Source organism: Numenius arquata, chromosome 15, assembly GCF_964106895.1.
Source record: "Numenius arquata chromosome 15, bNumArq3.hap1.1, whole genome shotgun sequence".
NCBI lineage: Eukaryota > Metazoa > Chordata > Aves > Charadriiformes > Scolopacidae > Numenius > Numenius arquata.
The window spans coordinates 8,585,203-8,855,609 of record NC_133590.1 but is presented as its reverse complement, the minus strand read 5'-3'; the positions used below and the strand labels follow the sequence as shown (position 1 = coordinate 8,855,609).

Sequence of the window (270,407 nt, the reverse complement as noted above, 5' to 3'; positions counted from 1 at the left end):
TCTCCCAGAGCTTTGAAGGAATCATAGAACCATAGGAGGAGATAAAGGGGGCTTTACTTCACCTCCAAGCCAAATACTTCAGAGAAAAAGATCATCCCTGCCATCTTCCCATGCCGCAGGAAAAGCAGAGGTGAGGTGGGCTGAGCAGAGGTTATAGCTGTAGCTGGTGGGTGGTGTGATGTTCTGGGAACAGCTACAATTCATGGGGTAGCTTTTGGGTGCTGGGCAAATGGAAGTAGGAGAAGAGGGTTGACTTGGCACTGGGGGAGCAGAATGAAAAGTTGGGAAGGTGACAGACCAGTATGGAAAAGGGAAGAGAACCCGTAGGACTAAATGAAGAAAAACTTTCTTATTAGTTTTTGGAGATCCACAAACACCAACTTCCTCATATGCTAGGAGCAACCAGAGAGATGAATTAAAAGACAGGACAAAACTACTATTTAACTGCTGTGTTTTAAATCGTGTAATCTGGAAAGTCTGACTATGTTGAGCTTGTGATGAAGTCTTCGTAATGATTCTGCTGTACTGACTATTGTTACTGCCTCCATGCTTTGCAGCATGGAGAGCTGGAGTCCAAGTACTGCATGGAAATAACTACTAGTTGTATGTGGATACCTTTGCTGAAGTTACTAAGGAGCAGACCTAGCTATTTCTTTCTCAAAATGCAGACATATCAAATAACATAAATTTGAAAGGTAATTATGGTTTTTTTTAAGAAAAGAGCTTATTGTGGGTTTGTCAAGTTATATCCTGTAGATGTTCTTAGGAAATATAAGTTTTCTATGTGGGTAGTCCTATGATGAAACGTATCTACCATCTCTGCGTTTAGGTAGTTATTAACTGGATGGATGCTGCATTCGGAAGGTGCCTATCTTCTATAGTTTAACAGAAATAGTTCTATTAGACTTTTTAAGCGTGCTCTAGGAGGCAAATCATTCTTCAGATGAATTTAAGTGGTATCTTAAAACTATCTGCTATAGTTTTGCAAAACACCCAGATTATTATTAATATTTATTTATATAGTATTTTTAAGTACAGTTCAGTAGCTACATTCAGCCTATGCATATATGGTTTGTATTGAAGGTTTGTGTTGCTTTAATTAAAAAAAGAAAAACAAATGACAAGTTGTAGGTTTGAAGGCAAACCTGCTGTCAGCAAGAGGGCTGAGTAGTGGTACAGCTTTTCTCCCATCAATGGGAGGGTGTTTACCATGTTAATGGGGACCTTTCCCTTCTCTCACCATAGATACTGTTTTGGAGCCTGCATCGTTTCTGAAGAAAATGTGGATTTAAGGCACACACGCTTGATTAAGGTGTCTAAGAGAACATGGTAATTTAAAATGCTCTTTGCAAACCATTTGTTTTTGCAAAAATGTCTTTTGGGTGTGCCTGGGCCTTTCCATCTCTGAGCAGCAGAATGAATAAAGAAACAGTAAGATATCATGAAGATATAAAAGGAGACAGTTTTATAACAGTGAGAGTATTGCTAAGCGTACTTCACAATTTATGAAATCATAAGTCACCTCTTCACAGATGGTGAGGTAAAGCTTTTCTAATGCTTGAGGGCCTCTTATTATTCTAAGAGTGTCTGATGTATATAAATCCATTTTTTTTTAAACAGAACATTTCATTGTGTTGGAATTCAAGTTTTGGTTGTAAAAGTGACTTATTAGGGCTTCTCAATATGAAATGCCTTGCAGTAAAGGCAACAAAGAAAATATTGCAATTATATAATTATCCTTAAGCTTATTAAACAAATTGAGTCTCTGGAAATAACCCTGCATTTACTTACCAATATATTGAACTTGAGTTTGTAGCCACACTGCAGAATCCGGTCTGTGGTGCTTAGACCTTTTGCAAATTGTAGATACGGGGGTTTTATGTTCTTTTAAGGTAGTCTCAAATCTGTCAAGTATATGGAGGTATTTCTTCTTGCTGGGAATATTAGATAAATACTGGGAGACCAATAGTAATGCAAGTCACTGGAAACTAAAGGAAAAATTATTTCACCTGTGTCAGTGCAAAAGAACTCAGCTGAGGTTACATTCTGTTTGGATACTTCTTGTTCTCATTGGAGATGATTCAATTGGAGGTGACTCAGTTATGGACAGGCTACCGCTGTCATGTCATATGCAACAGTACATCTTCACCTGCTCATGCTTGATGTTGTTTCCACTGAAATAAGCACAAGTATTACTACCTATTTTAATGTTCCTGAGAACAGAGTTTTGCTGGTTTGGGTTTTTTTTGGCAAGCTAGTTCTTTTTTTTTTGTGGTGGCACACGCAGTGAGTTAGTGTTTTGCTTGAATGTGAGTTAAGACACAGCTTGAAAGCGAGGCTATTTTAATTGATTGAGCTTTTGAGAACTTTTCCCCTTCTCACAAATTAATGAAATTGTCTAGATTAAATCAATTTAAATGGAGTGAGACAGTGAGATAATGTGCTGGCCTTTCTATCCGAAAATCTTTCTATTTGGATTGATGGCACCAGGCCAGTCTCTAATGGATGTATTTGTCTGCATTACAGAAAAACTTCCTGCATTCTGGACTTTTGCTTCAGAGAGGTTGAGGATTTGGAAGGTACATTTTTGTACCCCAGAATGAAAACATGCCAGTAGAGCTATGCGTAACACTTGTTTATATTCTGCACAGGAATTTATTGTGTTTGTAATAACCAGATTGACATCTATGTTTTCAGTGATTACTTGGATGAAATAAAGAATGACGTGTTAGTGGCTCAGCATGATCTCTGCTTTTGAGGAGGGATAAAGAGGTGTTTCAAATCATCTTCATACCTTTCTGATTCTGGGCTTTTTTACAGAACGCAAGCTTTCTGTGCATTGGATACCAAAGAGCATCCAGTGGGCTGGAGTCAAAACTATGCTTCTCCCAGGTTTAATCAGTGTCTTATATGTAGTATCATACAAGCATTTGTTGGCTGTTACTTTCCATCATGAATTTTCTGGTTGTCTGTGCTCTCAGCTGTGTGCAACACCACCCTCCTTGCTGATTTGCTAGTAGCACCATGTAATCAGCTCATGCAGTATTTCTTTAAATCCCATTTTCAGGCATTTCCTGGTCTGTGCACCCTGCTCCACAGCTGCTCGTTCTGTAGAGACATTAATTTGTCTTCTGATGGGGTACAAACTTCCTAGTCATTAACCTATTGTCCAGTTACTTACCGGTCACATCTGCAAGACTTTTTACGCCATCACTCATTGCTACTGTGGAAGATGCAATACTGGGCTGGATGGACAAACACACCTGCCCAGCTGGCTATCTCTTAGGCTATTTCTTGTACTCGTACTTCAGTTACACTGTCTGTACTACCCTGCTTCAGCTTATTTAATGGGTTATAAAGGAGACCACAAGGAGGTCGGAAGCGCATTTTATCAGCAAAATGAGACATTTAGTTTCCAAACACATTGTGTTTTCCTCAAATGTTTCTATTCCACTGGAAGCATTATAATCCAAGCTTTCCTCTATTAATAAATATATGAATGTTCTGCCATAGGGTATCTGCAATAATATATACAATTATATATAATTATACAATAATATATACAACTACACATAATTATTACATATTTATAAGTACATATAAATATATGAATATATTTGTGTATATATTAAATATGTTATTGTTAATATAAATTCTTGAAACTAGATAAAATACTCTTGATAGTGATCTGTCAGAGCTTAGCCAGTTTCAGTGAAATCTGCAGGTTAGCAGGACCACCAGTTTACTTGTTCTTGTGGTAGTGGAAGCTGAAGCAAAGAGATTAGGGATAAACTTCTGGGTTTATGCTCTATTGCAACTGTAACAACTGCAAGAGACTGAATGTGGTATAAATAGCCATAAAACTTGTTTTTGCCCCAAAATACTGGAAAAAAATAATTGAGCAGTCCAGCTACTGTAAATTGGTTCCCTCAATCATTTGTCTGTGTACTTGCAGAAAGGGAAGTCTAGTAACCAGAATCTGCATGTATTTCTGGGGACAACTTAGGTGCTTAGACCCTACGAGATTTCTGAGTAATTTTCAGATCAGCTCTGGCTGCATTGTTTGTTTTCTAATGCATAATAAGATTTCATTGTTACTTACATCTTTGGATTTAGGGCTATAATCTGTTAATCCCTAAAATGTCATCAGATAATCTGTTTAATCATAAGCAAAAGCTGATCTTGATAGTCAATATGTTATGCAAAACATTTCAGGCACACTACTACTGTGCAAGTATAGAACATTCAGATCTCTCTTTTGCATTAGTCCACAATTAAAAGTAGGTTTCTGTCAGAGTTTCAATTCATGTATCTTTGTCCAGAGGCTTAATTGTAATCTTTCATGGAGTCTGGTATTAAATTTTTGCATTGTAAAATGTCTTAATTTTGAAGCAAGTGTCTAAAATATTTATGGTGCGAGGTACTCGGTGGTGGCTTCATGATTAATTTTAAGTTATTGATAGCACAATTATCTAGAATGGCCCAAATACTAGTGTCACAACGCTCTCCAGCGTTCACCATCCATAGAGTTACATGACAAAAGTCCAGTGATGTTCTTCATTATTTTGTTCCACCAGGAAGGTGGTCAGTAACTCCTGAGGTCTGTTCATGGCTTCTTGGTAGGAACTTGCTCACACCGGCAGAGGGCACAGATGACCTGCAGGACACAGATATAGGATACAGATGTAGATCATCTGTGGGACACAAAGCAGCAAGCTTCAGAGAGACTCCCTCAGCTATTTTTGGGGGAAAAAAGTAACCATATGTATGCTGTGTAGAATGAATTAGTGTAACAACTGGTGATGTTACCTCTGGGCTTAACTGCTGTGTGTTGCTTGGCTCATAAAAGCTTTGCTAGATGACAGCCTATCATCTTAGAAGTTCACTTGTCCACTTGGTTCTCAAATGATGTTATCTTAAGCTACAGGACTGGTTTGACTTTATGAAGACACTGACTTACCCCTGTGGCTATCGCATCCCACGTGATATTTGCATCTTTGCAACAGCTAAACTGCAATGAATTTAGGAAGGGTCTTGTATTCAAAGACTTTCCCTTCTTGACGACTAACTGAATTCTTGTGTGGTTCCCAAAGAGGTAAGATTGACCATGTACATCACCATTGCATTATTTTACCTATAGGTGAGGGCAGAAGGAGCCATCTGAACGCTTCCAGTTAGTTTCATGCTCAGAAGCTATCCTTTGAGCTTTCTGCATTTCCAGAAAAAGTATATATGGTTTGATCCTTTGTAATTCTTTTTGAGTCATCAGCCCTGTAGGAATGAGCGTCTGCACTTGGATGAAGCTTTTAAGGAACTGAGCTGGAGGCACTACTGATAACAAGCAAAGCAAGTGAAGTCTGCAGTAGACCCAGGGTCATCCAGAAATGTTTCTCTTCCTCATCCCTGTTCCTTTGCCTGAGGCTGCTTTGGACTAGTTTGACATTCAGTCCTCCTGTTGCGAAATGCTGAAGTAAGCAGGTCTGTGTTTGCAATAAGCCTAATATAATGGAACCGTTCTGGATTAGATCTTGGAGCGGTGCTGAAATGCACTGTCCTCGACTCCTGCCTGGCAGCTCATGTGCCGAGCGAAGTATTTCCATCCATTCGGTTTCTCTGATCTTATGTTCAGAAGTTGTTATCCCCAGTCTCTGGGCCTCCCGGGAATTCCCAAGTGGAGTCATATTGAGTTGGTATTTGTTCCTGGGGTGTTCGACTGCTGTAATCAGACATGTGCAGCCTGCGTTTCCTTCTCCCTCTCCAGCAGGAACAACCAGGCAGCAGGAAGCCAGTTGTTACATTTGGCATTACACGTATAGCATACGTCAAAATTCCGTGCTCAGATGTAGAAATCTTGTACTGGCATTAATCGGTTTCCACGAGCAAAACAATTCATCCCAGTGCTAGCTGGTAGCCCGCAGAGGGCAGCCTGGCCTCACGTTTCACTCCAGCAACGCGCTCAACCGGAGAATTCAGTCATCTGCTGGCAGCTCTGTCAGTGTGACTCGCTGTGGAATAAACTACTGAATGTTGTGGAGAATTAGCATCAGCCCTAAACTCAAACAGATTCAAAAGTGGACTGAAAAAAAATATAAATAATAATTTCTTGACTAAATTCAGGCTTCTGGTATTTTTATTTTTTTAAAACATGCTGGAAGCAAAAAATTGCATGAGAAAACTCAGCCAGACCTGAGCTTTAAATATCTCATATGTTCAACAGATAAGTTTTTTGGTAGATGTCAATAGGCAAGAGAAAGAAAATATGCAGAATAATGGTACCTGAATGTACTGGACAAGACTAACAGGAGAAGAAAATTGTTTTTCTTTTTTCCAGATCTCTTTGGGAATCTTCCAAGATTCAAGTTACTGTGACCATGTAACACTGTAACATGTAAGGCTGTGCCTCTGGCTGGTTGGCCCACGTTGTTTCCCAAGTATGTCCTGAGTCCTTGTGAAACAGCCGTCACTATTTCAAGGAGATTTCATCTAAGGGGATGTATCCACACGCAGGCGTGTGCCTTAGCTGTAAAACTGATCCTTGCCAGCTCCGGGACCAGGGGCTGCTCTCTTGAGTTAGTATGACAAGGAACAAGGCATTCAGTTCCTGAAAAAGAGCCAGTACTTTGTGTCTCTCAAATCAGATTGTGTCTACCAGCTAATTAAGGAATGATCTTGATGTGCTCTGAAGGGAAGTCTGTCCGTTTCTATACTTCTCAGCCAGAGGGCCCTGCAGTACAGTGTTCAGAATAGAAAATGCGTACAAAGAAAATAGCATTTGAGAAATTAAGACAGCCTCAGCACTGTGCGAATTCCAGGAGTATGGGAAGAAACCTAAATATCTCTTATGATCAGATGTCAAATAACTCACTGGTGTACTTCCACATTGATTTAGGTAAAGAGTTTCTTTGGCTGCAGACTTTCTACCCCACGTAAGCATGGCTGTTCACAGCAGAATGTATACGCTTCTCAGAGTTCAGCTTATTGTAATTGCAACTATAGGTGAATTTTTGCTTCCAATTCCTAAAGGTTTCTCCATGTATTGGAGTGCTGAGAGATTTTGACTCTGGTTTATTCGGAATATTCTTTGTTATTCTTGTCATGTTATTTGCAAATATCTTCGCTAATGTGAACTTTGACCAATGAAATATTTGTCATGTTTCCCTTTGATAGCATGATGTAAAAGTTACTCTATGTAAAAATGCTTGCACATTTAACCAACTCTGATTGCATAATTTAAAAATAATTAATATACTAGTATATTATAATTAATAATATTAATATATTACTATATTATTAATAATTTAATTAACAGCAAATTCTTTAGGGTAAAGTAGGGCACACAGTGAGACAATGTGCACATCTTACTTGATGCAGATCTGAAAACTAATTTATAATTAATGACAAAGGCAGTTTATGGGATTGTCTCTGTATCTCCTGAAGGCATGCACTGAACACAAAATTAATATTAGCTCTTATTCAGGGTACATTCTTCATATGTGAGCCTGTGAGAAACTGATGCAAAAACTGATTCAGTTTCTGACTCTGAGCTCTTTGTTGGGATCTTCCTGATCAGGATATACACATAGGGGTGATGCTGAAGTGCTTCAGCAGTAAATCCTGGCCAACGTTTAGCTGATCTTTCCAAACCTGATTCTTAGAAACGAATTTGTCATTTTGGCCCTTGTGCCCTAAGTTCCCGCAGGTACGTCAACCATTTTGATGCAAGAGCAACATAGACTAGACATTAACAGGCTTATCTGGGGGCTTTTCCTTAGCTGCCAGGGTTGCCAATATTTCTTGGTTATATAAAACTTACAGCATTTATATGATAGCATGATCTTACATAATCTGTGTAAAAAATTTTGGGCTTCTTGAGTCCAGTAGTCAGTAGGTTCTTAGCGTAACATAGGTTCGATATTATATTTTTTGCCATAAAAGTGCATATACCACAGACAATATGGAGGGTTGAGTAACATGCAGAGGATTAAGAAAACTCGTTCTACAGAATGAAAAAAATAAGGAAGATGACTTTGGGATTTGTCTCACTTAGGGGAACTTTCTAACTTTTTGATTTTTTTTTTTTTCTTTTTGTTTGATTGTTAAATCTCTTTATATATGGATATGCGTCATGGGATATTTGGGGGGAAAAAAACTTCAGTAAAACATGTCAATGTTTGCCTAGAGTAGTTTGGAGCTTGGTTCTCCTTTGAAATATATAAATGGGAACTTTTCTTAAAAGCGATTAGTGGGAGCTGCCCTTGAAGCTCACTGAACGCAGTGAAAGGCCATGTATTTATGTGACTGTGCTGCCCATTACTGACTAATTGCAGATTCCAGTAAGAGTCTTATATTGAAAGTAAGAGACCTGTCTTGCTTTCATGTCATTCATGTCATGGAGAACTATTGTGAGCTTATCACATCTGTCATTCTTCAGCATCCCAATTTCAGTTCAGGGAAATACAGTCGAATAGATTATTCAGGCCAATCCTGGACGTCTTTGCTCTTTGCCGTGCCCACAGAAGTCGTTCTTTGGAGCCTACTGCTATAAGAATTTGTCTTTTGTTCCAAAAGAACCCTTAACTTCTGTCACAATGATCTGATTTCAAGAGGAAACGTACTGTGTTGTGTAAAGACGGGTATGTTGTGACTGATGAGTTATCTGCGTCAGACAGAGATTCCATGCTGACTTCTACCTGCTTTTTCATCCATGCTGAGTCATTCTCCCCTGATTTTAATGGAAAAAAAAAAAAAAAAAATTAACATACAACTGATAGGATGTTTATTTTTAAAACTACTGTCCCACTATCCTATACAACAAACTGGTTCAAAAGTGACGAGGGACAAACAATGAGATTATAAACCTCACTTTCCTTGGAATCAATGCTAAAAATATCAAGAGTTTATTTCTTCTTTTTGAGAAGATGGGGAGAGGGCAGGGAGAAGGGCAGGGACTGTCGGGACTGGTACCAGCAAATTGTTGGAAAGCCAAAACACAAAACTTGCAGGGTTGTATTACACATGTACAGCATATTGCAAAGATTATTCAGTGTCTGACATTATGTGTCTGAGTCTTGGTCCAAAAGCTACTGAAAAGCAAAGGGAGAGATTCTCACCCCTGTTGTTGTGCAGATCTCAAGTGGGACGATGTATTGGCTGTAAGAGTTCAGTAACAATCACTAATGGTTTCACATTTCAGACTCGAGGGTTAGCTGGACATTATCATTCTTTTAAGAGTTTTCTGTTTACTTAACGGATGGAAAACTGAATGTTCTTTTATGTATTCACACAGTGGCTACGTAATAGGAAGTTATTCTGCACAGAGAGTGCAGTCCAATGTTTAGGATACTTGTCTTTGAAGATGCAGGTTCTATTCTTCACTCTGACAGATTTTCTCTGTGACCTTGGGCAACAGACTTAGCATTTCAAGGGCATTTAGGCATCTGAAAATACCAATAGGGGATTTGAAGGCAGCTATTGTTTGGTAAAATATATAAATCTGTTTGGGCATCTCTAAAAAATCCCGAGGTGCCTGTTTCCATCTCTTAAAGCCCAAATACCTTTAAAAACTGTTGACCTTAGTAGATGTTTTTCCTCTGATCTAATTTGAGTTAGAAGCCTAGGCTGTCTGTACAGTCAATAGGAAAATGTAGGAGATGGGATCCTGCTTCCCAGTTGACTAATTCAGAAGCCTCAGGTAGATGGCTGAAATAAAACAATGTCAATCACTGCTCCTTAATGGACTTCTGAAGTAGTCAGGAAATTGCTCAGTCAATCAAAAAGCTCAACAGCTTGCTGCTGCTCCGAAGGATCACCTCTTTTCCCTCTAATGGTTCCTCCTCACCCCTTCCTGGCTGTGCAGTTCTGCACTTTCTGTCAGCTCCGGTGTTTATCTGAGCCTGTGGTTTCTTTCTCTATTCTTCTGTATCCGTATCTGGCAGAAAGCTAAGCCAGTGCAAGAAAGTGAGCAATTCTGTGCTAATAAATGAGCCTTGAGGGTCGGACCAGTGGTGCTGGTGCTGCAGTGAGAGGAGCTGGAGCAGATGGGTTGGAGGAAGAGAAGAGGGAGCACGTAGAGGGGATGTGACCACCCCTTGCAGAAGCATCAGTGAACTCTTGGATTGGCTTGTCCATCTTACCCGACTCTTACATAGGTAAGAGATGTTACATAGGTATCTGAGGTTGTTATCTGTAAAACGGTAATAATGGTGTCTCACTTCTCTGCACCTCCCTTTCCCACCCTCTTCTGCTCCCTTCCACATTCCCTAGAGACTGGCAGGATCCGAGGCGGACATGGCAGAGGCTGACTCAGCTGTGCACATGCAGATTGCCTGACTGGTCCTTGGGGCTAATGAAGACATGGCCTCCAGAACTGGTAACTGTTGAGTTCCCACTGCAGCTTTCCTCCTTCATTTTAATTCTCTTATTCTAATATTTCTGCTATTTCTACAAAACTTGTAGGGATGTAGAACTCTTTCTGAATTATACCTTTTAGGCAACTTGAATTGAAATTCTACATATGCAAATCAGAAAATTTTTGCAGGGGACTTGATGGACAGACAGGAAAATAAAACTCTTATCAGCCTCAATTCCTCCAGAAACCCAGCTAAAAAGCTCTTTTTAATAAATGAGTGCTGTATCTGATCCATTTTAGCATTCTCTGACTAACACGGCTGTTGATGGCTTAGAGACTTTACACAGTAAATGGAATAAACTCTTTGTGTTCTACAGAAACCCAAGTTACAAATGTCTTTCCCTTCCTACTTCCTAGCAGTATAAAGAAAGGAAGTTCTTAATTAAAAAGTTAATTTCTGCATGTTCCTGAACCTTTTTTTCTAAAGTATCACACAGGAGAACACTTGATAGTGCTTGTTAGAAATTCACTGAAGGAAGTGCATAGGAAATTACTCAATTAAAAATACAAAATGCTGTCATACTACATTGAGTGAGGAAAACCTTGGCTCTTTCAGACAAGAGGAAAAAACTTGAGCGATTTGCAAGTGGAAAACTTTACTCATTTCAGAAAAGAAGCTAGGGAAAGGAACTGTTTTAGAAGTGGAAGTCAGATCACCAACTAAGGGTAGGTCCATAGGAGTTGGGACGGAGTAGAAGAACTTGAATCCTGCTGCAGGATTCAGAAACATAATGAGTACAACTGAGCTGAAGGGTGGGATACACTGGGGTAATCCATGGCAAATACAGCTGAGTGTGCCTAAAAATCACTGCTGCGTGCAAGCTTGAACACAAATTCAGACAAATAGATGTTTCGATTCATTTTTTTGTGCATATATCACCTGATCAGAAGGTGTGTGTGTGTGCTCTCCATTCTGCTGCTGCTTCCCTGCTTTCTTACACCCTGCTCAGCTGGCGTCGTGGGGAAGGTGAGCGGCATAAAAGCCCTGCCAGAGGGTTGGTCTGATAGAGCAGATATATTGTTGGCCAACGGCAGTGGGAGCGTGTGCTACATCTGTTTCTAGCATCCATTTCAGCTCTGCGGACACACTGTGATGCAATCTTTGCCACCTCTCTTAGATGCAAAGATGTTGGTAATTGGTTTTGGTTTTTTTTGATGGAAAAATTGTGTAGGCTTCTCGCTCGTATGAAGATGTATAGTGTATGGTAGAGCAGCGTGGAGGAGTTGTGATTCAGTCTCTCCTGTCATTTAGTTTGTGTGCTGACTCCTCACTCAACATCACAGATTGCGCTTTCTGTTTCTTAGTTCATAGTTGCCCATTCTGAAATTGATAAGAGTCTGCTCCAGTGATTGAGTTTCACTGTTCTGATGTGGTCTTCAAACCTGTTATTCTTGACAAACTAGATTGTTGTTTTGCTTAACTCTCGCCAGTATCTAGTAAACCGATGGATGGGGGTTTTCTTTTTAGTGTGGCTTGGGAGTATTTGGCTTTATTAGATTAGAGCTTGGCTACTGTGGGGAGGGGTGTCCACTAGATACTGATCTTGCTCTGTGGTGCCGTGCAGTTGGTTGGTCGTGGCTTTTATTAAGGTGCCAGGAGGAAGCTTTTCTGTGTGTTAAAGCCAAGATTGTTTTGCAGACAACATTGCTATGATTTTTATGTTTATATACTATTTACATACAGATATGCAGGTGTATAGTTGCTATGCTCTGTTGCTGTCTGGTGAGTGAATTTCAAGTTATGCCACAGACTCCAGCATCAGGTCATAAATGCAGTGCATTGCTGTCGAATGGCACTGTCAGTGAGTGATTTTAGAAGAAGACCTGTCTTTCCAGCACTTTAAGGAGCAGAATCACAGAATGGCTCTGGTTGGAAGGGACTTTAAAGACCATCTAGTTCCATGCCCTTACCATGGGCAGGGACACCTCCCACAAGACCAGGTTGCTCAAAGCCCCATCCAACCTGGCCTTGAAGGGACTTCCAGGGAAGGGGCATCCACAGCTTCTCTGGGCAACCTGTTCCAGTGTCAGAGGAAAGAATTTCTTCCTACTATCTAATCTAAATCTCCCCTCTTTCAGTTTAAAACAGTTACCTTCATCTTATCCCTACAGTCCCTGATCAAGAGTCCCTCCCCATCTCTCCTGTAGGCCCCTTTAGGGACTGGAAGGGGCTAGAAGGTCTCCTGGAGCCCTTCTCCTTTCCAGGCTAAACAATCCCAACTGTCTTCATAGGAGAGGTCCTCCAGCCTTTGGATCATCTTTCCTGGCCTCCTCTGGACTCGCTCCAAGAGGTCCATGTCCTTTTTATGTCGGGGGCCCCAGGTGTGCGGTCTCACCCGAGCGCAGCAGGGGGTCAGAATCCCCTCTCTCGCCCTGCTGCCCACGCTGCTGCCGGGGATGCTTTTTCTAGCGTCGCCTTTGCAGCCGGTGCGGCTCTCCCCGAGCCCATCGCCATGCGACGAGTCGCGCCCTGCGCACCCCGCCGGTGACATTCCCCGGTAGCTCTTCCCGCAACCAGCATCGCCTTATCCCTCTGCCCCCCCCCCCCCCCCCGCCCCCGCCGGGCGCCGCTTCCAGCGCGCAGTCCCGCCCCACGGGTGCCGCTGCGTGTGTGTGTTGTGTGTCCCCCCCGCCCCGGCAGACACGGCCACGGCCACCCACGGCCACCCACGGCCACGCACCGGCAGCGCAGGGCGGCGCCGCCCCGCACCGCGGCGGGCAGGGAGCGGAGAGAGGCAGCGCGGCGGCGGCGGCGGCGGCGCGGACCCACCCGCCCCGGCCCGGCCCAGAGCCCACCCTCCCCCCGACATCCCCCGCCCGCATCGGCCGCCGCGGAGGGCGCAGGGCGGTTGCGGGCCGTCCGCCGCCCCTGCTCCGCGGCTCCTCGCCCGCCTGAGCCATGTCTGCCAGAGGTGGGTCTCCGCCGCCCCGGGCTCCGCGTCCCTGCCGGCGGCTTGACCTTGCCGTGCTGCAGTGCTTGGGCGGAGGTTGCGCGGGCGATTTTCGGAGCAGGGGAGGAGGCGAGATGATTTTCCCCCCCTCTCCTCTCCCCTCCCCTCCCCACCGGTACCGTTTTGCAGCTCGGCCGGGGAAGGGGCTCCGCAGAGCATCCTCGGGGGACCGGCACCAGCCGCACCTGCGGGCCGGGCGGGGGGACCCGGGGGGTGGGGGGGGGGAGGGAGGGAGGGCGGTGGGGGAGACCGGGGTGCGGTTTAAATGGTGATGGGAGCGTGTGTATGCAAAGAAAGGAATATGTTGGTGAGGTGGGGGGTGTTTAGGGCCAGGACTGGGTGGTTATTACCGCTTAGGAAATCCGGAGTGATTGGTACTGGGGTGGCTGCCGAGCACCGGTGAGGCATCGGGCTCGGTCTGTCATTTGTAAAGCAAGTGCTCCTGTTGGGGCGTGGTGGTAAATCCACTCGTCAGATTATACACCTCTGGTGGACATTATTTGCGTCTGGCTTGAAATTAACATTTTGAAGTTTTACTTCCAATTTGCATTTGTTTTAATAATGGCCTAAACTTGAATAGCTTTTGTCCTTTGCATGCATTTGTGCGTAGGCTCTGACTGTTTGGTAATTCTGGGCTGGGGATGAACAGATCAACCCTCATTGACTGCAGATCCTGGCTTGTCCCAAACTTCTGCCTCTGATTTGAGAAACTGATGCAGGTGTGGCACAAAGACTGATGCTTTTAGCTTTTTGATTATAGTTAGTACCAATTAAAGAACTGGAGGCATGATGCTAAGCATTTGCTGAGCATTGTCATAACAAAGCAGAAATACTTGTAAGGATCTCTTTTCTTTATTTTTTTTTTTCCTGAAAGAAGGAAAAAAAAATTACCTACATAACAATGACAAGTAAAAACACTCCCTGGTTATCTCTGGATTGAAAAAATACTCTGTCAAAATTATGTATTGCAAATTAACAAACCCCTGAATGGAGGGCTACCTCTTATTTGTTTGTCCCTTTATTTCTCTGCATCTTCATGTGTTAAATACTGCTCAGCATGGACCATCTCTTTCATTTGCTTGGATTCCTGTTGACGTCCGGATGAGCTTCATGCACATGGAAGGCATCATGTGACTGCTGAAAGGTTGTCAGCATTTTGTGGTTAGGACCATCTTCCTAAAGCATCACACCCATTTTAGATATAAATAATAAATGGTGTTAGAGCAGCATAATTCTTCGTGACACAGTATTATTCTTGCTTTAGGAAGAAATGGACCATATCAGTCTCCAAAGAATCCATTTCTGGAAGAACACGGAGTATATTAGCATCAGGGCTGTGTGCATAAGGATGCATTAGTACTTGTGGGGAAAACCCAGCAAAGCTTTATAATGTGGATTAGATTTGTTGTCTTCAAAGGGGTGCCTGGATTTAAGGAAGTGACAGACTTTGCAATTTCAGCTCTGTAGATGACTCCCCAAAACTGAACTGTCCAGAATGGGAAGCCAGAACATTTCCACTGGCCGTATTCCCTTTTCCTCCCCCCACCATCCCTTTTTCCTATTCATCTGCACAACACATGATGTTTGATGTCTGCTAGATTCTGCTGGAGAGCTGCCTGGAGAAGAAGGGTGAATTCTTTCTCAGCCTCTTCCCTGCCATCTATTATTTTCAGAGTAATTAGTTGGGGAGAGAGAGAGGGTGAGTCCATAGGACTTAGGGAAGTAGTGAATAAGATTCATAAAAGAGATTAAGATAGTAATTTCTATCAATATCTGCTTTTCAGTTTTAACAAATGGACTTAGTTGGAAAATAAGCGTGTCTGTGTGAAGTTATTCAGTACTGAGCAAAGGCTATTTGTGTGTAAAGCGGTATAGACTATCGTTATTATTAACCATTTTAAACACTACTGCTGTTAAAATCTTACATATGAACTTATTTTTACACACTTACGTGGTATGATGGGTCTTAATGAGGTTACTCATGAGAATGTAGCTCGAGTAAGAAGTAAGTCTTTAAGGCTTTAGGGCTTTGTTCAAATATCAGATGGGGACCCTTTGCTTATGAAGGCAGATTACCTCATGCATATGCAATCTCATTAAAACCACTGTATCATTAGGGTCTGCATGCTCAGCAAATATTGATTGTTAATATTTCATATAGTGTTAGCTGTCCAAAAGGTGATCATTATTATTCTGAATGCATCAAGCTGTCTGCTTGTTGATGATATACCAAGCATAACAAGAGTAGCAGAAGAGCTAAACATTCACCTGTGTCATTTTTATTACTAAACTGTGGAAGATATTAAAGGGATAGTAGGAAACATCACAATATTATCAGTGTTCAATCTGTGCAGCTCTCTATTCACCTCTTTTGCTCCAGGAGGCAGCATGGTCTAGTTAACTGACTGCAACAGATGACAGAAGAAACTACTGAAATCCAGCTGTACCTCTGTGCTTCTGGACCGTTCCTCTTTGCTCTTCTGCTCTGGTTCCCTGCTGTTGTTGTTTAACCAAAACTAGCCTTATAGTTAATGACATTAAGACAGATTCTAAGTCAATACCTAAAGTGTAACTGATAACAGAAATTCATGTAATTTTGACTTAAATGGGACTCCAGATGAAGAGTTTTATGCTTCCGAAATAATGGTAGCTCAGTTTCAGAGGTGCTGCTGTGAGGACTAATGGCTGACCTGTGCTTTAAGATGAATTTTCTGAAATATTCCTTTATTTTCTTCCACCCTTCCCAGATTAGGTTGTTGCAGTCCTTCACACCTGTCCCTCCCCTCTCACTGTTTTGAAAGTGTAAGGTCTCTGACATTCTCCTGCGGCTTTCCTCAGAGTACTGCTCTAGCAGATGTTTTGACCAAGTGCCAGATGAAGAAGCATAGACGTGTATTCCCAGAAGCTTGAACAAATAGGCATTCTGGAAGTCCGGTGATATAACTGGGAGCTGAAACGAACTTTGAAAATCCCTTTTCACTTCCCTGTCGAGTTGGAGTCCTTCCCAGGGCGCTCTCAGGACCTGTTCTGCAGCCTGTTGGGATCAGTGGAGAGCTGCCCTTGACGTCAGTCGGGCTTTTCAATTTTGCAGTTTGCAAAAAGCTTCATATTCTACTTTGAGCCCTTGTTAAGTAGTTGTTATTAGGACTCATACATGACTGAATTTGGGTGTTGGAGTAAGCCTTATAGATTGTTGCTAACCTAAGGGCTTGTTTGCAAAGAGCTGTAAATTCTCTGGATGAAAGACATTTTTCTAAAGCCAAGTATAACTGTGACCTACTTGTGCATGTTATCTCAAACTGCTTAAAAACTGTCAAAACTACTTGTTATCATGAAGGTTAATGGAAAAATGGCTATTTTTAACTGTTATAATCTTGAGTTATGCTACAGCAAACAGGCACAAATGGTGGTGTTTGGTATAGTCAAATACAGAGATCTCTGCTGAATTTTTTTTTTCTAAATAATGAAATAATTTAGTCCAGCAGGCAACTTCTTCAGGAAAACAAGGGCATCTAAAATAGCAGCTTTATCAATAGTGGTGTCTTTTCAGCCTTTTTTTGTGCCATAACAATGATAACTGAATTTTGACAGAAGCCAGTGGTAAAGAAATATTATTGCTAACTAATATTAACAGGTTGTACTGTGCCACTCTGATGCTGCAAGTGTGGGTGTTGTAGAGAAGGTAATTACATTTTTTAGCCTACTCAGTAGTCAAAGTAGTAGGGTTGTTTAGATTAAGAATTTATTTTATACTACAATCCTTGTCTTTTCTTATTTGATTTTCTATCAAATGTGGATCAAACATTTCTCATTTTAGACAAAGAAATCACCATTAGTGCTGGTATGAGGGAGGTTTTGTCCTCATTTTACAGGTGAGACAGGAACTGAAACGATCTTTTTCTTTTTCCTGTGTCTCAGAGCCAGGTCAGAACAGGGGAATTTCTGCTTTCTGGGCCTGTTCTCAGGTGCCTTGTTTGTTCTTACACAAGTCAATAACAGATTTCTAACAGGTGGTGATAAACTTGAGCTCATGATGTTTTGTTCTGGTAACAGTTCTTTCTTTATCCACACCATGCACATCATTTGGCTGACCCGTCTCACAGTTGGGAACTTCTGTGTGAGGAAATCACAGATTTTTCTATGAGGTATTTACATACTGAATCTTGAGCTCTTACATATTCCACCATGAACTTTTATTTTTCTTTTCCAAATCTTCTAGACCTCTTCAAATAGCTGTAGCCGTGGCTGCTGCTGCTGGCAGTGGTGGTTTTGATTGAGATCTCTGCTGACTGGTTTAGAAACCAAGCTCCTGGGAGCTTCTGGTCAACGTTTTATTCTGGTCTGTGATTCTCACAGTAATATTGCTCATACCTAAAGGAACCAGCCACTTAAGAGGTGGAAATATTGTCTGTCACATCCTTTTTGAAATCTATTGCTGTGTTTCTCTAATTGTTCTCACAGATAGTTCTTTCAGGCGTGTAATAATCTGTTGTTGATTTAATTTGTGGCCTGACTAGTGCATGGCTATCACTGAACACATGTTTAAAATAGTTAATTATTGTAGCTTTAAATGCTTCCAGTCCTAGTGATTTCCACCATTTCCCTTGGTATAACGCTCCCTTGCCTGCTCGGTTCCTGGCAGGGGTGGGTGCTCTGCAGCATGACCTGAGATGGAGCTGGCTGTTCAGTCACGCCGACACAGCTCTTTCCCACTTGGAATACCTGGGCAGTGCAGAATTTGGAACTGGCTCTCAAGGCTTTTTCTCTCCCCAGCTTTTGTCCCGAATTTCTTCTATATTGATTTCATACTGTTATTTAATCCTATCTGTACTTTATTTCTTCCAAATACATGTAATGGCTTAAGTTTTTTTTCTCCAGTAACTCTTTTTAGGGCTTGAACCCCAATTGAGTGGCTTAAATAGTTCAGGATCAGCACCTGGATTGTCACTGCAAACTGTAATTGTCTGTATGTGAGAATCAGCTGCAGCCAAACCTTTAGAGCTTTTGTTTTGATGGGGAGCAAGAATATTTTACTGAGGTATCTGACTTAAACAGTAGTATCTCTTTTAAGCTGCTGCTTTTTAAGTTTTGCCTCTTCCCATCTTTTTTTCCCCTCAACAAAGCTTAATCTGTGCTGTTTAACTTTTGTGAATAATGAAAACTAGTCCTGAATGCATGGAAAAAGTTGCATAGACTGATGGCAACAAAAAGAGGAAACTGGGACAATGAGGTAGAATCTATTTTAGATGCATGGCTTTGAAAGGAATTGCACATAAGGAAAATAAGCACCAGCTTATGGATGGAAAAGCCAGCAAAATTGCTTTTAGTGGAGAACACCAGAACCTCGTGTGTTTTGCAGTCTCTGAAAATAGTCTTTTGGGGATTTTTATTTTTTTCTTTTAATAGGTTTGAATTGAGTATTTTGAATTATTTTAAATCTAATCTGTTAGTAATTGAAAATGAAAACCACACGTGGTTAGTTCATGTGAGTGGTGTAGTATTGTTTAGTTTTGCAGTGTGAAGGCAGAAACACACAGTGGAAAGCAGGCTTTGGGCTCTAAATTTCGAGACCAGCAAGTAGCCCCTAATTTTTTTGTCACATACTGTTTATCGTAGAACCATAGAATGGTTAGAGTTGGAAGGGACCTTAAAGATCATCAAATTCCAGCCCCCCTGCCATGGGCAGGGACACCTCCACTAGAGCAGGTTGCTCAAAGCCCCATCCAGCCTGGCCTTGAGCACCTCCAGGGATGGGGCATCCACAGCTTCTCTGGGCAACCTGTTCCTGTGTGTCACCACCCTCACAGTAAAGAATTTCCTCCTAATATCTAATCTAAATCTCCCCTTTTGCAATTTAAAACCATTACCCCTTGTCCTGTCACTACATTTCCTGCCAAAGAGTCCCTCTCCGGCTCTCCTGTAGGTTCCCTTCAGATATTGGAAGGCTGCTGTGAGGTTTAGGCTATGATGTCTTTATAAGTAGATGTTGTTCTTCATTAAAACCCAAAGAAAACTCCTAGACATTATACACTAGTAGCAGAGAAAAACTCTGTGAGACGCATTTTTTTTTTAAATGTTCAGCCCTTATTGTGGCATGTTTTCTGGAGGAACTTCATTTTTAGAAGCTCAAACCCAAATAAGAGTCCCAGTCCTGTAAATATTATTGAGCATTGCGTTTGGTGTGTTTACCAGTCCCATGTGGTATGTAGGGAAATCCTTCATTTGTAAACACGGTTGGACCAGCCAGGCTTCAGCAAGATACACCTGGGACGGAGGAGTCTTACGCTCTCCTTTTGCCATTCATCAGCCAGAATTAGCGCTTCGGTGAGTCAGTTTGTTTCGTGTAAACCGTGAAGCATGGCCACATCCACAGTGCCGTGCCTGCTGTTTATGTGCACGCGTTGGAGTTAGACTTCAATTTGGTATCACAGTGATTGTGTAGAGCTTTAACGAGGGATGAATATGAACTACCTATCTGAGTACCTGTCCGGTTTCTCACGTGGAATTTGCAGCCCGTGTTGGCTTCTGTGCTGTTGCGAAGAGTTTGTTGTGGCCAGTCCCAGCAAACGCAGTGGTGGTGCTGAGTGTGGTGTAATTACACGGCCTTGGAGTTACTTCCCCACGGCTAGAAATGATTGCACGCGCTTCATGTTTGTTGAAAACTAGTAATCTGTTCATCTGACCTTCATGTTTTGAAGTGGAAGGAGGATCTGTTGTCATCATTGGAAAAAAGACTGCTGTGTAAAAAGCCATGGTGCACCGGAGTGTTGTGTGGCACCAGTGTCCTGTCTTCCTCCGGAGAGGAGGTGCTGGGGTTCCTGCTGTGTTGGTGGGATTACTGGGAGACTCCTGGTGCAGCGGTGACTGAGGGGCAGAAGGTTGAAATAGGAAACATCCAGAAGACAGTGTCCTCAAAGGTGAGGCAAGAGGTAACTTTTTTTACCCCCGTGGTGTATTTGCAGTTTCAACGTACAGGGGGGTGAAAGAAAAACATCCAAGTCAGGCAGCAGATTGTGAAGTTCTGACTCCCTGAAGCCCTTAGACCTGTGCTTTGCTCTTTCTGGAGCTGTAAAGGGGGGTCCCTGTTGCTGTTCACTGGCGAAGCCAACCATGGCTTTTTCTACTTCATGGTGATAGACGTTTTCTTGGTGACTTACCAGCACGGTGCTTAGCAGTGATCCTTTTGGAGATGGGTCAGAGAAGTGAGCGGCCTCACCACAGTGGACTTTCTGAGGACAACATGACAAGAAGAAAACCTCCTGTTTACTGCTTCCTTAGTAATTAAGGTGGTTTATTCTGTTTCTGGAACTGCACAATATGGACACATTGTAATCCAAAGTGCAAAGCTGAAACCATTTCTGTAACATTTTCTTGGTATTTATCATTCCCTTTGCTGTACCTGGAACCTTAGTAGTTTTTAATGTGCTTTTAACTACTTTCTCCTCCAATGTAAGTCTTGTACAAGTAAGGACTGTGGGATTTCACTCAGTGGAAGGATTCTGCTTTAATTACTGTTATTATAAAGCTGATTTTGTTTCTGTCGCATCAGGCTCTTATGAGGCATCTTTGATCAACAGAAAAGTCAGCAAAACTGCTGTTCAAATTACAGTTTCCTTTTAACTAGTGATGAAATCTTTCGGTTTATTTTTGGCATTAGAAAGGCTGGGAGACAAGCAGGTTAGATAAGAGCTGAAACCTAGTTAACGATAAAGGAACATAGCAAAGAGAGTGTAGTAACAACTCCGAAAAAGGTGTTCCGGCTCTAACTCTCCGTGACCCTACAGACAGAGAAAATGCCAAACAGTTTATGGCAAAGTGCTGGCTTTCTGTGGTCTCCTGGACCAGAGAAATGGTTGCCACTTCTGTTTGTCTACATTTGTGGGAGAGTTGGCTTTAATAAAGACTGTGTAAGGTGGATGAATTTCATAAGAATAAAGGTGTCAAAGAAGACATGGATTTAGGAGTTGCTGTTTCACTGAAGGTAATAGTAAATACCTTGTTCGGTGGAACAGGAATATAGTTGAGCTTGTGGTCAATAGACAATGTGGAAATCAATGGTTTTCTCGGAATGAAAACCAAAAGGAGGAAACCCCTTTTTTTCTTGAATAAAAGCACACCTCAGTGAAGCACAATTCTAAGCACCTTTAAAATTAGGTTTAGTTGGAAAAGAATTGTGCTAAGTATTGCCCATGAATTAATATTTCGTGCCTGTTAATGAAAGTTGACATAATGTAAGTATACTAATTTTCTCTGCCGAGGACTTTATTTATTCCAGTTGGAAGGGTGTGTACATGCATAAACAGGCTGCCCCGAGGTGTGTGTGAATGTCTCTGTTCCCCAAAAGGAAATCTGCAGATGTCTTGAGTGATTTATAATGAGCAGAGCTGTAAGACCTATTACCTTTCATTGGAATTATACACAGTTTTATTTTTTAATCTTAGTTTCATTAATATGCACTGCATATGAATGTAGATACACAAGAGAGGATTTGAATGTTTCTATGGCCTTCTGCTGCTGTTGTATAATTTTCTCTTTTATTGTCCTAGTAAGCTAATAAAACAATTAAATGATAATCAGACAATCCACTAAAAACCTGTGGCATATGTAAATAAGAACAAAACTTATTGCAAGAAGACAATATTGTTATATAATAGTGTGGTTATCCAAAACTGTTTATTCTACTTCATGAGCTGCAGATAATCCCAAAATTATCCTGTCCAGACTTTGATCTAAGGAAGAGTAATAAAACTTTGATCATTGTTGAATTGGCAGCAGCTATAAAAAGCCTATGTCATATTTCTCTCTTAGGAACACTGGCTAAATCCAAAATAACTGATAAAAGAATTTGATGATTGCAGCTTAGGGATGTTTTCTGACTTGACCTGAAGTAATCTCTGTCCAAAAATTTCTATAAGTATTTTTTTCTATTTTTTGTTGCCAGATGTTTTGATATTTGAGATGAATGACAAATGTTTTGTGTACTTAGATGCGCAACACACATTTGGAGTCTAGTGTTTCAGAGAAAGAGGCTCTGCTTAACTGGTTATGTTCATACATAATATGATTAATTTACAATATAATTCTGATGCCATTATCTTGATTCTATCTTTCTGAAAATGTTGTCTAAAATTTAAAATTTTTAAATGGCTAATGTATATGACTCTTATAGTTACCACAGTGATACCATATTTCTTTCCATGCATGCCACATAGTAAATCTTTTCCTACACCTGTTTCTGTAGGAAACACCACTTGGGATGTTCTTCCTTTAGAGCTGCAGCTGGACAGTGGCAAATTTTTCTAGTTTTAATATTTTAAAACTTAAAAGGAGAACATAAAAAAAAAAGAGCCATCTAACCTTTCCCCCCCCCATCATAAACTGAGGGGTTTGAAAATCCCAGAATTGCATGGCTCAACAAAGCTCACAGACTTGTAAAGCTTCTTTGGTACTTTTGAATTTCTACCCGCGATATGTTCAATACAGAAAATGGCTGAAAAGTTTGACTCAAATGGCAGTTGATTTTAGGATCTTTAATGCATTTTTTATATCTAGAATAACATGACCTCAGTCCCTAGGTAACGCAGGGGATTTTCCAGAGCGGTGTGGCAGGGATGGTGAGAGGTTTGGTAGTTTGGTTCGGTGTTTCAGGAGTGAAGTGCCAGGAGAAGGCCACGGCTTGTTCTTCCTCTGGCCAGGCTGCTGTGGCACTGGGCATTCACCTTGTTCTGCCCAGTTTGTGGTGGTGCAGGAGTTCAGCAGAGCAAGACTCAACCTGTCCCTTCTTCTCCTATGAGTTTTCCTGCCGTCTGGCTCCGTCCTTGGTGCAGATAAACTACAGATATAAACTTTTCTTTAATAGCACTCGTCTTCTGTTTTGGGCAGTAAATTCTATTGAGTTTGACATGTTCAAAATTTAGGTTTGGGAGATTTTGTGACTTTTTGCAATAGTGATTTCCCCTTCTTTCACTTGTTCTCTGGTGAGAGCTTTTGTGGATACCGGGAGTTCTCATTTTTGCTTTCTGGAAGGCACACAGGCCGAGCAGCCCAGCGCTAGAAGATGCACTTTATCCTCTGTCCATTGTTGCCACCCTGGATTTATCAAAAGCAGAAAGACTCTGTGCCTGCAGGGGGATTAAGAACCCTACCATCTTGCTATTTATGATGCTGAGGAGGTATTTTTAGTACAGGTTGTTGGCGCTGCCGCCCGAGGGGATGGCTGAGAGAGGGTGGGTCAGGAGGCAGCCGGCTGCAGCTAATGAGTGCTGTGGCTGGAGCTGCGGGGAAGCAGTAACCCCAGCAAAGATCCCTTTGGTGGTTGGGTGCCTGCGTGTGAGTGTGTGTGGGCACACATAATCAGATTTGGAGCCTACGTATAGAAAACAACTGAAGAAATTATATATAATCACCTGTGCTCACTGCAGCCATTTGAAAGAGGGGAGTAGGTTAATTCACGCTCTGTTCCACACAATTCCTATTCCTGAAAGATTATCGGAGTTATGTGGAATGGTTTTTATATGATACTCAGTTCCTATAGCTGAACCCTCCCTCCAAACGCACAGGTCCAGAAAGATCTGTACGTTGCTAATACAGATTATGACTCAGTTTTCTAAGCAAGCAAGGTTGAGATTGAGCCTTGTTCTGCCCTTGTGAAATTTGCTTCCTACACGTTTCTCTGGAGACTGGGAAGTCACAAGAGCAGTGGATGAAGGAGGCAGTGAGTAAGAGCTGGAGAGAGTGGAAGCAGAATGGAAGGGCACCTGGGAACGGTGAGGAAAAGAGGCATATTTAAAGCAGAGTGAGGCAAGAGGGTGTGCGTGGAAATCCTTCTGCAAGCTGGTACAGAAGCAGAACTGACACAGACGAGAACTGGCCCTGAACCTAAAAAAGATTAAAAGAGATGGGAGTAGAGAACATTTGGAGAGTTACAGATACCTCTCTAGCGCAAGGAATTGTCAACGTTCTGATGTAAAGAAGCTTTTTGGTTTTATTTCTTTGGTTCCTGGACACCCTAAGTAGCCTAGCAGTCAAGGGAAGTGCCTTCTGGAGTAATTGTCCTTAACATTGCTGCAGATATTTTTGTGATTTTTCCGAAGGGAGCAGAGGAAAATACTGGTTTGAAATTGCCTGAGGTAAAACTCTTAGCTGCCTAAAATCTCTGAACGCTTCACAGACTGATCTGGGAGCTGGTACTCTGCCAAATCCTATTTTTAAGCAATTAGATTTTTCTCCCAACTTTACGAAGTTACGCTTCTCTACCAATATCACACAAGCGTAGGGCCTGGGAAGGGAGCGGGGAGCACATGTGCAAGCATATGACTTTTCAGGGGAAAAATACAAAATTAAGTTTGGTGGCATGTTTCCGTGATGGCAGAGCAAAGAGCTCATCTGCAGCGAGACTGAACAGCCCCGGCCCTGGTGTGTTTCTATCCTGCTGAGTTGCTACTTTGAAGTAGAATCTGCTGTTTTCCTTGAATACATAGTTAATTCTTTTCTATTACTGCTTTCTTAGCACTGCAATTTGAAGTTTCAAACAGCAGTATTAAGAGATCTCCTCGGGCAATTAGGAAACCCCATCAGCTGGGGAATGTAAAGAAACCAGAAAGCGTAACAGCAACAGAAGTCCTGTGTTAACTCACTGGGAATGGGTTCATTATGAGATCGGCTACGATGTCCTTTTGATTCCTGACGTCTAAATAGCCTCACAAACGCAGCCAGAACTGATCAAAAGGGTTTTCATTAATGTAACAAGTAGTTTTTCTATTTTCAAAGTACATTTCATGTAAATGAAATTGGGAAGACAGAAAGAGTAACTGGGAGAGAAAATAAAGTCCGCAGGAGTCTGGTGCATAAACATTAGTAATGCTATTAACAGTTCCAAACTTAACAGTTTTAGTCAGGACTTATCTTCCTTCATGCTGGCAGGAAAGCTCAGTTTACTTAGTGTGTTCTCATTTTCTGATTTCCAGCAATAAATGTTCTAACAAAAGCGGACCACGTAAGAGTTAGAGTGTCTGAGATTTTTCCAAGTTCTAGGATAAAAGAAATGGTGCTTTGACACGCATATGGGAGAGCGTTGGTCCAGTTAAAATGCACGTTAGTGTGCCTGCTCAGAATGTCTTTCAAGTGTGCAGTTCCTAGTAGAGCATTCATTGATGTTTCTTCCCCAAACTGTATTCCAGAAACAATACTCAGCATGGACTGAAATAGTTCTTGACTACTATGAGGTTTCATTTTCTGCGCCACCCTCCTTAATTTCTGTAATGCAAAATAACCCAGAAGGAAATCTTTAATTCAGCTTTTCATTCTGTTCAACGTTATTTACTGCTAATATTTGAGTTCTGTAACCATGCTACTCTTAATAGATTGTCTTGGGGGTGCAAATGTTTAGCATCAAATTAATTTTCCAGTAGGAACTGGAAGTTTAAAGCCTTTCTAAAATGGTTATTTTCCTGTTTTATATGTCTTGAAAATGTCAGGCACGTTGGCTGCATTTGAGCATAGTTTTCTGGAGTATCAGAGGGTGAGACAGACACAGTGATTTGATCTTTCCTAAGTGCTTCAAAAATAATCAGCATGCCTTTTATTTCTGATCTAGTTCTTGCCTGAATGACTGATTAGAAACTACAGCGCTTATTTTATGGGCAAAGAATATATTGACAAAAAGTCTTTTTTGGTTGCGGAGCTCTTTGAAGACAAGCTTATACTCCCTTGCGTTGTGTAAAACTAGAATAACTGTGGAGGCTAGCAGAGTAATTTGTGCTAATCAGAAAGATTAATTGGTCAGATTTTTGGTAACGATATGAAGTAGAGGAAGACATTGAACAGAGGAATAGTTGTAGAGACAGCTCATCCTGCCTTGAGGCAGGGAGAGGCACACAGCTTTTTCAAGTCCCTTTCACCATTATTATTTTGTAACTTTAAGGTTCTGTGCTATGGGACATATGGGTTCATTCAGCTGTGTTCAGTCTAAACCCCTGTTTCTTTAAAACAAATTTTTTTTTTGCATGTTTATTTGTATATGAAAGCAGTACAGAGAGCCCCAACAATATATTGTTGTTTAGGAATGTAGTTGATAATGAAGGTAGTTATACTTTGGCATGTGTAAAAGAATGTTAATTGTATAGACAGTGATTCTTAAACTACATGAAACTGAGTAAGTGTTCCCCCCATTTGAAAGTACAAAAGTAGGCATTGGGATCTTTGGGGAATTCTTCATCCTGGCAGTTACAAGAGTCTAGGTAAAATCTGTATTTCATCCACAATCTGCTTTTTCTGATCTAGGACATGCTATATAACATGCTATCCTGGAAGGAAGGTGTGAAAAATACTTTTAGCTGTTTCTAGAGTGTTATGACTGATGTCAGATGTAGGTTAGTGCAGGGAAGAGAAGTTGTGTAAAACTGGAAATTGATCCTGCTCTTAATGAGTTCCGGTTCTCTGTATTAATCAAAATACTGCTCTCCCTTCCTCCCTCTCTCCCTTCCTCCCTCGGGGCTAAACTCTGCTCTGAACTGAGTAGCTCAGCTGAATTCTCTCACCATCCTGGCAGCCACGTTGGAAAATGGCTGGAAAGATGAGGAACCCTACAAATCATATGTGCATATGTGAATAAAAACATATTGATGTTTTTATTCAGTTATTCACGATCAGCTGCTGCTGGTCATGATTTCTGGGCTAGCTGAACCACAGGCAAGTACCCATTTTTTTGCCTAGTGCATAGTTTGCTTTCTAGTCATGCCTTATCTTCCCTAAAGAAAGTGCAGTATCTGTGTATAGTTGTTATTTAGTTTTAATACCTCTTTGAAATAGCTTGTGTGCCAGTAGGGGCATGGAGGTCATACCCCTAATCTAGAGCACAGTGACTTTCTGTCTTGGAGGACATAAATGGTGTCAGCAGGACGAAGAGAGCTGAGGGGCTGTTCGGTAGCCAGGGGCAGGGATTTATTGCATGTTTTCATTACCTTTGCATCTTTTCATTACCTTTTACAAGGTAAATACCTTGTGAAAGTGAGCTCCAAAAGGCAAGGCAGCGTGTTACATTAGGTTTCCTGATGCTGAATTCATACTCCCTCTTTGATTTCGTCTGTAGCTTTTTTATATATTATTTTTTTTTTTTGTAAGTAGAGATTTGGCAATGGCTGTTTTTCAATTTATTTGACGTTTGGCCATCTGGAGCTCTGGAGCTGAGCAGAGCTTTAGTCACACACGTTAGCTGTGTTAAGTGGAGCAATGTAGGATGTAGGGGCCAGATTCAGCTCTAAAGTAAGCACAGTGGAATTAGCAAAGTTACATCAGGATTGGACTAGGACTTTCAGGTGGCCGGTTGCTATGCAGGTTACTGAGAAATTTCCTCTTTTCTCAGCTCTGGTGTGAAGATGCTTGGGGGAAATTGCTGGACAACTAAATGTAAACCAGTCAAATAATTTCCAGTACTTTGTTTCTATCCAAGCTAAATAATAAGTACTCGTCTCTTGTTAATGCTCTGTAGGGCACTTGGGACCTGAGTTAGTGCTCACAAACCAAATACTTTTAGGCTGCATTTAGGGTGCATCTTATTCCCTAGATATCTCCCCAAGCCCTTCATTGCTGTAGATCTCTGCCCCAGCTTTTCCAGAAGGGATGGCTCCAAAAGCAGGAGAGAGTGAATACAGCGTTATTAGGTGATTGAATGATTTACTGCTGGTTGGTGTGTTGACTTTTTTTGTATACTGAGTACAGGGGATGGTATTGAATTCAGTGGACAAGTTCCCTTACATATTTCCCTGAGAAAGACCCTTATGTAAGGGTATTTCTATTTCCTTGAAAATGAGGCTATAAATGCCCTTCTGGGCAAAAGTGTGTATTCCAAACATCATTATTGATGAGATTTCCTCCTTCCATGATTGTGATGTCCAGCTTCCTTCTGGGTCATATGAGCAGCCCATATTATTGTAGCTCCTGTAAAAAGGCACCAATGGGTCTGCGTATCCAATCTGCTAACTTCAAAGAAGCTTGCCGCCTTCTACCTTTTATGTTATGAACCTAAATTCTTTGATATCAATTCTGTGTTTCAGGTGTATCTCCATGTGAGACAATATTAATTTCATGACACTTTCCCTCTACTTACTAGTTGGCTTGTGAGTGTTTTTTTTTTAGGACCAGAAGGAGATTGTTGTGGTTTCCTGAAGTCAGATATCAAGGCTGAGCCTGGTTAGGAGACTGGAAATGGTGCCACATGCAGCGGTATGAACTATATTGCCGTTGCTTAAATCCAGGTATGCGGGAATCAAAGCCTTCTGTTGCTCCTGTTTACAGATCAGGGGTGTGATTGTTACTTGCCATATGACATGACATAATGTCTTGAATTGAGTCTGTTTGGGTGACAGTACAAGAGAAGTCAAAGTGGCTCGAGTTTTAGGAAGGGATCTGGATATTTTAGTGAATAGGCTGAGCTGAAATCCATATTGCTGTGATTTAATTGTTGTTAGTTCCCAGGCTTCATATGAGTTTGGTTATGGCTACTGCTGCCCTGACTATGCTTTTGATGTGGTTTTAGACAAGCCCCTGAGATTAATTTCAGAATTTCTCTATGCTTTTTGGTTGCATTCTTTCAAATTTTTACCTAGTTTCCTGCCCAGCCTGTCATTGAATTTTTCTCCATGTGTGTCACAGCTGGACAGAATGAAAACCAGCAGGATGAAAACCTCATGAAGTTCAACCAGGTCAAGTACAAGGTCCTAAACCTGGGTAATGCCAATCCCAGGCACAAATACAGGTTGGGCGGAGAATGGATTGAGAGGAGCCCTGAGGAGAAGGACTTGGGGGTGTTGGTGGACAAGAAGCACAACATGAGCTGGCAATGTGCGCTGGCAGCCCAGAAAGCCAACTGCATCCTGGGCTATGTCAAAAGCAGTGTGGCCAGCAGGTCGAGGGAGGCGATTTTACCCCTCTGCTCGGGTGAGACCCCACCTGGAGTACTGTGACTGGTGCTGGAGTCCTCAACACAGGAAGGACATGGACCTGTTGGAACGGGTCCAGCAGAGGGCCACGAAAATGATCAGAAGGCTGGAGCACCTCTGCTATGAAGACAGGCTGAGAGAGTTGGGGTTGTTTAACCTGGAGAGGAGAAGGCTCTGGGGAGACCTTATAGTCCCATCCAGTACCTAAAGGGGCCTACAGGAGAGATGGGGAGTGACTCTTGATCAGGGAGTGGAGCAATAGGATGGTTTTAAATTTGAAGAGGGGAGATTTACATTAGATATTAGGAAGAAGTTCTTTCCTGTGAGGATGGTGAGGCACTGGAACAGGTTGCCCAGAGAAGCTGTGGATGCCCTATCCCTGGAGGTGTCCAAGACCGGGCTGGATGGGGCTTTGAGCAACCTGATCTCGTGGGAGGTGTCCCTGCCCATGGCAGGGGGGTTGGAACTCGAAGATCTTTAAGCTTTGTTCCAACACGAACCATTCTATGATTCTATGAAATGTATATAGCTTCAGGTGTTTATTTTGTCAACATGTAGTCTAGCTAACACCTAGTGACTTCTTTTCCTCTTGGACTTTGGTTTCTCTGTTGCAGACAGCTGCTCACAAACAGCTGTGTTGGTCCATTTTACAAAGCTTTGAGGATTAATGATTTCAATGCATAATACAGTACAGGAAACTTGGTAAATCAATGCTCCCTCATTTGGTGATCAAGCTCTTTAATAATTAAAATTATTAAATTGATTCTTGATGTCCAGAAGAGCAGTTCTAGACTTGCCACAAGTGCTTCTATTCTTGTGCAGATGAGCTGAGGGCTGAACCTAACCGCTGCCATACGGTGGGGTCAGGAGCTGCAGAACAACTTCCCTTTCACCAGCTCTCGATAAATCTTCAGACAGATTGTACGAAGCCGATCTGCAAAGTCACCTCACCTCTATTTACAGGATTTTCAGATTTGGTATAGGAGAAATGGTTAAAAAGTGCAAATTATGGGAGATGAAGTATCACGCAGCCGGCATACAGAATCAGTGAGAAAATGTGCTTACACTTGTGTTAGTGAAGTCTGTTGTAAAGAACCTGGTTAGCAGGCATTCCCAGAGACTTCGGTCCAGCAGCATAAATTTTATTGCCAGAAGTCAGACTGGGTGATGGTAGATACCTTAAAGTCAGTGAATTGTGGAATGAAAATAATTTGAGACAGCAGTCACGGGAACGCATTTTGAGCGTGACCTCTCACCATCAAAGCCATCGGCTGTCACCTATAAGTTGGTCTTTTCCTTTGAGTGCAAAATGTCACGCCATTCTGGTGAACAGAACTGCCTGTTGAGGACGTGGGACAAATGAGGTGGCTCAAGGCCTTGCCTGGCAGCATTTACTCTCATGGTCCAAACTCATTCTGGAGTTTGCGGTGTGAAATGGCGTGCATCACTAGATTTTGGGGGATTTTATTTCAGAAGCATTTATTACTTAGTTTGGTCCACTTCCTAAGTGAGCCTGAATTTGTGGTTTACTAAGCAAGTATGTAATTTAAAATAATTTGGTTTTTATAGCAAGTCATTGTTGTAAGTGTGTGTAACAAGATGGAGAGCACTGCAATTAGGAAGTTTCGTGTCTGTAAGTGTTATCACTGATGTAATTCAGAGCTGGCCCCAGTTCCGTGATGCTCCACTGCTAAGTACAGGCTAACTCGGGCTGTCCTCAGCGCTGCAGCGTCTCTCCTGCTCTGCGATTCAACATGCGAGGTGCCAATCGTTAGCATGATCTATGATGGCAGGTGCAGGTCAAGCTATAGAGGAGGATATGTAAGACGAGGCTGTTATATCCAAGGGGGTTAGAAAGCACAGATGATGGCGTAACCTAGTAATGCTGTGTTGTTCCTTCCCTGCCATCCAGTCCAGCATGCGAAGCGTGTCTCCCACTACCCAATCCAGGGTGGTGCCGTCTCATTTGTGCAAGAAGAACGTTAATGATATTTGGAATAGGCTTAAGTAGGATTTAAGTGTCATGCAGATGTGGGCTAATCCTTTGCATGGGGCTGTAGCCAGCCTTTTATGCAAACACATAGTTAGCTTTTTTGCTCAAAAGTAGATAGGTACAAAAATCAACAGTTTTGAATTACACATACAAGTTCTTTTAAGTCCATTTGGTAGCACGGGGAGCATCACAGTCTCTAACTGTCTCTATCACACTGTCCTGAAAAGATGTAACAGACATTTACCACAACATTTCATGATGCAAATCTATTTCTAGTTAGGTGTGATGTGATTATAGGGAAAAAGAGAGAAGGGTTTTTTCTTTGAACAGGGTAAATTAAAAGAAAAAATCAAGTTTTCCAGCTTTATTGATTTAAAAGAAAATATCATTAGGAAAATCTCTGTAAATGTATTTTTGCTGTTACCCGCCCAGTCACAAATTGATATACCGGATGATCAACTCAGAGCAAAAAAAAATACAGGATAACTTACAACCAAAGGCTTGTATCGAGGCTGCATTAGGGAGCAAAATAGAGCAGGTTTAAAGCTGTGTTTGGATGACCTTCAAATCCCATCTGTGGATTTCTTTTTAGCTTCAAGTTTCAAATGTCAGCTGCAAGTAGATCATTGCACCAGAAACACATAGGCAATAAAAGATCAAGGATGTCCTCTCTTTGCATTTGTTTTAGAGGAGAGAGAACTGTGTTGCCTCATTAGGAACCACTGTCTGTGGGTCCAGCGATGTCTCTGGGAGGGACTGGGAAATCCTGCACACTGGATTGATGCATTAATCAAGGGGGAAAATGGGAATATCTCCACTAGGTAAAACAAAACCATTAAAAATCCACTGTGTTAACATATTATAACACATTGCTTCAGTCTGGTGTTTGGGTTTTATGCCATGAGGCCTGAACATCCATGGCTAAGAGCTGTAAAGATTTAGAGAGTGTGGACGTTGGGGGATGAAAGCCTAAACAATACTAGGGTAAATAGGTAAGTATATTTAGCCAGCACTGTGATTTTTTGTCTCTTTGAACTACAGAATTTACCAAGAAATCACAAGGCAGGCTGAAGGGGGAAATCTCCCCCGTCTCCTGTTTTAGTCGTAGACTTCCCTCTTGTGCTTTCATTGCTTACGTGAAAGAAACAGGGATAAAGAAGTCTACACAAGGCACTGTTATTTTAGAAGCAAAACCTTAGGTCAGAGGTTTCTGGCGGCCAGGATGATCCTTGAGTCCAGTAAAAACATACTGAGCCTTAGCTGCCTCCAAGAGGCATTTGGTAGAACTGAAGGGTTGCTCCGAGAACTGAGAAGCTGCTCTGAAGTGCTGTAAAAATCTTCAGAAGCTTTAATTGTTACCACTGGTGTCATTCAAGCCTGATTCCCACTGGAACTTCCTTTGTGTTAATTATGGTCTTGAGGATGATAACTTGGCAAACCCAGCTGCAGCATTGCTGTTGCATCAGTTAATTAATCACCCAGGCTGGATAGGAGAGAAAAAGTGTTTCTTTACTCTCATTATAAACAGCTGTAGAGAAATGGAAGGGTTTTGATGACTGAAAGTCCCTTTTCAGCTGTGTTACAGTGTGGGGGCTGTGGGATCCTAATACTAATGTGCAGTTCTCGTATGTTCATGTTTTCAAAGGCATGGTGATGCTTATTCCCAAAAAAGAAACACGAGACACATCAAACTCCACAAAAGCAGCTCATCTTTGACTCCTCAGTAGAGCTGTAAGAAAAAGCTTTATGAAAGAAATTAATCCAGCTTTAACAACTTTTTTTTTTCCATAACTGCCACAGGTAAAGGAGACAGATCCTATTAGGAATAAATTGAAGATACCCGGAGTGGTTTTCTTAGGCAAATGTAGAGAAATTATTTCTGGGATGGTTTTGGGAATAGTTTGTGTGCTCTGGTGATGTGGATTTCACTGTAGGGTTATTAGTCTCTCCTTAGTGCCACTTGCTGACCTGCTGCCTGAAACAAGGCAATCATCTGAAGAGTACAGCTCACAGGATTCCCGAGCAAAGCCTCAGCTGTAGGAACGTGGCCTTTGAAGTGACCTCTGTCAGTTCACCCCTGCAATGATCTGACTGTCTCTTTATCTGGTCCTGTTAATCATAAGGAATATTTATGGAATTTGTTGTCTGAAGTGCAAGCTGAACATTATTTCAGCTAAACTTTGAGGCTGATGACATGACGTGTATTTACATTGCTGAACTGGGTCACTCTTTTTTCTTTGTGAAATTCGATTCTGAACGTGCTCGGGAGCAGAAGTCACGCTTTTCTAGCACCATTATTTGGTTGTTTAGGCAGATAAAAGCCTCAAGCTGTTTTGTGTAACGTGCTTCACAGATCCTCATGTTGGCTTTTTCTAAGGCAAAAACAACTTCCAGAAATGTCAATAGAGGTGAGAAATTATTATTTTGGAGCTTGTAAATTAAACTAACTGCACTGAAGACATGTTCTTTGTATGTGGTGACAGGAAACAGTGATAAACATGATGACATACGCATAGTGATAAAGATACTCTACAATCTGTAATTATGTTCTACCTACTTTGTTAATTAACTGATTTCCATGGCATTCTTGCGGGGAGGGGAGAGCTGTGTTTTATTAGTAGGGACTGCAGATTTTGGGTTGTGTCCAGTGATCTTTCAGGACAGGCTTGTGGCTAAAATAGTAGTCTACATTGTCTGTCCTTGGCAGCACAGCTGAGTCTGGAATGACCTTCCTGGTATTACCTGGGAAAGCCTCTTGCTGTGCCTCGTGCTTGGAGTATTCCCCGAGATGTACTTAATCATGCTTGAGAGGACCTGCCTTTGTGGCGGTAAATGAAAAGAAAAAATGGCCTGGCATCCTGCCTTGTGGGGTGCTGAGGTATCTGCTAGAAGGGGGGCTTTGGTATCTGCTGTTGCAAAACCAGTAAGATTTGTAGGATATCTGTATGAAGTTTGGGCTTCCTAAAAGATGTTAGGGAGAGCCGCAGTCGTAGGGTCATAGGGATTTTGATGGTGGTTTGTGAGACATCACTTGCCCAGCAGATGAAGAAGCTGAAGATATGCACAGTGTGAAAATGTTGCATAGATTGCTTCCTTTGGTCGGGCGACCTCAAGAGCCTACAGCTGGGAATGCCCCGTGGTGGTCCTTTGCCGGAGCACTGTTTGGAACCATTGGTCACTGCCAAAAGTGTGCTTCCAATGGTGTCTTTGTTCCTACAGCTGTGTTTTTTCATTCAGTTTTTTTTTTTTTCCACTTGCTGTGGCCTATTAGTGCATATTATCCATAAAGAGCTTTTCCTTTTAATCCTTGTTTTAATCTCTTACTGTAGGCTACTTTATGGTGTGTTGTGATTCCCTGCATTGAAGTCTGAAACTGTCAGTTGCTGAAAGGAGAAGTAGTTTTAGTCATGAGATTAAAAATTACTGGCTTTTTAAAAAAGCTAGATTTTGGTTATCAGAAATATACTTCCCATGAACAGTTTACCTTTTGCAGAAAAATCATAAGCCCAAGCCTGTAGCGCTGCATGGGGTCGTTGTGACCCAAGTGCAGGACCCAGCACTTGGCCTTGTTGAACTTCATCCCATTGGCCTTGATCCATCCATCCAGCTTGTCCAGATCCCTCTGCAAAGCCTTTCTAACCTCAAGCATGTTGAGACTCCCACCCAGCTTGGTGTTACCTGCAAACTGACTGAAGGTGCACTCAATCTCCTCGTCCAGATCATCAATAAAGATATTAGAGAGAACTGGCCCCAATACAGAGCTCTGGACGACACCACTTTTGACCAGCCACCAACTGGATTTAATTCCATTCGCCACCACTCTCTGGACCTAGCCTTCTGGCCAGTTTTTCACGCAGCGAAGAGTACTCCTGTCCAAGCCATGAGCAGCCAGTTTCTCCTCGAGAACGCTGTGGGAAACGATGTCAAAGGCTTTACTAAAGCCTAGGTAGAAAAATCCACAGTCCTTCCCACATCCACCTTGTCATAGAAGGAGATCAGGTTTGTCAAGCAGGACCGGCCTTTCATGAGCCCATGCTGACTGGGCCTGATCAGTCTGTCCTGCATGTACTGCATGATGGCACCTAAGATGATCTGCTCCATAACCTTCCTGGTACGGAGGGCAGACCGACAGGCCTGTAGATCCCCAGATCCTCCTTGCGACCCTTCTTGTGGATGGGTGTCACACTTTCTAGCCTCCAGTCAACTGAGACCTTCCTGGTTAGCCAGGACTGCTGATAAATGATGGGAAGTGGCTTGAGGAGCACTCCCTCCAGCTCCCTCAATACCCCCAGGTGGATCCCATCCGGCCCCAGAGACTTGTGTGTGTCTCAGTGGTGTAGCAGGTCCCTCACCATTTCCCCTTGGATTATGGGGTCTTCGTTCTGCTCCCTGTCTTCCAGCTCAGGAGACTGGGTACTCCAAGAACAACTGGTCTTACTATTAAAGACTGAGGCAAAGAAGGCAGCCTTTGTCACTATGTTTGTCCCCGCATCCAATAAAGCATGGAGATTCTCCTCAGCCCTCATTTTGTTGCTAATGTATTTATAGAAGCATTTTTTATTGTCTTTTACAGTAGTAGCCAGATTAAGTTCTAAATGGGAAGGTATAACACCACTTTGCTAGTGTCACAAGGTTTCTTTTTTGAGGAAGAACAACCTTGTTTTTGGAATGTGATTTAAGCTCATTTAAATCTGTTAAAGACATTTTTCTCCCCCATTTTTAAAACTGTAGAGATTCCTTTAACACTGGTTGTGTTGAGTTGACCCAAGGCAAGCATTTAGTTTGTGGACTACTTTTTTTTCTTTGAGGAAACTGACACTAATACATTGACACATGACTACGGTGGCATTTACTGTGTCTGGTCTGAATGGCTGCCGAGGAATAAAAAGTGTCATTCATCCTGAAAGATATATGACAAGGGTGATAAAGGGTGATGTTCAGAGGTACTTTTTTATGTTAATTGGAGGGAAAGCGTTGATGATTTAGTGTGGGGGAGATCCTTATCTTGTGGGCAACTACCGGTAGATTAGGTGAATCTTGCTCTCAAAAAGAAATGCTTTATATTATTGGATTTGCACTGGGAAGCCCAGCAGAGCTGGGGTGAATGAGGGGCGTTGTGCCAAGCACCATTTACACACTGTGAAAGATCAGCGCCCCAGGACTCCCTAATCTAAACAGACAGCAGAAACAGAGAAACAGTTTGCAGCCTTTATTTATTTACTTATTATTTTAATAACGCAAACTATGTAAAGCTTTTTTAATAATTTGGACTCCAATAAGTTGTTGTAAAGCAGCTGGGCTGGCGGGCAAATTGCCGGGTTCATCAGAGAGGCACAAATAAACACAGTTCATCAGATGGATTAACCATGACATATATTATAGGTAGACGTAAGATGTTGAAAAATGAGTGACAGACCCTGAATCAAGTTAATAAAATTCACTTCGTGTGGCAGAGTAGTGAATTCTTTGTTGCAGATAAAGGGAGATGTGCCATGTTTCAGGGAGTGCTGTTAATCAGAGGTATGTGCTGGTGGTGTGCTGCCTTAGGAGTCTCAGGTAGACTTTAATATCCGTCCGGTGGATTTTTAACTTTGGCCATTGCAGCCTGCTACATAGAGAATTCAGGTAAAAATGGCATTTTAAATCAATTTCCTTACTTTCTTGAGAGCAGAAAGTTGAAATTAAGCTACACTTCGCGTGATTTTAGCTCTAAGGAACGTACTGATCTTTAGCAAAGCAGTAAGAATCATGACATTTAGAACATCAGTCTTAACTATAATTTCCACAAAACCTGAAAGCTGAAACTGATGCATGGAGGCCATTTGTCATCTTCAGATGGTGGCCACAAATTTAGGTCACTTCTCAGTGTAAGTATTGAGGCTGTCAAGGCTTAGGGAGAACTGCTAAGCGTCCCTCTCAGCTTTCCTGCAGGACTCCACCATTAATGGTTTCTGCACTCAAAACTGCAGCCAAATAGTTCTCAGCTTTTTGTTGCCATTCAGCTCACACATCTCTTTTTTTGCATGCCTCTTGTTCTTCCCTTGTAGTCAGTTCCTTTTTCACCCACTATTTTCCCGTCTTCTCCAAATACACTCATCTTTTCCTTTGTGGCACTGGGTAAAATTGCACTGTATAAAATGCTATTGCTAAACTACATATACTGAATTTTCCCCACATAAAAATAATTACCAGTCTGCAAAGCTTTTGGATCTCTGGACATCTCTAAGTAGTTCTTTTAGTTCACCAGATTTGGACTTGTGACATTAAATAGTTGCAGTCCTATGGTTGTATTTTCACTGTTTAATCACCTTGTTTCCATGCTGTTCTAGTGTGTAACCAGCTTACCCCTTGGGAACAATTGAAGGTCTTTGCTGGCAGTTTGTTTGGAGATAGTGATTGGATGGCATTAGCCATCCCAGAACTCCTGTGAGATAGTTTTGCATTCCTAGCTATAAAATGGGTTTGAATGAGAGAAAGGTGAAATGACTTATGGCCACTGTCAGACATTCTTGTGTCCAAAGGAACTTGCTGTCTGTAAGTCAGTTTCTGAAGTCTTTTGGAACTCTGTCTGCAGCTCTTCTGCAGGTGGCCTAGCCCTGGAGCAGGTAAGCTTTGGTCTTTTTGGACTCCAGACATCAGAGCATGGTAATTGCACTGTGTGACCTCCTTGGAGCACCTCCATCTTTCCAGGTGATGACTGTAGAATTACAGGCTTCTCCTGTAAAAGGAACAGGCAAATCAGTTCTTCTAGAAAGAGACTGATTTTATTTCACAGTTTAGTAAGTATAACGAGAAATTTTAGGCTCTACAGATCTTCTCACAGTGTTTCACAAGTTCAGTTGGGTCTTGGAGAGGGGAATCCACATCCCAGATGTTTTTTCAAAGTCATGCTCCCTCTCTGATTCTTCCAACTCCTGTAATCACTTTTCATTTCCCTTGGCAAAGAGGGTCAGTGTCCCAGGGTAGGAATAATTTTCTACATAATCTGTGTCTCTTCCCAGTTAGCACTGGAGCGTGAGGGGTGAGTAGTCTGCCTGGCCGGGCTAGGCTGGTACCCTCACCCTTCCCCTCACTTCTGAAATTGCACGTGCTTCCTGGGGAGAGAGTAAGAAACTGCAGTGAACCTAAACCAAAACACTGACACTTTGCTGGACTTCCCTATCCTTTACCCAGTGAGTTGGGCTTTCCTTTGCTGAAACAGAGCTGCTGTAACAGATAGTGTCATACTGAAGCAATAGGGTGGGGAGGGTATCAAGGTACTTAAGTCTCTGTTGCTGTGGTAGTATTTTTTTTTCATTGTTATATTTCCTTTTTCCTGTTACTATTCTTTGGTGTAATAAAAGCAGCTCATATTCAAACAGAAGAGAAAGTTTTTCAGAGTTTCAATAAATAATTTAAAACAATTACAGGTTTTATTTGGATCTATGTGCATCCTGTTTCTACTGCTTGTGGCAGAGAACAGTGGGGAGGGATTGTTAAAATCACTGCTGTTGTTTTGTGTGTTGTCAGTGTGAGCTGGTGGCCTGCTGGGATCCTTTCTCCTATGCCCCTGGTTCTGTGTTATGGGAGAGAAGCAAGGAGTATTTCTTTGGATCTCTCGGTTTGGTGAAACGCTCCGGCATGGATGGTATCCCTTTTCTCTTGTCTTGCAGCCATTTAGCGGTAACTTGTTCTTTCGTTCCTCTCAGCAGCGCAGTCTGGAAATCTCCAGCTGATTTGTTCTATTTTCCTGCCAGTGCGCAATTTCAGTGGCAGTAAGGGAGCAGGTCCCTCTTTGTTTTGGGTAGGAAAACTTAAACTGCAAGACGGTTTCACGGCAATATGTTACATAATACTGCGCAAAGCGAGAAGTAATTAATGTGGAGGTGGAAAAGATACCCTTACTACTCACTGCAAAGCCGGCTTGCCTTTCCGACAAAGATAGTTACCTCCTACCTCTTCATTTCCATGAAAGGCTCTCTCAGAAACCCAAAGATAAGATGAGATGTTTGGAAAATTATCTTTAATCTTTAGCAGAATCTGGCAATATATGCAAAAGGTTGAGGGTACATTATTCTGTCACCTTAGCTGCTTAAGCTGCTTAGTATTTGGAAGCAGTGGGGAAATAAACAAGTGAAAAAAAGACCCAGTGCCCCTTCCTCAGTGTTGGAGAATTCTATGTTTTTTATCAGAGCAGCCACATTCTCATCTCATGCTGAACTGGAGAAAATCTGAAGTAACATTGTGAAACTAATGAATTTTCCCAGTGCGGCTAAAATCACAGTGTCACGGTGCATGGGACTTAGGAAGACTTCAGTCTATCTAGCTGCGGTTACTGTTGAGTTACTGCTACTATCGCAATTTCTAAAGAGATGAAGCTCTCCTGAAGATGTTCCCTGCCCAAGAAATGATAGGACTGCTCAGTTTTCTCTGTTGTACCCTTTCTTAAGCAGCCCTTCATAAAGATTTGTTTTGCAGCCTCTGCAAGAACAGTGTCTGGCTCAACCTCCAAACTGATGCTCATCTGACTTAGACAATGTATAATCATAGATTAAAAATACCCGGAGCTTGGTTACATCCTAAAAATACTCTTCAAAGTTCTTAGCAGCTGTTACTAGAAATAGTTTACTATTGGCTGGGAGGTACAGTAGAAGCTGAAAATACAAAGACTAGGTTTATTTTTTCTCTTAAATATTCATCGTGACTTGAATACTCTGTGTTCAGATTAATATCTTTAAAGCACTGGCTCTGCTTAGGCTGGTTATAAGAACTGAAGGGGCAAGTGAAAGGGAGTAGGGAATCTGGCATATAAAAACTACTGTTCCTTTCTATTGATTGGTGATGCAGGTTTTTCTGGAATATTTTGCAGTTCTCTCTTAAATTAGAGAGAGTTCGGAAAAAGGAGATTAACATGATCTATGTTGGAAATACATGATGAAAGACTAAACCCCCCTAGGGTTATCATTTTAGGCTCCATTCTTCATCCCCTTTCTGTGTGATATCAGTAGCTAAAATTATAAATGATATAGAAGAGATAACTAAGGACCATCTATTTTCTTTCCTCTTGACAAAAGTATCAAGACCCTCAGTTAAATACAATCATGGGAAATCTGTAGCGGAGGGGAATGACAATGCTTGGTTAGACTTTGAAACTCACTGCAACAGGATTTGATGAAATCGAGAAATTATTGAAATGAAAACAGAAAGTGAGTCTGTGAGACTAACCTATCCAAATGCCTAGTTTTACTGAAATTAGACAATTATTGGTTCTGAAGTCCTGGGTATAAGATGAGAGGGTTATGCTTACACACTATCTTAAGAGCATTATGAGACTGAATAAAGTATGGGAAGGTGCTATAGCTATATCTAGTACTGCTTTTTTTTTTTTTTTAAAGTATGTGCTAGCAAACGGGTTTTAGCTGCCTGTGCTGTGACCCACCCTGGGCACGGGACCTGTGCTTCTGACATTTCTTTCCAGAAACAAATCCCCAGAGATGCAGTTGATCAGGTCAGTACTTTTTCTGCACATCACCAGTCCGTATTCTCCCCTTGAGGAGTCTTCCTATCAGCCTTCTTTTTGGAACCCTGAAAACTAGGTAATTGGCTGCACCACGAGAAATGCCGTCCTAGGAGTGTGTTTATCTGCAGAAACACTTTCTGTGTCCTTTTAAAAATCCAAAGAATTGTCACTAGAGCATTAACATCAACACAGTATTTGTTTTGTCTGAAAAATTCTGTACATACTTTGCTTTTCTTTTTAAAGTTTGAGGCTTTGCTTTTTCATTGTAAGAACTTTCTTTAAAATACAGAAAAGGTATCTATTATGTATTTATACAGTATTTACTTTTTTAGAACAATTTTTTTCTCCTGTGATTGTTCCCCCAAGACCAAATTAGTGTATACATTTTGTAAATGTCACTATTACACCATCTTTGCCTTATGACACATCTTTTAAAATGTGTTATGCTCTTCACAGGTGTGTGTGTGTTCTGAATGTAAATCCAGTTTACTGGTAGACGTCCTATAATCCTCTCAGTTGCCAATTCACTAAAATAAACTTGTGTTTTGTGGAAGTCTTGGCAGAAAGTGCCTTTTGTATACAGTAAAAACAGATGATGGCAAGCATGCTAATCACCTTAAAGAACATATTGCTCAGTCAGTGCTTTTGGGGTGTTCTGAAGGAGTAGCAGCATTTAGTTTCATTACCACCTTCGCGTTGCATTCGCCTTTTGCCTGTGGAAAAGATGCTTCTGTGTGCAGAGCGTAGACATGTTGTGGACCTGTGGGGACACGTGGACCTGTGGGGACACGTGGACATGAATGTGGCGTGCTTCACATCGGGGTCTAGGTGGTCGAATACACTGTGAAATGCCAGCTGTTCAGCACTCTCTGCAGGCAGCTGCGTTTGCCCAGTGATGTGCAGGGGCTGTAGGAGTGATGGTGCTGCGCAGAAAGAGGATGCACAGGCTGAGAGCTTATCAGCTGAAGGCTTGTACGCCTCCTGGCACTTGCTGGCAGCCTGAAGTGTGTCTTGGTAGCTGGTGAATTCTTCAGTCCCCTCCTGTGTCTCCTTTCTCTTTCTGTGCAGTGGGGATGGTGCCCTCCAAGCTACATGAGACCCTTAACTCGTATCTCTTCGGATTAGGGAGCTCGGCAAACCTGCCTTGGGTAATTGCTGGTACTTGGAGACAGAGGTGCTGTCATTCTGTTCATAGCTCTTAAGAGTTTTCCATGTAGGGATTTAAACTTCCACATGCTGTCAACTTCGAGCCTAGAAATAGAAAATACAAAGTGTATTTCTGTTACTTATATGTTCTTCCAGAGGTTAAATCTTCATGGCATTATCTTGTGTGAAACTTAGTTTTAGAAACTTCCTTTTAGCTACTATCTGTGCCAATGATAATGTTTGCCTCCTATGTCAAATAACTGATGTCGCTAATAGTAAAGGTGAAATGAAACAGGCTTCAAAATGACTTGCCTTGGATTTTGGAAGCAGTTTTAATGAATCTAAGAGGCCTGGAATTACAAACACGTAAAGCAGATATTAATTTTTCATAATTTCTTATTGATCTTTGATTGATAGAAGGGAGAAAATAATGTTTTTTTCAGGACTATTTCTAATGCAGTTATTTATGTGTTCTTTTCATTCCTCTCCCCTAAACACTACCAGGTGTTCTGGTTGATTTTTTGTTGTTGTTGTTGTTTTTATTTACTTATATATAAATGATAAGCATGATTAGATTGCCATACTGTTCAAGCTCAGGGAAAGCTGCCGTTAGTGGCGGATAATACCAAAAGATGACTTCACCGCTTGCAAAATATTTGTAAGATTTGGGGCATTTTTCAAATAATTTTTTAAGTTTGTAATGTTCTCTCGGATTCACTTGAGTGAAAGAGGATAAATATTGCATCTGCCAGCTTTATCTATGTCTTCTCATTGCAGTTTGTTTCTAACTTTGCAGCAGAGTAGAAGCTTCATGAGAGCTGGGGCCATGTACATATATACTTACCTCATTACAAGTAGCTCCAGTTATCAAACTTGTTCTTCTGATAATTGTTATTTATGGTATATTACATTCGGTAATCGATAATCTCTTTTCTCTTCCTATTTTTAAAAATACCAATATTTAAAATTACTGATCTGTTTTTTAAACCATTGTGTTTTATTTCACATTCAAATGAGAGTAAGAAGATTACTTTATTTTTGCAGCTGCATGCAAATGAATAGTATGTCCTTTTCCAATTATAAAGGGGATTTGGCGAAAGGCAGACTGTACAGTAGCTGCACAGTTAGGTGACAGATGAGAATTAGGGAGATATATTGTATTTTTGTATTTTTTTTTTTTAAACCTTGCATGTCTTATGTCCTTTATTTTTTTCTTTTGAGTAGTCATCAAAGTCATAAATGCAAGAGGCCTAAACTCTTCTGGTCTCTTTACAGCATGGACTCTATAACTATACAAAAGTTAGGCCAAAAAACCATTTTCTGTTTCAGAGGGTAACCTTACCCCCAGTGTTTTTTTTAAACTGTAACTGCAGTAATTTTTTTCCCATTTTGAAAGTTCAAAAGCCTAGGAGCTGTGAAAATTGTATGTTTAAAAATTGTATTTGTGTTACTGCAGTATGAAAACCAAACAGAAAGAGCAGACACCAATGTTTTAATATACAGTTAAGTTCTAAAAAGCCACAGAAGCAGCCAAGGTGAAACCTTGCAGTTGGTATAGGAGAACCGGTGCATAAATAGGCAAATAGATGGGGTCAGCTAAGGAACTGAAAACCAGAAAGACTTAGGAATATTCCCCTGCGTCTTGGCTGTCTGGTTAAATTAGGCAGATAGTGCTTATGTGGCTTTGTGTCTGTAGTGCCTAACGTTATTTTATCTTGTCTAGAAAATTCACCTGATGAGTGAAGATGTACAGGTTTAATGCCAGATTTATAAGACTTTTCTTTCTGCTGTTAGAATTCCCTTGCTGTTGCCCCACGGAGTTCCCAGAAAGCCTGCAACAGGGAGGAGGGTTAGGTGGTTGTCAGCATCACTTTTCTTCATTTCAGAACAACTGACTTGTCGTTGTTGATAACTGACTTCTCTCTCTCATTTTAAAAATTTAAATAATTGGTGTCCTTTAATTAAAAGAAATGCACCTTGCTTTAATGCATCGCTAGCGAAGCATATAGCTGCTATCAAGAGTCTAGCACTAATATATGTATAATAGTATAACATAGAGTTGAGAGAATATGTATAAGCCTGTCTGTATTTCTCCAAAGATTTTAGGGTATTTTGCAGGATTTAGATATTAATATTGAAAGCTGCTTTGAACAAAATTGGGTACTCTGGTGGTTGAATACTGCCGTGACAGTGCTATATGGAGTTGTAAGGGAGTAGAAAAGAGAGCAGCATTTTACAAATGAAAAAGCTGGAGTGCTGAAGAGTTTAAGTGAATACTTGCAAATTATATTTCTGTCCATATGTGGATTTCCTGCCTTGAATTTTGATTTAACTGAAATGCAACGGTGGGAGTGGGTCTTTTCTGTCCCTTAAAAAAACTTTGAAAAACACTTGGCTAGATTTTTCAGGATACCTACTGAATTTGGGTACCATAGTTTCTGGGTGCCTGTTTCAGATAGATAGTTAGAATTTGATTTTTAAGAGGTGACACACAAACTGTCTTTAATCAGGCAAAGCAAGAGATTCAATAATTTGCCTGGAAATTCTGATTTGCAGTTGTTGGTATCCCTGTCTTGTTCCTTTTGCCCACTGCATTGCCTGTTTTAAGCAGTATCAGGGACAGCCTCAGAAATATGAATCATAGAATGGTTTGGGTTGGAAGGGACCTTAAAGCTCATTGACTTCCAACCCCCCTGCCATCGTCAGGGGTATCTCCCACTAGACCAAGCTGCTCAAAGCCCCATGCAGCCTGATCTTGAACACCTCCAGGGGAGGGGCCTCAACAATGAATCTGGTGTTCTGTTTGGTGGGCTCTCCAGGCAGGCTTCTCATCCAGTCCTATGGAAACACTCAGAAAGAAAATAATTTAAACCAAATGCTTTGAAGAATTATGGGATATGTATCTGTATTTGTCAGATTTTTCTAAATAAATAGTTTCTATTCAACGGAAACTGTCCCTCAGAAATAGCCTGAGATGAATCCGTACCCATGAGCACGATTACTTGCCAGCTTTACCTGAACACTTGCTGAATACTGATAAGGTGAAAGGAGGAGCAACATCACCTATGTTTCCTTATGCAGATATACCTTACAGTCTCCCCATGAAGATGATAAGTACAAACGGGTTTGAATTTGAAACTGATAATGTCAGCAATGCTGAGAAGAGCTTTTAGAATTTGAGACTTACTAGCAAATTACGGATCCAACAGAGTGGAGGAAAAAAAATAAACTTACCGTTTTCTCTTGAGGGCTAATGATGACAAATAGCATTTTAGTTTCCTCAGGCATGCTTCTTTCCTTCCTTGTTTAGTCTTCTCAAGAGGAGAAAGGTACCGTAAAGTATTGGAGCACCAAAGCCAGTCGGTCTGGAAGCAGTACTTCTAGCAAGCGTTTGCCTGCCCATTGACAAGGCTAGAAACGCACTGGAATAATAAACAGACGTGAGAAGGAGAAGGAAGACATAAAATTCATTCCACTACACAGAATACATTACTTCGAGCTTTTTGTTTTTAGCTCTCACCAGGAAATTGCTGCAAGTTAAGAATATGACAGATGCTTGGCCTATCAATGATACTGATGTGGGATATTTGCCAATTATACTACAAAATTTTTGGAGATGTTTGTCTTCTATTTTCTGTGGATCTCTTTTATCATGGCTCTTATCACCACATTGCTTCTCGTGCAATTTTTGTGATGTAAGGTGGTGTCAGACTTGACTCGTCCTCGAATGAGTGTGGGCAGAGGCAAAAGGGGGTGGCTGCCTGCCCTTCTGCGGGGTGCGGACGTTCTGGTTACTTCATTATGGTGCTTTCCACTTCTTGTTTCGGTGTTGCAGAAATTGTATTCCAGGTAAGAGACAGCTTCTAGTTATAAGCATTACCGTTTGCTTATACAGTTATTGCACGCACCCGTTCGTTCCCTGTTGTCCTGTTGCAACTTTCCTGATAGAAGACATCCCCCACAAAACTGTCTTCCTTGAACTTCCCACACAAAACTGTCTTCATTAGGCTATGGATTTGAATGCGTGCAGGTAGAACACTCAGCAAAACGATAGGTCACCTTCATTCTTTTCCTCCCTGCTTTTCCTTCCTGGTCTATCTGCAAAGTTTTTTTTGTCTTGAAGGGTATAGGAGTACCCACCCCCTGCATGTTTTTGAAATTTAATATTTGACCTCTTTTCCTTCTGTGACAAAATGTAGATGGGCAGTAAAACAAAGAGAAAAGGTTGTTCATGGTTAAAAGCAATTCTCTCAATCATACCATGAAGTTCATAGGCTTCAGACAATCTGTTGTGCTCCCAGGGTATGGATTTACCCTCAAGCAGTACTATCTTGCTACTGTATTTGCAAGTCCTATCTGGCAGGTTCTCTGAATGTGAAGCCCCTCCTGCTCACCGCAGTGGGAGTTCTGTGTGTCAGGACTTCATATCAGCCTACTTCCACTGAAGGTTTTAAAGTTCTTTGAATCCTTTGGGACAAATGGTGCTACGTGTAGGGGATTTTTGTGTGTGTCAGAGGTCCTTTCCAACCATGACGATTCTGTGATTCTGTGTGTAATACAGAGGGCAGTGTGGATGGCTGGCTTACATTCTGTAATGCAGCATAAAGTTTGGTCTGTTCCTCCTTCATCTCCTGCATGAGTGTCTCGAGAACTTTCAGGAAACCTACAATTAAAGAAGACAAAGCACTCTTGGGGATTTACAGGTTTTTGTCAGTCTCAGTGTTAGACCTACGGCAGGTAAAAACAGCCATTGTTTTCCAGTGCACATTCATTTTAACAAGGGAGAGATGGAAATGATGTGCCCGAGATTTGTCAGAAAGTCTGACAGAGGTGCAGTTTAAGCTCAGACATCTTGGATGCCATTGCAGCCTTTTTGTGACCACCTCCTCCTTGCTCTTCCATGCTTCGCTCTTGCTGCCTTTCTGCTCAGACCCGTGTACCGGTGATATCGGCTTCCACAACGCAGGGTGAAGGAATGCTAGAGACAGAGAGAAAATCACAGTCACCCCCTCACACTTCAATACACACACTCAGGCACGTATGCATACTTGCAAACCCATAGTAATTTAAATAGTTGGCAACATAAAGACAAATTATCCTGGCTTTATGCTATTTCAAGTTTTACTGACAGTACAGCTCAGAGACTGGAGTCCAAAAGGTTTACACTGATCTGAATTTCAAAGTGACTGGCGAAGCCTTCAGTTAACACACTGCCATGGAGCTGGTTTTCTGTAGGAAGTCAGCATCACAGTAATTCCGTCGGCGGAATGCTGCTCAACTTCTCCACTGCACGCTGCTTTGCAGATGCATACGGCGAAGTACGGATTCTTGGCACATACAAGAAAGCTACTCTTCCAATTAGGCGAAAAGGTTGTCTGACTAATTGTGTTCTTTTAGTAATTCTGTAAGAGAGAAGGTGGTGACTTAAAAATCGTGATCCTAAGGAAGATGTGATATTTGAGAAAGTGGGGAATACTGCTTACAGCTTGTTGTGGAAAATATTAGGAAGATGCTTGGCAAGCAGCATGGGTTTCTTCTCAGCTTGTTTTGCCTCCCATCTGTCTGCTTGACTTTGTTCCACTCTGCAAATGTAACTTCCTCGCATTGTCAACTGCTGAAAGGGTGTTGTTTGAAGGAAATGGTTCATAAAAACTTCATTAAAGGTTTAGGGGGAAATGGCAAGAACAGTAAATCTGTCAAAACAGGTTATTCCTGTCCCCAAATGAGGCAGCTGGCAACCCTGGTTATAAGGAAAAGTCTCAGTGCTCAGCGGCTGCTACCTGATCCTTCAGCCTATTTCCAGCTCTGAAGACTTGTGTGAAACGCAGGCTGTTTTGGTTCATTTGCTTTGAGCTCCTGCTGTAGTCTCTGTACATAGTCTGCACTTGAGGAGAAGCTGAGGGCTGCCGAGTGCAGCTCGAATCGCAGTTGGCATCATCCACAGCGTTCAGCGGCGATGGCCTTTGGAACGAAGCCCGACAGATGCGTCATTTGCTTTTGCTGCTTTTTCTGATGTGAATACCCTGTCGCTCCTGACACCCTGCCTTCATTGCCACTCTCGGACCTTCAGCCGTGGCCTGACTTTTTCAGGGGACTGGGGGTGGGAGAAAAGCTGCACCCAGCTATTGCTAGGGTTGCTCTTCTGGAGTACACAGGGCTTTTGCTGCCAAGTATTTGTGGGAAATACTACACAATTCCCATTTTTCTGTAATGCTGTAACTGCAGATGGTACCTGGCTATGCTGTCCCACGTGTATCAGTACAGTCACCAGTACAAAACCAGCTCTGGTAATGGGATTTAGGAGATTCTGAAGTTGGATGACAGAAGGATTTTAGATATGATGGATTCGTCAGTTGTTTGCTGCTCCTGTCATTGGCCTGAGACCTTCTTGGGGGGTTAGAAGGGCCCAGAAACTTGAGCCCTAGAGAAGAAGCTAAAATACATGAATGGAACAATGGAAATGCTGTGTCCAAGCAAAGTGTCACTTACAGATATTACTAGGATATTTTTCCCTTTATTGAGAACTGGGAATTTTATAGCCATGGTTACTTTGCTGTTAAAAACAGAGTGTAACAGCCTTGTGCAAGAGCCTGTTACGTTACAGGGAGCTCACAGGGAGCTGTGATGACCAGGGAGATAATGCAGGAATGTTTTTTTCTTTCCATTTGTTCTTCAGCCTCATAGTTTGACACAGTCTAATGGAGAGACATAGGAACAATTAATCCAAATTAAATAAAGAATTGAATTCAGAGTTGAAGGGGCTCTGATTGATCTTAATTTATTGTTGTAATGAGCTAACTGAAATTGATTAAGGTCACTCTTACGAACGAGAGTGTCCACAAAAGGCTGTAAAGTAGTTTCTGTAATACTTTCCAAAAGTTAATTTGAGTTAATTTTCTGAAATGTCTGCAGGCAGAAAACCCATTACAATCCATATGTGAAGACTGCAAGCACTCAAAAATAAATCTACCTGGCTCCATGTCCTCAGTGCCACAGTGGGTAATTACCCTGAAGAGGGAGACACTGCAGTATCCCAGCGGGTTGCAGGCAGCACAGCATTACGCCACGCTGCCATGTCCCCAGTGTCCAAGTCTCTCCTCTGTGCAAAACCATTGCCTCGAGCCTGCATCAGGGACCAAGGACTCCTCCTAAATCTGATAAATTTTACCTACCTCCTACTCCCAGTGTTGTAATTTACAGCTGCTTTACCTTGCCTCTGCTATATACCACCTTCACCCACAGCTGAGACAGCAAGTCTTTAAACACTTTCTCCAACCCTTAAGCCAGGATTACTCTGTGGTTCAGCTGCCGGGTGAGACTAATGCCAGGTTCCCCAAGGAACGAATGCACCACCTGGCCAACGAGCTCCAGTTGTCTGGCTCTGTGCCTCGAAGGCTTTCTGTACTGCCAGATCCTGCCGGTTGGTCCCAGCATGTAATTTTTTGTTGTTGCTGCTGTTCTTATTAATGACTCAGCCAAGATTGTTTTGAAAAGGCTGTATCTCCCTTTTAAATTCAGGAAGGTTGTGAAAAAGGAGGAAAGGATGGGTGCATGGGAACTGCTCTGAGCTGTTTGTAATGTTCCCTCTCTAAATTACAGCTGGAATATCACTCTTCATCATAGGACCTCTGCCTATGCCACTCTACCACATGGAAAAATTGTTTGAGAATATTCTGACAGACTACTTTCTCTGCTGCTTGGAGTAGAATGTTTGGACGTCTCTTCAAATTCAGTGCCCTGTCATATGCTATTATTAAAGGATTGTGCTGGTCACGGGCACTAGTTCAGCAGCCCAAGAGATCCATTTTATTCTAAGAGCTGCCTAGAAAAGGCTTCTGCTATTATGGGGTAATTCTAAGTGATGTGCAGAGGTGGGTTTTTTATCTTCTATCTTCTCAGATGCTAAGTGCCTTGACTTCCCAAGAGTCACAGTCCTTTGCCATTGAATTGATTGTTTCCACAACAGTACTGCTGTGGAATATGATGGCAATGGGAGATGATGCAATGAGATGGTGCATTAGGACCACAAATAAAGAGCTGGTCTCCATCATGATAGGCGCTACCAAGTCATAAAATACTCTGATACCTTGAAGCCTGGCCTGTGAAGCCTGGGCTAAAGACTGAGCCCATGCATAGAGTTCTATGTGGAAATTGTCCAGGAGCTGAAGTCAGTGTAGACTGTGGCTGCCCGCTAATTAAGTTGTTTTTGTTCCTGCAGTGCCGGGGATGCGTGCTGGCAGGCTGTCAGCAGCTGCTGCGTGCCAGCAGTGGTCCAGGCTGGCTAATGCCTCTCTGCTTCCCAGCATTCTCCCAGAGCATGGCGCTGCTCATGGAGGTGATTCTCATACCGTTTGGAGGACGGCTAAAGTCTTCTCTCACACATTTCAAAGGCAGAGACGTTTGTCCTCAGTTCTGGAATAGATACTGTCACCTCAGAACATAGTGATGTTTTTTCTAGTTCTCTGGTGGGGCAACCAGGGACATAACCTGGAGGTCACTTGGACTGGCAACAATGAAAGCTTGTTTGTCCAGCCCTAGTTTGTGAGTCTGTGAGTATTTGTTTGCAGGGACCTTACTGCTCTGGTGTGTAATGGGGCGTATGCAAGGAAAGAAGTTTAAGTGGGAATTCATTTAAGGGAAGATGTGGAGCCATCTTCCCCAAGGTAGTTTTTTCCTTAAGTAGAATTTTTTTTCTCCCGAGCTGCAAACAAGAGTTGTCACTACAAGCAGGTCTGGAACAAGCATTTCAGCTACTTCTAAATAAGCATCTCTATTATTTAGTTCTAGCGCAGGACAGTTAATTACCTCTCCAAAGCACTGGAGCCATTTAAAATATTTCCAAGGTTATTTCCAACTCGCGTCCTGTCAGATTGCCTTACGATAGTTTTATTCATAGCATGGCTTTGACTTCTGAGAAGATGCCTTTAGATTTCGGGGTGTGTGTTGGAAAGGAGCATGTATTCTGGTATGGCAGAGCTGAGTGGGAAGCATGGCCTTCTCAAGATCCAGGATTTTTCATCTGCTTTAACTGCATTATATGCTAGAAGTTTTTTCTTTTTTAAACAACTTCAACAGGACAGAAACACTTAGGGTTTTTGCTGGTTTTAGTGTTGTTTTACACAAAAGTAATACCATTTGCATAGAGCAGTGTTTTTAATTTCTGACAGTGTGAGTAAAATGCGACATAGGTACTGCGGGTTATTCCCAGGATTAGATTTTTTCCTTTTCTTATGTGATTATAATTGAAAAACAATAAGAATGATGTCTTGTGATGACCCAGCTCATTTAGTTTAGTTTAGTTTGGAAGCTGCTTGTACTTCAGATTTGCTAAATCTGACTTTTTGGAAAATGGGACTCTCGTTCTAGAGTTCCAGGAATTACTGCTTTGCAAAGTAGTTCATGATAATAATGAAGCGTATGTCTATGTTTGCTGAGACAGATGACTAGGAAGTGGGGGGGGCAATTGGTATGGCCAGATCAGCTGGAGATTTTAAAAGACAGCTGTATAAGGTATTCTGGTGCCTTTTGGAGTAGGGTATGGGTGGCCTGGAGATGGGGAAAATTAAGTCTCAGATCTTTTGATACTAAATGACATCTTTTGAATTTGGAGTCTACGACTCAATACAGCATTTAAGGGTTTTTGGTTTGTTTTTTTTTTAAATTGATGGATAACACCATAACTTATTTTTATTTCAGTATTTTAGATTGATGAAAAAGAATGGTAATTGTAAATTTAGTCCAGAGATCACCAGAAGATTTTTTTTGCCACTGCAAAAGCATGAGAACAATCCAAAATGCATCTTTAAGTACACAATAAAATTAAGCTTAGAATAAACCAGAGTTCAAGATTAAAAATAGCATTCAGTCTGAAGCTGAAAATAGTTCTGAGCTGGAAAAACTAGTATAATAGTTTAATGACAGTATAATAAAGCTATCTGAAAACTGAGCTTCTGAGAATACGTGATCCATGTAAAGGTGTTTACATAAAAAGGACAAACGCTGGGAGTGGAACAAGGGATTTGTCTTTCCAGTGGAGGTGTCTGTAAGGTATGCGTTATCCAGCCTCTCAAATCTCTGATCAGAGACACGTACTCTAGGTGGAATTTGTTTTGAACACAGTTGACCTTGAGTTTGGTTTCTGATTCCCTTTAGTGTACATAAACAACCTGCTAAAAGGCCAAATGGTTTGTTGGGTGGTGGGGTTTTTTTCACTTTTGATTTGTCATGGAACGATGTGAAACTCATGATAAAAATTAGTAAAATTAGCGTGGGGGTGTCATCAGCGTGCATAAACTGCCGTCTGAGTGCTCAGTTAAATGCCAGCTAAATCTCATTGGCTTGTATTAAATTTTGTTCATAAAATTGTTCCATGGGTTCTCAGATGCCAAAGGGTGGAATTGTTTTCTGATTCATCTGGGATGCATGGCTAACTAGAACAGCTCATTCTTTAAGGAGAGGAAACAGACCACATCTTAGCTGCTCTCTGTTCTTTCCAAGAAGAGTGGATTAATTAATAACTAGAGAATGAGGTGTTAAAAGGCCTTGCTGTTATCCCTTTAGTGAATATAACAGGAAAAAAAATGGACAGGAGTAAGTTGTTACTAGTAATACAGGGGACCGGGAGGAATTCCCAGTTGTTGACTCAAGTGTTGATGGTTTCCATTTAGGATGCATGCATACAAGCACCTCAGGCTTCTGAAATGATGAAGCAGCTTTTTGTAGCACACACTACTGCTAAATTTCAGCCAGTAGTGATTGCCCTTTAACCTGTTCTCTCTGGACTTTGGTATGCAGCAGGCGTGCAACTTTGAATTAGAGTGTGCTCACTGGTCTCCAAGCCGATACACAAAGAAATTGATCTCCCATTGCATATTTGTAGTCAAACCGGGAGTTATGGACCAAATGGGTGGACTACAAGGATTGGGAAAAACTGGCTAGACCTTCAGGCTCAAAATGTCAGCATTTTGAAGTCCAACTAGCAGCCTGTGACAAGCAGTGTACCTCAGGGCTTGATGCTGGAGTTACTGCTGTTCAACATCTTCATCAGTGACCTAGACGGTGGGGCAGAATACCCCTTAGCATGTTCACCGATCACATCGAATTGGGAGAAACCATCAATGCACTGAAGGGAGAGCAGGGCTGCTGTTCAGAGGGACATAAGCAATCTGGAAGAATAAGCCAGCAGGGAACTTGCAATGTTCAGCGAAGACAAGAGCAGCCTCACACATTGGATGGGGCAACCAAGCAGACTGGGAGCAGCTGGTGGCAAAGGTGGCAACTTTGCAGAAAAGGACTAGTGGGTCCTGGTGGACAGGTTGAATATAAGTCAGTGGTGTGTCCTGGTGACACTGAAAGCTTAGTGCAGAGTGGAGTAAGGTATACAAGGTTTGCAAGAAGGTAGCTGGCAGTCAAGGGAAGTGGTTGTTCCCCTCTCTTCAGCACTGAGGGCTTCCTCTAGAATGGTTTCCAGGTTTTTCCAGTTTTACCCCCACCCTCCAGTGCAGGAAAGGTACTGACAAATGAGCAACTGCAGCAGAGTGCTGACTGGGGTTCTAGAGCTTGTGACCTACCTGAAAAAGCTGAAGGAACCAGCTTTGTGCAGGCCTGGGGAAGAGAAGGATAAGGGCAGATATAATTGCTGGTTTCAGCTACCTGACTGGATCCATGTTTTCTGTGTATCCCCCTTCCCTGACTCTCCTTGGTGCACAGAGAAAGGGTGGAAGACAGCTGTCACAAATTGCACCAAGAGAAATTCCAGCTAAATCGAAGGACATTTTTTTCACAATGAGTGTGTCTGAGCCCTTGATAGAATTACCCAGAGAAGTTGTGTGACCTCTGGAGGTTTTCAGAAGTTGATGGAAAAAGGCCCTGAGCAACTTGATCTGGTTTTGAAAGTAGCCCTGTTTTGGGCAAAAGGTTGAACTAGAGATTTCCAGAGGTCACTTCCAGCCGGATTTATTCTGTGATTCTCTTTTGAGACTCTGGGATTCTGATGGCAGTGGACTGCTGAATGTAGGGGCTCCTGCCCTTCAGCAGTCTGTGGTCTGCAGCTGGTAGGAACAGGCTGTGCATTTTTTAGGCTGAAATCTTTTCATCCTTGCTCATATCTTAAGGGACAGTTAAGGATATCGGTGGGCTGCTTGTAAATAAAGCACTAGCCACAAGGTACAATGCGTTGCCAGAAGAGTTTCAGCGATGAGCTCTCTCTCCATTCCCCAGGCATTGTTCTTGCTTGTCAGGGCTCTTCCTTTTAAACTCTCTCCTCGGGATGGTGAATGACCTGACAAACGAGTGATGGTCAACGCGAATTCCCATATCTTTGATCTCTTGCCCCACATGTAAGTCCTGGCCAGAATTTTGCTTACTCTGGCAGAAAATGTGGACAGAACCGAGCAAGGAGTTGCACTCGGATGCGCTCTCTGTCCTCCCCGTGTGTGGTTTATAATGCGCGAGGCACTGAGTAATAGGAATAGCCATATGGAACTACAGGGTACATCTGGCAGGTAGCAGTGGACGTGGTTCTCGGTTTCTGTCCTTTGAAACACAATAATAAATAAATAAATAGAACCACTGATTCTGTGAGACATCCCTTATGCATTTTAACTAGAGGCAAATGCCATTGCCCTACTTCTAAAGAAAACTTGCAGGTATAAAAGCATCTGAATGTGAGTTAAAAAAAGAATAAATCTCCATTTCTTTTGACTTAACAACCTCTATCAATTTTAATCCTGCTATCAATTTTAATCCTGCATATTTCTGACTGTTTAACTTTCTTTACTGCTTGTATTTTAGATACACTGAGTGCAGATACTCCTGAGGTCTGTGATGCTGGCACTTTCAGCTTTCTCTGTTTACTGTAACAAAATAATAATAAGAACAACAACAAAAAACCAAGAAAACCCAAACATTATTTACTCAGATTCAGTAGTGGTTAACACCCTGATATTTCCAGTGAGGCTATTGACTAGACAGGTGTTGAATTTAAGGTTATAAAAACAGCTTTTGTTTAGGTTTCTGTGTCACCTTCCTTTAATCACTGTGACAAGAAAGAAATTTTCTTGGTCTGGAGTCACATCTCAGATGTAGTAATTTCAGTGGTAATAAAATTTTAATGAAAGAATTTTTAATATAGGCTGTGATAAAAATTGCCTTGCAACAAAAAAAAAAAAGACCTATAAGGCATCATTTGAATTCTTCCAGTATTGTTGCCTCCCAACCGTGCTTTATACTTAAAACACATGGAGGACTATAAAAGTCTTTAACTGCTTCAGATTTGCCCCTTCTAGCAGATTTTTGAGCCTCGGTCTTCAGCTATATTGGTGATTTATCTAAGCAATTGTTATCATAGAGAGACATTTATTTTTTTAGTTGGACTACATTGTTCATTTGTTCTCATTTTTAATATTCCCATCAGGTGCATCTGTGCTTCAAACAAACGAACGAACAAACTAAACTGAAAAACTGCCTTGTGGGTTCCTACCTAGAGGGCTCTAAGACCTCAAGGTTCTTTGTCTTGCTTTGCTATGGATTTGTGGTTTGCAAATTTAGACTAATTAATTCCTTTCTGCATCCTAATTTTGTCTCTTGTCCAGTGGTTATCATTTCACCTGCTCAGGTTTCAACTGGTACGGTAGTGTTACTGTGTTTTTTACAGATCTCAGCCCAGTAGTGTCTTACCCTCAGTAGAAGCCTGTAAGTGTTATTGAAATAAAAAGGAAAACAGCTACAGTTCTTGTTTCCTCCTAAAAGAATGCTGTGGTTATTCTGGAAACGTAAAGGATGTCAGCTGAATTGAACGCTCATTTGAAGAAATTCCTAATGACAGAACTTAACCACTTATTTTTTATTTCACTCTGGCTAAAATGAGTGCTTTTGACCCGACTTGAGCCTCCGACTTGAGCACCAGCTTAGTGCAAGAGTGACTGATCAGGGGTCTTTTTTTGACCTGGTGTTATAAAACAGGGCAGATGAAATGTGGAGAAATTGGTACGCTTGAGTATTTATTCTTGAGAAATTACTAATTAAGGTGAAAGAGATTACAGTTCATACAGGAGTGTGTAGAGGGAAAACAGGGGTCTGCTAATGGAGCATACTGGTGACGCGTTTGGGAGGCGTATTCAGCATCAAGTGGGGATTAGCATATTGTATAGAGGAGTTTAGGGCAAATCATAGATACAGGTTGAAATTCAGTTTACTAAGTAAGAGACCTTTGTGTGCTTGGAGGCTAAGAAGGGGTTTTGCTGTACAGTAGGAATTTACTGTATGAATGACTGTAGAGAAGAGTGGTGATGCCTTGTTTGATGACAGGGTGGCGGTGGGTGGGTCTGTAAACAAGGATGTGTTGCTTCAGCCTAAAAAAGAGACAACGTACCTGTCAGCACACACATCCAAAAGTATATGACACTTGTGAAGGGAAAAGAGCCATTTTAACTGATGGATGATGTTGTCACAGGAAAAAAAGTTTATGAATATCCCATTAACAAATTTAGTATAGGAGCTAGAAGAAAATGAATCCCTACACCAGCCTTCCAGTGGAACTTGTAAACATTGCGTGTTTTATGTTGGAACTTGATCAGGTTCTGTAAGGAGTTGTGTGGTGTTACAGCCTGTGATTGCTGACAGCTGAATGTGATACCCTATAAAGCTGCATCCATTCCTTCCATCTGGGTGTGATGTTCTGCTCGGTGCCACACCTAAAGTTCTTATAAAAAAGAAGAGAGAAACCTTCACTTTAGAGATTGCATTAGCATATTCTTTTCATTCTTGAAAAGGATGTAATATCCCAAAGATACTGGTAAATTAACTTCCATTTTAAGGACTCCCACCAGGCCGTGTAGGAAGCTGGCTGCTGGGAATGGACACGGTCTCAGGAAGCTGTAATGTGGAGTATTGCTCACGTCTTGGTGTGTCACATCACAGACTGAGGGGTTCCTGAGCTGACAGCCAGGTGTGACGTGCTGCACTAAAAATCCTGACGCAGATAATGCCATTTGCGTTAAGGCTGAAGAAGAACATTTGCAATATTGTCTTCTGCCTGTCACTGTTTATGCTGTGAGCTACCAACTTCTACGTTTTCACGCAGGTTTTTACAGAGAAAATTGTTTTTACTTCTCTGTTTTCCTGTGTCTCTTTGCAGGGCGTAAGCAGAACCTTGCCTGACTCTGAACAATACTTAGAACATAAGAAGAAGTTTTCGCTGATGTTAAAGAAAAACGTGGACAGGAAAAATGGAGGCACTGTTTAAACTGTCATCTTTTTTTGAGAAAAATTCTGTTGTGCTTGCAATGTTGTACACTGAAAGTGGTACATCTTCTGCATTTCCACTCTGCTTTAGCGTGCTGTAGCAAACATGCACATGGGCAAGATACCTGCATGAGCATCACTGTTTTCTTTCATGTGCAGTGCTTACAGGCCTAAGCTTTATTTTTGTGTTACAGAGACCATTTTTTTTGCTTTCTGACAATCTTTACAGCTATTACTCACTGCGAATTAGCCCTTCAGCCAGGCATTTCATTTAGGTCTGAGCTGACTTCTTTTAGGGTTAAGAGTCCTCCTTGAAAAAATACTAGTCTGCCACTGAGAGAATGTAAATATTTTTCTCTTCCTTGAGAATTGTTTGGCAAGTGGATCACAGTCACAAACAACTTGTATCAAAATTGGGACCATTGAAAAAAAATCTGTAGTAAATTTTTTAAAGGCAGTGACTGGAACACCAGATCAGGAATTCAATACTCTAGTACATCGTTTAGTAACTCCCCAAAGTTGAAGAAGAAAAAATGACAAGACATTAGGATTCAAATTGTCAGGTTGTGTAAACTGATCCCACCACTAACATCATCTTTCTGAGAGAGAACAGGGTTGTTTTAAGTATCAGGCAGCAAAATCAACCATAACCAGCTGAAGATCTGGCCCTAAGTTACTTATTGTAAAGATTTGTTAAATGCCAGCCTCTGGTGGTACTAGAATTCACTCTAAGCTTAACAGTCTTTCCTTCTGAAAGAAAAAAACATTTGCTTAACCAACAAGATGCCAATAAAAAATAGAATTATAGAAAAGTTAATTAATGAGATGATTTTAATAGGTCCTATTTTGTTTCTTGGCAACAGAAAGCATATGACAGTCAAGTGTCTGCCAAATGTTTTATCTTCATGTTATCCATTTGGGATCCGTTGCCTGGCGCCTGAATTAAAAGCCAAGTCAGGGGAAAGCAATCAGTATCAGCAAGTTCCCAAGCTACCTTCGAGTGTGGAAAAGCAGAGGGACGTTGCACATTCTTGTAGCTTTGCAAACACGGAGCTTAGCTTAAGGAAAGGCAAAGTTGTTAAGTAAATCTTTAAATGAAGTGTGATGGGAGGCTGCCCTTTTACTCTTGGAAAGTATTTAAAGCCCAGTGTATCACAACTGGAATATTTGCGTTTCTTGCAAGTGTACATTGAAATCCCAGTGGAATTAACTCAGCCTCCTTCCTTCCCGCATGGATATGTTGGGAAGTGTGCAATTTACTCCTTCGCTTTGCTTTCTGATAATGAGTTTAAGGACAAGGATGCCTGGGCTTTTTCATCAGGGCTGTCACTAACTCAGTGTGTGACCTCGGAAAATAACTTGGCGTCTATATGGGTGGAATTTTTGAAACTAGCTGCCTAAAATTAGACATCTAAAAATAAACAGCTTGTATTCTTGCAGATGTAAACTCTTGGTTCGGATTATTTTGTTGGAAAAACCTGGCTTCTATGTTTGTTTACCTGTAAAACTGAGTGGTGTTGAGAGACACGATAAAATATTCTAAAATGTTTGGGCTGAGAAAGCATATGCAGAATGATTATTTTATTTTACTTTATTTTATTTTATTTTATTTTTTAATTTTATTTTTTTCCTGAGGATGTAAGAATTTTGGTGTCAACCTGATCAAATCAGCAGATGATGGGCTTAAAAGAAAAACAAAGCTATTCTGGAAGTGTTTCCTCATATGGCACCAGAATACACTGGAATACAGGATGGAGCTGACTACTTTGGAGTGTAAAGCAATGAAAAGGAGGGACATATTCCCAAAAGAATTAGAAAAAAAAAAAGAGAATAGGTGCATTGGTAGCTGTTAAACATGGTTTTGGAGGCAGTCTCCAGCTAAACGACCATTTTGCTGCAATGTGGTTGGGAATCTAGAAGGATCCCTCAATATTTGCCCTGGTTCATAATCTTTTTCCCTTAAGCACTTCCTCTTGACTACTAGCAAGGTTTTAGATCTTTATTTATGCCTTACCTAATTAAAATACTGTACAAGTTAATTAATGTTTTTAAAACATTGAGATCATCAAATGAAATGGATATGCAAGAATTTCAAATGATGTCTGAAGGGGGAGGGAAGGTCTTTATCTAACTACAGAGATCCAGGGTTCTGCCGTTGGCCCAAATCTCTCTCATAATGAATTTATCTACAGGCTGCTGCGCTGGATTCTAGTGATGTCTGGGTGCTGGTAGTTCTGTATTAATATAGGCTTCCTTTTAAAACCGTGTGACAGTTTACAAAATGCTCTGGGATACACTAGGATGAAAGGTACATAAATACATGTAAAATGCTATAATTAAGATGCAATTAGCAATGCACAAGAAAGGAGTGTTTGCCTGGCTGCACTTTGTATGTCTATAAAGTTTCATTTTCTGGAGCACAGAATGCATGGCATAACACTTGTTCTAAGCAGTTACACTTGAAAATAATTGCTGTGCACAAGCTCTGAGGAAGTTATTGTAAATTTGTTTCTGCTGTGAGACAGGGGCATCGACAGCGGTGCAATAATTTCACAGGATGGGGAAAAAATTCTGGAGGAGTCACTACTGGAAGCTGTAAATGAGAAGGCGAATTACTAGCAATCAGGAGTCTGAGCCCAGATTGGGAGGTGAGGGCAATTGTTAGCTGAAGTAATGAGGAAGAGTCTGCTTGTAATTTTCCTCCTGTGATCTCTTGGTTCTGCTGCTGTCACTGACGAACCGGCTCTGGTGAAAGGGCTGTGGCGTCCGCGGGAGCTGTGAAGGGGCATTTTCTGTTATGTGGGACTTGGAGTGAGAAGAAATAAGGAGATAAGCTATGAAGGAACAGGGTAAGTTAATTTTCTTTGATAAGAGTTTATTGGTCTCCTTTAAAGTCTCTTTTTTTTTTTTTTCTTATGTGGTTTTGTTTTATTTTGTTTGAAATAATTCTCTTTAAACAGAAGGTGTAATGGCTGGATAGACCATTGGGGTGGGATTCACGAGACCTAGATTTGGTTTCTGGGCTGGGCATAAGGTTTTGTGGTCATGGACAGATTACTTCGTTTGCCTGGTGTTCCTCCTCCGTCGTATGGAAGGAATATCTCAACAGGGATAAAATCTTCCAGGGGGCGTGCTGAGCTAATATGGTCTAATGTTGTCTAGGAAGAATTGCTTTTGAAACTTGAAGGAGAAATTGTGATGCCTTGCATGTCTCCCGCTAGACACAACAGGAACGTGCTTCCTCATGGATCTGTGGCTCTCTGAAGTGGCTGATAACATTCTTGGTTTGTAAGTTTTCAGATAGTAGGTAGTGTGTGATTGTGGGTGCTTCTGTTTGGGTTACATGAAGTCTGGAGGGAAAAATAAAAAAGGCAATAAAAGAAAATGAAAATCACACAAATGAGCTCTTAAATTTAAGAAATGTTGGATTGTTGGTCTCTCTAGTGGAGTCATGGAGAACGCTGTTGTCTTTCTGTTCTTCTGGCACCAGCGCAGTTCTGCATATCCCTGGCAGCATGGGGACTGATTATTCTCAGTCGCTTTGTAGGAATTACAATAGGCCTGAGAACTGTGTAGGATGGAATACGCTAAATCCGATGAAATTGCTGGAGAACTAATAGCCAGCAAGTCTCTGCTGAGCTTTAATAGCCAACAAAAACATCCCCCTGCTGAGCATAATAGACTGCAGTATTTCACAGTCTTGTCACTTGGCGAGATTTACGTGGTTTTTTTTCATGGGAACACCACACAGTGTTTATGGCAGCACACTGGCACATTGCAGATTCTCCAGGGTTTCTGGAGGCTGGACCTTCAGCCTTAGGAAACGTGTACACAAGTTCCTGAGATGAGACTGGGGACTAGCACAGTGTGTGAGACGTGATCACTTCTCACATGGTGTATAGAACTACTAGGTATGGTCAGTTAATTTAACGTAAATGAAAATAAACATCTAATGAATTGTATTACAGAAGCGGTGTGTATGTACCTACATGGTCATATAGAAGACTTCAGTTTATATGTGTCTCGAATATAGCGTCTAACGCTATAGCTACTAATAATACATAGCCAGGGTGAGCGTGATGACTTGTACAATATGTAGATGTATATTGAATCATTCTCATCTTCCTTTTCTTTCATCTCTTCACCTAAACAAAAAAAAACCATATTAATGTGGTTAACTGCAGAAGTGACACTGGCATGCTTCAGGAGCTTCTCTCTTAATGAGAACACAAGAAATTATTGCAGGACCCAGAGAGCTCCTTTTCACAGTTGTATCTGAGACAAATACACAAAATGTAATTCTATTGAGTAGCAAAGTAAATAAATGAAATTAAATAAATAAATACTAGCGGTCAGCACTTCCTGGGAATATAGTGCTTTATTTTTTTGTGTCTGTAGAACAGGAATAATTGTCTCTGCTTACCACATCAGAGGGGTAGTAATGGTAATTAAAGTGTGGATCGCTTTGATTATTAAAAAGAAGAGTGGGGGCGGAGAGAAAGCAGTGTTTCTGATGAGCTAATCGTTTTCAGTCAGGCATGTTAAAGTCCAAACGGGGTGAACGCCCTGTCCTGCACTCCACTTAATTTGGCAGCAAATAAAATGTATAAAGCCAGAGGAGAATGCCAGACTGAGAATAAAGGTAGAGAGACCAGATTCTGTGCCTGTGTTTACATTTGTCTGTGTGTCTCTATGAGTGTATATTTTTAACAAGCTGGCTGAGAAGATGACAATTCATTGTGGGAAAAATGAAGTCAAGAGTTCAGGAAATTCAGGATTTAGTGTTTGAAGCAGGGAATTAAAAGTACTTGGCCAAAATTTGGTTGGATTTAGCAGTTCCCACCCAGGAACCTGAAAATTTTTGTATGTCTCTGGCATGTTTTCATACGTGTTTAGAGGAGAAGTGATTTTTTTTTTTTTTTTTTGCCATCTGAAGTGAAATCTTAGGGATAAAATGGAATTTTTGTTACAGCAGAATCTTTCAGTCCATAGCAACGTACAGAGTACAGTACGTGTGTTCTAGAGAGGGCTTCGGGTTGCAAGTTGTCTGCATCCGTACCTTGTGTTTGGCTGCTTTTCAGGCTCATTTCCTAGGACATGAGGGTTATACAACTGCTCTGTCAGTCTTCCCTCTCTCCTCATTTCAAGGAAACAGCACTTAAAGTTGCTCACCAGTAGTTGGGGTACAGGAGAGAGATGGGAGGCTGAAAGAAGAGAGTGTGTGGTTTAGGAGGTATGGGCGGAAATCGAAGATATCAAAGCAGTTAAAGAAGACAGCTTAAGGGTTCTGTGGATGGATTTAAAGGACACAGAATCATAGAATGGTTTGGGTTGGAAGGGACCTTAAAGATCCTCCTGCCATGGGCAGGGACACCTCCCACTGGACCAGGTTGCTCAAAGCCCCATCCAGCCTGGCCTTGAACTCCTCCAGGGATGGGGCAGCCACAGCTTCTCTGGGCAACCTCTTCCAGTGCCTCACCACCCTCACAGCAAAGAATTTCTTTCTGATAGCTAGTCTAAATCTCCCCTCTTTCAGTTTAAAACCGTTCCCCCCTCGTCCTATCACTCCACTTCCTGATCAAGAGTCCTTCCCTGTCTCTCCTGTAGGCCCCTTCAGGGACTGGAAGGGGCCATAAGGTCTCCCTGGAGCCTTCTCTTCTCCAGACTGAACACCCTCAGCTCTCTTAGCCTGACTTCTCACGGAGAGGAACTGGGAAAGCAGACAAATGGAAAGGAACTGAAAGTATTTCTGGGAATGGTATTGCCAAGAGGATGTCACATGGAGGCGGGGCAAACCTGATGGGTGTTGAGGATGTTGGAAACAAATCTGTCAGAAAAAAAAGATTAATTAATTCAGCTGCTCATGGAACAGTTTGTCTCTGGATACGTACAACTGCGTAGAAGGAAATGCCTGGAAGTCTACACTTAGAGTCAGCCTAATTGCCTCTGTCCAGGGGGTGTTGTGGGAACCTGGGGAAGGTGCCTGGGACTTTGGCTTTCCCTGCTCCAAGCGTGAGAGGGAAGTGGCAACTGTGTTTCTTTGACCCCAGTTTTACTCTTCTGTTTAGGTGCAATATATCCAGAAAAGAAAAGCAGTGGAGTGCAGATGAGACGCAGAGTAAAATAGAAAGCAGTCTCAGGACAAAATCAAGTCTGTCTGCAGTCAGCCTTGGAGGCTGGTTGGGATCCTTCTGTGTGAAAAAGTAAGTTATCAGTAGCTGTAGTTCCTTTGAGATGGTCAATACATTGGAACGTGTCAGTGTTTGAGAGGCAGCATACCGCGGTCCTGGTGACTAATGGAATATCTAGAGGAAAATATTCACTCTTCCTTTAAACTGTTAGGGAACACAGACACACCTATTTTGCTGGGGCCACTCCCTTCAGTGCTGTTCAACCCAGGAAACAGGAGGACTGAAGCCATAGGGTGAGCCACCTCTGAAGGGTCCCGGTTGTTCCTCCAGCTTGTCATCTGGACTCTGGGAGGCTCTGGCTTTTGAGGTCCAGAAGCATTACTGCTTGAGAGCAGGAATGGAACTAGAGATACACCAGAGCTCCGCAAACGGCAAAGGTTTGTCCCGGGCTATAGCTCTGCTATGTAAATCTCTACTGATAAACTCCGTGGGTTCAGCCATCCACGGGACGTTAGTTCTTGGATTTACAGAAGTTCTGAGGAAGTTCTGTTGCACTGAAATTGGGGTGTTTCTGATTGAGCAATTTCTTTGTTTTAGTTTGGTTTTCTTCACTGATTTAACAGTTAAGCACCATCCCAGTCTGGTGTATTTTCTGAACAGTGGACTTTGTTTCGTGGCTGAGCAGTGTGTGCACCCACCCGTGTGTTTCTCCCCCGGACTGCGTTTGTTAATGTAAGGAGCAGAGCACAACTCAGTGGAACGAAGCAGGCTTGTTATCCAGCTCTGACTCCAGGTGTATTTTTGTAAGAGGTACTTCACTGCTCTGTTCTGCGGTTTCTCTGTCTTCTAGGTAGAGGTGAGGCCAGCACACCGTTGCTGTGGGGTTCTGTATAAAGAGGTTTTAGAGTTTTGTAATGGCAGGTGGCATTAAAGCTCAAAGCATTGTTAATTAATGCTTTGAATGAATGGCTGATAACTGATCTGGTTTTGGTGCTATTGAGGGCAGCTTTCTTTGGAATTTAACCTGAGGAAACGTTACTGTACAATCTGTGAGTTACCGACAGAGCACACCTAGAAGTTCTTGGCCGTCCTGCAACCCTGTGTCGCTTCTGTTTGCTTTCGCACGGAGCGGGAGCCAGCGGGACCTGGAGCAGCTGGTGCTGGTGAGCAGCACTTTCCCTTCTTCAAAGGTGCCGCCGGTATGACTGCGCAGTACAGAACGCCAGCGTGTAGCAACCTGCAAGGAGCTACCAGGGGAGATGAGACTCAAAGCATTTTGCCTCTAAACAGCAAAAGCACCTTCAGCGCAGTTTGGGTGGTAGGTTACAACAAAGTGATATAAGGTGGATACTCTTTGCATCCAAGAGGCATGCAAATCTTAGTTTGCTTAGTAAACATTTCTCTCTTTTTTTATACCACAATCTTAGAAAAAGGCGGGGGAAGAGACATAACTATAAAATATATATAGATATAAAAATATACATTTAGCTTTCTTGGTATCTCAAGTGTGGGTAGTGGCTTTCTCTGCTGTGCTTAGATAAATAAACCCTTGGGGTACACATTTGTCTTCAGGGGTTACAGCTGGAAGAAGTGAAGTCTTATTTTTTTCTTTGCATTGTCTAATCCAATATTTGTCTCTTCAAAATAATGTCTCACACAGATATCATCTATCTTTATGGGTCTGGAGCTTAAAAAATGTGCAGGTAGACATCTTAAAGAACTGTGTACATCTCTCTATGAAAAGTGTCACTTTACCTTAAAAAAACCCTGCAACGCAAACTTTCTACCAACTGTTTGTAGCAACAAGAAAATATTTTTTCTGTTGCTAATTAGTCTTTGTGGGCCAAACACTTAATGTTGAATTAGATACAACAGTTCTATTTCGTTGTCTCTCTCCATGTATGCTGAATTAGGTATGCAAAATTACTTATTTTTCCCTCTTTCTTTACTATTTTATTTTTAAAATACTACTTTGGATTTACTACGTTAACAGAAATTAATCTTCACAAAAGGGCAACGCAATAGCATTTGGGTAAAATCAGCTGTTTCTATATCGTTGTGATGTGGGAAACTGCCGTATCATTATGTGAACTGATCAAATGAACATTTGTCCGAGTCCCACGGGGATTCGTTCTGGTGAGGTTTGGCTGAGTGTCTGGTTCTCTGTTCCTGACCAGATGTACTGGGAACTGGGGAAGCCTTGCCTCTGTCTCTGCCTGCTTTGGCCAGTACAGGTGATATGGAAATCTCTTCTCAGTGTTGGGTCCCAGGAGATAAACTCCTGACAGCCACGCTGATAAAGCAGAGGAGAGAGGACTGATTACTTCTCCCTCTACTCTGTAGGTGTTGGCACTTTCTCTTCCCTAGCATTAGGAGGAGGTTGAGAATCTAGCCCTTTTGAAATCTAAAATGTAGAGAGAGACTTTGGGGGATAGTTGTTTGTCATTTCATTGAAGTGGGTAATGAAAGCAGATTTTTTTTTTTTTTTACTTTTGTTTTTAATCAGTTTCCCATGCTGGCTTTCGCATTCTAGAAAAATGATGCACTGGTTCTTTTTGTCAGCTGTCGATTTTGAGTTGGAAGAACTGACCTTATTCTGATGATAATCCAGTAAGCAGCTGGAAAACTGACATTTTTTACTTCTTCAGAACCAATTCATTGGTTCTAGGAAAAGCATTGGGAGGGTTTGGATTCTAAAGAAAGCGTAGATGTGGGGAAAAAACTCGATAACAAAACAATCAGAAAACCATTACAAAATAATGCATTATCTTGTAATTCATTCATATTTTAAAAGTAAATAACTGAAAGCTGCCAACTAGTTTCAGTCTGAAAATATGCATAACATATGTTTATAACATAAGGTTCTCTCCTGAAAAATCCTGTGGTGGTCAGCACCTGTTTTAACTGATTCATCTGAAAATATTGCTCGGTGCTGCTAGAAGAAGTTCATCAATCAATTTTGTTTAGCACAGCCCGACAGGTTGGCTGACTTGCCTATGTTCTTTAATTTGTTGTCTTGCTGTTCTCAATTGCAGAACTATTCCTAAATCATACCAGGGCAAAACTCCTACCAAAAATTTGAAGATGTGCAGAGAGCGTTAGTACCAGAAGGGATGTTGAAGCTGAACTGTGTGGAAAAGGGATTTTTTTTTTTGTCATTGATTTCTGTCGGTGGTAAATCTGTATATTAAAAAAATACCACAGTGGGAATGTCCACACAAATAAAGGAAAACTAAGCTTTGCTCCGGACTGAGGGAGTGTTTACACTTAAAAAAACCCAAACAAACCAAGCTCCCAATATGAAGTAATAACAGTTGTTTGCACTCTACGTAAACTGAAGAATCAGAGCTCCCATTGTGGAGTAACTGTATAGATGCAACATTTAATGAACTGTATAGATGCAACATTTAATGTATTGGAAGGGCCAGGAAGTATAGAGACTCCATGACGATGACTAAGAATGCAGCCACCGACTGGCCAGGGCCATCATGACTTTACATTATGTTTTAGTTACAGTTTATTTAAAAATAATTACACCCCCTTACTTTTGTGTAGAGTCCATCTGCTGGAAAATCTACTTTTGTTAGTAGCCCACAAGACACATGACCTTAACAGGCAAAACCAGATAACCTCAATAGACAGCATTTGGTCAAGCAGTGGCAGGATAAGATAAAGAAATTGTTACTGCTGTAAATGGTTGTTGGAAATACAGTACAGTAAATATCCAACAAGCGGTTGACATAGTGGTCTTAGATTCTTTGTAGCTATTCCATTTGACTCATTCACCATTCGTTTCTTTGTTCATCACTATCATATATGATACCACTGGAAATATTTTTCCCAGTTTTGTAAGACCTTATTTCATACCTTCTATTCCAAAATTGTAGCTTGCTAGATGCCAACTGCTCTCCATTTCCACTGCAGGATCAAGGCTCTTGATTTAGTACTGTCTTTGAATAACTCTCATAGGATTTGATAGGCACAGCTTCACAGCGCTGTACATGTCAGGGAAATACCACGAGATAAGGCCTGTTCTGTGCTGAGTGGCACTGGTAAAGAACAAACCCAGCTGTACCTGTTGGCAAGTCAAGGACATCTTTCTCCTTTTTAATGTCCTGTCAGCTTTGGAGCTTTCGTGTGGTTCTGACTGTTGCTTCTCCTGTTGGTGCCAGATTTCAGAGACTTGAGTAGATTCCTCTTAACTGTCAAGAAAAAAACAAGCAAAGTGAAACCATGGGATACTCAAGAGGACCAAAACCTGACTTTGTCAAGTACTAGTGGTTATAGGGTACATTTTTTGTCATTTCCTGTAGTGAATAAATGGAACTAAATTCCGAGTCTTTCCTCTGCCCCATCAATGTATTTTCAAATGTGTCCTGGCCTCATTTTTGCCTGCACAGAATGTGATCCCCGTGTGAGAAGTGAGCTGCTCACAGAGGCATAATTTTGCTTAACTGACGGTTTTTAACGTGGCTCTTGATGACTTGTGTGTGTGCGTACAGCTGATTAACCAGAAGATAGTGCTGACCACAAGAGGAAGGGTTCAACCATGCCATAGGATTTATTTAATTACAAAAAAAAAGATTAGCCAACACAGCGTATTTAAAGCTGCTTTTAGTAGGAATGTTGGCAGTGGATGAACTGATCTGATGTCATTTCTGGCGTCCTGTAGCAGTGCCATACTTTCCGCTATATAGAAAGGTAACCTCCTATTCTTAGTTTTGATGGACATTGACAAAAAGTTTGTACTGGCTTCTGGTACATACTTAAATTAGTCCTTATAGTACGAAGAAAGAATCTCCTCTAGGGCTTCACTGAAGCTAGGAGGGGGCAGTATGACTGCACAAGTTGTCCTTTTAGAGTTATGCCATGCTCCGAGAATGGCTCTGATGTTGGAGACCTTGAGAGTTTGATGCAGCAAGAGCAATACTCAGTTCTTCTGATGATGATGTGTGCGGGTTCTACATCTACGATAGAAGATCCACTGCTGGGAGAGAATGGGGAATGTTAAACTAAGATGTTCAGGAAGTCCTGCAGTGACCTAGAGAAGACTTTCTTCTAATATACATAATTCTTTGTTCAGCGTTTGAGTAAAGTTGCTGTGTATTATTTCTGTAATCACGTGACCTGTCAGAAGAGAGAGTAGAATAATATCCAGTTTATTTTAATACATAACAAGAGGAGTGGTGCTTTCTTTGATGTCATGCTTGTAACACGTTGCTCTTTATAAAGGTACAAGAAATAAATAGGAGGACTGAAAGAACGCTGAGCTTTCAACTTTGATCTCTTTGCTTCCCAACTTACTTCTGTCTCAGTTACTATGAAGTCTACATTGTGAAGAGAATGTTAGAAAGAATTTCTCCTCTCAGCTGGAAGAAGAACGTCAAAGTTCAAGGAAGGAAAAGTAAAGGAAAAAAGTCTGATTAAAGGAATTACATTTGTCTTGAAAGTCTTTGCTCACTTGAAGCTACCTTTGTGATTGTCTGGAAAAGCAAAATGAATATGAAACACGATGGGGAGCTATTTTAATGAACCATCACTAGTTTTTGGGGCCTCTAGCTAACATAATTTAGTTTTGATTTTTTTATTTATTTTCATTGTTGTGGCTCTTTAAGTGGGTCTTTACAGGCTATTAGGGGCTGAACTGTTACATAGTAATGACCACAAGTAAGTAGAAGAAAATTAAAACTTGTAAATGTTTTTCAACAGTACATACTTGCTTCTCAAATACTGTTTAAATAAAAGATATCTAAACATTGCTGAGGAGCAGAAAAAAAGCCAGTTTCCTACCGAATATCTGAAGGACTGCCAGCTTCTGCCAGGATCCTTTTTACTAATTATTCCCTAGAGTGGCTTAGGCGTCTCTTTAACTTCAAGCATAGCGTGCGGCCCCATGGAAGTCGTGGGATTATTTATAAGCTTTAGGATAGGCGAGCACTCCAATTGTGTTGTCGAGTCAGTTGTTCAATCATACACTCTTGGGGGCGCAGCAGTTTTTTTAATTTATATTTCATGTAGCTCTCACTGTATCCTACCTACACAATTGCGTCAGTTGTCAGCAATTACAGTTGGTTTTTTTTCCTACGTGTAGGTAAAAAGGATTGGTTTTGCTGTAAGAATACATAGTGCAGTGTTCTTGACATTATAGATCAATAGATTAGCCTTCTGCTGCCAGGAAATAAAATGCTGAGCCACCTCATCTTATAATAATTCAATAGATGGATCCATTAATGCACACACTGTTATTTTGCGTCTGAAAATAGTTGAGGACAGAGATTTATTTTTTTTCCATGACTAGTCTGAAATAAACATTGCAATTGGTAAAGTAAGGTAAATAGCCTTTGATTGAATCATGCCTTCTGTCACAACCTGATAACTGCACTCTTCTAGTCACAGCAACCAGAGTAACAGGGATTTTGCTTGTTTGGGGCAGAATAGCTAAAAATGGAATTTTCAGATCAGAGAAGATGTACAGAATTAGTTATGTTTGCCTTATCTGATAACATGATTCTCCAGGGGAAATGAGCACTTTTAGTATTAAATAAGGGCTGCAATCTATTGGAAAATCATTAAGAACTATGGTAATGAAGTTGGAAGGTAATTAAGATCAAGGAGAAGCACTCGTCTGTGCTTTATGTGATCTCCTTTTTTGAAGCTGACCAGTTACTCCCTAGTGTTATTATCTGTGGTACTTCTATAGTTCCCATTGTCACAGAATCTGAACACTTCAGTCTTTAATGTACCTGTTGTTATAAATCCCTTGTGAGCGGGGAAAGCGATATTACAGGGGGGACTTGGTGAAAGAGGTTAAGGGGATGGCTCAGGGACGAACAGCAGGTCTGTGGGAGAGCAGAGGCTGCATGTTTCTCAAATCCCAGGTTAGCATTCCAGGCCTTCAGTCTTACTTTCTTACTATTAATCTCACTATTTATTACTAATTTGAATATTTGATTCTGGAAGCGGATACTTTGGTAGCTCTGGTGACATCAAATGCTAAAAATGGATTTCAGCAAATAGTTTTGCTACTTATTTAAATAGACTAGAATAAGATCTCCATGGACTGTTCTGGATGCGGCAGTAATTCATCTGGATGTTGGTCACATTCTTCACAAGCACTTGCTTTAGTGTAGCGTCACACCCGAGGCCTTCGGTCATTAACAGGGAAATAAATTGGCATTGCGGGTGCAATTCCACAGAAATTGCTCTTCGTTTCTGGGTAGTGGCAGTAGCCGGCCACAAACAGGGCACGGCGGTAAATGGAATGGAGACCTCGGTGAAAAAATGCCTTTAGAAATAGGTGTTAGAAAGCTCGGGCACTTCAAGATTCAGTAAATGTAGTTTTTTGGTGTGTGTATTAAAGGACAGCTATAGCCAGAATTGATTGCAGAATTCATTTTGTGTGAAGATCGAATGATGGACAGGGAGTGATGAAGCCACTTAGTTTGGTTCCTTTGGATCGAGGTCCAGTTCTGAATAAATGAATTTTCAGCTTTCTGCTTCCAAAGGCACTGCCCATTTTGTATCACAGGTTGGGGATTTAATTCTCTGTCTCTGCTTTAGCTTTAAACCTGGCAGAAGAAATAATCTTTAAAATGAAACTGGATAACCTTCACAGATCCCAATTTCCTGCAAAAGGTTGAAAAATCATTTGAGAAATCTTTTGGTAGATTTTAAAAATGTTTCAACTGGTGAGTTTGGAAATTACAAGGAAAGTGGAAGTTGTTTGGTTGTTTTTTCCAGGTTTCACAGAACAGTAATGTAGAAAACATTAGTGTTTTGTTTTATGATAGTGAATTTGAAGGTCTACAGATTGTTTTGTTTCTTGCTTTTAGGTAAACTGAATAGATGCTTTTTTAAACCATTTATGTTTATTTATTTGCACTATTCTTAGTGGAAGTGGATTATCCAATACAGAAACTATGTAGTTAAGAATTTGATTAAAACTATTCTTTCATTTCCAGTGGATGTGTATCTGGTCCCTGACAGAGGCCAATACCTGGTGCTTGAAAGGAATGTTTTAAGGCTTCCAGAAGTAGTAGACAGTACTTTGCTAAATAACATTATTGGTTTCCCCCCTCACTCCCCAACACCATTTAAATATTTCATTTGGTGATTGATTCTTCTGTGGAGTGTTTCAGGCCAGGTGGTGATTGCACGTGATGGTAAATGGCTGGTGTTGCGCTCTCTTTTGTCCAAGGAAAAGATGATTAGATGTTATCTCAAGCATATTGTTTAGATGGTTTTTGTTTGTTTAATCTTAGTGCGCACTGCTTCACTGAAGGATAAACTTGGTGGATGCTGGGGTTTAGGGAAGTGAGTCAGATTCAATTTGTGAACGTACAGCAAAGGGAAAAGCATTCCCAAGAGCTTGTTATGCTGCCGGTCCAGCTCTACAATGCGCTGCAAAGCCGGGCTTTTGTTATCAAGGGCTCATGTGCCACGAGAGTTATCGTACGTAGCTGATAACAGGAAGCTGAGCACAATGCTTTAATTCAGCTCAAAGATTTTGCAAATGTCATCAGTTGGGAAAGGAAATTGTCACCATGTGGTCATAGATAGGAATGTTGTAGTGCTTTCTCTTGTGTTTTTTCTTGGTTGCAAATTGTAACAGAAGAATTAAGGACGAAGTGGTGTTTCATGTATGTTTTGGAATGAACACTAAGAAGAAATCAATACGTAAAGTAACCTTTGCTTTCTTGTTTCTGTTTAACAAAACAGTTTGTGCATGCAAATCTTGCTGTTAACGTATAGAACTGAAATCCCATTTGCAGTGTGCCACCTCGGGAGATCCCCAGGTGGGTTTCCAAGGGGTCAGTGCTTGATGCAGTGTAAGGTGATAGAAATGTAGCTTCATCCTATTGAGACTTGAAGGTGCTACTCTCCTCTCATGCAGCCATTCACAGACTTCATCGACTTGGCAGACGTCGTAACAGTTCTTCAATGCTGTGTTTTGTGTGTGTGTGCTGCAAAAACAGGTGTTTTAGATGGATTTGGACCAATGATTAGTTAAATGTTAGTTATAGTAGCAGTGAAGAAAAATCTTGACTTGACAGCTTGGTAACAAGCCTGTGTGGGAGATTCACGCTTAATTGGGTTGCTCAGCTGAGTTATAACACAAATCATTTTATCTTTGTTATCACTTTAACCTGAGATAGCCCTTTTCAGTAAGCCACTCATTTTTTTGCCAGTATAGACATGCCCTGTGGCTTCATGGTCTTTATGTTCCTCCTGCAGTGGTATAGCTTACCTTATAGAACCTTGTGTGGGTTGAAACCAGGAAACTAACTCGGTAGAGACCTGTGGAGTGTAAAATTCATAACTATGTGGAGTCTTCACAGACTTTAGCATGATAAAAGATAGTAGTACCTCTGAGTTCTCTTAAAAATATATCTTATTTTTTTAAATATATCTTATGCTTAGATTGTTGAAGTAATATTAAATATTAATGACTAGGCTTTTCAGTCTGTTGTGAGTAAAATTTACATGCAGATGTACTAGCACAGATCTTTTTAAAGTATCTACTTAGTAACAGTGGACATCATATGGACATGGACACAAATCAGTGGACACAAATAAGGGCATCAGCAGTCATTATATGATCTCTACTAAATATTTTTTCATGAGTGGATATGATCTTAGTGAGGAAGCAGCAAGCGAGTGGAGAAAAAACAAGTGTGGTCAACAAGGAGCATGTCTGTTTATGAGGAACACCTCTTCTTCACTGGTAATGGTCACTGGAGTCAAGAGAGTATGGCCAAAGCCATTCTGCAAGTGTATAGCTAAGTGGATGTCATTGATTGTGTGATTTGTAGTGGATTTCCTTATGCTCTTTCTTCCCTAGTTAGTCTGCTAGTGCTCTGCCTTTGTCTCTGAAGAGCAGAACAGAGACAGGTATGTGTGGTCACCACAACTGGCCAGGAGCAGGACTACTGAGTCAGCCAAGATAACAGCAAGATTAGATGGGCTTCATGCTCCCGTGAGTGAGCTGAGAAAATACCCTCTTCCTGTTGCTCCTGGCCGTGGTGCCTTAGTTCTGAAATACATTGTGCTAGAAAGTACCAGAAAATACAGTGATGTTAGTACCTGGGCTATTTTTTTTTGTTTGTTTTTATTCCCCAGAAGGTGTGTAGCACTGAGAAGTGGTGCGTGGTAATACACAATGAAGTGGTGCTCTTACAGCAGCGGACATGTCTGCTTGCTGGAGTATAACACACTGCAGTAGTGGTGGTAATTCTATTTCTGGGTCAATGTTTTAAGTGTCTTACTGATTGGAGCACAATCCCAACAGTATTTCCCTTTGTGCAGCAAGAGAATGGATTTTGTTGCAATTTGAAAATATTCTCTGTAAATTATTGGAATATAATAGGCTGAGATGCTTTTGAAGGACTAAAACATGATTACTTCAAAAGCCACAAAATAGCTTTGCACTACCGGTTTTTAAAGCTCAGCAAATTTTATGTAGTACCTGAATTATTAATGGAGATAAATTGGAAGAGGAGGCTCTGTTGTCTTATCAGTCTCAAGCAAGCAGGAGATGGTTGACTTTGCGGAGAAAGGCAGCTCCTTCTGAAGCAATGAGTGAGGAGGTCCTTGGTGAGGAACCCTACCGTGAGAATGGCTTGTGTCAGTACGCCCAGAAGATGACTGCCTGTTTTGGACATTTAGGTAAAGAAATTAAAGATGTGCATGTGGACTTTTTGGTCTCCGTTATGTGGATGAAGTGTTTCCTCAAGTTTGCAGTAAATAGCTGGGTGTTTTGTACGTCAGCCTGTGGTCTTGAGTAAGTAAATTGTGTGTGTCAGAAGTGGAAAAGCTGCATGGATGGAGTCATTTTACCCCAAGTAGAAAGATTTTGTTTCTTTTTTTTGGTTTGTTTTCTGTGTGAACTTGAATGTTAGAATGATTTTTTTTTTTTGCTCTCTCTTGCCGTTCTAGTTATTTTATTGTTTGGAGAACTATATTTCTTGGTATAAATAGCCATAGTGCTTGGTCATTTTTCATTCATGTGAAGGCCCTTTTTGTTTTGTTTTTTTTTTTCTCTCCTTACTCTCAGTATCTGTGAGAATTCTTAGATGGGAAAAGAAGATAATCCTGTTGCCTTGGACAGATGCCCGAAACGTTATTTGGGGCTATCTACCTGTGCAATAAATGTGATACCCTCTGAAGTGGGATGGGGGAAAAAGAAAATTTTGTTTTGATTTACCTAATTTACTGTGGTTTTATTTTGATTTTTCTTAGCAGCTAGGTTTTGCTGAACTTGTATGACTGACTTAAGTTTCTTGGCTTTTTGGTTGGGGTTTTTGTTGCTTTCAATACAAGAATAGGGTCACACTGAAATGCGTTTGCAGGAAGTTTAATTCTGAAGGCAGAAGCAATTAGACACCGTTAATGCACTGCACATTTCTGCCTTTTATTTAGCTGAAGGGCCAGTTTAATCCTCAGCGTTGCTTGGGAGGATAGAGGGATATTTCTTCTAGTATGATTTTAGCCCTCAGTGTCTAATTTTTGCTATTATTCAGTGCCTACTATTCTGTTGTGCAACTTATTTGGGGATTGCAGTCAAATTTCTTTGTTAGTTCTGTTGTAGTAGCGTTAGTACAGGAGTCTCTATTCCGAGTCATATATGGAACATAGATGTATTTTTGGCATCCGGGCAGCCAGTTGGTTTGGTGAATTCAGAGGGGATGGAATAGGAAACGGTCTTGAGACGGCTGAAAATATTTATAAATAAAATACTTATGAAGTAGCTAATCTGCCTAATTCCTGTCTGATATCCAGTCTCTTCTGAAAACTGTTAGTCTGGAAAGTGCCCATACCTCAAACTGTGCTCTGGGACGGCTCGAGTCCCCGGCACTGGGTACTTGGATTAGGCACGGCTTTGAATTGGCAGTGATTTAAAAGTATTTTGCTACTTGGCAGATACTGAGGAAATTTCCTCAACACTCCTTCTGGGTTGGGCGGCCTGGATTCCTGAGAATGTTTTCAAGAAACGTAAGGACAGGGTTGGCCCTTGTGTTTTCTGCCTTTTCTCTTCAGCAAGAATATGAGAAGTCAAATCTTTTCCGCTTAATCGAGTGCTTGACTTAAGTGGTAGGAGATTTTCTCTTTGATTCTGGCTGAGGCTGAATACCACTGTTTGGTAACAGGGGGTCGTACAAGGTGTCTCAGGCCTCATCCTTTACCTTGGACACACGGACCTGACCCTCAGACCAGCTGCTCCAAACAGCCCTTGGTCTGACTCAGGAAGCCACTGTGATGCTTCCTGGCCTTCTTTTGCTCACTTCTACTTCTTGTCCTCTCAGATTAATTAACAGGATGGAGGATCTTAAAGATATACCCTGTACTTAAAAAACACTAACAAAAAATCATCTTGCTTTGTGTGATAAGCAGCAGCTAATGTGTGGCCTTTGAGATTGTAGTTATCAGACAATGACAGCAATAGCCAGGGCTGGAAAGGGACATCATTAGAGTAGTCTCTCTCGGAGGAAGGAGGACCTTATTTTTAATTAAGCAGGATGCTTCTGCAGTGGCATGTCAGGGTCACAAAATGCTAGTCTAAACTGACCTGTTCCCATGGCCCCCCACCAACCCCATGCGTCTTAGTGCCGGAAGGTGACTGGATCGCTCTTCGCTATTTGAAGTCACGTCGGACCCTTCTCAGTGGCCACAGTCTGACTGCTTCTCTGGTGGAGACGCTGTGGAAAAAGGGCACAGATCTCTGCTGCCTCCCAAGCTAATGCTGGAGTTGCTCTTCCTGCTGAAGCCATGTCTGCCAAGTGCAGGAGCAGATCCCTGTGTGGGTGAAAGGGGGTTCAGCCTTTCCTGCCTTCGCTCTGCCCTTTCGCCTGTGTCACCGGGTCGCAACTCTTCTGGGCAAACTGCAAGTTAAAGGAACCGATAAGAGGCTTTATACAGCTTATATGGTGTTTGATTATGTGGGAGAAGAACGGAGTTTCTTCTGACTACTGCTACATGACAGATCATGTTTAGTACTTATCATAGAGTCATAGAATGGTTTGGGCTGGAAGGGACCTTAAAGATCATCCAGTTCCAACCCCCCTGCCATGGGCAGGGACGCCTCCCACCAGACCAGGTTGCTCAAAGCCCCATCCAGCCTGGCCTTGAACCCCTCCAGGGATGGGGCATCCACAGCTTCTCTGGGCAACGTGTTCCAGTGTCTCACCACCCTCACAGTAAAGAATTTCTTCCTAATATCTAATCTAAATCTCCTCTCTTTCAGTTTAAAACCATTACCCTTCTTATTGCAGTGGCTGGTGTAATGAGTAGGTGAACACTGGGAGTCTTAAACCAGAGCATCCACACTCCAATGAAGGACAAGCTTTTCTTCTAGGATTTAGGCTGCCGAGCTGCAGCAAACGTTGCAACAGTTTGAAAAGTTACTGTGGAGCTCACCTCTCTGCTTTCAGAGGGTTAACTTCTGCAGCAGAGTTACTGTCAGGGCAATGTGTGCTTTTGCCTCACCTACCCCAAAGGGCAAAGTCCACCTTGACATGTTGGTGAGGCTGGATAGTTGGCGCTGCTCTTGTCAGGTGTCAACATCCTTCACCGATTATCCAGCAGCAAGCGATACCCTTATACTAAGCTGAGAGATACTGGTGTTAGAGTGCATCCCGCCGTCCTGTGAGTCATCCCGCTGCTGTAAGCACAGGACAGTGATCCACCTTCAGCTGATGTGGTAGAAGCTTTTGGAGTTTCAGAAGAACTGTCCTTCCCGCTGAGCGGCTGTGGTGTGCAGGTCAGTAGGTTGTGAAATATGGGAGAGATTGAAAAATTGCTGCAAAGTTCCAGTTACTAGGGGGAATACTTAAAAAACAACATTTGCTGAGATTTTGGATCTGATAGAAGATACTCTAAAGCAGAACTCGAATTGCTGTATTTATTGAGCCAGCTCTTCCTCAAATATGCATTAGCATCACCCCATTAAAATTAATACAGTGCTGCAGATTTATTCTGGCTTTGTCCCACTGTGTCTGTGATTGGTTATAAAACCCAGGAGAATGGCTTTTTAAGGGAAACTGTGATTTTGGGCTTGTTTTCAAGATAACATAGAAGTCATACTGCTTGAAAAATAAAAAGCAATTGACCTTATAGGAGGTGTGTAGTAATAGATGATCAAAGTCTGGTTTTGTGGGATGATATTTTCTCTTTAAAGTAGTAAATAAAGCATTCTTTTCTTCAAAGCCTGTCCCCATCTATAGATAGTGCTTGAACTCTGGGTTCTGAGGGAAGAGTTAAATGACAGTTTCTCCCTGTGCTCAGTAAGCCTATTGGTGGCTTTTTTTCACCTTCTGATTAGCAGAAGCCTTACTGGAGGCAGTGCAGTTATTACCTCCGGTCATTTTGCAGCTGTAGCAAACTTCTGTGTGTTACGGGGCACTGAAAGCCTGGGCCAAATGCTGTCTGTGCAGTTGTCTCTGGGAGTTTGGCTGAGTAAAGAACCTGCAGTTGTCTCTGAGCAGGTCCTGGTCTGGGCTCTACCTGTAACTTTCTCTTACAGATGATGAATACTGTTTTAGGTTGGTTGGTTGTTTTGGTTTGGTTTGTTTTTTTTTTTATCTGCTACTTTGGAATTTCCTGTGAATTTCCAGTGCCCCGTTGATGATTAACTCTGCCTTTACCCAGGGAGAAATATTCATTAGATGATTAGATTAGCAAATCTCTGGAATTGGATTAATGTAAATACTTCTTGCAAGTGAAGCAGGAAGGGTTGGCACAGTGTCTGCAAAGCTTCTCCCGTCAGCTCCTCGGGAGAGTGGAGGGGAAGAGCACAAGCGAACCAACCCTTCGCAGTTAGGGGAAAGCCTAAGTGCTGTTGTTAGGAATGGGCAGTGAAAGCTGCAGAAAGGATTTCTCCAAAGAAATCTGCTTATGAATTGGTGCTGGCCAGCCTTTGTACGTCCTTCAAAAAGGAGGACCGACGTGCTCTCGCCTTTACTCTAAGCTTTTTGCCGTAGCACACGTACAGACCTGGTGTGGCACAGGGGCACGGTAGATTAAATGCACAGATGTGCATTTGTAGCTTATGATGATGATTCTTCCATAATAAGATTTTTGACACAGCAAGGTTTTTTTGATTTTAAACTAATCCTCTTATCTACCTCAGTTACGTTCTTTCTCTTGTCCTGAATATTAATCTGATTTTCAGATACTCTCTATGGGTTTGCTCCAGGTTTTTGCATTCCCAGGGATGAGTTCCAGCTGATTACAATAGTTTTAGATGGGGGTCACCTGACCAAGCATACTGACATAATCTCTTGGAAGATAATCACTAAAAATATATCTTCCTTAATCTCCTTTGCTGGATAAGAGAAAAAGAGAAGGATTGGGAAGGGCAGTGTGCCGTGAGTAGTAGACTGACTACACGCACTACGGGTTGCTTTCCCCGGCTTCTTCTGAATAGAGATGCTGCCTTTCCCCATCTTAAACAGCTTTGGGAAGCTGTGTGGATCAAGTAAAACGGAAGAATTGGTGCTGGAAAAGGTGAAATTCCGAAATTCAGTCAAAAGGATGTCAATTATTGAGGATGGGGATATTGCAGAGGTCTTGTATCTCATTCCTAAGCAGAGCTTGCTGAAGCAACTGCCCTACTTGAATCCGGATGACTACTACTTATGTGAGCGGTTATTTGATACTCCTGAGGATGTGGGTAAGTGAGGACAGGCACCGGATCTTGATTTTTGGGTGGTGAATAGATTAAATTGCTTTACAGTTAGCTTACTTTTTTGTGTAGCAGCAAGATGCTTTATGACAGCAGGTGTGCTCAGGTGTGGGGAAATATTTTATCACCGACAGAAAGGAGAGAAAGAAGAATAAAAAGCAAATTAGAATCTGAATAGTCAAAAGTAGTTGATGGATGTAGGTGCAGCTCTCTCTATGCGGCTGTCCTGGGACAAAGGGGGCCTTAATCTGCAGAAGTACTCAAACTAGAAACATACCTTTTGAAAGCAAAACATCCTGTGATACCGTGTTCCAGAGCTTTCCTATGGGTTTTATGAAACTATATTCCCTTTTGTTTGTTTTAAACCTGTTGCCAAGCAGTTTCATTTGAGGCTGCCTCATTTTTGAATTGGAAGAGATGATTAAAAGTTTTTCTGTATTCACCACTTTCTTGTTGCTTTTGAGTTAATTAGAATTCTGTTGTATCTTTTATCCAGGTACCTCCTTTTCCAGGATGAGCAGTCATAATTTATTTAGGTGCTCTTTGTGCAGGAGCCAGTCCATGCCTTTGACTATCCTTTTTACCTTTATTTTTCTAGTTCTACTATAACCCTTGAAAAACTGGGGAATAGAACTATATTCAAGATGTAGCATAACTTGGGTATATGTAGAGTCATACCAATGCTATTTGTTCCTCCCAGCAGTGGTGAAAATTTTGTTTGTGTTTTTTAATTAATATTGAACACTGGTTTATTCCTTCATAGAGCTATCAGTGGTGAGAAGACTTACATCTGGAATTCATCAGCCTAACTGATTTGTTACAACCCTTTACAAATTTAAATAAACAAAAAAGTGTTCTGGAAACTCCAGTGTATGAAATTGGCTATAAATGTTAATCTGAAGCTTTCAGATAAATTTCACAGATATTTTCTTCTGGGATTTGTTTTATGGACCTCATTTTTGATAACCTGAGCTGTTTATGTGCTGGGGTTTTGCCTGTACTTAGCAGATCAAGAAAACTGCTACGTACTTGTCACTCTGCTCAGGTCCTCAAAACATTAATGCTGAGTGGTTGTATATGGTAGGCAAGTGTTTTTCAAAGATCTACTTTCAAGTTTGTTATTTCGACAGTGCCAGATAACACTTTTTCTTCTGCACAAATAGCTTTTTGCATGTCAGCTCTATATCCAATGAACTTCACACTGTAAGGGTAATACTGGCGAAAACCCATATGCCGGTTTGGATGGTTACTGCTTCTGAGTGATCAATTATTTTAAAACTGAAATTCTAATTCAAGTGCTGCTAAAACATGAAGCAAATATGGCTGTGAACCAGAAAAAGCAACTATCATTCTGCCTTGCTCTAGTGTTTCACATTGGCCTTCTGGAGAAAACTTCTACAGACAATTTAGGCATTTATATAAATCACAATTAAGGACAGAAAATTAATTGGATGAGCAGTGAGTGGCTTATATGAATCAATCCAGGCAGGACTCCACAGAAGTTCTTTGCTGTTGTGGCAGGCTGGAAGCCACCTTTTTGCACAGGCACAATTTTCTTCTAATTTGTATGGGGCTTAAATCAATCTAGAAATACACAATTTTGCAGTTCTTCACTCATTTGTAAGCAGTCACAAAGATAGTGGGACAGGTTCTCGTTAGCGTTATCCTGCAATAGATAATACAAATAACCACTGGCCTTTTTTCTTTTCATCCTACAATTTGGGTGCTATTCTATAGGATGGGTGTTGCTTTCCAGCGCCATGAATAATGCTGGCTGAAAGGTCACGAGGTGTCTGGTGTCTCAGCTTTACTTAAATTACAATAATTGGTATCAGAATCTCACCTGCTTAGAACAAAACCAGTGGAATGGTTATGGAGAACGGCCTGGTTGTAAAAGCTGTATGTGACTTTAAGATGCAAAACGCATGAGCCTGTCTCTTAGGCCATGTGCCTGCTTGGGGATTATGGTGCCTCAAGTACTACAAGATTTAGCAGCTTAGATACCCTGCTGAAAGACAGTTGCTGTCTGTATTTGGCTTTGCAAACAGAGATTAGAAATTACTCTGTTCAAGACGTTTGGAGACTCACTAAATATTTTCCTTGCTGCTCATAAGTGGAATCATAACCATCAGGAAAGGTCCATATTTTAGGGTTTTGAAGGTTAAGAATTGCCAACGAGAATAATTGCCAATAGAATACTAAATTGCAATATTTAGTATTCAGGTAGCGAGTCTTTTGAGTCTCCTCAAGTTAACCTATGACTTGCTTTTACTTAGCACTCCTATGATGAAGCTCCATCCCCTTCATAAGGGGAATGTTGAAGGTTAGACTTGTCTCGTCAGGTTTAAATGGTGGCATGATATGGACAGTTAAAAGTACTCTAAAAATTGAAGAAAAAAAGTGTTCAAAAGAGGCTTTGAATCACTGAAAGGCCCCTCGTTCTGCATTTTCCTTGATATCATTTGGCCAAAGACTGATGAGCCACCTTCCCTCCCGTTTCTAGGGGAGGTGGTAAGGGGCTGCTTCCCACCAGAGGGATTGCCGGCCGCGTGGTTTGCTGCAACAAATCTGCCCTAGCCTAGAAGGGCTGGTTCAGCACGTGGCTCTGATTCTCGGGAGGCCAGACTCCATTACAAAGGATTCCGTGGAAAAACGTCTGATATTCAGGACTAGCAAAAGTTGAAATTTGGTTGCAAAAGAGCGGTGGAATTGTACAGAGAAATTGGCTTGGAGCTGTGTGATGTTGCTTCTGTTATGAGATACGGTCATCTGTCACTTGTACAGATGAGACCTTACGCACCCCTCCAAACTGATTACTCTTTGGATGCGACAGTGTTATACACCTGAGGGACAGGAGATACACACCATATTATCTAACTGACCTCCTGTATGAGTTTAGTAACTCTTTATGTAACAGTCTTAATTTAAAGCAGCACTTACGAGAATGGCTGCTTGTCTTGGATCAGTTGAATGTAAAGGAAGACAAAAGGAACCTGAGAGGATGAGAAAGGCATGGGGGGGAATCCAGGGAGCGTTGAAACAGCTTAGTGGTGAGCAAGGGAACAGACCGAACTGCTGCAGGAAAATTTGTGAAGCACTGAGACAATATTTACTCTTTGCTGGGTTAAAAACTGGCTGGATGGCCAGGCTCAAAGAGTTGGGCTGAATGGAGTTAAATCCAGTTGGTGGCCAGTTACAAGTGATATTCTCCAGGGCTCAGTATTGGGGCAGTTCTGTTTAATATTGCTCTTAATGATCTGGACGAGGGGATTGAGTGCACCCTCAGTAACTTTGCAGATGGCACCAAGTTGGGTGAGAGTGTTGATTTGCTTGAGGGTAGGACGGCTCTAGAAAGGGATCTGGACAAGCTGGATCAACGCTTGGATTTGATGATCTTAAGGGTCTCTTCCAGCCTAAATAATTCTATGATTCTATTGCTCTTGAGCTTCCTGAGGAGGGGAAGTGGAGAGGGAGGTGCCGGTCTCTTCTCCTGGTATTCAGTGATAGGACACATGGGAATGGTTCAAAGCTGCGTCAGGGGAGGTTTAAACTGGACATTAGGAAGCATTTCTTTACCGAGAGGGTGGTCAAACACGGAACAGGCTTCCTAGAGAGGGTCGAGGTGGTCAAGGTTGTCAGTGTTCAAGAAGCATTTGGACAGTGCCCTTAATAATATCCTTTAACATGATCAGCCCTGGAGCGGTCAGGCAGTTGGACTAGGTGATCATTGTAGGTCCCTTCCAACTGAAATAGTCTAGTCTATGAGAAATGGGGACCTGTGGAACAGAAGGTCTGATTTTTTCTGTATATGTTTGCAGGGAGGAGGGGTTCAAGACATCAACATGGTGATGTGAGGGAAGACACAGAAGAGGAATGGGCTTTACAGATTTGAAATAAAAGGTCCAATTATAAAATACCGGCTGCAGCATAAGCATTTCAATCTTTGCCCACTTATTTTACATCTAAGTTCCCACACATCACCTTGCTTGCATTGGTGGGGTTTTCTTGCTGTATTATGGCAAGAAATCTAGAGCTCCCAGCTAGGGAAATGAACAGGCACCGTTTTGTGCCCTGTTGCCATCTTCCATTCTAACTACCAAGGAATGCTTGAGATCACCCTGAAGACTGCAATTTCTTTAACCCAGTCCCTGTTGTTACCCGGAAAGAAAGAAGGCATAGATGGGAAAAAAGAATTCCTATTTTAATCTTAGAACTTACCTGCTAATGGTGTTCATAGTAGCTCCCCACAGAATGTGTAGTTAATGTGACCTACAGCCATAGGATTTTAATGGGGCTGTGTGAACTTGTCAGGTGTCCAAAGCTAAGCAATTTTGAAGTGGTGATATGAGAGAGAAAAATCCAGGTTCTGTTGGCATTGTAGTAGGTGGTACTCTTTCGATGCTGAGAGGTGCTGAACAGACTGCTCGTGTACTTCAGATAAGGTGGTTCTTCTTTTTGATAGCTTTTCAAATGTATTCCTTCAAGTGAGTGATTTCTCCTGGCCTCAGCCCCTATAATGATTTTTTTTAAATAGTGCTGACATATGATTATATGATTGAATAGGGAGCATGCTTTTAAAGTTTGTGGTAATCCAGGTTTAGAAGCATTATATCATTCCTCTGCAGGGCAGTGTCTGAATTCAGAATAGTCCTGATAAGTCAGCTAGATGGTTTGAAATCATGCAGTTGAATTTCAGTGAATAAAAGTGTAAAGTGTTGGACTTGCACAGATAAGAAATGGAAAATAACTAACGCTACTCCAGCAAAGCATATGCAGGGTAATGATACTTATCTCAATGTAAATATAGATCGACTGCTGCAAAAAAAAGCCATTCTTTTTCTGGGCTGTGTTAGCAGGAGATATGTACAGTAAGGGAGATAATTTTTCTCTGTTCCTGTTATTGAAGAGGGCTCTGCTGCATTCTGTCTCTAGGTTTGGACATTGCATTTTGAGAAAGATACTGATAAATTGGAGGGAAACTAGTAGAAGGCAGTGAGAATAGTATTAGGAAAAAACCTTATGAGGACAGATTAATAGCATTAGTTTTGCTCAGTGTAAAAGATAAAGTGAGTGTGAGATTGTGAGTGAAGATGAGTGAGGGATTTAGTCAGTCTTCAGAGGAATAAGGGGTAGTCAAATGGAGATGTATTCAGCCTTGTCCTGAGAAGCACAGAAAGAGATTAAGTGCATTTGCAGCAGGGAAGATCCAGTTTACATAACGGGAACTAAATTTCTAGATACAGAGGCAGAGAAGTGGAGGAACAGTTTTGCATAAGCACATTGTGCAAACTTCTTGGAGGGTTTTATGAAAGTCACAAATGATTTAGGCGCTTGAGCCGACCCAGCACGAGAGTGTGTGATCTGTTGAGTCTTTTAGAGTCTGTCTCTGTGGCTACAGATCACTGTCAGCTAAGGACCTGGTTGAGTGCACTGGTATTTGCTTATTTTTTATTTTTGTCTTTAAGAAGCACATGGTCCTAGTGTCTTCAGATTCTGGGAAACTGCATTTCTCCCTCCTTGAAGTCCCATTCTTCTGGGGACAGCTTTGCAGTGTTATGGTAGAGGTTTCTAGGCTTATTGTGCTGAGTGCTTCATGGACCAAGCATGTCATCAAGTTTAGGTTTTCACCCTGGGTGCAGCCTCTCTCTTCCAGGTGCTTTTCAGCACCTCTGGGAATTGCTTGCAAAGCCCCTATGATACTAGGGTGTAGCAGAGGTTCAGCATCAAGGGTCGCATGTCCCTGATAAAGACCAGCCGAGCACGGCCAAGCCTCTGTCTCCTGGGCTCCTGCGCTCAGAGCCATTCGAACAGTGACCATCGCGGAGTGAGAAATCTCCCTTTGGTGCATCCTGCATGATGCCATGGTACTACCAAGGACTTGTTCCCAAACAGGGCTCACAAGTGAAAGTTCTCCCTCTTCCTCCTCTCTCTTGCTGATACTAGAGAAACTGCTTTCTTCTCTGCCTTTACTACAGCAGCAGTGCTGATGTGGTTTTGGTCCTGCAATGATGGCATGTTTTGAAGATGTAGCTGCTCATTTCATCAGCTTTACCTGGTTGGGGGTGTTTTTTCACTGCTCACCTATTAGATCATAAACACCAGGAGGAGTTTCTGCTTGTGTAACTCCAAGGTTCACAGAGTGGCTGCAGTGGCCCAAGTTTGTCAGGTGCAGTTGCTTCAGCTTTATCGTACTACAGGTAAATCTGCTTGTGAAAAATGCTGAGTAGTGGTTTCATGTTTGGGTAAGAAGTATAGCTGAAACTCCCTGTCTCTGTTAGGCCCTGAAAATCTTTGCTTTTGTAAATAAGGACAATTAGCTTGATATTTTAAAACTTAAATTTAAAAAGAAAAAGTAATTAATTACAACCAGTTCTTCATTCTCTGCCCATTTGCAGTATCTCTATTCCCATTCAATCACTGCCACATTTTTACCTAAAATATTTGAATATATACTGTCTCCCTAACCCTTGGCTTTCTGTTTCAGCTTTCCATTGGCTGTGGGACAAGTCGTTGCCAATGTTCGAGATCAATCCAAGCTAATTTGCTTAGTAGTACATCAGTGGTTTAGCATTAATCTGTATTAATGATAGCATGGTTTAGAGTAACTGAATTCACCTCTGTAGGGCTCACTGCTCCCTCTCCACCTAAATTCTTTGTTATCTGTTATCCGTTAAACAAGAACAAAATTGCAGTTCCTACTGTTAGTAGGCACTAGCAAGAAAGATAAGCTAAATCAGCTTTAAGTAGAAAGAAATAATGAAAATCATAGAGTCATAGAATGGTTAGAGTTGGAAGAGACCTTAAAGATCATCCAGTTCCAACCCCCCTGCCGTGGGCAGGGACACCTCCCACCAGACCAGGTTGCTCAAAGCCCCATCCAGCCTGGCCTTGAGCACCTCCAGGGATGGGGCATCCACAGCATCCACAGGCCCATCCACTGGGCAACATGTTCCAGTGTCTCACCACCCTCACAGTAAAGAATTTCTTCCTGATATCTAATCTAAATCTCACCTCTTTCAGTTTAAAACTGTTACCCCTCATCCTATCACTACAGTCCCTGATAAAGAGTCCCTCCCCATTTTTCCTGTAGCCTCCCTTCAGGGACTGGAAGGTGCTATAAGGTCTCCTCAGAGCCGTCTCTTCTCCAGGCTGAACAACCCCAGCTTTCTCAGCCTGTCCTTGTAGGAGAGGTGCTCCAGCCCTCTGATCATCTTCGTGGACCTCCTCTGTGGCTGTATACATAGGCAATAGCAGTAGTGTGGAGACTGTTAAGGGGAACTGAAGTAAAGATCTCACTTGCTCTGTACCTCCATTGTACTGAGGGGTGCAGGCAGCTCTGACTGGGAAGACAATATTGTGGCTACACATCCCCCACTGTTGTTTACAGGGAGTCCTGCTTTTGTTCTGTATCTGATTGAAACTTCCTCTCCTTTGTCCGTCATTTGCTGTTGTATAACCTTGGTATTTTAATCAAACAACCGAGAGAGAAATGCAGTCCCCTTCCTGGGCAGGACCGGAGCAGGACTGCAGGTGTGGCTTGTCCTCCACCGCGTCAAGTGGCAAGAGAGCATTCCCTCTTCCTGCGGTCTGTGGGCATGCAGAGCCACCGAGCCTCCTGCAGGCAGGACAGACAGGTAAATCTGGAATGGAAACTGGTTTCAAGCTGAAGAAATTCTTTCTGCCAGTGGGTTTCCCTGGGATGGGGAAAAGAGAAGTAGAAATTGCTATTTCTTGTCCTCTGACAGCCGTTCCTTGGGCCTGCTCTGCTTATCCAAAGGTTGAAATAGTGGGAAAACTTCAGAGCAGAGAGAAGGGGATGGGAAACGCTGTCCTCGCTCACTCCAACTTTGACTTTGGGGCATGGAGGGAGTGGAAGAGGAGAGAGAAGCTTTATATGTGACCTTTTCCCCTTGCTTCATCCACTCCCGTCCATCCCTCATGTACTGGCTGGGGAGAGGATGCATACTAACTGCTGTTGGCTCCTTCTCCTCCTTTATGCCTGAGAGGTGGAGATATCACTAAGCAGACTTTTGTATACAGGGACCTTAAAAGTGGCCCTTAGTTTGAGAGAAGGATAGATGTTTGGTAGACCTCTGTGTGCTTTTTGTCTGTAAAAGGGCAAATAGTTCGTGGGAGGAGAAGGAAGGAAAGGGAAGCAGGAATGTTCTTCATCCGGGTGATGCAGACAAGGTGAAGCTGAGAAGGAAAGGTGACGATGTTAGAATGGCAGATTGTGATTACAGTTTTTGCATTGTCCTGCTTCTGGTTTTTCAGTTATTTTCCTTTGAAGAGTGGGTCTTTGTGGTGGGAGGCAGAAACGCTGTGGCACCAGGGAATGTTTGTCCCTGGTTTGTTAGCGCGTGGATTAGAGGGTGGAGCTGTCTGTGCAGTTGTCGGTGTAAAACATAAAAGCATTAAACTGTTAAATGCAAGAATATAAACCAAATTATCTTATCAGTATACATCAGTACTTGAAAGATTCAATATTGTTTGTTTATTTTTTAAGTTGGCAAACTCTCCTGTAAAATACGCGACTCTTCTTTGGAGCAGAGCACCAAGCCATGGGGTTTGGTGTAAACTGACTGTGAGCAAACCTTCTTACACAGCAGCAGCAGCAAAATAGCTCTTGCGGTTTTCTTTTAAAAATTCCAGTCGGTGCAGATGTTGAAATCAGTTATGCCCACTCTGTTTTGAACATCAATTTGGTTTATGTCTGCTTACTATTTTTATGAAGATCCTACTATTCAAACAGCAACAAATAATTTAAAAGAAAGCTTCAAATATATGTTTTTACATACTGAAGCAAGTGACCTCCCTAGCGAGCAGATAAAATTGAAGAGCCACTTATAGAAAAGTTCCAGAAGCTGGAGTGAGTGATAAAAAAAAAATTGTTGTAAAAGCTTGTTTGAATATATTAATGTTACACTATGTAGCCAAGGTGTATCTACTTAGAAAGCCTTTTTTTTTTTTTTTTTTTTTTGAGGTCCTCTGTGGTTCATTTGCTAGGTCACTGGAGTGGGAAATAGCTGTTGGGGGTGAGATACATTTGTAGAACAGATCTAGGTGCCTTTTTTTTAGACCCCTATTTATAGGTTAATATGGAATCGGAAGAGAGGGAATTGATTAGTCCAGTTTAAATGGTGGTAAAGAGTGTTTTAAAGGGTGGTATATATCCGGTGTCCACGTGATGGGTTGCCTCGTCTTCAGGGATCATCGTTGTGTGCTTTGCTGTGTGTTGTGTTGCTGAGGCAAACACTAAAGGTTAGTGCTAAGTGGGACACTCTGTTACGTCTCTCGAGACTGCAAAACAAAGAACTTGTTTCTTTGCTCTGCCGATTAACTGATTGGTGGGAAGCGGCTTCGATGTGGTGTTCCATGGACCTCTCACGGAGAAGCTCTTTAGACTAGTGAGTCTTCACTGCATTCCTGCTGATTCCACTGAGCCAAACCCTCCCAAGACAGGCTGTGGGGGTTATTCTGCAGAGTTAATCCAATTCTGAAGTGGATTATCAATATCAAATCTCCTTAACCTTAGGTGTGCACATAAAGCATGACACTTGCGTCTATGCTTTCCTGTTGGGGATTCCTGCCTTCCTGCAAGTTATTTGTAGTTTTTAGCAGTAATCGTGGTTACTGTTGGGAACGGTTGCTGAGAGTACACTCTTGATTTTATCAGCAGCAGTTCTGGTTATGATCGTGATTTGGCTAGATGGATTCAATTTACAGCAGGTGAATAGTGATGATTTTATATGGTAGTTTTTTAAAAAAATACTGATTTTAATCCGGTGTCACTACAGTGTGTCACTGTGCTGTATCTCAGTTCAGTGTCCAGTACGTGTGCAGAGTGTAGAAGTTCACACAGGTGTTGAGAAACCATGATCTCCTTTCTAAGGATTAGTGATAACGTAAGCAGTCTGGAAGCCCCTTATTATATCAATAATGTGAATGTGTGTGCAGAGGTAAGTGTTTGTACAGACCTGCAGTCAGAAGATGACCCCTCAGTGAGCTTTGTGTATTTATGGGGCTACTGCAAAGAAGTCTAATGGAACCATCTTTTCTCATCTGTTTCTAAAGGTGATCTGGAGGTTTCAGGTGCTTTTTACATAAGGGTTTGTGCTATAGGCTTTTTAACGTTTAAAGCAAAGGCAAGTGTCCTTGTTTCCTTATTTTGTTTTGCAATAAATTAGACATTACTCTTACCGTTTTATCTGTATTTTGGAGGCTATTACTGTTATGCAAAATAGCAGCTTACTAAGAAAATCTCGTTTGCAAGAAGCTCAGAAAATCAAATTTTGTTTTAGAAATCCAGAACTCTTAATAGATCAAAACCTGAGAAATGTTTTATTCCTAAGGAGTCTAATTCGAAGAATATTAAATGGTTCTATTAAAAAAGCACTAAACCAGGCATTATTTGCTCGAGGATCGGCCTTATGAGTAAGGATATAATGATTATCCCAAGATGTACGGTCGCAGGCCTGTAACGTGTCCAAAGACAGAACCCTATTCCCCTCTGATGGGTCTGCGTACGCTCCTCTAGACTCCTTAAAGCTTGTGACAGAGGGTCTGAGGTGGTGAGGTCAGTCTGTGGGGCCTTCATAGCTCCTTAACATTCTGGTGGTTCCACACAGAGCAGTGTGGTGAGGAGACAGGGTTAAGGAGAGGTTGGCAGCCGAGGGCCATCGCATAAGCTGCGGTGTGAAGTCATTATACAGCAAAAACTGTGTGGAGGGTATGGAAAGGCTGTAGGATGACATGACTGCATTAAAGGAGCTTCTTCTGCAGGCTTGGGAAGACTAGGAGATTTATGGAGGGGTGCTGTAAGTACCTGGAGAGGCAAAAGAACAACATGTGCAAGAACAGCCTCACCAAACACCTTCTGTCTTTGTTCAGGAGCAAACACCCAGCTGTTCACACCTAGGTACAGGGCACAGTTTTGTCAGGTACAGGCTGAATTCTGCTCAGCAGCGTGGCTGGGTGAATCTGAAAAACTCCACCAATGTCATCAAGTTTGCCAAGTTGGTTGCCTGCCGCCTTTTGTCCCACAGTCCTTAAGAAGCACTGCTGCTGGAGCTGCTTTCAAACGATGGAAAATGTCTCTGTTGTCCAAGTGGCTGAGGGAGAGGCGTCAGAGGAATAGATTGCTGGAGCAGGGTATGTCCAAGAGGAACAGAAGCCAGGAAATACTTCATCGTATAGCTTCTGAGAATGCTGAAACTGGAAACTCTGTGCTTCCCCGTCATGGCACTGGGCCCACTGCTGGGGCACAGGCCTTTTGCACAAAATCCCTTGTTGACATTATTGGTTTTTGTCTGAGCAGGCACAGTTAAGTCAGGATAACAATTAGAGCAGGTCACCTTTTCTTTAAGAGCATTAGGGAGTGGGGTTTCCTTCCTGGAGAAGGGACCATAACGAAGACTTTATGGAAGCGATGGCTCTCAGTTGTCCCAGGATGTGCAGTGGTTGAGCTGTGGGAGTCTGTGGCAAACTTTCTTGTCAAAACCGTTTGTGCCAGGCTTTTTGCCAGAAGGAAGGACATTAAACAGAGCGTATTTTCCTGGATGTTATTTAACAGAACAACTTCTCCCCTTTCCCTTTCTGTTTTCTAGCAGACTGTTTCCTTTGTTGGTTGATGAACAAGAGATATTGGTCAGTTTTGAAGAAATGGTATAAAAAACCGTGCACTGATACTTCTAAGCCATGATCTCATCTGTGAAGAATGAGAGCAAGATAAAAATACGAAAGCCAGCTTTTAAAATGAGAATAACAAATCTTAAATCATGGCTAAACTGCTTAGTATCTTACACATACTTTTTCAACAGTATCAAGGTACAAGAAAAAGCAAAACAAACTGGTTTAACTCTTTCCCTTTGCGTCGTGATCTCACTGTGGGGCTCATGCCTCTTGCTGAACGCACAGGGTATTTTTCATCAGAAAATAAGAGTAACATAAGCATGTTGTTTAGCTATAGTGTACTCACTGTGATTCTTCCACTCACACCTGTGTTCAAGGGAGACTCTCTATTTAGTTTATTGTACACTGCAAGAGGTTATTTAAAGAGAAAAGGTTATTTTGCTTTCCTTTAAAATATGCATCTCTAAATAACAGTAAGTACCAGCGATTTGTTTCTAGAATTGCTATCTGTTCCTCTTTTGTCTCCAGTTTAGGATATCTGAGTAGATTCTGAATTGTACAGCAGGGTAGATTTTAGTCTTCAGGCTTAAAACAATGAGATTAAAACCAAAAGCCATCCTGGTGTAAGAAGATTTTATTTACAATACCAACTTCTGCTCTTTATATCTCTTTACTCAGGAGTAAATTACATTTGACTTCTAAATCTCCTGTACAATTTATTACAGTCTGTATTTTTAAATTTATTTTCATGCACATGCTGTAGTCTGACATTGCGGCTTTCCATGGCTGACCGATGTGAGGAAAGGCTTCTATTGAGCTAGGGGTGAGATGAGATAGAGCAGTGCTAATCTCTAGCACATGTGAAAAATGGAGGTAATGAACTCAGAGAACAGAAAGTCCAGATACCGGCAGGCAGCTTCTGTGTCAGCAGCTGCTGGAACAAAAAATGAATGATAATCCTCACGAGGGTGCCTGGGGATGGCAGGAAGGGGTTAACAGGATCCATGCCTGTGTATCCGTAGACTGTGCTCTGCACATCAGATCAAATATTTATGAATGAAGGTCAGATGTGCCCCTTTCAGGAGCTGTCCCTTAACTGTTTACAAAATACTGTTTGAAGAAGAACACAGCCCGGCTGAGTTACAGCCTGACATCTCGCATGTGTCAGAAATGTGACATCATGGGTTATGCCCTGGCGTTGGTGGGGTTCAGCCCGACTCCCCAACTGAGCCTCAAGCGCTATTAATAGTAACACACTGAGTCATAGAAGCAGGAATGTCAGACTGCCTGAGCTGTGCCGCTCTTACACGTTAGGCTGCTAACAATAGAAAGCCAGCCGAGATTTGTTAGAATAGAATAACTATTTTTTTCCCATGCGTGTGCCTGAATCTCTGTCTCTCTTTCTCTCTTAGTTAGTTATTTATTAAAGAATGTCACTGAATAAGAGAGATCTTTCAGGCGAGGCAGACTGGCTTGTTTCATTTTTTCTGTTGTTCTGGGTGGCATTTATACAAAACATTTTGAATTTATTTACTGCAAATATTTTTAACACTGCATGCATGCTCTGATTTTTTTCCAGCAGGTATCAGCCATCTGCTGCTCTGTCTGGCTGATGCCTACAGCTTGTTTCTTTACATTAATTTCTCTCTCCTTACATACAGTAGCATTGAGAAGGAATTCCCTTGTGGAGGTGTGAGCTCTAGTTCAAGTCCAGCTCCCCAAAAACAGGGGTTCCTCTGACTCAGGGCTGAACATGGCTTTTATTTAGGGTGCAGTATAAATGTAATTGCACCTCCATCGTCTAACCTAAAGCACATTTTGCACTGAGTTGTGTTCAAGTTGAATCTAAAGCCTGATGAATCTGCCCGTAATCTAGCCCAGAATATCTTTATATTTGACCCAGTTCTCTACTACTGAGATCACCTCTGCCTTTGGCAAGTCGGTTCATTTCCCTTTGTCATTTTCTCCACCTCTAAACCACAAATACTAAAATGTACTGTCCAAGCAAAGGCATGATGGGGTAGGTTTGTGAAGTCACTGCTAGCCAGCTAAAATGAGGAACTAAATCATTTATAAATAAGGAAAAAGTGGCTTATAGTAGTAGTGATAGAGGGTCCCCAAAATTCTCATACTGGCAGTATATATGTATTCAAAATAATACATTAATTGGGTTTTAATGGTCACTTAGGGCTTTGATTAATCGTACTTCCAAGTTTTTCTTCATAACTGTGCATACAGGTATGCTTATAAAAGAGAAGCTTTGTTTCTCACCTGACTGACCTGTATCTTTTAATAGAAAACAGAAATATTCTGAATCTTGCTGTAAGATGATGAGACATGGCAATATTGTAAAGGGTTGATTTGTTTGGGTTTCAACACCAGCTTACTGACCAGTCCTTTCTCAGGTAGAGTTTTGTGCCTGGAAAACCATAAATTGGAAGGTCACTTTGACGCCCAGATTTAACATCGATCTTTGTCTTTTTGGGGGGTGTTGGGAGGGTGAAATTCACGTGTAGGTGCTGCTGTTCCAGCCGCTACTCTCTTCTCAGTTCTGTGAGTACTTATGGCGATCCTCTCAAAAGGAATAACGTAAGAGAAGCTGTAGTTTACAATTATTTGGTATTTTGGAATAAAGCACTGACCTTGACTCACAGCAAAAATCTGGCTGTGCTTCTAACCCCAGGCGCTCACTGAGCGGCGACAGCTCTCGTTTTTCTGATTTTTATTGTTATTTCAAGGTAGTGAATAGAGTTGGTATTCCCAGCTTGCACAGATTATATGTTACTCTCTTCTGCGCTATGGTCAGAAGGCATTGAGAGACTATTTATTAGCATGTTTTGTGGGCTAGTAATTGGCATTTGGTAACAGGTTTAAAGTAAAACCAGGAGTGGGTAAACAGTGCTCACTATAGAACAGCCACCGTGCTGCAGCCTGCCTCAGCACTTCTTCATCTTGTATTTCCCCTCTTCATCCTGGCTCAGTTTGAGTAAATAAAATATTAGGAAACTCATAAACGTCACTTTAGCTTTCTGTGTGTGTCTGAGCAGCTCTCCTGGTCTCTCTCACGTCGTCTCACTTGCGGTCTTTTGCCGGTCATTCGGCAGCTAATTGCGCTGCCAGCTCGGTTGTGCGAGGGCAGAGGAATGCAAGGTGGTGTCAGGGGCTGGAAAGGAGGGACGGTGGAATTCGGCATTTGTTCCACAGCAGCAGCTGTAGCGGGTGCTTCAGCACAAGGGGCAGAGTCCGCCAGCAGGGTATGAGCTGCCATCAGCCGTAGGGAAAGACCACAGTGGGAGAAGATAAGAGGCACAAGAAGACGAGAGACAGTGACGAACAATCGGACCTGGTCAGATCTTGTGGGAAATCTGAAGAAGAAAATTATCTGGACTAAACTGCTGCTCTTTTTTTGTTGTTGTTGTTGTTGTTTGTTTTAATCCACCTCAGCCAAACACTGCTGGAAAAAAGGTTGTGTTTAAATTACTTCAGCTAATTCTTGCTGCTTCCACTAAGAAGAAAATTTGTTTGCCATGGTGAAAGAAAAAGGTAATTATATTTATTGATTGACTGGAGCTGAAACGACCTAATGTGCCAGCCATAATCACCTGAGGCTTAAACCTTCAAATTTAAAATGAAGCATGCTTTGATTGACAGTTGTTGTTTTCCTTTCTATAGAAGTGATGTGCCCAAACCTGCAGTGGATTGCATTGATTATCTTTGTACCTGTTTTAATGAGGGTAGAATCTGCAACACACCTAATTTAGAGTGTTTGCACAGCTGGGTGCCTTCTGTGTATACATGTGGGGTTTTTTCATGTGATTTAACCCAAGTTTGCTGTTGACTGTTTTTTACCTGTATTTCCTACGCTTCAAAGAGCATTGAACACCAAAGCAGTTACCTTAAAATTGTAAAGCTAAACATTGATATATTCAGCAAATCTGGACTCGAGGGGGTCATATTTTACCTTCTAATGAAAAACTGGATTGTATGGGGTTTTGCATGCTGTTTGAGTTTTGCAGCAGTAAATTAGGTATCCATTTCAATTACCTGTAAATAACATTTTAAGCCTGCTACCCAAGCATTTACTAGTCAAAGAATTTAGAAATGGTTGTGGGGTCTTTCCTTGCAATAATAGCGGTCTGTATCATTTATTGTATTATGAAGATGTGAAATAACATTCGGAATTGTATTTGAGTAGTGGGTTGTCTGTGGTTTTGGAGCATTGTGTTATCTCAGATAGATTCAGACTTAGTCTCTGGTTTGTGAAGAGGAGGATCTGTGTTTACTTTTCTGAGGGGTCTGTAAAAGTTAATGTGGGATAAATTCAAACTAGGGAAGAAATGGCCTAAGAAGTAGTAATGTTGAGCAAGAGTGAGCAGTTTTTCAACTCTGAACACCTGCTTTTTTGTTTTCTAAATGCTGTAAATGAAATAAATTGAGTGAATTTAGCTTCATAGATGTTTAGATTGAAGAGAGCAAGACAAATGCCTTGATAGCCTGGTGTTGAGTGTCAGATGTATAAGAGAGTTACAGTCACAACCATCATACGGTCTGCTGATAATTTTTGTTGTTGAAAAGCGCTGGCCCAGCATCAATAGTATTGGCAACTTAGCAGATTTGAGATTCATTACTTCAGATTTACAGGATCATTTTTATAATGTCAGTGGCGAACTTTTGACCTGCTACCAGTATCAATAAGCCATACCAGGGAGCATTTAAATAGCAATTTCACCCCAAATCCTCCAAACTGCAAGTTTCCAAATCATTTGAATCAACTATGCCGCTTACCTTTTCAGAAGAGGAAGTGTATTGTCATTCAGCTTATCATAATCATTGCTTGCTTTCTAAGATACATTTTGAAATTAGGCTGGTGATTTTCTTGAAGCGTACATAAAATATATGTAGCCTTTTTAGCTGTGTATTCGGTTTTGATCCTTTGATACGTTTCTGCTCCCCACCCAGCTGATGCTGAGTTGGCTGCGCTCCCGCGTTCCATGGGGCTGCACCTTAGGAGTGCTCCAAATACAATTTAGCATCCTACACCATGAAAGGTGTCATATACCTGTAAGAAAATTTAAACAAGCCCATCATTTTTATAAAAAATACGAGGGAGAAAACCTCCTAGAATTATGGGAAAGGTTGACAATAAATGCTCGAAAATGTGAAAAAGGCTTGTGTTTAAATTTCTTCCTTTTCCCCTCCCCACCAAGTTTAATGCATTATTTACAATGGCTAGTAATATTGATGTTGGGTATCAAAATTTTTTTCTGTTCATACAGATAATGGACTAAAATAACTAAATGCTGTCTTTAATTTTGCTCCACAATTACTGATAGTTCATATCTCGTGGCTGCAGAGTGAGAAACGATAGTACCTGTTCAGTGTTTTTTTTTTCTATCGTATTACTTTCAAATAACTTCTCCAGCAAAGGTGTTGGGTTTTTTCTTATGTCTTTTGTTTGTGCCTTGCTTTTTTTTTCCTTTACATTTTTTTTTTTTCTCCCCTGCTTTAGTCAGAAGGTCAAGAGTTGTTGCCAGTTTGAAGCTGCTACAAATATCACTTGCTGGAGTGATAAACTTGCAAAAGGCAGGCCAGTAGAGTACAGCTGGTACCTTCCCTTCCAGCCACTGCCCGGGTTGCTGTTTGAAGAAGCTGAAAATGCGTTCGGTCCAGTGTCAGTTCATAAACATGTTAACTAGGCACTGGAGGGGCTGGTTTCAACTAGAAAAATGTAATTCCTATTCATTGAAGTGCAAAATGGTTAGCAACAGTTTTTAGCAAATTAGCATGCTTCATTATGCTCGTACTGCAGGATGATTTCAGTGTCTGTCTGGTCAGTTAATACACAAAAAAAATCCTGAGGCCAGGGTGTTTTCTGCTGACGCCAAATGGCACTTCCTAAATTATGTCTGACTGATACCACATTTTCACATCTCTGAGTGTGTACTTATCTATTTCCAATTATGAGCCCTTATTATCTAGTTACTCACCTAAACTGTGTTGCTGTGTTGCATCCAAGGGCAACTTTCTTTATATTCTGTAACAGAAGAAAGTTTACCTATGCATATACACGTCGTCTTATTAATTCTGTTCTGCAATTTAAAGCCTATATTGAATAATGTGCATTCTTAGTGCTTCTATGTTGAGGTCGATGTGTGAGCCTGCTAGCCACATGGATGAGTGTTGTAGCTTCATTTTTACCTCCAGTAATTCACATAAGCTGAGGATTTAGCCCTGATTCTTGATTTCTTGTCCAGTTGATAAGACCCTCCTAGCATTTACCTACAAGGTTGGGAAAACATATTGGGAATCGGTTTTTTCACCTGATGAGATCCTAGAGTGGATCATTCGTGGCAAACTGATGAAGGTGGATTAGTAGCTATTCACACCAGACTTCTCTGTGCTTGGAAAGATAAGAGAAGAGCGGAAGGGCTGAAGATTTTTTGGATTAAGGAAGTGGATACGAAGGCTTTATGATTTCTGTTCTTCACATACTGATTCTGTTGAAGGGCAGGTGCTGGCACCTACTGGGTACCAAGTTGCAGTAAAGCCAGATCCTGTTTCCATGTTCTCACAACTGTCTCTGCGGGTGTTCAGTTGGTGCTGGCTTTCCTTGGGAGCAACACAGAAAATGTAGTTCACCAAAATATTAATGACGTTTCCTGCATAATTTGGCCTATGGTCAAGCTCTTGCAGATTTTTTAGTTCTTGGTTGCTTTTTCTTCATGCTTTTGATAAAGCATGATACTGATACCCCTCAAGGTTACGACCAAGAGGACTGTAACGCTTCAGTCTTGTCTTCTCTTCCATTCATGTATTTCATGGGCATGGAGTCTCCAAAGCAGCTGATAGTCTAACTTCTTCATTTGCTGTAAATGGAACTGCTTTAGATGGGATTATGCTTGAAGAGCATGCAAAATGTTACCTGTGTGTTAATTTAAAGGTGTTCTCTGTCTGGGAGACTGTCTGTCCAGCGCTCTGTGTATTTGCAGCCTTCACATTTATTCCCAGTGGGAATCAAGAATGTGTTGAATAATGGGATTTGTGTGCTGACACTGTCTCAATGTCATGGTTGTTAATGAAACATAGTCTTGATGTGAACTCATGACTTTGGAACTTTTAACCCCAGGTGACCTGGGAAAGTCTTCAAGTTTGTAGCTTTTGGAGCACATGAGGAGATTATGCAATGGCACTTGGGCAGGGGGAGGGCTGGGGACATCATTTTTTTTCTTTTTTGCTTCAGTTTACTTAGTTTTAAATTTAGTTCTGCTTGACAGTTTGCTTCTGGGGCCGGGCATTTGGGGTGTTGTTTTGATTAAGTCAAGGTGCTACCATGTACAAGCCGTAGAAAAGGCATTTTATAAATATGCATAGTAGTAGATGTTAAAAAAATACTCTTGTAGTTAGAACTGTTCTATAGTTTAGTACTTTGTGTTAGAGACTCTTAAGGTGACCTTGGGGAAGTAATTTGATCTCTCTTTGTGTTAATCTGTAAAATGAGGATAAGAACATTCCTCTTGTCTGCCTTGATTATTTGAATTAGAGGTCTTTGGAGCAGAGAGTTTCTTTTACTTTGTTTCACAGCTATGACAAGGAAATATTAGTCTTGGGATTTAACTACTTTCACTTGTACAAAAAAGAATCCAGTAGTATGTGAATATCTTACAAACATCTTATTACTTTTTAAAGACAAGGTTGTAAAGGAATTATGTTTTAATTGGCAGATTTATGGTGATGCTTGTTCTGTACTTTCTCTTTCTAAATTTATTTTTAATATTAGGTTTCAAATTGCAGTTCTGGTGTGCAGCGTTGATACTGAGGGAAACAAAAATAACCAAGGAGATGCCAGTTCAGGCACTGCATGTTTGCTGGAGATTATTTTTTTTTTTAAATAGCACTTAGTTCACACGAGGGTACGAATATTCAAATCCAAAGAGTCAGGCAAGCGCAGTGTGCAGTCTTGCCATGCCTGATGGCTTCCGCTGTTTCCCAGTAGTGAAATTCCATACATTCCTTGCATCCCAATTGCACGTAGGAGCCAGCACTCTGAAGATACAATGGCAGCTATTTTATGTTGAGAAACAAGAGAACTTGTGCTGTTGATCTCCCTGGAAGGGAGAGCTTAGTGGTTTTAGTCATTAAATTAGAGACCACAGAGTTCATGGGTTCAGACAGCGGTAGAGGTAGTTAAGCTGTTCCTCCACCTGAAACAGTCGGTGTTATGGGCCAAAAAACCCAGTTTTGAGTAGGGGAGCTTCAGTCAATTTAATTTATTGGCAATTAACAAAATTTTAATTACTGATTCTGGTGTTGAAAATAAAAGCAGGCAGACATGCGCTTGGAGAAACACACCTCGCCTACTTTCTGGACACTTCTCCATCCCCTTTCTGATCTCCAGCCCCCCATTATACTCAGTACCTTTGGTGAGACGAGGCTGGCACAGGAGACTGGGGTCGGTGCGCTGTTGTGCCTTCCATTTTGTTGCTGCTTTTTTTCTACTCGTTTATTTCACCATGGGTTCCTTTTAGGGTTGTACCTCCTCCTGAGTCTCCTCTCTGTCCCTGCTTGGGGCAGCTGGTCTGCCCCAGCGTTTCTCCTGCCCTGCTGGCCTGGCATCGTTTTTGTTTCTCTCTTACCCCTGTTTTGGTGTCTGTCCTGCACTGACATTGTCTCCCGTGTCTCCTCTGGTTTTCAGCATCCCTGGCCTTCTGGCATCTCTCCTGCACCTCCTACCGAGTGTCTTTTCAATGTTTCCTGCCCTTTTCTATGTATACGTTTTTGCAGAGGTGCTGGTTGCTCCTCTGGTTCTGTTTTGATGTGCAATGAGTCCATTTTGTCCATTGCTGAGCTGGTTGGAACCAACTGTGACCAGCACAGTGCAGTCCGTGACCACCTCCTATGCATCAGCACTGCAGCGCCCTCGCTACCAAAGCCCTGCTGGTTGTGTTGGGTACAAGTGAGTAGCCTGCAGATTATATTGTTGGTTTTCCTGGACAAGAATTCAGAAGGAAAGGCTTTTGAAGATAGAGCCTCGGCCTAGTGAAATTGGGAATGTTTAAAATACATTAAACTAGGGCAAAGAAACATTTTTCCAGAGGGGAGGTAGGAAGCTTGGTAGGAAAGAACTTGGAAGTTAGGAGGGTAATTTGGCCTGACACTGTAGGAAAGTCAGTTCTTTTTGTGGAAAAATTAATGCATATCAGGGGAAAAGACCAAGTTCCACTAATCAAAATGTGCTGTGCCCTTTGGGTGGGAGAAACCAGAGAACAGGATTTTGTTGTTTCTGAGGGCAATCCATAACTAATTTAAAAAGGATTATTTATAACAAAGTTGGTTTTCCACCTAGAGAACAGTCAGTATCCCCAAAAGGATGATTAATCCTTGCCTTCGTTGAGCCTGGATAGCTTTCAGGCTCACTGGGGATCTGGCTGAAGAGAACACTCAGGGGTTGTCTTAAGCCTATTCTCTTCAGCAGAGTATCTTGTTGAGTCTAATTGAATCACTGGGATTTAAAGCTAAGTAAGTGCTTCAGTGTTGTCTCAAAGTTGGGCTCCCATTTTTGGAGGCTTTGTGATATTTTTGCAGCAAAGTCACTTATTTTATTAATGGTGGCCATTTTGTGTGGTAAGTTAGCTGCATTGTTGTGTAAGAGACAACGATGAGAGAAAATAATACTGGCTTTTATATGGACTTTTAATAAAGTGCTATAAACCCAGAAACAGTAGAAGCCTTGTGTAGCTCAGTAGTGTATGCTATATGTTACTATGTTCCATATAGACAGGAAAACAGGACCAGGAAAGCTGGGGAATCTCCTCAGAGCTGCAAAGTGAGGAGCAAGTGATAAAATAAGGGTCAAACCAAGTAATGCCAGCCGTTCAGAACTGAAATGCCGTTGCGTTTATGCTATATGAGAGCCTAATAGGCAAGGTTCTATAAACAGTGTCAATGGGATAGCTCTCCAGTTCCCAGTGCTGTTAGCACCAGTTCCATAGCACAGATGTGAGTATCATCTGCATGGCAGTATTGTAGAACTTTGTACTAGTTCGGGGTCTGGTACAGAAGCAGGATTTTAAAATTACATCAAATTTAAAAAGTGATACAAACATAAGTGCAGCCTTGCAGAACAGTGAGGGTTATCTTTTATTACTGCTAGATCAAACAAGAGTCAATAAATAGCTTGTTTGTTCAAAGAAGCAGTTTCATTTTTATTTTTTTTTTCCTCCAAAGGCACCTCACAACAGAATTTGATGGATTTGAGAGCGTCTACTTGCCATCGAGCACTTAAAGCTCTAGCCAGAGGAACAGGCTGTATTGAGTACTGTCTCGGTCGTTAGTGCTTTCTCTAGAATAGTCCATTTACCATGAGGTATTAAAAGCTGATAGACTTTCAGAGCACACCATTATTTATTGTTGAAACAATATACCTCAAGGAATTTACTTCTACACTGTAAATGTTTGTCAGGTCTGGGTGCCAAGACGGGCAGTAAACCACAGGGCAAGGCCTCTGAAATAAACGTCTGGTTTGCCAGCTCTGTACCTGGCAAACTGTCCTGGGAGTGAGGAGCCACGTGAAGAGTTATGTTCCTCATGAACGTGGCTGTCTAGTTTGTCTGAGGCTGCGTGGCTCAGTCCTTAGAAATGCCAGGAGTGAGGGTGGTACTGAATGATGGGCATTTACAAGATCCTTCATTGAAGGAGAGATTCTAATTGTGGGGGACAGTGCTTCCGTGGTTTAAAAATGATGTTTGAGGACAGGTCTCTGCAAGGCTCTTGTACAAAATGCTTGGTGAGATTGCTGGTGGTAACCGAGGGGAGATTTTACTACAGATTCTGTTTTGAAAGATCCTTATGACAGACCTGTTTCTGTGTGGGCTTTCCCTTATTTTTCATACACGTATCGACCTGCAGCAGTGATATGTCATTATGAAGATACCAAAAGGTATCTGGGAGACCACTGTCTTAAGTAGGCCAGTGGTCCTCCTCAGATTATCCCGTGGTAAGCAGCGGGAGAATTGGTTTTTAAAATTAGCATTTTTATATTGAGTTACCTCATAAGGGAATTTCATTCCTTTTACTGTATGGAATACTTTTGGCAGCCTCAAAAAAGGAAGCACAGGGGAACTCTAACTAGAGTTTGTTGCTGCTGACTGAAATCCCCACGTGGGTTGCTGCTGAGGTAGCCGAGAGGCCTGTTTGACATCTGGGTGCTGTTACGGGTAACCACCACTCGTCAGTAAGCCAGAATTTCCACGCTGTCTGGAAAAAGCAATTGCTTTTTCTGTGAACTTCAGCAACTTCCTTTCGTGCAGCCTTGAGGACCCTTCAGGATTTGCAGTGAATAATTTGACACTTCTGTTTATTCATTGTTTTGAGTAAGATTTTGATATGGACATCAAGTGATGTGTATGAGATGGTTGCTCGGAGTACTCTTAGCAGCTCTTGAATTTCTAATTACCCTTGTCCTATGTTAGAAAAAAACCAAAACCCAAATACTCTTTTGAAATAGTGACTTGATCTTCTTGTGTATGACGGGTGTCTTGAAGGCATAACTCAAAATTATTTTACCACTTACAAGGCTGATAGTTGCTACATGTTACAGGCTTGCAGATGTTTGGTGTGAGAAACATCTGCTTAGCATGATCCTCCAACCCTTCCGTGAGGAGCTTTGAAGGGTGAATTGATTATCGTGAAATACTGTCCTGTAGTAATTCGCTGTGTAAGTAAACGCAGAGAACTTTTGCAGGTGTGTGAAGATCAATAAGGGCATTCTCAGAACATCAGATAAGACAGTCTGGCTTCACTATCTTTTTATCACCCAATTTGTATGATGATCTGTTTCGTGAAAAATTACTCTGTACTAATGTACAAATATGGCAGACTATAATTACTTGTTCCCTTTGGTGTGCTACCCACTAATCAGTAATCCATCTGTTAACAATCATGTTGAGTAATGCAGTTTTGGATTCAAAGACAGGCTTAGCTTAGTCAACATTTGTTTCCACATCATCTGTTTCACAGCACGTCTTAGCTTGCTGCGTACTTCATTGTAAGATTAGTGCCTTTTCATTACTGAAAATAGTTTTAAACCTGCCTATTGCCTTCTCTGTTTGAGCTCAAACCAGCTTCTGATCCTACTCCGTTAACAAGCTGTGCATGACTCCTTTGAAAGCATTATAATTTTTCTTAAACAGTAATCGTCACATAAGATATGTCATATAACAAATATAAACGGAATAATTTTGTCAAGTCATTTTGTTTCTGCAGTACGGGTGCTACAGAACGTGCTTTTGTCCACCTACCAAGTGAGCACAGGCAAACCTGTGCGGATAGACATGGTGGAAGTTGTCGTTGCTCAGCAATGAAGGATAGCACTGCGGCTGGTTTAGAGAATGACAAATTCTTCCAAATAGGCTCTGATGCTTTTGTATTGAGAACAGCATCCATAATACTGCTCCGGTTGAGCTGGATTGTACAGCTGAGTTAGCAAGAAGGTGTGTTTGTACCCGACGAACTGAGAAAGTGCTCAGGCTCCTGGTGGGTTCGAAGCAAGAGAAGAATATCCCAAGGTGCCAGGTAGTCATCTTACTGAAAACCAGTAAGATTTATGCTTTGTCACCGAGAAACTAGAAAATTGTACACTAAAGAATCTGTGGTGTAATCCTCAGTGCATCCAGGTAAGGTTATAAGCCTTAAGTAAATGCCACCAGATTTTCTGAATCTCTCAATCACTGTCAAAAGCACGGCAAACTGCATCCATCGAGCACATTTATTTTAATCACGGATGAATCACAGGTTTATTCTAGCACACAGACTTTTTGTGTATGTCGTAGAAGGTGATCACTTTTCAGATAGGATCAAGCTGGTACTGGTGTTAAATGTTTCCCTTAACACTGAACCATTCATATGCATAAATCTTTATAGGGCTCAGGCCTTAGGCCCTGATCTTGCAGGCTGTTCTGTGGGGAATTAATTGCAGTATCAAAGCTCTAGAAAATGGAAGAGGGATGGGGGGAGGATGGGAAACAGCAGGCAAAATACAGAGAAAATAAGAATGTTTGTAGTTGTGTTCTAAAACTATGAAGCAGATGTGATTATTTTTTTCCCTGCTATATTTTAAAGCTCATTATTTCCTGGCCTTTTTGCATGTTTGTATGTATGTGGCACAAAGCTTTTTATTTTTATTTGTAAATACCGTAGGTGTCTTCTCACTTTGATTTCAGTTGTTAATATTTTGGGTTATTACCAGGCACTTGTCTTTCTAATTTTTTTTTTATTTCATTCTATTAGCTGCATCAGCTCTATCCATGTATTATGCAAGCTTACAAATATTAAGGAATATATTTAAGTACTGGCTTTCTTATTTACAAATACTATATGTTTCATCTTTTCCTTTTAAAATTAGGTTTCTGCTATTGAAATCTTTGCATCCTATTTTCATGCAAATTAAGTTTGTTATCTTTACTTACAACGTTTTCTCAAATGTTTTTCTTATGAACCTACCATCCGAGTTTAACTAGTTCAACTTTTTAATGTCTTTATAGCCTATTTTTTCCTTTTAAAGAATCTATTTCTCAAGGTAGCGATGCACCCCATTTCTAGGCTGGACGTGTGCCTTGTCCTCTGTTTAGTGTTTCGTGAAAATATTTTAGTTTCTACAGTACATGCCAAGGGTTGTGTGGGGCAGCGTGGAGAGAATTGACACAAATCTGTTCATTACTGTCTTGTAGTCAGCCCCATGTCCGGCCATGAGATGCTATTTTGAGGATAGGTACCTATACTTTATTTATGGTACGTGTATGGTATTTATGTACTGATTTATTCTAGCTGAAGAACTGAGGCTGAGAAGCATATGTTATGGAGATAAATGATTAGGATATGTAAGAAAAGTATCAGTTTTTCTTATATGTTCCCTTTGTTAGAGAAGTAGAGAATAAGAGCAGAGACAGAGGTCTGGGGCATTAGTAGCACTGCTTTCTGGATCTAAACCAGAGCAGACATGGGCTGTGCTATCCATCCTTACATGACTTTCTCACATCATCCAGACTTCCTTCCTGCGCTGCCCAACTAGCTAAGCTCTAACTTTCCTCCCACCAACACCCCCAAAAAAAAGAGTGAGAGCTAATATAGGGGAGAGCTGCTGGTGTCCTGTCAGCATGAACGCATTGGCCGGCTGGTGTGCTCTCACAGGTATGTTTGTGTGTACCGTGTATCACCATGATTAGGGCACTAGCTTCTACAGTGCCAAAAGAGATCCTGTCCTGTGGTGTTCTGGTTGCTACTGTGGTCCTGTTTGCATCTGCTGTTTCCAGCAGCAGGCTAATTGTAAGGGGAAAATAACAATACTTTTATGGAAAATATCAAATAACTATGAGTTTAAGGGTTTTTTTTTCCTAACTTTTTTAAAAATAGTTACTCTGGCTATATGTAGACAGCAAAAATATTTTTAAGACAAATTGGCACACTGTAGGAGTAATACAGATAAATTTACAGGAAGAGAGAGTTTTAAAATGATTTTTCAGATATGATTTGAGTGTCAATAGTATGAGCAAGCTACAGTCTAGGATTTTGCCTTAGGCTTCTTCATATGTGTATAGGCAGGCAGCTCACTATTATCTCTTTATGGGAGTGCCTCCTTCCGGGATATCCTGGAATTCCCAAAGATCTCTGTCTGATACCTGTGGCTAGTGATTGCAGCAACTTCTTTATCTGTCCTTGGCAGCTGGGAGATTTAATTTCAGTCTCAGTCACAGTTTTGTCACCTTAGCTGATAGGATTCTTACAGATTTAAGATTCAAGAACTGGGTCTGCAGATAAGCAAAATGACTCTGCCTTTTTCATACCTTTAATAGGTATTTCAGTAACTCTTCAAGGCTCCACTGTGCTGGGCTTTTATGAAAGAGGAATTCCTCAGAGACTGTACAGGTTACAGACAGACAGGCTTTACAAACCAGAGGTTACAGACCTTCACCTCTGCAAGAAGCACAAAGAACAGGAGAAAATTACTACTTCTCCTCTCTTTACAAAGAGAGCAGGGAGAAGAAGTGATAATCCAGATCTGGTTCTTGAACAAGCTTTTTTTCGCAGCTTGTCGTCCTGTGCCTGATGCCTCCCTGCTTACCTCTGCCCTGGCCACGCAAGCGGCCGCGTGGCTGGAGCAGCAGTACAGCCGCTTCGCAGCACCAGAGACCGGGGGAATTTTTATTTTGAAACCTTCGAGTCTTGAACTTCAAATCCTGTAACAGCACTGCTGTGCTTCCTACAGGGAAGATTTGGTTGCATTTACTGCCTTGGCAATCTCTTGTAGCACAGACATCTTATCCTCATTCCCGAAAGCAGAAAGGAGGGAGGAGATTTCAAACAGGCTAGCACAAAACTGCAATAGTTTCACACCATTAAATTTTAGCTGTATTTTTCCTTCTTAATAGTTCAGGCTTCAGCCAAGAAAACGCCGCAGCCAATTAAAGTTAGCATTTCAGAGCATACTGTCTGTATTAGGCTACTCTTCAGATATAAAGGACATGGCTGTCAAATCCTGAGTCCCCTTGTCAGTGCTGCCGTGGGCACAGCGTGATCTCAGCGTTGTGCAAAACAGCCCAGAGGCTGTGGAGCTGGAAGTCCTAAAAATTGTATATCTTAGCATGAAGTTTGAAGTTACACCTGCTGCTGCATAGTTAGAGTTGGCTGAGCATAACTCTCAAGTTTATTTGTGAAGGTTGGCATGCAAATGTGAAAACTACAAAAATTAAAGGACCAATAGCCTACATCCTCCTCCTGTTTAAATTTAGAGGAAGCAGCTTTTTGCTTCAGTTTAGAGCAGAACTGAACCCAGCATATTTTGCTGTGACCTCTACTTTGCAGCATACGCATAGCAAGGCGTTTCCCAGAAGCTTCTTTCTGACTTCCAATAAAAAGCCGAAGTGTTCCGTTGGTTGCAGCAGAGCCATGGAGTCCTGCCAGCAGGAATCTGCAGCTAAGAACCGCTTAACTTGAGCCTTTGGTTTCCTAACAGTTCTGTGTTCGGGGAGAGAATCATCAATGAGGGAGGCTGCAGTATTTGTTTTCCTTCTGTTCTTTTATTCAACAACTGTTACTCTTCAGGTGGTTGCGGTGATTTCCATTTCAGAAGGGTTTGGTATGAGTACTGAGGTCCTTTTTCTGGCTGATGCAGCAAAACATGTAATTGCTCTTAAATCTTTGCACAACAATTTGCTCTACGTAAAGAGCACTGACAGGACAGTTTTAAACTTTGCCCAGCAAATTAATTCTTGCATTTTGCTCAGAAAGTGCCTTCGATTTCTCATATGAACATTGGGTTGTTATTGGACTTCTCTATCTCTTTCTTTTTAGTTGTTTCTTTTTCTTTACGGATCAGGGGTTATTTTGAGATGTTTTGATTAAACGCATTAATGAGTACTCTCAAGCTGGTAGCGTTGCTTTGAATCTACATCAATGCAGTCCAATTGCAAAATGTAATGAAATCAACATTGCATGAGTCACAAGGGAACGTAAGGAATGACAAAACTCATGGTGATATGTGTGTGGAGTGATGTTAGCAAAAGCAATGCTCCGATGACTGTCTTCCTCATAGATGAAGGTGCTATTGATTTTTTTTTTCGTTTCTTTTCCCCTGCCTGAATTAAACAATTGAATCCAGACTTCCCAGTTGTTCCAGTCAGTGTACACCTTACTCTGGGTAAATTGGATATTTAATGGGACATTGATTTGTCTTACTGGAAACCCAAATGAGCTTAAGAAGGCATTATTTACTCATTGAAGCTGGTCTTGTCAGCAAGAGTGGAAGTCTCAGCCTAGCTTGTCTTGAAAAGTTCTTCTGTGTATATCTCATTTTACACACCTTTACGTGGATCACCTTTACATATCTCGTGTATGTTCATTAATAAAAAAAATAAAAAATGTCTTCAGGGAGTGCCCAGCAGCATTGGAAGTTAAAACTGTTACAGGATAACCTGAAACTTTTGAAAAGTTTTATTGATGATCTCTTGTAATTGATCTCTATAAAATTGTAAAGACTGTAACAACTTAGACTTCTACAGGTACTGTAGCTTTCATAATTGATCTTGAACACTGCTGAAGGAATAAAAATAAGACTAAAAGTTCAAAGAAATTGTTGCACCTGTTTGATCTGTGTCCCTGCTTCCAGCATCCCTTTGTTCAAGTGTAGACACTGCACTGGTTTAACTAGAGCCGGTTTAAAAAAGAAGCCTGGGTACTCTTGATGGGGTGACGTTTGTTTGAAACTAGATCCATTGTGTCTGTAGGCGTTCCTGATGTGAGCTGGGCCGATTGATACACTGTGTTTCATCTTATACAAAAGGATCCATGCACCTTGTTAAACTTGTCAAGCTAAACCAATATAAAATCACATCTTGACTTAATCTGACATGATTTGTATGTAGACAAGTATCAGTTCACATCAGTATCCTGGAACTGGTGAATACTTGACTTGTGTTTATATCACACTACCCATGCAGTAAGTGTGAACTTCATGACACAAAGACAATTGTGAGCCTCAGTACTGAACAAAGAATGTGTTACTGTGGAGCATTTCTCCCTCAGAAAGTTGTTAATTTGTGTTCTTTTAATTTGGAAGATAGTCATGGTGTTAATATATTTGGATTTGAAACTTCATTAAAGGCAATGCAGCTCCTCAAGTTACTGTTTGTCTTCCCACACACTTTCCGATGAATGCTGCTTCCAGAAATATGGTGAATGTAGCATATGTGGCCATCAGGAGTGACTTACTGTCTTAGGTGCTTACGTGGCTCTTTCCATCCCAGTGCCTGGGAACCTGGTCATCTGTATTTATTCTCTCAGTGGGGTGAGACTGACAGAGCTGTTACACCTGGTTTACAGCCAGGGACACTCAAGGCACAGAGAAAGTAAACCATTTGGATAACCTAATTTTAAGCTGATAGGTTCCAGGCTGAACTTCACTGTCAGGCTTTAGTCCTTTAGAGTTAAGGGCATGCCATCCAAAGAGCCCCAATATCTGTTGTGGAGCAGGGGTTGGAACCTGGGTTATTCAGATCCTAAATTAATCCTGTCACTGATTATATCGTCTGGAGTCTGGTTTTGTCTCAGTCATGATATAGAGTTGCCTTATTGCACCGTTGCTGCTGGGGCATGATGCAGTTGATGTGGGGAGGGCTGGTCCAGGCAGAGCTCGAAATATTTACCGTGTCCAGATGTGAAATGCCTGTATGGAGATGAGCCTCGCTCCTAGCTCAGGGTTTTCAGACCCACAGCAGATCACAATTTACATGTCCAGTAAGCTGGCTGGACTTCAGTCAGAAACATTTAAATAAGCTGCTTGTAAAAGTATTTCTCTTCCTTTTTCTTCAGTCCCCTCTTCTGTCCTCACTAATGACTATGAGGGGGCAACTCTGCCACTGGGAAGCCTTGTGTATTGCACACATCCAAAGGAAAAATCTTGTAAGCAATTCCTTGCAGGAGAAAAAAAAAAAATCAATTACTCAATCTTGACTTGCAATGCCAAATTGAGGCCAGTAAGACAAGCACCATAATTAGCTTCACTTAAGAGATCAGTCTGGAAATAGCAACTAGCAGTATTTGTATTCATATAAAATGGCTGCACAGGCAGAACTGGAAAGAAGTTAAATCACTGAACTAGTCTTGAAAACATCTATTTACTCTCTAGTAAAGCACAAAAACCTGTGTTCAGATCAATACCAGAAGATCTGGATGCAGGCGTGCAGGGTATGTTAGGGTGCCCTCCACATGGGAGTGTGAGAGCTGAATGTTGTGGGTACAGATTTCACACTGCAGCATTTGAGATCTAAGGAGCATTTGCCCAAATCCTTGATCCAGTTCCTCATTTAAGCAACTTTAAAAATTCTATTACCTTTCCTTCAGTTGGCATCAGGCCCGTCTCAGGCTGTCTGGATCCGAGAGGAAATTTTCCTCATAATAATTTAATTTGCTAGCACTTGTCTCTATTTTTGTCTCTTATTTTCTTTCTTTCTTTCTCATTGCATAAACTATGTGTTTCCTTGGTTACAAGTTAATAGTTAATACTCTTGTTTGGAAGAATTATAACTTCCACTCCTGAAATAGTATTGCATTGCAGACTATTAGATGAGGTTCACTCAAGGCAAGGCATTTATTGCATGGCAATAGGCAAGGCAAGGCATTGGGCTCTTATTTAAATGGAGCTGCTAATTGAAATACTGGTTGGCATTGCCAACTGCATTCTGTTCACCAGTATGGGCTGAATAACTGCTTAAGGGAAATAGAAATGAGGCTACCAGAGGAGGAGGTATCACAACCTCGAGCTTGAGTAGAAGAATTCAGCCTTTTTCTTTGAAGATTTTGGGGGTGGGGAGTGTGAGGGGGTGAAGAACAAAACAGCAGCTGCCATATTAGTTTGTATAGACTTGCAGCAGGAATTATTGCTCAAAATATTCGTTATCCTTTATTCTTGATGCTGTTACTCCTGTTATTGCATATTAAGCTTTTTTATTATCAGTCTTGTATTTATATAATGCAGAATGATAGCAGCATTTCTTCACTAAGGCATTTATAAAGGAAAGTCATATAGAAGGACTTAATGAAGTGATGGGGCTTTTTCCCTAGAAATTTATTGAGGAAGGGGAGGAAACTGGTGCAGTAAATATGAGCAAGGTATCTGTTATGTTGCTGCATAAGCAGTAACCTGGAAAAAAGCCTAAACCTGGCTGGGGAGATGTTAGGAATTGATCAGGAAAGGAAAAGAGAGTGCCAGGAAACAGCAAGATAAAATAATGAAGATGATTCCCGGTGACAGTGACGTAGGTGTATCGGCAGTCAGTCCTTTGCAGGCTGGGAAAAGCAGGACAGGAATGGTTAAAGACAGAGGCGTGGGTAGAGAAGTGTGTTTTCTCAGAAATGTTCTGATGAGCATCGCTAGTTTTAGAGCAATATTACAAGGAGGACAACTTTCCCCCTGTTAAAATGGGATGTGGGAGGGAGATCTGAAGGAACATAGTTTTGTTTTGGAACATTCTGGGTAATACTTTCCACTTCAGACAGTACAGTTGGGACTCAATCTTGCTCTAGCGTACTCCCGTGCGTTTCTGTTGGGGCCCCAAGCTGCCACAAGACACATCTGAAGAGAAAGTTAAACATTTTTAACGGAAGCCAAATGTGGAGCAATAAAACTTTTATTGCGACAATGAAATACACAATGAAGCTGACACAAACCTTTCCTGTTTCTATCCAAGCTCTGCTCAGGGCTGTGGGATTGCTGATAAATTACTGCTACCTGGAATTTTGTCTCTCTGACTGTATTGCAGATGATTTGGTCATTTCTATCTACTTATAATACCTCTAATTTGCATGAAGAGAGTCGTTTCTGCTAGAAGTAAGGGGAATAGAAGCAAATAACGTTGCCTTCTTTGCTCTTCAGATGTGCTTTCCCTGTGTTAGGTATGTGCTATACCAAAATGGAGATGTTTGTAGTTTATATTTAATATAGTCATTTGCATGCAAAGTCAGGCTACTTGGTTCATCTGGTTTCCCAAAACATGATTTGGAGTTGCTTTCCTTTCATTCTTTTTGCTTGGATTGTGTTCTTTCTTGGACTAAAATAGTCCAGTTCTTGTTGCCTTGTGTGCTCGTCGAATGGTTTACACACACTTGTGTTCTTGGAAAGAAAAGCTTAGGCAGTCTGAAACACTTTGTAGCAGTGAAACTGTGGAGGGAATTTTTCCTTGTCTTTCCATGGCAGCCTCAGTGGAAAGAGGTAGTAGTTGATGTGATTGGCTTAAACTATGGGTTTATGAAAAGGCTGTATTTAAAATAAATGATGGTGACTTCTTTATAGATGAACGTAAAATGTGAACAGATACTTTTGCATCATGATGAAAAGTGTCCGAGAACATAGATTTATGTACAGCAGAAAATATTCTTTTTGTCTGAGTTGAAATAATTTTTTTTTTCTTTGCAGTGGCCCATCCTCAGGAGCCTCACCACCCCTCTGAAAAGCCAGTCATCCACTGCCATAAATGTGGGGAGCCATGTAAAGGTGAAGTACTCCGTGTTCAGGCCAGACACTTTCACATCAAATGCTTCACCTGCAAAGGTAAAACCTTGATATTCATCTGTTAGAAATGAGTCAATTTGTGCAAATGTACCTTGAGCTGGTGATGAGAGGTCACTGCCATCGGCCAGTTACAGGATAGTCTCATTGGTCAGTATCTGAAGGATTTGTGGGTGGGGAGGGTAAAGAATGGGGGGTGGAATGACTGAATCACACATGTACAACCTGCAGGGTGATCAGCACACACAGAACAAATTCAATATGCAAACATCTACAATTTAATTAAAAGAAAGATTATATGAGACATTTGATTTTGGGGGGTAAGGGGATAAACTTGTCACCACTAGAAGACTCAAAAGAGCATGTTCTGCTCTGAATACTTATGTGCTTGTTCTTTTCTTTTCTACTCTTCACTGAGTACAAGCTACAAAATAGATAATTGTACCTGAAAGAGATGGAAAAAAAATCTTAGCTTTTTTAAAATATTATTTTCAGTTTTATTTACTTCATACAGTTCTATGTAGACAGTCAGTTTCATGTATTTGCTGAATAGGGAATTAGGACCTTAGACTCTGGCTGCTTTGGTGATTTTTATATTTTTTTTCCTGTTTATTTGGGAAACAATGGAACAACAGTAAACGTGCAAGATGAAGTGCTCTATGGAGAATCACAAAACATAGGAAGAGAAAGTATAGCCTCAGCAGCCCCTTGGAAATCCAATGTAAATAGTTGAGTTGGTTTCAGTTGTTGTATTGTATGTATTTCCTGTCATTTCCATATATGGGGCAAGCATATGTTGAGATCGTATAGTGTGATGTGGAGAAAGGAAATTTAGCATAAGAATACCTAGGAAAATTCTGTCTTTTTGTAGTTTTTGTTCTAAGTGCTTTTTCAAGGATTTGGGTAAATCTGGATTATTTTTTTATAAACTATTAATAGGAAGCACTGCCTTTCATTAGGGATAGTTACGAAAATTAAGCTGACTTGATTGCTGACTTGAGTTGACTTACGACTGACTTGATTGCTGAAAGTAAGTACTTACATTCAGAAAAGTCCACAAAAAACCTCCTTGATGGATACTGACATCCAAGAGAAACATGCAGGGTGGTGGCTGAAGGCTATGTCCTTTGGGCCTCCCACCCGCTGTGGGCCTCCCTGTCTCTAGGTCTCCACCTCCATGGGACCTTGTCCTCTGGGCCTCCCACTGCTTCAGGCCGCCCTGTGTGAGCTTTCCTCCCTTTCCGGCTTCCCCTCGCTTGGGCTCCCGTGCTTTTGGGACTCCCTGACTCTCTGAGCCTCCTCTTCCATGGGCTGGGACTCCTCCTTTTATGGAGGCCTCCTCGTTTTTGGACCCACATTCGCGTGGGGGCTCCATTTGTGAGCCTCCCACTCATTCTGGGCTTTATTGAGTCTCTTGTTCCCACCCAGCCTCTGAGGGCTTGGAGTCTCTGAGCCTCACAGTTTTTGGGGGACATCCAACCATTTTGGGCCACCACAACTTTCTACAAGCCTCCACAATGTGAGCCTCCCACTTCTTTATTGGCTTCCCATGTTTTGAGGCATCCTCCTCTTTTCGGGCTCTGCTTTCCGCTACTCCCTCCCCAGTGGGCCTCCCCACACACACACTTATGGATCTTCTACTGTGTAACTCTCTCCCCTCTCACTGGGCCTCCCTCTCCGTGGGCCGCCATTCTCTGTGCCTCTCCCTTTTGGCCTGGGCCTCGTAATCTTAAGGACCTTCACTCTGTGAGCCTCTCCCACTCTCTGGCCCTGTCTCACACTGGGCCTCCACTCTGAGCCTCGCCCTCAGATGTAAGTATCTCTGTATTTCTATATTTGTATTTATATTTGCCTAAAAGCTGTAAGGGAGCTGCATGGCAGGCAGCTGGGTTCCTGCAGAGCTTTGTCCCTGTCAGGAGAGGCCTCTGGCCAGCCCCAGTTCTATGAAGGTTCTATGGCTTTGGGTTGTGGAGCTGCCTTGGGGATGGGGACAGCCCTGCCCAGGGACCTGAGGGGCTCTCAGCACCTCCCGCTCATGCCACTGAGCCCTCTGTGACCACAACAAGGACTTGCTGTGGTTTTTCACAAAACAGAGGTTTAATGAAGCATTAAGTAATTGTAAAGCTACTCTTTGTGAAGTCATCCCCTTTGAAGATGGGTGTTCTGAAGGAGGAGGCAATCCTGACTCCCTCATACAGTTTATGTTTAATGGAGAACAGTGTGCAGTTGGCTGAAATAAGTAACTCTCTCACCGCAGTATGTAGGATGAAAGGTGAGAATATGGAGAAATATATAGGCCTATGTGAAACAAGGGAAGGGTTGCTCCTGTACGACCAGCACCTGCCACGTTCTGTCCTGGCGTGGCATGAAAGGGCTTGAGGTGAACATGGTGGAGCCGGTGGTGAACATGGAGAAAGGTGACGGAGTAAATCAGAGTGAGCAAGTAACTAAAACAGAGTAGCGGAATCTGTACTACAGAGTTTTTCACTTCCTTTAAACCTAAATTATTTTCTCTGAAATTCTGTATCTAGCACATGTATTGCAGACCCAGACTTTGAGAAGTGCCTCTAGCCCACTCCCTGAGTTTCAGTTATGTTTCTCATGTTCCAAATGTGGGTGGAATAGTATAGTAGTGTGATTGCTATAGTTCTGTCCTTCTGCTTCTTAAATAGATGTGATATAGCAGAAACTAGAAATATTTGTTTTCCTATGTTACTAAGGTTTTTTTAAAAAGTCACTTCAGTTATTTGCATGTCGAAAAATGAATGGCTAGAATCTGTTCGTTTGTCTTTCACTGAGAGGAAGGAGAGGAAGGTGGGTGGGCAGTTGCTTCAAGTCCTGTTTTGAATCTTATACCTGAGCTGCAGTGCTTGTTTATTGTTGGTCTCTCATATTTAAGTGAATGCACTTTTTGTTTAAACCATATAATTACTTACTTATATTGCATGTTGCCTGACCATATGGTTCATACAAGTGGGACACAGATGTTCAAGTAAGCATTTTTTTCCTCTTAGTCTAATAGGTTTTTAATTTGACATGACTGCGACTCTACAGGAGGTGGAGTTAGACCCCCTCAGTTTATACAGTATGTTGTTAGCCAGTGGAAACAGCTCCTGATACTGGGACCAGAATGTGTCAGACAGACAAGCCACCTGTAGATCCAGCCTTTTCCTTTCTGTATGCTGAAGTTTGCTCTTGAGACTTCGTAAATCTGCCGTGTGAAAAACTTGAACAAGCGCATACTTGTCTGACCGCTGTCATACTTGCTGAAGATGTTTCAACTTTTACTGATAGGCTTGGTCTGATAGTCTAGTGAAGATGCAGAAAAATCCATTTTCTCATAAAGCTGTCATGCTAGTTGTATAGTAGCAGGGTTTCAGCGGGAACCTGTTCTCATTTTGCTCTGTATGGGATTCCTTTTTTTTTTTGGGTTGTCATCCATGCTCTCAACTTTGTGTTTACATCATACTGTTAAGCGTATTTGATATGATCGTAATCCTGCTTCCCCAGGTTATGTCAGAGATGCATAAGCCCTCTGTGATTGCTTGGCATGCGTCAGTGGTGGCTGTTGCGCGGCAGGAACACACTGAGTTAAGCCTCCACGCTGCATCAGCCAGCTCAGGACATGCACATGTGTCATGTAATGTGATCAGACAATCATCTCCCCCTGTAGCTGTGGGCGCTGTGTCCATCTCTGGAATCCTTCTCAGAACAGGGTAACTGCTTCCTGACAAAGATGACGAGTAAAACCTCCACCGATTGACATGTCCCTGTACCCCCACGATAAGGTGCAGCTAACTGTTCCGCCCTGCCTGGTGAGAACCAAGTGTATCCAGCTGGTTTGTCCTATCTGCCTGGCAAGGCTGGCTCATTCTATTTGTGTCTCCAGATAAAAGCTGATAAAAAAAAAAGAGCTGAAAATGGTGTGGCCTGTCCCCCAGAAGGTGAGCTCTGCCGGCCTCCCGATAGGCAAAGAATCCCAGGCAGTCAGCAGCTGACTCGGAGCTGGAGTTAACAGGGGAATGATGGACAGGGGAGGGACAGGAGACGCTCAGGAGCACAGTTCCAGCAGCACTATTCAGAGCTGCTTCGTAACAAAGTCACTAGCTTGCGAAGGAAATAAACTGTTGTGTGTTAAAAGTGCAACTTTAATTGGATTCTGCAGTATCTCCAATTGTAATAAATAAGTTTTAATTTCTGTTTTACCAGGAGTACACTACTCTTACCACACCAGATTTTTAAGGGTTACCAGGCCATGGAAGCAACAGGCTGAGAGGAGGGAGGGTTAGATGAGGGGTTTGGAAGGACTGAGCTGGAGCCCTCATTGGTTTTTTTTGTCTTTAATAAGCATTAACATTAAGAAGAATTAATTAGTAGCTTATAAAGTAAAAAGTTTTTCTTGTAAGCATCTATGTACATGAATAACTTTTCTGGAAAAAGTCTGGAAAAAGACTATTCACGGCAGTGTCTTTTACATATGTAAATGTGTGTGGGATCAGGCCCTAAATTACGATGTGCATGAGCAGAGATTTTAGTATCTCAATTTAAATTGTGATCTGATACAAATGATAATTTTCTATCATTGTCAGTTGATTACAGTTCATTTTATCCTTTTGCATGTACTAGGAGAGGAAACTTTGAGGCTAGCAAAATTTCTATAATAAGACTTTATTATTAAGGCTGTGATTCATCTTCTGGGTTAGAGGGGAATGCTGGTTTCAATACAGTGTATTGCGTAACAGAACAAGCTTTAAGATTTCGTAGTAACAATGTAAAAGTTTTCACAGCTTGATTTTGGTACATGTAGGGATAGATTGCGTTATCTTAACAAGGTAATGTAGTATTTGTGGTAGGAGTATTTCCAATAGTAAACAGTGTTCCTGTTCTTGATGTCGAATATAAATTGGAAAACATAGTTAGCTTCCATATGGTAGCCTGAACTAAAAAAAAATAATAATCTCATAAATAAGCAATCCTGCCATGAGAATATGAGTGGTGTCTAGAGTTTTCTAGTCCTCACTATGTGGCATAAATGTCTGTAATTTGATTAGGCTATACCAGATGAAAATGTTTCACTGTGTATGAATGTTTTACATGCTATAGTGATATCAGATATCAAAAGGCAATTATGAGCTAATATTCTTGCTAATTATAAGGCAAAGCCAAGTCTTGGCACACAGGAAGCATTCCACATACCCAGAGTATCCCATGGAGGAGAAACTCTTAGTTTCTATTAAAACACTGGTATAAATTGGCATAAAGCAGTTTCTTAATTACGGAACAAATGTGCTAACCTTCCTCCTTTGAGTTAGATGTCTTTCAAGCTTATTTAGGAAAGCCCACATCAACATGTACTTCCAGAATCCTCTGTGGTATGTTTAGGTTCCAGGAATGGATCTGTTTCTTTTATGTGATGACTTTTACAAGGCTACATCATCTGTAGCTCAATGAGCTTGACAGGGAAGGGGGAGGATTCCTAAGTTTAGATTTTGGGATGCTCTGTAATCTTTGACTTTGAACTGGATCTTCCTCCCTTGAAGGACTGGGAAGAAGTTAGGGTCATGTAAGCAGACACTGTATCAACAGGGTGGAATGTGTTTTAAATCATTAGTTCTTTGACCTTTGATCTGTCATCAGATTCCTTCAGGAGGCTGCAAACTGGCTGCTGGGTAGTTGGTGCTATTAATAGTTCAGTGTCAGTGGATGGAAAGTTTAAATATGAGGACATTTTTGTAGTAGATATCCAGTGCACTGGTTTAAAGATTTCTGCATGTCCACAAATACTTCTCAGAGACTGATCTCTGGACACGGTAACGTAACTGGTGGGTAGAACGTGCTTCTTCCTGAGCATCAGGAAATTATACAAGGTCCCTTGAAGCTCTGAATCACTGAACCAAAGAGCCTTCTTTATTTAAAAGCTCTCTAGGCTTGTAATTCTCTTTCAGTACACCATGGTTCTGCTTGCCAGCTTGGAACTCCCTTTTTCAGCTTGGTTATTGAAACAGCCTTTATTAAGGATTTTGATTTTTCTCAAGAGTATTTTAATTTTTTTCCTAAACCTGAGTGTCTCAGCTTTCATTTAAAGAAAAGGGCATTTCTTGTCATTTAAATATAAAACACTGGAAAATATGAACCTGAAATGCTCTATCAGCAAAATACAAATAAAAAGGACAGAAGTGTTACATTATCCTGGTTTGGATGGTCAGGACTTTGGGATCTGACTCAAGATCTTGAAGGATTACAACTCTGCATCCTTCACCTATGGTAGAAAGACCCATGGAAGGGAATAAGGAAGAGTATGTTGAGATTTTAAGGGTGAAAATGAAAGAGAAGTACTTGTTGCTGAAGAGACTAGTACACAAATCAAGTGAAAAAGTGAAAAGGGGGGCACACTTATCTGTGTGCACAGAGAGACGTTATGAGGATCAGTGAGAACATGTTTAAGAACAGCAAATCAGGTTGGAACAGTTTAGAAAATCCAGGGAGTGATGGGATTCTGCTGTTCTTGGGAAGTTATCGGAGGTTAAAATTTCTCCCATGGCAGGAAATGGGATTCAGATGTGAATTAATGCATTCAGGTAGCTTGATATGAAAGCCAGCCTCAGTTGCAGCTCTGAGAGTAACTGCCATTTCTGTATTTGCAAATCTTTGCTGCTGTGTCCTGGAGCCTGTTCTTTTTCTTGCAGTGATTCCTATTGGTATGTCACTTCAGGTGCAGGTAACGGCCTGGGAAGTTTGCTGTAAGATACCCTGGTTTCTTGCAAAATGACCCTAACCCTCCTATAGGCCATAAGCAGCAGGGAGAGCTCTGTCTCTACTTGTTTTCAATAGCAATATCCTGTTTTATTTGGATCTTCTTTTCCAAATAATTTTTTTCTGTTTGCATATAAAACTCTGAATTGCTAATTTTTGCTTTAGTTGTTGACAAGAAAAGAAATCCCAAGCAGTTTCATCCCATTCTAACGTGGATCCTTCTTTTTTGCTCTTGAGGTTTTAATACTGTTAATGGCAATTGGTTGACATTGATACTAGTTTAGTTGGGCCTGAGGTCTCTTTCAGTGACCAAACATTTGACTGGAAATGAAATTAATTGCACTACTTGGCTGATGTTAATGAATGCTGACAGATGCCATGTCAGATTTTAATAAGCTACCGGATCCCTTTGAAAGTTGAGGGCCGGCAGGATGCTTTACAGGTGTTTGATGAGTGGGGCAGAGCATCCTTACGAGAATTTGGAAAGTTGCTTGGGTTTGTTATCAATGTATCCTTCATTTGCCTGGCTTGTTTCACAAATCTATGGATGAGATGGATTTGGTTCTGTTCTTAATCCTTGGCTTGCTTATTTATAATCAATCTTTTTGGAGAGATCTCTCATCTAGATAGTTACAGCCAACCTATCCCAGGCTAAACTTTGACATTTTTCCACCGATTGCATTTTCTTCAAGGTTCATTTCCCACAGACCCATAAATGACTTTGATCTCCACCTCGTGCTTAGTTTAATGTGAAAGGTGTTTTAAATGGTTGAATGATTATTGCCATTGTTTCCATTCTGGTGCACAAAACATTGATATTTCAGTTGGGAAGCTGTCACATTGCTGCATTATATATGCCTGTTGTTTGCTTGCCGTTGAGCTCAGGTACTAGCTATTGTCTGTTGCTAGAAAGACTGAAATATATGCATGTCAGGCACGGGCAGAAAAGTTTCCCTGTGCAGTATTGTTTGATCTGTCTCCAGTGTTAAGGAGAAAACCAAAGAAAGCTGACCTCGTAGGACTAAAGGCAGTGTCATGGTGTTGATTGGGAAGTTGATTAAGTTAAAACTCGGAGCTCATCTGAAACTCAGTCATCGCTAGTGGCTTCAGCTGAGTGAATGCTTGCACTAAAAGCTTAGGAGTTTCACTCAGGTACCCCACTGAGAATTACTTGTGTCATAACGACAGTGGCATGTATTAGTCATGCAGGCAGGACGTTTGGAATGTTTTTCATTGAAAAGGTTTTTCAAGGGAAGAGTAGAAAGGCCTGGCTGGAGGCTAGGGGATGCTTCTCATGGGGATCCCAGAACCATTTATGTGAAGAGGGGAGAAATGCAATCTCATCTTTTGCTCGGGAGATATTTTAGCTGCTAAACCGTTCTTCCAGCTGGTGACTAGATAACGGAGCACAGCTTAACATTACCTGTATTTGTTCCATGTATATAAAGCTCTTTTGACTTCCCAGGGTTGTTTCTAAAGCCAATCTGTTGAAATGGGAAGAGATTCCAGAACCACTGGGAATGCTGGACACAGTTCCAAATAGCTTGGATCAAAATGCATCTCTCATCAGTGTATGGCAAAAAAAAATCTCCAGTGACAGAAGTGTGACAAACAGTTTTCAGGATCTCGGTTACAGCTTTTGCAAAAAGCTGTATGCAGTTTCTTAATGGTGCTTTGTAATGTTTCTGCAGCGGTAGGGCTGCAGCACGGCTTCTGAGATTTACCCTTCTCATGGGGTCTTCTGCTCAGACTTTGAGGTACATTCATTCTTTAAATGACTTAAGGAACCAGAGATTATGCCATCAAGAAAAGTGTTGATAAGAGAAATAAAACAAAGGCAGAGAAAGAGTTACTTCATTGGAAATGTGGAAACTTTAAACTTTAATAAGAACTTGAACCTTGCCTTTATCAATACAGGATTTGTTAAGTTCTCTCTTGGGCAAAAAAAAAAGAAACAGATTTTTCCTGTGTATTTGTTTAGATGTAGACGATAAACTGAAACATTGCCAAATTCCTTTCTTCCTTCAAACAAGAAATCCATTATGTCCTAAGAAATAAATGTATGAATATTTCCCTGCTTGAGAACAGCACCATTATTCTATGAAGCTTAGAAATACAAGAAAGAAATAAAACCCCAACAGGAAATTGAATTTGCACCTTGTTTAATGAATGGTGACAAAGCAGATCATTAGACTTTTCTTAATGAATAGCATTCACTTATGCAAACTGAGAGCCCATGTTCATAGAGTCTACTTGTGTGGTTTTGTTTCTTCAGTGTTGAAACAATTTTTACTTCGGGCCTGGATTTTCAGCTCTCACTGACAATAACTCTATGGAAATCCTACATAATGCTCAGTAGGATCAAATGCTGCTTCTATGCACTTTGAAGAAATCTGATCTCTTCATTTTCATCATATCCGTTAAAGCTTGGAAGTGACTCAAGAATGATCTGAGTCCCTTGGAGATCACAGGCAATTGGATTGCTTTTGAGCAGCAACCTTTTGTTATAACAGCCCAGGCTTGCGTACACACACCCTGTAGCTTTGGTACCTGACAGCAGCGTTGACGGTATCTCCAGTCTTCTTGTGCTCTAAGGATGCAAAATACTGGCTCCAGAGAGTAGTTCAAGAGAGAAAAAGCGTGTAGGTCTGTGTTTTCCATACCGTGTGAGGCAGGACTGTATTCCAGCTTATTCCATTCACAAGTGAGGCAGGATGGTCTGTTTAGAATATGAAATCCTTTATTATAGAGACTCAGAAAAAGGCTGAGTTCCTCCAGGAGCTGTTGAAGATAATGATTTTCTTTTTTTTATTTGAAGAAAAATGCTGATTTATTTGTCTCTGTGCTTGTGGTACCTCAGGGAACAGAAATGCTCCCCGTTGTCTCCTGTTTAAGAACAGGAGAGGTTCTGATCATGTAAAGTGGAATTTCTTCCATTGTATCGAGCAGGAAGAGTTCTTGGGGAAACATTATTCTCCTGTAGAACTATTTCCATGGGATGGATGCTTACAGAATACCTCTCACTTTTGCATGCATCTCAAGCATGATTTGTGCATTGCAATTGGCTTCACTAATTAATTCTTTCCATCAGCATGGGAAAAAATAAAATAACATGATTTGATGTTTATTAACTGTCGTCATTTTGATATTCGTTTTTCTTTGATGACATGATATTTTTATCACAGCAATTACCTAGATGACACTATTGGGATTTATTGTACATGTGGACTAATCACAGCTGGTATCTCTTCATTGCCTCTGCTGTTTGTGGCATGAACGATGCTGGGCAGATGGTCTTTCTTTTTAATAAAAACAATCATGATTCGTCCATCGTTTCTGTGGTATTTCTACAGTGGTCATAAGTATGTGTGCTAAGGTGATATGTTTAAGCTTGAGGGGATTTGTTGTCAGAACCATGACTTCTGCACAGTTACAAAAAGGAAAAAAAAAAAAAAGGCTGTTTAAATCCCTTCCTTGTTTGCACACCACATTGTACACCAAGTGTGGATCCAGCCATGCTCATCCTTTCTGATTTGATCTCTGACTCAAAGTGAAAGCAGCCTGCCGGAACAGCATTTTTCCAGCCATGGATGTTAACAGTCTGGGTGACCCTTGTTTCGCCCATGTAGCTTAAAGCTGTGATTAGGGATGGGAACGCATGTGCTAAATCGTCTGCAAAAATCCGTTTTAATGTGGGGGTGCCAGGACTTGTCTTTAATTCTCGCAGATTGGTGTGTGCTTCCTGCTGTGAGTACGCCAAAGATGATGGATCTGCTGGTGGTTCACATCATGTTCTGCTTCTGCCTGAATTCATGACTTGCCAGTATGAGAGAATTTAACTCATTCTGAATTATTGACAAAAAGAATGAGAGATTGGGTGGAAAGGAAACTTCATAAAGAAAAGGGCAAGAGAGGGAGCTTCTTTTTAATAACAGTAATTGCTGTCTTTAAAAGACTTGCCAAATAATTTTATCCCACATTTTCATTGCTAGGCTTGAATCCCTGTGGCCATGCAAAAGGGATAGAGCTTAATAATTGTAAGTGCATGAATGCTTTCATTCAAAGTTTGTAGTGTTTTTTGCAAGCAATGATCTGCCACAGACCTTTGTATGACACGTTGAAACTGGATTTCAGAAGAAGCTAGAACAGAGGTTGCATTGAAAGTTACTTTTGATCATCCTACCTTATTAGGCCCATTGCCTCGGCAGGTAAAGAGAGCCATAATGACTAAATGAGTTTTTCAAAAGGTGACTCATTGGTAGAACTGGGGACCATACTAAAGAGCCAGAGAGTTCGTGTATGCAGCTTCTGAGGCAGATCCAGCAGCATGCTGAGTGCCTTCAGCTTGAAGGTGAAATTATATATAGACTTGGACCTTAAAGCTGCAAGCTGAATTACAAACTAAAGGAGGTTAGGAAGAAACTTTGCATAGACACAGAGTACTCCATAGCTCTTTATGAAATTTAGCGGCTTCTGAAGCATCTACTATTGACCACCCCATGACAATCCTCCAGTTGGTACAGTGTAACCACGGCATCTAACAGTCTGAATACTGATGTAATCCCTAACAACTTTTAGGCATTAAAGTAGAATTCTTGGTTACTCTATGGTCTAATGGTAAGGATCCACCAAGGGTAATTTAGAAAAGCAACCCTATTGTAAGTAGGCTTAGGTTTTGCCTCTGGACCTCCAGTGGAAAATTCCTAGATGGTCCCCAACTCAGGAAGAGTCTGAGAGGATGTGGTGCAGAGGTCACAGTATTTTCTGCCTAATGGTTACATGGTATTGTGCTGTTAGTTTGAAACTAATAATTTAAACAAAATGGTAATCAGTAGAAGAAAACAGAAGAACGAAAGTGGGTTTTTTTCTGTAGGTGTACCTGAAAACCAGCCTAAAGCATTTTGCAGCATTGTAATAGAGCCTTAACAGTAGTTCTCTGTAATCTCCTAAGTCACTGATAATCGAATTTTGGCTGCTTGTGGATTTAATGCCACCATGAAATACAATTTGTTTGCACGTGAAATATTTATACTGTTCTATGCAGAAATGTGAAACCGGAAAAATGCTAGCACTGGTACTGCTTCAATTCCAAGTTGCGTTCTAGTGCATTCTGTTTATTGTTATTCTATTAATTATTGTTACAGTAACACTCATTAGACTTTCGAGGCTTGGCAACAGGCAAACACATAGAGTTTGCAATCCCTGCCCCAAACACCTTGCGATTTTAATTTTCATGGTGGGTAGCTAATAGGATCTTAGTCCATTATAAGGGGGCAGAGAATGAATGTTGTGCTCGACACTGTGCTTGGATTTTGTGGTGGAGAGATGAGTTGAACCCAGTTCCCCTGATAATCTTTCTGTATTTCATATTTTAATTTTTCAAGGACTCTGTAACTGCAAGGACCTAGAATGCTGCTTATTTATTTTCCCTTAATAATCAGAATTTCTGATATTCGATATTTCTGATATTTGATCTGAATGTACTTGAATATTATGAAGAGGGGTGAGATGGAATTGCTTGCAGAGTAACAGTTCAGCTGGCATCCTAGACCACTGTGAAGAGTAGATTGTCTTACTGAATTACACACATACAGCAATATACAGAGGAGCACTAGGAGTGGCTGAAACCAAAACGCCCAGAACCTGTCGTATATATACATATATATATATATGTTTGTTTAAGAATTCAACTTGCAGCCTCTATTTATGCTTTCTCAGGTGAATAAAGAGGACTTTTAAAAGCTCACATGAAGCAAGTAGTATTTTTAGTGCTACTGAGGGACATTAGATAGGTTCAAGTTCTTTATTCAAAACGAGGTAAAGCAGAAGTGTGAAATTCAGTCTCCCATCTCACATAGCTGTTCTAGGATGGATTGCTTTATTTTTTCTGTATTGACCAAAAATGACAATGTAGCTCTATGAATATTTTCTTAAAGCAAAATAGGCACCTGGTTGTGATGTGTTTTGGTTTGGGTAAATAAGCATTTAACAGTGAAAACTGTTTACATTAATCCGTGAAGTACAGGGATTATAGTATGTGAAAGGCTAACAGAAGAGCAGTGCAGATTAGGCACTCAAAAGTAATAGTAGTTCTTGGGACATTAATTTGTTTGGAATACAGGGGGGAGAATATACTTTATTACTATTTGCTTGATTCAGTATTCAATATACTGTTGTATAGTTTGGCTGCATATATCATGAAATATATATAGCGGAGATGTAACTAGATTTTTTTTAATGCTTTCTTGTCTCTTCACTGCAGCTTACTCCTAGTATTTATGTCTAAATTAATACTGTAAAATCAACCCGAACATTTCAAAGATCATACATTTTAAAGCAAAATGTATTAATGCAGTGATGGTGCAGCAGCTCAGTGTTATCTGGGGACTGGAGGAGTTAATCTAAACCATACAACATTTCTAAAATATTCATTGTTTCAAAAAGATGCAACACCTTGAAAGCTTCTTAAAATAAAGTTCACGCTTGCAGGAAAAATGTATGCTACTGTATAACATACAATCTGTCATATTTATGGAATCATATATTTTCTTCTGTTCACCTCCAGTTCCAGAAGTGAAAGGAAGATTGCATTGGTACAAATAATTCTGGTAACATGATTACTGGATGATTGGAGGTAACTGAGGTCTTGGCAAGGACCAAGCACATGAAAGTTATGATTAAGTAGATGCCTCCAAGGAGAGTCTTTATTACAAGCTCTCTTGTAGCCGGAGAATGCCCACCATCTCCTGGGATGTCAAGGCATACAGTGACAGGAGGAGAAAGCAAAAATCTGATAGAAGGGAGCAAGACAACCAGGGTCTTCTCATTTGTCGGCAGCATGTATTGTTGCTGGCATTCTTAGTAGGTATATTTTTCCAACCTGTCTGTGTGATTTTTTTCTTTCAGTGTGTGGCTGTGACTTGGCACAAGGAGGCTTTTTCATTAAGAACGGGGAATATCTTTGCACCTTGGATTACCAGCGCATGTATGGTACCCGCTGCAACGGTTGTGGGGAGTTCGTGGAAGGTGAAGTAGTGACAGCTCTGGGAAAAACTTACCATCCAAGCTGCTTTGCCTGTACTGTTTGCAAGTAAGTCACATCTTTCAACTTACATGGTGTGAACCCAGCACAAAGAAAACAGAGGGAAAGGTAGCACCATGAGACACAGGTCTCCAGATATTTCTCTTTGGGAAGCCTTTGGTTTGAAAAGATTTCATAGAGAAGGAAGACCCAAAAAAGAGGGCCTGTTCCTTTGTAGTCTTGGAGGGAAATAGGACAGTGGAGTTCTACAGACGTCAGAATCTGACAGCAGTCGAATGGTCTGAAACATAAGGCAGGAGGATGACATGAACAAGAAAGGCAAGAATCTGCGTTCTGAGATAGTACCTTCTTGGAGATCCCATCATAGGATGCATCTGGACATTAGTGTGGTAGACTTGCCAGGTGCTACCCTAATCTTTCATAACTGTCTCTGATGAGTAGTTTAAGTACTTTATCCTGCAGCCTGCTGAATTTTTTCGAAACCTTTTCTATTGGAAGTACTTTGATCATTTTTCCATTTGGTTTTAGTGTGTGAATTTACTGCATGTTAGTAATCATGTGATGTGTATGTTTCAGATTCATTTCCCAAGGACAGTGTGAAAGTAGATGATATAGCATGAAACGTGACGTCAATTTCTGTACATAAACTTACATCACTTTTTATGTTGAATGAACAGAAGATGAATCATTGGAATAGATTCATGAAACGCAGTATTGCTGCTGATTTATTTATGGCCCACTTAGGAATGGCAGTAGAAGGGAAACTAGAACAATGCCTTAAACATTTTGTGGAAATAAGCAGATGTTCATTTTGTTAAGCACAGATTTGGAGTGAGGTGTGGTGTAGGGGAGTCTGTACTCAGCAGCTGAAGCTACGTACTAAAGATTCGGAGTTACTAACCTTCTCATTTTAATGACATGCTTATACAAAATGTTGTTCATCCTCTGTTTTATACACCAAATAAGAGTTAACAGCAATGTCAACTTCTTCCTGACACACATTCTTAACATTTTGGTGTGTTCAGCAAATAATCTCAAGCTTCCATAGTACATTCAGCCTTTCCCTTTCTCATAACACCATCTGCACAGGTAGCAATTACAGTGGTGGTTCTGTAATGTAGATACCTATTTTAAAGCTCTAGGAGAATGGATGTGGATAACATTTCTTTTTTTGCAAACTACTACATCCTCTGTAATATAGTCATATATTTCATTGCTGAATACAGATTAAATTAGTGTATTTATGAGAGACTAGCTCCATATTCCTTCACTAGCCTCAAGACCAATTCAGATTCTTCCTTTGAGTTCTCTTCTGTACCATTTCCTACCCGCAACATCATGCTGAGACCGTCATAAATGTAGCTGTTGTGTCTAAGAGGATTTCACTGTCGTCCATTCATTAGATAAAGTATGTTTGATAGCTTTTTTAAACCAAAATACAAGGCAAGTCTAACCTCTGCTCTGCTTGCATCCACGGACTGGATTTCTTCCAGTGCCTGGCTTTGCCAAGGCCACATTGCAGAAACTATTTGGCCTGAGTCTTTGTAAAATACTGATTGCACTGGGTGAAGGCAGCAAAATCAAGGCATAGGGAACAGAGGAAAATTTCTGGCATAACCTTTGCTAAAATACATTTTTCTCTTTAACTCTCCAGGCGTCCATTTCCACCAGGCGATCGAGTTACCTTTAATGGAAGGGACTGTCTCTGTCAGATGTGTGCTCAGCCAATGTCCTCCAGTCCAAAAGAACTGTCTGCCTCAAGCAGTAAGTATGCCATCTTCTTTCTGAAGCCTCTCATTTTTCCCAGGCTGATCGTCATTTGGTTAAAACAAACTTAATGCAATCTTTGTTGTTTTTTTTTTTTTTTTTAATTTTTATTCACCTTTAGAAATGTGAACTATCTCTGAGAACTGTTGTTTTTTCTTTCTTTTTTATTTTTTTCTTTGTTAAAAGTGTCTGATACTACAGGTGGGAAGAAGACACTTACACATTTCCATATGAAAAAAATGACTTTTCCCCCATGACTGGATTTTTAAAAGGGCTGTTTTTTCTTTTATAGGCACTGGAAAAGTATCTGATTGATGAATCCTGAGGTTTCAGTGTTGATAGATTCAATTTTTTTCATGTGTAATTGCATAGGTTTAAGTATTCAAGACAGGACAAAGTCAGAGGAAATTAAATTTCTTCTACTATTTAACACTTTAATTTAATTAAATTGTCCTTCAAAAGGAGTATTGCCAGAATTATGCTTCCAGTAGACTGATACCACAATGATACTGTGATTAGAACCTCAAGAAACCATTATAAGAAAGAGAGAAAGCAAGTTAAGGGGAAAGAGAGAGAATGAAGAAAGCTTGGGAGGGAAATTAACTTGGTTTGCTCTTAGGTTTTAACGCCTTTAGAAGATAATTTGTAAATTACTGATACTAATCTGTTCCTCTGGTGGTTAATTTTTTTAATCTTTGGGGGTTTCTGATTCTTTCTCTGACTGCTGGACTGTACACAGCACTCTAATCTGCAATGATTTACCCAGTATAGCTTTATATTTCAAAATGGCCTCAGATTTCCTTGTGACACAAGGTAGTTTTCCACCGATGTTGGTTTCCATCAGAGAGACACTGTGTATTTTGTACTGGTTCTTGGCTTTGAGATCCTAGGATTATAAAGTGCAATGTAAAGGCGAAGTTGGTTAATGTTTGTGCTCAATGGATGAGTCAAGTGAATCTCAGGTTATCTGATTTGCCTGAGAACATGTAATCAGACACTTAGCAAAATGAAAAATGAGAGACTTCTTTTGTTGTCATGCCTTTCTGTCTGTGAAGTGATACTTTTCCACTGTAGCTGTAGATTTGGAGCTGAAAATGCACAGACCTAATCAGTTAAGAATTTAAGAACCTGAAAAAAAGGGCTTATAAGATTTACAAACCAACACAGAATTGTATGAGGTACTTCAAGCACCCAGAGAATCCTTCTGAGACAAAGGAATGTTGTGGAAATTGTATTGGAATTGCTGATATTTAGGAGGCATAATTGGCAAGGAACCGCAAGGCACAGGGACCTTGGACGGCACAGACATTCTGTGTCTAAGCATGTCACAGCACTGGTTCCCAAATGACTGGTCTCCAGTGACAGAACTATCTGGATCACACTGCACCTGGTTCTCAAAAAGTGCCTCGTTTTTCCAGCGTGTGGCCGCTTCCCAGATACCTGACTCCAGGTGCCAAAATGCTCCCCAGCAAATGGTAGGCTGAAGTCATCTGATAGTGAGCAAGCAAAGGAGCTGGAGAGTCACTTCCTGATAGCCATGGTCTCTGCTTGAATGGCTGCTTGGGTCCCACACTGAAGTCATAGGCAGCAAGGATTATAAAACAACCTTCCCTGCTACTTGTGATGGGATTTTTTTATTTTTTTATTAATCAGAATTGGGTCCTGCTGGGCAAATTACCTTATCAGTACACACTTAACCTGAAGCCTTATCGTAACACTTCAGAGTTCACTACTTCTAAATCTGCAAATACCTGCCACTGTGCGTCTTGTTCTTTTATGGACAAAGACTTGCAGAAAGATACAGAGATTCTGGTCATTTTAGAGCAAAACTCTGCAAACCAGACAAATAAAAGTGAGACCAGCATGTGTTTATAAGTTCAGGGAAAACTCAATTAAAAGCATACTAATGAAGTGTCCTGTGTCTTCAAAGATACACCAGCTGCTGCTTTAGCTTTGTGCAAAAGTTGACTTAGAGATGGAGAAGTCTTTCTGCTGGCACTGGAGAGAAAATTTTAATTAGTGAAAGTTGTTCCAGATTGCTTCCACTGATGGCTGAATCGGACACATCAATTTTTTCCAACAGTTTGCCCTTTTTTAAAAGGATGGTTTTTTTTACTGCAAGTTCTTTTAGAAGAGAATCTCATTCATGCTATGCACCTATTTTATATCCTATATTGCTGTCAGTTTCCTCTGATTACTTCCAAGTAGATTACTAGAGGAGGCTTTCCTTAAAACAAAGAAAGTTGGTAGTGATGAAATTCAATAGTCTGAAAGTATATCGGGTTTAATTGGTTTGTATAATGTGAAAGGAAGCCTTCTATCCGTTAGAATGTCTGCATTAATGTTGACATGCCATTTTCTGATGTCTGTTACTTCACATAAATTAAAGGCTTATTGACAGCTTTTCTTAGATGATGTCAAGGAAAATGAAATGCCTCTAAATACAGGAGTTAACATCTTGAATTACATGGACCCGAATATTTTTACACTCTTCTATAGTGCACACCAGTGGAAATCAGAAGGAAAAATATTGAATAATTAATTTTCCTTTTTTGTTTAATATTAGTTGTGCCCATAGTACTTATTTACCTTATTTATCTTAATAATGTATTTCTTTTACTGCACATGTATTACCTGGAATAATTATACCTATTTTCTTGAAGAACCGTTTCAGTGACTCCTTTTTTATTCTCATTTTCTAAGATAGCCTTTTTCAGTGTGCAGATGCTATGGAGTAATCATAATTCATAAGTTAGTCAACCCTGTTCCTTAGACACTGCTAGATGGACACAGTGCACTAGCTTTGGGATTTTCATTTATTTGGCAGGAAATCTAACTCCAAATACCTGTAAATAGCTTTGCAGACAAATTAAATGGGTGGTGTTTGGTTTTGTTATTGTTTTATTTCATATGACAGCTTGATAAATGAGATGTGATCTGTAAAGTGAAGGGACTGGGACAGATGTAGAGCAGCACAGAAGGAGGGGACAGCTAGATAACACTGACTAAAAATGTGATTTTGATGGCTTGGATAGTTCAGGGTTTAAAAGGCCCTGCCAAAGACAGGAAGTTACTTTCTTTGGGGTCCAATAAAGGAGTAATATAAGTAATATATCCTGGGAATTACTATTTATGTTTTAAACAGTGTCCAGGTTTTTTTATACAACATCATGATTGCCTGGTTTGTACTATCTTAAGCTCTTTCCACTTCCTGTTGTGTTCTAGCTACACATTAACACACCTGTGTTTGTTACGGTCCATATTGTCTTTCCAGAGAAGCTGTTGTGCAGGCATCTAGGATTTGTAAATATTAGGCAAGGCTGCAATTTGTGTGCTTGGCTATTTGGCAATGGGTGCCCTGCTTCCCCCTTCCCTCTCCGTCCTGTGTCACCCCTCCCATCCTCCACCCCTCTATTTTACCTTCTTTTCATTAAGATCTCCTGTATAGTGTCTCTGTTGCATATATGCCAGCCTCATTTCACTGTCCCTCAGCATTTTGCATCGCGTATTCAGTGGACTGTTTTTGAAGGCGACCTTTAAAAACCTGCAAATTATATGTATTTTTTCCTAATTTCATGCTGTAATTTAGAGTGAAAAAGAGTCAAAGCCGCAGTCATAAAAATAAGAAAATTTGTGTGGTTTTAACTTGTACAAGGAGAAATTCAAGAACCTAAAGTCTGCCTAAATCCTCGTTCTTCAGCCATGTTAGGGTTAGGTACCTTTGATAGAGAAGTGTGAGCTTTAGAATATGCCTTTCCAGCCCCCACCATCTCAAACTATTTTATTCCCCTGGTGACCAGATGAGTAGTGACTGACTGTACGCGCTCTCTGGGTTTCTGTTAGCATTAGCGTGTGAAGCAGAGGCAAGTAGATTGGCCATGATAACACATTTACCCTCTTTGATACTTCTCCATTTGGGCATTTTATCAGTGAATTCTCACCAAGGCAGCTGGGAAGTGCACTGATGCGGACATTTGAACATAAAAATTCCTAGTTTAGTCAGACCTTCATTTTTAAAAATACCACACTGGCTTGCATTTCCTCTTGAACACACAAGAGGTGTCGTGGAAGGTCCAGCTGAGAGCAGAGCAGCCGCAGAGAGATCCATCGCACTCAGGGTAGGCACATTGAGGGTGCCAGCAGCTTGCACTGGTGGAGCTCGAACCAGCAGTCTTCTGGCTCAGGGATCATCTTTGAAATTCTGAAGACACTGCGTGTCTTTGCACAGTTTAATACATTTCCCTCGTCAGAGATTTTTCCCTTAGGTATTCCACTTCACTATTTCCACAATAAAGCACTTCAGTAATAGGACTGTTATTTCTCTACCTGAGATTGAGCCTTCTCTCTGTTGGTTCCTTGCCTGGGTGCTGGTAAGGAAGTTTTAGTTATTTCTGATTACCTTTCTGCTGAAAGGTTGGATCATTTTATGATCTGTGATGTGCATGAGCTAATTAAGAAATTGCATTTCAAATAGCAAGTGGGCTTTCTAGATGAGTAGGGAAAAAACCTCTCTATCCAAAAGAAACTGAAGCGTTACAATCACCTAGCAAGAATTTTGATTTGAAAAATGCATCTTCTTTTAAAATGATGGTGGAGACTTTCACAGTTTCCTCTTTTTCAGTGAAATAGATACTTCTAGTGTCCTATATATGCCAAGATATCCAGAGATGATGCTGTTTGGAAAGAAGCAGGGGGGAGATATGTCGACTCCCTTTTCTTTGTAACAGTCTCTCCCGTGGGTTGGAGCATTACAGTACAGCCAAGATGTGGACCAGAGTTTTCAAAATGGCCAGTGTTACACGTGCATGAATAATCTTTGGTGCAGCTGTTCCCCGACCAGCCGGCATCCACGTGGGGATTTCACAATACTGTTTTGTGTGTTTGACCTTGTCTGGTTTGCACATTATGTTCTGGTTCAAAGAATGTAAGTTCTCTGGGACAAATGCTTTCATGCCTATCAGTACAGAGTCTCACAGAGTTGGATCCTGGCTCACAACTGGGGATCTTAGCTCTATTGTGATATAAATAATAAGCTTAATGAACTTGTGGGTGAAAGATATCTTTGTTAATTATTCGATAGCCTTATCTCTTCAAATAAGATGCAGTCAGTAAAGCTCCCAGTAAATATCTGAAACTTCCAACAAGGTTTCGGGTGATGCTGAAGTAGAGCAGAGCCAACGTACCTCACTTGTTGAAGAAGGTGGGCAATCATCTTTTGCCTCACTGCCCAGAAAGCATGGGGAAAGTGAGACTGTTTTTGAAACAACGAAGCAACAGAATGGAGAAGATGCAAATTTATTTGGCAGTCCTCCTTTAAAGACTCTCTAATTCCTAGTGCTGTTTTATATTCAGGACATATAACTGTCCTTTCATTAGATAAAGATATAGGTGAGTTGCCAGTAATGAGAAATAACATCTGAGCTGATTTATAGGCATCAGACTTCTCCATTAGAAATTAGCTGAGTGGGTAAAAGGGATGCAAAATTCCTTTTAGTCATAGTTCTTGTGAAAAGTCTGCAGCTAGGATTTGTAACTGTTCAGCCACATTTGACTCAGTTTTCGTTATTTTGTTCTTTATCCCTTTTTTTTTTTTCCCCAAGCTGTCTGAAAACTCCTTCAAGTCCATAGGGAAGATTTAAAAAGTGAAGGGGAAGAGTTGGCTGGCTGTTTGCAAGCAAGCTATCATCTGCAGTGATTTTTGGCTTTAAAGGGTATTAAGCAACATCCAACACATGATTTTGAGCTCATTCTTAGGAAATAACCTACTATTTCACACTGTGTGTCAAAGCTTCGCAGCACACAGGTGTTGTACAAATACTTGGCCCAGATGTGGATAGGCTTTGTGTAAGACACTAAGCCAAGTTTTACCTTAAGAGGTACATGCTTACAATATCCATAAACTTCAGTGAATGCCCTGGGGAACTTCGCTAGGCTCAACAATTTTGGTTTTGAACATGCATTTTTAAAATCCTGTGTATAATTTTGAATCTTAAGGTTTTAATATATTTTGCGTATAACAAAAATTTTCTTGTTTCATAATTCTTGGCTTAGCTGCTAAAGATACAGAAACACTCACATATCTCTGTGGCAGTCAAGCCTGCATACCTATGTTGAGGTTCTGGAGATTCAGTTGAGAATTTTGGGGACTTGATAGAAGGGGCTTATGTAGTTCTATACCTCTTTTTTTTTTATTTGCCGTAGAATAAAGACATACCACAGACATCATTGTGGATTGATTTCAACCACCGTATTTTAAATCACTGGTTTTAATCATCGTTTACCTAAGAATGCAGGGAACCCTGATTAGAATAACTGTTTCTAACCTTGTTTTACATTTAGATTTTTAATTATAAAAGGCTAATTGATAAGCATGAGGATACTCCATATCTGTACACATTTATTTAAACTAATATAGCCTTGCATAACTTCATCATATTCTTTAACATCTATATTTTTCCCTAATGACTATTTTTGCTCATAATTTATTTCAAGCTCTATTTGAATGGAAATTGAAATTTAATTAGAATGCATAAAATAGCATTGTGGATATTTTTTTTTTATTTCAGAAACTACCTAAAATCTGCTAGGCACATAAAGAAAGTAAATGCATTAAAATATATTTTAATTTTGGAGCTGCTGGTTTGTTGAGGGTAGTTTATAAAACTATTTACTTTAGATCACCATGTCCTTAAAGATTTTAAAAGTGGCAGATCTTATCATACCTGATTTGGTTCATAGCAAGTTTCTTCTCTGCGTTTTCAAGATCCCATTTGGATTTTTAGCTTGGATTTCATTAAATTTAAATTTTTAAATTCTGATTTTAAAGAAAATCCTTTATTTTTAAATATCAGTATTTAATTCTCCCTACTTTAATCCAAATTTGATTGTAATAACCTTGCAGGACAACTACATTTATGACTTAATATATTGAGGATATAGTGGGTCTAAAATTTTACAATGCCTCCCTTTTAAAGAATAAAAGAAGAAAATCAGCATGCATGAAGTGATACAAATTCAGAGAAATTCTACAAACTCAAGCACAGTTCCTTTCTGGCAAAAGCCATTAAATTGTGCCTAAGAATGTGCAGCTCTTCCCTTGATAAATCCTTCCAGTGACACTGGCCCATTTGTGTGATTACTCCAAGAAGATTTATTCTTTTGAAGAATGTTTGCAATTCTTGAGGCATTTTCATCATTTGAATGTCTTTCTTGGATTAATTTTAGTCCTTGCTTATGTTTCATAACAATGGCTAAATTACTCGAGTAGCCTCCATTTACTCAGCTATTTTTTATTTTACAAGGACTGGTATTTTTCCTGCTGCTTTACAATTTGCCTTAGATCCTTCTCTGGAGGTGTATAAAGCATTGTAATAGCCTTTTGGGTGATAGAGACAGAGCAGCGACTGTATTGAGAATACAGTTGTGGCAGCGCAGGAAGTTTCTGATTTATGAGTTTTCCATAAGAAAATTTTCCTTTACAAAAATTACTGTTTTCCAGGAAGGTGTTTTTGGTCCATTTTGCCCATTTCCTTTGTATACTTTTGTGTTACATGTAAATTGGACAGAAACAATTGTGAATAGACTTGTATGAGTGTACTAAATAAGCATTGGTTCTTATTTCTCTAAGCATAACCCCATCTTGAACTTGGAAATCAAAACATGTCCATCTCCTTAGCTTTTACCAGAGAAGTACTAATCCAAGGTAATTCCAAAGAAAGTTCTGGGGGAAGTGCGAGGAATTGCTCAGTAAATGGGTGTTGCGTGAGGAGGCATCAGTAGCTTGGAAAACACAACTGTCAGAGGTGATCTCCAGAGGTAAGAGTATCTGGGAATTGTCATATTCAGAGAGCCCGGCAGGTAGTAAATCAGAAGTCACTTAAAAAGAATGAGAAATGTGAATTAGTTATTAGCTAGACCTTAGTTTGCGATGGGTTCTCAGGGCATAAAACATCCTAAAACTTGTCGTATCTATCATTCCTGTTGCTGGAGGTTATACCCTGTTGGAATTGCTTGTTTTCCAAGAGTAACAATTGAAAATTACCCGAAATAGTCTGCAGGTGAAGAGACACAATGTGCTGTCCATGAGCTGGGTATTAAACAGTGAAGCTCATTTGCGAACTGAGCAATTCACTTGGGGTACTGTGAGTTGGAATTGGGAATTTGAAATCAGTTGCAACCGAGTACTGAACCGCAGTAAAAGAAATACCGGGTAAAGACTACCCTCAGCTTAGATGTACCTGGCTGTGGTTTATCCTTCAGAGTAGTTTTACAGCTGGGACTCTGGGGGTTGTAAGTTGGAAAAAAATCTTTGTCTTTTATTTACAGGACAATTAAAAAACTCTTCCTTCTCCTATTTCATTCACCCTTTGGTTTTCAGTTCAGACACCTGTATGAAGATCGGGGTGAAGAAGGGACTGAGGTTGATGTCACGGAAAAAGGCTAACTTGGTGGTATGTTGCTTGCAGGGACAGTTTGCAGGAGTGAGAGGTTAAAAGTTCAATTGGTTTGGTCTCTTTTGAGAAGGAGGTGTGGAAAGATGTGGAAAGAAGGGAAATTCTGTTTCCTTTTCCTATGTAGAAGCCTAACACAAATGCTTACATCAATACAGAGGGGAAAAATAGAAACTCCTTTGATAAAATAATGTTGTGTTAACAGACTAGAGTTGAGGAACAGCATTCATCTTTCCAAATCACTTTGAATTACATCAGATGATGAAAGAGCTATTTGCAGTAATGATGCATCCAAGACTTATTAACCCGTTCCTCAAAAAAGCAAGTCAATGTTAGGCACTCACAGATGGTTAACAGGGACTTGTGTTTCAAGCAAAGAATGCCAGTCCATGCCATTGTGATTTCTTTCCATGTTTAATCAACTAAAATAATTTGATTTTCTTTAAATATTTATTTTGAAAATATCAGTTTTTCCCAACTTGCCATTTATAATAAACAGTCAAAGCTATACTCCACTTCCCATGGGAAGTTTATTTCCCTCCATTGTACGTGCCCAGCCTCTTATTGTTAGATTCCAAAAGTACAAGGCTGCCTGCATGGGTTTCTTTTGCCTTTAGCAAAAGGGCAATAGTGCACTTTGTTCTGACAAACATTTCCCATCCTTGCATTGGCAAAGAGGAAGGGTCTGGCAGCAGATTTCTTGAGTTACATACTTGGGTCTAAATCCTGGACGTAAAATTCCCAATATTGTATGTCTGTCTCTGACTTGGAGAACTTGTCACTGCCCTGATGATCAAACGGTTATGCTTTAAATGTTGAAAGAATTTATCATACTGTAAACAGACAACGTGAGTTTGTATTTTTAACTTTGACAGAAATACCTTGATGATCTGGAAAAGCCTGCCTGATATTGTCAAAACTTTTAACGTTAAAACAAGGCTTTAAAAGGCATTGCCTGATCTGTGCTTAAAGGGTGACTGAGGAAAAACTCTGGTCTTCCTAACTCTATGAGAAATGATAATTGCGCAATCTTCAAATTACCATGGGAGAATTATTGGGTTGTAAGTTGTTTTCCAAGGTGGCTAAGAGTTATTTACAATTAGAGATTTCTTGACCATGACTTCAGTGATATTTGCCTCTTTCTTCACTTCCAATTCACTGCTCCTCGTGGCTTGCTCTTTAGGTCCAGCTGTGTTTGAAAATGTATTTCTGTGTGAGTCCAATGAAAACTTGTTTGTTTCTTTTACAAATTAAAATAATGATAAAAATCCCCCTCATTCTGCCCTGCTTTACCTGTTTCAGGGCAGAAGCTTGCTGGTGCTGTCTTTATAAAATTAATGTATCTGTGCTTCATAGGGACTGGAACAGTAACAAAAGGAGCGTAAAAAGAGTATTACTTCTGTGACTCATAGGGGTTGTGGCAGCTTCAGACTTTATCTAGACATGTGTTACTGATGGCCATCAGGATTGAAAGGAACTTTTTTGGTGACTTAATTATGCATCATTAAGTCAGACTGCAATTAGCTGTGCTCACAGAGCTAACCCTGCACAGAGCAGAGTTAATGCTCATGGAAAACTCTCCCCACACGTGTCTTTGCATAACCATGTTCGTTAGAACTAAAGCAGGTAGAGGTGACTTCCCTTTTCTTAGTTATATGGGCTGAACAGAGAATGTGAAATAAAGGTATAATTACTAGTAAATTGTCCAAGCAATCCAAACAGGAGTGGGTAAAGTGATAGGCAGTGTGCTTAGGGTTAATACAGCTGGATCAGCTCAGAGCCCACCGCCTGTGCTGTGATCCGGGCTCTCTGCTATTGGCTGAGAGCAGGGGAGGGAGGCAAAGGAAGAAAATCCACCGCTTAATTTAGGCAGTGACGAATGGGTTGCTGTGCAGGATGTTTCACTCCTGGATGTCTGGGGTGATGCAGATGCTAAAAAGGGAAATGCATTTTCTCATCGCATCTTTACAAGCAAGGTGTCATGGCTGGCAGCTCACCCTGGCCTACATCTCTTAGTGAGGCTGCTGAAGATGCTTGGGGGGTGGCGGTCTTAATCACATATAATATAGTGCCATGCTTCTTTCCCTTGTCCTGTCCCCCCACTTTTCCATGCTTTTGGGCTGGCTGCCTCCACATCACAGCCCTTTTGTCCAGGCATTGGCATTTAATTTTGTGGCTGGACACATCAAATATGACACCCTTCTGGGCTATTTTATTCCAGAGCTGTAGCTTGAATATGTTAGGATACATCTTCAGAGTGAGCAGGCCTATCCATAGTATGTGAAGACACAACAGGTATGTTTAAGCATCTCTGGCAGAGAATTGTGTGAGAAGCTTTTGCTTGGCTAAAAAATGGTGCTGTCAGCTAATGCTGTTATGAGAGAGAGTGAATACAATTTTAATACACAATGTCTGAGCAAGTGGACATTGATTGTAGAGGCTGCAGCTGCTGGCGTCACAGGCAGCCCAGGGAGGCTACATCGTGATTTGGGTAACTATATGTCCAGTGCTCTCAGATACAGTCTTTTTTTTCCGTGCTTAGGATGGATTTGGGAGGGAATGCATTATTTTCCTGGCATTCCTGAATAACCTACTAATGACTGGTCCTTACTTAAGTCATACTGCAGTGCTGTTATTGAAAAATGGCTGTCATACAGCTGAAGATTCTGGGCATGGGCACAATACATAAGAACATGTGTTACTTCCCATTTCTTATGAGAATCAGTGCCATGGAATGCCTAGTCTTAAGTCTTCCTTCAGCTCAAACATAATTCCACACAGTGTTTTTTGTGGTATACTTTTCTTTAGATCATATATGCATATAAGAACTGTACTGCTCACTCTGCATTTTACGAAGTACACTGCACTTTCCTCCTCCTCCTCTTTGTTATACTGACACAGCTGAATGTGTGGATGTCCAAGGAATGGCAGTAGGGAAGAAAAATGGGTTATATGACAAAAAGAAAGCACAAGAAAGCTCAAGATCAGGGGGTGCAGTCTGTTAGACCCAGGTATGAAGCCAGAGAGAACTATGGTGGGAACCATTGCACAAAATTTTGGGAAGGATTTTCAGATTTTTTATACCAGTCTGCTCTGGCATATGGTTGTGGACCTCATGGTCCTTTTATTTGCAGTGTGTGCTGGTTATAGGTTGGGCTGATGCAGATTGTTCTTAGTGTCATCCTGAGATCCTGCCTGCATATGCTGTGTGCTGATGATACTCAGCCAAAGGCTTTAATGTGCCTCCTGCAGGCCTGAGATCATAAATAGCTTTTATTTGCAGAATTCAATGAACAAATGGTCTTTTCTTAGCTCAGCCCAGCCTTATTTGCTTTCTATTTTAGGGGGTAATGATAATTGCTAGCTTTTCACGTATATACACCAACTGTTTTGCCAGAGTTAAAATCAAGTTTAGTTAAAAGCCACCTCCTAATAAGACACAGTACTGGGCTGTTAGTTTACTTTGATTCTAGACATTCAACATATCAGTGATACTAGCAGAATGGATGTAATGATGTTAATTTACTCTTGCAAAACACTTCAAGGAACCCAGAAAGAGTAACTAAATGTCATTGTTGATACAGAATAATGAAATAATGTTATCAACCCCTTGTATCACACATGAGCACGAGAGTAAGTACAGCAACACTACCTTTGACTTGCAAGAAACAATTAAACAGGTAGGGATAGTTCATGGATCCCTACTTCCTCCGTGTAGCTGGTTTTGGCACCAATAAAGATGCTGGACTAGGTAGACCTTTTGTGTAAAGCAATTTTTCTATTCTGACTGCTTCAGAAACCCAGTTAGAAGCAAAACTAAGTGCTTTAAAAATCTCTTCCTTTGTTCCATATCTGAGAAATTTCAGCTTCACAAAAGCTTCTTCGATAAAGCTGAAAAGAAAACCCCATGGAAAACACAGCAGATTTTTTGAGGGATTAATGTAACAGGGAATGTATCACAGTTTGGCAGGACCCCAGGTCAGGGATGTGGAAGCTGGCACGGGAGGGAGAAGCGGTAGTGCTAGGAAGCTGAGAAACGGGTGCTGTTTAAAACTGCAGTTCAGCACCCACTGGGGCTGGAGGAAAAATCCCATTTGTTGTCACAATCAGAAGGAGATTTGCATGTTTTCAGATTTAGCATAAGAAAATGCAGGCTGGAAGGGACCTAAAGAGGTGATGTAGTATCCTCCCAAAATGAAAGGCAAGATCAGTGTCCCAAAGCCATCCTGACAGATGTTTGCTTGCCCCCTCCTCAGCCCCTTGCTGGAAATTCCATAGCCTCCGTTGGTGACCCGTTCCAGCCTTTGCTGTCGTTCCGGAGTGGCATGGAGCCTTGAGCTGGCACGGAAGAGCAGAGGGATCCGTTACATGCTGTCAGTCCTTGTCATTTCATGATTTCAATTTGTAACATTTGTCCTCTAGAGCAAAGTCCTGGTATTAGGAAATCTCAGGGTTGTTTCTTGAGTCCGAGTTGTGTCAACAGTCTGTGGCTTGCATTTTATCACAAGATACCATGGTGCTTAGTCCCCTTTTATTTTTTTAAAGGGACTTTAGAAGAAGAAGAATGCTGACAGATAGAGGGATGTCCTGCAAATGGTGACCTGGACAGCAGGAATGCACACCATATATTTGGGGCTCTCTTGGCCCATTATTCAGCAAACGAAAGTCAGGCCCTTCGGTGTGAAAAGGAGTGACTCTCCTCTCATTATCAGTTGTGATAATAAACTTGGACTCACCCTTTTGCAAGGTTTGGTGTTGCCTGGGCTGTGAACCCGCAAGGAGATGAAGGTTTTCAGGCTGTACCTGTTCAGTCAGCTTGAGCAGTGCAGCCAGGATGATCTTTTTCCTGGTGCCTGGGCTTTAACTGCTCAGATTGCTCTGTTGGTCTCAATTTGTTGCTATTTGTTGATGTTTCAGGCATGTGGAGAGGATGTTGCATTCACCGAAGGAACACTGAGTTTGGGAATAATAATATATGGAAAATCCTTTGTTCCAGGCTGCCTCCTCTGTGGCTTCCATGTGTGCCTCAGCTGATGGGCATTCCCTTTCTGCTTCACTGATCTTCCTGGCCTTCTCTTCCCTCGGTCCCTCTGTCCCCTGAGGCTGGGCACAGAAGCTGTAGCTCAACCCTTGCAGTTCAGTGCTGTCTGCCACATCAGTCTCTTCAGATCTTACCATGTGCTGAATTCCCCCTTATCAGGAAATCTCTTCTTTTGAATGGAGAGGAATGGGAGCTTGGGGCTGAGCCAGGGATTTCTGGTGTGACATAAGACGTTGTGGCATCCTCTGGGACAGAGGGCATTCAGTGCTCCTGGCTTCAGGTTTACATTCTGCCATCAAAGAGTCTTTCAGAATTGCAGTAAAAAGTCTGTGTCGACTACCACGGTAGTACCAAAATCCCTGAGTGAGTTTCCTTATGCCTGTTACGGACCATGAGAACTACAGTTCCCACATCTGCAGGTGGAGGACAATAATCCCTGCCATGCAGCCTTCACTGCTGTCATACTGCTATCACCCTTGCCTTGGGCCCTCCCTGAAAAAAGGTCTCTCCCGCTGGTCCCAGCAGAGCTGTGCCACCGCCCCTGAGCTGGGTGGACACATTGGGCTTTGCTGCCACCCAACGGGGAAGCGCAGAAGTCCTGGTGATGCTCACCTAGCCTCCTTATTTAGCTTCATGTAAGCAATCGAGATTTTGCTAAAAGCAAAACGAGAAAACCCACTGATTGCTCTGGAAGACAGGAACTTTTCTGAGTGATAATTTATGTAGCTCGTTCCTAGAAAAATCTGAAGTTTGTACAGAGCTTGCCTGGTAGTCCTTGAATCATAAAGAGCATGAAAACCAAAAGAGGTACTTTCCCTCTTCTGCTGAGTATGTCTATGATGATGAAGACTGAATCTTTGTACAGGACCCAAGAAGTGTCTGAGGAAAGGAAGACATATCTTTGTGTTGCTGTGTAATTCTCTCATTTGGTTACCAAGTGTAGCAATTGGTGGATCGTTAATGAGGTTTAATGAACTAAGTAACTGTCAACAAATGCATTTATATGTTTATTTGCAGATTGTGCTGGCTGTGGAAGAGACATAAAAAATGGACAGGCATTGCTGGCTCTGGATAAGCAGTGGCACCTGGGATGCTTTAAGTGCAAGGCCTGTGGGAAGGTCCTAACTGGGGAATACATCAGCAAGTAAGTAACCTCTGCATCTCTTCTGCACCCTTGGCGTGAATTCGTGGTGTCAGTGAAGAAGAGCTTGCAGCAAAGGTTGCCTTGTGAAATCCAGTTTTGACCACCTTTCCATATATACCAAAATCTTTGTTCCCAGTGAGAGCTGAGTTGGGAAAGGAAAGTAAACTTAAAAGAGCAACTGAAAAGTGGTGTTTAATGATACTAGTCTGTATTTAATACCAATATGGAAGGGATTATATCTCCATGTTCCCACAAAGGGATTCGGTGAACTCCAGCATGTGTTGTCTGTGTTAGCCAGATAAAGCTTTGTGCCATTTTGCATCCCAACATGCGATTTTGAGGAAAAAATTAATAACCTGTCCATTGCTTGCTTTTGCTAGAGAATAGAGTAAACGTGGTGAAGTGTTTGACCTGAAACTGTGTTTCTCATCTCCATATAAGAAACTAACAAAGAGTTTTGAGCGGAAGGAAGTGTAGAGGAAGAGTATGGGGAAAGCTGGTGTAATGATAAAATCGAGGGAATGAAGATACAGTCTCTGTTCCCCTCATACAACAAAGAGAAAAGGGAAACTACTTTTCACAAACCTGCCATTAAAGGGTTTAAAACGTTTAATAAAAGGTAATATCTGCAATTTCTCAAAAGAAGTTCAGTGCCTGAGAAATACTCCTAAGCTGACTAGTATTTCCACTTTTACTCTATGTTCCTTGTTAGTACTAAAAAACTACATAACCTTTCACTTACAAGTAATTGCTTATACTCTTGCAGACTACCAAAGATTTTTTTGCTGAAGTCAACAAAAAGTATCTGCCTATGATAAAGACTCTGATCTCCTCTCATCCTCCTGGACATAGTTCCCGTGACTCTCTAGAGTTGGCACCACCTGTAGGTGGAGAGAGTCTGTTCTAAAGACTGAGATATACTTCAGTGGTTTGTATTGGATGCCTTTTCTCAATGGAAATTTAAGGAATAATTCTAAGAGGCACTAATGAGAATATAATTAATTTTTTTTCTACTATGAAATATTTCCCTTGAATTCTCTCACATTTTGGTATTGCTGTATGTAGGAGTTCTGGACTGAAGACAAGGGAAGAGTGTAAGTCATGCTGTAACCTGTTTATTAAAAGGTGGTTTGTAATTTGTGGATTTTCTTTTTCAGAGATGGCTCTCCTTATTGTGAAAAGGACTATCAAGTTCTTTTTGGAGTCAAATGTGAAGCATGTCACCAGTTCATTACTGGGAAAGTCCTAGAGGTAGGTGTTTTATAAATTAGAGTTTAAGAATTGGGCTATGCCCCATTATGTCCTCATGCAATTATGTCTGGTCCTAGGCCACATGGGTTGACTCCAGCTTTAGTGATTTTTAATAATCCTCTTCTTATGGAAAAAAGGCCTTTACATAATAAAGTTTGTGGAAGAAATGGAGAACCACGAAGAACTGCAGTTACAGGTGTATTTTGCGAAGAAGAAACTGGATATACTGGATGTTTTATAGTGAATAACAGAAAATAAACCTCAAAGTATTACAGAAATAAAAGCAGCTGGAATTTGCTAGTGAATATGTATTACAGGTTCTCTTCTTTGTGTCCAGTCTACCACAGATATAAGATGTGTCATCCCTCATAGTTTCAGGTTTGACATAGAAGTGGTATCAGCTTGTGGTTTCAGTTCTGGAGGTTTCTCTGGTTCACTATTCAGAATGTTAACCAGGATGGTAGCACCAAATGAGGGACTTGGAATCTGTGTGGACACCTGGTGCATTTGTCACTTCATCTACTGAAAGGAAGTACAATTTTTTAATTAGCCAGGCTGTTAGTCTGCCTGCTTTGCAATGTGTATCTAATTCCTTTGGAGACCCATACAGATAATTAGTGAGAACAGTCTGAGTTTTCCCTTGAGTAGGAAGGCTGTGTCTCTGGCTTTAATCTGGTGGTCTGCTACCATCCACTTATCTGTTCCTGTCTACTGATGTCTACAGTTTAGTACTATGTATTGGTGACACGGTAGTTGCATTCCAGTGCAGGAAGCACTGCAGGAGAGAAGTAATTGGATTTGTGAGCTTGGGAAGCATAAAATAATTCTAAGACTGGTTTAGATGCACAGAAGTGCTCTATCCTAAAAGCAATGCAACCTATGCAGAGGCATGGAGATCAAAATGCTATAAGAGGAGGTTATTGGAATCTGTGGAGAACTGGGAAGAAATAAGATACTCCTATTTAGAGCCTGTTGTGTAGTGGATGTGACTATAGCAAGGTTGCACTCATGTTACTTGTCCTAGCATCAGTGAGAAAGAAGCCTAGCTTTTTGAGAGGATTGTGAGCTGTATCCTTTCAGAACTGAATAAATTGAGACTAAGGAAAGATTAGTTCAATTGAACTAGGATTTAGCTCTTCATCATAATCTAAGCTGAAGTTCATGTTATCAGAGACGTTGTGCCCCGGGCTGAACATTGATGCAGTCCTTTTCGCCACAAGGTTGCTTTGTTACTCCATAGTTCTTACTCTTCTGATGGCTATTTATTATCAGAAGAAGAGACAACATTTTGCTGAAGCAGTGAAACACATCCAGCCGCTTGCAAGGATCTACCTCTTCTAAGAGTCAAAATCATAGGAAAAAGATAAAGATTTTTCCATTTGACCTAGCCCCTGCAGAATCAAAGTATGTTGATAAATTAGAAACAGATCTTTTGAATGATCTTATCAATACATGGAAATATTAAGCATGCTAAGTTCTAGGTAAGACTAGAAATTTTGCTTAAATATTTGTGGCTTTCACTGATTATCAGAGGCACAACCCATAATAACACAGTAGAGGGCGGCAATAGTTCTCAATGTGTAACTAACACCAAACTCCTCTAAACTTGAATTGCTCGTATACTGCAACTCTTTCCTAATCTGTTAAATGCCATTTGAAGGCTGACTCCTATCTGAAAGGTGTAGATTGGACAAGTCCTTAGAAACTTTCACCAAAAAAACTAATACTGCATGATCAGGGAGGCCATTCAAACATTGGCTTAACTGCATTGCAGTATACAGTAGCAGCCCAGGTAGTCCATCAATAGAGTTCTCCAGGTATCATCTGGGAAGGCAGCTGCAGGAGAGACGTTCAAGCACTTTCTGTAATCACAGGTGGTGCTTGAAAAGATCAGAAGATACAGGTGAGCAGCTAACATTCAATAATCGGGGCAATTTATCAGAACTGTGGGCTAGTTTCTTGGCTCCTCCTAGAAACATTTTACATTATCAGAGATGCACAGTTCTAAAGGGGCAGTGCTAATGCCTTTAAATTAGATTAAAGGAACTAATAAGTCAAAACTTAGGATGAGAAAATCATGTATCAGCACATGTGTCCCCTTGGGGAGAAAAAGTAGTCTAAAGGATGACATAAATCCTCTGGTAACAACAGAGATGAGAGATCGGAAGCAGCGACAGGGCCATGGAGATAATTCACAGAACAGGATGCCACAGTTCAGGGAGGGCAACAGACCTATTTGGGAAGGGACAATTAACAATCTCCTTATCCTGTACAGGAAATCACCCACAACCTTCCAGTACACCTGAAGTTTTAATTTAGATAAAGCTTGAGATTCTCACAGGAGGGTTACTGTCTTCCCTCTTTGTTTTCTTTGGCAATGTTTGGGTATTTTTGATGATTTATATCATGTGTGTTGTCTCTTGTCCTGCTGCCTCTCTTGGGAAGGAAACAATGTTCTTGGTGTGAAGTAGCGCAACCATAGGAACTGTCTGGGTAGAGGTTATGGCATCACTGACCAGCCCAAGTTATACCTACTAACTTCTGGTGGGAAAAAAACACAACTTCTTGTATTTTGCCTGTGTTAATAAAAATAGCAGTAGTACATTCTCTGATCAGTATCTTTCATTTTACTTGTCAATAAAATAATGTGTTATGTCAGGAGCAGAGTATACTGTTTCATCATCTTCATCCAAAGAAACGATTAGAAGAGATTGGAGGGAAGTATATAGTACATTGTATACAAACACTTCTCTCTAATGGATCAGAAGCAATTATCAGCATGCCATGGTAGTGCTGCTTTATTTTCTGTTTATTCTTACTACGTCTGGGCCAGTCTATAGAAAAACTGAAGGGAAATGAAAGCATGAAACTTAGCTTTGGGTACACAGAGGCTGGTGGTATTTATTTTTCCAGTAACAGAGTATTTTTTTTATTTAAAGAGAAATTGAGGTTCTTTGCAACATTGCAGGCTTGGAGTTCCTGCTCATTTGTTATCCCTCAGTATGGCTCAGCAGCTCTGAAAAATCAAGCTTTCAGTCTTCTGCAATGAAGAGCCAGCAAGAGAGACAACCACGCCTCGTGGACCTAAGAGTCCTCATCTCAGAAGCATCTCGGCTGTGCCCCTGGTGGGCACCCTCAGCAAAGCCTGTCAGAAAGGCCAAGGTTTGAGTTCAAACCTTGAGATTCAAGCCTTGAGCGGATGGACTTCCTCCAGGCGTTCCCTAGAGGTGATCCCTCTGCTCAGTTTCAAAATGCATTACTGTAAAAACAACACTTATTTTACTAATATCTACATATCATGGAAGAATTCTCTGTTTTCTAGGACATAGATCTAACAACTTCCAATAGTCAAGAAAATACACAGTAAAAATACCACGTGCATTTAAGTCAGCTGAGATATTTCTCATGTATTATTTGGCTCATAACTTTCTGTGGGAAATAGTCACAGATAGAATCATAGAATCATCTAGGTTGGAAGCGACCTTTAAGATCATCTAGTCCAACCATCAACCTAACTCTGATAAAAAAAACAAAAGAAAACTGTACAAAAAAGAACCCCCACATCACTAAGCTGTGTCTCTAAGCACCATGTCAATCCGTCTTTTGAAAACCTCCAGGGATGGTGCCTCAACCACTTCCTTGGGGAGCCCATTCCAGTGCTTAATAACCCTTTCAGGTAAAAATTTTTCCTAATATCCAATCTGAACCTCCCCTGGTGCAACTTGAGGCCATTTCCTCTTGTCCTGTCGCCTGTGACTTGGGAGATGATAGATGAGTGGATGCCAAACCAATAATGTACCAAGTATCCAATGTGAAATGATATTGCAACTTTCTTGAGTATAGCGGATACTTTAATACTTGAGTATATCAGGATAATGTTGTCAAGGCAACAGAGATCAGTGTTCTTCCTTGTGTTTCTCCAGCAGAAAGGAATCTTTATTTATGAAAAATTACTCATGTCCAATTAACTCTGGTGAAAAACGTTTTTATCAGGCAATAACAGCATAGTGAGAGTGAGGACTTTCACATAGACTTTCCACTAGGCTATTGTGTCATAGCTTCAAGGCTTGCCTATTGAAAGATGCCCATCTGATCCTAGTCCTGCAAATTTCTGTGTAGACGTGTAACACCACAAACCTAAGTAAACTTCAGCACGTATTTAGCTATTTCATAGAATCACAGAATAATTGGAGTTGGAAGGAACCTTAAAGATCATCCAGTTCCAACCCCCTGCCCTGGGCAAGGACACCTCCCACTAGAGCAGGTTGCTCAAAGCCCCATCCAGCCTGGCCTTGAACACCTCCTGGATTTGAAAGATTCTGGCCTAAATAATTTTTGTCTAATGTGATTATCATACACAATATAACTTTTCCTTCCAGGGCTTAATTCAATATATGTTAAATTAATGAGAAGCTTTCCATTGGCTTCAGAGAATAGTGGATCATGCTTATATCCATGTAATTAATCTCCGCTTATCCAAAATGTTTTACAAAACTTCTCTAGTAGCATTCTTTTAGTTCTGCAGAAAGAAGACATCAGGGCAGAAACAGGTGGATAATTTACATTAAATCATGCAGAAAGCCTGAGAATAAGATTCAGGTCTTAGAATTTTCACTTTTTTTGCCTGTTACTGATATGAACAGGATTTGATCTCATGATCTAGGGCTCAAGATGTATATATCCACTATCATATCCATCAACCATCTTGCTACTCTACCCATTTATTTTTATAATACTGCTTGCTTAATATTCATGAGCAAATAAAAAGCAACGGTGTGATTTCTCCTGGCACTGCGTACCTCGAGGTCCTGTTCCGATGGGCTGCTTCCTGCCCTGTGTTTGTTTCCTGTGCACTGTTGGAACTTGCACCCCACCTTGTAAAGGGTGGCATAATGCCATTTTAACAGATGGAGTTCGAAAGGGAAATGCCAGGGCACCAGAAGGCTCCCTTGACTTCAGCCTGCAAGGTCAACTTCTAAATGTGTTTTGATATTGTAACTTATGCTGAGCTTCCCCTGATTTTAAAGAGGGGTGGTGATTTAAGAGGTGGTATTTAACCTGAAGGAGGTTTAGTACTTGTAGATACTGTTACTCTAATGTGGCAGAATTTTAAGATGTCTCATCTGTGCTGCAACTAACTCAGAGAGATGTCAATTCTGAGACACCTTGACTTCTGAAGTTAGAAATATATAACTATAATTATAGGGGTAAAACCCAAAAATCAGCAAAAGCTGCTATGGTTGTGTAAGGAAACTGTATCCATATTTAAGAGGCAAGGAATGTGAACGAGAGGAGCCTGTAAGTTTCTTCAAGTGTTGTTTTCAGAACTAGATTTAGAAACATGTGCTGTGAGGGATTCAGAGAAGTTTCTGCTGCTTCTTTATGTGTGAATGGGTCTGTTCTAAATAAATAAATAACAACTAAATGACAGTAACAACATTGCTGGTTCCCATACCAACTGTAAATGCTTTATCCAAACAATGCCTGTTTCTGTTGTCCAACGATGTGCAGAAGGTCAACACTTAACCATGTAAGCAACTTTGTTCATGTGAGTTAGTATTCAGATGCTTCAGTTGATTGACTTTCAGGGAAACTCCTACATATTTAAGTAATTTATTTTAGGGAGGTTTAGGCTCACAGCTCACATGAAAATATCACCCTTCTCTGCAAAGATGCCTGCAGCACAGAGTTTAGTTAGATACCTCTGTACATTCGTGCATCTGGTCCTGTGTTCTTATACCCATATGCTTTCTAGATTGAGAGTCTCTTAAAACAAACAGAGATTTATTTCAATTCCATTCAGAAATGTTAAATGAAAGATTACCATATATTCTTCTGCTGAATTAAATATTTAGCAGTCCTGTTTTCATAGTGGTTATGCAGGAAGTATGACAAACTGTGTCATTTACCGGATTTTAAATGATGCAACCTGTACCGGTAATACAGGTTGAGGTGATGTAAAATTTTAAGCACTTTTATAAATTGAGAAATTGATGAATTGAACAGAGACTGATGATATGGTGGATCCAAATGGGTTTGGTTTTGGTGGTATGTTAAAGTTGTGATAAAATAACATCCCTGAAGAATGTATTAACATTCTGGTTTTGTAGTGCTACACGTCTACTGCTTTGGCTGTCTTACAGGCTTGGGAAAGACTTTGCTCTCAACCAGTATCTCCCAGTCACCATTGCCATCTTCACACACCATAAAAATGCAGGGGAAAAGGCTACAGAGCACACAAGAAGCAGTTGTGGAGCTTAGTGCATGCTTTGTTAGTTCTCTTATTTGCTTGCTTTGTGTATAATTTTACTGCTGTTACTATAAATGGGAAAACTTGAACATGTTGCCTGACCGTCCCAGGTAAATGGTAAGAAAAAGCAGAAGCCCGTGCTGTGATTGCTTGCCCTCTTAGACAGGTGTGTGCTGTAGACCACAGGGTTTTTTTGATTATGGGAAATACCTGTTGAGAGATGAGATAGGGTCAGTGCACAGGGCCCACTGTAAATTCATCAGATGTTCATAGAATGCGTCTGAAGTATCATCTCATGCAAAATGCAAAAATAAGATAAAGGGTTACAGGTACCAGCGTGAGAAGCGGCCCCAGCACTCTGCCTGCACTAATCTGAATTGGACTACAATACAATCTCACTGTAACTGTTTCTGACAAAACTAGACTAACACCCAGGAGGATGTATAAATTCTTCAGAAGCCGTGGAAGTTAATATTTAATAACTTCCAGAGAAAGAGAGCGCTGATTTCATACTCAGCAGATGCCTCTTCCCCAAGGAAAAAATGCTCTGAATTGTATCAACATCAAATAGTGACACACAAGTGATGAGAAATGGTCCTGCCCCTGCCTGGGCCGGTGCTCTTCCCCCTTTGCTTTCTGCAGAATGGGTTGGCTGAGTTCCTGCTGGAGTGGGTTTAGTGTGCAGGGAGGGTTATTCGGTTGTTGGGGTGGGTGTGTGCCGCGGAGCGCCTGAGCGGGAGCAGAGGAGGAGTGAGGCTCGGGGCTCTCTGCAGTCACAGGCGCTTCGCTCTGAGCAGCTTCCATGAGAGCATAAACCATCCGCACATCGCTTCTGGTGATGCTCCAAGTTTGAACGGAGCTGGAGGGAGTCTGTCTGCCGGGCTGAGGAGAGAATGGACTTAGACTGAAGAATTGCTGTCAGAAGGTAAACCCCTTCCTGTGAAACTAGATCTGAACTGGAAAGGGTCATGGCTTTCTTTGGGGGGGCAGGGGGAGATAAGGGTGTGCAACTTTGTGATGTGAATGAATAGTTTGCCAGTGGTATCATAATAGGGTAATTGTACTTTTGTCCTTGTGCACCAGAAGGATTTTTTCAAAAGGCTGTGTGTAATGCTGTGGTTTAGATAAAGCGAGTGCAGTTAACGTGGTTTTAAACTGCCAGGAAGAGAGGAGAATGGCAGAGAGCTTAGGCTGCTTCTGATTGCAACTGATTGCTGCTGTATGGAGGAACAATACAATTCTTTATCTTTCTTAATATAGTTTGTTGACTCTGTTGATCACTTCCGGTGATTTGTTGCATAGAAAAAAGGTTAGAGTTTGTTTCTAGTTTCCCTGCCTTTTTGCTGAGACGTGTTTTATCAGTTAATGTAGAACACTGATTTATTTTTTTTCCTAATGTGGTTTTTTTTTTACATAAAAATGGGGAGTTGAAAAGTTTAATAATAACTCAGGATATGGGTAAATGGTTCAGGCAGGTTGTCTATGTAGCTGAGTGGCAGCATAGATTTAACTAAATTTAGACTACCCTTCCCTGATGAAAAATATACTAAATGTAATTGCCTAGAAAATCACACCATGCACAGGGTCAAAAATTTAGAATAAATATACTTTAAAAAAAAAAAACAACGTAAATTGTTTCATGTAAAAATCTTTCTAACAGGATTTTGGCCATTTCCACACCCTCACCATCTCAAAAGATTGAATTTGGCAAGAGGGCTATCTGTAGTTGGGAAAGACTTGACACATAAAGATGACACAAGAGTATCTGAAGTTGACAGAGCCCTAACAGAAGTTGGGTTGCTATGGCAGCATAATCACAAGGCATTAACTTCTCAGCAGTGGTTTGGAAACCATCCTTCAGTCAATTTGAACATCAATAGGAAGGGGAGGAATGTTGAGAGGATGTAGGGATGGTGAATAAGAAGAGCAAGTTGTAACAAGTAATTTGAAAAAATAACCCATTAAAGCTTCCTTATTGCCACAAAGGGATTTGTGAAATTTTGCAGGTGCTTATAAAAATGTGGCTTATCTGTATAAATTGCTTTCTTGAGGACAGTGTTGCTGATTATGATCTATATTTCCTAGCACAGCATCTTTAGCTTTTACCTTTTTGATTTAGTTAAATATTCTCTAGTGTGTTTCTTGCACTAAATATTACTGAATATCTTCTGCAGGCTGATAAAAATACCTTATAATGACATTTCAGTAGAGGCTTTTGTATTAGTATAAAGTTTCTTGCCACCAACAGCAGCCTTTGTGACATTTAGCCATTGCATGTATTCCAGTAACAACAAAAGGTACTTAAAACAAGTAGCTTTTTCACGTCTTAGACTGGAAGTGTAAGTTACCTGGATGACTTTACTTTTTTTATTCCATAGCTGTATTAAGAATTCAGTTGCGTGGTTGTCACTGCAGAAACACGGTCTTGGAACAGTCTGCTTTAGGGAAAACATAATACTCTCTTTTTATTTTGTAGCTCCCGTTGCTGCTTCTGTTCATCTTTTAAACCGCTGCATTGCATTTTAATGCTGCCTGCCACAATCACCCACAGCACAGATATAAAATGAAGCACCAGTGTGCTTACACACCGAAAAACAAAACTTCCTCCAGTGTTGCAGTCTCACTGTCAGTTGGGACGTAGCGTTAGGGGAATGTGAGAATGCACTCTGTAGCAAGACAAAAAATATGAAATTATTTCAGCCAGTTACTTATTGTTTCTCCTGGATTGAGATCACAATGAAAAATGGATGAAGTGGTGAAATATTTTTTTGCAGGATTGTGATCTTTCATTTTAAAGTCCCACTTTAAGTCCTTAAGAGTGGAGAGTTTTCTACTGACTTCTAGAAGAGCAGGATAGGACTTAGACTTGTCCCCTATAAAAAGTAATTGTTGGGAAGAATGCAGCAATAACAAGTTTGAAACTTGAGGAGAGGAGAAGAGCCTGTTGGGGCAGGTCTGTAGCTGTCACCTGTTTGTAACAGGCTCCATCCGGGTATTGTGTGCAGTGTTCGCTCTGGGAGGACTCTGTCCCTCTCTCTTTTATCTCCTTTGTCAGGGTGCTTTCCTGGGTGGGGGAAAGAAAGAAAAACAGAGGCAAAAAAGAAAGGTATGTCTGGAATCTCTAGGGACTTTGATGTCCACAGAATTAACACCTGTCTTTACTGAGCAGGTGTTTTACAGTTGAAGAAATATAATACACAAGTATTTTGTGGGTGATTAAATGTTTGAAATGACCACCTGGAGCACAAAATGGGTAGACTTTAATTACATGCTCATGCTACATAAGAAGATCATACAGGTCTAATAGTTCTTTGGATAGATATCTGGGATACATGACATTCATTACAATCCTGTTTCTTTGTAAGAGAGGGAAAAAAAAGCACACAAAGAGATTCACCTTTTCATCACAAGCAACACAAACACTGGCATTCAAACTGTGAAAGTAGCTTGGGATGTTTTGTTGTATTGCAGAGAGCTCTGAAATGAGTATCATAAATTATTTGAGGATGAGCTAAAATGTTAAGAAATTGACTTTTGTATGTAGGATTTGGAGAGAGAGATTTGTTATGCATACAGCTGGATCTGCTGTTCCTTTGAAGTCTGTTAAATAGTTGCATCTTGGCTGGAAAACGTTTTTTCCTAGCATTGAGGAGACTAAGAAGTGAGGCAGTCAAAAACTTTAAGCAGACTTATCTCAGCAGCACCCTTAAACTACTGTTGAGGCAACAATCAAGCAGACCCTGTACTCGGCTGAAAACTGAATGGCAGCAAATGATGTTAGGTATCCCTTTCTGCTGTTTGTCCATCACCTCTTTCCTGCTCGTTACCATATTAATATGTTGTATCATAATTATTTTGTTGGAGCAGTTTTCCCATGGTAACTAGGAATCTTAATTTTATACGGAGCTGAAGAAAACAAGGTAGAGAGTAAAATCTCTGCGTCTTGGCCCTGACATATTGTGATGGGATTTTCATGTCAGCTAGGATTCAAAAGTATGCTTGCCTAGTTTTACGTCTGTAATTGGAAATCACGTGTACCAGCAGTGAGAAAACTGACAAAAAAACTACAGGAAAGACATTGAGATTCTGGAGCGAGTCCAAAGAAGGGCAACAAAGCTGGTGAGAGGTCTAGAGCACAAGTCTTATGAGGAGTGGTTGATTGTTTAGGGTTTGTTTTATTTTGTTGCTGATTGTTGGTATTGTTCAGCCTGGAGAAAAGGAGGCTGAGGGGAGACCTTATTGCTCTCTACAACTGCCTGACAGGAGGATTTAGAGGGGTGGGGGGTCGGTCTCTTCTCCCAAGTAACAAGCAATAGGATAAGAGGAAATGGCCTCAGGTTGCACCAGGGGAGGTTCAGATTGGATATTAGGAAAAATTTCTACACCGAAAGGGTTATCAAACATTGGAGCAGGCTGCCCAGGGAAGTGGTTGAATCACCCTCCCTGGAAGTATTCAAAATAGGGGTAGACATGGTGCTTAGTGACATGGTTTAGTGATGGTTGGACTCAATGATCTGAAAGGTCCCTTCCAACCTAGACAATTTATGATTCTATGGAATTGGACAAAAAAATGGACTTCTGCTAAGAAGAAAAGGTTCTGCCTTTAGCAGAGTACATATTGGTGGTCTGACATTTATTCAAACTTGTTCTATTTGAAAAGGAGACAACTATTTTTCTGCGCCAACTGTCCGCTGCTTACCCTGATGCCCTTTGATATTTCCATTTTAAATTTAGTATAACATAAACATTGTGGCTAGAATTACAAAATGTCTGGATGTAGTCAAATCCAGACTCATGATTATAAATGGGTGGCTCTGGAGTTAAGAGCAATGTGATTGGGAAGAAAAATATTTGAAGGAAATACATCCCTTCCCCAGATTGTCATCTGTTGCTTGTTGTGACCTTTTGCTGGAGGAGATTTCCAAAGGTAGCAGGTAGCATTTTAGTTAAATCAAGGATAAAATCCATTCTTTAGACTTTTTAAAGCATTACTGGATCAGAATAGTTGGAATGATAGTGACTTTTAGGATTAGTTTGCTACAAGAGCAGGCTCTAGTCACTAACAGAATAAATACTCCCTGCTTAATTCACTCCTAACATGTTTTCCTATTAGAATAATTTATGAGTCTGCCAGGTACAAATTAGCATTAATTGAGTGCTTCATGTCTACTTTGTTCCTTACAGGCTACCTTTGTTTTATATTCTCTGATTATTTTCAACGGATGTACTGTGTGTGACCTCATGCTTAGTTTCTTTCCCCTCTCACTTGGCCTTCACAACTTTTATTTCTCTGTTGTTCTTGGGACACTCCCTCTGAACTGACAGCAGACATCAGAATGGAGACCAGGCTTTGCGAAATCACATGCCAAAGGTTGCACAGTTCCTGAAACAGCCTTCTGACAGAAAACTGGAAAGACAGTTTTGTGTTAGATGAGCAAGAAAATCAGCTACAGTTCTAGTGGTGTGCGACGCGGAGGTCCGGCAGGGTTGAGAGTTGGAGAATTTGAGTTCTCTGCTTGGCTCTGCTGCAAGCATTAATTTTGATCCAAGGTGAGTTGCTGAATCTTCCAAGCTCTCACTTGCTTCATCAATAGGAAGTGGTTTGCACTTGCCCACTGACCAGGTTGACATTCATTTTGTCTAGTGCTACACTGACCCATTTTCTCAACCTTCCTCATCCTATAGAGCCCCATCTTGGTGCTGGACTCTCTGGGTCAGTAGCAATCCCAGTGCTGATGCAGCACATCCAGCCCCAGAACTTCTGGTGTTGCACTTGAACTGTCTCTCTGAACCACAAGCCACATCAAGAAAAACTCCATCCTAGCAGCAAAGCTCCTGCTGAACCAGGAATTTTGCTACTTAGCCAAGACAGCTCTCAGGAAATTTTTCAATGTGAGCTGATTTAACTCTATTGGAAATTTTTCCAGTATAACCTTAGACTTTAATTGACCTTAATTATTCTGCTCGTTTGGTTCAGACCTGTGCTCACTAAGAGCAGTCTGATGCATGAGTCAAAGCTTCTCTCTGTGTAAAGCCCTTTGGAATGGGTTTTGAGGTCAGGGGGACTGCTTGACTTTCTTTTTTCAAAATCATAGAGATTTTCCCTAGAGACCAAATGAAAACTTATCATTTGGGCGATTATCCTGCAGTGTGATTATAAGAACACAAATTTTCCCTCTTGCTGCTTAAATTACTTTTTAGAAACTGATTTTGAAGTTAAGTTTGTCTAACCAGCTTTTTGCTTTTGTCATAGTTTTTTCAGTGGGTTTGAAAAGCTCATGCTCATTCCTGCTATTATCTCCTTACTTTGCTTTTAATCTCCTGTCCACTGTGAGCTACTCGTCTCTGAAGCCTCTCTCGGAATAATGGTTTGACTCTGAGCCCTTCAGGTTTGCAGCCTAGGGCTTATGTTGTTTTGTGGTTCTTCATTGAACTCTGTTCTGTAAACCCAATGTATCCCCTCGTCTGTGTTATGATGGTGGTGTTGCAGTATCTTTATATCCTTTGTATACATGACAGCCGTTTCAGGTACTTGGAGAGCATTTTCTGGGAGAACATTAATGATGTTCTCAAACCGCATCTCTCAGTTGCTGTTGCCCACCACAGGGCCCTCAATCTCACAGGGCCCTGCTTTCTTAAACATTGTGTATTACATTAGACTATTAAAATATACATGTTGGGTTTTTAGATAGCTTAAACAGTCCTTGTCTTTGAGTCATCAGCAGATTTACCAGGAAAGGTTTTGTATTCTTGTCTTGGCCAGTAGTGGAGGTACCCCATGCTGTGGGTAGAAGGAAGTCATCTCAGAGGGATCTGGCTCAGCAGAGCCTCCCCTGCTAACACATCCATCTGTCACAGAACTGCCCCGCTACAGTTTTCTTAAGACTCTTGAGTACAGATTATTCAAGTCTCCCAATATGTAAATGTTGACTCACAGCAAACACTACTTCAATAAATCTTGCTCAATAAACAGTATCAAACAGGAAAAATATCTTGAATGCCGATGAGAAAGATACACCTCCTGAATACTCCTGCCTTTTCTCTGTCATTTTTCATAATTTTTCATCTACACCTTTCCAGGGATCTTTGCCTGATCTGTGATTATTTTTTTTTAATCTTTTTTTTTCTGTTTTGTTTTCATTTATAGTTTCTCAGTTCTCATGATTTTTCTGTGCGTCAAGCGTATGGACCATGATGACTTTTTTGTTTGTATTTTAGAATACATAATTTGGGACTTTCAGTAGGACATCTTAAAAATTCCTGGGTTTATCCTGTTATGGTTACTTTAAGATCTAGGAATATGTACGTTCCTTTAAAATTCCACATGCACGTATATATGTGTGCACATATAACTGCTCTTTATTTCTGTCTGTCTATAAATGCAGTCAAATCATGATCAGAATGTGGATAATTGCTAATTTTTGGAATTGCAAATAACCTTTTAATATTAGGATGAGGTCTAGTATTTATTACCTGCTGTCAGGTGCAAGACAATGATTTATAAAATAATTGTTGGTTTTTTGCTTAAGATACAAAGGAGGTTTGTTACTGACTTTTTCAGCTAAATTTCAGCAGGTTGAGGTCAGCTCTAGTTCTGCTGACTGACAAAGCTGTGAAATATCTTCTCATGTCAAAAATCCATGCTGGACAAAATGCATTCAAGATAAAGGAATATTTAGTTCTCTAATGCTTTTTGAAACCTAAAGATTACAGAAGACATAGAAAGTCCACACCTGTACTTATGGACTGGACCTGTTCCAGCCTTTTTGAGAAATCTAGGAGGGATTTGTATCAGGCCTTGCCAAATACCTGCTGCTGAGAAGTTCAAAATTAAAAAAAACCAAACCGAAACAAAACAAAAAACAAAAACCAAACGTGCAATAAATATGGTTTAACAGAAAATGAAATGTTGGATGCTGGATCTTGCCCTCATATGTACCTAAAATAAGGGTAATGGAGGCAGTGAATTCACAGATTTGTATTGTAATTAGATTGGAATGAAACTTAATAAAATCTTGTACCTATATTTCCCCTGGATTGTTTCTGATTAACTACGTGTTCACATGTCACTGGGATTAGGTTTCTCTGTGTATAAGCGTAACCCAGGATCCTGACAGAGATGTTGTTGAAATCCTGGCAATAGACAGTAAAGATGTGGTTGCTATTGCTTTGCTCCCCTGAGCTGCCCACGTTATTCTAACTGGCCACTTCGGGATACTGTAGGTACATTTCTTAGTTCAGTGGAATTACCTTCTTTGCACTGACCTCCAGCTGTCAACTGCGTAGATAATGTAAGTTCTTAACTTTGGTTCTGCGTGTAGCAATAGGTGGATCTGCCCCATGAAGACAGAATTAATAGCTCCCATAAAGACCACGGTTAGAAGTTAAGCATTTCACCCGCGGGTGCAACTTGCTCAACGTTGGATGTTGCAGGAAAGTAAGAGCTCAAAGCAGAGCTGGCAGTGCAGTCACAAGTGACTGTGAGGATCTTACTAAAGTAAGTCCAGTTGATGTTCAGCTGCGATGAGGACTGTTTCTTCATGCCAGCAGAGCAGTTGCACAACTGGGGATTTAGCCCGAGTCATTGCTCACGTCTTTGCTATAAGGAAAAATTATATCCCAAGCAGCTAATAATTGCACTGCTATTAGCTGCAACTAATGACAATATTGTATGCTGATGGAATTAAAACTAGTAACTTACAAAGTTTATTATAGTCTGTCCATTAAAGAATACACTAGCATGATATTGGCAGTGACTGTTGGGAAGTATTTTTATATAAAGATCAGAGACCAGGCATGATTTAACAGTGAAAATGTTGATAGCAGGAGGACAGGTGCAGTTCTGGCTTACCTAAGGCAGCACAGCAATCGGTGGAAGGCTCTGAGGGTCTTCCACGTCTCTTGCATGCACGTTGTCATTCAGATTTACAGTCACGGCCTCACACTCCATTTCCCACTGTCCCCCAGTGTGGTGTCTTGTGTCTTGCAGCCCCATCAGCCTGGGAACTGCCAGTGTGAGCTCTGCTTCCCGCTGCTCCTGCCTCGCTCAGCTTGAACAGAGGCAGAGACTGTGCTGAGAGATGTTTCTGTTGAGATACTGTGACAGTAGTGTTAAAAACAGCTCTAGAAGGTCCTAGTTTTAAAGATACATATCAAACAAGGATTTATCAGTCTAGAGTATTTTCAACGTTTACATTTTATTACACTTCCCTTCCTTTGGTAGTAACAGAGAAAATTATGGTAGATTTCGAAGTCCTTTGGAAGCAAAGGAGCTGCACTTTTATTTTTGTATCTGAGCACAGATATTTGTAGTGACTTGCTAAACAGATAAGAGCCTGGGAAAAATGAGTGTACAGTTTGGGTCAGGATGTTATTAGAGGCAAATTTGGGTCTTCATAGTGTTTGTGCTGTTCCAGCCGCTCATGAGATCACGGAAGCCTGCAGAGAAGGAAACAATGGAATTTGATGTTATACCGAACATCAAACAGGGTTGAAGGTTCTGTGACCTCTGCAAGTAATTAAAATAAAGCTTCACTGGAAAATGGTAGGCTACTGCCACAGTTCCTGTTTTACAATTCATGACATTCCTTAAAGGGTTTAAAAGATGAGTCTGAGTTATTCTTTGTGCTGCTCCTTAGTCCTTAGAGAGTTAAGAAATCAGGTCATTCTCCTCACACTTATGGTAGAACTAAATATTTGATTAGGTTTGTCCATCAAATGGGCCCATTATACCTGCTCATAAAAGTTTTAAAAAAGGAAAAGAAGAGAGGAGGCGGGCTTTTACTCTTAAATGTACTCTTTCAACTACATAGCAGTTTTTGTGGTATTTAAATAGAATTAGCAAAGTGGAGCTTTCTACATGTTTAATAGCTGTGTGTCAGGTGACTGGTAAGATATCTCTGAATGGAGAGTGAGTGAGTGCAGCTGTGCAAATGTAACGCAACAAATATGCACTTAATTGTGTCCTTTGGCCATCAGAAAATGTCTGTTGGTAATTAGTTCTTCCTCTACCAGACCCACTGGCATGTGAGCTCTCCTAGCGGGATTCTTGTTATTGTTCTCTCTGGCTCTCGTTCACTGTTGTTCTGGAAGGAAGGACAGAACTGAAGGCATGAGTAATAGGAAATCTTCAACTCTCACGTTCGCCAAAGAGGAAGACATTTATTTAACCAGACTAGAGCTCTACAAGCACTCAGAGAATAAAAGTTAGTCCTGTGGAAAGTGGGGACAGAGGGAATAGACTCGGAAAGTACAGTCCTTGGCTTTTGAAGTACTATTACCATGGGGTTAAAGCTGTCTGTGTGCTCAACGCAGGCACTTTTGATGCTGGGTTTCTGGGGCAGGGTGTATAAGCTCACACCCAGCTGTATTTGTAGCTCCCAGGTTGGGATCATTCTTGCGATACCCACCGTTGCCTTCCTGGACATCTATGAGTATCGGTACAGTTGTGGCTTCAGGAGGTCCCCAAAGGCATCTGGATAAAGTGAAGGCAAATGAGCGTTGTGTGCGTTTTGAAGAGGTTGAAGCATCAGCAGTGTAAGAAGGGCTTGTACAGGAGCTCATTGCATTGTGCTCAACTGTGTTAACTGGTGCTAAAAATACCTCCTCTACTGCCCAGCCTTTTAGTTTAGCTTTTAAACTGCAGGAGGTCTCTTTAAGCTTGGTGTAGGCTGCGTTCCATGACCTTTCTCATTCTGGACAATTGCACAGGGTTATTACACCCAGTTAGAGGGAGCCCTCTGTAAACAGTACACAGTGGCTTTTAAAATGGCGTTGCAGGTTGGTTTCATCAGCTAAGGAGGATTTGTATATCCAAGTTGAAGTCATTTAAGTGTGTGCTGGAAGAAGGCTGAAAATTTACAGCTACTGAGTCTGAAAAGGTGATCTGTGAAAAATTTGGTTTCTCATTATCAACTATCGTTACAGGCCTCGGTATTGTTATAATACATAATAGAGCTTGTACTTTTGCTTATGTTACTTAGGACATGTCCTCTGCAGAATATACACAGCCAGCTCCCCTTTGTAGCCCATCGTCCACGAATCGTGGTTACTCAGCCTCCAACCGTCATGTGTAAGCCTCAGAGGAGAGGTGATTCCATGATTTTATTCTCTGGCCTGGTCATGAGGAATACATTTCTGTAATGGCTTTCCTTGGTAGTATTTCTCCAAAGTGTTTTATGAAGGACATTAAATGTTATTTAACCTTCATTGTAGATTTGGAAATGGAAGCTCAGTGTTGTTAAAGACTTGATTCCAGTATAAGTCTTGAAATTATCAGAATAAATAGAACCTTAATACTATCTGAAATAATGTTAAAACTTCTTTTCTGTACATCAAGATGCATATAATGTATATACCGTGTATAGTATGTATACTTAGTAGTATATAGAAAATTGATAGAATACATATATCACTGCTCAACTGCAAATCAGTGAGACTTGCAGAACCATGGAAAGCTACTCAAATTTAACATTACATATTTACATTTATAACGACACTTATACCTTTGGCCACTCTTCCTTCATTCTGCAGTTCGAAGGCTTTGGAAGAATTTGGTAAATGAGTATATACAACTACTTTTTTTAATCTGAATTTTTCTGTCTGTGGTGTTCTAATGGGATTTAATCTGAGAACCTATTTTAGATTGTCAGTGTGGGTAGAAGATAAATAGGAAAGTCAGAAGAGATTGTATATTGTTATAAATTGATAACTGATGTTCTGTTCTTCTACTGCAAATGCAAGTGCCAGTTGATTTAACAGAGAATTTGTAGCCATGACAGTAACACATAGGTTTAATATTTCATTTGACAAGAAATTGCTGTCAATTCATTCAATTCCATTTAAGAATTTGTATGCAAAATAAGAGTAATACTGTTCAATATTATTTTGGTTAGTTTTAGCACTTCTAGCTAAGCAAAACCAAACAGTTCACAGCAAATAGTTCAGCTTACTCAAACTTGGTTTAGGGACAGTCCTCTAAGGTATGGGTCAGAGTTTGCACTTGATGGTTTGGATTGTCCTGAAGACCTCAACCAAAGCTGAAATAATTCCGAGGGGATCATAAGCAATGTGACAGATCAAACCCTGGTGGCTGCATGGCTGTATTTTGAACAAATAAGTGATTTGTTGCTGCTGACAGGGTGCAAGATGCTGGTGGAGAAGTCCTTGTGTAACAAAGCTAACTGTAAAGGATTTCTGGATGTGAAGTGAACTTGAGAAGGAGAGTGAGGCATAGGGAGAAGGCAACCTTCTGGCACCTTGGCTGAAGAATGTTCAGGGCAAATGTGCACTGAATTAATGTTACGTGTTACTGCCAACAGGATTGAGATATAAACCTTACAGCCCACAGCACAGCAGCATAAGATTACAGGAAGCTGCACATCAGACATACCGAGTGAGGGTTTAGTAGCCTGAGAACTGGGCAAGAGCAGATGTCTGAAATGTGTGAATATTTCATCCCCTTGTAGATCCAAAAGGTTTTCCTAATACATTATAAATGATTGATCTTTAGCAAACCAGTTTTCTCAGAGGATCACAGCAAGTCAGGCATGGCAAGATTAGCTCTGAGTTAGCTGAGATGCAGACTGGTTTCCAGTTGATACCCACTGAAGAAAGGCTTCCACTCCAGAGTCACAGAAACATTACTGAGGCAGAAAACTCCTGAAACTGGTTTGGAGGCATTCAGCAACAACTGCAACTGCCGTGGTACATAAACTTCCCCAAAACCTCTCCAGTGCAGGATGTGTTAGCAATTTGACTTAGCGAACTTCTGTTATCTGGGGCGTGGTGTTCGTTCATCATCACTCACACTAGGCTAAAATTTGGCCAGTTGTTTCAGCCTTGGCAAAAGATTTGATAAACTTGAAATCAATCTCTCTGGCTGTTTTGAAAAGACGTGTACATCATTTAAACTATATTCTCTTGACAGTAGCGTACCAAAAATTTTTCCAGAAAAAAAATCTTCCGAGAGGCCGCAGGTCTACACATAATGTTATGATGAATTCTGGATTTGTTTCTCCTATAAATAGCCTGGCTTTTAAAAACATGCAAACTGCTTCTAGCAATTTACAGACGAGTACTTGAATCCAGGCACCCTTTTCTAAAGGATCTTCAAGAAAAGCTTTGTGATGAGGAGAAAAATAAGTGTAATGTTTATTGGATGATAACGACAAGTGAAAGACTCATTAATATTAGCATTAGATGGACAAGATACAGACCCTATTAGGATCAAGCTAATAGAAGTAACTGACCAAAGTTATTGTGAATTACCTACAAAACAAGGAGCAGGAAACTTGGAAGAAGAGTAGGACTGCCAGAGTAGCTGTGCAAAACCCAAAGCATTGGACCCTTTGCTTATGGCAATGAAGTGCAGCATTTGATTAAAACATAATAAAACAAATATGGCTTTGTTGTTCCTAAACAAGAAACAACAAAAAACTCCCAAAAACTCAAACCCCAAAACAACAAAAAGCCCCAAGAAATCCAAACCAAAACCAACGCACCTCAAAGGCCAGACTGGAAGAACAGAAGCTGAAACTGTCCAGGTGTGAATGTGTGATTTTCTTTATCCGTATGCCATGGTCCTCTCAGAATATGGGTATCTCTGCTGGATCCTAACTACCTTTCTTAAAACTACATTGCCTTAGGTGAGCATTTGGGTCCTTGGTAGGGAATTATTTCTTTATAAAACCTACTTCATCTGGTAATACGTCCGTACAAAGGTTTCAGTCCTTTGTATCTGGGAATTTGGCAAGCATCTCACAGGACACAATCCCACCTCCGATGGGATATCTCAGAGGTTCAGGTAAGAATATAACTGCAGCTGCACAGTTATGCTGCAGAGATATTCTTTACTTGGATGAGACAGGCAGACCCCAGAAAAGACTATTGATTTATTATTTCAAATCTGTGTTTCAATTATTGTCTTCCTGTTTGGAGAAGGTCCTTTCTGGCAGTGATTCAGCCTTCTTAGGAATTTTTTATATCTCATTAACTGGGAGCAGTTCCCAGGACATTGGATTTGCCATCATCTTTAAATCAAATGCATCTGAAATCACTTGTGACAAGTCACTCTGTGGGTCCCACTCTGCTGAAGAACTTCAGGAATGCTCAAAAGTTGGGATTTATTTTTTTACTGAACATAGATAAAATTGCTGTTCCTCTGTATGTACGATACTGTTTGCATGAAGCAGAAAGTGCAGAAATGGCTTCTACTGAGAGCTAAGCTGTCTGATTTTGAGATCTACCTTTGAACCCTGTTCAATATTCACAGCCCTAAGCTGCATATATATATACAAGTAGTTGTTCTTTACACATCTGCATTTAAGATCAGAATAGCTGCGGTTTGGTGCCAGTCTTGAATGGAACTGATGGGACACTTCAGGGGTTAAATAATTACTAGAGAGAGTCCAAGAGGACAGTCAATAATGGAAGTGATAGAAAGAGAGTGAGCATTAGCTGTGTTTTTCCTTCTCAGTTCAATATTGGTTTTGTTGCTGCAAGTCAAGCATCAGATCTGTGTTTCTTTCCTCATTAGCTTTTCTTCCCTGAACAGGCACATCTTGTAGTGACTTTTCATTCTCCTTTTTTTTCCAGAGCCCCTTTTTTGCCTGTTAAGTCTAAATCTGCTGTGCAAAACCAGTAAATCACATTAGTCCCCCTGTTTGGTGGATGGTGCCTTGTAAGGAGCAGGAATCAACAGCAAAGGCATTATCTGAATAAGAGAAGTGCAGGTTTTTTGCAACTGAAGAGCGAGTGTGTGGGTAAACTAACAGCGCACCGAGTCCTCTGCTCTGGCCTTGTGTGAGGCCATTGCTGAGATTCCTGGATAGGAATTGTTTTTAGTGATAACAAAAGATTAATAGTCATATCCACAAACATCACTGTCTCTATGAATAGTTACCTTTCCCAACCTTCCCTAAAACCAAACCCAGGTACTACACTACTAAGGCAGGAACAAATGAGAACGTTAAACTCAAATGGTGCAACTCTACCTGTGGAAGGGCTGGGTGGAAGATCTGGTTGTCTGGTAGATGTCAGGTACTTTAATCCATATACTTCATCATCTTGTATAAATACTTTTAAATACTAAGCCTGTATAATCAGTGTCAAATGTGAACCAAAAATATGTTGCTATTCATCTCAATAGACATAAGGAAAGGTTGAATTTAGACATGTTACAGTATTGAGTATAATGAAGTAGGATATGGATTTGATTGCAACTCAGCTACAGAGTAAACAGATATTTTGTGCATATAACATCTCAGTCGATAGGGGGTATTTTGTGAAAAAGGATTTGACGTTAACTTGATTGGAAAGCCAGGTACAATTTTAAAGATTTTTAGAATTCATTACTTGGGGTCATTTTCTAGGATTAATGTTTTTTTTTTATTAAAAAAGCTTGATGTAGACATTGCATGCTTAATTTCTGATGCAAGGAAGTTAGTACATTGGTTGCTTTGGTCTCCCAAGGAGAAGAAATCACATTAATATTTGTGCCTTGATTTTTCCTGTCCTTATAGGCCTGAAATCTGATCAGCTTTGTTTATTATGGATATCAGTGTATTTAAGAGAATGAATGGCTCAGTGGATTTGGATTTGGGTAACAGGATCTAGAGTATTTAGCATCTTTACATCAATCAGCTCATGCTGTCTGTGCTAGTGTAGCTTCTGAAGTCAGGCAGCTGTGAGTTAAGTTAATGGTCCCAGAAGTGGCTCTAGAGAGCTCAGTCTATTAATGACAGCAGTGTCAGGAAGTGTCAGCAGTGTCAGGAAGAAGACCAAGGAATGAAATGGCAGGTTGAAAACTGTCTTTCATTGTCTAAATTCATCCATAACAATGGAGCCAGTGAGAAAATACATGTTGTTTGACAAAATGAGGAGGCAGCAGGTTTACACAAATATCTAACTTGTGCAGTGTGACATTCATTGCCTTGGTCAGTCTAGCTGGAGATTAAAAAAGGTGTTGGGCAAATCATGGAGAATAGTTAGATTGTGACATAGAGTTCAGCCAGGAAATTTTTAAACCACTGATTACTTGAATGGGAAAGTGTGAAGAGGAAAAGCTGTTCTGTATTGTCTTGTTCCTTACAGCCTTTTACCCCAAGTAGTTGCTGCTGGCCCCTGTTGAGGACAGGGTACTGGACTAGATAGACCTCTGAGCTGAAGCAGTGTGGCAGATCTTAGTTTCTCATAGCTATTGTCACATCATGAAGGGAATGTTGTATTGTAACAGGTGAACTAGAAGAAAAATGGCAGTGGTCTGTCAGCAAATGATGAGTGCTCACAAACCAGTGCAACACATTGATCCCTCATTTTCCTTTTTATTTTTGTTCAGGCAGGCGACAAGCATTATCATCCAAGCTGTGCACGATGCAGCAGGTGCAACCAAATGTTCACAGAAGGAGAAGAAATGTACCTGCAAGGTAAGGGTGTCTCCATTCCAAAACAAGAAAATCAGACTTTGTAATTGTTCTGTCACAGACCTCAGGAGTTTATAAACCATCTCCATGGGCAAGGAGGACTTCAGCCATCCTGTCTTCATTACAGTGTTCCCATATTTTTTTACTTGAAGCCCTTTCACCCTTTCACATGTCACAATGGTGGCTTTGCAGTGGCTCTGCAGCCTACCTGCAGCAGACTCTGTTTTCAAAAGCTGTGTTACAAAAGCAAAATTTATTAGGCTGCCTCTGAATTTGGCATCTCACTGATGGCTCACCTTGGTAGCTGAGCACACAGACTGGTGAATGACATACCAGACAAAGTTAGAGCATTGCCCCTGAATTCTGCTGATCAGGTTCTCTGCTCTTCTGGACCACACTCCAAACTGTAAAAGGCAATGGAAAAACCTCCGAAGACTGCAATGAGCTTGTTATAAATCATGTAGATCTCGTTCCCCATGTACACTGACAAATTGTCTCCTCCAGTTCTTAATCATATTTTCTTGCCTTGCTTATTTCTCCTTTATCTGGTCACATCTCTCTTTTTATGCCCTTTATTTTTATGTCTTTCTATAGTCACTTCTTTCTTGTATGTTCATTTTCATCTCATCTCTTATTAACAGTCTCATACTCCCAGATATTGTCAAGCACGTTTTTTTCATGATCTTTTCACATAAAAAAGTGCTGTTTTCTTTGATTGAAAAGTATCCTTGATCTGAATTCCACCTACTCACCCAGAAGGCAGTACATTAACTATTAAGCTATGGTTACTTTTACTACTTGCTGTAGTATTAATTAATGTTGGTAGAAAGATGTATAACACACATTTAGGCAAGCCAGAAATCAAAGTGAAAAAGGCAGATACATATTGGGATTTTGTATATTGTGCTTATGTTAGAAAACTTGCTTGATATACCTCAAAGGACTGTAAAAGAATAGGAAAAAAATTATGAAAATGTGGTCACAGGCATGTCTTGGAATCCCAAAGGTCAGATTCCTTCTGGAGGGATTCCAGAATAAGATTATACTGTTAAGGAATTCCTTTGAAGCTGACTTGTGTTATTTTGTAGTTTATCCTCCCTACCAGTCCATTTCTCTCATCTCTTTCTGACCTGATACCTTAGTTGTCGTATTCGATCTGTGTCCAGATCTGAATTTCAGGTTGTGTAGCAGCTCTGCATTGCAAGAGCAAGAGAGCCTGAAAAAGGGCTGAGTAGGAAGTACTGCTTTCTGATAGCAAATTGGAAAGACTGCTTTGAAAGCAGCATTTACAGCATCTGAGAACTGGGAATCTTCTTAGGTTCCTCACATCATACGATAAAGTACAGGCAGAGTTAGTGAGCATCAGTTCATCCTTTGCTGTTATTAATAACAGCTGTTTGCAATTGATGCCATTTGCACCAGTCTAGCAGGGAGTTCATGTTGATTGGGCAGGTTGTGGTGCAAATTTCTGCAGATCCAAGTAAGATAGAAAGCGTTGCTTCTACTTAAACAAGGCTAGATTTTCTGCTGGCCAAGTTCAGGTGATATGAAAGAGGAGAGGAGAGACACCTGGCTCCTTGTCCTGCCATCATTCTCTTCTTGGCTGTATCTCCCTTTCTGTGGTTGTGGATTAATGTTCTTCATGCTCACTCTGTCTCGGAGGAGGAGCAGCCCGAGTTGCATTGCTTTATTGTTCACAAGCTGTTTTCTGACTAAATAATGTTATTGCTGAGTGTGCTCCAGACTGTGCTCCTGCCAAAGCTTTCCTTGCTGAAATCAGCATGCTTGTAAGTGTAAGGGACCTAAAAGCCTTTCCTGTGCAAAGTTGTCAGCTGAAATGCGTACCCTGACTCCATCCAAATCGCTTACCCTAGGGTGCAGAATAACAGCATTCCAAGCATTTCTCTGAAATAAAAATACAACACCACAACACTAAAGCTAGAACCAAAATCACATTATTGATAATATACATGAAAACGGGCAGCTTCCATCGCACTTCGAATCGTCCTCTCCGCAGGACATGAAAGCTCTGTGTTGGTATTGCTTTGTATAACAGAGGACCCTGGCAGGTTTGTGGCAGCTACTTGTATGATAAATCTGTGGGAAACCTGCGGAATGAGAACACGGAAAAAAAAAACTGTTTATTTTGGGGCTTTCTATGTTAAAGATGGTTTGAATAATGTTAGCAGGACCACTCTGGCTTTGCCCTGCTCCAACGTAAGAAAATGAAAAGGAAGCAGCATCAGAAACTTTCTCTTTCCCATTGACTTTCTAGTAACGTATTACTGTATGGACTGCCCCAGAAGACTGCTGCTGTGCTGGGATGTTGCTCAGCATTTAGAGGGATGCTTCACTTGATTCTCACACAGGCTTTCAGCCTTACTCAATGTGTAAATAACAGCCCGAGTTACTACCTTTTAGAGAGCTGTATGTTGAAACAATGTTACGTGCAAAGTAAAAAGCTGAATAAATGAACGTGTTGGTTGGTGTCTGCCAAGTTAGTAAACAAACATATGTTAAGAATGGGAATAACCACAATTTACTGAACTGTTTCTGTTACAATAAAGGGCGGCAATATAGCTCGAGAATTTGCGCTGTTCCAAGCATTTCAAAATAGATTGACGTGTTTGGATGAATAATTTCTACAATTTGTAGGTGGCTCAGTTCAAGATCAGGAAGAATATTTACATTTAATTTCTTCAGCCTGCTCTATCTGATTTGGGTTTTTAAATTTCACGTACTTCAAACCTGTTTTCATTTTGGGAAAAAAAAAAAGACCTCACAACCCTTAGCTAAGTTTTACCATGACATCCAGACCCGCTTGCATTTCTTGTTCACTTTCAGCCGCTCCAGCCCTCTACTGGGGTGTCCCTAAAATTGTGCCACTTTGTGTTAATTACTGCCCAAAAATGCAATGACAGCTTTTTCTTTGATGGTGGAGATGGTTTAATAGAAAAGAACTAAAGTACAGAGGAACAGAGAGCATTTTTTCCCAGGGTCCACGGGAAGCTCATAGCTGAATTTGAGAATTGAACCTAAACCTTACGAGCTTTAGTTCACCAGCCTTATAACATGAACTCCCTCCCTCCTGAGCTTGGATCTGTCTGGCCTCCTAAGCCAATGCACAGGGTGTGCTTCTCTCCTGATCCCGCAGGCTCTGTGGGGTCCTGGCTCTGAGGCTGTTGTTTGTTTACGGAGAAGGCTGTTGGTTCCCTTCTCCCTGGTGTCTCATCCTTTGCCCCTGCCAAATGCACAGTTTCTTCTTCCTCGGCTGAGACTCAAAGCCAAACATCTCGGACCCCTGATCCAGAATCACAGCGTTCTCTCCAGTCTCCTGATGATGATTATACTGTGTGCTGCTGGGAAGTGAAATCATCCCTGCTGGTCTTTACTTCTGTACTGAGCCATATAAGGGCTTATTAAAATAAAATTTCCAGGGGCCCTGACCCATACCTCTCCTGGGCTCTGAGGGTGGGGTTTCCTCTGCCTGCACTTGAGCTAATAGTCACCAGCAGGAGTCCTGGACTTTGCTCTGTTTGGTTTCTTCATGGACAGAGTGAAGAGGTGGCATTCCCCCCTGCAGACAGACAAGGCTCTGCATTGGCTTTGCAGTGACTGGAATGGGGGTTGAGTTTGACTGCACCTGCAGCATTAGCTTCTGCTCCATTTCAACTTGGCTAATACCTGCCAGCAGCTTCCCAGTAGTGACCACAGTTTACACCGTCCCAAAGGAGAACTGAAATGGGATGGAAGCGCGCCTTGCCCCTGACACTGCTTAGCCCTTGGGCGCAGATGAATATTGCCATTTTTACTGCATAAGAGAGAATCCCATATTTGGGGACACAAACAGCAGAGCCTTTGCCTTTTTTTAGTAGGATGTGTAGCTGGAATATACCCTGTGGAAATGTCAGTGTAGCACATGCCATTGACCTTGCAGAGCAAGGGATAGAAATGATGTGTGTGCCAATAGCAAGTGTGATACGTGCTGATTTACAGAGAGGCTCTTTCATGTGCTGCCTTGTACCACCTGCGTCGTGCTGGCCTCTCTAGCTCAGTGCAGCGGGTGAGATACACCCCTGACTTTGCTGCATTGTGAATTTTCTAGTTTTGCTTTTCCTGTTGCATTTTGCATAAATGCAGGGGAGAAGTGATCCGAGTGATACTTTACAGTAACTGAATGTAACACCTATTGCTCAAGGAAGTGGTAGGACTTTCCCAGTATTAATGGACTTATAATCAGAACTTCCTTCTTATGTGTGATGCAGTACATTAGGGGAGAATAGATCAGGTAACCATGGCCCAGTTCTTTTGCTTTTACCCTCCATCCTGCCCAGAGGAACAGTCTGTCCTTCAGTTCCTCTGGCTGGTGCTGGCTGACTTGCTATTTGAGTTTTAATTAAGAATGTGTACAAAATGCTTTGACAGCTTCAAGAAAAGGCTGCTGCAGATGGGCCAAGGATTTGAATTATTTTTTGTTTCACTTATATTTCCCATGAGCTAGAATTGAATGTGAATTTCTTGCATAGTTCATACAGATTCACCATCTGATGCAATGAAGGGATTCTCTTTAAAAACTGACTTGTCATGATCGGAAGTCATTTGTTTTACTCTGAATAAATGTGTTGTTTTACCTCCCTCAGGTTCCACTGTCTGGCATCCCGACTGTAAGCAATCCACTAAGACTGAAGATAAGCTACGGGTAAGCTCAATTCATGGCAATAACACACCAGGTATTTTGGCCACACAATAACTGAGTGCTGTTTTTAAAGGAATGACTTTTCCCCTGTTTTTTTTGCATAGCTCTCACCACTCTGGCAGAATAAGCAGTGGAGGCACTTCAGAGGTATTGCTCTGATTTTCAGGCTCATCACCTTCACATACCTGTCTCAGTGCACTGCCTTAAAGATAGTATCATTTCCTGACATAAAGACGTGGCAAAGTCACTAAAACATTTCTTATCTCAGTTATTGTGAGAGAGACTCTTAAGGAGAAAATGTGAACAGGGCAAATGCTACAACATATTTTAGTATTTTTGCACATCTGTATAATTGCTCTGTAGTTATCCCCTGCTCTGCATGGCTATTTACAGCATTTAGACAATATGGACTCATTTTCCTTTGCCATTCAAATAAACCTCAGCCTAAAGTGATCCTAATTTCAATTCTAAGAAGAGCTGCAGTTACCCTCGGAGTCACCTCAGCGTATCCAAACTTTCTGGATCAAATCCTTGATGGTAATAATGCCGTACTGATAAATGCTGGAGTATGTCTCTTTGAATGCACGGGGCAATTCTAAGCTGATGAATTTCATCTTCTGGACAATTTACTCTTTTTGATGTCTCAGTTGGTCCTCTCAAGTTTGATAATTTTTCTCGATATGAATACTACAGATTGTCTTTCAGACAAGCAAACTAAAAGGTACTGCCATGGAGATACGGAGGATATCCTGTGGGTTGTGTTCTGTGCAGCTCATTCACAGGAAGCCATGTTCTTTAGAATTTGTTCAGGTGGTCTGTAAAACATCCCCTTCAGAGAAGTCACTATGATAGTAGGTAATGTGCAGATAAATTCTTGTTGAGCAGAGTTCATGTTAGCGTGGGCTGTACTGATAATACAGAAGTGTAATTGGTCCTTGATGGGCATGGGATCTGGCACAGCCAAACGTCGCTGTAGGTACCATCCAACATTTCACATTGTTCTGTCCTGACTTCCTACAAGAAAATGGGAAATTCTGCCAGACTGGATTTTCTTCCTCATTTAACAATTTGAGTGTAAGACAGTGTTTTGGCCCTCTGTAGTGCAGGAACACTTGTGTTTGTAGTGAATGGTTGGGGTACAATAACCTCCCTTTCACTTGGACCCAAGAGTCTTATCAAAGCACTCCTGACTACATTGCCGCCCTTACAAACCTTCCCCTGCTGACCTTGTAAATCAGTTGGCTTATTTCCATTCCCCATGAAAATGGCCAAAGTCCTCTTCAAATATTTTCCTTTTTTTTCCGGCACACATTCAAGCATGTCAGTCTTCTTCCCCCTCAGCTAATTTTAATTGAAGTGAGTGAAGTAAATGAATTCATCCACCTGCAAGACTTTGCCTAAGTGAGTTCTTACAGGAAAATGAAGTGAAGCGGAAGAATGCATATTAAGGGAACATCTGAGAAATGTTATGGCACAGCTATCCAAGGTCGCCTTGTTCCTGGATGAGAGCTTCTATGCAGAGGTTTAATATGTCTTTAAAAGGTGTTGAGAAATGCACTGTACTGAAGCTGGCTGGAGAGATGGAGAATTTTTAGCTTCAACTGCCCATCACAGACAGTCTCTATCCACTCCTTTTAAAATCAGTTTGAGTTCACTTTGATGACTTTGACACGTTTTATTCTGCTGACTCAAGTGAAGGCAGTAGCAAACAGGTAGATACAGAAAAAAATGAAACTGGGGAAACCATGTGCTATTTGAACATGTCACCACTAAATTATGAACTGTTCTTTGATTGACTTTCAGTTTCTCAATGGCATACATTCAGACCTGAAGTGAGAATCAGAATCTGGTTTGTGGGTTGACAAATACATGATGTGGCCACTTTCAAGGGCAGGCCTAGATTTTCTGGTGGTTCTGCAAAAAGCCGGTGACATGGCCTCTTTGCTCTGCCGCGTTTCCTTTCCCTATAGAGCAAAACAAAACAAAAAAGCCCTTTTATCACTGAAGTCACTTTAGAAGTTTTCAGCAAGTTCTGTTTTCTCTCAGTAACTGGCTTGTGGTATAAACTAATCAGCGATCTAGCTGGTCAAGATCTGAGAGGGAGTTCATAAAAACAACGGTTGCTTTCGATCTTCCTCCCAGTGGATATTTGTGGAGGATTACAAAGCCAAAACAAGCAGAAAATAAAGTAACCATATATTTGTTAAAAAATATACATTGCTTAGGATTTTTTAAACATCTGGTTGTTCATGATTCTGCAGGGATTAATAAGTAACAGATACTATAACACACAGGATTATCTAGCAAGTAAGTATTAGTAACTTGATTGAAAAAAAAGCGTTTAACCATGGAGCTGGGACAACTGCTTTCCTTTTCACTCTTTTTTCCCTTTTGTGTTTCATGACAGCATTCCTCATCTGAGTTCTTTTATCCAAAGAGTCTGGTTCTTCGCAGGCCACGCTCTGCAGAGGTTTGCTGTTGTGTTTTCATAGTGTTGATAATGGTCTTCTTTACTGAGAAGATTCTTCATTATCATCATTCACTGCGCTTGCTGCTGCTGCTGCCACACGGCTTTCCTGCTATCACTTGGGCACTGACGCTGTATTTTGCATCATGTGGTGCAGTGTTTGTTTGTTAATTCTCACATTTTTTATTTTGTTCAATTAAATGCTTAAAATTAATTTTATTTTAGATTCAGATGAGCTTTTGGGGGCTGTAATATTGTTCTGGTGTTAGAGAGAGTTTTTCTTCTAAAATAAAAAATTAGAGTGCAAATATGAAGCAAATGAAAATGGTGAAAAGTGATGGTTAAAAAGAAATAGTTTTTCATGAACAATAGCTCATGCTTTTTAGAAAAAAAAGGCATCAGTTGAATCAGTTACTTTTTTATATGTATTGGCCAATTACATATGAATACTTTAGTTGGGAAAATACTTAAAAAATTCCAGATTTGGACATGTTCTGTGTGCTGCCTGAGAGCATTTCACAGAATCACAGAATGGTAGGGGTTGGAAGGGACCTTCAGAGATCAACTAGTCCAACTCCTCCTGCCAAAGCAGGGTCGCCCAAAGCAGGTTGGACAGGAATGCATCCAAGTGGGTTTTGAATATCTCCAGAGAAGGAGACTCCACACCCTCTCCGGGCAGCCTGTTCCAGTGCTCTGCCACCCTCAAAGTAAAGAAGTTTTTCCTCATGTTGAGATGTAATTTCCTGTGTTCCAGCTTGTGCCTGTCACCCCTTGTCCTGTCACTGGGCTTCACTGAAAAGAGTCTGCCCCTTCCTCTTTGACACCCGCCCTTTAGATATTTATAAATATTGATGAGGTCCCCTCTCAGATTTCACTTCTCCAGGCTAAACAGACCCAGGTCTCTCAGCCTTTCCTCGTAAGAGAGATGCTCCATTCCATTTGCCTCTCCCTAATCAGGGGCACATCCACGTCCAAGTTGGGAGGTCCTCCCTGTCCTCTTGATTCTGGTCAGTCTGCTTTCAGACTTCCTTGAGTTTGCTTTGCACTTACAAATGCCACCCGTTTCCATTTCTTCTCCTTCAGGGCAGAGCTTATTGATTAGTTGTGCCTGCTGTGGGGGGCCATGAGGCTGCACCATGAAGGCACACCTGAGGTAGCTTTCACTTGATAACAAAGTAAGAACTTATTGGTATGGACTTAGTCCAGGCTGGCAGTAGGCAGACAGGCTGAGAGAGTCCATGCCACTGGATTTCCATTGTGTCTGCTCGTGCTGCCGTCACATGTCTGATTGCCAAGTAGGCACGGTCATATCATCAGTCGGGGCAGGATGTTTGTGTTAGATGCAGTCTGCAGGACAGTGTTACATGGTTGAATCCAATGCTGTGATTCAGTGGGATTCATGCAAGCCCTGTGCCCTTTGTGCTGCACAGTCCTTTCCTTGGTTAGCTTTGGATGTTGCGATGCATTAGCCACTCTTGAATGCCGCTCTCTCTGTTAGCTACAGAAATATGTATCAAGAAAATACAGCTATAAAGATGTGTTATCGGTGTTGCTAAGGAGAGCAATGTCTTTACAGTCGTAGGCTTTATGGAATCAAATGTTGGAGTCTGAGAACATCAAACTGTGGGACCATGTCACTCATCTTTTAGGCCAGTGTAGTGGCTTTCTGCATTCAGCTTAGCAGGCACGAGTCTGAGTTTCCAGTGCTGAAAATGGGGAGCCTTAGGATTAGAAAAACAAATCCTATCCAATGTATTGGAAAATTATGCAAGGCAAAATAGGAACAGCCTGTATCAAAATAAAGGTATGTTCTTTTTGTTGCTTTGTAGACCGTGCAGGATCCAAATAGCTTAAGGTCAGATGAATATCCTTTTGTGTAAATTTGGTCAGTATTAAATTCTGTTTAGATTTACATGCTGATTATACAAAGTGTAATTCAAGGCAGATTTTGGCTGCGAGCGTTCTTCTGCAGAGTAGACACAAAGATACTATCATTGCTGTTCATACAAAGATGGGCTTGAATCTACACGGAAATTTCTAGGTTGAAAATGGTAGGATGAAATCCTGTGAATTCTCTGAGAAGTTTGCAGTTGAATTCAGTATGTTCTGGACTTCCCACTTTACTTCTGCTTTCCACTTAAATTACTGTTGGTGAAGGCTGCAGTTGCATGAGTAGTCTTGTAAAAGTTTGTTTGGTAGCAATGTGCCTTCAATGATTATGTGCTGAAAATTCATTCTCCTCTCTGGCCTTTGTCTAGAAAGGAAAAAAAAAATTAGTTGTAACCTATTAATAAGTGTGTCTGTGCGAGTTTGAACTAAACCTGTTCACTAGTTTTGTCTTGATGCATACAACATGTTGATTTTTTAGGCAGAGTAATAACAAATGCATGCATTTGAAGGAAACACTTGGAAGGAGAAGGGTACAGTGAAACTAGCAGACAGGCACAATGAGGTAACACTGGGGTGCTTTGGTCTGGTATACAGCCACTGAAAATTACTGAAATCCATAGGAAGCCTGTGTTTAATGAGCCCTGGTTCCAAGTCCCAAATAACTGTAAAACCTTGCAGTTGATGCAGCAGGTAGTCAGAGCGGCAACTGCTGTACTGAGAAACAATTTTGCAATAGCAAGGAATCTGGCTATCTGCCTACTAGAATAAACGACATCTTAATCTTCTATTAGTTTATTTATAAACATGCTTCTCTTACAGTAGCTTCTGAGGTTTAGAGAATTTGCTTAAGCTATAATGTTAAATGTTATTAAGTGAAAACATATTCATTCCTCTGCAGCTATTATCACCGCCTTGCATAATGAACTCAATCAAAAAGCTAAGGCAGGTACTGTAAACAATGCTGACGATGCCTTTGTTAAACAATAGTGCATCCGTTTGGCCAGATGTTCTTGGGATCAGTTTTGATTTGGTTGCCTGCATCTGTAAGTTTTTATAGAGCATGATTCTGAACATCTGTACTTGAGAAAGCCAGAGCCACCACATTCTAGCAGCACCTAGATGATGTGAGTGGCTCTAGCGTAGATATTTATTTTTTTTAAGAAGCTGTTTATTTAGATGATGTGCCATGCATGATGACATGACAAACTGAGGTAAATGCAGATGAACATCTTAAGCTTTGCAATCTAATATTAAAATAACAAGTTAATAAATTTGGGGCATATGCATGGGTGATATGATAATTGAGCATTGAAATTCACAGTGAACCTAATTGGATGAGCATGACGGTGTTATCTCCGCCGGTCTGGAAATGAAGTTGGTAAAGAACTTTTGCATTGAAGACAAATGCATGGAATGAAAAACAAAAGTGTAAAAATAAGGAGTCTGTGATAAGGTGGGAAATACTGAGAAGTCTTGCAGATACTTTAGATGCTTTGTGTTCTGGTTCTTTCCTTTTGCTCCTTTAATGATATGCATGAATTTCTATTGACTGAATTTTACTGATTTTTTCATATACTTCATAGACTGCGTGTATCTGGTACAGACATCCCATATTGATATATTTACTACTGTTACATCCATTTGGATGGAAGAGGAAAGAAAAAACACATGACTCTTCTACTGTCAGAAAATGTGGAGAAAGGCCATGCACCACAAGAAAAGAAACAAAGATTAGTTGTAGTTCTTCACAGAAATTTGCTTTAAATTTTTCTGCACACAGGTGGCATTTTGAAAAGCTCTATTTGAAGTCTTCAAGAACAATCATATAACGAGTGTTCCAGTTCTGTTTGTAGAAGTGAGGCAGCTTCACTTGTTTTGTTGCTGGGTAGAACAAGTATCACAGGACTATTGTGCTGGAAGGAAATACCTTTAAATTAATGCATTAATAGTAAAGGATGTCTCCTCTAATTTCTTTACCTGTCTTCTTCTGATAATGTGTGCAAGAGATGCTCGCATGATATCTCCACTGAAGGTTAAAGCTTACATCTGGGATAGCTGCTATTCCTGTTTCACCTGTGCTCTGATCAGCTCTCCTCCAGGGTGGAATTTACACCCTGTTGCAGTTACATCAACAGAGAATTTGACCTCCAGTGTGTCTCCTGCCACCTGTTTGAAAAATAAAGTCACAGTAGTGGTGCACAGGGTCGGGGATTCTCGACTGCTAATGAAGATGTAACGTACAATCTAATGAAAGCCGTACCCCATCACAGATTTTCAGTCAGGAAGTATTACAGGTCTCTTAGGAGAGGAGCCAACCATAGCAACTAAAATTACGCCAAAGGAACAGCTTATATCAAGAAATCTTTAGTGTATGTTTGTTAAGGCAAGCAGCACAAATGTTTTTAAGTGCAACGCAATTGTCTTTAGTGGAAAGTGCAAAGCTGTGAAGGATTCCAGACCGTATGGAAGCAGCAGAGTAGGAAATAGCCATCTGCGATGGAAGCATCCTCTGTAATTCAAAACAAGAAACAGGGCAAAGTGAGGCAGGAAGGGTGAGTAGATGTAGAAGTCCTCTTTTTCATGCACTGCCTTCGGGGCTATGTCGTAAACTTAAGCAAGATGCAGGACTGGGGGCAGATGGAGGAGCTACAAAATTCCAGGTGTGCTTGGATTAAGCTGCTCAGGAGAGGAACGGTGTGTGCTCGGGCAGTGGCTGGCAGGATGTCATCCCACACAGGCAATGGGGAGCTGTGTGATAGACTGAAGGTAAAATTTATGTATGCAGGAAGAATTACAGAAAATAGAAAACTGGTTTTAAAGGGTGTCATATCTGGCTCATTGCTGTGTTAATGGAATGGTAACGAGGAACTTGGAGCAGAAACACAGTGAGGAAATGAAGAACAGGTGCTAGAACTTGCCAGTTTGTCTGAAAACTGCTCCTGTGCTCCAGGGTTAAGAGCATCTAAGAAAGCTGTTAGCAGGATGTGTTTGAAACTATCCTCTTAAGGCATCTAACTTTATTAAACAAATTCAGTGAAGTGATAAATACAGGTGAATTTTCCTTTGCTGAAACAGTTTTTAGCAGTGACACTAAGAGATGAGACTATGGAGATGGACCAAGGGCTGAGAATTTCTTGTTTTCTGAAGTGATTATAAAAGATCCAGAGCAAAGAGCAACCCAGAGGGCCTGCCAGGTGGGAAGAAGCCGTAACCGCCTCTAACCCTTGGCTTCCTACAACAGGGAGAATTGAGCAGACAAAACTCTTGAAGTATGTCTGCCAAAAGCCAGAGGTAACAGAGACACCCCTAACAGTACCTCATCTACTTAATTCTGTTCCCTATGTTGTAATGAAAACAATTGTTTTCCATAGCAACAGCAGAAATGTGTTACATGTGTCTCCACTCAACCAGACAGTGGTGTGAAATGGCAGAATGGAAGGGGGAGTAAAGTGTTTCTCAACAACAGACAGATTTTCCAGCTTAATTCTTGTAACATTTCCATGAAACAAGTGGTTGTTGTTGGGTTTTTTGCTTTGATTGCATCATGGGAGGCGCTTAGGGGCAGCTGAGACATTTCTGTTCCCTTTTGGGATGTAGGAATTTGCAGCTACAGAGAGAAAAGGAAAGAAATACATAAAGGTCTGGCTGAAAAAGTATTCTCAGACATGCTCTGGAGAGACTTTGTGCCTGTGTCAGTCCGTGGCCACATCTGCTCTCTGTTTGGTCTGAATCTTCACGTTTTTTGGTGGAATGTGTTCAAAGCTTTTTATTCCTCTGACCATCCCTGAATGCGGTGATTTCATTTCCACAAATGAAGTCAGATAAAGCCTGTTGTATGATCCACAGCTAGTCCTCAGCATTTTTGATATGGATGGTTCCAATAGCTTTCCTGGCTATGAAATAAAAGGTAGAAAGACTCTGAGGTCTGTTGAAGGATCCTTTCAGGAAATGTATGCTGAGAGATAAGAAAGGTCCAGTAGCCTTGTCCAGTATTGTTCACTCCAGATATTTCCTAAGAAAAATTAGTGAGCAAGGCTGTCAAGCCTTGTTTCTCTTCAGTATGTGCCTGAAGGTCCCTTAGTTCAATGTCACAAGGTAAGGTACTATTTACCAAGATTTTATTTTCAGTGACTTTGAAGTATCGCACTGCACTAGTGTCATCAGAGTCATTTGCTGAGGCATTGCTTTGTGATGGGGTTTGGTTCTTTGCAGTCAATTAGGGAGCAAATATTGTTTATGGTTTCTCAGTTGCGAGTGGGATATTGTTGACTACCTTCGTGTGTCTGCTGCACGCCAAACTTAGGAGTAATTGCCACAATAGCCTGGGTGACTTTTGATGTTTTTCAAATTCTTGAAGTTTTCAGGATCCTGACAACTCAGTGATAAGTTATTTTGTCTCCTTTCACAAAACTTCCCCCAGGGAATCAGTGTCTGTTTAGTCCTAATGAAGTGTTGGAAAATCCTCTAAACGTGTAAGAGCACTCGCTCTGTAGGGGTGTGACGGTTCTCAGTTTGCAGAACATTGTTATTAAACATCAGGACTTTGCAGCATGGGGAATCATGGAATTTCAACCAAGACTTTAGCTTTCATGTTGTATCTAGATTGTACTGCAGATGTAGGGGATGTTCCAAGCCAAGGATTTCTGAAGGAAGGAAGGACTGAATTCAGTTCTGTATTCATAATGGAAATCCAATCATTGAACATCTGGAGAGCGTTAACATGTGTGCTGTGCTCCTCTCAACACTTTTGTCTGCTGAACTGCTGATACTTTTAGCTGTTTGTGAACTAACGTTTTGATAAAATAGCAAGCAGGGCTATCCTGGACTGTACTTTGTATGGCTCCTTGCAGTGTCTCTGGCAGGTGTTGTTTGGGTTTGTTCATTACTGTTGTCAGTCTTTTACATTGTATGGTTTAGTAAACCTCCTTCCCCTCTCACAGCACTCCTTCCCCTACCAAAAAAAAAGCCCACCTGACTCACAAGATTGTGAAATTTGCCAGAATGCTTGCCTTTGTGTTGACATTTTTTTCCTTAATTCAGTTAATTTCAAGATGTATGCAGATTTCTTCACTTAAAACCAAAATTACCAATGTCAGTGGCTTCATGTTGTTCTGATAAGTTACTTTTTGTTTTTCAGCCTACAAGAGCATCATCAGAAAGCATTTATTCCAGACCAGGTTCCAGTATACCTGGCTCTCCAGGCCACACTATCTATGTAAGTATTCCTTCTGATGAATAAACTGCCGGTGCCTTACTTGTACACGAAATACTCCATGCTGAAATAACGTTTATACTGATGCTAATGCCTTCATTCTAGTGGTTAAATTGTTAAAATTCTTGTTGTGACAGATGTAGCTTTTATAACTACAAAATTTCAAGACCAGGGTAGGCCTTTTCCGGGTCACATTTCCCTTAGGAAGATATAGTAAATCACTTGAAGTCACTTCGTGATATGAAGAGTTACTTGACTTTGTTAGGGGTTATGTGAGATCTCTGCACCTTGATACGTAGTTCTTGGGAGGTCTGCTCTCTGCAGTTGTCTGCCTGACTGATACAACATCTTCTGCTTCAGAAGTCAGATGTTTTGGTTGTGGAAGGAAAGGTGTTTTTTTAATTAAGAGCAAAAATGAGATTAAGCATCCTTCTTTTACTAAACTAACAAGGCTGAAAATCCAAAGCTGTTGATATACTATTTTATTTGTGGTTAACTGAAATGTAGACTTTAATGTGATTCCTTCAGTAATTAAGCCTCCTATTTCATTATTCTAGAGGATCTCTTTCACTTCTTGGCCTCGTTATTGGTATCTTTTGAGCCCATAAGATCTTAGAAATTAAAAGTAGAAATACACTAGCAGAAGATTGGCCCAAAATTTTCAAAGGAATAATGTTTTTATCCTCTTTCCATACCACTTTTCCAGGCATTTCAGTGTTGTAAATATCAGTACTTTTTTTTTCCTTGGCAGATAAGTTCATAGGGTCAAAAAAAAATCATGTTTTATGGCTGTACTAATCCAGTTCTAAGGAGGAAGAATGTCAGCTCAAATGTACTTGGGTGAATAACAGAACAACTCAGCCTTCTCTCTTCTTTTCCTTCAGCAAGGAAAACTTGCTGTATTTCCATGCATATAAGTTACACTTCCAAAAACTCACATCCATCTAAGAGTCCTGTTCCTTGAAAGTCCATGTAACTTTTGGCCTCATATAAAACATGCTCTCGAATAACCTGCACAAAACCTAAATGGAACTCAATGTGAGTAGAAACAGATCAGCCTTGTTTCCTTGTGCAGCCTACTATCAATAAATAAAATATCTAGTAGAAGAGTTGAAAACCAATTTGAATATTCTTTTTCAGTTTAAATCATCAAATGTATTTCTGTAAGGTAGATGAGAATGTATGATGATTTTTTTAAAAGTCTTCTTTTAAGTAAGGAAGGATATTAGCTCGCTAAACTATGTGTAAAGCCTCTTTCTAGCTCCTTCTAATGGGTGCACTTGTCATTGGAACTGATTTCCTACTTCAATTTTTTAACTAGTCAAGAGCTCCTTGCAGTTTCAGTGGAAAAAGTAGTAAATCTTAGTATTATGTAGTTTGCAGTGAGTAAACAACATACCCAGGCTTCTGACTAAGGTATATCGGTTGGGTGATGAGTGCGATATAATAATTTCAGTTGGGAGTTTGGATACCCAGTCCTGACAAATAGCCCTGCTTGCCTTTTTATTTCCTTGTAATAAGTTGCATTTCCTCTTGTGTGCACAGTTACAAGTTGAATTTCTGTCTGTGATCTTCTGCATGGAATCCTCTCATAGTCTCTGTAATCTGCAAACTAAATTAATTTTACCACACATTTTACGTATGGGAAAACAAGAGCAGAAAGGTGAAAATACTTGCCTGAGCCACAAAATGAGTCATTTGCAGAGCTGAAGTTTCCAGCTCTCACTACTGGAGACAAGAAACTTTTGTATGAGATCTATATATGCCTTATTCTTTCTTTCCTAAACTGAGAAAACACTGTGTGCTTTTGCAGAGGAGGCCTATCGGAGAAGAACAAGAAGCAATCGCTTCGCATGTAGGGTGCCAAAAAGGATTTTCCATAGCAGCAGTGTGACAACAAATACACAGAAATCATAAGTTGTGTAAAACAGAAATTACCAGTGCGTTTGTGTAAGTTAATTTATCTTCTGTCTTTGACCTTCAGGCAAAAGTAGACAATGAAATCCTTGATTACAAGGATTTAGCAGCCATTCCCAAAGTCAAGGCCATTTATGACATTGAACGTCCCGACCTAATTACTTATGAGCCATTCTACACTTCCGCCTACGAGGACAGACAGGAGAGACAGAGTCTTGGAGAGGTAATGAACTGACAAGCAACTCGTTCTGCCGTGCGCTGTATTCAAAGCCTGCTTCGCTTCTATCCTCTTTTGAAACAGTTCCTAATTGACACTCCTGGATATCGTTGCTGCCGTTCACAGTGCTTTTTGTCTGTTTGATCTGGGTTTAATGGGAACAATCGTGATGATGCCTCTTGTGCAAAACTGCACAATTAAACACCTCCATTAACAGCAGCCGCTGGCAGGGGGGAGGCTTGGAGGCTGGCTGGGTGTGCATTCTCATCACTCACATGGATGTCCTAGTCTTTGGGTACAGCAAAGTCCAGAACGTGAGGCAGAAGCCAAGCTGGTGGTGTGCTGTGGAGCACCGATATTCACAACAGAATATGATGTGATGTTCTATGGCAGTGAAAGGATTAAGAGCAGTGGGATGCTTTCTCTTGCACATATTGATGGGAAATATATTTCCGGAGCACTTTGCCAAACATAGTGGGTAAAATCTGAACTAGGTCAGAATGAAGTGCTCTTCCACCCAGGAAAGCAGGTTAGTTGTGTTACGGAAATAGCTGCCTTACATTTTACACTGCTGACATTTAATAAGCATTCTTGTGTCCTGCAATGGTAGAACAAAATGATCTAATTTTTTTTCTTAAATTTGTATGTAAAGATATCTTTCAGGTTGTAGGGTCCCCCAGTTTTCTCAGGTGAACTTCCATGGCTGCAATTACTATTTACATGGTTCCAGTAAAGGTCGTGAAGCAGGTTTTGTCATGTAATACCGTCTGACTGTAAATCAGACTTCTGAATGCAAATCTAAATGGACGTGGAAATGGATTTACTTCCTTGCAATCTCAGTGACTTTAATGGCTGTAACTGAATTGAGTATGAAGATGAGCTGAGGAAGAAGGAAGTACAGTAAATCATTCAGGCACCAATGGTCTGAAGATGCCAAGATGAGTGACTGATAATTTGCTTTCTTAGCAAAATATTCTGCCCACCAACAGATCAGAAGTGCCCCAGTTTTTCTCCTTTGTTCTTTAATGTTTTATAGGATTAGTCTTTTAAATCATAACATGAGTTGGAAATTCAGGAGACTGTTCAGCTCGGGAATATGATAAGAGATTAGCAGGTCAGAATATTACAGAATTTCCCCCTCAAATTTATGTTGGCAGTGAGTCCAGCTGACGTCTGGTTCAAAACCACTGTGAGATGCATTGTTGACCTCTGGCCAGTTCCAACAGGCCTGATCCATTCCACAAACCTCTCTACAAACACAAGTCTCTTGTTAGTCACAGAGGAGGAACTAATCTCCCCCAGAGAAGGTGAACTATTTGTTAATCATTAAGAGGAAGCTTCTCACTGACCAAGCAGTATATTGGAAGCTGATAAAGCAGTATGGTGGAAGCCATCTGCTCTTACGCTTCTTCTGGGGATAAGCAAAAACCTTTGGGGTTTTCTTACCCGGTATTTTCACAGTTATTAAATCCAATTAATTTTTGGTGACTACAGAAATCTCTTCTGGAAACAGAAGGGCTCTCACCTTCTTTTCAGAAGATCTGGGGTTTCCACCCAGCGCTACTGCTGACCTCTGTCACCTTGGGCAAGTTACCTCACCTCTTTGTACCTGTTTCTCCTCCCTTCCCTTGCCCTAATGAGATCGCTCGCCCATCAGGGCGGAGCGATCTCTTACTTTGTGTTTGTGTTGTGGTAATCAAGTGGCAACAACTTTGGTGCATCATACATCAGTCACCATCATCTTTAAAAAGCAAAGGAGGTGACATGTTTAGTCATGGCAGGGATTTGCATACTTGGAGTGATTTAACCTGCATTCTCTTTGCAAAGTGTGTGAATGTGGTGATGTTAAATAAAAGTGGAGCCTGAGTTTAAGCTTGTACACTAGAAATGACCTTCACCATGATTTAAAAAAAAAAAAAAAGAAAAGAAAAAGAAAAAATCACCAAACTCAGCTAAGAAATTTTTCTGGGTGTACAAGGGAGATGTGCAAGAGCCTCCACAGTTAATCCAGTTAAATTAAACCTTAATTACAGGGAACAGACTACGAGAAAATTATAAACTTTAGCCATAGAAGGTGAGAAAACACAGCAGGAGACTTTATTGCAGTGGAAGGGAAAAGCTTTGAAAAGTTTCTCACTCATGATCTCCCTTGTTCAATGAAATCCCAATCTTCTTTTTCCGAAAGTCTGTGATAAGGAATGTTTTCATGTAGCACCATCTAGTGGGACCAGGCATTTTAGTTACAGACCCACCAGCTTTTGGGGAGGGGGGAATGAAAGGGAGCTCATGAAGAGGTAGTTTAGCTTCTAATAAAAAAGAGATTAAGAGGTGTGAAACGAGATCTGTAGATAAATTTTCTTCCACCGAGGCTGACCCTAAATGTAGTGATAATGTTTCCAGAAACTGGTAATTATTCAGGTTCTTCCTGTCCTATAACTTCTACCCTGCTGGCAGTAACCTGAGGAGCACTGAATTCATCTTTTCTCAGCTCTGACTTTTGCTGCATAAATATTGAGAGAAGCAGCATTTTACCCGCGTGTCCTTTGTTTCTAGTATTCTGTCTGTTGAAAGCACTGAATGTCTGTAACAGCTTTCAGTAAACGAGCTGTCGTAAAATGAGAGAAGTATTTTTTCTAATGTGATAGATGCTTCAAAGTGGCAGACCACCATTTTGGAGGTGGCATCCCACCTGGTAGTTCAATAAAAAGACCGTTTAAATGAGGTTTGTGCAAAATGTTGGAACTACTGTTATAAAATGACACCTGTAAAAGTTGGCAGAAATTTCCCAGAAATGACCTGTTCGACTTCAGGTATTAGAGCAGCCCCTTAGATTTCAAAGTGATAGAGCATTGAGCCTGCTGCAGTGAGGAGAAGTTTGGGTCAGAACAGGCTCTTTTTTTCTTTCTTCTTTTTTTTTTTTTTTAAATCTGAAGTCATCCTTCCATATTTCCACTGGCTTACTATTCTGAAACTGAACTGTTTCTTCTCAGTTGGCTGCACAGCGTATTTCAAACTGACTGGTGTAGACTTCTGTGATAAACCAGATTTTTAAAAGATCTCATAAACCCTAAAGAACCAAGCATTCTGTGGCAGACTCAGAGTTTGAGATACAGCAGTTCACCTGTGCGTGACAAAACAGTAAACTGGCTGTGGAGTGTGGTTCCATTTCCCAAAAACCAATGAGATGATGTCAGATAGTGACAGAGTAAAAACACATGAAAGGTTGGTCATGGATTCAGCACGGTACTTTCTGGAATGCCTTCCCAGTCTTAGATTCCTGTCACTACCTTTTCCAGTAGTCATTACCTTAGCATCTAGGCAGCCACAGCTGATTATGGATATCTGGTTATTTACATTAACACATAGATTACTAGTAGAAAAATGTGGGAATGCACATCACAACATGTGATATATGGAAAGTTTTATATTAGCTCTCCGTTTCTGTGGAGAATGGGTGCTACAAAGCATTGTGTACCATGTTTTTCATGTGGAGAAAAGTTTTTATGGCTGCTGCTGTTAGATCTATAATGAAATGGTGTTTTGCTCTATACAACTTGTGCAGTTATAAGGATTAGGAAAACAAGAATGTAAAAGACATTCAAGGCTTTGATGGCAAGTATCTAAAGCGGTCTTTGAAAAGCTTTATGGAAACTTGCTAAGAAGGAGATGTTCTGTACCCAAACAAAAAATGTCACTCCTTTGTTTGGATACTTTACATTCACAGTGTCACCAGCTCAGGAGAGTTAGTGGTCTCTCAGTGCAAAATGTGTAGCTGGATATTTATTAGCAGAAATTCTGCACACGTTTTACACTACTGCTGTTGTATATTATTGTAACAGACCAGAATCAGCAGTTTTACTTCTGAGACATTATCTTAATAGCTGTATCATTCTATAATAATTGTGGTCTTACTTAAAAGAATAATCTCTTGCCAGGTTTATTTTGGCAATTGAATAATACTGAAGTTTAATGCATAAAGAAAATAATTAAATCCTGATCTTCCAGCTTCAAATTGCCTTGTGATTAAAGGGCACATAACTGGTAATTACACATAGCCTTTATTCTTGCTCATACCATCAACGTATGCATGGTCTTATGCTTCATTTCTAAAGGTATTTCTTGCCTCAGTTTCCCTATCTCTGCAATAGAAACTTTTCATAATGTTGTGCATATTTCTGCCCACTGGCTTTTCTGCAGCTCTTTCAATATACACGCTTTTAATTCCTGTCTGTTCTCCTTACGTACCCATGGAAGAACCCAGAGATTTAAAGGGGATCATATCAAAGAAACGTTGATGACAACTGTGTACTCCTTTGCATGGGTATGAAACATAAGGCCTTGGGGAGAAGCACATTTTTGCCAGAGTATGTGTGTTGGAGGGAAGACATGCTTCATCCTGGAAGTTCTTCTGTATTTCTGATGCCATGCAAAGCTCTGAGTTAAGATTATTTACTTTTGATTTCCACTTTAAAGATTTCTTCATAACAGGCATGGTTATTAAATTAATAACCCTTTCTGATTTTGATCTTCACAGCTATGTTTTAATTACCACAATGATTAGATGGTTGAGAGATGATGTTGCATGATATTTGACTGAATTAATCACGCTTATAAAAATTCTCCCAGAAACTTTTAATTGCTTCAGTGATTTATGGACCAGTTCCTGAGCAATGCGGGAAAAGCAAGTTCCAGTGCTGCAATGGCCTCAGTAATTTCTGCATTGCCGTTTTACATTGCCATTTATTTGTGTATCTGCAGCAATGTTTAGATTGCCATTTTCTGGCCCAGCACACGCAGTGATGTTTTGGTAACCTTATCTTTATGTCTTTGCAGTCTCCGAGGACATTATCACCTACCCCTTCTGCAGAAGTAAGTTTGGTGGAACCTTTGGGGGCAGTATCTTGCTGTGATTAGAATTATTCACTTCAGCAAATGCAGGTGTTGATTTTGTTATCAGTCTGACCCATCTCTCTTTGCCACATAGACATGTTCTCTGAATATTGAAACATAACAGAAATTAACTCTAAAAAGACAACATTAAGTTCTTATTGACAGATTGTACAAAAAATGAAGCTACCACTCCTGTTCGTTTGTTGTCTATAAAACACAGTCATTTCTCCAGCAGAGGTCACTTCTTGTATATTCATCCTTCTTGTGGCACAGGTGGACTCAGATCTCGGGAGCTGGATGATTTACATGAGCTAAAATACTGCTCTAAGCATCTAAATATTAAGCCACATTTGCTACAAAAACACTTGCAGTTTTGTCTGGAAGAAAACATAACTATGGTCTGGTTTGGTTTTGCTTTTCTCTAGGAGTGAATTGGAACATCACAATAACACAAAATGTTTGGGAAGTCACTTGTCAGAATACAGTAGATGCCAATGCAGAAGCATTACTATTTGGGGGCTGGGGAACGCTGCTTGTTTGCAATGTAAAAGTTTTAGTGATTGCTACATGTTAAAACAGTGACTATAAAATTTCTTGTAAATCTTCATGCATTAATATCAGTTCTGTCCCTTTTGTCCTGGTTTGGTTTGCTTTGGGGGGATTTGAGGAGGGGTGTGTTTGTTTGTTTGTAGGGTTTTTTGTTTGTTTTCTTTTTAATTGGCTTTTTTTTTTTTTCTCTGGGAAACCAGGTAAATTGAATTATCTACAAGAAGGTGTCGTGTTTTCAGATACAAAGGGATAATAAATACCTTTTGAGGTAGACAGTTGAGACACATGGTAAATAAAGCCAGAGAGCTCTGTGCTGTAGGTGTTGAGCTCTTGCTGGTCTCCAGGTTAGCTCGCTGGAGGCTGCTCACATGTCCTGCACAGGGCACTGCATGCTCTGACTGTACAGACACCTTTCCTTATGGAGTCACAGGAATGTGGGTAAATCTAGGATTATATAGAATTTAATAGAAATTGCAGGTGGAGTTGGAACTTGCCGAGACTGAACTCTGACCCAGACTATAAAAATAGATTGGAGTCTTTGGAACAGATCATTAGAGAACAGTAATAATGAAGCGGTTTGAAAGCTTATGGGATATTGTTGTTTCAGTTGTTTCTGCTGATGTCTTCAGATCCGTGAAAGTTAAGTGCTGCTAAAAAGGTGTGATGTACATTTACATTTATTAGTGAATGCTTCTATTCCGCAGGGTTACCAAGATGTTCGGGATCGCATGATTCACAGGTCTACCAGTCAGGGCTCCATTAATTCTCCAGTGTACAGTCGTCATAGCTACACACCCACCATGTCACGTTCCCCTCAGCATTTCCACAGACCTGGTAAGGGCAACTGCCTTAGAAGTATATGTAAAACTATTATTTCTTTATTATGTCACTTAGGGGTGCAGCAAAGCACTTGTTTCTCTTAGCAGTGAGAATTTAGGATTGAAAAGTTGTTGCATATTTTAATATCTCCTTTGCTACCTGTTTTTTTGTTCTTGATTGATGCAGCCTTTTTCACGAGGCTGATGAGTGTTTCTTAAATCATAAATATGGATCTTCTTATTTTGTTTCTGATTTAAATCTTTATATGTTTCTCAAAGTGAGCAAAAATTTGCAGTAGTGAATCACAAATGTCATTCTGGAATTTGGGAAAAGTATTACGTATTGGAAACAAAAGTTATGGCTTGACTGTAGAGAAGTCAGTAATGTAGGATTCCTCCCTTCTAGAAAGCAATTAATTTAAAGCTCAGTGCAGCCATGGAATCTCACGTACAGCAGCAAAACCCCCAGATATTCCAAATTGCTAGTCATTTTTAAAAACAGACTCATGGTTCACAAAGTAGATTTCTTAATTAAAGCCATAGGCATTTGCCTGAGAACATTTAAAAAACACAAACTTCACTTGCTAGTTTAGCAGTGATGTACAAGTTCTATGTACAATATAGAAAATGTACAGGTCATTCAGGTTCCCAGTGCATTCAGAATTACTGGTTATGTATATAAAAGCAAGATATGAAAATGAACTGTTCATCCACACCCAAATTGCATAAAAATTTATCTCTAAATGCTATTCATTGAATACTTTTCAAGAGTGGTTTTATTGTTTATGGCAATGAATTAAATCTTTGTAATCTGTTTTTACATTAAGTGATACAATCGTGCAGTTCCATCTTCCTTGGTGGTTACAGCTGAGCGGTTGGGATGCCAAAAGCCCATATACAATAGGAGCTGCATTTTTAAAATTAAAGATTTATAATAGAGCCACCACTGTGGAAGTTGAATGCTGTAGCCATTTCCTACGGGGGGTGGGCTGAAAGCAGCTAATTGTGTCTGTCAGTGAATGCCTTATTTAAAGGACCCAAGGGAGGTGGGACAGAAGCAAATTGTGTCTGATACTCAGTGCTGACAACATGACTGTGTTTTAAGATGACGTTACAACTGAAACCGAAAGAGACTTAAAAGCGTGAAAAAGCTGCAAACTTCTGTCTCTTGATTCTGGCAATTCTGAGGGGATTTTTCCATTTGTATCCGTTGTATCAGGGATATGAACAAATCCAGGCCCTGTTCCAGACTTTACTGTGATACTTTATTGTCTGTGTTCAGACGAGGGCCTTCCCCAGAAGCAGTCTCTGTTTATGTAACTTTTGTGATGGGCGGATGGGCTCAAGCCAGAGTTTGGATCCAAATGTAAAATCTTCAAAAGTTTGCAGCCTGGGGGATTTTCTGGGAAGATATTTGTTCAAACATATCTCTGTTCGGATGATCTCATCTTTGGCTCACCTGTTTGTTTCTCATATGACACAGATGTAATTCTACAGAATTTATCATTTTGATCTTTGCTGCCCTGCTTTGGGGTAATTGTTAATGCTACTTTACCATTTTCCTACAGTAATTATTCATGTTGAATAATAGCACGTATATTTACTATTTTTCTCTTAATGGCACTTCTTATCATCATGTTATTTGCAAGAATAATTTCTCTGTGAATAAACCCAGTGGCCTCAGATAACTTGTCTTTGACTTCCAGCTAGCCCTTGAGAGAGAAGTGGACCATTGTGTTGACGTTGTCAGCATAAGGTTCTTCAAAAATTTGAGTGCTACAAGTTTTGAAAAAGTTTGCAGCCTTTTCCTCCTGCAGTGCCCCAGCTGATGTTGGCAGCATTTTTGGAATGTCTTAAAACAATAGAAAACAGCTTGCATGCCCACTGACTGGCATTTTTTGGTCAGGCACTTTTCAAAGCAGCTGCTTTCTTAACTAATTGAGCGTCAATGTTTGTGATGTTTGCATGCTGGTAGCAGGCTACTTTTTGGTAACAAGGCATAGATCAGAAGCTCGTTAAGCCAATAAACGTTATGCCGAATTAGCAACGCAGTTCAGTCTGAGCCTCTCTTCTAATACTTCCTGTAATTTTGTCTAACACTTATGAACCCTTCGGTACGTCTTTAACCTTTTTTTTTTTTCTCCTTCCTTCTTTTCAGAATCCTAATTGTTCAATGCCTTTTTTTTTTCTTCCTCTGAAGCCTCCTTCCCTGCCTTTCTCTTATTGTTTTTCTTTGTTTTCATTTTGTTCTGCCCCCCGATTCCCTGCTGCCGCAGAGCTGCTCTCTACTGGTGTGCAGCGGTTGTCATACCTGCGCACTAGCAGTCTCAGCTCCACTCACCATGACTCCCGCCCCAACTCCCCCTTCCGACACCACTTCATCCCCCATGTCAAAGGTAAGGAGCCAGGCACCTCCCCAGGGAGTACCCTCCAGCCTGGAGATTTATTAGCGTTCTATCAAAGCTAATAAGGTGTATCTCCCTAAGGTTATCATTGGCTGTACAGCTGAGCATGCCTCGAAATGTGCCGTTACACTTAAAATGACGTTAGAATAGACATAATCTCCTTTTTTTTCGGAGAAAATATGTCATTTCTAAGGGCCCTAGTTGAAGAGTCATCAAGCAACTACCTATTAGAAATATACAGAAAAACATTATCATTTGCTATTTAGAACCTATATGTGCCTAATTTAGCTTCTTTCTAAAGCAGTGCATAACAATCACTACAGCAGTTAGCATATCAAATTAAATTATTATTTCCACGTTCTTAAAACATGCATTTAAAAAATTGACTACAAATATTGTCTGGATGAGAGCAAGGTGATTGAAAATTCGGAGAAGAGAAGATTATATAAAAATCAGTGGCAACGAGGAAGGTAATCATTGTTAATCACATTGGCGATAATTAGTGCCCAACGAAGTAAAACTAAAATCTCTAGGCCTCTCCTCAACTAGTGAGAATCAGCAGACTCTGCTGAAGGCAGTAGAGTTGCAGGGATTTACACTACCTGAGGATCTGGTCGTTTCTCTTTTTTTCAAGCATGGTTTGATTTGGGGGAGGGTTGTTCTTTCGTTGTGTCTCTTCAAGGAGCTCGTTCAGCTCAATAAGCTTTTAGTTTTGTTTCTTGCTTTTTGTGAATGTGGTTTTACTTTTATTTCTCTTGGAGCACTCTCTGGCTGTGCCGTCTCTTCTGTTGGGGGAGAAGGTCATAGCTTCTATCACCTACAAAAGCTCAAAAAGAGGCAGCTGAGTAAGTTGAACATAGATTCTATTCTGGCACCACTGATTAATGTAGATAATCATAAACTGAAGATAATAAAAAACAGTTGCAAGGAAGTTGTTGCCATGATCTTTCAAGATCTCAATATTACAGCTCTTCAGGCATTCAGATCACCATTACTAATTTTACTCTTGCCTTTTCTTCGATAATTTTTGTTAATATGCATTTTCAACTTTCCTATTATGTCACTATAAAAAAAAAAATCTCACTTAAAAGATTGGGACCCTTAAAAATAGATACACTGCTCATTTCAGCATGCACTTAATTCATAATCCTTTGCAATTTCAACATTTCTTTGCTGTAAACCCAAATTAATGCTCACACTCTTTCAAGTGGCATTTTCATTCTTTTTCTGTTGAGAAAATAGCTTCTTCAACAGATAAATCAGAAGAACTATTGGAAATCCATGCCTATTGTTTTCAGATTTCAAAGAATTACCGGACATGTAGATTAGGTCTGTGTCTCAGTTATCGGTACAAAAGGCCAAGTGGGATTGATTACAAGCACTGTAGACAAAGGGGTAGGTATGGTCCTTACCAGATATGTCACATAGGACATTGTAAGAATCCATGATTTTCTGAACATTTTACATTAAGGTCTTAAGTCTGGACAGCATTTATGTGTTCTAACTCAGCAAAGCTCCTGAAAGCTCAAGTTCCTGTCACTGTGACAGTGCACACCATCTGAGGATGTGGTGAGTTTGAGAAGAGGCAAGTAGCCGGTACCCACATCTTTCAATTCACATGGCTGAATTGAAGGAGTAATCTTTCGATCTTTTAATAGTTGGTTGAGAAAAAGAAGCACCTTCTTAAGGTGACCTGTTTGGTGCCTAGGGTAATGTGATTTAAAACCCCACAGTTTTAATTTATTTTTGGTTTTCCTCCCTATGGAGGAAGGCAACTACTCAAAAAAACCCAAAAATACACTTTTGTGTTTCAGTTCAACACTGCAATCTGAGTTCCCTCAGAGCATTGAGCCAAACTCAGACGTTTATAAAACTTACATGGATAAATTAATTTGGGATATTTTTGGTAATGATCTGGAAGAGAACATGAAATGATGTTCCAAAGTTCCCTGATGGCACGCAGACTGGGAGAACAGTAGTCAATAAAGAACACGAGCAACAGTTTTCTCAGTGAGCGCTGTAGCCAAACGTAAGCCATGCTTCTAAGTGGTGTTGTCCATCTGTACATGTTGGGAAGAGCAGTGACTCTGAAGAGGATTTGACTGTTCTGGTGAATGGGTGGGTAGGACAGCAGAAAGAGATGCTGCAGCTAAAAGAGCTAAGTACAGACTTTAGGTACTTGAATAAGATCTACAGGGAATTGAATTGGTAATTCCACAGTCCCACCCAGGATGAGTGGTATAAGAAATGCTGCAGAAGTTTCAGAGAAGGGTCATCAAATAATTCCAAATCTCACAGTGAAAAAGTTATGGCTATTAATGTATTAATACTATCAAAGGGAAAGAATTTGGTAGTAACTTGTTCAGTGTCTCTGTACCTGCATGGTAAGAGAAGGTTCTTCCCTACAGCAGGCAAAGATACAATAAGATCCTCTTGTTACACTTAAATTAGTAAAAAGCATTGTTATTTCTCTGACTTGTTCAAGGTGAAGATAAGTAGCTATTAAAGCAGCTTAGGAGAAGTTTTTGTCATTCTGCATCACTACGAAACATTGAAAGGTACAAAAAGCTAAAAAGGCCTGAAGACCTTTGTAATTTCTCCAGCATGTTAAGTGGTCAATGAAGTGTTCAAAAAACATGAGACAAACAGATGTTCATAATGTTCCTTAAGTCAGAGCAAGCTCTGGCTTGTCCTATAGAAGGAATATGATGGAAGATAGTTCTTAATCAGATATACTCTGAAAGTATATACTGTATATATGTATATATGTACTAACAGTGCACATGCACTTAAATACAAGATGATAGGGACGGGTAATACTTTTGTTAAATAAACATCTCTACTATTAAAACATGTAGGTATAAGTGTTTTCATAGGAAGAGATGATATCGCTTGCCCAGGATTTAGTTCAGGGGGATTCTGTAGGGTTTTTTTAAAAATGTGGGTAGTGTTGAGTGAAGTCCAGTTGCACTACATTGTACTGTCATGTTCATAAACAGATATTTTGTTATCAACTGATGAGGTCAATCTGGGTTTCTCACATGATTCTTCATTTGCCCTCCTTGCACACCACGTGTGTCCAAGTGTCCTCTTTTTACGTCTGTGTGGCAGAGAGATTAGTCAGGCATTGGCTGCACCTAATGCAACTCCCTGATACTCTTGCCTGTAGGGGTTTGTCTTCGGTATTCTATGTGTCTGCTTTCAAAGTTTAAAGAACTGCATTATTTTACCTTTGAGAGTAGCAGTTTTATATAGACTAGGGAATTAGACCCTTGTGAATATATCTGAAATGAGAGCTATAGCACTGCGGGGTTAATTAGATGTGGTAGATACATTTGCAGTGATTCGAAGAACAAGTATCTTGTGGTCTCATTCGTACTTGGTCAGCCTTTCTCAAAGCCACAAGTGCTTTTAGCAGGAAGGTGAACTTGGTGTAAGTTTATAAGAAAGATTTCATAAAGCTCTAGTTTGGGATTTTTTTTTTTCCTTTAGGAATCAGATAACATGGATCATGCCAAAACTGCTTTGGGAAAGGGGCATAATTTCCAAACAGCATAATGATAAAGGAACTGCCATAATGCACATTCCGCCTGTGTTATTTTGTATTGTCAAGCCAGAAAAGGACATTTAGACCAGTTTCAGTGTGTTTTCATACAAGATAATGATAAACAATAATAGTGCTCAAGCCTTGTAGACAAGGCCAAATGTAAAGAACTTTGAGGAGTGAAGTAGCTAAATACACCCCAGAAAATCTTACTGAGAGTTTGTTGATGTAACATATATGTTGAACGAGCTGGAAGAGGGTGTAATAGGCATCAGCTTAGACTTCATTTAATCTCATTTGGACTCTCCATTGAGTTTGTTCTTGTCTCAATAAAGTACTGTCTTTGCTATGAAAGAATCAAAACAAGTCCATGAATGAAAGAAACCCTCACCCTACTGAAATCAGAGACAAAACTCTCATTGAGAGCCAGGATTTCATCTCGCATGCCTAGAATTTTTCAGAGGCATTCAAGAATATTGCAAAGCCCCCGTCAGATTTCCGCATAAAAAGAGCTCCAGAGCAATGTGTATTCCCCTGCTCACAGACCTTCCCGTAAGGAATCTACCCACTTTCATAGTGAATCCAGGCCTTGGTTTTCACAGGTTCCTGCTGTCCTTCCCTGGGGCAGGTCTCTGAAATCAAATGCTCTCTGTGTGTGATAACTATTTCCAGGGTTTGTGGGTGCAGCTGAAAGCTCTGCTCTGGAAAACAGACGTGCTTTGGCTGTTTCATGACTTTCAGTTTTGTGAGGGAAGTAAGAGCCACACATCTGGACAAGATGACGGACGATAGTTTGACAAAACGCGAACAGGACTGAAGGTTTCAGGTGCTGTTGAGCTCTTTTTCCTATGTCTGTTCAGAAGTAGAGCAACTAAATTATAAGTTGACAGAAGTCTCAGCGTTGTTTGCATATGGGATGTTTTGGCCTGATTCTGTGAACTTAGCTCGTGAATCCCGCAGTGAGCCCCATGGGGAGCACTCCAGAAGGCAGCAGGGACCTGCATTACACAGTGCTGTGTATAGACAAACAGCTATACTCCTGACTGCTAGGGCAACCTGCTCAGCAAATCCAGCTGTAGAAAATGGGAACTACCTGATGGAGCAAACAGAACGAAAGAAAAAAAGGCTCTGAATTTCACTTCTGAGGCTGCTGTGCTCAAGTGATTGATTTTTATATAAAATTTACTCTATTATCTCCTAACATCCCCCACCCACCTACACACACGCCTGTTCAGCTTCCTGCCAGGAGTGTGGGAACTGGATTTTCCTACAGCGTTGGTGGAGTGCTCTTGTTTCTGTGTGGAGTTAACACTAGTTATGGCATATCTGAGACAGTAAGAGAGACTTTACTGTGCAGGCACAAGCAAGGAACCCAAATTCAGAGCATGCAGAGCCCCTGCTTTTATGTAAAGCTGCAGGCGGGCCAGCCGTGAGGCCCTGGGAGGCAGGTACAGGCAGGCTGGCAGCTCTGCTTTCCTGTCTGCATATGAACATTCCACGGATGCTGCCACTGCTCTCATAAATTGTGGGTGATTTTACAGCAGCATCTGAAGCACTTAAGCCTCGTTATTAGAGTGGGCTCCTCAGGGATGAGCTAATGAGAATCTAAGTAGATGTACCATTCCCTCCTGCAGTGGTTGGAAGTAATGAGACTGCCATCCTTGAAAGCGTAAAGGAGAGTCATTTGTCAGTACTAGTAGCAGCCATTAGGAAGAGAGAGACTGCACAGGAACCCCGGGAAATACAAGCCAACAGAGACATCTGTAAAGCAACACGTGCAGGATGATACCATGCTAATTGTCTGCCTTGTACTGTATCCATTATACAACATCACCAGCTCTCTATAAACAAATTATCTGTGTACCAGATACAAGATTAGCCAGCGTACATTTATGATACTTAGTTGTGTCTAGTTGAGATAAAGAGGTGAGTATAAGAAGAGTTCCTTCCCTGTATTTGTAGCGCTAGTGATAGAGGCATTATAAATTGAACATGTCCAGATTTTGACTACCAATTCCCAACAGCTGAAATGTACTCGTGACTCCTCTGTTGTGACATGTGGTTGAAAGAACAACATGTTTGGGGGATATCATGCACATTAAGTCAATCAGGGCTGAAATCTGAAATATCCAAGTGGTAAATATAGAATTTTGCACATGCATTCTTCCGGACAAATTTTGTACAGACCTCTGAACTGTGCATGTAATTTTTAAAACATGTTTGTGCAGATGGATTAGCTTATACGCTGGCAGAGGCCTCTGTGACACCTCTCTCTCAGTGAGGTTTGTAAAGAGAATTTTTTTTCTCCCTTCTGGTGCCTTTTAGATTGGCAGTTGACCATTCAAGTAAAAGAGGAACTTCTGTGGAAAGTGTAAAGAAAACTTCCTTTTTCCTCCCCTCCCCCAGTATATAAATAAGAAATGTGCTGAATTCCAAGGGTTTGGATCTTCTAATGGGACACAGGAAACATGTAGCCGAAAAAAGGCCTGCACTTTGCAGTTTCTTTTTTGCTGTGTTTTATAGCCCTCCTGTACTTGTGTGTCCCCCACCTTTTTTTTCTTGCTTTGTTAATCAGCTTTTCTAGGTCTTTTTAAGGGCTTGTGCATACCTGAAAAATGTTAGGGGTTTGATGTTCCCCTGCTTTTCACCGTTGTAATCACCCACACCCATGTAAAATAAGTGCCCTTGTGGACAGTTTTTGCTTCTGTGAGTTTGCACTAGTGTGAAGAATGGCAGCAACATTCTTCTACGGTGCGCACACGGTCACGTTTGGATATCTGGCTGTTAAGTCGTGATGCTTGGGGATCAAGCAGCACGGTTCTGCAGCAGCCCTCTTGACCTGATGCACACGGGAACTTTCAGGGCCGTTGGGTTGTTTGATGGATTGTTAGGAGGCAAAGAAATAGTCCTGGTAAGAGTAATCCTACAAAAGGAACAAACCCTGTGCACAAAATGGAATTTAAGTTTTTAGACATTAGATTCAGATTTGGTAAATGAGCAGTGGTGAAGTATTGTCACCAGAGTCAAATTTGTCATTGACAGAGATTTGGGGTGGAACCAATGATATGGGCGCAGCCAGCAGATGGGCTGCATTGCTTTACAAATTATTTTGCTGTATCAAAAATTTCCTACCAGAGAGCTAAACCAGTGAAAGAGTGTGCATAGAACAGCTATGGCTTTTGATACGGGCCAAGTGACCTAACAGCTATTTTCCATCTCTAGCTTCTCTATGCTTTTGGTTTAGGGAACTGTAGAACTGCATCTGCTTCTGTCTGCTTGAGAGTTGGTTTCATTTGGGGTTTGCATATCGACTACTATGCTCTGTGCCTGCGACTTTTAACTCCAAATATCAATCTCCGTACTAAATCATTGCCGAGTAACCTTCCATTCTTCTTTTCCACGCTGCCCAGCTAATCACCAGCTGTGAGCACACAGCTCCTGCCTGCATGCCATCAGAATGAGTCTGAGCTGCTCAAACATCAACTCCAGCCTGAACATGAATTTTTGTCTCTGCAGGAATATCAGGAAAAAAAAATAAATATCAGGGCAACCAGTTCTTGTTATTGTTCGTATTTATATTTTTGGTTCAACTTCTTTTCTCCCTGGAGGTTTTGATTCCACCAATTTTGTTTGGGTTTGATTGGGCTTGCTTTTTTTTATTGCTCTCCCTCTTCTCATTTTGTTTTCTCCATTCTTTCATTGGAGGCAATGAGCCGTCCAGCGGTCGGAACTCCCCTGTCCCCTATCGGCCCGACAGCCGGCCTCTCACTCCAACTTACGCTCAGGCCCCTAAACATTTCCATGTTCCAGGTAGGAGCTGGCACTGTATGTGTCTCGGTGTCCTGTCACAGTGTAGAATGTAGCCTTTGTAACTTTTGTCTTGTCTCCATCCTTTCACGCTGTTTACCATGGGGTGCACCCGCAGGGTTTGGAACTGCTCCTGGGCTTCCCGAGAGGAGCAGTGTGTAAAGAAATGGGGGGTTAATTGTGATTTTTACCTATTCTGTTGGTCAGGTGTTTCACTGTTAGAATTCAGGGTCTGTCGATGGCCTGTGAGCTGGATATGAGCTACCTAGGGCTTGATTTTTCTCTCAGTTGCACCAGCAGAGCGTTAACTCCCCTGACTTTAGAGGAGTTGGTTTTCATTCACAGCGACACACAGAAAAGAGTTGAAGAGTGAGCTATTAGGCATGTTGTTCATTCAGATTGTTGTAACTTGTTTCAGTCTTGAACCAAGCAGTTCTAGTTTAGTGTTTCTTTTTTTTTAAAGCAGATCAGGATGTTTCTTTACTTGTGTTGTGTGATGGCTTGGTGTCCTCAGAGAGACCTGCAGATCCACAAGGAGCAACCTGGTCTAGTGGGAGGTGTCCCTGCCCACGTCAGGGGGTTGGAACTGGATGTTCTTTAAGGTCCCTTCCAACTCTAACTATTCTATGATTCTATGATATGTATGCCTCAGGCTGTCCTCTCCATAAAGGGCAGTCTCTGTTTTGAAGTGAGCTGCACAGTTCTTCCAGCCTCGGAGAAGCTCGTCTGCCTTGGATTTTGATGAGTTGAGGGTGCTGTGTCCCTAGTGGTGTTGATTTGCACCTTCTGACTGCATCAGTGCAAGCTGAAAACCTCATTATATGCAGTTACTCTTCAGATTCCCTGCAGTCTAGTATCCCTTTGCACTGCCAGAGGTTACTGCTCTTCCCTCTTTCCTCAGATCTGGCAGATAAACTTCTTTTTCAGTCAGTGTGACCTGGCTTGGCTGAGGTGGGCTGTTTTAACTGCTTAAGCTAACCTGGCACACTTTGACTTGCGTAAGCTAAAGCGCACTTGCATGAATAGCCGTGAGTAACACTCTCCAGCGTGGTGGGAGAGCTGCCCTCTTCAGCCAGCCCCGTGCAGCCCCAGACGGAGCTGTGTTCCTCTCCTCCCTACAGCTTTCTGGTATAGATGTGCGCAAAAGCTCTGCATGACTACCCTCGTAATTTTTATGCCTATTTGCTGGTCAAGTAGCCATAACGGATCACTAACAAGAATGAAATACCTCCGTGTCTTTGTATGCAACCAGTTTGCCTGTTTAGTCAAGGATGTAGGGTTCTCAGAGTAAGATTTGCCTCTGTTTCCACAGATTTCTAGGGTTGCCTTTCCTTAATGCCAAAGCCCAAGTTGGCAGCTGCAGCACTTTAATTGGCTCTGCGATACGCAGTGTGTTTCTAAAATGCTTTTTCGTCCTTCATTCTAGTGGGACTGAAAACTTTTTTCAGGCAGTATGAAGTAGCAGAATAGGTTTCTGACATTAATTTTCTAGCTCCCAATATCTCCTTTTGGTCTTCTAATTAGATTTTGACAGATTTTACACAGTAGCACTGATTTTGAATTGACTTTGGTATTTGTAGCTGTGCTCAATACCTGAAGTGGTGGCTTGGGTGGGAAGGTAGTTTAGATCCTGTCTTAGATCATTAGTTGTAAAAATTTTATATATTATGGGCATGCTGTAGATTTACTTGCATTAGAGTTCCAGGAAGTGTTTTATTCAGATTTACATTGATAACGTGCAATGTGGAGGGCCTTACATTAAAAAAAAATGCAATAAATAAAATCTATCCTTGTGGTTTGAGAATTCATAGTACATCAGTTAACACTGTATAAAGCATCCCTTTGACTCTGAAGTGTAGCTGTTGTTGACTGTTCAAAACAGTGTATTAGACAGCTATTTTGTTCTCTGGATTTTGAAGTGTAGGCTCACTGCATTCTCCTCTACTAGACCCAGACAGTGAGTTGGAAAGAAAATTGAGCTGTTGTGACTGAAGCACAATTTTCCGCAAAAGTTATTTGGGGTGGTTTTCCCCAAATGGCTTGTGTCTTCACCATTGAAATGTCTTGCTTGTTTGCATTTCTTCTCTAACTCTTATCCCACTGATAAATCTTCTAAATGTTTAAAATGTTCATGACTTGGATGCATCCACATGTTACAGAGCCGTCTCCAAAGGACTTCATACCACATGTCTTTGACTTTTCACTTGCTCTTGTTTTCTTTTCTTTAAATTATCTGATTTTATATAATACTAGAAATAGCTTTTTGGCTTTTTCTTGTGCCACATGTTTGATTTAGTCCGTCTATTGTTTTAGTGTTGGAGTTATCTTTATCTACAGCTGAAGTAGTTTTCATACTCACATTTTTCTGTTTCTCAATTTCACAGATCAAGGTGTCAACATTTACAGAAAGCCACCAATCTACAAACAACATGGTAAATTATCTTTCCCTTTTTTTATTTCAAAACTGGAGTGTCAACTGAATTAAAAGGCATGCAGGCTAGTGAAAAGCATTCCGTGTTTACTGTGTAAGCGTTAAAAATTAGTAGTCCAAGCTTGAAGCAGCTGTTACTGCATGTCCTGCTGAGTGATTATTTTTAAAGCATGTTGTTTCATTTGGATCATATGGTTTAAATCTTGGCCACATTGATATTAATGGCAAAATTGCCATTAACTGGGATTTTTCTGTCTCTTTAGCATTATGATGCCTTTCTGTTTTTCACTTCTTAAAGGTGATATTTTCAGAATACAGGTACTGGTCATGTTAAAATGGATTAACAACATAACAACAGACTGCTCTCTGACAGGCACTTCATGGAATATCCTTGTTTTAAACAAAGTACAATAATTTATTTCAACAGCTAAGATGGAGGTGTTATTATCAGACTGGAATTCCAAATGTACCTGTGGATTTAAATAAGAATCTTTAATTCTCAAAGATAATACAGGTGACTTATCACTGACAGAGCTAATCTGATTCTCATGCCCTGTGATACAGCTCAGGCAGTAAGGCTGTCCTTTGCTTTTCCAGGTGTTTGGATTCCGAGTGGGACAGCAATGTTAGTGCTCTAATCTTTTCAGCGTAGATGTTGTTATAGCAATTCTGAAATAGCAGCGATGGCAGAAGCCCATTGCATTGCCAGTCTTTAGGTCTGCAGAGCAAGATCCCGGTTATAATGGACGGCATTCACTCTTCCCTTCTGCTGTGAATAGAGAAGTTTGAATAGGAGATGATTTTTACGTGATGTGGTGAAAGATGGAGGACTCCACTTTTTAAAGACTTCGAGTTTGCATCCCTTTGCAGACGCTTTAGCCAATGACATGTATTTAGGGTTAAGTAGCAAATTATTGGTACTTTACAGGGTTTAGATGAACAGTTGGCTGGGAGCCATTGGGCTGAGATGATTAGGAAAGCCCGGGAAGTCCATTCTGTAGTCGGGAGCGACCGTTGCAAATAACACTGCTGTGGTTTTACATCAAGGTTTTTTCCTCTTTCTTTTTTAAGTTTCAAACTGTATGCTCATTTTAGAAAAAATCTTAACATTATTTTTGTTTATTTTTATGGTTTTAATGTATCTCCTCACCTCCCATTAACATGTGAATGTTTAACCACTGACATCACCAATTCTAATATGTAAGTACTGTTTGAAGTCATGCTTTTGTAAACTCTGACCAGCTTCCTCCATACCTGCAGTTATGCTTAGAGTTTCCCAATCATAAAGTGTTTAGAATCCCCAATTATATCTAATACTGATGTTCCTAAACTACCCTGAACGTGTTGGATGAGCAACACAATGCTTCACTTCATTAACAGATGTCTTCCTGTTTAAAAAAAAGAGAAAAGGAAAAAAAAGTCCAGAATCCTTGGCTCTGATACGATAGCTTCTTATAAAAGAAGGTGACTTGAGTGAACATTTTGCAGATAAGAGGTGGTTACGGCTGGTTTTATTGTAAACTGAATCCTATTGGATTAATTTTTTTTTTTTGATGTCAAGAAGTGAAAGCCATAATGCACATCCTCACATGCTTTTAAGAGACTTTGGCTTAGACTGAAATCTTAAGTGGATGCTCCATTGCTGAGATATTTTATTGGTGAGGTTCATTTTGCTGCAAGTGCCTCACCCTGCCAAGTTGATCTGAATGGAGTTTAGTATTTATTAATAAATTTACATCTGCTTTTACTACTACTGCATGCTAATAAGCAAGGGCATGGAGCAGAAAAAAATCTACTGGTTAAATACACATTTGTTTCAGATTTATTTTTGTTTTGCAGCTTTTCACAGAAACATAGGAAATAATTAGCATCAGCAGAGTTAACTGTTTATTTTCTTGTCCCAGAGGGAAGATAGATCAGTACATAAATCTGATTTAATCTTCGTTAATAATCAACTCTCCATAGGAGATATTGGCAAATACTGTTAGATTGAATTTTCTTACTCTTGCCTAATCATTCTAATACTCTGCAACCCTAGTAAAATCCAAAGCTGATTTGGGGTTATTTTGGGGGTGGGAACGAGGAACAAGAGAAAGGTTTGATTCTGGTCTATCGGCAAGAGAAAGACATTACTTTGCTTCAGATTGCAATTAAAAAAGCAAATCATGAAAGTGTTTGCTTTGGAAAATTAGTTTCTTGTAAAGCATAAAATTTTTGCCAAAATAAAGAAGACCTTTATATTGATACAGATTATTACATAGCTAAGTTCCCTGATTGCCATCTAGATGCAGCTGCTTTGGCAGCACAGAGCAAGTCCTCCGAGGATATCATCAAGTCCTCCAAGTTCCCAGCAGCTCATGCACCAGCACCCAACGAGGTACCAAAGATTGAGACGGACCACTGGCCAGGTCCTCCCTCCCTTGCGGCCATAGGTATGCAAAAAAAAATAATGATACAAGAGATGCGGCTTAAAAGGTACTGGTAACCAAAGTAGATAAATACTGGAGCTGTAAAATGGGTAGTGAAGATTGTGTCCACTCAAGGTGTTCACCTCAAATTGCAGTTCTTCTGGCAAGACCTCCAAGTGTCTCTGAATTTAAAACTATTGAATAGTGCTGAGTAGAAGAGGTTTTGTTAAAGGACTTTGGAATTGATCACACATATTAACGCATAGACAAATTATGTGAGCTCCTGTGCAGTAGCTTAAAAAATGCGGTGCGTCACACAAGCCTGACTTCTTTCAGTTATTGTCTATTTAATCTTCTAGTCCTAAACTAATAGCAAATATTCCACAGCAAATATGATTGCTTCCAACCAACTGGCTATTTTCATGGTGAGAAGCAATGACTGAAGTGGAACAGTTAACGGACTAAAAATGTCCTGATTTTCAAAATTACTGTTTCTACAGACTACGTATTTTTCTCTGTATTGTTGCACTACAGGTATCTCATTTTCTTTTCTTTAAATCATGTACATGATCATTTATAATTTTTTTTTGTTTGTATTTTTTTTCTCTGATATTTTTTATTGCCCCTCTCACCGCCCCCCCCCAGCATAAAATAAGCTATCTACCCTGGTTCAATTATGAAGTCGTGTCTGAAACGCTGAAGGTGTTACCTGTTTCAGGTTTCTGTGAAGGAGTGGCTGGTTTTCAGCGCAGTGGGATTTTCATAGTAGTGCTGGGAGAGGAGACCCAGGGTTGGAGAGCTCAATGGCCAATTGAAGGGGCTGCCTATGTGACGGCAATTTTTTGATAATGTGCTTTATATCAGGTTGTAGCCTCACAAACATTACAGTCACAGTGATAACATTGTCATACTTGACGCTCTCCTGACAATGCTTGTGGTAACTACAGCACTATTATGCCGTATGTCTGAGCTGCAGCCTTTGTTGGAAATTTTGGCTCTCAGCTCAGTCTCTGGGCAGTGGATGACAACTTTTAATAGTTTCCAGTAAAACTGCTTTGTATATTGGCTATCAGGTGATTTTGTTACACCTTAGAAACTTAATAGGACTGTTTGGAAACTATAAAGATAAAAACGTGCTCATGAATCTATTTTATTCAGAAATAAAAAGGCATCATACAAAGTTAATCACTGAAAAACCCACAAGTCCCAGGTTTTTCGGCTTGCTGTTTGATTTTCTGAGTGTCATGCGGAGCAAGAATGAGCTCAGCTGTCAAAAAAAATGAGTATTACTGCTATTGTACTGAAAGGGCTTTCAAAAACCTGAGTCACCAAACAAAAGAATACATAATTTAAATTCAAACAAATAATTTCTCGGTAACTTTTTGTCTCTCCCCCTATTAGCATCAATTTAACACTGCTGTACAAAACATTTAATTGGTACAAACCTTCTGAGACTTCAGTTGCAAAATTTACTCCTTATTTAAATAAACCACTGAGTTTGTCTAGCATAAGATTGGTGAAAAACTTTATCAGGATATAGCCTGTGCAGAAAAAAATACAACTGCTGTCTAAATACTTGCAGCAATATCATATTCTATATATTCATGGAGGTGTCCTGACATCCAAATTGGACCATTTCTTAAGACTGTTCAAGAAAATAAAGATTATTCAATAAAAAGAAAGAAACTAATGTAGAACACAAATTAGTTTGCTTAATTTTAGACTAAAAATAATGTCTTGTTTATTCCAAATATGAGTGTCCATTTAGGAGATTAATGTAGTTTAATTTTGCATTTGAAGTGTTAGTTCAGATTCACTTTTCTAAGTCTAGATAAAAGTATAAATCAGATTTTCTATTTTCAACCGTGGGTACAGTTACTGTTGCCATTAAATCCCATGTTTCCAGAACTAGCAATCTGAGCTCCTTTTTTCCATTACATTCGTTCATGGATTTTACATCCAGGACTGTTGGTTGGAAACCCATGTGCACTATAACTTCTTGTTAATTTTATAAGAAGCCCAATAGCCATAGGGCAGGCTATCTGAGTGAGTTTTATGAAGGGTGATTTTTGAAAAAGTCTTTTGAATCTGCAAGAGAATACTGCTTTGTTTATTCAGTAAATTAAGCTGACCAGTACTTTCTAGCATTGAAATCCTCAGGCTGCAGTTGAACTGATACACAAAGCTCTCTCTGTACTGTGGTTTTATGGGAGCAGGAGCTGACATGAGACGCAGATCAAGTGGAAGAGAGGAAGATGATGAGGAGCTACAGAGACGCCGGCAACTGCAAGAGGAGCAGCTCATGAAGGTGGTTATAAGCTTGTCTTCATGCTGTTTCTGAACACCATCCCAAAAGTGCCCCTTTGTTTTCTGTAAGCAATTTCTACTAATGCCTCAATCAGCTTTATTTAATTGACTTTTTTTTTTAATTGCCATTTATAGCTCAACTCTGGTCTGGGACAATTGATATTGAAAGAAGAGATGGAAAAGGAGAGCCGCGATAGGTCAACCCTTTCAGCCAGTCGTTACGATTCTCCAGGTAATTCATGTAGGCAATAAAGCTAATGATGAACAGTGAATAATGAACATCACGTGTACACATATCAAGTAGTCTCCCAGAAGACAGACCACTGGGAAGATGGCTTGATATGTGTTATATGTGATGTTCTCCCCTGAAAGAGTGGCCTTATTCATTAGCTGGTTTTGGTGAGAGGAAGAGTATCATAGTTGTTTTTTAATTAGAAGAAATATGAGGGTGAGGATTTTCAGGCAATCTAGAGGAGAAAGATTTTCCAATATAGATAAGGAGTGAGGTAAAATACTCAGTGTCTATTACACCATGCATATGCTAATTGGCTGGGTTATTAAATTACAACAACACATTTTGTTTAAGCTGGTTGTTCCTATCGCTGTTTTGTCTCTCCTCCCAGCGGGGCTGCGTATTCCAAACACAGCCTGGGCTGGCGTTTTGATTGGGTTCCAGAGCAAAAGCACAAAAGTCAACTTTGGTTAATTGGTGGCTTAGATTCTTGGCCTCATTGCACTTTTTTATACATTTCTGTGGCCTTCTCAGATCTCCGGAGAAGAGTTTGGGGGTTTTATTTCACTCTCTTCATCCACTGGTCATTGTAGCACAGCAGCTGTACTTCAAGCCAAGAAGGGACAAGATGAGTCTCTTTGGAGTCATCCACTGGAGTAGTTGCCAAGCAAACTAAGATTTCCTCATGTTTCCTGTTGTGTAAGTGCGCTGTCTTGATTTATGGACTTGGAGAAAATGTCTATGGCTCTCCCTGTAATGTTTGCAGGGCCAGAGTCTACCTGCTTAACTCAAAGCTTACGAGCGCAAGTTGGAGGACTCTTTTATTGGAGATGCGTCCATCCCTCTTTGCAGTGGTAATCAGTGCAGTCATTGCCTTTTTTGGAATCACTGGTTCCCTTCCCAAAGCTGCTTGTTGCTGGCAACAAAGGTGCCTCAAGTTTACATTTCCTGCCCTTCTGTGACAAAAATAAAATTAAAAAAACACAAAAAACCCCCAAACAACCAAAAATTGCATTCTTATATGGAAGATCTTGTCTGACGGGGCTGTATTAACTGTAGAGGTGCTATTGATCATTATGCTGACACTCTTTCTACATATCCTTCTTCTTATCTGTATTCGAAAACACACCCTTGACACTTCCACATTGTCTTTATCTTGCTCATGCAATTTCTGAGGTCGGTGCAAATGCTAAGTTGAATGCCCCCAGATACCTTAATTCACTTTCATTTCAGAGGAAAGCAGGAGTCACAGAGGTCTGTTGAATCATGTCATGTTCTCAGAAGTGTCACATCATGTACAGGATAACTATAATTTCAGATCAGGATGCAAAATTCTCAAACTCGGTTGAATTCGCTCAGCACTGACCATTCTGATCATTCTCCTGGTGAAGTTAGTACCAAAGCATCTGTCAATTACAATGTTACAGGACCAAAACTAATAGCCTTTTCTCCTTTGTAGCAAAAAAAATGGTAAGCTGAAGCATGTGTATACAGAGAGAATAGAGTATGTTAGTCCTATGTATCTTGTTTGTGCAGCAGCAGAAGCTGGGATTGTAAGTGCAATAATAGTTGCAGTAGGAAGGATAGAAGGAAATTCATGAAAGGTTCAGAGGGTATGACGATATTTGGTTGGACTCGATGATCCCAAGGGTCTTTTCTAACCTAGATGATTCTATGATTCTATGATATGTAAACCATGTGTGCCTCTCAGGAGAGTAGAATTGACTGGACCTGCGTGGGAGACTTAACAGGGAACCCATTCAGCTGAACACTGCTGATCTTGGATTCTCCTTGTCTTTTATCTTGGTCCCAACATACGGGGCACAGCAATACTTTATCTAGCCAAGGACTAAAAAGTTATTTTGCTCTGCTGTCTGATCCTTGAGCATTACTTTCAACTCAGTAGAAACCACCTTGATTTTGAGCCTGGCAAAATCAGTGTCCCTTCTTGATGCCCTGCCACCATGCCATGATAAAGCTGCATGTAACTTAGAGAGTGTGTGGAAGGTTGTGATGAGTCTGGGGCTGAGATGCTAGTTTCTTAAAGTCAACCTGTCTCAGTTGGTTATGTATGTGCTTAGCTCTTTCAAATCTGTTTTTTGTGCTAGTTGCTTCCTCAAATGTTCTTGGGTTTGAGATTCCATGGGATTTTCCAGTAAAAGATTTTTCCCTTCCTCATTCAACAGCACATGCTTCAGCCTCCAAAACCTCTTCTCTCCCTGGCTATGGAAAAAATGGACTTCACAGGGTAAGGAGATGGCAATTCTTGAGAAGCAAAAGGTGGTTTTAATTACCCATGGTATTTATTTCCGTATTAACTGTATTGGATTTTCAGTTTGATCAAGGTTTCTTATAAGACCATCTGAAGTCAGGCAAAACCTAATTTCCCTCCCACAAACTACATTGTTAAAAAGGCAAGAAAGCAATGCAAGAAACATTGTGAAAATTGAGGGGGGGACAGGTGGGAAGACTTAAAGCAATTTATTACTCCCTATAAACCAACCTGCTTGTGAAGTCATGAACTGTGAATTTATGTGTGTTCCCCTCTTTTCCTGTTACAGCCGGTGTCTACAGATTTTGGTCAGTACAACAGTTACGGAGATGTGAGTGGTGGTGTTAGAGGTAAGGCTGAGGAGCCTTTTTACATGCCACTTCATTACTGAACATGTTATGATGTTTGATCATTTCTGCTATTTTATTTTAAGGTTGTGGATTTGGTTACTTAGTATTTGCTCAGTAGTTTTTAACTTTCTCTGGTAAGCTGAACAATTAACTCAAATACCTATTAAAAAGTCTGGGTTTATTTTGCTAAACCTGCTATGTGGACCTGATCCTTGTTTATGCTGAGGGACTGCTTTAGCATTGGTGCAAATGGAAAGCAGGTAACGTGTATATTATCAGGAACATGTTCCGAGTTCTGTTACAATGTTTTCTCTCTCTGAAAATTACCATCCACTGCACAGTCCGAAAGAATATGCCAGAGTGAAGAAAGGAGGATAATGCCTTCTAATCCCTGTTGCTGCCCATGTATGTCATTATGAATTTGAGCTAGATGTGATATCAGTCATTGCATAATAAAAATTGACAATATTTATGAAAGTTATGAAACTTTGAGAGTTAATGTCTTGAAATGGCTTGAACTGAGAGAGTCTAGGTACCTCCAAAGTGAGATTGACCCCGACTATCTCAGATACCCTATGATCAGGCATCTTCTGTTGGTGCTTATGTCTCTTATAGATTGTGGAGGAAGCTACACAGCCACCTGATGGCAGAGGTTAGATGAGGTGAATCCTGCTCTACATATTTGAATTTTAGTTGGATATTTATTCACTTAAGATTGTGGCTTTGTGTCTCTTAATATTTCTGAAGCGACCTGAGTCAGAATTCTGCTCAAAATTAAAATGGCTGCAGTGTTTGGAGTGTTTGACTTCACAAACTAAGTCCAAAAGTAGGAAGGTTGCTGGCTTTAGACAATCGGGTGGGATTTTGAAAAGATTGGGTAGACCAGAAGACACAAGGATTATCTGTTAGACTGTGACTGATTCCTATTCTTCCACACTCTGAAGCTGATGAGATTTGTCTTTTGCTTTTCAGATTTCCAGGTAGAGTACAGGTTTTCATCAATCAACTGACAACAGAACCAAAAGCATCTACTTTCTTGTTGAAGTTTGAATTTCTGCTACAGGGAAGGGTTTCTTAAGACAATAGCTTTGATTTTCCTGCATGTTTAAGCATAATCACCAATGTAGACTCTTATTGACCAAAAAAAAGGCACAGCCTCAGATTCTTCCTTGTTACCTCCCCAGAGCTGGGTTGAGACAGCTCACACCAGTTCCGTGTCTTGCTCTGTAAAATCCACTGTCTGTTGATCTATGAATTATCTGTAATAGTCCTCCCTGGATGGCTGAGGCTGGATTTGTTTCCAGCCTCTCCAGTACCGACCCCAGAGACGTAGAGTCTCTTCTGGAGGCAATTTTCTCCCATACCAGGAGCCTTGAACTCTGCCTTTTTACCCTGGAATTTGTTCTCCAGACAAGATGTCTGATCAATAGTTTTCTACAGTGCTGCCGTCACAGATGAGCCAGTAAGAGGTGTGCTTGCAAATACAAACCCTTTGACTCCAAATCCTGTCTGCAGGGTTTTTTCCGGAATGGTTTGAGTCTGGCTGGCTCCTCAGCACAATCACAATATGAAATGGCAATTTACGAAAGAGTTTAATTACTTGGGTAATTTTGTTAATGGCATATCAAAATCATGATGATTGGAAAGAAGATTATGGGAGGAGAGAGGACTTGTCCATGTGTTGTGCTCAAAACATTTTGTTAGGAACAGTACCTGTGTCAAAACAGCACCTTTTTACCCCACCCTTGTTTGTGTTCATTGTAAAAATTTCCCATTGTAGAGACAAAAAAAAAATAATCCTTCAACTGCTACCATAAGTGACAGGAAGGAAAGCCCAGAGGTGTAAGGGTGCTTTGTACGCTGTTGGGTGGGATCTGAATAAATGCTTCTGCCTATTTGTCTAGAGAAGAACCCTACTTAGTCACTGGGGTGGGAAAGGGGCCACTCCTCTCTTGGGGTCCCCAGGTCCACCTGGGAAGTGATGTTGGTAGGCTTGGTGGGGAGCTATTGCCAGCCTTAGCAGTGACAGAAGGCTGTGGTGACAGAGAGGATTAGAGGATCCCTCTGCATGCCCCAGAGAAGTGGTAAACAGTAGCCATGGCAAGGATCTATAGGATAAGACTAAATATTAAGACTTGAAGGAAGTCTCAGGGCAAATTCACCTTTGTTTTCACCACTTCTTGAGTGCCTTTACCCTCTGTGTGTGTAACCTATGTGTCTGATGTATACCTGTATCTGATGCAGTCCCTTCCGGATGGTCATGTCCCTGGAATGAGAATGGACAGAGGAGTATCTATGCCTAACATGTTGGAGCCAAAGGCAAGTGCAGATGTTATTCACTTTCCTTCAAGATAGTGAAGATTTGACTGTGAAATGCAGATAAAGTGCAGGAAATGTCTTAGTTCCCTTGTTTTTCTTTACCTCACCTCAGTCCCTGCTCCTTATGTGCCAAACCTCTCCCTTTTTCTGGACTTTGCCTGTTACAGGTGTTAGTGCTCAGGCAGGCTGAGGGCAGCCCAGGTGTGCTTCTTGGGTTAAGGAGGCTTTTCCAGAGACACAGCAAAGATACCGAAGATGCTTAATGGCTAGTTCTCTGTCGAGCTTCCTCTAGCCAAAACAGCAGGCCAAACTCAATGGGAAAGTCTCAGATCCGTCTGGGTGGGAAAGTGATGCAGAGTGTTGTGGCTCACAACACACTGTTGAGGCTGTCTTGATTTAAAACTTAATGAAATACATGGACCTTTGTTTCAAAATTGGAAGTTAGAAATTCACGTCTGCCTGGATCTGTTGTTTAGCTCTCAGCACCGTTAGCCTGACACCTTTCAATAATGTTGAATTTCTCATAAGAGAAATTCTGCAGGAGATATATTGGAAAAAGAGGCAGTGTCAGCTGAATATAATTTAAAATGCTTTTGCAGCTATGCCTAGAGATATCTGAGTCAAAAATGAACATAATATACAGAGGGGATTCAACCAGGGCTATGTTTTAAATCTTAAAACTTTCTCTGTTGCTGGTGAACCTTCCAAGAAATCATGATTTTGCCAAAGTTATAAGGATCAGCATTTCTGCAGTTGTGAGGAGTTCTTTTTGCAAACCAGATTACTACTTGTGCTTCCGAGTCACCTCCAGACAAACTGTACAAGGCAATAACCCTGGCTTTATAAACTGAGGCCCCAGTGCAATGTATATTATCAAGTGTTTTTATAGATTATATAAATAAGACCTTGGGGACTTCCCCAACCCCTGAGATACTACTTTTTATTCCAAAGAATTTCTCTTTCAGTGCAATAGAAATTCTCACAGCCACCACTGGTGTTGATGCACCCAGTGATTTGGAATGTTATTTTGGGTGACAAATTCTGTCAGTATTATTAGTGATAAAATTTATGGGAATTCTTGTGAGATAATAGGTCACTTTCTGTTGATGTTTGTAAAGATGATGCCAGACCCTCAGCTTGGGTGAATTGGCAGTATTTTTATTCACGTCAATGGTCCAACACTGACTTAAACCTGATAAAGTAAAAGAAGCCAACTCAAAGCATGAAATACATGAAAAGTGAAAATTAATAAACTTAAGAATGACCAAATCTTACCAAGTGGTTCTCCAGAAAGGACAGAATTTGTGCATCTTGCCACCCCAGATTGAGACATGCCTTGTTGTGAATATCTAAATATAAAATGTACTTATGACTGTAGATCTTGACTTAAACTCTGCCTGTTTAAATATGAGAAGTTACATTTTAGTTTCCTATAATGCTGTATATGGTAGCGGTTTCCAGTATCATACATAAACAATGTAATTCAAAGTATAGACTTAATTGTACAACTGTGACAATGTCAGAATCTCCTAAGAATCGTATCTTACAATTGGTATGTAAGCACACGTTCTTTAAATTATTATTACTTAAAATAAACTCAGTGGTGTGTTCATTGATGCCTGAATCTTATTTATTATATTTCTGAAAAGTTCATTGGGATATTTGTTGACAAAGGAATGAACTTAATTGCCTAATTCTGCACAGAAGTTGATGAGGTTGAATTTCTTCTGATGTTAAAATAATTGAATTAATAGCATTTGATAATAGCTCTGCTGTCTCTCCAGGAGAGGTTTTGGTGGTCTCACTCTTGTTCCCAGTGGGCAAGTAAAACAAGACCCATAAATAACAGGAAAGGCTGAGCCAATCGCCACTGAAGAAAAACTTCATTGGCTTCAGTAGGGGTTGGATGAGAACCTCACTGGGAAAGCTCTTTTCCTACTCAGCAGAGACATGCGATGAGAAAGTCTATAGAGAGGCTCTGTCAGATGGAATATGAGCTCTCCTAAGTCGTTCCAGGCATTCATGGAAGTGTCGGCCCAAGGCAAAAACCCTAAACCAGTTTTATTTGCCAGGGGTGATTCCAGAAACAGATTTTAAGGCACATGGTTTTCTGAAATCCTTTCTAAACAGCATTGTTTCTTTTGGATTAACCTGATTTGACACCCACTGACAGTAAGCATTTTACTTCAAGCAAAGAACCTATAAAACAAAAGTAAAATCATTTATGCATTCAGGAATTGGTTATTGGCTGATGACTGATGACTGATTTGTATAAGTTTTGGACATTCATTGCAATGCAAAAGGAAAGCAAGGAAATGTTAATGGGAGATGTGCTGGACACATGCTCTTCTGAAGTAGATGAAGGTGTGTAAGACAAATATTTCTACAAAAGTCTCTCCTTTAATCCACGTATGTATTGCACAGCCAGCAAGCACAGTGGGCAATTGTTTGAGTTCTTTGACTGTCCAAAAAGGCAAAGAAAATAATGTGATGAATTTGATGAATGCAGTGGCCTCCACTAATCAATATTTTTCTTATTCAGAGTTGCTGGTTTTTGTGATGTACTTCCATGTGGTTCATTTTTAAAAGTCCCCTAAATGTCTGTTTCGTTAGAGCTGTCCACACTTTGGCAACCATCAGTGAGACCAATAAATGCCAAATATATTTACCTTAATAAACTCTGGATGAGAAAGTATATTGACTAGAGAGGACTGTCTGACCAAAGTCAGCTCTTTTATATGCACCATAAAAATCAGTGGGGTGGGTAGGTACACAGTGGCTCTACAATATGAGGCTGTTTGGTACTAATCAAGTTCTTGCTGTGTAACTTCAGGGTACAAAAGTGCTGTGATTTCCTTTGAAAAAGGAACTGTTTATGTGGTTATGAAAATGAGACACATTGTGTTCATTTTGCTTTAGAATGTAAATACATCTCTTTTTTCCCCCTTTTATACATTGTTAACAGATTTTTCCATATGAAATACTCATGGTGACCAACAGAGGGCGAAATAAAATACTAAAAGATGTAGACAGAACCAGGCTTGAGGTAAGAGAAGCAAGTTCCTAAATGCTCTTTCCTGCTGAAGTTGTTTGTTGTTGCACACTTGAAAGCTCAAACACTGAAGTGTGTGTCCTTGTTCGACTGGGAATATTTCTCAGCACTAAGCAGGGAAAGGGGGAGTGTGACAGCCGCATCTCCATGAGAGTGCTGGGCCAGGAGTCCCACGTCTCTGTCTCCCTGCTGCTGGACTGAGCTTCTCACAACACCCTTATGTTTTAAAGCAATTAATTATATACTTGTAAATTGGTAAAAAGCCCAAAATTGAAGTGTTTTGTAGTCGTAGGATCCATACTGAAATGGAGCAGTATTTTCATTTCTGAGCTAAGAGTCAGTGTCAGCCATCCTTGAGGATGACTAAAGAAAGTCTAACTTTCTTTAACTCATCCATGAGTCCTGTGAGTTGGCCAATATCCAAAAATAAAAAGATTTAAATCTCTGCCAACAAATAAAAATTGTTTACAGCTTTGTGGATTAGAAAGACTTAAGAGCCCAGTGGAAGAATGGGGATGTTTAAGTTGTTTGTAGTCAGTTAGTCTTCTGTGGAGGTGAATGGAAGGGGCCATAAAAATTTGGGTAAGTAACCATTTATGCACATTTTTGGACTACTAGATAAGTGATCACTAATCAGAATTCAACGCTGTGTTACATCAGTGCCACAGGGAGACACTTTCCCCATCCATTGCACTGTAAAGCAGCTGAACAAGAAGTCACTTGTGCACAAGACAGCAGCAAAAAATATTTCATTGGCAGTAGAGGAATATGCTGGGCCAGGCATCTTCCTTCTCAGAATTTCAAATGTAGCATTTCAACCTGCAGCCTTTCTGCAAAGCTCTCCTGAAACCCAGTGTCTGTGTGAGCTTTCATATGTCAGTAGAGGTGACTGGCTAAAGCCTGGGACAGGGGCGTGCAGGACCTGGTTTTGTTGTCTGCTCTGTCACTGCTTGTTGGGTGACTTCAGACAAACCATTTTTCTGTCTCTTGCTTATTCAAAAACTGACATAGTTTTCCTGATTTCCTTTGTAAACTTCTCAGACTTAACAAATTGCAAAATGTTATTGATTCACTGAGCACCCAAGTTTGTGAGGACTTGAATATGTGTTTTGCCAAAGCATTATTATTTCCTGCAGTGGCTCTTACACAGTGACATGAAATCCCTAAGGCACTCCTGTCTGCTCTTGTGTCTCTTTGGCTTTGACTGACCATTGCCTTTTCTCCTTTTTTTTTCTCCCCCTCTTCCCCCATTTTGTTTTTTAAAGCGCCACTTAGCACCTGAAGTTTTTCAAGAAATATTTGGCATGACGATACAGGAGTTTGACAAGTTACCTCTCTGGAGACGCAACGACATGAAGAAAAAAGCAAAACTCTTTTAATCTCCCTTTAAACAAACCAACAAAAAATGATGCATAGGGTATTGTATCATACAGTCCAAACTATTTGGAAGCAACTACTTATCCACCAAAAAGGGAAGATCGCATAGTGGCACCTCTGTACACGGCAATTGAACAAGATGAACATTTGCCCTCCTGGAACACAGGGAGAGAAAACACCTGGGCTCAGAAACAACAGTGATATTTTTCAGAGGTGTTGACCTGTTACATGATATTATACAAGATAGGAAACTGTTCTGTTCTTCTCCCTCGATTATATTCCCTTTACTTCTCTCCACAATATGATGGACTTTATTGCTAGAGCCAGGAAGTGCCCTTAGGATGCCTTGTAGACTACAGTAGTTGTAACCACTCCAAGAACTGGAAAAGAATATATATATATAAATATATATATATATGTATGCGTGTCTGCGTGTGTGCGCACATGTATTTATATCTATCCATCTATCTGTGTGTGCGTGTATGTATGTGTATACATGTGTGTATATATGGAGAGGAAGACAGATGCTCTGTAGTGAAGGAGAAGCCCTTTGTAGCGTATCCACATGGTCACATGAAGTCTTTCACACAATTGTTTCCTAATTGGCACTCTTTTGAAATGGCATCTTCTTCGTGTGATACAATCTGCAAAGGTGGGCGCTCTGCTCGCTTTCAGTACCTACCAGTTGAATTTCTGGAAAATGGACTTCTTGTATATATTTGCTAGGATATAGGAAGTGAATTGCTGTGTCTGTTGTCAGTCTTCCCTCTTCCACACTTTCTGCTTGAATTAATAAGGCTGGATCTTAACTAGTCATTTGAATAATTTAAGATCACTTAAGTAATGGGAATGATGGAGAAGAGTCAGTTTTCTTGTAATTTAGTCCAGAAGATGGGTGGATGGGGGTGGGAGTGACAGAGTGAGAAAATGCTTTTTTAAGTGTGCCCTGGTTCGCACCCAGAGATTTCGGGACAGACTCCCTGCTAGTAATTGCTAGTACAGCTCATCAGACTGCAGTGGAGTTGTAGGATTTTACATCAGCAGGGAAATGGTTCTCTGCAAGCTAACACACAAATGCATCCCTCTGTGGGAGGAATGTTTATGAATTACGAGGTACCATCAAGGTGCCATGCTCTGCCAATAGAGGCTTTTTGATTAAATTGCAGTTGCTGTTGTCAATATGGCACAGTGCATGGGGCCAAGCACTCTTTTTAGTTAATGTAGTTTTTCACTTGTGCTTGGAAAAGAGGGCACAGACTTTTTTTTTTTTTTCTTCTCTTGAAGCATCAAAGCTCCAGCCTTGGTTATTTTTATTTCCCTTTGTGCCTGACTTGGTTTTTGAAGACAGAGTAATCATGCAAGACAGTTTCTGAGCTGCATTGAACTCCTTATTGCTTTCAGTCTTCTTCCAATATGCTGCAGCTTAAAAAACTCAGAAAAATGCCTGTATATACCTTAACTGCTTCTGGGCAAGTCCTATACAGAGGAGGACATGAGCGCCAAAGTAATGGAATTAATGCATTGTGGCTGCAAGGTCAGCTTTTCCTCTTCCTTGGTGCTTACCTGCCAATGCATACTGTACTAATGAGCCCGTCTCCTGCTATGGGAGAGGGTCATTTAGGTTCTGGGTCTGTCAAAGAATATCAAGGTTTCATTTTTAATGCAAAAACTTTCAGCACTGGAGATATCAGAACCTTTGCATTTTCAGTTATATGAGACATTGATGTTAAAATGTGGAAGTCAGGAAGGGGAAACAGTCCCATGTAGTTGTGAGATTCAGTATCACTGTGTTGAGTTCTCTGTATCACCAGATGGCATTTCACCAGGAACTGTGCAGGACAGCCCAAATCCTGCCTCTTCTTTGCTGGTTTAGGAAGTCCTGTTGTAACAGTTCACTGTGGTTCCTTTGATAAAATATGAGGTGAAGATTCAGTATATGAGAGACAGATAGAAGGGGTCAGCGCCGGCTCCGTGTCCCTAGAGCTAAGGGAATGGTGAGTCTGTGGGACAAGCTGGAGAATGTGCCACCATGCAGGGCTGGCATCACAGTCCCCTCTGAAGTCCTTAGTGAACGCTGTGACACACGCGATTGTGAATAAGCTTTCTGGACTTTACTGAGACTGCAGCAAGGATCAGTTTAACACGTTTTACTTCATTTTTCAGAACAAGCATCTGAAAGGGTTTTAGAGGAACACTGAGAAGTAAATAGGAATCTTAAGGGCACTGGCAGTTTGAGATGCATTTTTGAGTGACTGCTGAAACCAAATCCATATGATGAAAGAGCAGCAGTGTTTTACAGTCACAGGCTTTCTGAATGCTGGACTCTCAGAAATTCAGTGTCACCTTCAAAGTGTGGCTTAACTTTGGGATGAAAATCTGAGTTTTAATGAATTTAAAGTATTAAAATTCTCCAAATTTTGTCAGCCCACATCCTATAGACAATACTGTGCTGCTGCCTCTCAAACATAGTAGACATTATGGGTCTTTTAGCCCAAGTCACCTTGACAATAAACCTTTTTGATCCGAAGACTTGATCTCTCAAGGATGTGAGCTGCCAGCCTGCATTTTTCTAACCCCATCTCTAGATTACTATTGGAACTTCTCACAGCATATATGAATACACTACCCAGTCATTTCAGAAATGACTAAGCCAGGTTGTTTTCTGTTCTCTCCCTCCTCTCAAAAAAAAAAAAACCAAAACCAAAAAAAAACCCCCCAAAAACCCCAGCTTCCTAACCAGCTACATTATATATGCTGGTTAATAATATATAACTTATAAAGTTATATATAAAAGTCATACTTATAACGAAGATAGACTGCCTCATGGAGAAGGGATATAATGGGAGAAGAGCAACACATTAATCTGCAGAGTTCAGCATTAGGGCTGACTAATCACCAATTTGTATCTGCCTCATCAACTGAGAATTTAAAGCTGCAATTGCAGCTTGGGAGAGAATGAAAAGAAGCCACCTTAGATGCTGCAGAAACAATTAATCTCTAGCTGGATTTTTGGGCCGCTGCTGGGTCACATCTCACTGGTGTGGTGCATAGTCAGTCAGTTCACAGTCCTCTGCACTAGACTTAGTACTGCTTTATTTCTGATTGAGAAGGGTTTTTCTGAGCTTCGGTTTCATGCCTGTAGTTAATTCCCCTTCGCTATCCCAACCATCTACATGTAGGCACACCCCAGGAGATCACCTGCCCATAAAGCCCACGCTGCAGCTCAGCACAGGGGGTGTGTGGTTTCTGCAATGGGCCGGTAGCGACCGTCACTGCAACATTTTCTGTTCTTTCATTTCGTCTTCCCACCTAATAAAAACAGAAATGTTGCCCCAGGGAGAATTTTCTTTGTAAGCAATGAATCATTTTCCTAGTATCAGTCGAATGGCATTTTCTTGGGCAGTTTTTGTAATTCCCCTCTTCAATATTCTTTTGAGACATGGCAGGGGTTGGACTTTAAAGGTCCCTTCCAACATAAACCATTCTGTGATTCTATGAATATGCCTTAAGTACATGCTTATGTTCTTCTATTTCCTGCAAAGCGTTTGAGCTTCTGGTAAAACTCCATCAAACTCAGCGCTGTCAACAGAATGTCATGGCCAAGAGGACTGAAAACTGATTGCTTTTGTCTTGTTTTTCCCCTTTTCTGCTTTAGGATTGATGAGCAAAGACCTGTCAAAACATTGCTAAATAACCACACATGTGCAGAATGGGATTATGTACACATGCAGGTTCTCAAACACAGGTGCACGTGTAGCACCCACACTCCCCATTTGGAGCTGAGATACCATGTGAGTAGTTAACCTGGGATTTCCAAATAGTGCATAGTGTTGAATAGTTAGCAGTCATTAAGTTATAAAGGTTGTCGCTTGCCTATGTGCTTGTATCTGCGGGGCTTGTGGAGATCTGCGATGTGCTGAGTGCGCAAAAGGCGGGGCCAGTTTCCCACACCATGGAAGTGCCAGGTTGGCCACAAGTGATGTCATCTCAAAGGCCTCCTCAGGCGTATGTGAACATTTGCAGCACCCATCCCTGACAGTGCTTAGGGAGGGGTAATACCCTGTGCAGTCGTCTTCATACTCATGGGGAATCCAGAGATCTGACTTACTGGGTTTTGTGCCCTCTGCAGATACTGGTCTGGTAGTTTCCATGTCAACAACTAAAGAACTGTTCTGCGTTACAGTGGGAAGAGCTGGCCATACCCTTTATACCCGTGCCTTAACTTAGTGTAAGCTCCAGCCTACTGTGAGTCAGAAGTTGAAATAAATATGTTGTTTATCATTTCTGAAGACAGTAGAATTAAGCCAGCTTGAAGAGCGGATTTGGAAATTACTAAACTGTCCACTATTTCTCAATGAAGCAATGTGATCTATTGTGGCCTCGGTTCAGGAAGCTGAATGTAGCATCTCAGCTCTGCCAGTGTCCTGTCCCAAACCTGCTAAACTTTCTGTACAGCTGGAAGAGTAAGTTCTTATGAAGTTTGCTCACAGAATTTCCTTTTTTTTTTTTCTTTAAATGTTAGATTTCATCTCATGCTGGTGTCATTTAAAACAGGTTTTAGTGGCATCTCAGAAACATACTTATTTTCAGTTTCATTAGTAGCCTTTCATTAAGAATGGTTTGTGATGCCTTGTGGACATAGATGCAGTGTGCTGTGAAAGGTTAGACTAGGAAAACAGTAAGTTTCTTAATAGCCATATGTGGGACAAGCTAGTCCTGTGGCTGCAGTAGTGCTTTGACTTCTGTCAAGAAAGGTGTCATCCCTCCTTACAAAGCCCTACTATCCTAAGTCTGTGGCCCAGCACTGAAGTGCTCACTGCCCTTTCCCTGTTGCAATTTGGAAATCCTTTCTCAGCCATGCAGTTCAGATGTCCTGCTGTCCAGGGGAGGTCACCAGGAGTCTCATTTGTAGAAGTTTGTTATGTTGAAACTAGACACATTTTAGAGTAAAAACCCTTCCTTGCAAACTATACTCCTGCTCTGTTTATGCCACGTCAGGTAATATCAATGCATGGAGAAGGGTTACGTTCTGGGGGGGAGGAGGGCTGGCATAAACTTGATTTCTCCAGGGTTTGCCAGGGTGGTGTTCAGTAGACTTCGAAGAAAACACAGGTATGAGCTTGTGGTGCTTATTTCAAACTGGGGTAGTCAAGTTTGGAGTCCATAGCTTACGAGCATCCACACTGAAATTAATGGCATGAAGCTGTTACAAGTGACAGAAAAATTAACTCCCAAAACGGTAAAAATATGAACATCCTCTAAACTCATCTTGGAATGACTTTTCTTGGCTCATCCTGACTTAGGAGGAGATCTTGGCATATTTTGGGCCACAGACTCGTAGAACAGATGAAATGGAAACCGGTCTTTCTCCCACTCCATGATTCATTGTTTTTCTTTGGAATGTATTTGTGGAGGAGGATGTCTGCATCCTGGAAGTTACCTAGGGCAGTAAAAAATACCAGTCCATGATAATGCTGAGGCAATAAAACGTGTGCAGGAAACAAGAAAATCAGCTAATCTGTCCTGAAATGCCAGTCATCTTTCCATGTCAGAGAGACATTTAGGGTTGATTCCACAGCTCCATTCCCCATTCATGCCCCAGGTCATGGTCCAGTTTGTGCCCTGTCAAACTTTTTGGCCCTGTCAACACACCTGCTAGAGTCCAGCATCGTCTTCAGGGTAGATGCACAGCAAGGGCTGGTTTTGACAATATGTGGTATGTTTTTACCCCATTGCTGCGCAATGAAGAGCTAGAGAGAGCTACTGAGCACTGTGATAGTAGTACAATGCACCTTTCTCTTTTAATGTATCCTATTGCTGTGGGCTGCAGGACTGCTCTGCCTGGTGAGTTTTGCCTTGTGATTCCTCCCACACACCTTTTTTGTGCTTAATAAAATAAGAAACAAAAAAAAAATCTTATCGCAATGCGAAGATACACAGTTTTTAGTCAGACAACTCTGCTGGCAGGAGCTGTGTGATGCCCGCATTTGGCAGCGAGAGAATAAGTGTTATTAATTTTAATGTAAGCATCAGTGCAGGAAGTGGGAATATAATTGGCCATTAATGTTGTTTGCCTGTATGCAAAATAAATTATTTGTTGCCCAAAGGGCTTCTAACAGGGAAATAGATTTCTGATAGTGATTTGCTAAATAATGCTTGTCCATGTGAAGAGATAATCCTTCCACGTTGCATTGCGATCTTTCTTTTGAGGTGAAAAGAGATGACTGAAGGCAAACAGTAACCTGTTTTGTCAGGATCACCACAGTTAATACAAGTGTTGCTCCCAGGACTTGCAAAGCTGAGGCCCACAGGACCTTGCTCCTAGGCATTAGGGAATGAAGTATTTCAGGCAGCAGCAGAAGCAGCTATGGGAATTCCAGCGGTGCCTTACCAGGCTGAGTCTCTAGCTCCCTTAGGCGCTTTGACAGGTCCCACTGGACACTTGCCTGGGCTTTTGTCCCTCAACACCTTTCAGAAAGCGCTTCCTCCCCCAGATGCGAACCCACTGAAATCGGTGGAGCCTCTCACTGACATCCACACGCTTTGGAGCAAGCTCTTTCTCGGCTGGCTGGCCCAGGAAAGCCTCTGACTGCTGTGTGTGCTCACAGCAGCGAGCTCTGTATGCCATTACCGATCAGTCCTGCCCAAGCAGCGCCGCTTGGTCATTGCTGACAACTCTTCCTGTAAGGGGGCCTTACAGCTGGGAGCTTTTTTTTAAGCTTTGGAAACTGAAACTAATTTTTCAAAGGTATATTTTCCTTCAAATCAGTAGATTTTGGCAATAGGATTTTTTATCATTTTATTTTTGTTTTCTCCTCCCTCCACACATTAGAAACCAGCGTTTCAGGGAGGTCTCCCTGTGTTGTCCATTCATCTGTGAGACAGCTCTCTTTCTGAGTCTCTGTAAAAGTGAATCAATGTCTTGTCTGTACAGTAAGTCTGCTTGTATGCATAATGAAAAGTTGAGCTGGGTTGCCGTTCTGTACAATTAGTGTTTCCACTGTCATACCGCAAACAGCACATATTGCACTCCTGTGCCACTGTAATCTGCATCACTGTTGTATTCAAGTCAATGAATAAAGTTTGGAGCTTTATTCTTAATCGCTGGGTTCATGTTGCCTCATTTATTTGTGTTTTTTTTCATCTTACAGAGTTATATCAAAGTCTTCTCACAAAACAGGATGTGCTTTCAAGAGAGAGAGAGGGGTGAGGCAAGAATGACCAGAGCAAGACAGATGAACAGTTACACAGCTTCAGTGAAATTGTGACAAAAGGTTTGAAAATGGACATAAGACTTCCTGTAACTAAGCCAGTAGAAATAGATATTCATACAAACCACATAGGAGTGTTAATTTTGTGTGGTCAATTTGTGGTTTGAAAGGAGCTGACATATCAGCCGGTCAACTAGGTCATGCTGTTAGATCAGCTTCACAGGGTAAATGGTTTCCTTTCTTTATCCTTGTAAGTTCAGCTAAAATTTTAGTCCCCAACTTGAAAAGATATTTATGTGTCTTAGTATTTAAATGTTTGCTTAATTACCTGGAGCTTTAACCTGCCCAGCCTTGCTCTGGGTGTAGAAGGAAGGGGACGATGCCATTGAAGGAAATAGGACTGTAAGACACCTATGGATGTGCTGAATGCCCGGGTCTCCAGCAGACCGTAGGGCAAGCAGAATTAACACCCTGCACCTCAGAGGAAACTGTAGCAATTCCTGTCAGTGCCTCAGAAGAAAGACATGTCAAGGGACTTCACTTGTTACTGCATGTAGATATCCCCTGGAAAAGAAGCCACTCCTACACAGCTCTCTGGATGACCTGCCGAACATCTTCACTGAATTAATTTGAGCCTCCTGCAGTTGTGGGACCTGGAGCAACCAGAGCTGGAGCCTCATTAAGATTGGCCTCTGGGCTTGTTTGTTAAAGGGGAGGAGGGTCTTACTATCTGAAGTGAAGCTGCTGGGGATCAATCCTAAAAAAAAAACCTCAAAGGGGGTGGGAAAGAATCTTGCTTCAGGCAGTCGATCATCTGAGCTGCAGCCCTCTGTTCAGGGGCAGGAGCGATGCAGCACACATTCTGCACAGCATCCTCCAGCCTACAGAAAGCCCCTGAAGCATTGAGATCTGTGCCCTGCAGATAACGTGTTCCCCATCTTCTCTTCCACTCCTCTGAGAGACATCCCTGCCCCTGCCCTACCTCTACACAGGTTCTCTCTCACAACGAAGGCAGGGTTTACTCCAGGGTTTTTCCTTCAGTGTACTACTTGGGTATATCTAAGGACTGAGTCTCAGATGAGGTGGGGGCTCAGGTTCCTGCTTGGAGAGCGAGGGGTGGGGAATTCAACACCACCGTGAAGTTAGCCTTCAGCAAAGTTCGTGTCTGCCCCATTCACTTCCCAGGCCATGTCTAGATTTTTGTTGTGTTATATTTGTGCTGGATCTTGCACAAGAGAAACTTTTCTGTGGACAAATCCACCAAAGCTACCTGGTAGCAGTTAGATGCTTCCTTTCTTTGGATGGCTTATGCCGGAGATTGTACGTTTGCTATAGGTGGGACAAAATCAAATCAAAATCAGAAAATCAGATTCATCCATTGCAGCTGCTGGAAATACAACACAGTGAGGGGCAGAAGCACACTTAAACAAAATATTTAAACCCAGGATTTTTGTTACCTATGTTGCTGCAGTGCCTAGCTGGAAGAGCCCTAATCCTCAGCTGGACCATTTGTAAGTACAGAGTGGAGATGACCCCTGCTTTGATCATTTAACAGGCTATTTTCAACAGGCATGTAGGCCCATGGACTTCAGCAGGTCAGCACGTGTGTTCTGGTATCCCTTGTTTCTCTATTTCCTCCACGTTTTCAGACATTTCCTGCCCAGCCACTTCACAGCCCTCATTGCTGTCAGACCAGCTATGAATGAGGACATAATAACTCATTTTCTATCCTCTTCTTTTTAGGACCGGGACTGAGAAACTTCAGGGTTTTAAGGAAACCCTTGCCTCTTGTGAGCAAACCCCAGCTGGTAGCACACGGTGCTGTGCAGGTTACTGGTGGGAAGCGCTGGGCAAACCTGAGCCAGAGAAGAGTTAGGGAGACACAGGGACATTTTCAAATATCTGCCTGATCGTCTGAAAGGCAAACATAGAGTCTGAGAGAGGCCTTTCTTCAAAAAAGTCTGCACTATTTCCCCTTCCTCTGGACAACCAGACATCAGGGATGTTTCCTCTCTGCTCTACAGGGCAAGACGGCGCTCCCCGCCGGCCTGCAGCCTCCCAACGCTTCCATGTTAGGTGCTCTCTGGGCATCTGCCATTAGCCTCCCTGGGCATCTCCACGCAGTTAGGGAGCACGGAAGGTCTGTGCATGGAGTATCTGCTCAAAAAAGCCAAAAGTGTAGGTCTATGATTGGGCCCTGGAAATTTTCTAGAAAGTTTCCCAACCATGGAACAGAAAGAAATGAAGTCTCCCTTCTGAACCAGCCTCACTTACTCTTGAAAACCCACTGCCTGAGTCTCAGCTCCTTCCCTGTAGCGACAGTCACCTTGTGGTGCCAGCCCTAGGACATGTCCTGCCAACCCAGGCTCTGGAGGTCCTCAGCAGCAATCCCCCAGCTGAGGATCTTTTACGCAGCAGTTCCGTGGTGCAGTTGCTCCTTTACAGCCTTCCCAGCCCAAAGCAGTTGGGAACATTATCACCATGAATGTGTTCCTATGTGTAGAGCAAATTCACAAGCATCCATTCCCCTCATCAGCTCCACAGTGAGACAGTGCCAGCCTAGGCGCAATTTTAATTTCCCTCCAATTAAATACACAAGGCCAGTGAAATCTAAGTCCAGGGTTTCTGTTTTCTGTTCTTTTTTTTTTTTTTTTTAAATTGTTAGACCATTTTCCCCTGCTCCCCTCCTCCCCACAAATAATGTGAGGTTTATGACCCCTGAGTAATGACTGTGGAATGCACCGCATCCTACAGCCATCGCAAGGCATCTGGCAATGGGAATCTTCACAGCATGTCAAAAATATACAGATAATACCACTGTAAATAGCTCAGATCAAAACAAGTCAAATGTCAATGCTAATTTGCTGTCAAGTATATAGCCCAAGACCACTTCCTCCTGCAAAAAGAGAAACCCAGTTCCCAAGTGTGACTTGCTCTGTTGTCAGAAGAAGATTGTTTCCTACCAAAAATCTCCCCAAACTCTGAATGAACAGGAATGGGTTTTTTCCTCCTTGCAGTTTTGTTTTTCTGTAGCTTTTGTGCCCGTCTGCTGCTGAGTCTGAGGCTGGGAAATGAAACTTCAGTTTTGCCTGCCATTTTTCTATTGTAAAAAAAGGACTCCTGGGAGAGATATTTACTGTTTTCTATGGCTCAGTCAGAGGGTGAGAGAGAAAAGTTGTTCCAGGAGTTCCCATTACAAAGCATTTTTTCACATAGGCTCACTTTTATTTGTTAAGGACCGGGAGATTAAAGAGCCGGCAGCACTGGAACAGGAAGTTTGCTGTACGTCCAAAGGTCAGGTGGGTCTCAGACAGCCACTGGTTCCAGCTCTCTTTTATATACACAATGCAGATTAAAATGTACAGCCCGGACTGGCGGTAGTAGTCATGGTAGTGGTGGGGGCCCAAGGGTTCGGGGGAAAGGAAGAGAGGGGGAGCAGGGAAACGGCACAGCGCAGTCTCTCCTCGGGCTGTGATTTCATAAGACAAAGCACTGGGAGGCTGTTCAGCGAGCTTAAGGTATTCCCACGCCCCCACAGCTTTTTCCTGCCATCAGATATGTCAGCATGACTGCTTGTGGGGTTGCTCTCAGTGACATTTGGGAACTGATCCTGCTTAAAATAACATTTTTTACTTTTTATTTCATCGCATACAGTTGGGTGGGTTTTTTTTTTTCTTTTTAAATGGAGTCAGTTCCCTGCTTTGATTTAAGCAGTGGCCTCACAAAGGAGTTGTTCTGCCATGAAAAATGGGGTGGGCACAAGTGGGCAACAGGGTCTGCAGAAAGAGCAGAACATGTTAAACTGCGAGGGATATTGCTCACTTTGTGTCATGAAATCACAGGCTCAAGTCCATGGCAGAGAGGGCAGATGGTGGCCCTCCTGCAGTTCCTTCAATTCCAGCAGTACCATCACACCTTCTATCACTAAGAAGTCAATTAAGAAGGGTATAATTGTACAGGTGTTGGGGTGGAAGGAGAAAGGGTTGAGCTCTGAGACCCACAGAGTCTGTGCTAGATTAGGGTCCAGACCCGAAGATGAGATGGAGCCTCTGCTGGGCACTTGTGCCTTGGTGGGTGTCATGATGTCTTTGCTGAAACTGGGTCAATATTGTTTGGAAATAAGTCTGGAGAAGGCAGTCTCCAGAGAGTAGAGCCCTTTTTAGTGAAATTCCCAGTCTTCACAGTTGGCAAGAATAAGGGCCTGGACGTAAATTAATAATGCATCCCTGGGCAGCATGAAAGGCATCAAAAGGCAAGTCAAGTCTGGCAGGAGTGGACTGACTTGGAGGCTGACTCTGCTGTTGGACGTCTCCGCATCACGCCTGGGAGTAGATCCATTATTTGTTTCCCATTATTTGGGCTACCCCAGGCCCCATAGCACCGGGTACTGGAGAGAGTGGATGGTAGAACGAACCCTCTCCTCAGGACTAGCCCAGTAAGGCTGCCAGAGGGAAACAGTGCTCCCCCTTGGCTGACTCTTCCGGATTTAGGGTAGATACTGCAGAGGAAACAAAATGCAGCTGAGTCCATTCAAGGAATTCATTGACAAATGCTTTGAGGTCTTTAAGTGAACCTAAGTGTTTGCTGTGAAACAGGAGACAAGCTAATAATTGAAACAGGTTTTACAATGAATGAACTGCTGCTGAGAAATGCCTACTTTACAGCCTTGATACCATGCTGGATGTTAAATGACTGCCAGGAGCAAACCATGGTATCTCAGTTAGCTCTTACCCTAATTATCCTTTAGAGAGGAGTCCCAGCTAGATGAATGAGGAATGCAATATAAAGGATTTCAGTAAGATTTATCGATGTGACTACATGAATAATTCCCCTTGCAATGATGCATTTAAGAGCACAGATATTGTGGGAGGAGGAAAGGCAGTGTTTGATATTTTGAATCATTTAGAAGTGTGTGTTTTATTTTTATGTTTTGGCTTTTGCTGTTTCCTCTACCTGCCCCCCTTCCAAAAAAAAAAGAAAAACAAAACCAAAACATTTAATGCTCTTACGGGCCAGGTTTGTGAAACAATAGTAGGTAACTGAAAGTAAACTTCTGCTGAGGCCAATAAATATTGGACCATCTGAATGGTCTGCCGTGGTGCTCAGGCAGCCCTGAGCACGCCGCTTCAATGTGCTGACGTTGCCTGAGGTCTTGGCACTAAAGGTTTGGTTTTTCCGTAACTAACTAATTGTTCAGCTTCCTGAAAAGTACGTTTGTGCTCTTTCTCCCTTGGGAGCAATCCCAGCAGAGGACCCTCCAGAGAATTTTCCTGTGTTCTGCCAGCTCAAGCAACAGTGGAGTTACCACCAGGGCAGGCAGATCACCCATCGGATCAGGGGGAAAAGCTTACTGAAAAACTGACCCCGTGAGGAAAAAATGAGTAGCTTTTAGTCGTATCAGGAAGCCCGCCTGCCTCGACGTGCAGCCAACCTGTCACTAGTGCTGACATAAGGGAAGGGTGAGGGAAGGCATTGCCATTCAGTGGCAACTTGTTTTTAAACATCTTGAAAACACCTCTAGCACTGCAAGTCCATAGAGACATAAGCTGAAGTCACAGCGGCTGCTGTCCTTCATGGTTCTACTGAGGCCATGGTGGAAGACTGCCCTGAGCCACCGGGACTGCGGGCACAGGGAGGGCTCTGCCCCATGCCACTTTCCTGCGGTGACAGCTCTACTGAGCCACCTGGGTCTTCGAAGGAACTTGTAAACCAGTCATTGAAGACTGGAGTCAAAAATGATCCTTCAGGAAACCATTTCCCTAGAGGCACTGTTGCCCCAGTAAGGGCTAATGCTGCCCAAAGGATTCCCGCCTGTTGCAGCTGCCCCCATTCTGCTCTTGTTTCTGGAGTCACCTTCCTTGAGGGGGCACATCCCTACGACTCCCTTTTCTCCACAAACCCTCCGCTTCTTATCTTGTCTCTCTTTCCTCAATCAGATTGTTACATGTGGACGAATAGGTCCATTACCCTGCTTTATCTTTGCCTGGCAGGCTCCTAGCAGCCTGTGTCTGCTCCCATAGGCTTGGCCCTGCCCCACTACAGTTCCATCAAAGCAGAATTAACCCCTCTACAGGTCCCAGGATTCAGCTTAGCCTTCTCCTTATGAGGACACCCAGGCAAGTTCACCCAAAATTAACTAAACTAAATTTACTAATCAACCCTCCCCCTGGGTGTTTTCAGCCTGAATTAAAATGTCTTTAGTCAGATTAGCTCACTGTGGAATGGAGCAAACCAAAGCAAATTGAAGACACTTAGAATCTGAAGGTTTGGTAGGATGTTCCGCAGGTCTCATGGGAGATACTAAAGCCATTACTGCTGACCAGCTCACCACCTTTCCTCTGCCATATGTCACCCCCTTAAACTGCAGCACTGAAGCAACTGAAAGTGTGAACGCTGTGTGCAAACACAGGCCGGTTATTTCAAGCAACCTTCCTTGGTGGTTGAACTGCGGTGGCTTTCTGCTGAGAACGAAGTGCCACAAGAAGAATAGTATTTGGTGAGTGGCCAGTGAGAAGTGAGGAGGGGGCAGAACCTGCACTGAAGAGGCTCCTGGGCGAGATCTCTTGATATAACTTCAGTACTGAGAATTGCCCATTAGCAGAAACCTCTTCCTGTAGCAGGAATCCACACGTGTCCTTGCTGCATCTGTCTGTGGAGAGGACCGGAAGAGTGTGGTTCAAGATGGACCATACGCACTCGTGTAGTCGCCTCCCACCCCACGCTGTCTGTTGTGGCTGGAGCTCTGAGCTCCCTGGGGATGGGCAGAAGATGGTCTGGACGCACAGGGTCCTCAGGCACTGTGGGACACTCTTTGCTCCTGCCACTTGTGCAGGAGGTGACACACACCATTGCCTAACTTAGCCGGTGGTGACCCTAGTAGCCTGTGCCCCTGGGTGACTCTCCCAGTTGTTCCCCCCCTCCAAAAAACCCATTTCTGGGCACCTGGCCTGCAGTGTGAAACAGCCTTTGTGTGATATTTTGTCAGCTACAAATAATTGAAAAAGGCCTACATAAAGTCCTAATTGTGTCACAGAACAGGCTCTTCAGTCATCCATCTTCCTATTAAACTTGTGAATTTCAGCTACTCAGCCCTGTTGGAGTTATTTTCCCCTTCCCCTCCTTCTTCTTTTAAGCTTCTATTTATATTCTCTCAGTTGTCTCTGCCAGAAGATCTCATGTGGATACATTAGGCCTTTTCAAAAGGAAAGTTGGATTACAGCGATTTTTCTCCCCGTAGGACACAACAGCTTCATCATTCATAACAGAGCAATACACTATAACTTCATTATAGATGGCATGAAGCTGGCCTATTTAAACAGAATACTTAATGATAGTCGGGAAGGCAGGAGAAATTCAGCTCCATGGGTCTACGTGGGAAAAGGGAAACTGCGCTTTTTGGTATTTATTGAGGCGGATTCCTTGACTCTTAATTTAATCTCTTTTCACAGGAACAACAACAAAAAAAAAAAAAAAGAAGTGGAAGATTTGACTGACAGAAGTGAGATGTGTTACCTGGTAGATACTTCTGCTTTGGCAGGTAGTTTGATGTATCCCAAAATCTAATATTAACAGCAGATGTGGGGGCTGGGGAGGAAACTTGGAGTCCTCTGTAGTACTTAGCCTCCACTGAAACAAATTGCAGTTTGTTGGTGCTCTCCTGCATGGACCACAGGTTCTTGTTCTTTTCCCCTTCCCACTTCAGCAGCGCTGACCTCAGAAGTGTGCTCTGCTTATTGACTTTGGCCGAGTAGAAGTGGTTTAGGCCTAAAGAAAAAGCTGCAGACTGAAAAAACCTCCATTTTGGGAAAAATGCCAGAATAAAAGGCCTTTTGCAAGCTCACAGTTGACATCAGACCACAGTTTGCGGTGGTGATGGGGGAGGCTTAAAAAAATCCCAGTGAAAATGTAGCAAGACATAAAAATTAATGTTTTCCCATATTTTGATAAAACTAGTTTTTCCTCTCGCCTGGGTGAGTTTCAGAGGTGCTGAAAGGTGCCAAGAGTTCAGCTCTCTCGAGGCGAGTCCTCCATTGACAGCTTCATAGTCCACACAGGGTTTTTTGTAACAACCTCGGGAGACACTTTGATCAATATGAGTTTACTGGTAAGATCTCTAAGTGTGGATGAAGTTTCTAATACTTGTTCAGCTGAAAGGCATGATTTCCTCCCAGATGCCCTCAAAACCTAGAACCGGGGCTCGTTATGTATCAGAAATCTGTTTTGGAAACTCTTAGGATGCTGATAGCCACGTCCTGTGGTGGCTGTAAGTGTTACATGCGGAAATACCGTGTATTGATCCCTGATGAGGTCTGCTGGTGTAAGCATCCCCATGTGGACTTTGGGAGGGGAACAAAGAATACTTTTTACTTGTATTGAACACTGTCAAAGGAAAGCTGAGGGGCTTCTCTGGAGGGGGAAGAGGGTCTGAAGTGGAAAATAAATATAAAGAAGAAATTGTTCCAGGAGGAACAAACGCCCCGGCTGTTGCGCACAGCGTCTGGTCAGCATGTCTCGTACTTTGGACAGAAGAAGGTACTCTAGCTGTCAGGGGAAAGAAAACAATTCGTGCTATTAGAGCTCCCTGTAATTTGGTCTAGAAGTCGTTTGGACTCAACAACTGAAAAGGAAATGTCAAAGAATGGGAAGCCAAGAGAAGCTCATCAAAAAGACATCTGGTCCTGCTGTCCTTAATGGGAAATCCCCCCCTCCCTCCAGCCACCCTCTTCCCAGCCACGCTCTTTTGAAACAGTTAATGTCTGAGAGAATCCAAAACATTGCTGGAATGTATCAACCACTAAGCTTTTGTATAGCTGAGCGGCTAAACAGCTCTGGGTTTGTTTGTGTTAGGGCTGATTGTCTTGCCTTTCATCGGTGAAAGTCAGAAATGGCTGGAGAGAAGTCAGTAGAGCAATGCCAGTGTAAGGCCAGTTTAAGCTGGGAGAGAATTTGGTTGGCTCTTTTATGGCCAGAATCACAAAGTGCTTCACAGGGAAGCAAGAAGACCTCAAAAGGGACACCCTTAGACAGGATGCTTGCAAATCTTGTAAGGTGAAGTATTTACGTCCTGTTCTCCAACAGAGTACTCGCTCCTCTTCCACCGAACAGTTTTGCTTGCAACAACCATGCTATCCTGGGCAGTGTCCTGTCTGCCTCTGTTTCTTCTGGCCCTTTCTTCACTCAGTGAGCCCTGGCAGGCGCCCAGTGCCTTCCTGGAACTGAGGAACTAGTCTGGTCTGCTAGAAAGCACCCATAAAGGTTATTTCTGGGGAAAGACGTTTCATTGCTGCTCATGCTCCTGAGTTGGTATCCTGGGCTCCTTAACACGTTTCTGCAGTAAGCCACATGGCAATGTCATTTGTTACAGCTCCTCTCACAAAATCATGTTCCCAGGGCCTGGGTGGCTCAGAGTTTCAGCATGGGATGTGGAGTCTGACCATATGAATCAGGACAGTTAGCAGTGTCCAGCCATTTAGACCTCCCTGGGGAATAAACGGAGGCCTCAGTTCAATTTCCCAAAGCCAACTGTCCCCTTCTCCCCCCAGATCAGGAATTCTGGAAGACAGGCAGTATTCAGCACACCAGGAATAAAAGATATTGGTGGGGACTCCATAAACATACTGAACTCTTGCTCTGTGCTCCTGGCTAGGGGAAGATCAGGGAGGACTTTCAAGAAGACAGGGAGCTTGTGACTGAAGATCCCTCTAATCTAGTCCCAGCTGTGTGTTCCCACCTGCCGGTGTGGACATGTTCACGTGGTCTCCTCCTTCCTTCCAGCTGCAGATGCTTGCCATTGACCTGGTACTTTCTCAGTCTTCCCTGACTCTGCTGAGACCCAACTTGGCTTTCTCAGCTGGGAGAATAATCTGCCATTTTAGTTTTCCACCATTTCAGCATGGAAGTTGGTCCAATAACTGCGAAAATGATCCTAGGAAGAGAGAGGTCATTTGGCCAGAAGCAGGGGGAGTAGAGAGAAAAAGACTTCTCCCTTTCAGAGACAGTACTGTTGTTTTCCTGGCTCAGCTGTCCCTAGGTCCACAGGCTCTATTGCTGAGGGATCCACATATTGACAAAAGTCATTCCCCCGCTCAGATTACGGCAGCATTACAGCCCAGCATTGCGGCCGGGGATCCCAAAGTGAAGAAGCCTTTGGCTTCCTCATTTCTTGGTGTTTCAGCTTGAATCTCAGTTCAGATCTGTCACAAAACCCACCTCGGCTCAGATCTCTCATGTCAACCGCTCTGAAATAGTTTTATGCCTGCTTGACCACAAGAGTCCACAGACGTGTTACACACTTATCTAAACAAGTACCTGAGATGATATTTGGAAGAAAAGAGGACACCGAGATCTCAGAAAAGAGATCTGAGCACATCTCACTGCTAACCCTAGTCTGCCAAGCCACCTTCTTTCTCCATCTGTCATCCAGGTGCCTGCACACATGGAGTATTTGACATGGATCCCCATCTTTCAGGAGCTTAACAAGACCAAATTAATTTTACTTCTGACTGAGTTTGGTCTAGACTCCTGAACTAGGTTTTCACTATTAAGTGTATGGGGAAGAGAGAAAGAAAAGCCCTGTGGAACAACAGATACCCTTCATGTGTGGTGGAAATTTCTACCTTTTTTTCTGCCTGGAATGTTTTCCTTGAAGAAAGGCAGAAGCCTGGCCACCATGGACTGTTGCAGTTGGGATAAACAACATCTGGGAGAAGATACCCCGGGGAGCAGCTCTGCACAGTCCAAGTCAGGTGTGATTCTTCCTGACAGTCTCCATCAAGCAGAACTTCCCTGAAGTTGGTGGCACCTGCACACAAGCTCTCAGGGTAGGATTTCTTTCAGCTTTCACAACAGAGAGGTCAATAATTTCTATCAAACTTTGACTCATGCTTAAACCAGGGAAAGTGCAAGTCACGTGTAACCAAAGAGAAGAAAGTCGTAGCGAAGATTTAGACAAATATTAGACATTAAAGACTTTGCTGATGCCAAAAGGTCAGTGTAACAGCAATGATATTAATGAAGCAATGTGCACCTGCTTAACATCAATATTTGGGAAAAAAAGAAAGGCGTTTAGCATTGCCAGCAGATAAAAGAGAGGATCAGGATCATGCTTCTGCACAAGGTTATTTAGCAAATCATTACAATTGTTTATAGAGTTTGTTTAGACTTTTAAATTCATACTTGATTTCCTTCTCTGTTTCACAGGAAGCAAAAGGGATAAAATGACAGGATGTAAGGCCAGAGAAGCAGGATCACATGGGTTGAAAGCCACAGCCACCGCTTGAGAACTTTAGCCGAAGGTGATAATCTCACTAGTGCTCAGACTGTCTATTAATACATCATGAATATGCTGTGAAAAAAAAACAAAAAACAACATTAAAAGATATAACCTATAGTATGATTCTCTGCACTGAAGGACAGGATGTCAGCCACAAAAAAAAAGCTTGAACAGGATGAGCTTGGCCTTCAAGGCTTGTCGCACCTGAGTCAACACTAATAATAATCATCACTAATAATAAGCAGGGAAAAAGCAAGGAATACATGGATACACAGGTAGATGGCTGTTATTTTATTGGCTTCAAGAAGCTCCACCAGAAAAACCAGTACGCAAGTATTTGCTCTAGCTGAGCACAGTGGCAAACATCTAGAATTCATTACCAACACTGGGAACATTAATTAATCCTTGCACTAAGCAGGGTCTGAGTATTTCCCAGTTTTATTAAACCCAATCCACTACAGTCTGTTTAAACAAGTGTTTCCTAACATATTTCAGGTACTTCCTACTGCAAGAGGAAGGGGACAAACAGGAAGAACTTGTATTCCTCTGGCATTAGTATTTGTCCCATTGCCACTTGCTCAGCAATTGCCATGGGGCTGGCCAGCAGTCCTGGGATTCCAGAGCATCCTTATCATGGCCAGGAGAGGAAGGAAGGGACAAGCAGGGGATGTAAAGGCTCTGGGGCTTGAAGACAGGAATCACAGGTATCTGACGTCTTCATCTTTCAAATCATCTTTAATTAGTTTGTTTAACTGGTATTATCCTTAATTAGTCTTGCTGAGTTCAGAATGACTACTCACCTGCTTCAGGCACACTTCAAAAGTTTGCAAGATCAGGGCCTACCCTGCTAGAAAGCTACAGCCAAGAAGTAGCTGGAAAGAGCTCTAAGGGAAGTATTCTGACATGACAGATATATTTATTTAACCTGTTTTTTCTCCAGTCATTGAAGACTGCTATCTGCTTGCTGGATCTGACGGCTCAGGCATTTGCCTTGCCTGTCTTTTTATGTGGTAGTTATCTACTGACAAGAGACGAGACGTGCTCCAGCTTCACCTTCCCTGAGTGGCAATAGCCCTTTATCTGCGCTTGTTCTCGTACGGAAAGTTGCCGTGTGGCAAAAGTCCCTTTCTGGTTCCACCAGGCACACAGATCCTCTGAGAGGTGTCACCCCAGTCAAGCCCAGCCTGGGGGAGTGGGGGGCAGGAGGGGCACGCAGGGACCCGATGAGTAGCAGGACAGTGCCCTTCCAGCCCGGCTGCTCGCTCCCCTTGTGAGCCAAAAGAGCCTGCCGAGGCCTATTTTCAGAAAATGTAAAGAGGCCCATATGATGGAGGCTCGGGGTTTTTTTCTACATACACAGCACTAACATTTCCCAAAGCTGCCTTTGACCACAGAAGTCAACGGTCTGTGGGCTGACTGGCCCAAAAATTGGGAAATACGGATTCTGTGAGCCTCTCGTTGGCTTTGTCTACCTGCCCTCTCCTTGCTGGCACCACGACCCAGCTATCACACAGAAACAGGGGTGCTCCCCCTGCCACCTCACTCGGATGGATATGTGGAAATTACCTTTTGTGAGTACTCCAGGCTCTTTAGGTGCTGGCTGATGGCCGAGAGCTCGGCTTACAGAGCAGAGTCAATGTGCAAGGGGCCGAGTGGTTTGGGGAATCCACCTGTCTGCCCCGCAGCTCTCTGCAAGAAAAGTTTCCATTGCAGGCCACCCCACCATCTTCCTGTCCACACTTCAACCCCGAAGCCAGGCCCAAGCTCCCTTTCGCCCAGACCCCAAAGCCTGTGCGTCCCGTGAGGGTCAAGGCAGTGGGATGAGGATTAACCTCAGAACAGTGTGACCTTGTGAGCCCCTGGTGTGACCCTCTTCCTTCAGTGGAAGGAGGACTAGATCCTCGCACAGCCAGCCAGCGGGTATGGCTCAGGTGCATGATGCAGAGCTGACTTCTGGTTCCTTATTTTTCAGCTCCCAAGGAGAGCTGTTGATTTTCTAGGTAACAGTTGTTTCTCTTTCCACAGAGACAGGGGAGCTGCCCATCCAGGTCAGACACCAAGCCTCTCCTCATGCCAGAAAGGCCTTGTAATAGGCAGGTATGGCTTCCTTGTCCCCACACTGATGGCTTAACCTTCATTCTCCAGAGAAAACTTCCTCTATAATCCTTGTGTACTTTGTCTATTGTAACTTTCAGTGTTTTCACTATTGATGTAAGCATTAATTTCCTGCAGCGTCTCTAAAATATTGGCCTTGAGACAGGTTGTCACCTGTACCTTATATTGAGGTCAGACTGGATGCCCACTTCTCTATTAGTTATTATTTGAGCACTTTGGGGACGCTGGCTCTGTCTGTGGTGGTGGAAGTCAGCCAAGGAAAGTGTTACAGGAACCCAAGGACAGGGACATCTTCCTGTGAGATCTGCTCTATCCAGGAGGCAGCTCCTACCAGGAAGCCTTAATGAAGCCACTGGAAAGTGAGAGTGCAAACTCACTGGCCCGGGGTTACCACCAGCAGCTGCCCTGGGAAGGTGGAAGAAGAACCCAGCTTTTCAACCTGCCAGCCCAGAGCAGGGCAGGAGGTGGGTCGCTGGGGCTGACTCTGGCCTGGGGTCTTAGCACAGGAGCCACTGGGACCACAAGGAGCTCTCCCGGGGTGACCAAGGCCTTCCTCTGAATGTGCCCAAAGCCCCGCCGCAGCCAAACACCATCCTCAACACAGGGAGCAGACGGGGCACCTCGGCCCCGGGCACGGCGCTGGGGAGCAGCAAGAGGTCCCAGGAGCCACCCCACGGCCTCAACCCAGTGCCCCAGGCACCCTCCTCCTCCTCCTCCTCCTCCTCCTCCTCCTGTCACCGGCCCTGACCCTCCTCTTTCCCCAGGGGACCGGCAGCCGGAGGGGCCCCACGCCGACGGGGAGGATCCGTGCCGTGCGGGACAAGGCGCGGGGCCGGTCGCCGATCCCCATCCCGCCCCCAGGTCCCCGTTCCCCATCCCGGAGCCCCGATCCCGGCCAGCTCCGCGGCTCCGGGGCGGGGCGGGCGGGGCGGGGCGGCCCGGCCGGGCCGGGGGATCCGCCGCCGCCGGAATAAGAGGCTACAGGAGCGCGGCGGCGGAGCGGAGCGGAGGCAGTGCCGTGTCCCGGAGCCCCTCGGCAGCCGGTGGGCTGCGGTCCCCCGCTGCAGCCCCCATGGAAAAACACAAAGGTGAGGCGGGCCCCCACGCGTGTCCGTGTTCCACGCTGCCCTGCCCGCCGCGGGGGAGGACATCGGGGACGGCGTTGGTGGGGAAGGGAAGGGAAGGGTCGGGGGGGAGTGGGGGTGGCAGACCCGCTGACACGTCGTTGCCCCCACGCGTGGGAAAACGCGGCGGCGATGGGCTGCGGCGCTCCGGAGGCGGTGTTTCCCGAGAGTGGGGCTGGGGGTCAGCTCCCGGAGAGGGGGGTCCCCGCCAGCGGGGCCCGAGCTCAGTTCTGGGGTGTGTGTGTGGGGGTTCTCCAGTTCCGGAGAGCAGGAGGTGGCCAGCAAGTGGGGAGGGGAGCCAGCTCCCGGGGTTTGAAGGGGACGGGGTTCCGTGAGTGGGGCTGGAGATCGGAGTCCCTGCGAGTGGGGCTGCGGTGAGCTCGGGGCTGGCGGGGAATTGGTCCCCACCAGTGGGGCTGGGGAAGGTGCGGGGATGTACCTGCCCTGGGCAGCGAGGGAGGAGCTGGGGGGACTCGTTTCACACCATTTGGGGATTTTTTTGTTACTTAAGAACAGCGTTTCATTTTCTGCGAGTCACTGAGTTTGGCTGACGTTGCCCGCTCCGTCTTTCTTCCAAAATTGCCCATCTGTGTGGACTTCCCACCCTCCCGGGCTTAACAGGCACGACATTGAGTGTCCTGTTTTCTAAATGCGAATAGGTTTGGTGGCTATGGAGAAGGGAGCTGAGCTGCCTCCCTGCTTTTTTCACGGCAGATCCCATCCGGGCTGGTGGTCACCCACGGCCCATTTATTTCCCCGCAATCAATGGCTCTGGCGCTTCCTGTGCGATGCTACTTGGTCATTATCGCCCAGAAGGGCTCATCTCGGATCTGTAGTGCTATGGGCAGCTCTTGGAAACTTCTCAAACTTGAGTGCTCCTTGCCAGCTGAGGAGGGAGGAGGTGGGGTGAGGTGCCCAGGCATGGGACAGTCGGGCACATGGGGGTACTCTGCCATTTCTGGACCTGCTGGTGTGTCAAAGCCTCCTGTGGAGGAGGTGGACCCAGCACTTGTGTAAGGGCTGCTGTGGCTGGTTTGGGGAGTTTTCATCCTTTAGCCGGGCAGAGTAAGTCTGCAGTAATTTTTACCCGTTGAGAGGAAACGTGGCTCTCCTTGTAACTCCTGTCCTCCTTAGGGAGCTTGAACATTTAAGCAGGGTACTTGGTACTAGACAAATATATTCCTGCCTGACCCCTTTTGGACTCGTTATTGTCAAACTGGCAAGGTTTGGTTAGGTCTCAGCAGATGCAGTCAAGCTCATAGCCCTTGTTCCCTAATCCTTCTTTGGTGGAGACTTTATATGTTGAGGTATTATACTGTGGGAAGTTAATTTTTGCCAGGACTGTGTTTTTTGGTGTTTTTTTGACTATGCAAGTATTTTAGTATTCTGACAGGGCTGGCACTGTGCTGCCTGTTGCATTTTGATCCTTTTCCTCCTTACAATCGATACTTTAAAGGCCTGATAAGCACAACAGTAACATACTGCAGAAGTGATGTTAAAGATTATATTAAAAGTCAAATATTGTGTAGTTGGCTTTTGTGTTGGTGTTTTTTTTTTTTTTTCTGGCAAGGTCTGTACGATTCCATTCAGTTCCACTAGCAAAGCAGTAGATTCATTAAGATTCAGCTATGTTTTGTATATTGTCTTTTTAAATACGCACACTACTCCCTCAGAGCAGCGGGGATGTGTTCTGCACATGTGTAATGAATAGCAAGCGCAACTGATTGCGGAGCCTTGCCAGTCCTTTTTGTGCTACTGGTAACGAATGTGCGCACGTGGGAGCGGGTGTGCATTAATGAGGGTACGGAGGCATCTCCAGCTCTGTGGGGCAGCCGCAGGTGATAGCAATGGTTCATTTAGTGGATGGGAGGTGTCCCCAGTGTGATGGGGTGGCTGGAGTCACCTGGGGATGGTGAGGCAGGTGGAGGAGAAGGGCTGGGCTGGGGGAGGAGGTGTGGGAGTTGGGAGCCCTGAGGAGCAGGTGGAGAAGGCAGGCAAGTAAGCTGTTATTAATAAGCACAGGGGATGTGTGCCTGTTCTGGTGGGGATATCTTGTTGCTGCCGTGGCTGGTTTGGGGAGTTTTCATCCTTGCCAATAGCCAGGCAGGGCACTTGTGCAGGGAAATCCTGTAGCAATAGAGATGGATGGACTCGGAGGGCTGTTGAGCAATGAATTGGTGTTCTGGGAGCAGGAACATGGCTACAAGATCTTTCCTATTAATTAAGAAATGAAGGTTGCAAACATCAGGAAACAGCAGCATTTCTTTCCTTTAAACACAAGTAGGGATGTGCTTTAATCTGAGCTCTAACCTGGCAGGCATGAGAGGTGTCCCTCCTCTTCCAAAGGCAGGGTGAAGCTGCCATGGGAATCTGGTCAGGTGGAGTGTGCAGAGCCAGGTGGGGTGCGAGCCAGGGGGTCCGGGGCTGGTGGCCGACAGGGTGGCACCCATGGAGCAGGAAGAGGTTGGGTTGTTGGATTCACATGGTGGGAAGTGAAGAAGGGATTGTGAAACTCTCCTGGGAATGGGCTTCCTTTCCCAGCCTCTGCAAAGGGGGACGCAAGGCCAGCTGCATAGGAAGATGTAGTCTCTTGACTCTTGTTAGGCAACTGAAACTCTGAAGGATGATCTTGATGTGTGGCAGGGTGTTGTTTTCTGCCAGGCCACAATAAAGAGTGTCTTCTCCTGTTGGTGAAGATGCTGTTTAAAAATCCACTTTCTCCCCGTGATTAAGGAAGTATGTGTGAGGCAGAAAGAGCAACAGACCCAACAAGGGGCTCCTTGCCCTGTGTATCAGATGTGGCTGGCTGGTCCATGACCAGCCATCTCCAGACCCTTGAAGGGGGGAAGAGATGCTGAATGTGCTGTTACTTATGCACCCTTACTCACCCATCCATCCCTGTCAAGTCCTCTCAGACCAGCTCCTTGTCTCCACATTCACAGGTGTTCCCCTGTGATGCAGCCCCATGTGTGTAGTTTAAGATGTCAAGTGATGTGAGCTTTGAGAGGTTTGTAAGATTATTATTGTATTTTTAATGTGTTAAGAGTTCTGTAATGGAAATCAGTGTGACTTGCAACCCAGTTCTTCAAAGAAAGGTGTTTGGCATTCTTGTTTTACTGTCTCCATTAAGCAAAGACACAAGCTTTGTGTTTCTTACCTGAGGGTCTCCCAGGGCTCTGCAGGGCATCACTAGTGTTTGTGGTGCTGCTCTAAGGAGGGGAGCATTGCTTGTATATGGAGGAGAGCACGTCTTCTTAACAGAAGCTCACAGTCTAGTGTTGATAAGATTTAAAATGGTGACTTGATAGAAGGACAAGGTGCTTGCTTGCTAATTATCGTGTTTTAACTGGGAGGGGAAAGGGTGTGGCTCTGTTTGGGACCCGGGCATATGTTCTTTTTAACAAGTTCTTACAAATACAAGGAGATATGCTTGGGATTAAGCCGCAGAGTGGAGATATGAAAGAAAGACAGACAAGAGCCCTGGTAAGAATCTGAGGCCCTTTTATAAACTCTTGTTAATCAGTCGGAAGTGGATTGATTCATATTAACATGATCTAGGCTCTATACAAACATATGTGGTTTCTCCTCAGCTGAGCATCAACACAGCTGTTGTGTTTAGCTAATTGTCTTGGTGTAATTGGCAACTGGAGAAAACAGGGTGATGTACTGCTCTGTACCAAATCCAATACAATGTTCAGCTGCTGGGCTGAGCCTTCTTTGAAATGCAGATGAAAATTAATGTCCTGCATAACTTCATAGCATATACAGTAACTCTCACTTATGTGAGAGTGGTGAGTTTTGGAGATGGGAAGGAACTCTGTTGGGGAATAGGCAGTGGGAGTGCAGAGTTCTTTAATCCGTAGAGATTTAGGCTGTGGTTTCAGTCACAGAAAAAGGTTTCATCTCCTTTCTCAATTATACATCTACTGTATCCACCCCAGCAAGCCATCCCACACGCTGTCACCCATGCCAGTGTAATATTTCTGTCTCTTCCAGCACAGCTGTATTTCTTATGTAAACAGAGCACCTGAGGATGCTCTGGGTTGTATCGGGTGCACGCAAGCCTCTTCAGTGCCCTCCAGACCAGGACAGGCTCACTGCAGATGAGGCTGTGGGGGTGCTGGCTTCAGCCCCATTTGATGGGGCTTGGTGGTGGGGTGCTGTATAACTGCCAGGCCTGGGAGTGTTCCTTTTGCTACCCTGAGAATAGTTGCTGGGGCTTGCTCCTTCTCCTGAGTGAAAGGGGCCAGGGATCCCCGCAGTAGAGGCAATACCCCTGTGGTCCTGCCACTCTGGGGTCTGTGCTCCATCTGTATCAGCACCACCGTTGCCAGGAGCCTGCTCCTAAAGCTGCCAGCATTCACACGCTCTGAGCTTTGGGCACCTGCTTTTGGAGTGCTCCTGGCAAGGCACGAGCCCTCGCTTTTCTCTTGTGGTGTTGACTAGGATGTCAGGCAGGTCTTGCTCCTGTTCTTCCACGTACCTTCGCCGTTCCCCACAGCAGGCTCTGTGTGCGCCATGCCCGGCCGGGGATGGAGATACCATGTGAATGAGTTTATTGTTCAGGGTTTTTTACTGCTCGCTTTCATTGAACACCCACAGCCCGGGAACACAGGGAGTGCCTATGCAAAAATGCTCGTACTGCTTTTTTTTGGGGCGGCTTTTTTTTTTTTTTTTTTTTGGAGCATGGCTGGCTCTTTCAGCTCCCAGCGGTGGTGGTGGACTGGGGGCAAGCAGGCAACTGGGCAGCTCAGGCTCTGCAGGGCCGTACACCAAAGCTTTTAAATCTAGGTGCTGGATGCCTGCTCAACTGAATACTTGCTCAACAGTGTTTCCATCTCAACATACAGCACGTGTGAAGGATCTAAATGACTTGACTGAATCACTTAAGATTTTATGGCAAATCCAGGACCTGAACCCCAAGCTCCGTAACTGGTGACCAATGCCTTCCTTGCAGCCACCCTGCCTGGGTCAAGGGAAATTAGGGGCGCTGTTCTCTTGAGAAGTCCCTGTAAACACCAATTAATCTGGGGTACCCTCTGGAAAGGCAGGAGTTGTCTGAGGCAGGGAAGTGCATCTTCAGGCAATAGCAACCAGAGAGCCCAGAGCTGTAGGGGACATCTTGGGGAACCAAAAATCAGAGGTGCATCTGTGATTTAAAGATGGTGTATGTCCTCTGCATCTAGGACATAGGTGTTCTTCTCCGAAACACAGATCCAGACCCAGCAGGTAAATTGGGATCCTGCAGTCACACAGCCAGTTTGACGACCTGTGTGGTGGTGTTTACCTCGTCTTGGAAGTTGAGTCATTTGTGCTTTTCTCTTGGGTCACAGACAAGACAGACTGGTCCAGTCTGTGCTGAAGAGTGTCAGCACAGCTCTGTGGGTCAGAGATGTGTCTGAGATGGCCTTGCCCCGGGGAGCTGCTGGTGCAGGTGCAGACACAGCCAGTTTCTGGGCTGGGACGGCTTATTTGGCTCTGGTTTGGGGGTGGATGGGGAAGTGTCAGTGAACAGGCAAGTTCCCTGGCAGTAGCCGGGAGAAGGTGTTTTCATTGTAAGAGCGATGCTGCGATTTGAAGAAGAGAGGTTAAATTTGGGAACTTCTTGTGTGCTACAGTGTAAAACCTGTGTGAACTCAGGAAATGACTGTAAAAGTTCACAACAGAAAAGAAATCTAGAAGTGTTCAGTAGGAAGGTGCTGATCTCCTGGTACCCAAAGGGGGTATAACCTGGTTATATATAAATATTATAAATTATATATATTATATATTAAAATATATATATAAATAACCCTGGTTATTAAAAAAGAAAATAAAATAAATTGCTTGAATCCTGGGAGCAGAGCTTTAGGAGGGGGGGAAAAAAAACCCTCCAAAATAAACACAAGTTGCTAAGGGTGGCCAGAAGAGCTGAGCCCTTTGAGAAGCTGCAGGGAACAGGGCTGGGGCTGTGCCTGCACGTGCCCCTTCTGGGGGGCTCGGTGTTAGGTCTAAATCCAGCTTTCTGCTCTGACCACAGCCGAAAAAAAAAAAAAAAAAAAAAAACAACCGGGGCCAAAACCTCTGGGAGCAGTTAAACTTGCAGCTGCTGGACTAGGATGGGCCTGAGAGCAGCTGAAGGAGGCGCAAGCGTGGTAATTCCTGCTGGCAGGGAGGGCTTTGGCTTGCCATGGCCCAGGCTGGGGTGAGGTGGTAGAGGTCAGATCTGGCAGTGCAGGACTCATGGTGTGGCAGGGTGCTGTGGAGGGGAGGCCTGGGAACTGCACTGGTTTGGTCTAAAGTTCAAAAGACAAGGGGCAGGACTCACTAAAATACTTATTTTATTTATTTATTTTTTCTTCCCACTGACCTATTGCCTTCTTCGTGGGCAAAATTCCATAGAAAGCATGTCTGAGGATGGTTTGGTGTATGGCAACATTGTCTTCCGTTATAAACAGCTCTGTCTGGAAGTAACTATCTCAGAATTATGGGATCAGACTGAAACTCCCACGTAACATACGGACTTGGCCGCTTGCAATTTAATAAAAGCCAGTATTTTCCCCCCTTGGGTGGACTGTGCTCTGTCTTGCATAAAGGTTTTTCTGATGTCTCTTTCTTTTCCTTTTTTCCTTTGGATCTGCTGAGGATAAAAGTGTAATGCAAGGCTTAGAAAAAGCCTGGGAAATAGGGATCCACAAGCCTTAGCTGGCAGTTCAGCCTGTGGGCTTCTTATTTCTGAGTGTAGGCATCTCCTCCTGAGAGAACCAGGAGCAGCAGCTGCCCCCAGGATGGGGGTGATGCACTTGTTTTCCCACTTGCTCTTGTGACTTAGGAGACTAAATATTTTTAAAAATATCTTTAGACTCCCAGCCTCACTAATAAGTAATACATTTAGGCTCTCCAGAGTTGTCGGCACTGAGTTTGGGGTGCAGAGGCGGGCAGCTGAGCAGTTGGGATGCTTTTTGAAGAAGTTTGCGTAGCCCTTTGGCAGCAGTGCTTTGAAAGAGGTGGGTCTGAGCTAGGAGATTCTTGCAGTTGATGCTCAAGTTGTGGCTTGAGCCCTTCCCTCTTAGACTGAGTTGGATGGGGGAGCAAGTCTCGGGCTGCTGTGAGGAGAGGATCTCCTTCCCGGAGCCTGGGTGTGCTCCGATGCAGCCAGCTCAGGCAGGTGGCGAGGGGAAGCGTGTGTGCAGGCTCCTGTGAGCTGAGATAAGGTATCTGCAAAGAAATCTCTGATCCCAGATAGCTCTGCAGATCTCATCATTGCTGTTTATTACTACCAAGTATGACAACTATTAAGACTTGGGAAGAAAGAGCTGGCTCGCAGAGAGCATGAGTTGCACAAGGTTTTGCAATGTCAGTAGTGGCTTTAGCTGAAAGTCTCTCCACAAGTGTGTGTGAAACGTGGAGCTTTCTGCTGCCGAGGAATGCAACCGAGCCAGCTACGGTCTCACCGCCTTCCAGTAGCGCCGTCAATTCGTCATTTCTGTGGAATAATCCAGTGCACGTGTCCAGTCAGTCCCAGTATCCAACAGCTCTAACTTCTGGTGGTCCCACTGTGAATGAGCTGAGATCAGTAGTAATGCAGAGATGTTCTTTGGTGTCTGCTGGTTACAGGTATGCAGTCGCAGCAGGTAGGTGGCCACCACTTGCGGTAGCAAAATACCACAAATGTGGAAATTGGGGCTGCCTTTAAAAGCAGAGATGTGGCAAGCCTGGACTTCTGCAGCGGCTTGCGACAGCTGGAGGCCATCTGCCCCATCCATCCCATCAGCAGCTTTGTCCCTGTGCCTTGGCTGGGGAGCGTGTCCTGTTGTCTTTGTTTAAATCTGGTGTCTTCAAGGATGTTTTCTGTTTTATTGCAATCTCTAAAAATCTGCCTTGTAGTCTTGAAGGGTGGGAACTTCTGCTCTTTTTATTGTCATACTTTTCAGACTTCTCCATCGCCCTGGGATATACAGAATCAGGCAGAGAGCTGGGATTGTAATGTACGGTTCCACATCAGCTATAGGATTGCCTGATCTTGGCAGCTGCTGAAGTATGATAAAGCCCTGCTGGAGAAGGGAACTGCTTGGACTAATTGAGCTCAATCTAAAAAGCAGCTGAGATCTTTCTACCTTGCTGTAGTTAGCTGGGCTGAGGGGTGGGATGTGCGTCCATCTCCTGTAACCACAGCCAGGTTTTTGGTCCCTGTTGGGAACTGGGGATGTGCCCACACGCTTGTGGGTGAAGGCAGCTCTTTGCTAAAAGATGATGAGTTGTGCATGAAACAGTATGAACTAGGTCTGAGTGGAGATGTGATGCAAAGGCAGGCAAGCCTGGCTGCTGCCTGGGGGACAGGAGCCATCGTCCCCAAGCCTGAGGCCACAGAAGAGCAGACCACATGCTGAGACAGGTGGCTCTCGCTCTGCCATCTGCTACTGCAGGGGTCTCGACTCTGCTGGGCAGCACGGTGGCTACGTGCTTTTTTTCCCCAAATTTTTTCAGGCCGTGTGGGTGGTTCGCCTCGTCTGGGGAGTGTTGCAGTTGGTGCCTGGGGCTGCAAGTGTAACCTGTGCTGGGGCTGCAGGCACTTTTGAAGTTCAGCAACCTCACCTGTCCCATTGAAAGATGGTCACAAGCACTCCAGAGCAGGGCAAAGTCACCAGTGAAATGCATGTGTGACTGGGGTGGTTTTGGCTTTCCACACCTCGATATTTGTGTTCCCCACTTACTTCAGTCTTGCTTCCCTGAGCAGCAGAGTCAGATGAGTGTGGTAGTTGGTGATGCTCAGCCTATGTGCAGTTGTGGTATCTCTAAAAGTCAGTAACCTGTGGAAAAAGTCATCTCTGCAGAGGAACTTCTTGTGTGCTCTGCCTCCTTCACCTCACCAGTTTGTCTGATGACACCTCCTTTGGCTGGTCAGTGAGAAAGATGTAGGAAAATGAGAGGACTAACTTCTCTTGATGGTCTTAATCAAATGTTACCGGATTCTGTTTATAACTTAACTAATCAACACTGAGGAGTTAACAATACGCTCCCACTTCTGTACACCAAGCATGCACATAGCTTTGCTGCTGACAAGGATCTGTCTTGTTGGAGGACGGGGGCTGTATGGGATAAGGAGCAACCTAAATGTTCTCTGAGGTTTACAGTGAAGATGCGCTCACCTTAATACGAAATCAAAAGGTTGTGTTTTTTCTTGCTGGTAGAAAATAGAAGTCAGCTGCTGTACCATTAAGCAAAGCAACACTTGCAAATGATTTACTCTTAAGCATGGTATTATTTTATATAAACACAGGTTCTTATTACTGCTTCAACTTTATCCCCTCTTCTCTTTTCCAGTCCTGTTATAGGATACAGGCACTTGTATCCATGCACAGTGTCTTTCAACTTTCTCTAACAAGCAGTGCTAGCTGATGATGTTATCTAGTTGCCTAGATGCCACATCGGTTTAATTTGCTGCAGCTAGAGCTTTGAAATTGTTCCCCTAGTGAGATGATGATGCTTGGAAACTACGTTGTCTTTCAGGTGCTGAAAGGAATTTTGGGCTTATTTGGTACTGGTTGTCCTAATGCAATACTGTACAGACCCTGTAACTAATTAAAGTGTATCAGAAACATATCAACACTTGCGAATGTGGCTTGGCTTGTACCTGAGTCGTGTGGACTCTAAGGCCTGGTTCTAGGAAAATTCCTCTGTTTTGTAAATCAGCCTTAAAGTGTATTTATTATGCTAACCTATACTCTTGATTTCAGGGGTATTGCGTTGTAATTCTGTCTCTGATCCTGATCCACAGCTATTGAGACACTGTTAATGTGGCCTGTCATCCGAGTGCTTAGGTCGTGGTAGCTAGTCATACTTTCAGCTCAGTGGGCTCTTGATTTAATCACCTGTATATGCCAAAATACCGATCAAATCTATTTAAATGGGTTACACTGGCTTATACTGAGCCAGCAGAAACTGGCAATATATGAAGCAGAACAGACCTGGGTGAGGATCTGGTTGCTTTAAGCCCGTGTCTGTTAGCACTCTGCACTAGTTAACTTCAGTCAACGTAGCTTTTGAATTGGGTTGTTCAAACAGATGCTCTCTTTGAGTATAGAAGAGGTCTATTTCTGGAAATTGAAGTGGGAGTTGGCAGGGTGGGGAGAAGCAAAATGGCAATCAAAATTCCCGTACGTTATCCTAAAGGCTGATTTCCCACGTCTGGCTGAGAAGAGAAACAAATGCTTTCTAGACCCAGGAGGCTCAGCATTCCCCAAAAAAGAATGATTTATTTTTAATTCTGATAGTTCACTGGAGCTCTTAAACCAAAAGAGAATGTCAGTTTTATTATACCACTCAGGATTGAATGGGGCTAGCTTTGGGTAGTGCCTTGGCTGAAACCCGGGGGTGCTGCAGGAGGGGAGCAGAGGTTTACCTGGCAGCCGAGCATCCGCACCCCCTGCGAGCCCAGCCCAGCCTGAGCACAGCCGGGTGCTGGGGCAACACCCAGGGGCAGGGTTTGTCCCTGGCTGAAATTCTGTAATAAATGGCACGGGATTTAACTTTCATGTTTCTTTGGACCGGCTATGTCAGCCTTCCTTCAATTCTTTGGCTTAAATAACGACATCCCGCTAGGGTTACGTGCTGGGTTTTTTCATTTGCTGCTGGTAGTATTTCAGCTATGGCGAGTTGTCTATTATTCTGGAGGTCAGTTACAAATCCCAAGGGATGTTGAAGTCACAGGGACCAACAGGAGCTCAGCCAGGTGTAGAGCACAGAGAATGGTAGTTGTGAGAGAGGGTTTGAAGATCCTATGTAGGGTGTCCCATTAGTGCTGTGCGTGTCATAAAATGGAATATCCTTGCAGTTACCGTAGGCTGTTTACTCTCTCTTTGGAACAAGTGCTACTCCAAAACCAGGATAAGAACTGTGGACTGTTACGTACCACTTCCAGGTTACACATTCTTACATCAGTTGGCTGATTGGTATCTCCATTCAGAAATGTGTAGGTCTGGCAGATACTCCCGTGCTTTCTTTAAGGTATTCTTATAAAGTTTGTCGTGTCAGTGTGAGGTTGTCTGACCATCCTGAGTAGCAGGAAAATCTTTGCAGTGTGCTTTTGTTCCCATGCTGGACTGAGGTTTTTGTTGGAAATGCTCTGTTTTCAGCATATGTTCTTGTTTTTCCTGATAAACATGAATGTCTGTTGGCCCACATTTAGAGGAGGTGGGAAGGGCTAAATTCATTCCTGGTGTCACTCCAGCCTAGTCAGTGAGATGACCACAAGGATCAGACTGGATCTAAGATTTATATTAGGTTTATTGCAAGTTCTACCAATTTTTATTGATATGTTACTTAACTATATTTCTGGTGCAATCGATAAAGGTGCCTTTGATATGCCAGAAAATCTAATTTTAACATAACAAAAGCTGACTCGTGACAGAGGAGGAATGTAGAGCTGGCAGCTCCTTCGCCAAGCAGAAATGCTAACGGTTCCGTGTGCTAATAGCAGAGACGTGGCTGACCCTTGCTCCAGACATAATTATCTGGACCGTGAAAGATGAGGAGGCTCCACCGGACTGGAGACGCGCTTTATGAAAATGCAGCCAAATGACCTGTGGAGATCTCAGCAAGGGCTGAGGGCCCCTGGTGTTGAGGGCTGCGGAGCTGATAGTGGAGCCTGCACCGCAGCACGGGCTCCATTGGTCCACGACATCTTCAACTTGTCTGATGCTTTGGGCTGAAGCTTCTTCAGCTGCTGATGGAATGGTTCTCCTGAGAATGTCTGCTAATCCCAAATTCTGGGTTTGAATTTCAAATTTTCTTTCAACCCTTGATTGTACGATTGCCTTCCCTCATTCATACATTCACTTTTTGTCTGTTATTCACAAACGTGCAGGCTTGCTCTGCTGTAGTACAGCAGGAAGGAAGCAAAATATTCCATTTTGAATATGTAAAGGGAGCTGCTGCTTAGCATAGACAGAGCTGGCTTCTAGATGAAAGAGTCAGATGCCAAACTGTTTTGTTTCAGTTTGAGCAGGAGAAGCTTTGATCTGAAGGAGATGACTCAGTCAGTAGCAGGGAACAATTCTTTATAGTGAGTTTAGAAATAAAACCCAAAGATTTGAGGCTATGATGGCTTTGACACGTCAGTCATAGTGTATATTATGTGCAAATGAAAACCATAACATCTGAAATGAAGTGTGGAGGCTTTTTTGAAAGAAAAACCACACTTCTGATGTTGGTTGCCAAGAGTTTTCCTGAAGCCAGAAAGGATCGGGGATGGGGGAAGATCACTCCAATTGAGATAGGAATAATGAGCAACGTGGACAAACAAGGAAGGGGAGAGACTTCCTGCAGCACAGCTCAAGCCAGAGGTGGGGCCAGGATGAAAATTTGGGTCTCCTGGCCCCAAGTCAGGCTCCATAATCCACGTATACTGCCTCCTCTTCACCCTGACTCAATGTGTCCCCTTTGTCACCGCTCGCAGCACTCTGGATGAGAAGGCAGACGTGGTCAGACCGCACTTGGGTCACAGGGTCTGATCCAGTTGCATGGAGCAGGGGTGGCCAACTTCTTGCTACTGAGCTGCTTTTATTTGGAGCCAGGTGTCCGGACCCAGACCAATGCAGCTGTGTTTTGTGGCACTGCAGCTGACCGAATAAACACAGCTGGACCCAGTCTGGGTCTCTGCACACACGCGTAGAGGGAGCTGTGTGCCTTGGTTGGCGTGCTGCATGGCCAGCATCCTGGGGATGTGGTGAAACGCATCTGGCTCAACACGACACACTGTAGGCAATTCTCAGTATGAAAGGCAAGTGTCACTGGTGTTCATTATTTCTGCACCTTTATTCTACATCCAGCCACTGACCTACATTCTGTTCTGTGCTACTGTCCTCTATAGGCTAGGAACAAATGGGTATCTACCTGGAGACAACTTCAGAGAAGGCTTCTTCGTTCTTTTTGGTGGCTGCATGCAGTAGGTGATGGAGACTTGGCACACTTGCCTTGTGAAATCTCCTCCTGCTATCTAACAGCTTATTCCTGCTGAGAGGGATGGCTCAGCCCTCAGCATTACAATCCCACCTCCTTGCCTGTACCGTCTCGGGCATTAACTCTTCTCCTCACTCTACCAACAGACAGCTCTAGCTTTTTGCTGGGTTATTTTTCTGCTGGCTTGGCTCACAGACAGTCTGGGCAGCAATGGGAGCAGTGTGCTGGGGAGAGGGACCAGTCTGTTGGGTAGCCATGCCCTGTCAAGCGGGCTCACTCAAGATGTCAAGGAGGTGCAGGACCTTCAGAGATGCCTGGCAGCAGGGACTTCCTTGATCTGCATTGTAGCCTTCCCTAGTCACAGAATTTGTTATAAAATAGTAGTCTGATTAGGTGGCCCAAGCTATGCAGGCACAGAGGTGGAGAAATCAGAGAGGGAAAAGATCCTTTAGATCATCTAGTTTATCCCATGCTCCAGAAACTGTCTTCTGGTGTTTTCCCCATTTAAATGTGGAATATTCAAAGTGAAGTGGCTTGCCTTGGTTCTCTCAGGGGTTATTCCATGGTCTGTGAGGTGTCTGCTCTTAGAGTTATAAGGACTGCGAATTACTAGTATTAGATGTATATAATGAAAGACTAGGATACCTTCCTTTCTTGGCATGGCAAAACCCCCCCACCGTTTTCACTGATGCCAAAGAACAGCCAGTGCTGTGATGTGAGAAGTGGAGAATGTGTGTGCACCAGGGGATGCGCTGAGGATGCAGCTACCCGCATTGTGTGCTGTCACCAAATTGAAAGCATCCTGGCTGTCACGGGTGTCACAGCCAACCTGTGCTCATCAGGCAGCTGCTGTCCTCCTGTACGTCACTGTGCGGTTGGTCAGGGTCATGCATGCATGAATGAAGAGATTGTGCTTAGAGATGGTTCAGAAGCTCAAGGCTTGCAAACAAGCAGGGGAGAGAGTGTGGCTGGAGGGAAGCAAGGTCCTCGCTGAGCTGGCCTGTGGGCAGGCAGCAGGGACTACCCACGCTTGGCTAGAACGGCTCTCCACATTCACTGCAGCTTTAGTGGCCAGAGAAATCCTGTCTGCCTCCGGCAGGGTGTGCAGGTGAGGGACTGACCTCTTGCTGGTGTGCTGCAGGGCTGATGGACTGCATCCCTTCCTCGAGGAGAAAGGAATGGGGTCACAGGTTCTTTCACCCTGGGGGGGTGTGGGAGGGAGGTGGCACCTGCTGTGCATCCTGCAATAGAGAGGGCTGAGAGCTCCCAGGTGTCCCCAGATCCTTCTCTTCCTCTTCCAACTTCCCTTTGTACATACTGTTATCATGGTTTGTTTTGATGACACATTTCTAGGAGCTACCACCATTTTCAAAGTCCATTTTTCTGGTCCTGCGAAGACCAGAAGGGAGGTACCCTCTATGAAAGCTTGAGGAGCAGATGATCGTGTTACTTGCTCCTGTCTTGAGTGCGTAGCACTGCCTCTACTATACAGCAGTATTGTGAAAATTATTGGCTTTACCCAGTGGCACCATGTGAATGTTAAAGGAAAAACACTTTCTTGTGAGTAGCACTGGTAAAGTGTATATTAGAAAAGAGGTTGGAAGGGTGGGCTCTAATCCTCCAAGACATGGCCAAAAGGACCCAACCAGAGGTGTTACTGAGTGTTACCAGAGTGAAACCACCAGAAGATTGTGGTACTGTTACCTCTTGATGGAAACAGTCCTGTCTATTGAGTGAGAGTATTCATCTACAGCTATAAAACTACAACCTTTGCAATCAGTTGAGATTTTTTTGCACAACTTCCAGATACCATAAAAATTGATTTTTTTATGAATTATAAATAGCGGTAAATGTGCCTGGAAACTTGGGTGCCATAGCAGTTATTAACTACTCTTAATGTGTGCTGAAACAAAATGTAACTTCAGTCCAGAATTGGTGGTATCCTCAAAGCTATAGATGTGTCCAATACTGCAGTATTGTCATGGAGGTCTCTTCTGGATGGAAGGAAATTGATGTGATAAATGTGATATCAGAACACCAAAACAAGTCTGTAGAATTTTCTGCTTACAGCGAAGACCATAATTTTTAAGTATAGGACAGAGATATTAAATAACAAATCCAGCAGGGAACAAGGAAGTCATGTAGCAACTGCAAAAGATCCAAACATATGGAAAATTCAATTCTATGGAGAATTAAGTCACTATTATGTAATTGGGATCAATGGAAATGAGCTGATGTCAGTATTGGACTGGCTTAATGCATGGATGGAAAATTGCGTCCTCTCAGACCTGCTAATAGAAGTGGAAGCTCCATGCATGCTGCATTGCCATTAACTGTTGGGTTTTTTTACCGGGAGGAGCCTGACCCAAACCCAGCAGAAGTAAATAGGGTTTCCACTAACCTGAAACTGATTTTGGGTCTGAATCTAAAAAAGATCTGTAGAAGATGGCAAACAGCAAGAGCCTGTAATGAACATCTACCTCATAGTGGTTGTTTGGGGTGAAACTTATCCCTTTCTTTCTTTCTTTCTGTCTGAGCCTTTTGCACTAGAGGGTACCTGCTCATCCCTCCAGGTAGGGCTACAGTGGCCCAGCAGCCTTGTTTCCAAGGCTTGTTTCCCTTGCCCAGGTAGGGATTTCCTTCCTGAACCCCCAGCTGCAGACTGAAAGGGGCTGTAGCTGGCTCTAGGAATAAGGGGTGTCCCCTGTGCCCAGGGTGTGGAGACCTCCAGCAAGCATTGTCAAAGTGCCCAAAGACCTTCTAGCCACCTTATGGCATGACTGTGATCCCATGAGATGGAGCATGTGGTGGGGAAGGGATGTAGAGCAGCAGAAAAGGCCCTGCAGCTGCAGGAGGTGTCCTGGAGGGTGGGGGCATGCGGTCATGGTACCCAGGATGGTCTTGTGCTTGGTTTTCTGTTGTGACAGGGCTTGATAACAGCAGCAGTCTTGGAGGTTGTCCCTGAAAATAAGCCACTGTTAGTCTGGTAGCTGTGCAGGAAGCACCAGAACTTGCTCCTTGGGGCGAGCATGCTCTAGTTGATGTTGCTGGAGGATTGTCCTTGAGAAAAAGTGGCAGCAATGCATGTTCCTAGAGATGCACGTGTATGCTCTGGTTGGTGTAAGGGAACTGGCAGCACAGGCAGGGAAGCACACCATGCTGCAGAGCCTCCCTCCTGGAAGAGCTGCTCGGGTTCAGCACAACTTAGAGCAACCCCCTGCTTCGGCCACCGGTTATTGGGCGCTTTGCTGACCCCAAGAATCCAGCTAAGCATCCTTGCTGCTGATTTGAGAGCCAGGAGGAGGGTTTTGGAGGTTTCTAGGGTTTGGTGTCTTTGGGTTTTGTGATATTTTTTATTTTTTTTTTTTCCTGGTTTATGAGTGAGGATAATGGGGAGGACACGGCATGTAATGGTTTAGTGAGAAGTTCATGCTCTGGGTGCCTTGGATGCTGAGATGGTGATCGGGTCACTGCACTGTGACTTAGTGAAGGGGCATTTCAGTGATGAGCATCGGCCATATATGGGACCAGCCACTAGAAGGGATCTTCTGGTGGGAAGCAATGGGCTTCATGAGAGACTTTTCTCCACGTGAAACAGGTTTGATACTCTGGAGTGTTACTGTGTAAGAAAGCATGCCTCTGAATCAACAAATTATGGAAAAATGTCAGCTGTTAAATGTTAGTGGATGGAGCTGTCACATGAAGTGAGTGTGTGGGTGGTTTCGAATTAACAGAGATGCCAGAGGTGGGGAGAGAGTAATGAGAGAAAAAGGGATGGGATAGTTTGGCAGTTTCCAGTCCAGTGAGAGCCTGAGGGAAGTGGATGAAGTGAGTGTGAGGTCTTGGAGAGTGTTATCACAGGAGAGGACCTGAGCTGCTGAACACCTCACACCCACTGGAAAGGGGAGCTGCTGTGCCTGCCCTTAGCTCTTCCCCTCGCCAGGCACTTCTGCTGCTTGCTTTGTGCTTCCTCTGACAGTCAACCCACCCTCCCAGAGCCAATTCACCTGGCCAACCTGGGGAGGAGGGGGAAGAAAAACTAAATTTTGTTGCTGCATAGATCTTCCAATGAATTAGAGCTGATACGGGTCAGTGCAGGGTGTGATGGATACCATCGCAAGCACAAGGGAGGGCTGAAACTCTGTAGCCAAAGGCAGGGAAAAGGAAGAGGGAAGAGGAGCATAGGAGTCTCATGAGCTCTATTAGCTCTTCCAAACCTTGTTTGGAAGGCTTCTGGGTCCCTGAAACAACCTTATTGTTTCCCAATGTGAACTCATGGGAAGGATATGGAGGGGGCAATGACATGAAGAGAGCAAACAGACTTACCTTCAGTTCCTTAGACATTTTTCCTGCTTTTCTAGTTAAGTCTGTTCAGCTTAACTCAAGAAACATTTTCTGTGCTGTGGAATAATCACTCTTAAAATGGTGCTAGAGAGGTGAAGACACCCTTGGCTTTCTGACCAGTGTTGAAGTGATTGCGTCTACTTCCTGCCCTGCAACTATGCAGAGCCATTGAAAGTTGGCCAGTGTCTTTCCTGAGAAACAGCTGCTCAGAAGTTTGGGAGGAAAAATATTTTATTCCTCGCATTCTGGCGGATTTGAGGCTCACCAGCTGGTTGAGAAGGCTGCCAAGGCTCCGTGCTCTTGTGGAAATGTACAGTAACTGGGCATAAGTAGCTCTAAGCCCTTTTTGGACTAAAGTGTGAAAATGTCTTAATGCTGGGAAGCTGTTGAATGTCTCTTTCAAAGTGGAAATAAATCAGAAGGGAATTGCTCTGTCTTTGCCAACAAATAAACTCATTCTGGGGAATTTACCATCCCTGTTTCCACAGCACCTCTTGGGCTCTGCCTGTTGGCTCGAGCTCTCCAAGCCCTCCAAGGCCTTGTACTGTTAATGTCTATGCTTGAAATACAATATTCAACCTAAAAACCCTGTTCTTAAATTGGATACTTTTTTTTGACTGTGTCCATAATTTGCGTTATTTCAATCTGAGAATGAAATGCTCACTATATTGAGGAAAGTCTCCCATTGACTTCAAGGAAACTAGACTCTTGTTCTAGCAGGCTGGGTTAAACAAGGAGAAGCAGACAGATTTCTGTCAAAATGGCTTTGCTCCAGCAAATGCAATTTCTGTCAGTGTTTTCGGGTTTTTTTTTCTTCTTTTTTATTTTTACCCAGAGTAAACTATTCTGATTTGTTTTTCTCAATTCCCTTCCCACCCACAACACAGAAGTTTATATCAATTATTTTGTTTGACTGCTGTAAAGCAAGTATTTTGTTTGTTGTAAATTGAAAAGAAATATGTTTGCCCCAGTCTTAAAGCCTGTCTCTTGATGGAAAACTGGGTGTTTTATGGCATAGGATGCTGTGGTGGCACTAAGCCACAGGGACAGCCTTGTCCAGCTCAAATGTGTGTCCAGGTTGGGATGTTATGGTCCAAGGGGGTGGGCTGTCGATGGGTGGGCTTGTAGATACATAAAGAATTGGCTGCATTTTTAGGCTGAAGAAGGAGGTTATAGTTTGTACTCCCCCTGAATTCCTGCCTTCAGGGTGTGTTCCTGCAGGGAATGGTTGAAGGCTACATGAGCTGTATTTAGCCATTTTGTTAGAGTTCTGTGTACACAACCTGTCTGTCCAAAGCTGCCCTTACCTGGGGCCAGGAGCTGCTTGTATGTGGCTTTTACAATGGGATAAAGATTGCGTGTGCTGCCAGAAAAGTAAAGGATCTCCAGGTAGACTTCCTCCCCCTGGCTGGAACAGGCCAGTCTCCTTGTAGCAACCCCATTCCATTGGTGAAACTCAAATCAAGGTTTCTTTAATATAAAGTGAATTGTTCTCTTGGGACGAAGCTCAGACTGCAAAAGGCCAGAGCTTCTTTGGATCTCGCCCAAGACTTTAACAAAGCAACATCAACCTATTTGTATGATTTTTTTTTTTTGTATACACTATTCAAAATTTCTGAACAAGATGTTCTTCTAACCCTATGAAAAGAAAGGTCAGGAGAGAAAATGTGTGATGCCCTGGTGGGAGGCATTCAAATGCTGCCAAAATGGTGTGATGTAATTTCATACAGTGCCAGTGTTTCATCTCCAAACTGAATGCAGGTGAATGCTGTTTGAAATGAGCCCGCACAATATATCTCTACAGCCTCTGTTGCTTGGTTTAAGGTAGCATCTAGAAATACAGGTGAGGGAACCAGACTCTCTCTGTCTGGTAATATACGAGTGTTCTTATCTCTGTATTTTAGACCTAAAACAGAAACACAAACAACCCACAGAAATGCAGTGTTACTCACTCTAACCGTAACAAGAACCCCAAACACACCTTACTGTTTATGTTTAGTTTTTGATGAGTGGACAGCTTGGGAAAATGTGGCTTTACTTATTACACCCTATCGTCTTGCAGTCCTGATGTGTGTAAAACTCCAATAAGGTAGAAGCCCCCTGGGTGGCTGAGGGGAGAGTGGTGGATGTTGTTTATCTTGACTTTATTAAGGCTTTTGACGCTCTCCCATAGCATCTTCATAGGCAAACTGGTGCAGTACAAGCTAGAGAAGTGGACAGTGAGGTGAGGCGAAAACTGGCTGAACTGCCATGCTCAATGGGATGTGAGTGGTGACACAAAACCTAGCTGGAGGCCAGTCACCACCAGTGTGCCCCAGTGGTTTGATACTGGGACCAGTACTGTTCAACATCTTCATTAATGACCCAGCTGGGGGGACAGAGTATGTCCTCAGCAGTTTTGTATCTAACACAAAACTGGAAGGAGTGGTTGATATGCCAGATGGCTGTGCTGCTGTCAGGAAGGACCTCACTAGCCTGAAGGTATGAGTCAGCAGAGATCTCCTGAAGTTCAAGAAAGAAGGGCAAAGTCCTGCCCTTGGGGAGGAATAACCCCATGCTCCAGTACATGGTAGGGCCACCCAGATGGAAAGCAGCTTTGTAAAAAAAAGCACTTGGAGATCCTGGTGGACACCAAGTTGAACATGAGCCATCAATGTGCCCTTGTGGCAACAGGCCAACAGCCTCTGGGGCTGTGATAGGCAGAGTGTTGCCAGCATGTCAAGGGAGGTGGTTTTTCCCCTTTATTCATCCCTGATGAGACACATGGGGAACGTTGGCTCAGATGCTGGCCTCCCTGGGACAAGGAAGAAGTGAACATACTGGAGCTTGTTCAAGAAAGGGTGTGAAGATGATGAAGGGATTGAAGCATCTGTCGCAGGAGGGGAGGTTGAGCGAGCTGGGACTGTTGAGCCTGGAGAAGAGTCAGTTCAGAGGAATCTTGTCCATATATATAAATTCCTGGTGAGGGGGGAGTAAAGAAGATAGGCTTTTCTCCATGGTGTCTGGTGAAAGGACAAGAGGCAATGGGCGCAAACTGGAATACAGGAAAATTCCATTTTTATGTAAGAAAAAGCTTTTTCCCAGTGAGGGCTGTCAGAAATTGATATGGGTTTCTCTGAGTAACCTGCTGCAGTGGACCCTGCTCCAAGCAGGGGCCTGGATTAGACAGTCTCCAGAGGTGCCTGTCCTCCTCACCCACGGGGATAGTGAAACCTCTCGGCTGTCAGCACAGTGCACAGTCCCTTTGAAGGGATTTCTGTGATCAGTGAGAAATCTGGGATGGAGTGTGCATTGCTCCAGCCCTAGCAGCTGGTCATGTTAGGTACACCCTTAGTAACAGGGGAGAAGTTTTTAAACAAAAGAGTATGCAGGCCATCCTATGATGCTTCTCCATAGAGGCAGAGTCTGTATCGATCAAGGGAGTTCTAGCTTCCTGGAGCAGGGCCTGTGTTTCCTTAACACCTGACACAGCTGCATGGATGAACACCCATCCCACCGCACTGGATCTGCTGTTGGCACACTCCAGGTATCTGTAAACTTGTAGCTCTTAAGCTGTTCTACAGATGAAAATCTTTAGTGTTGGGAGTATATTGTCAGGGCTGGGAAAACAGGCTTTTCTGTGCTAATGGATTTACTGCCTCTCTGATTTCCTCGAAGCACCGCTAAATGTGTCATGCAGAAAGGTGGTTTCATCAGCAGTTCTGCTTGGCTGGAGGGAAAACACTATTTCATTTTACTTATTTGGTTGGTTCAATGTGAAGGCTCTCTTGGCAGGTCAGTTGCTTCCCAGGCACTCCCAAGCCGCTGTTTTCTATTCCTTCACCGTGAGTGAGAGGTGAGCTCCCACCCCTGGCCAGCTGTGGTCGATGTGGGCAGAGCTTCTGGCCAGGTTGGCTTCCAGCTCAGCCAAGCACGGTGTTTGCAGTGTCGATCCTCCTTGGCTGCCCTCTACTCTTAAAGGTTTGGAAGTGTCTCTGGGATGTTCCTCTCCAGAGGACCTGGCACGTCGGGTCTCCTACACGATCTGGAGTTCAGCTGGGCAGGAGGGACTTCTAGTGGAAATGCACATCTGTTACTCCTTAAGCGTGACCACTGTCAAGGTTTCCATCCCTCCAGCAAAGCGGTTCTTAGCCAAAGGCTCGGTAATCTCTGATTTTTCAGGAGGAGAGGGAAAGGGAGTAAGTCTTCAGAATAACTGATTCTTTTTTTTAAATAAAGAGGTTAGTTTTGTTTTACATTGCAGTATATTGAGTCAGTGTCTCTGACACCCGCAGCTGTGTTGGAGGAAAGCTGCTGGAGGACTTGGTTGGGCAGGATCCCATGTGTCTTCTCTAGCTGGGTGTGGGATGCACCTTGCAAGGACCTTGTGCAGGCGCTCACGGAGGATGCCGCATGGCTCCCACGCCTGGCTTTGCTTCTCCAGTGGGAGCGTTCCTGTCAGAGGGTACGTGTCTGCCCAGCAAAACAAATTACATTGTTTTCACATGGTGTAAAACCGCTCCCTCCACCTTCCCCTGCACCGCTGCCCGTATCTGGGCTGTAAATCCTGAGGGGAAGCAGTGGGCTGAGTCATCTGGCACCCTGTGTGTATTTACAAAACAGAAAGGCTGGAACGCTGCAGAGGCTGGGAGGAGAAACTGATGCACAAAAGATCTTGGCCAGAGGTGGTGGGTTCCCCCCACGCTCGTTGCCTGTTCTCAGGCTTGGTTGCTGACACAGATAGCCAGGTTTCAGCTGAGAGGTGATCAGTAGGAACTGGTTCCAAAATAAACTATTGATGAGGCATCAAACTGCTGGGCTGAATTTGCTTGCGTTTTCTTTGAAAAACCTTGTATGTGAGCTCAAGGCAGGGACTGAAGCATGGGAAAAAGGCTCACACAGGGAAGAGCTTTGAAGATTTACGATGCTCGCAGCCAAGATAAGAGGGTCAGTTGCCTTCACCCCATGGCATCCAACTGGCCATTTCAGCTGCTCCTTGCATTAGCTGCAGCCTGCAGCAATGTAGCTTTGATCTCCCTTGCACAAGGGTAAGGGAGAAGGGAGCACCGGGGCTGCTCCTGGGGCTGCTTTGGAGTGGGGTAGCCTGCTCTGGTGTGTGTGCAGCCTGTGCAGAGATACAGAGGGACCAAGACAAGCCTGGCCCTGCACCCTCAGGGTTAGCTGGTTGTTTTGCAGCCTCCCCACATTCCCTCCTGGAATAACAAAATCAAAGCAGGGAGGTGTGAGTTACTCTGGGTCTCTCCTTCCCCTGCCTGTCCAGCAGCTGCTTAATGAGCAAAGTTGCCTGGGGATGCCATTTACCCAGGGGAGGCAGCTCCCCCTGCACTGTTGCATTGATTTCTTTTGGTAGCCGCGTGTCCAGCCTCGCTTGTGGGTGCTGTTATCTCTTTCCATGCTTTTCCCTGGAAAAGCTGCTTTTCAGCAGAAGGGCTGTGTTTGCAAGCTTCCTCCTTCCTGGAAGGGACAGGGTGAAATGGCTTGTGGTCCTGTTACTGTATGAGGGGAGGTGGAGGCGATGGAGGAGAAGTACAGTGGGGAGGGATTGCTCCTTTCCTCTCGGTGTATCCCACCCACATGATGAGAACAGGGAGTTTGTGGCTGAGGCAACTGAGCAGGAAATGGGAAGTGAATAAAGGAAAAGGCTCCTTTGCCACTGCAAGTGCAACCTGTGGGACATGCTGCTGGGGCCAAAGAGTTACTGCTCTTAGCCAGCTTTTAAAAAGGTTTTTGCAAACTGGATGTAACCCAAATCTGCCAGACCTGAGAGCAGTAAGTCTGCATTGTGTCTTGTGGCTAGGCGCAATCAACCTGCTCGCTTGGAAGAAGCACAGAGCAAGTATGTCATGGGCTCCTTGGGCTCGGGGGGTTGTACAGCAGCGGATGTGGGGCTGTGTGGTCTTGCAGGCAACACCTGGAAAGGCTGAGCTTGTCCCTCAGCAAGGCAGGGGTGGGAGAAGACCTCTATAAGGTACGCTGGCAGTATCTTGCTGTCCCATCTGGTCAGGGTTGTGTGCCGTGAGACCCAAAATGTGTTACGTTGAGACCCCAAAATATGGACCCAAGCCCTGAGCCCATTTTGCAGATTTGCAGGTGCCTCCTGCTGCTGCAGGGGATCCGCTCTGCTGTGGAGCGCCAGGTATTGATTTGGGCATGATGGCCCAATGGCTTCCACCACTGCTGCATCCCTCCAGCTCCCCAGGGTCCTGGGATTTGAGGCCAGGGGATTTCTGTTTGTTTGTTTAAGAATGTTTTATTCATTTATTCCTAATCACATACAGTTCTCATCAGTGCTCAGGCTGTGGCTTTCAGCTATCTCAAAATGAAAAGAAAATACATGTTTGTCTTCCAGCACCTTGGGAGCCAAAGGAAGCCTTAGCCAGAGCCAAGATGTAACGTGGCAGTATAAACACTAATATCTGATGTTCCCCCAGATCTGTAATTAAGAGCCAATGATTTTCCCAAGGTTACCAGAAGGACACTAGCCTACAGGACCCAGTTGTCTGGCTGCCATAACACTAAACCTGTTCCTGTGGCGATGAGTTGATTGCTGTTGGGTTTTGTGCTGATTTCAGGGGTGTTTTTTTTAGGTTTTTTTTTTATTTTCTTACAATGAGGGCTGTTATGTCTGTCCCTTTTTCCTGACGCAGCCGGGATCTCATCACAATTTCTCGGCACTGCAGCATCCCGTAAGGGCCGCAGGCAGTGCCAGGCACTCTGCGGGGACCTTGTGAGAAGCAGCCCTTTTCCCAGGGGTCCGTCAGTCCCAGTCCCGTCACGGAGGTGAAGGGACCCAGAGCGGCCCCAGTGGCTTCTGTGAGGGGCTGCTCCGGGGCTGCTGCTTGGTCATTTTTTCTCATAGTATTTTTGTCAGAGGAATGCACCTCCTGACCCGCTGCTTGCAGTGCTGCCTGGGAGAGCGGAGCGCCGGGAAGGGGGTCCCGGCCGTGCTCCAGCTGCAGCTCGCCAAGCTGCTCCTATTTTGGGAACGGCTGGGTGTTTCCAGGTCCCTTGGGTGTGTGCTGCGTTTGCCTTCTCGCCTTTGTTAATGCTACTTGGACAATAATGAGGAACCTGGAAAGCAGTCATAATTTATGATCTATTATTTTTTTTATTAGTTAAGCAAGAGAGAAAATGCATCCTGCTTACCCGCCTCTCGTTTTTTGCAGAAGGGTTGCTTGTCTGAGTGCAGGGAGGGCTGTGTTGGTGCAGGTACCAGCCAGTATTTTTGCCTGGTTGGTGCTCCCAGGCCACACCTAGTGTAGCGAGGGAAAGAAAAGATATTTGTGTCCTATGAATATTTGGGTCCTGCTTGCTGCCCGTACTGGAAGGTGAAATGTGTTGGGAACAAGCATGGCGTACCTCTTGGGAGCTCCTCTCTTCTCTGCTTGCTGGTTAGGATGCTTTGGGAGGTGTTAAACCGACTGCCAGTTGGGAAAGCACAGGCATGCTTCTGCCTGCTTTACCGCTGAGACATCCCTCCCCCAGCCTGAGCACAGGCTCAGATCCATCACAGACTTGCTTAGAAGTGAGTTGTGTGCCCACGGACGGCCGGCCGTGCTGTCAAGGGATGGAGTTAACTGCATGCTTGGCTGCTTTAGTTGAACCAGAGCCATAAGTAGGCCAGTCACAACAGTACAGCATTTCGTAAATGTCTGCTCTTCCGAGTTGCTAAAAGATGGGCTCATTAGTCAGGGATTAAGGGAAATACATGAATTTAACACAGCCTTCAGATCACTCACCTACTGTACTTGGTACATGCATGGGCTTCGGGTTATGTTGAAGTCTAACAGCTGTGCTGAGCAGGGATGGCCGTGAGGATGGCTCCCTCATGGCTCTGCAGCTCCAAGTCCTCCCTCTGCATGACTGCAGCAGTGTGTCCCAGGCTCCTTGTTTCCCTCTTTTGTGGACATCCTGAAAAGTTTCTGTTCAGCACGACCCCCATCTGAAGTCCTTCTGGAAACCAGATGTGTCAGCTCAGCAAGACATCCTGCCTGAATATTTTCAAACAGAAGTTTAGGGTTGCCTTGTGGCTTTTGGTTCAGGAGTTGTTTGTTTTTCAATGTTGGTTTTTGGCCTTGTGGCTATCCCTCTGCATCAAGGCCAGATCCTGATCTGACACTTACCAGTTGGACCAGGAGCAGCTGGTACTGAGTTGGGTGGCATGAAGGGGAGCTCCTGAAGGTGGCTGAGAATGCAGTGGCTGTTTCCTAACCCAAATATCAGCACGGGGCAAGCCCCTTGCAGAAGCTGCTGGGTCTCACCCTGGTAGGGAGTGCTTGCTGGAACCGCAGTCAGCAGCGGGAGAAGGGAAGGAAAGCAGGCATGTTAGGACATCAGTGGGGTTTTTCCATAAGAAAAAGGAGACTGTGGAAGAACTTCTTTGCAGCAGCCTGTAATTTCTGACATGGGTTGTGATGTGCAGGAAGAGGCTGATTTGGGGGTTCCCAGCTGCAGCTCCAGGTGGGGGCCTTCACTGTGCACCAAAGCAGGTTTCCCTGTGGGATCCTGCTCTGGGATGCAGGCTGGCATGGCCAGCACTGGCTCCTCTGCCAGAGGAGAGACTACTGCCTCTATGAGAGATGAACTTATAAAATTTCCAAGCTTCTCCTGTCACTGGGAGAGTAAGGGATTACTGGTACTGCAGCTAGAGTTCATGGGCCAAATTTATTGGTAATTCCCAGCTGCTTTGGGCTTTTTGGCTAATGCAAAAGGGCTTTAAACCTAGTGTGCTAGTGCAGTTAACTATGAGCTTATAAGGGCTTTGTAGCACTGCTCTGGGATGAAGTTGTTGGAGCTGCCCTGATGAATCTGGCCCAGGGGAACTCTAGTGGCATGAAAAAGTCCGATCCTGTTATGCTCTTACAGTTACAGCAAGTAGAATGTTTTTCTGCTGGGCTTTTTTTTTCTCCAGAAAATCCTGACCCATCAGAAACTTGCTGGTTGGGTTTTGGTTTTTTGGTTTGTGGTGTTTTGGTTTTTGGGGGTTTTTTTTGACCCCTGCTAAGTAAGCTGTAAAAAAAAAAAAAAGTATTTTTCATGAAGTTCCTCAGGTCCTGGCTGGTATTTCTGATCATAAACAGCTTTTTGTGGTGATGGTACTGCCTAGGAAACCCAGGTCCCCAGGCATGAACCTCAGAGGTCACTGCCTCTGTCTCAGGGGGACTCCTATGCCAAGGAACAGCAGTAGCATGTACATGTAGGGGGATAGTATGTGTACGTGTAGGGGAATGGCTTAAATGGGAGAGGGCAGCTCCAGAGAACTGGTGTTTGGTATGCAGAGGAGTTGCCTGTGGTACTGTACAATCTGAGCTCGGTTTTGGTCCTCAGTCCCTCCCATCCTGGAGGAGAACCCCAGCAGCCCAATGAGGTTATTGGCTCTTGAAGGCTGGTGGATTCTGTCTTTCTCTTATTAAAAAATAAACAAAATCCTAAAGTTCGGGCTTCCCATTGAACATGGAATGGCTTGTGGTTTCCCATTTCAATGAAACGCAACTTACATTTGTTTCACTTTCATCTTGGATTTTCCTCTGGTGTTTTGGGATCCCAAGAGCTGGACATCTGGATCTGAAGTGAGTTGGGAATTTTCTGCACTGTCTGTTTGTGCTTGCGTAACACTGGAGTTTCCTGGTAGCAGGGCATCCTTCTCTGTGCTAAATTAAAACTGTTTTGGTAGGGTTTGGTGGAGCTGTATAGATGTATATCAGATGAAGATACAGCTCAGGTAAGTATCTGTGGTGACTGCACAGCAATAGTGAGATCTTTGTGTACTCTGAGCATTTCTGTGCTCTAAAAGGAATGATCCTTTTATTTGTAACCCAATTTATTCTAAAGCCGACCTTTCAACTTCCAGTGCAAATCCAATGGTCCAGGTAGACCTGCCTGGTCCGTTGAGCTGACATAGCTTAGGAACACCCATTTCCAGCCAGTGACTACAGAGGTGAGCATGGTGAGCAGCGTGTCCAGTTGCCTTTGATCGTGGCCCAAATACCTAGGTGGCTGCTTGCATATTGATCAGGCTGATGGTACCACTGATACCTACCTCCTGGAGCAAATTTTGGAGTGGTGTCTTGGCTTCCAAAGCAAGATGCCTTTGCCAGTCTGCTGCTATGTCCCGAAATATGACACCCTTAATACACCTTCTTGTGATGAGTCGTTCAGGAGTAGCTGCATTTGTACAAAGGTTGCTCTGTTTCCCTCAAAAATTGTGTCAGGAGCTTGTGAAAGAGAGGCCCTGTGAGACCCATGGGGATAAGTGACATAGGGTGAAAACTTCCATTCCTTTGAGATTACGGCTGGATCCACAAGTCTGAAGCAGATGAGATCCAACACAGCTTGAACTAAATTCACGAGGAGCATTTGAATGCCGAGACAATTTTCAGTAAATACTTTGTGTTATGACATCCTGTGAGCTTCCTCAGAGTGTTACTGGAAGCCTCATTAAGCTTGCCAAACTTCCAGCAAATTTTTATTATTTATTTTTTTTACACACTTGACAGATAAGCAACTTGAGGGCCTTAACTGCAGTGACCCACTAGAGCTGGGAGTGGGGTGGTCTGGAGGGACCGGTGCCAGGTGCTGTTGCTCGAGCTCATTCCTTCAGCCTGACTCACCACATCTCACCTGCACCCAGCGAGACAACGCGAGCACTGTTTGCCTTCAGAGGGCTGTTGACTCATTTTAGTTGTCTCTGTCACTGTCTGGATATGAACCATTGAGCAAAAGAGTCTCTACTGTGGGGGAAAGGGTCAAGAAAACGGGCATTAATGCCTTCACGTAGGGAGTAGATGATGGGAAGAAATGGCTTTGGTGGAACACTAGCTTTGGCTTTGCTCCAGGACTGCAAATCTTTTGGCCTTGGGTCTTATTGCAGACCTCTGGCTTTGGCTTTTGCTTTCACAGAAGTGTTGAGACCTCTCAGTGGAAGGGCCAAAATGTTGAGTTTGTTGTGAGCCACTTCAGTTTGCTCAGGAAAACCAGAACAAAAGTTCCTGCTGGTTTCAGCTGTGATTTTGCTGTTGCAGCCTCATATTTGTTTGAATCTCCAATTCAAAACCTCCTGTGGCAGAGCAGAGATCTCAAAGCAGCAGAAATCTAGCAATGAACCTCGGTGACTGGAAACCACAGAGTTTTGCGTTCAGTTTGATCTCTTAACATCGCACCTCTCCGGCTGGAGTAGCGCTCCTGACCTAGCAGGTCAATCACTGCAGAGGAAACATCAGCGGTCGTGGACCCTGGAAGCCTTTGAAGCCTTTGCTTCAAAAAAAAAAAAACAACCCTGCAATGAAGGAAGATAAACTGTGGCATATACAAAACCAGTCCTCTAAGAAACCTCTTATCTCTGAGAGGTTTGCAGAAACCCTCTCCTGTTTGGGAATGATGAAAGCATGACAGCTATTAATAAGCTGAAAAGAGACATTTGGAGCAGGAGGCATCTGGTTTTTGATGGTGGCATCTTTCTCATTTTTTCAGCAATTGCAAGTGTTTTCTGTAAAAATGTTTTGAGACACAAATATTCATGAAACTGTATTTCTAATACAGGCTAGAGAGCTCTGGGAAAGCTAAGAAACTTTTTTGGCAGCAGTTCATCTTTCTTAGCTGAGTGTACTTGCCCAATCTGTGTCCCTTTTAAATTCTAATGACTTCCTCAGGCACCACAAACACTCTGGCCTTGTCACTTCTCCTTTTGAAGTTTGCTTCTCATAATGCAGCCTTTTCTGAAGAGCTCCTGCTGTCAGTCAGCTAACTAGTCCAAAACACTCCCCTGCTTCGAAATCACTTAGTTCCTTTTCAGTTACAAAGAAGGGCTCTCCTGTTCCTGGCTGCTGACTCATGCGAGAAAGGTAGAGTGCCTTGTGCCAGCTGGGGGGTCAAGTTTCTGCAGCCACCTAAGATAGGGCAGAAAAATTGAAAAGCGCGGTGGCCAGGGTGGGAAGCAGAGGTCTAGCTGCAGTGAGGTGTGTTAAGAGGAAAAACATGTCTCGGTGGAGCTGGAGTCTGAGCATCAGTCATTGCTGGGTGTGCATCTTCACAGAAACTTAGGGTATCAGCCCCATCTCTGAACTGTTGTGCTTTGACCTAAAAGGCTGCCTGTGATGAAGGGCGAATACTGAACAAAGTGCAGTTCTGAAAATCTCTGAAGTATTTAACTGCACAGTAGTCTTTTCAGGTTTGCAGGACCAATTTATCAAGTGTTGCAAAAGGTGAGTCTGCAGTTTGGCCCAGAGATACTGAAGCTAGCAGAGAGACACAGCTCCTGAGCACCATGCTGTCCTAAGATGCTGTTTCCAGGATTTGAGCGTGATCTCTGCATGGTGCCATGACGTGTGAGCATTCTGACCTGCTCAGGGAGATGGAGATGCTGCAGCACTGAGGGATATAAGGTGTCACACGTATTTTTCATCACTGACCTTCCTCCTGCTCCCTCCTGTATCCCCCACTGCATCTGCCTGCACTGAGCTAGGTGTAGACTCACTGGTCCTCACTGAGGTGTCTTGCCCTGCATCAGGGCTTTCACTTGTCTTCTGCTGCTTTATACCAACATGCAACACTCATCCTCAAATGCCCTTTTGAGATGGCTCCCTGAGACAGGTGTACAGAAGAAGTGGGTAAAACATGCTGGAGCGTTGCCTCCAAAGCACTCTTGGGGGAGGATGGATAACCAGGGGTGGGGAAAGTGTGATGTATTAGTTTGTTGCTGAGAGGTTCCTATAGAGCCAGTTTCTCTTCTACATCTCTGAAACCATTTCCTGCTCTTTCCTTGCCCCCCAGGAGGGGGGATTTGTAGAAGCATGAGTTGGCATGTCATACCTGGAAACTTCAGGCAGAGGTAATTCAAAATGGAGAGGACATTGAGATCATACATTTCTTGAATGCCATGAAAGAGCTGAGGAGTTCGATGGCTTGAGCGGCCCTCGAGAGCTTGGCAGCTCTTGTGCCTGTGGCTTTTGGTCTGCGTTTTGTGCAGTGTAACCTGTTCAGCAGCTGTAACAGATGTCCCTGCTGAAGGCTGAGATGGAGCTAATCCCTGCTCCCTGCCCTTTCCCTCTGGCCAAACATTTCCCTTGGGGTGGTTTTTCACACAGATGAGTGTCAGGAGGCATCAACTGTTGGGGAGGCAGCAAAGTCCCATCAGTGCCAGTGTAAGAGGAATGAATGCCAGACAGAAATCTTGTTTTAGGGGCAAATAAAAGATGATACTTGCTTTTCTTTTTATTAAAAGTCAAGAGATGAAGGACTAGGTACAACTAAGTAGAAACTTTTCAGTGGACCAGAAAGAGATGCACGGTGGTTACATCCCAGTTGCTGTTTGAGATGGGACTCTCTGGGTGGGAGAGCCTATGCTCCTTCCCCTCTGTAGTAACATAAGCAGTGGAGCAGCCTCCAGAGAAGACTAATTCAAATTTCTACAGTCAGGGGAGGGATTTGAATCCACCTCCCCACCTCAGAGGTAAGAGCAAGAGGGCAACTGCCTGGGCTTTGGGGATCCAGCCTCCTCCCACCCCCACTTTTTTTTACTTTCCTTTTTTTTTCCTGAACCAAATGAACAAAACCAAAATTACTTTATCGCCCTAAAATCACTTTTTTTTTAATTGTTTTCATTGAGTTCTGTAACAAAATATGCCTATCCCTAAAAATGGAGAGTGTTTTCCTAGTCATTTGTCTTTCCTTCACCTGCCTGTGTCTTTGCTTAGAAATCCTGGGCAAGCAGATAACAATAAAATCAATGAAACTGCAAGAAACCACAAGAGAAATAATCCCTGGGGTTTTCCTACCCTGAGGAGATTGAAAGGCTCTGAGGCTTTGTGCTCCCTGGCTGTCTCAGCTTCGCCTTTGAGGCTGGAGCTTAAGTGCAGAATTCATAGAATGGTTTGGGTTGGAAGGGACCTTAAAGATCACCTAGTTCCAGCCCCCCTGCCATGGGCATGGATACCTCCCACCAGACCAGGTTGCTCAAAGCCCCATCCTGGCCTTGAACACTTCCAGGGATCCACACATCCACAGCTTGTCTGGGTAGCTGGAATTAGTGGAAGGAGAGTCAAAAATCAAAATGGCCAGTGGTTTTTGGTACCTTCTCTGCAAAACTGGGAGGCTAGTGGTGGGCTGTGGCTGGCTGTTCCTTACCAGCTAGCTGGCAGTTGTGAGATGTGCATCTCTTTATGCCTGTGAGCACCAGAAAACTATCTGGAGGGCAGTTCCTGCTCGCTAGATGCTAATCATGTCCTCGATTGAATTGCTTCCAGTGCCGGAGGCAGAGCAGTGGACTAGCCAGGCTGTGCTTAGCAGTAAGTAAATAGAGAGCTCCTTCAAGTTATTACTTTCATTAAAAGCCATTAATTTATTGGTGCCAACGCTTAACTATATTATGTTAACATTTTGGAAGGAAAACAGCAATGTGGCTCTGAATGGGGGCAGCGTGGCCTGCCCTGGCTGTGGGGAGCTGGGCACGAGCTGCTGATCCCAAACTGCTGGTGCTGCTCCCCTGGGCAAGCACTCCCTAAATAACCCAGGTGAGAAGGGATTCTCAGTTACTGAGGGTGACGTAAGTGTTCATTAGCATGTAATACTGAGAAAAAAGAAATGCTGTGCTGGGTAAACCATAGCCAAGCTACAGGGATGCCTCCAAAGTCTGTTAAGAGGGAGATGAAAGAGTCAAATGTGAGTTTAGAAAAGCTCCAAGGAAGCTGAATTTGCTGTAAGGGCTTGAAATAATTCATCAGCAGTTTCTTGTCACAGATTTTTCTGCTGAAATGGTAAATGAAAATAATGATCTAACTCTTAAATCTGTGATAGGATTAGTGATACCTTCGGCATATTTATGTAATGGGTTTCAGAGATTTAATTCAGAGTATTGTTCCCAGTCTGGATAACTGGCTCTCATTCATGTAAACAAAGTGCAAGACAGACAAAGTAAGAAAATCTTTTTTATCCGGTAAATGGTTGTTTTGCTGGTTTGAGAGCTGTCTTTCATTTCCCATGCCTCTTTCAGGATAGAAAGGGAGAAGTTTTCCAATTCACATGATAAAAAAGAAACACCAGTCTTTGTCGTGGTTCTTCGCTGCCTCAGCCACCCTGGGCTCCTGGGGGGCCCTGCTGGGGAAGGGAAGAAGGCAGAGGTGCAATATGGTTGTCTTCTCCTTGAGCCTCTGCTTTCCCACCTGTGCATCTCTGAGTTTGACTTGCTGCTCCTCAGTGATGAGGCTCAAGCCCAGGGTGCAGGTGGTGGCTTCTCCTGTGACCCTAATGGTAAAACAAGGTTTCTTAGTCCTGGCAGCCCTTTCGGTGCTTGCCTCTCCCATCCCCTATGCAGCAAAGCAGTTGTGGGTAGTGGGACAGGTCCACCACCATGAGTCAAACCTAGGGCCATCCATTTAGGTAGTTGTCTTGTTGCTTGTCTCAGTATATGAATGTCCCTGGCTTCTCTGATCCCTGCTCCATGAGTGTGACCATCACAACCCATGTGGGGCCTGGACCCATAGGGAGACAAATGGGACCTCACGTTGTATCTCCTCATGCCTTGGTGTGCAGTTCCAGCAGTCTCCATGGCACTTGCATCCTAACCCTTTATCGTCACTGATTCTGTGCTGGTTTGCTGGTCTGCATCACTTATCCCAGAATGCTTCTGGATTATAAAAGTATTGTATCATCATTTTTCCTCCAAGTATTGTCACCTGTGTTTCCTTCACATGGTGAATGGGACCTGTGTTGGAAAAGTAACGCGTGTGCAGCCATTGCATAAATTAGAGTGGTTTGGGAGAGTCTCTCTTCTGAGGCTCTTCCCTGTGAGTGACACTTGTTTTACCCAAGGCAGCCAATACTGTTTTCATGAGTATTGGAAAGAGAGGCTCTGCTAAGAAAACATATTTGGGTGTTTCTTGGGTAACATGGATTAATAACACAGATACCAAATGGTACCAAAAACTTGAACCTCATTTGAAAACCTGTTAAGCAAGGAAGGCTATGTTTGGGGTGTGAAGCAAGGAGACCGTCTTTCTCTGGAGCATCGCTGCAGTGTTAGGAAAACATTGATGTTTTCCCACAGGGCAAATGTGTCTCGAAATGGCTCATGTGGTGCCCAGTAATCCACAGCGAGTAGGGGAGCTGCCTGCTCCTGGGAGCCTGCTCTTCCACCCTGACTTCAGTGAAATGTCCTGTCGGAGGTGCGGGAGGGGAATAAAGATGGCATCTCTTGAATGTAAGAGCAGGGACATCCAGCCCTGTCCTCAGGTCACCTTTCTGCATCAGTTCCCTCCCTGTGTGTGTGGGAGAGTGAGTGGGAGCTGTGGCCTCCTATGTTGGCAGATGTTGGAGCCCTGCTGGGAGACACTCTCTGAGCACTGGTGACTCATGGCAGGAGTGGGTTTGTAATTCAACCTCTGAAGTACAGCATAGTCATTCCTAAACTTTCCCTTCCACACCTTTTAACCCTAAACTGAAGTTTAGTAAACGTTG

General features: G+C 42.2%; 1 protein-coding gene across 8 annotated transcripts; it reads left to right on the top strand.

The window, feature by feature from the left end:
- Positions 1 to 110,475: 110,475 nt before the first annotated feature.
- ABLIM1 (actin binding LIM protein 1) lies at positions 110,476 to 215,362 on the top strand. 8 transcript variants are annotated; one of them, XM_074158903.1, is made up of 23 exons: positions 110,476 to 110,491; positions 111,582 to 111,716; positions 125,334 to 125,517; positions 127,124 to 127,233; positions 141,745 to 141,871; positions 143,029 to 143,122; positions 165,709 to 165,796; positions 170,434 to 170,505; positions 172,895 to 172,959; positions 179,966 to 180,061; positions 182,043 to 182,198; positions 187,026 to 187,061; positions 188,336 to 188,465; positions 198,104 to 198,208; positions 200,590 to 200,637; positions 205,261 to 205,352; positions 205,487 to 205,592; positions 207,770 to 207,831; positions 208,145 to 208,205; positions 209,178 to 209,185; positions 210,450 to 210,524; positions 213,490 to 213,570; positions 214,842 to 215,362. In XM_074158903.1, the coding sequence occupies exons 1-23, from the start codon at positions 110,476 to 110,478 to the stop codon at positions 214,953 to 214,955; spliced, it is 2,061 nt and encodes a 686-aa protein (XP_074015004.1). In that variant the 3' UTR covers positions 214,956 to 215,362. The 8 variants fall into 8 exon arrangements, with proteins under 8 accessions (XP_074015004.1, XP_074015005.1, XP_074015006.1 ...); XM_074158906.1 differs by lacking the exon at positions 110,476 to 110,491 and adding an exon at positions 202,922 to 203,068 and having other exon boundaries at positions 111,578 to 111,716; XM_074158904.1 differs by lacking the exon at positions 172,895 to 172,959 and having other exon boundaries at positions 170,434 to 170,492; positions 179,984 to 180,061.
- Positions 215,363 to 270,407: the final 55,045 nt, after the last annotated feature.

Coding starts and splice junctions, on each gene's coding strand:
- ABLIM1 (XM_074158903.1), top strand. Junction 125,518..127,123: donor TTTGCCTGTACTGTTTGCAA/GTAAGTCACATC, acceptor TTAACTCTCCAG/GCGTCCATTTCCACCAGGCG. Junction 143,123..165,708: donor TTACTGGGAAAGTCCTAGAG/GTAGGTGTTTTA, acceptor ATTTTTGTTCAG/GCAGGCGACAAGCATTATCA.